This window comes from Balaenoptera ricei, chromosome 7 (genome assembly GCF_028023285.1).
Source record: "Balaenoptera ricei isolate mBalRic1 chromosome 7, mBalRic1.hap2, whole genome shotgun sequence".
Lineage (NCBI taxonomy): Eukaryota > Metazoa > Chordata > Mammalia > Artiodactyla > Balaenopteridae > Balaenoptera > Balaenoptera ricei.
The window spans coordinates 49,766,436-50,054,793 of NC_082645.1; the positions used below are offsets into that span (position 1 = coordinate 49,766,436).

Sequence of the window (288,358 nt, forward strand, 5' to 3'; positions counted from 1 at the left end):
GGCTGTCTTCTCCCTGTGTCTTCACATGGTCTTCCCTTTGTGCGTGTATCTGTGTCCAAATCTCTTCTTATAGAGACATCAGTCATATTTGATTAGGGCCCATCCTAATGACCTCATTTTAACTTAATTACCTCTCTAAAGGCCCTATTTCTAAATACAGTTACATGCTGAGGTCCTGGGGATCAGAGACCTTCACATATGGATTTAGGGGAGACACGATTCAACCTGTGATGGGGACACTGCCAATCTGTGGGCCACAGGGAGGAAGCCTGGGCAATAAACCTTGATTAATCAACCCTCCAGCCCACTGGTTGCAGGTACCTCACATTGGCCAACCCCAGATGGAAGCCAGAGGCAAGGGAGCCAGCTTGATGCCATCCTGAAGGTCAGTCTCCTGAGACACAGAGAGTTAAAAAAGAGTAATCTGGAGGAGCAAACAGAGAACACCCGGCTTGCAGCGCTGAACTTAGAAAACAGAGATTTCGTTGACCTATAGTGTTATAAATAATTTAACATAGAAAGAAGGAAAGAAGCCAGATAAACCAGGGTGTTTGGCCTTGTGGATTGCAAAAGAGATGCTAGTTTCACAGAAATGCTGTTATGAGCCTTGGGTTTGTGGAAACAGTTTGAAAATCTTACACAGCACTAGTCCTTGCAAAAATTAGAAAAAGACATCCCTGTGGGCAGACAAATTGGAGAAAGGAGGCTTCAGCTGGACTGAGCGGTCCTTTTATGAGCTCACCATTCACCGTCCTCAGCGAAGCACCCTCTGCAGGACCCTGGGGAGCCACCCTTATCACGGACCCAGATTCAGAGTCGACAAGCCACCAGCCCTTCGTTCCAGCCCCTCATCATGAAGAAATGGAAGGACAGATTTTGATGTCGTGTCTGCTATACCCTGCGAACTGGTTTCCCTCTAGTTCACATGGGAAGAATCATTAAGCTACAGAAGAATTTATCACTGCCTCTTTTATTAAATCAATCAATCCCCCTTTGCTGGCATTTTCTGGCTGACTTGAACTTAAATAACAATTTGGTGGATCTTCCACCTAAAGGGAGCCATTAATGTCATTTAGATAATCGTTCCTTGTTAGCACTCTGGTAAACCCATTTTAAGAGTTTGGGATTACTGACAAACATGAGATTTGTATATAAGCATCGGATTTTATTTATCCATCAGCCAGAATGCGGCTTACGGCGAGAAAGCTGTGCTCTACACAACTCCGGGGGCGCCATTCGCATAGTCATTGTAGATTTGTATGGTCATTTTGACCATTTTCTGGCAGGTGCAGTACGGAGTTCTAAGAACAGTGTACCTCCTGTGTCCCCAGTCGTTACAAAGCTGCTGGTTGGGTAAGTGACCAACTTAGGTTAGGTAGGTGTGTGTGAGGAACTCTGCTGGGCACCGGAGTGGTCTGGGGAAAGGGAAGGACCCAGTGAAGACTAAAACATGGTCCCAACCTCTCCATACAGTGAAGAGGAGGACACCTGGGTACCCCTTCAGCCTCAGCTTCAGAATAATGCCCGGAGGAACCACCTCCACCTGCCCCACCCTCTCAGTGATCGCTGAGTGCTACCGGTGATTGAGAAGTGAAAGGTCTGGAAGGAGAACATTCCACACCCCACTCAGGTGGTGGCAACATGAGTCTGCTGTTGGGCTGGAAGGGCTGAGACTGGGAGAGACTCATGAGAGCCACTGCTGGGCCACGAGTGTAGGAGGATTCCTGAGGCTGAGGGGTGGGATCCAGTGGGAAGTAGGGCGGAGGGTGAGGGGTGCTGGCCCAGGAGCAACCTGGTCTGATCCACAGCTGCTTTGGGTGTCCATGGACACCGCGGAAACAACATCCGCAGTGCCAGAGCACCATGACAATGAATGGCATCCTTGCTTAGTCAAGCCCCGTTCCTTCTTTTCCAGAGAAAGGAGGGGAGCTCTTTTTCAGCATTTACAGCGGGAGGCCAACACAGCTGTACGTGGGATTGTACACTGGTTACACCTTGACCCTGCACCTTCCCCTTCCCGTGAGGGCTAGACCCCTCCGTGGTTCCTCACCCTCCCTGCTGATCTTTGTCAATACTCACCTCTCACCCACTGGACCCTTGCTACTAGTTTTTGTTTTTGTTTTTGTTTTGTTTTGTTTTAAATCGCAAGTAGAAGTATTCTTTGCACGAAAGACAGTTATTTCATCTAATCTTAGGGTCTGTGATGACCACTTTGAGAACATTTTGGCATTATCCTGTAAAGCTGAAGCTAGGCATACCCCATGACCCAGCAACTCCGCCCCTGGGCATATACCCTGCAGAAATACAGGCACAGATGCACCGAGCATTTTCATCATAGCATGTTCAGAACAGTCAAGAGCTCCCACGTCTATCAAAAATAAAATAGACACACTTTGGTATATTTATACAATGAAATACTATGCAATGATAAAAATAAATTACAGCTAAGCAAAAATGCACGATTAAATCTTCAAGATACAATATTGAGCAAAAGATGCCAGACACAACGAAATATTGAAAGCACGATTCCACTTATATAAAGTTCAAATATGGACGAAACTAAGCTCTAGGTTTTAGGGAAGCATATTTAGGTGATACAATCATAAAGAAAAGCAAGGAGGTGAATCACATCAAGTCTGTGGAGTGTTACCTACTGAGCTGAAGGAGGAGTTGATGACTGTCGAGAGGCACAGCTGTCGGGGCATCTAGGGAGGGGGCCGTGTTCTATTTCTCAACTCGGGTGGAGGTCCAGGTACTCATTTTGCTACAAGACTTTGAGCTGTACATCTATGGTGTATGCACTTTTCTAAGCTTATTTCACAACTGAAAAAAAGTTCAAAAGAAAGTAGTTATTTATTGCCTAATTATTCTCAAGGAGTTTAAGTACTGAGTTGACTCTCAAAGGATAAATAGAAGTTATCCAGGTGGAGGAGACCATCCTAGGAGCGAGACAAGAAGGGGCAAAGGTGCAGATTACAGAACGCTTCTGAGATTTTAAATTTCGAGATGGGGTGTGGCTGGAGGTGAGGTCCCAAAGCCAGTGGAAATGAGGTCCTGGGGGATCCAGGCATTTTAGACTTGGGCTGTGGAAGAACTTCAAGCAGGGGAATGAAATTTCAAGAAGAGGAGGCCTGTCAACAGTGACAAATGCAGCCAAGAGTTCATTCAGATCAGGATTGAGAGGTCTCTGACTTGGGAATCGGAGGTGCCTGTCCAGCCGGGATGGGAATGGCGCAGTGGAGAGCTGGCAGCAGAGCCCAGATCGCAGTAGGATGAGGTGGGACTGGAGGTAGGGGAGTGGAGACATCACCCTGGCCGCTGCTGCAGGGAGGCCCACTTGGAGGAAAAGAGACATGAGACGGTTTAGATCGGTGAATTCACTCTTTCTCCATGACCACAATAGGTTGTAGCTCTTTCTATTCTCAAAAACTCAAAAGCATTTATTTCAGAGACTTCAGAATTAACTCACGGGTAATGAGATGGTTCAACTTGGTAAGAAAGTAACCCCGCGCTTTGTGACGCTGGACTAGATTCGCTTGCCAGGCGCTGGAAAAATATCTGGGGAGATCAGGGGGCTGCTGCATTGGAGTTTCTGCAAAATGTGGGATTTGGGGCCTCGGAGATGGCAACTCAGTGCAGGCATCTTAGAAACATCTCTGTTTCTTTAACTTAATACACACCAAATTCGGTGTCTGAGAGCTTGTGAGAGACCAGCGTGTTTACCAGGCCCTTGGGGGACAGCTTTTCGAGGGTGATGTCAATCAACGGAGTTCCTTTTATCTTCTTTTTCTCTTCCACTCAAACTGTCTAATATTCGTTTTCCTACCTAGGTCCCTTTCTAAGTTGCTCTTTCCTTCTTCCCTTCTTTCTCTTCTTTCTGCCATCCTTCCATGTCTCTTTTTATGTCTCCTTTTTGGGTTTTCCACTTCCACACCATTCCTGTTCTTCAACTTTCTGTTTCAAAACTTTGACCGCATTCCATCTGACAGTGGGAGGAAAGCAGACTTCATGGGGCAAATGTACGGCATCACAAAAGGCCCCCTTCCTCTGGTGAGCACTCACCCTCTTACGGCAGAATGACCCCTGTCCCCTGACATACGGTTCCATCTCCCTCTGGGCAGGGTAGGAGGAGAACTAACCTCCTCGCCACCCCAGACTCCCACGCAGCGTGAGGTGTGAGAGCCTGAGCAGGAGAGTAAGGCTGAGGCGTCTGTCCTGCTGAGACGGTGTCAGAGATGGGAGGTTGGTCACAGACAGGGGATCTGATCGAATGAGTACAAGATCAAGGATGTCGGGAGCCAGGTTCCTTGGTGTCAGCAAAGAGAATTACAAGTAAGGGAAAATGAATGCTGTCGTGTTGGAAAGGACTTGGAGGTATGGATGCAGATGTATGTTTTTCAATATGTATAGATCATGGAGAAAATACAGATATAAGTGTGTGTGTTGCACGCCTATACCCACACACACACTCCTTATCCCTATTTACTGACGGGGCTGGAGAACAGTGACAGGTCAGTAGCAATGAGTATATCTAGTGCCCAAACCTTACCTTCTAAACACCGTTCTCTGCTAAAAGGAACCAGGACTCTTTGGAGAAATGGCTGAATCTAGGACCGGACCAGGGCAAGTACAAGGCCAGCTTGGCACGTCTGGTAGGGCCAGCAAGCAAGGAGTTTCTTGAAGAATAATGGGGACACATCTTTAAAAACAAGGAAGGTGGCTTGCAGGAGTTCCCACTGGCCAAGTTAGAGACAATTTGAGCATCAAAACAAATAACGATTACGGATTCGCATCCATTGAACAAAAAGGACACCCTGAGTCCATACTCATAGAAATAAGTAAATGAATAAATTGGAGTTTGAGGAAGTTCAGCACGTTTTCATGGTTCCAAAACATCTCCCCACAAACTACTTATTAACTGCAAAGTGGGAAAGAGTAACTTTACAGGGGAGACGCCTGGCAGACACCACCTTAATTAAGTGATCAAAGGGAACATCATTGATAATGAGACAAATTGAAATCACGCACCTCCCGACGGGACGCAGCGAGAACACAGCTCTACTTTGGTGATATTCCCGCAAAAGGTGCAGAACCACACAGAAACATCAAACAAACCAGTCTGAGGACACTCTGCAAAGTAACTGGCCTGGAATCTTCAATTGTGTCCAAATCACAAAAGTCAGCTAAAGACCGAGGAGATATTTTAGACTGAAGGAGACCAAAGGAACACGATGACTAAAGGCAATGTGTGATTTTTGAACTGGATCTTTTTACTCCAAAGGCATTAGTGGAATAATTAGTGATGTTTCAGCGTGACTTTCCTTATTTTGATGGTTGTACTGTGGTCAGATGGGAGAATGTCCTTGTTTGTAGAGGGTCATGGAGCTTTGGGTTGATAATTTGCTCTCAAATATATCAAGATAAAAGGTTTTTTTTTTCTTTTTTGTACTGTACTTACAATTTTCGTGTTTCAAAATTTTTTTAAAAATTAAGAAATAAATTCAAAGGCACAACCACTTCGGGGGAAAAGAGGAAGATGTTATAAAGTAAACACAAGCTTCCCATTGAGAAAACATGAGAAATTTTGTGTTCACAGTGGGCCACACAGAGCTGTGCTTCGACATCCCTGGAGTTCCCTATGCTTTCTCCTCACCTCTCAAGGGTCCTTTGATGGAAAAATAGAGAAGCATTATTAATTTTGAGAGTCTTTGGAAAGCTGCAGTCTTAGGTAATGGGAAGTGCCATGATCCTGCTTCCCAACTCACAGGCCTTGCCACAGAGCAGCAAGTGCCTGACCAAACGAGCCAGCCCAGCCACTTGTCCCCGAGCTGCTGCTTCCAGTGGAATGGAAGAAACACGACAGGGCCTTTGGCATCACTGGGAGTGCTCAGTAAGCCGCAGGATGACTTGGGCCTGGCACCTCTTTTTCCTTTGAGGATCTGAACGTGGACTTGAAAGGAGCACCTGGAATGTTTGTGCTGTTGCAAAACAGACTTTTGTCCTTCAGAAGTAGAGCAATGGGCTTGGTGAGAGGGATGAAGTATACCGCCTAAGAACATTTGAGAAGAGGCTTAACTGAAAACGTCCCTTACGGCTCTATAGCATTCCAGAGTAACTTTCACGGAGTGGTGCTTTGGGATGCTGTCCTTGACTTTCATTCAGAGGCCCTACCTGAAACCACCTTGGGAAAGTGCGATTGTATTGGCACAGAAAGGTGGCGGAAGACACTGTCCAGTGCTGCCTGCAGGAGCTCCTATCGAAATCTAGTAAATACTATCTTTTCCCAGAGGATCTGGTAGTCTTTGCTCCCTTTGAAAATAAAAGCTATAGACATATGTACTTTTCTCCCTTTTCACCTTGGCTACCAGGAAACTCAAAATCATTGAGGTTCAACTATAGGGATGATGGAGGCCTTTTGGCTTGCAGAGCTACTTTCTGTGCTCTCTTTATCTCTTTTCACTGTTAACTTCTCAAGCCCTGATTTTTACATTTATTTTACTGTGTTTCTGGTAAGTTGCTTCAAACCTTTGTAAAAATAAAGGTTTGTAAAACAGAGACAGACGAATCGCTGGGAGAGTGAAAGCTGAGGGAAATAATATACGTATTATTCCTGCACATGTCAAAGCAATGTGTAACAAAGTGGATATGAAGAGATTGCTGGCTAGACTTCTGTGAAGAAAGTAATAAACATGAGTTCTCAAGACTATAGTGGAGGTTGCAGGGGAGGCGGTCAGAAAACTACACAGGTGTTTGCAAATCCACAATCTGGTGTGTGCAGAACATCTGATCGAGGTAGGTTAAAGAAGATGACATTATTAAGAAAAAGTATCCTACACCCTGATTGTTTACAACAAAACAAAACAAAACAAGATGACACTTTCTTGTTACACATCCCAATATTTTCAGAGCAGGAGTGATGAAAGAAGTCAACTCTTTGGACATCTGCTCCAAGTTCCACTCTGGCAAGGGCAGAGCTACCAAAGACTTCATTTGTCTGCCCGACAATTTCATCTGTCAGGAGGCAGAGGAACTAGTGAGGAAATGGCTGCTTTGGAGTAAATTCTGATCAGTAAGAAAGGAACTAAGTGGTTGGTAATGTGAAACTGACAAGAACCTCAGGAGAGAGCGTTTATGCTGCCTGGGCCCCTCACAGCGCTCCCAAAGTTCTTTATTTAGATCACACTTTTGTTACTTCTTGAACTATTGTCATTTATACACCGTCTCCTCACAAGAATGTTCCTTGAGGACTGGGACCACATCATGTCCTCTTTGTGTCTTCTGATGTCTGGTGCAGTATCTTTTAAATGGAAAAAACAAATTAGTTGAATGTGCTGAATTGGAATATAATGAACATAGCAACTTGCATAATTTTAGGATGATCTGACAACATTCTTTTAAAACTTTTTTTTTCCTGATTATAAAATGTTTTCATTGTAGACAACTAGAAAAATTTGGAAAAGTATAAATGAGAAAACACAAACTTTCCATAACCCTTTCACCCACAGCTAAGCACTTTGAAGTACCTCCTCCTCATTTTTATACTTAAATACTGCTTCATAATTATGAGCATACTATATCTACAGTTCTGTGTCTGAGAGTTTCTGTTCACCTTAAATCCTGAGTATTTTTCATGCTGTGAAAATGTCTTCATTTAAAAATGGCTACGTAATATTCCATTGCATGTCTATTATAATTAATCATTGTGACAAAAAAAAAAGAGAAAGAAACAGGGATTTTAATTGGCTACAAGCTTTAAGAACTGGGAAGTCAAGAAGGAGACCATTTCACCTGCAGCAGACGGATGGGGTTGAGCCGGGGAGACAGGTGAAGCCCCAGGCTATTCCTGGGGTTCTGGGTTTTATTTTGAGTCACCTGTGGTGCATCTGGAGGGTGACCTGATGGTGAGCCAGAGCTGAAGAGTAACAGTTAAAGCCACAAGGAATGTTCAGCCCAGAGAAGATTTGTGGAGCCAGGAGTTCTCCACATTTGAGAAATGACTGACTTGTCTCATTTTTTTAAAAGTTTTTTGAATAAATGGCTGTACATTAAAATAGAATTTTGGGGTATACAGCTCTATGAATTTTAGCTCATATGTAGATTTGTGTAACCACCACCATCAGGATATTAAACAGTTTCATCATCCCCCCCAAACCCCTGTGCTAGCCCTTTATGGTCACATCCTCCTCTCCCCTTTAACTCCTGGCAATCACTGATGTGTCGTCTGTCACTATGCTTTTGTCTTTTCAGGAATGGGAATGACGGACTTATTCTGTGGCATCTCAGTTGGCAGAACTAAGGCTGACAGGTAGAAATTACAAAGACGCAAATTTGACTCCATAAGCAAGTTTGAGAGCAGTTCCAAAAAGATACAGGATGCCAAGAGAGGTGGGAAGTGCCCAGTCACTGGAGGTATTCAAGGAGAGGAAGTGGTTTCAGGGATACTAGAGGGTAGGAGATACCTGTAGTCTCGTTTATGATCCGTATTTGGTGTCAATGAGCAGTGGAATAACCTAGATCAAATCTCAGTCACACACACACACACACAAAAGGAATAATAGCATTAAAGTTTGTATTTAATCCAAAGCCACCTGTTTTCAATTCTGAGCAGCCCAGAGACCTGCCAGCACTTTCTTGCGCCTGCAGTCATGAGGTCTGGCAAGGCTTTTGACTTCCTTCCCTGCCCCCAACCCCTTCCTTGAGCCTTAAAAGTCACATGTAAGTTACTCCCCGTCTGAGCAACAACGCTCTCAGGAGGGAGCTGACAGCATCGGGCAATGTTCTTACTACTGACCCGCAGTTCGAGTACCCTGTTATCCCCAGAGGTGTGTGCCTGGGGATCCTCGATTTCCACCGGGAGCACCCCCTGCGAGGCCCGGGTCGCCTGCCTTCAAGCTCACAGCTGCAGGTGAAGAACGACAAAAATCCTCCCTCTAGTGGCTCAAGTGAGAACACTCCCGGGCCCTGAAAAGACCCAGAGCGTCAAGGCAGGACGTCCAAAGACAGGAGACACTCCTCCGGAGCCATCCCACAGGGCTGAAATTCCATCGCCTGGCCGAGGTCATCCACAGGAAGGATGGGCGCATGGCACCGCCTCCCCAGCCGTACCAAGGACGCTGCGCTGGGCCCCGTGAGCATTGCCCCGCAGCCCTGCTCCCCAGCGCCACCTGCCGGGGCTGCCTGCGGCCACCCCTCCCCCGCTCCCCGCCACTACCGAGGGGCGCTTATCTCATCACATTGCTATTGCAGGGGAAGAAGCTGCCCGGTTTTTCTTTAACCCTGGGCTGAGTTTTCCTCCCTACCTACTTGCCATCTTCTGAAGATTTTCATGCAAGGGCGGGGGGTGGTGAAGGAAGGTGGTGGTGACAGGTCTGTGACCTTTCTCCCAAGGCAGCTGCATCTTTGCCTCTTTGGCTATTCTGGTGGAATGAGACTATCGTTGTCAGATCTGCACATTTTTGAGCCCCTACTCAGGCTGGGAGGCACTACCTTCCTCTTAGTGAATTTTTAACCAGCATCTGTGAAATTTGAGAGGAGGCGGAATTCATGCTCCAGCGGATGTACCTCGCGCCACTGCTCTTGAAGGGCATGGATGGTGGGGAGAAAACGGGGCTCCTGTCCACCCACTGCTCTCCCTCATCCCAGCGCATAGAGAGAGAGAGAAATATGCACGCCCGGGAGTCGCTGCCAGCTTCCTCCCTCTTTTCCAGGCCAGAATTCCTCCCCGATCCTTGGACCCAGGCCATCTCAGACAAAGGGGGAGTCCTGACCCCTGACCATGACCCGAGGAGCCACAACATTTTAGCAAGGTGGGGGTTGATCCCCAAAGGTGCCACAGGTCCTCTTTCTATGTGTGAGCGACAGCTCTTTTTTATCCATCAGCATTCTGGCTTGCTTAGCCCTGTTGCACAGACAGAAAAGGTGCTCTGAAAAAGTGTTTATCAGTTTGTGTGTGAACGACAGCCCCCGGATGTCCCAGGACTCCAATGACATAAGCCGTCTTAAAATAAGAGAACAAAAATAAGGTTAACAAAACCTAAGGTGCCCAGCAGTATTTCTTTCCTGCCTCTGGTCAGTGGTCCTATGAAGGAGCATGGGGACAGTGTGAGGCTGGGACAGAACACGAGGCCACATAGCTTACATTCTTGGCAGCCTGCGTGTGTCTCAGTGAGACTACACTTTGCTCCTGCCCCGACATCTTTCTCTCTGAGGCACTGGTTATCATTAGAGGACCGGGTTCCCTTTTCTCAAAGAGCCAGTGAGTAGTGGGGCTTTCTCGGCTCTGGCAAGGTAAATGCTCTAAACCCCATGTATCTAATTCACATATCCCATCGTCCACACTGCGGAAGAGGCATACAGAAATGGAGGCTATGGATATTTTTCTCCCGCACTCCTTTCATCAGGACAGAGCCACTGGGCAGCAGAAAAAGAAACTTTTACAACTACACTGAAACATTTCATTTACCTTGGGTAAGAGTCAATTTCTTGTACTAAGAGCCTCCCATAAAGCATGTCAGTGTGGGAAAGACAGCTGTAGTCTCTGCCCCATGAATGCTGCACCAGAGCCTCCTACTGGGAACAGCCAAACAAGGTCACTAAAGGAGGCCAGAGGCATCAAGGCAGGGATAAGATCACCTTGAAATCCTTACCCGTGAGCTTGTTTACCAGAGATGGGGATGCTGTTTTTATTCTGTCCTCCTTGCTGGGCAATGACATTGCCACAGTCAAAAGGTAGCAGTAAGGAAGGAGGAAGGAGAGGGGCCTGGCTCGTTGGTGTTTAAGAACAGACCAAAGGGGGACTTTGCTGAGAGGAAACATGGTGAGCTAATGCTTGTCCCTGTACATGAACTGAAATAACCAAAAACAACAGGGTGGGAAGGTTTTTTCCCAGTTCTTTTAAAGGAAATGTATTTCGAGTACATATTGAATCTGAAAATAATTTTCAACTCAGTTTCAAACCAATCCACTGAGCTGAAAGAAGAGATCAGAAATGAAATGAAATTCTGATATACATTTAATCTAATCTCAAAAAAATTGACAGGAAAAATAAAATTTCAGATGTTTTTTATTCAAAGGTTCTCAAAAGAAATAAAACAGAAAAAGCTAACAATCTGATCAAATGTACAGTTCAAAAATGTCTTTTTGGCGTTTAACAACAAGTCCTAGGAAAGAAAACTACAGAGTTATCTTGAACCGGACAAATAAGTTACCACTGGCAAGTTTGTGGCACTAGTAAAACAAAAATAAAAAATTAACTCTCTTGATCATATAGATATCTCTATGAAAATCTTTTTTTTTCAATCTGTACAAAAGGTCTTTCTTCATAAATTAATTTTTTTTATAATTTAATGGCTGTCTACTATGTGATGTTTAACTGATTTTTTTTCTTTTTTTATGTACAGAGGTTATGTTTCCCAAATCTTACCCAGACGAGTATGGCACTTAGTTCAGACATTTCTAGCAGCAGATTTCCCCTCCCCTCTAACTGAGTTATCAAATTTCTGTCTTAACTAATGCAAAAATATCAAGTAGTGAGAGACCCAGGTTTATAATGTACTAGGTACAAAGAGGGTGCTGCGTTCAGTCTGGACTTTCACAAAGCAGTAATATTCCAGGGAGCATAGAACCAATAATACCACAACTTTAAAAAAGGAAACAAAAACAAAAACAAAAACACACTTCTCTTATGACTATGTAATTTTCACTAGAATCTACACTTCTCAGAGCAGCAAGGACTTTTGAAACTATGAAATGTCACTGACATCTATAATCAAACACAAGCATAAATTTTAAGAACTAAAAAATACTCGAAAGAAATAACTGCTTAGGCCTAGCTCCTGAGCTAGGAAGGATTTGGTCTGTGGAAACAGGGAGGGCCAGCAACCTGTCCCAGCACAAAAGAAAATAGACTCTGAGGTAGATAACTGATCACACACAGTTGACCAGACAAGTACACAGTTTTGGAAGACAACTTAATTTACCATTGCTTTTCAAACGTATGCAATTGTCTTAATAAAAGAGCTTTAATAACAGTGAATTATCTTATATGTACTAAAGTAGAAATAACTGTATATTTATGAATCAGGAATTTCATAGTTTCAAAATTGGTTTTTCTTTACACTTAACACTTGTAGTGATGATGTAAAGTGTGGCACTGCTTGGATCCAAATCTTCCTTCATGCTTTTTTGTTTGTTTGTGTGTGTCCATACATCAATTAAAATTATAAAACCTAAATCCAAAGGTACAAAAAAGGCACATTCTCCTAACCGCAAACTGGTCCGGCAAAAATAAAGAGCACAGAAGATGTGATGCTGAGACAAGTTGGAGCTACTGGTTACTGGCTCTTCGGTCTTTGGTGAAGTTACCTTTAAAAGTGCCAAGTAATTTTTGTTTCTCAAATTTACGTGATAGAGAGAGCTAGTAGCCAATCGTTTTGCTTCTATTCATATCTCAGCTTATGTTTGAAGATAAATCCTTACTTTTAGCTTTTGCCATTTCGTTGCAATAGCAACATTTGTGTTTTTTTTTTTTCGGTTTGCCAGATCTCAGGCGTCATTCTCATTCTAAAGCACTATCGTTAGTATAAAGGAAGGACAGAACATTCGGTGACTCCCTCCCCTCCCCCCACCCCCTGCCCCTACGCTACCTACACTAAATCTAGAACATCAAGTTAGTTGTTTTTTTTTTCCTGAAAAAAAGGCAAAAAAGACTTTACATTGCATCATACAGCAGATATCCTAAATCAGTCAAACTATCAGAGGAAACTCTTGGCGTACAGCCTTACAAACAATTTACCCTATTAAAAGTTCCCCAGTCAGAAAATGTGTTTCACACAAAACAGTTTTCCCTTCTTGCATTTCACTACCTTACACATTATGTGAAAAATCATTAAAAACACCTACTACATATTTAAAAAAGCCAAAATTTCAGCAACTTTTATTGACTACCTTTTAAAAGCCCTATGCTGCTGTTTTACAAGGCATAATAGACCAGCCCATTTGGTCAAAGCATTCTACATCATTAGTTTGAACTAACTTTTACTGAAACAGCTACAGCATCAAAAGAGTTAAGGCAAATTGGAATTCATAGAAAAGGATAAGACACTTCACACTACGTGGAAAGGAAAACGGAAAGCTAAGGAAAGAGACACTGGCGGCAACACTCACACTGCAAGCACAGAACACCAGGGGTGAAGTTGGACTATTTAAACATCAGAAAGCCCATTTCATACAGCTGAAAAAAACACAAACGAAACACAAAATGAACAAAACCACAAGAATCCGGTCATGCACTTGGGTAAGTCTTCATGGTCTTTGTGCATACCCAGAGAATTGAAGTTTTCTTTTTCTTTTTTTTTTCCTTTTTTCTTTTTTTTTTTCTTTTTTTGCATCATAACATTTGATAAAAATCTTTTTGTATTTTGTTGGTTTTTTTTTTTTTTTTTTTTTTTTTTTTTTTACTAAAATAAACCTGTTCAGGGGAACAGCTACTAGATGAATTTAAGGGTTTTATGCACCTTATAGAACTTATAGCAAAAATAGTTTTAGTTGATTTCATTATAAATAACGTTTTCAAGAACCTGTGCAAAACTGTCAATAATTTCCTAAAGCACAATTGATCAGAAAAATCCATGATTGTTCAGCCTTCACAACCTTCTTCATTTAAGCACACCCTTCTGTACACCTGGAAGAGAAAAATAAAAAAAAAAAAAAGCTTTTGTACATTTGGTGTAATATACCAGAGCTTTGTCATCTCTTTCTTGTTTTAAAGATATGTGTTTGAGAAAGGCTCTGCTCATCGCTGGTGGTAGGCCAGTAAATGCAAACTCTGGAACTGAGGTCACTTTCTATGCCCCGAGTCCACCTTTCAAATCTGGGACCTGCAACATACTTCACCAGAGCAATCCAGAAACCCAGGTGTTCTAAGTTCCACACAGCTGTTTTACTGCAATCTGCATGGCAGAGTGACTAGTTTTGAGATCCGTGGTCCAAGTGGGAGCTGGGAGAGCAATCTCTCAATCTAAGGATAGCCATATTAGATTCATAGTCAATATACTGCTAATCTTGTAATGCTAGATTAAGCAAAATCTTATGCTATATTTCCTTTAGTTTGTGAGCATTAAAACAATATATATATATTACATATAATATATATATATAATATAAAAAAAATATATAAATGTATTGTAGGACGAATTTGGTACCTGGCGCTGTCTGATTATGTTACCAATCTTTTGGTGGGGGTTGGGTAGGGAGGAAGAGAGAGTAAATATACATTTGACTTCAATATAAGGCACTGTTATTTTTGGACAGAATACTTATCTACAAATCCACAAAATCACTGATTTTAACATTTCAGTAACATTGGATTCCCTGGCCATGACTGAAGCAGTGTGACCAGACCTGAGTTGTTTAAAGTACCATTTTGATACAAGAATCAGACTTTCCTTGACTTGAGCCCTATAGTGATGGAGACCTTTCTCTCATACCTCACAGTTACTTATTGGGTTGAAAGGTATATGGAGAATGGTCATTAGACGTCTCTACAGCCACCTGCTGCTGACCACTCGCCTCCTACAACAAAGCAGAATAGATGAGACATGTGAGCAAAGAAATCCAAACTCTGTTACCTAGGTCGGACTGAGTCCCACATCTTAAAAACAAGCACTCCTTAAAAGTGATTTTCTTAATGTCACATAGAGCCTTCAAAGTTATTTCCCTAAGAAGTTAAAATGTCTGATAGACCCAAAGAACCTCCTTTAACTTTTATGAGTTGCCTCTTCATATCAAGCTGCAATTTACCAAACAAATCTCTTACCCTTTGGGGGCCAGATGTGACTTGGAATTCAGTATTCTCAGATTTTAGAATCTGAAACATGGTATGCATATGCTGTACCTCAGAGACTATACCCAGTGGGGTCTAGGGCTGTACCTCATAATCAAACACATTAATAGGTCTGTGCTGAAAGGTATGAATATGCAGTGTAAATGGGGTAAAGATCTTGTCTTACATCAGTTCAGCTTGGGTTCTGTCACAGGTCAGGTTTTTTGCTAAAGTAGTTACAAGGAAAATTTTTCGTTTCAGATTTGTTTGTTCCAGCATTGCAGATAAGGGACTGTGGGTTCTGATAACTGTGGTTATCAGTAATTGCACAAATTTAAATCATTTAGAAGCAAACAAAACAAAACACATCCCACCTCCCCTGTAATCCAGCCACAGTCCTAGGGTTGTTTCTGGAATTGGAACCTATGGGATCTGCCTAGCAGGGGGGGGATCGACTGGGTTGATGAATTTCCTTGGAATTTCAAGGGTACTCTGCAGGAAAACACTGTGCTTTCTGTCCAACTTGAATTCAAATGTCAGACTTCTTCCATATCAATATCATAACAGTATCTTCCATAACAAGAACTAAGAGTTATTTAGCTCTACTAAGTCTCTATAAAAACAGGTATGGTTTGTTCCTCATCCCTGTTACAGTTTTGAAACATTTTTTTTCAAGTATCTTAATGATAACAAGTTAATTTTTGTAATTATTATTATTGACATAATCTTTGGTACTAGGATTGCAAATTCCAGCTTTATCTTAATTTGCCTGTAAGCGTCATTTTACAGGAGACAAGATAGAGCCTTGAAGGGGTATGAAATGTGCTACAAGCCTAGAAAATATCAGTATTTCTGGGAGTCTTGGGGGTGTGGCTTGGATGCTGTTTACTAACTTGTATGCAGAGAATATTTCATAGTTGAAAACAACTCTAGGCATAGACTCCCTCTCAACTCGATTCTTTATGCAAATGTCTGACTTTCGATTGATTCTTCTTTGAGTTCTATTTAACCCATTTCTGAAATTACTCACTGCCAGAATGGCCACTGGACAGTCTATACCAACCTCCACAGGAACCGCCGGCGTCTGCACGTGTGTATACTGTGGCAAGTAGGCCCCCTGCACAGCTGATGTGGCAGGCATGTACTGAAAAGAAGAATACAGTCAGCATGGCCAACGACGAGCCACGGGCGACGGTCACTACAGTTTCTCGTCCTCGGTAATTCAGCATCACTAACATGCTATTTTATTCTAGAAGGTCTCTCTCTCAAAGGACCTCATGAGTTTCCAGCAGCCCCCTGAACCAGTACCTAGAATTGTTTCCATAGGTGGAGACCCAAGAAGTAAATGACCTATTACATCTTTAGCAGGTCACTGAAAAATGGGAAATGGACCCTTGCTTTCCTGATGCCGACAGTCATCCTTCTCCGAAGGCAGGAGAGGTTTCTCACTGGATGTGTGTGGCCCTGGCTTAGCCTTTACAAGCTGCTTCTGCTGGCTGTGAACGTAAGCCAGGAAAATACTACCCTTTGTTCTTTTAACCTACCATCGATATGGTCTCCATTAAAAGCCTTTGGCCATCTGACCATCTAAACACTACACGTATCAACCCTGGAAGTGAATCTGGGATTAGTTCAACCCCAATTCCCAACTGAGTCCCTGGATTTGGAGGAAATAAGTCAATACTAAGATTGTGATTCAGTGCCCCCAAAATCCATACAAGAAGAAATAAGTGAGTAAAAATTCCCTGCCTTGACTGCCATGAATCACCTTCATTTTTTGCTTCATGAGACCAGGTCTGCCAGTGTGAATGAACGATACTAGTCGTTAGGGCTAGAAGTGGTCTTGTATGGATGCTATATTCTGATAAAGGAGAGACAGATACCCAGAGGACAGGCTTTTAGTTCATCAATTAATCAAGAAATATCTGAGTACTTACTATGTGAAAGGCAATGTGGGAAGGAGAGAGGGGATCAGACATAATCTCTGACATTACAGAGTCTATAATTGATAAGGAAGACACAGGCGGAATTAATTTACCCTCCTCTGTTTGCTGAGACACATGATATTAATTTGCCACCTACTGTTCCGGTGCTGCCTAGTGACAGATGACTCATCTGCTGGGCCAGAGGGCTGATCATAGATGCGGGCTGTAGTGACATGGTGTGCTCCATTGAGGGAGTTAACACGGCACCCTGGGGAGTCGGAGACAGAGGAAGTGAGACAAACTGAGGGAGGGAGTGCAGATTCTGGAACCATCTTTTGCAAAGGAAATGCCTTAGTTTACTGAGGAACACGAAGCTAAAATAACCTGCCCTCAAACTTGCAAATGGTGTCATGATTTCTTATAAATGGTCTACATTGTGCTTCCTGAGACTTTTTAAAAGAGCACCCACTTCACAGAAATCCTTTGGTTAAATACCTCTCCCTTTACTTTCAGTTAACTGTAAAGCAAGCTAGTCCACAGGAGAACTATGGGGTGTGACAGGAAACGCAAACTACTTTTGGCTGGCCAGGGTTACAAAATGCTTAATTTTTTTTTTTAAAGTAAATGACAGTTGATGTTTCATGCAGCCACAAAACAATATACTATATTGAATATTCTAAATACAGTGTTTCGTTCAAAAATGTTAAAAAAATACTCATTTGATTCAAGGTCAGGCTGTTAGGATCAAGATCACATTCTTCATTCACTCAGTGTTTCTCAGAACTTTCAACTGCAATTTGGTGCCAGGGGAGGGAAGCAGATTCAGATATGATTAATAATCCAATTTTAGAATCTTTGATTTCATTTGAAAAAATTCTGGTCATCAAAAATAAAATTAAATATAGTTAAAAACAGAGAGGAGGGGTGAAAAAAATCACCCGTATAACCCAGCCTGTCTCTAATACACAGCTGTTAGCATGGTCAGGGTAGCACTCTCCAGATTCTGGTCTCTGCATGTTTTTACAGAGTTGCAACCAGGGCGCGTGAACTATTTCATATCCTGGGTTTTGCTTTTTTTTTTTTTTTTTTTGATTTATTTATTTTATTTATTTATTTCTGGTTGTGTTGAGTCTTTGTTGCGTCTTCGTTGCTGCACACGGGCTTTCTCTACTTGTGGCGAGCGGGGGCTACTCTTCGTTGCGGCGCGCAGGGTTCTCATTGCAGTGGCTTCTCTTGTTGCAGAGCACGGGTTCTAGGCACGTGGGCTTCAGTAGTTGTGGCACACGGGATCAGTAGTTGTGGCTTGAAGGCTCTAGAGCGCAGGCTCAGTAGTTGTGGCGCATGCTCTTAGTTGCTCTGCGGCATGTGGGATCTTCCCGGACCAGGGCCCGAACCCGTGTACCCTGCACTGGCAGGCGGATTCTTCTTTTTTTTTTTTTTTTTATTAATTAATTAATTCATTTATTTTTGGCTGCGTTGGGTCTTTGTTGCTGTGCTTGGACTTCCTCTAGTTGCGCCGAGCGGGGGCTACTCTTTGTTGCGGTGCGTGGGCTTCTCATTGTGGTGGTTTCTCTTGCTGTGGAGCACAGGCTCTAGGTGCATGGGCTTCAGCAGTCGTGGCATACGGGCTCAGCAGTTGTGGCTCACAGGCTTAGTTGCTCCGTGGTATGTGGGATCTTCCCGGACCAGGGCTCGAACCCGTGTCCCCTGCATTGGCAGGCGGATTCTTAACCACTGCGCCACCAGGGAAGCCCCTGGGTTTTGCTTTATAACTTAACATTCCATTATAAATATTTACCTTACTGCCTTGCTGTCATTATCATCATTTTTAATGATTACTTAATGGTACATTAATTGTGTATGAAATTCGATTAGTTCTATTTCTGGATTTTTGCATTTTCTCTAATTTATCCAATTGTAATATTCTTATGGATTATAGCATTCCTCTCACTTTTGCTATCACCTGATTACCTGAGGATGCAATTATTCTGATACACCCTACAAATATTAATGTTAGGTTTTTGGTATCACTGTACCTGACTCATCCCTTAAATACACTGTTATTTACTGATAAATTGATACACAATTGAGGGCGAAGATTGGTGTGCAGGTGCGTTAATGCTGGTTGCAGGCAGTCTAAATCTGGGTGGGGAGAAGGGATGAATCCTCAGGTAGGAGCCTTCTGCACACACCACTACTGTCTCAAAGTTGTTCAACTCAGAGATGTGTCTGCCTCTGTCTGTAATAGTTGACCCCTTCTCCCCCAAAGGATATAGATTCATGTCAGAAGTAGTTTGTTATTAATATATTTCATAAGAAATTTTTTCCTTTAAAATTTTTAACGTGCAACATCAAAAAGTGTGTGGTAACATGGAAATGACTCAAAAGCCCAGAATATGCAGAAGGAGCTTCCTGCTCCTCTTCCTCATTCATCTGTAGGAGCTACTGTACTAGGAAGCCCCCAAATGAAAAGTGAGCTGATTTCCAGCATTCCCCAATAGGACAGCACAGAGTACCCGGGATGCAGATTGCCATAGGCGTTTGTGTGGCTTTGTGGGTGTACGTGTGCAGATGTGTGTGTGTAGAAACATACGTGTGTATGTTTATACAGACACACAACACACATACATATAGCATCAGAGAGCTCTTCTCCTGTGTTATCAACTAAACATGTTTTATCTGCTTCTTCAAAGTCATCTCAGCAACTTCCTGTTCAGAATGTGTCCCTGTTCTGCTGTTTCACATGCCTGGCCTAACACTGCATAATCTCCTCTTTAGGAAGTTGTCCTGAGAGAAATTCCCGTCTCATTTTAAGGCCAAAAACAGTGTGCTTTTCCTAAGCAACTGATCCGTTTTATAAGTACTGTGAACTGTATTGCTTATTAAGATTCCCATTTTGCACTGGTTACTAGAAAGCTTAGGCCAAATTTGCGGCCTCCTCATGGCAAGCATCTAGATTATTACATTAGGCATTCTTGGTCTTTTTTGTGATTTTGTTCTCCACCTTTATTTTTCAAATTTTAAACCCATGTTTTAATTCCACAAACTGGATTTTATGTATCTCTGAAAAATACATTAACTATACTACCTAATAAGGTGAAGGGTAACTCATTCAATTTAAAAACTGTAATATATACATAAGTACAACACATGCTCGTGTCACTAAAGAAATCACCTTTGTTATTTACCAAAGTCGGTGTTACTACTTTAGGTTTTTTATAATTTCCATGGAGAGGCTAACACTAATGAAAAACTCTAGGTCAATTTTGAACACTTTATATTTGCATTCAACAGCATGTAAACAATGAGAGCTATTCATCCTAAGTATGGTTAAAAATTTAGCAATTTTAAAACTTTAAAATTTAAAAATCCAATGGAACAATCTCCTACGTTTAAATTCTCATGGATTGTGAATTCGACTTAAGGTCAACCACTGATTTATTTTAAGACAATGTGAGTGAAAGTTTTATAATGAACTCATTCTCATATTTCATATTTAAAATCTCCCAAATCCTACACCATCTTTGGGCAAATGGTTTAAACTCAGAGAATGGTTTTTAACGTATACATAGCTTACTTATAAACTACAAAGCCATTAAGATGAAAAACTTACGGGGTGCTGTAGGATATATGGTTGCGGCTGCATCCAAGAAGGGCTTTGCACCTGGAAAAGGAAGGATTTTGGAAGAAACATTGATTTCCATTAGAGTGCTACCTATTTCTCTAGAGCTCTTTTAATCATGTTAAGATCTACAGAAGGAAAATAAGGAAACAATACTATCAATGATTAAAAAGATTAAGGCAGTTAGGGTTCTTGACAAACTGGTCACTCTGAATAGGATGAAATGATTATTTAAAACCAAGTTCCATTTGCCCACTCAAAAAGTATTTCCTGAGTATCAAGCACCAAAGAGAAAAAGGAAGACATAGGCCCCACCCTCAAGAAATTTACTGTCTAATAAGCAAGGGAGATAAACAAGTAAACAACTCAAAGAAATAGTGAAAAGTATTACAATCAAGATATGAACGTAGGTGCTTTAGGAATACAGAGCAATGAGAATTAATTCCAGCACATCTTATTAGAAACTAATCCTTAAAGTATGTGCTTATTTAAAAAGAATAATCAAATTCAACCCCCTTTTTATACCCAGGACATTACATTTCAGAAATCTTGTCTGGCAGTCAACAATTTCTAGTTAGTGTGAAACATAAAAATCTGAAATCCAGATTTAGGAAATTAAACTTCAGTAACTAGATCCTGACATCTACAGTCAAAAGGGCATCTCTACAGTAGACCCTCTGGATTGAGAAGTAAGACGTGAGAGTCAGGTTCTGTGGCAGGAAAGAAAGCATGTGTAGTCTCTGCCACCCCAGAGAAAGACTATCAGCCCGTTTCTTGATGCCCAGAGCTTTCCTGAGACTATGTGATTTCAAAATAAGTCTGCCTCTAATTCTTGAGAACAAAACCCTCCTGTATCTCATCCGCTACTGTTAACTTCAGAGGTTCTACAGAGAGGATATGGGGAAGAGTCATGGGGGAAGAATGTATTATGATTTACCTTGATAGCAGAGCCCCGATACTTGTTTTCTCTGGTTTCCTTTGCCACCTAAGGCAGACCAAAGTTAAGTGCTTCTGCCTTGTTAACATTTCAGTTATCTGGACTGCAGCCTTTCCCCATTGGGATATTGGTGGTTTCTTGCAGATGCCAATTTCTCAAATCCAATTGTATGAGCATATAGTGGTTTAGCAGAGAAAGGCTTGCTCCAACACGAGTGCAAGGCCTTCACTGAATAAATCACGGGGAGGCGAGCAGCTCCCGTTATAGACCCCAATTTGGGCCAGATGCACCCATTTTGGGTATAATTCCAGTGGTCCTAATAATCTAATAGCTTATATCATTACGGGGTTAGGAAGTCATGACATCTAATCCAATTTTCTTCCTTAAGCAACAAATCTGCTGCTGTCAATTTCTATTCCTCAATTTTCCCAAACTATAAAATGGGAATAATAATCTACGTTCTGTGAACTCTTTATCATTGGTTCTTTATCCTCTTTTGGATCATGAATCCTTTTGAAAACCTGTTGAAGGAAATAGACCTTTTCCCCCCAACTGACTGCACACATACAAGCGACATTCTGCAAACAATTTAAGAGAATCACAGACCACTTAAAGCCCATCTGCTGACCCCATTGGGTTCCTGAACTTATAGGGTTAAGAATCAGTCTAAAAGGTAACGGCACTGAGTGCCAGGCAATTGGAATGAATTTCCACATGTCTCTTAGGGAAACACAGATTGCCTACGAGAAGAAATCAGGCCTTTGTAATGAAATGTTGTTTCCAGTTAGGTCTATCAAATCTATTAACAACCCTGGTCTCCTAATTTTTTTCTATTCTATGAGATAATTCTGTGGCCAAAATGCCCACTGCTTTTATACTAAAGAGAGAAAAAGAGGTGGTGAGGAGAAGCATTCATAGCTGTAAATATCTAGAGCTGCATACATTCAAATTAATATGCACAATCTTTCATTTGTCTGAGAATAAGCTTACTTGTCCCTATTTTTAGTGGTACACATAAAGAGGTTTCCAAGTTCAGATAGTTAAGAAAGAAGACTACTTTTCAACATCAGAAATAGGAATTGTTCATTAGGGAAAAGGCACTAGAGCAGATCTCATTGAATCTCATACAGGAAAGGAAAACATAGAAATCTTAAGTTCAAAATCATTAAAAAGGCATTAAATGAGTGAGTGCTATGCCTAGCAGACTGAAGCACCAGCGTAAGTAACTTAACAACCCAGAGAGATAAAAGAAAATGAGTGACGACTCAAAGAAAGGAAGTGAAAAGAACCTAGGAGCTGAGGGAGGCTGTGAATGCTACTTTACAACTTCAGTTTTAGTGCATTTAATCTCTTCTCTTTGTTATCCAGAGCTACTTTTATGCTTTTCGACAGAACCACCTTTATGATATTGCTTACATTGACCAGTGCATTATTTTAAAAAAGCAGAGTGGATATACTCTTACCAGCCAGTTAATCTTGGATGTAAAGGATGATAATAATAATCATAGCTAACATTTACTGAGTGCTAATGATATGCCAGGTATTGTGGTGAGTTCTTTACATAGATAATCTCATTTAGTTCTTATCATAAGCCTATGAGATAGAAACTATTATTATCCCCATTTTAAAGATGAGGAAACTGAGGCTTATAGAAGTGAAATAACACAGTTATTATTGTCGTCCCCTACCCCCAGAAACCAGGGCTACAATAACTAATTCAATTATTTTAAAAACAAGAATACACAGAAGTTTAGTTTAGTCACACAGGATCTCAACAGTCAACAAAAGTGTATTCCCATGTCTGTAACTGACTCCGTTAGAGTGCCCCTGTCTGGGCCAAGGCGGCAACACTGTGAGAGGCACTCTGATACGGGAGGACAAGTACATGTGCACCAACACGGGGTTCATGGAGAATAGGAGCTACCCCTGCAATAAAACCAAATCAACATTACAACAAGGTGCTTAATGAGATCTTGGTTCTAAGCTGGGAGTTTAGGGTAAAGCCTGTTCACATAATAACATAAACAGGGAGTCACCTCTCTTTTTTGGCCTCAAATCTCACTGCATTGCTCATTTCATGTTACCTAACAGAGACACGCCTTTATTTATTAACATGTTTACTTGCTCTTTTGTTGGTTCCTGCTGACAAATTAACAAAGGCAAGGGTGCACACCTAGTCTGTATTTTACCTAACGGCAATTCTCTTTCCGTTTCAATTTCTGGGACACATGGTGTCCAGCAGCAGGGCCTGTTGTGGAGGAAGTATTTGGGTTCATCCCAATTCTAAAATGCTATGGTTTCACGGACTGACAACTGACAACCATTTCCCCTCGTTGCACATTCTCCTAAACATAAAAGTAAATCACTCTGTCAAATAAAAAGCAGCTGATTCTAAACTGGGTATCCAAGCTGCATAACATCTGACTTAAAATTTCATTATAAATGTTCAAAATTTTAAGACACATAAAAATGTAGCAGTGATTCAAGGTCGGCAAGTTGTCGTACTCTTGATGAATCCTAAAGGTACAAACCTGGTAGGCAGATACAGGAGACGCAATATAGGGTGTAATAGAAGTTTGAGTGATCATTCGGTTGGTAGCAATACTGTATGGTGAAGGATAAAATCTAGAACAAACACAAAAGCCTTTATTAAGTAATCCTTTAAATAGAATCATTCACGGAACAAACATCTGATATTTTCCACTTTCACATTTTCCCTCTAGCCATTATGTATTTATCTTAATGACATACCCGTTCTGTATAGCAGCCGTGGTCGGGTCATAAGTAAGTGTCATTCCAGCCTATGGGAAAGAAAAAGAAACATTCATCTGCAAAGGCACAAATTAAAAATTCCATTTCTCAGAGTCATGGCAACATAAAACAGTGATAGTTTAGTAGTATTTGATAAAATTGAGAGCTTCCGTTAGACAAATGTAATTATAAACTCAACACGAGAATTAAGCTGTAGCTCGGCACTGTCCCATATGGTAGCTGTTAGTCACAGGCAGCTAGTTAAAATGAAATGAAAAGTTGAGTCCCTCTACCATACAAGCTACATTCCAAGTGCTCAAATAAATAGCCTTAAGTGGCTAGTGGTCATCATTGGACAGTACAGATTCTAGAACATTTCTACTGGACGGCACTTCCCTAGACATTCTTGAACCAGTATGTTACTTAAAAAAACAAAAACAAAAGAACAATCCATTTACGATAAATATGGGGGAATGATGGGCCAACATTCTTATTAAGAAATTGAGCTCTTTTTTTTCTAAAGACCATTATTATTAGGCAAAAAATCCTCAATGACAAATATACTGTTTATTTTAATAATATTTCAAGTAATTTCTGAATAATTTAAAATGTAAACCTAAGAAACCGTGACATTAGAGGAAAAAACCACTCGTGCATTTCTTACAGCGATTTAAAATGCTCTTTTACTTTTTATGTAGCTAACTGGTAAACACAGCTGTTTCCATCATCTATGTGTCCATCGGGAGAATCACCACTCTTAGCACGGTATCCACCGGGAAGAGTTTTATGTGACATTATCTGGATTATAAAGTTTTAATCCTGGCACCTATTCTAGAAGCGTGGCGGCCAAGGCAAGATGCTGCTTGTGTAACCATTCACGTAGCTTTCATGATCACACACCCCACTGAAGTTTCAAGAGAGGACTTACAAGTCTCACCTCTCCTTCTCTATGCCACGGTCGTCCATTAGGGATGTATTTGTTTGGGTTCTGTCTCTTCTTCTGTCCTCCATCCGCAAACTTACACAATAAAGGTTCTGTAGGAGCTGAATAAACAGAGAAAAATAACAGGAAACCAAAATTTTACGTGTGTACGAGTGACAAAACGCAGTTGAATTTCTTTTATTTTTTAAAAATATACGTGTGTGCATGTTTGTTTGTTTATTTATTTATTTTTGGCTGTGTTGGGTCCTCGTTGCTGCACGCGGGCTTTCTCTAGCTGTGGCAAGCGGGGCTACTGTTCGTCGCGGTGCGCGGGCTTCTCATTGCGGTGGCTTCTCTTGTTGCGGAGCACGGGCTCTAGGGCACGCGGGCTTCAGTAGTTGTGGCTCGCGGGATCTAGAGCGCAGGCTCAGTAGTTGTGGCTCACGGGCTCTAGAGTGCAGGCTCAGTAGTTGTGGTGCACGGGCTTAGTTGCTCCGTGGCATGTAGGATCTTCCTGGACCAGGGCTCAAACCCATGTTCCCTGCACTGGCAGGCGGATTCTTAACCACTGCACCACCAGGAAGTCCCTGAATTTCTTTTTTAATAGGAGCAGTGTTGGTGCTCTAAGGGAATGGATAGAATACTTCAAGGCAAAAGTTTACTCAGACCCTTAGGAGATGATCCACTGGTGAAAAATACTGTACAGAGAATATATTAGTTATGGTGTTCAAACCAGAGTGTGATGAAACATTTCAAGAGCTATTTCGAGGAAGCAAAGGCATTTTTGGATTCACTTCTGTACTTCTTTAGGTGCAGATACTCTTCACTCTGGGCCCTCTCTAATTCCATTTCGGTAAATCTTCAGATGTGAACAGGATTGTGTCACCCTCCCCTCCGCCACTTAAAAGGGCTCCCATAGCTTTCCATTACGATTCCTCGGAGCAGTAGAGAACAAGCCCCCCTTTATACTGCTCACACTGTATTTTTATTCAGAGCATTTATCACACTTCGTGAGTGTGGCTATCTGTTTGGTGTCTGTTTCCCCTCTAGAGTGGAAGGTCTGTGGGAGCAGTGACTTCTGTTCATCACTCCTATCCCCAGTGCCCAAGTAAGTGTCTGGCATGTTGCAGGCGCTTTCTACGTCTTGGCTGAATCAATGAATCAATACAAATAGGTCTTATTTGTTTATTTGGGGGATACAACATGGAAGACAGCTGTTGTGAGAAAGCTGAAAGCACCTGCCCACCCTATTTAAAGGTTTTTCTGGGCCTTTAACCATCCCACTTGGTGTTGCTTTACTATACATCTGCCTCAAAAAAATGATCCCAAGAAACTAACAAAGGAAAGCAAAAGATGTATAAGATGCACAGACTCTCTTACCAGGGATACATATTCATTAGTTAAAAAAAGAAAAGAAAAGAAAAAAAAAAAAAGGCGATGACACAGTAGGCCACCCATGACTTTTCCTTTTTTTAAAAAAATTTTTCTTGAATGGAAATAGCAGTGTATTCCTCAAAGCTGTGCTTGTTTCCGTATGTTTCTAGTTAATGTAATAAAGACAATCACACCTTCCTGTCTGGCTCTCACATTCTGTCCTTTGTCTACCGTGGAACCATGATTACTACTTTCAAGTTCTGTTTCAAAGTTCAATAACCATGAAGAGAAAAATATTACTTGTGGAAAATTTATTCCTTTCTCCTTTGCCTCTTATTATCCTAATTCATCTCTTATTTTATATCACTATTACCCACCCGCTAATGACAGGGTGGGAACAACAGTGCCTCTCAATACTCCTCTGCCGAAACACAAAATGCACCCAAAACGCAACTGCAATTCCTCCTCGAGGCTGTCGGGGCCATGGTTTGGCACTCCTGTTTCCTCTCCCTGGTGTGAACTGCTCCAGAGGGACGGGCTGGCGTGTGAGCTCTCTGAATGGCAGCTGTAGTACTATGGGTGCCAGGAGGTGAGAGCAAAACTGTCATGTGTCTGGTGAGACGCCCCGGGCTTCCCTTCTGACTCCTACACCTCCCCCACCCGCCGATTTCCAGAAAGAGGAACTTCCATTCTTCCATTTAAGGCAAACCGGGTGTGATGGAAGATGGACAGGGGCCAAATCTTACATTCCTAAACTACATTCTCTGTCTTTTCAAAAAAAAGATACTGACTTTTGGAAATTTCCACCTTCACTAACAATCACAGCAGGTAAAGTAAACGGATGCAGTGAAACAAGAGAGCCTTCTAACCCCTGACGATGTTTTTAATTCTACAAGTGGGCCGTTCAGGGCCAGATGGAAATGAAGGCCGAGAGAAGACAGCATTCAAGTGGAAGGAAGGAGAATGGCTGTCTGCCGTAGCGGGGATGCCTCATCCTTGACTTCTGAGGACAAACTGAGAACCCGGAAACAAGATCTCACTCTCCACCGACCTAGAAAGGTCCTCATGGCATCAAATGTTTTCTCCAATGATGTCTGAGGTTTTAGGAATCTGCCTCCCCATAACCTTGTGGAACAAGAGAGAGAGATTAAACTCTGTGGTGCTGACACTTTGTGGGGCTTCACTTTGGGGAACTGCTTCTATCTAGAGGTATTACAAAGACTAGCTCCTAGACCGAAATTCAAATTAAAAAAAAAGTTTACTTGGCACAGCAAGTGATGCAAATGTACCATTTTCCTCTATTAGCAGAGAAAGAAGGCGACCAAGTCGGACTCATTCTGGAAGTTCACCGGGGCTGCCCAGGCAGGCGTGAATGGAAGCAGCTGGGTAGCCATCCCTGGCGAGTCCCAGGGCTGCACATTTGCTGAGAGGCCAAACAGGCCTTCCCTATCTGTGGGAAGGTGCTTCCAACACATTTTCATTCATCTACACTAAGCTCCGTCAAAGAAAAAGCAATTTCAGGCAACAATCAAGCCTGCTAAAAACGGAGGTAAACATAAAGTGAGCGATGACATGTTTGCAAATACATCACTTAAAATGAAACAAATGGAACAAAATGTAGTTGAATCTTTCAAAAATGACTTACATTTGCTACATGATTTTGTGCTGTCGTTAAAGATTTTTTCCTTCCTCTAAAACCAAAAAGGTAAGTAGTTAAAACAGTTTGTCTACTGGCAGGTGTCCCGTATCTTAGGAAAATTAATTTCTCATTTTAAAGAATTATAACCAGTAGAAATGACACAGTTTTTAGATAGTTGTTGGTTCCTTGCTTCTGGGGAACAGGAATACCCCAGTATTCTGTGTGTGTGACGCAATATAAAATTCGAACAGCTTCTTCCCTCTATTACAGTTTTCTCTGGTCTGTTTAGCAGTTGAAAGTTTTACTGAGTGCCTACTATGTGCCAGGTATAGTGTGAAGAACTAGGGATACAGTGGTGAATAAAACAGGGTCTTACTTCATAGTTCTTGCAGTCTAATGGGGACGAGAGCATCCCCAATCTTTTAAGGCCATTTAGCCATTTATGGGACAGAGCACTGTTTACTGAAATGTTTGTTTTTAATAAAAATGCCAAGCAGAAGTGAAACACTTCTGATACAGGAACAGCTGTATTTCTTTCACAGCTGCCGCTCCTTGAACTTGGATGACATGAGACACAGCTTATACCTAAGCATTCTTGATAACCTATTTATTACAAAGATTGTATCATGTGTGCTAGGAAAGCAACTATGTGAAGATTTCTTTAAGACATTTATGTTACCATTAGATTGAGCAAGAGTCAGAGGATTTCAGTTAGATTTTTGAATCGAAAACCAAACTTACATACCCAGATCTGTGTCATGGCCCACGTATTTTTAAGTGAGTGCAAGATGGTTACAAAATGAGAGCTCCTAATTCGACTGGCATATGCTGCGGCTTACTCGACCAGGGAATAGTCTCCAGTTTGCATTTGGAGCCTAATACCCAGGTTCCAGGTTAAAGACTGGGAGATGCTATGTGATGTCAGCTTTTCCTACAGAACAGATCCTTCAGGTGGCCTCCTTGATTGTTCTTTGTGGAAGGGAGGTATTGAGGAGGCCTGACACGCAGAAAAGGACATGCCATGAATACTTGTAATATGACTGTGATCAACAGGTAAGCTTGGGTATATTAACCTTAAAAAAAAATTAGTTTCTAACCGTCAACCTATATCCTCTATATGGTAATTTTCTAGATTAGTAACTCTTCACCTTATTGAGCAAAACAATAATTGCAAAGAGTTCTAACAAAAACATTTATGATACAATGTTTCATAACATCACCCCTTATTGATTGATTCTGCCAAATATGCAACGTATTCTAGGCCGAATTTCCCTTAATGAATCAGGATCTTTGGGGTTTGTAAAGGGTGTGCCTCAGATGTCTTGTGAAACCTCTCAGGTCAGATTCTTGTCCTTAACTAGCCAAGACAGAGAAGTTATTTTCTTGTTCATCAGAACCAACAAGAACATGTACCTCCAGAAGCTTAACTATTGTGGTAGAGCCACATGCAAGCACTGATCTGATATTTTGGGGGGGAATCTCTTAAGAGCCACCTAAGGTAACTGCATTACTGGATTCTCCAATGTGCCCCCCTCGACAGGGACGATCTTTTACCAATGCCTGACGGGTGGCACTAACAGTCCCTCCTAAGCCATAGGGGTGGTGCCCACGGTGCCTCACTGCACATCTCTACCAAGTCGTGTCCCTACCCATCTTCTGAAGCTCAAACTCTACAGTAACTTGCGCTCAACTGTCTGCCCCGGACACCCACATGAAGCATCACTTCTAGAATGCCTGCTTTGACTAAGCACTGCAGTTCATGATTAGACCTCCCAGACATACTCCCCACTTACCTGATCCAACCGCTCAGAGGACTACGAGTTCTCTGTATTTGTAACAAAGTGGAACTTTTCCTCACCAAGTTCTAACAGCTGGAGAAACCGCTACTCCCAAACTCCCATTCTTCTAGCTATGCAGTATTTTATCCCAATCAACAGTCTCTAAGACATAAACTGCCCTTGATAGAAGCTCTTCTATCCGCTGTAGAAAAGTAGTCCACTCAGCAGCCATAATTAGCTTTCTTCCTGAAACTGTTGGCTACTTTCAAGACTCCTCAACTAAATGACATGCAAGAAACTATCCAGGGCTCTTTTAAAAATCTCAACCTAAGGATCCAATAAATACTATCCCTTCTTTGTGTGCACGACATCATTTCCTGTTTCAGCCCCCTATTTGTTTCTAACCAAACCCTGCGGTCCTCTTACCACAGGGCAGAGCTCCGGCTTCTCTCTGCAGATGCCTACACTCCCACGCCTGCTCTGTTAGGGTCTGTCTCTCCTCCTTTCCTGACCCTGATAGAGTAGTTCCATCTCCCACTCAGCTTTACTTATCAGTAAAATAATGGTTAAACAACATTCAAGCCAGGTTAAATAGAAAACAAAAACGCAACACTTCCCCATCACTCCAACATAAATATTTTAATATTCTATATTTACTACTCTTCTAGGTCTATATTTATTTTTCATTTTTGCAATGATAGGGCCTTTTCTTCTACCATTTACATTGTGGACCTTTCTCTACCTTGTTATAGAATTTTTTCTTTTCTTTAATGGTTACATAATGTTCTATTTGAAAAGGGATCATGTATAGTTTCTTTGTTCTTATAACACTGTATGAACATCTGTGTGTGTTATCTTTTTTATCTCTTTGATTCCAGTGCCAATATAACTAACATCGTATGAACATCTGTGTGTGTTATCTTTTTTATCTCTTTGATTCCAGGGCCCACGCGATATTGGTGGTCAGATTCTACGGTGGTTAGAATACTGGCTCTAGATTAGTCTCCCTGGGTTTGAAATTTGGTTTTGCCATTTACTAGCTAGTGACTCCAGGCACGTCTCTGGTTTCATAATCTGTGAAATGGGGATAATAAGAGTACTTAAGATTGTACAAAAGATTGTTACAATTAACATACATAAAGTGCATAGAACAGTTCAATGAATATTAGTTACTATTATTTTATCACTATGACAACAGGAGGAGCTCAAATTTTGAGCTATGGCTCCTCCTCTTACCTTTGACTTATCAAGATAAATTCTCGGGAGAGGAACTTCTGGTTCAGAAGTTATAAACATTTTTAGGGACTGGCCTGTTTTCCCTGGAATTTGATTCTGTGATATTTAAGAGCTGGCTATAGTTGCTGCCTTGGCTTCACATAGAATAAAGAAATGTTCAAGCTGTAGTTAAGGATGAAGTTACTGGCAAATGCCTTTTAGAAAACTGTTTTCATAGTAACACCTACATCTTCCACCCAAGATCCTTATGCTTTTATAAAATCTTACTCCACTATTTATTGTTCCTCTCTGGCAGAACCTGATAGTGGAAAGGTGTAAAGCTGATTGGAGGGGGTCTGCTGTAGGCTGGGTGTGATCCATGGTGGTAACAGCTGCCTGAAGGTAGCCTCCTCCTAAGCCTGGCACGGCACTCAAAGGATCTTCAGCTAAAACAAACACTGGCACACTTCTAGTTGAGGTCCCTCGTCACTTTTTAAAAACCAGACTTCCCTCCTTGGTAGAGAATGAGTTGGAGTTTTGGATCTGCAAGACAGCCCTCACCCCACTGGCCTCCCAGGATGGTTCCAGCACTTTTGCTTTCATGGCAATGATTTACTCGTAAGATTCCAGCCCTTGGAGGGAACATCTCAACAACACATGCATTCAGACTCTGCTCTACTGTACATACTGGGTGAGAGAGACATGAACACATCACGATCCCAAAGGTATGATCACATTGTCCTAAAGGTACCAGGAACATTCCACATGTCTTCAAGTATTTCTTTTGTCCTAGAGTTGCCAAACGTTTCTGTTTTTAACAGAGTTAATAATGCTTAAGCCAAACATTTGGGAAATGAAACGGGCAATAAAAACCCTTGTAAGATGCTTGGTGTCAGTCCATTTATCTCTTGTAAAAATAAAATACAGTGTGGAAAAAAAACAAAAAACCAAAAAAACCCTTATAAGATTTCCAGGCTTTTTACTAGGTTTGTAACTTTTCCCCTGAACATTACCTTTTCTGCCTCCTGGCATAGGACAAGGCCCTAATAATTTTACCTATACACAGAACGTTCCAGAATGTAAGAGCAGTTTTCAAGCCCTGCTGGGCACGTACCCAATCTGAAAAGTCAAAGTAACACAGAAAGGAGATGTAAAACAAGCTGAGGTCTTTGGATGGAGTAGGCCAGCAGTCACATATGCACTTCACTGGAGCTCCTCCACGACACATGCAAAGCTTTGGGCGATGTGGCAGAATGATGCCCGCACAATACTGGGCATCTCACAAGCGCTCACATATCCAGTGAAAAGACACTTCTTTTTTTAAAAAACTCTCTGCCCTTAGCACACAAGGACAGACTCCATTCACGCCATGGAGAGGTCCAGAAAGAGAGATGTGACCGTACTGCTTCCTGCAGCACTGAATATACACGTGGCCTTTGTCCACGGGGTGTGTGTGTCGTGCGCGTCTCCCACAGAGGCAGAAACAACGGGTGCAGGGCAAGCAGCCCTAGGAGAGTTCCAGCTAACATGCCATGTGCATTAGTCTTCTTGGAGACTGTACTCTCTTCCAGGAAGGTACTGGAAGAATATTTTTCAGACAAATCCCTGAATCATGGTCATGAGTGACAGTGTTTTTGCCTTGGGCACGTCTCCTAATTTGGACATCAGTTCTACCCATCTCTGTTTCTAATGTTCACTGTGCGGGAAACCACCACCATCCTATTTCTCCATAATGGAATTTTTATCAAGCAAATGGGACGTACTTATTTTAAACCTCTGTGGAATTCACCTAGATTGTCTCACAAAGAAGTCATTGCTTCTTTTACCCTTGTTGGGGTCCTTCCAAGCAAATCTGACTAATTGCAAACCAGCTAGCACTCGAAATCAAGGTAAATCCAAACAGAGGACAATATTTCAACATTTTCAGGGAAAAATGAGAGACTGAGTTGGGGGGGAAGGACAGAAGGAACGGCCTTCTGAGCAACTTTTTTATCACAAACTATAATGTACACTTGAAGAATCTGCCATAAGATAAAGCCTTTTTGAAAATGTGGTAACATCAGACACAAAAGCACAAGATTTTTAAAAAGTGATTTCAGAAAGCAGATTGTATAAAAAACTGTGATGTGGTATAGTGGATCTTTATGGAACTCTAAACATATACTACATTATGTACCAGGCCCCAGGCCAGGGTGGGGTATGCCAGGCATGGGGGAACCCAGCCACATCACCCTGGTATGAAAAGAGTGTGTTGGCAGATGGATGGGTGGCATCTGAGAAGTGACAACTCACGTGCACAGCTGACCTCTCTGCTTTGCCATCTAGAGACTTTCTTAAGAGTGTCATGTGATGAGTTTACATTCAGTTTACTGTTCATCGCACTGTTCACGCGATGCGTTTTCTTTTTGGTCCTCAAAAGAAAGTGTCTTTTGGGGACTGTGTCTAATGTAGGTTCCTTTCCTATACTTGGCTCCAGTGTCACAGGCAAATCGCCAGTCGTGCAAGAATCGGAGTACTCTGACACAAACCATCCTGGATAATTCTGCTTATGCCAGCTAAACAACTTGCATCACTAAATAAACCATCCTCTGACTGTATTTATGAAATGTTATGTCTGCCTAGCAATGAGCCTACATTATTTAAACATTAAAGTGGAGGCGCATTCAATTTACCCTTGCCTGACAATATTTTTGTTTTTCATCTGGTTCTACTGAAAATAATCATATGCATTCCACGGGGAAAGCCATGTGACAGCAGCCATTCAGGTAATTGGAAGGGAGACAGCAGCATCTAATAAACAGACAGGTAGTCAAAGATAATTCTTGTATTGTGTGTACAAAAAACAATCCAGAGAAGCTGAAAGTGGTTTCAAATTCTGTTGTGGGTTCTCGAGTCCACTGGAGACTTGTTTTGGGGAAAGGTTGGGTTCACTGGAATAGCATGCTTCCCAATCCCGCATTGTACGTTTCAAACTCCTGCCAAAAAGTAGCTCAACCTCACTTAAAGGCAAGAGCTATCCAAAAAGGCCATCAAAATAGCCACGATTCTTGTGATGAGCTCTATGTGAAAAATGCTCTTGGAAACCATTTGGTGACCTCTGCCGGTATAGGGTGATGCACAGGTTTTTGGTGCCTACCACAAAATTAAAATATAAAACACAGCCCTTGCCGCTAAGAACATGCAGTCTAGTTGGGAACCAAGACTAAAACATGTGAGAGATCATCAAACATCAGAAAATGGCATAAAGTTAAGTCCTGGTTCAGAATAAAGAGAACAGCTTGATTGCACAGTTGTCTTCCCTGCCCGGATGCTCTCCATGGAGAAGGAGCCCATCTGGTTCTTACGCTCGCTTTGACACTTAGCACTACTTGGAAGAAACTATTCATTGCAAAGGTGCAGAGAATCCTACAATTATTTGCGTGTGGTTTGGAAAACAAGGTCTTTTTCTTCCTAGAATGGGTGTGACCAAGAGTCTTCAAACCTACTTCAAAGAGAACAGTTAAATGACACAACCATGAAGTCCTTTGGAGAAAAAAGGAAACTGTCCAACCTCAATTCGTGACACCCTGAGATCTATTTCATTCAGGGAGCTGGTAGATCTTATCTTAGACTGATACAACATCGAAACAAATGTGTGCTGGGGTGTTTTTCCTTCTCGAAATCTCCTTGTTGCATGCAAGAATGAGCTGAGAAAGTAACGAGGTCACAGGTGGGTGGGTGAGCAGCCCTTCAAAGGGACTAATATAATACTCTGGGGTTCTGCCTATGCTGAGGATGGCATGGAAAACGAGGAGAACACAGGGGGCAGCTGTGTGCAGGGGCCTTGGAAGGCCCCGCAGGGCAAGGTTGACAGAAGCCTCCCACGTATGAAATTTCTCCCTTGTCTTTACTTGGTTGGAAGGTAAAAACATTCCCCTCTCGTTTCTTTTTTTTTTCTTTCAACTCAAGTGTTGTGGATGGAAAAACAAAACTGACCTAAAAAACAGAAAAGGAAGCTCTTTCACAAGGCTGAGTTCCTTGGAAGAGCGTACTTCTAGGCCTTGTACTTTATGCTTTAGCTCAAGCTCACATACAGCCATGCAAACTGTATGCTGTCAGATTTTGGTATTAAAGGATGCAGTTAGTCTGTGGTATTGCACACACTTATAAATAGATTTTCTATGAAGTGAGACTCACCTGGATACAGAAAAGTAAAGTGGATCCCTAATCATAATCATCAGCCATCCAGTTAAAGATGGAACCTTGGAGCTACAGAAGAATAAATACTGAACACTAGTTACACATGCACAAATGGAAACGTCTTCTAGTTTGTGGTCAGCCGCTTGCACGCTAGCTTGTAAATAGGTAGTGTTGTCTTGGCGAATAGTGAAGTGAAATTTATGCAAAACCAACAAACAGTTACTGGTGCTTAGTATGGTTCAAGTACTGAGCTAGGCATGAAAACAGAAAGATGAGAAAACAGTCTCTGCCTTCGAGGAGCTTAGTTTAGTGCACTGACACGTGTAAACATGTTAAATGCTGCCGTACAGGTGGGTGTCCTCAGGGCGCTATGCAGACAGTAACCCAATGGCAGCAGAGGAAGGTGTTGAAAGGGCAAGACAGGACAGCCTGATTAAAGGGAAGTGAAGTCATGTCCTTAGGATTGGGGCGTGGGAGCAGTTTAGGGAGAGGGCTGAGCAGGCTGGTGAAAACTGAGAATTGCTATTTAGGAAAGGGTGAGAGGCTGAGTGAGGAGCAGTGGTGCTGAGGGTCTGATCAAGCTGGAGCTCACTGTATTTCAGGCCAGGTTTAGTGGGAGTTAGAGGGGTGTAACGTTGGAATGAAAAGCTCCTGAGGTGCAGTGTTTTCTCGGCCAAGACAACACGGGGCAGAGCAATGGGAGGAAGTGGCCACAGAGGAGTGGATGGAGGGGCCACAGAAGTTGAGTCCCGGCACTGTAAGGGGGAGGGGTAACACACGCTGACATCTTCCAGAACGAAGGCGGGAGCTAGGGTGGAAAGTACCACAGTCCTCAACGGACAGGACGGACAGAATATTTATTGAGGATGGTGATGAGGTGAGTTAGAGGATGGCTTCCTCATCCAAGAAGGAGCGGCTTCTGAATGCTCTGTAAGTCACACACCTCCTTACCACTGGGTCTGCTTCCATTCATATATATATATATATATGCTTTTTTCCCTAAGCTTACATTTCATTTTTTTTTGAATTTTAAAAGAATTTTTTATTAGAGTATAGTTGCTTTACAATGCTGTGTTAGTGTCTGCTGTACAGAAAATTGTATCAGTTATACATATACATATATCCACTCTTTTTTAGATTCTTTTCCCATATAGGTCATTACAGGGTATTGAGAAGAGTTCCCTGTGCTATACAGTACGTCCTTACTAGTTATCTATTTTATATATAGTAGTGTGTATATGTCAGTCCCAGTCTCCCAATTTATGCCCCCTCCCACCCCGTAACCATAAGTTTGTTTCTTTATGCTTCCATTCATATTTAAACAGCTGGGAGAAGTGAATTTTGAAGTCTTATTTGTAGATCCAAAGAAATAAATTTTAAAGAGCTAAATGAGGAGTTTTTTGTTCTTGATATAAGAGTCACCACATCCTACAACAAAAGACTACTGATACAATTTTAGACAAACAACATACCAGAAACTCCGGGTGGTGTCTTAATGAATTTTCCATTAAAATGACCAATAACGGCTTCGCACTTTTCTGTTGATTCCATCCTATTTATACATAAAAATAAAACACGTAAATAATCAGAGATATCTTAGTTTTCATTTTGTTCTGTACACATGAATACAACCCTATAGGTTTATTGGATACAAATGAAAACTAACAAAAATGTGAATGATAGGAAAAAGTGGGTTTATTCTATCTTTTATTTAACTGTTGTTTGTGTGCTTCCAGAGTAAAATAAAAACTTGTTAACCACACAGTACATTCAGAACCATAAAAGAAATAAATTATACAAAGAGTGTTTAATATCAAGCATAGGAAATGTATAATTTTTTCCCACTTGTAGAAAAACTGATAATCAATACACAATAGCTTTGTTAGTCATGATAGTGAATTAAAAATAAAAATACCAGTTTAAAATACTAGTGTATTTAGTGCTGCTGGGATATTGGTCATTTTAAAGATGGTCTTTCCTTTTACATATTCAAAAAAATGACAGACTCAAAAGTCATGATAAGAACTGGTGTTAATCAGAGGATGTGTCTTACAGGTTTTTCTCATTAGCTTGAAGTTTAAAATTAAATTAGTGAAGTCAATTATGTACCTTCTTTGTCATCTTGGCTTTAGAGGAGGAATTAAAGGATAGAGCCTAATAACTTATTCTACATCTGCAGGTGGCTAAGAACACCTGAGAAACCTTTCAGGGGCATTAAATCATTTTGATTTATTTTTCTTTAATGGAAAAAACACTGAATAATCTGCTCAAAATGCACTACGCTCCTGGACTACCCAGAAGAGTTGCACCTTGGTTTTAATGGGTGGTTTTTAATAGTTTTTAAAAGCAATAGAATTTAATTGGGTTCTATCTTTGGATACAGAAATGAAAGTCCTTGATCTGCTTTCAGAAGAACACCCACAGAGGGACGATTTTCTGATGGCGCTGGGCCTTTCACTGTTTCACCTGGGTCCTTTTAACCCATGATGTGCACACTGGGGATGCTGGCCTTGGTGACTTTCCACCTGTAGAATATCTTAGTTTTATTATAAAATCATCTGGCCTAACAGAAAGAGTAATGGACTGAAAGCCAGAAGAACCAAGTACTAGACCTTGCTTCATCGCTTGGCAGCCCTGTGACAATGGAAAAGTCCTTTCTTTAACTCAATTTTCCTATATATGAAAGAGTGAAAAGTGCTTGCTTTCTTGATCTCACAGGCCTGTGGTAGATGCGATTGTCATCAAATAGGATAATGTATAGGAAAGTAAAACGTCAGCAATTTCCCCTCCAAAATCAAAGTCAATACTTTAAGACATGTAGACATTTTCGGTTACTGCACAGTATTAATAGGTTGCTAAATGATGTAAAATCAGTTTTTGTACGCAGGCTTTCAGATTGCAACTACGTCAAAAACCAAAGCTTCTTTTGTTTAAGGTTTTTAAAGGAAGCAAACTAACCATTACATGGAAGTATCCTTTCTGGGGAGGAAGGGATAAAAATAAGATGGAAGGAATGAGGGTACTTTAGATATCTGCAACATTTTACTTCTTAAAAAAAAAAAAAATCTAGGCAAAAACTGTAAAACGTTACAACTTGTGTAACACTTGGTGGTTAGACAGGTGTCTGTTGTACTTTTCTGAGTGTTTGAAATATTTCACTTAAAAATCTAATTCACTGACCACACTGATGATGAACCAAAGTTCCATCTAATGCGACAAAAATACCAATTTATTTACGAAATTTAGGAGCCTGAGATTGTTATTTTTAAGAAGTTTAGGCCTCTTGATCTAATTAGTCAAATTATTAAGGAAACATACTTGCAGAACTATTGCTCATGTGGTATTTCCTTGCCCTACGTCACCAAATATTTAGTGTCCTCAGGTTCAAGAATCCTAATGAGCTTCCAAAAGATTTGGAAAAATGCAAACTATTTTTTATGCATAATTTAAGTTCACGGTACAACTGGCTCCTATAACCCTGGCTTAAATTCTCTCTTCTTGCTCAATTTTTATTTTCCAGGAAACACAGCAGAGCTACTGCTGTTGACAAGAAGACAGGGCAGCGTGCTTACCTAGCAAAGCCAACACCACGACTTGTCCCACTGGAATCGCGTAGTATCCTTGTAGAAATAACTTGTCCAAATGGTTTTAGCATATTTTCAAGTTCTTGCTCATCCATGGACAGTGGCAAATTAGAAATATACAAGTTGGTAGGATCTTGTTCCTGTTGCTAAAACCGAACAGAGAACTGTCTATTAATTTCCAGCAGAAGGTGAGATATGTATGTTAACACACTTTTACTTGGCCACTCTCTTAGCTCAGGTCCTTTGAAAGTACTAGCAAGCGAGATCACGGGAACTACAGAACACCCGAGTCACCATGAACACTTGAAAACAGTGTCTGAAGCTTGGACAATCTGTGCAGGTCAGACACGATCCCACCAAACCATTCTTGGCAGGTTTGGAAGCAGAAGTGCTGGCAGGCGTCGCTGAGTTGGAGAGCATGCCCTCATGGAAGCACAACCGTCGGCTGTTTGCAGTGTTCTACAAAATAACTAACCTCTCCTCCACTACTATTTTTGGGAGCCCATTTTGGGCTCCATTTATTGCACAAATGGCTGTTACTGCTAATAATTCAATCCAGAAACACACGACGGATTCTGGACTAAGTCAACTAAAGTCCAGTGGGATTTTGCCCAAATTCCCTTCTTTTGCTCTACAGCAGAGTCCTTACTACCTCTGAGTTGTGATCACCAACGGGAAATAGAGAGCTCCTAAATTAACAAAAACAAAACCCCACAAAGTCATACAAAATGACAGACTCAAGGCGGAACAAATTTTAGAATCTGGATAAAGCTGAACTCAAGTGTAGATGGGGGAAGGGAGTTTTGCTAAATCTTTGCTACTCTAAGAGTGATCCAGGGGCCAGCAGTGATGGAATTACCTGCAAGCTTACTAGAAATGTAGAATTCCAGGCCCCATCCCAGACCTACAGAATCAGAAACTGCATTTTAATAAGATCTCCAGGCAGTACAAATGCATATGAAAGTTCGAGAAGCAGCAATTAGATCATTTCCCACCCACCTTTCCACTGCTGAGGTAAAATCAGCTGAAACCAAAGATAGCAATAGAGTTTTCTGAGAACCAGTAACTGCTATGTATATTTACTGAGTCTGGTGTTAAATCATCAGGAAATAAGCTTATATGATATCTGGAATATTTTCTGACCAAGTAAAAACTCATCTCGGCAATTGTGAGATTAGGATGATCTTAACTTTAAAACAGGCTTTCTTTTGATCTTACTACCAATTGTATCTTTACATATTGAACTATGCAAGTTTATGATTTTTCTTTAACAAGCACTATTAGCAAAGTCATTAATTGATGTCTTAGCCTTAGGCAACAGAACAGCACACTCATTATACTTAAATTTCCAAAATGCACAGTACTTTAAAAATATATGTGAAACATACGCATATTTGTACAAAATCTCTTTCAAATGTATCCTGGCATGAATTAAACCTGAAATAAAACCTTTCCTTTCAGATAATCTGCAAGTAAAAGTAACTGACCTTTAAGATTTAAAACAACAATCTGGTATCCTAGGGAATGGCAAATACCCTGGTAGTCCCAAGAATTAAAGTTACCAAAGACTGAGAAACTATGGGCAGAAAGTACTGTCCCTATGACTTCCTGGTTCTGACAGAAGGCAGCATGTTATCAGGCCAGTCCCAAAGGTATGGAGCAGAAACTCCCAACCTGGGTGGCCCAGACTCTCAGGGGTGTGTCAGTGCAGTTGTGTCCAAGAAAAAAATTAAAAATTTTCAAGTGCTCAATAGCAAGCCAGAAACTTAACTTCATTAACCCTTGACAGACTAAACAAAAATGGCAACTACCTTTGCTTCTGTCTGAAAGTAGATAAAGTCAGTGTGGTACCACTGGTTACCTTATGCTGGGCAAAACCTCTCACTGAAAATTACATAAAGCATATCTTTAATGTATAAAAATTGTAAAGCGATTTAATAAATGCATGACAGTAATAGATAAAATGCTTCAAAATAAAGGGAAAAACAAAATGGTCTTTGGTATTAAATTTTTCAAATTCTTCTCAGGTGGCCTGCAAGCTAAAATCTTAATTCCTTTTTTCCACTTCATTCACTACCTTCCCTGACTTCACCCAATTAATCCACAGCTCCTCAATTAACTATCTCATGTTGGCTCTAACCTCCCAAGTCCCTGAAGCTTTCCTGGAGTGCACAAGACTGTATTTGTTCCTGCGGAAGTCTGGTCCTTAGTTGGTGAACACAGATGGGGTTCTTTCTCCCTGAAGGTGGGTACACTGAGGGGTCCTGTAGCCTAATACAGCCCAATGACATTTATAGTGCATCCTGTATATCCCAGACCCTCTTATACAATAATTGTGACGCCAGGCCTGTCTTCTAGCCATTTATAGTTGAGTTGGGGAGATAAAAACACATGTAATCAATGCTGTAATAGAGATGTATACAAATCACAATGGGAGGACAGATAGGGGAGTTTGTCTTTATTAGGGAACACTTTACAGAGGGCATGACATTGAGTTGAGACTTGAGAAACAAGCATAAGGCATGAGGCTGAAAACCAGATTGTGAAAAGCTATCCAAGGAGTATGACTTTTTTGTCAGTTATCACCGCTTAAATTTTTCCACTTAAGCTAGCACGAAATAGAATGACTATGTATCCTGAAGAGTGTGTGGGCAAAGGATAAAGTAGCCTTGCCAGAGCTGCAAAATTTCCTTGAAGGCTTGTATTTTATCTAAAAAAAATATATATATATATATATATCATGTAAATGTTGCAATCTACTCCCTAACTATTTGAGTTTGTTTCATATAGAAATAATATTTCTGAATTAATACTTTCCAGTCATACTGATACTGCAGGAAGATAATCCTGTGATTTCAGGTGTTGTACTTTGTTGGGTGAGGGGGAGGAGGAGGAAGGAGGAGCCGCGTCCCTGTGCTGCAGCTAGAAAGCCACGCCCTAAAAAATCTGGAGCTTCTGGAGGCACAGAAGCAAGGGAGTGATGTGATCAAGTCTATCTTATTAGAAAGATTTCGGAATCATGCTTAGTCAGATTCAGAATAAAGCTGGGAACTCCCTAATTAAAGCGCATTAAAACACGCCTTGGACAAAGATGTGGCATAAAAAATGTTACATAAGAAACATGTATCATAAATATTGTGAGCTTTCCTTTTGAGTTACAATTATTAAAATCTAAATGACTAACATTTAAGAATATTTAAGAATGTTCGTAGACTTTGTCATCTGTGAAGTAGTTTCAAAAGGGCTGACAATGTAGGTAACTAAGTACTTTCTAAATCTGTGTTTTAGTTGCTATTAAACTATTAATAAAAATGTTATTCTTGGGTCTTCCCTGGTGGCACAGTGGTTAAGAATCTGCCTGCCAATGCAGGGGACACGGGTTCAAGCCCTGGTCCGGGAAGATCCCACATGCCGCAGAGCAAATAAGCCCGTGTGCCACAACTACTGAGCCCACGTGCCACAACTACTGAAGCCCCCGTGCCTAGAGCCCATGCTCCACAACAAGAGAAGCCACCACAATGAGAAGCCCGTGCACCGCAATGAAGAGTAGCCCCCGCTGGCCGCAACTAGAGAAAGCCTGCACGCAGCAATGAAGACCCAGTGCAGCCAAAAATAAATAAATTAAAAATAAATAAATTTAAAAAAATGTTATTCTTTAAAATGTTGATTCAACTTGAATGTTTACCAATGAAGAAAAAAAATAATAAAAAGTGCTAAATCAGAATCAGGAAATTGAGCTCCTAACCCACTCTATGATAAATAGTGAGATAAGACAGACTAAATACAGGTAGGTATTTCCTGTGATTTTAACGCTTTTGTTTTCAATAGCAAACAGTCAACTAGCTCTCTTCCTTTGGAATGACCTCCAAAGGGCTAATGGCTAACATTATTTATCCTTCTTTTCAAATGGTCAACTTATCTTGCACACATTGCATACAAAGTTGCAAGTAAAAAAAAAAAAGAAAAGAAAAAAGAGAAGCAACTCCAAGCTGGCAGCAATGGCCACAAGAATATCTAATCACCAAAGGGTCCATGCATTCTAATCACCATACATTCCTAGTAAACGGAACATACAGTACTTGTACTACGTGAGAGTGGTTCTTGAATAAGGGTAATTTCGCCCCTTTAAAATCAGGGACAACCATAACTCTGTTTTATTACATACAATGCTATGTCTGAAAAAACAATTTTTCTGTAAATTATGGGTGGTCAGACATAAAAATGGGGCCAACAGGCCTCTTTATATCCCTAGGCATGGAAAGTGTTCAATGGCTTCTTTAACAAGTAGAACACTTGGATCCCACATTGGCCATGAGAGGGATAAATGGCTACTAATGTTCACTTGAGTAGAAAAGTGGGGCTTGGAGGTCCCACATGGTGTAAAGCACTCAGTCATCATCTGAAAGAAATTAACAAAAACCTCCCTATGCGTGTGGAATGGTTCCTAAAATGCAAGAAAGGGACCTGGCAGGAAGACCAGACATCTGTTTTCTCTTGAACTGAGTAGGTTCACCAACCAGCAGATAGCTGCTTATGGGTATGTGAATGCAAACTGCTTGAAGCATGGTAGACCTCTGTGTGGAAGGGCGATTAAATTCCTGCTCCTTTGACTGCCTATTTACTGAAAAAAGTGCGAGCATACCGCTAGGCAAGTAACACAGGGCGATCCGCTGACCCCCAGCAGGTCTTAAGAGGTATTGCGGAAAGGCCTACAGAAGTCACTCTATTAACAGATATCACCATTGTTGACTTGAGTTTTATATCTTTTGAGCTCGTTATCTGAGGTTTTTTTCTTCTTTTCATAGATTCTGAGTCTCTTATTTTGAAAAATGCACACATTTGAAACAAATGCCAAGTTTAACATAAATGGCTCAAGTTTAACCTTGAGCCTTTTGGAAAACCTTTGGTAAATTTCATTAGGGTACTCAATGGACTCAATAAATATAATTTTTAAATGTCCCATTCTCATCTCTCCATATCTGCCCAAACTGGGAAGTTTTTCTCTTGCTTAACTGGCTTCTTTGATCATCAACAAAACAAACATTTAATATCTACCATAGGCCAAGTACCAAGCAAGGCACTGAAATTAAAACACGAATAAGAAACAACCATTGCTGCCCAACGCTCTCCACTTGTAGCTTTATAATTCAGTTTTGAATATTTGTGGAGTTCTTTCTCAACTCAGGTAGTCAAAGTGTCAAACAATATTATATTCTCCCCCCACTCCCCACACTCGCCTAGTGGAATGTCCCTTAATTTCTTCTGATTATGTAAGAAAGCAAGCCTTTAATATGTGGCAATGTGAATTTTCAAAACTTTATAGTGTCCAGATTAATTCACTAGAGGAAAGTGGAAAGTGATAGGTCCCTTATCACCCAAACATGGGAGCCAGACCTAAACTTTTATAAACTGTCTCCACAAAAGTTACATGCCAGATGCTCCTTTATCCAGACAGCATAAAGGGGATAAGTCAACTCCCGATACTCAAATCCATGGTTCCGTGGCACAGAACAATGGACCCTCTAGCATTTAAAATACCTTTTGTAACTTTAATGATATAATAAAAAAGAAATCGGGTCCAGGAAACTCAGTCATCCTACAGAGACCCGAAGAAATTCACAACGTGCAGAATGTTGGCACACTGCCAGCATCTCTGAACCCGTGCATTGTTCCCTCCCTACAGATGATGTAGGAAGGGATCACTTTTCCTAGCCAATTTACAGTCCAAGCCACCCAAGGAGGTCTTTGAACAGTGCTCATTACCAGTCCACGGGAAAGCTGGCATTCAAAGTGCACTGTTGACACAACATACACTGCCAATCTATGCCCAGTCCGGTTCTGACTAAATGCATTGTAAAGACTTCTTCAAACAGGATATATTTAATATATTATGCTACTCAATATCACCGGCACTGAAAAGATGCCTAGGTAAGTGCTCATGGGGCTGCTCTAAAAAAGGCCTCTGTATTACCTGGAGCAGGTTGTTAAAATAGGCCTCTTTCTAACTTTGTTTCAGCAGAAGTCACCGAAAAATGGGTTTCAGGCATGCCCACGTTCCAGAGTGAGAAACCAGACCACCTACACAGAGTCTGCAAAGGAGTGGCTGAGATCTGGTTTGAGAGGCTCAGCTGACCACCCACCTCTCGTCTGCCTGGGAGGGACCGGAGAGGCTGGAATGAACACGCATGTGGAGAGAACCGCTGATGTGTTCTGAGTCCCACCACACGGGCTGCCTCCCCCATCACTGCCGGTGCAGCAAGAGGGGCTTCAACAGACCCCTCAGGAGGCATGGTCTGTGACCTTTCGAGCTTGGTGGATACAAGGAATCAATGTCTGACTTAAGCCTGAGGAATCTAAAAGGCAAAGGCTGGTTGAAGGGGCCCATAAGTGCAATTGGGAGGTAACTAGTCTCCCACAGACAGCTGGCAAACAGATCAATGTGGGCCACACAGGTAGAGTTGGCCCAGGGTTGTGTTAGAGCCTTCCAGGAAGGCTGTCTTGAAGGATAAGAAGGTCCTAGAAGAAAGGGGCTGAAGGCTGACCCTTAGATTCTCAGGAGCTGAGGCTAACAGCCTGAGGACACGTCTTCTCTAGTTTGAAGGCACTACAGGGGAAAGAGCAAAGCATTGTACTAAAGAAAGCATCAGTTCTCTGTCTGCCCAGAGAAATCAACACCAGATCACAGAATTGTCAGGTCAAGAAACTTTCCCATCCTTTGCCACTGCTCCAACCTTGGAGGGGTTAGAAACCACAGCTAGCTATGGAAGAGTGGGAAAAACACAAATTTGGGAAATAGGAAAGAAACTAACCATGCTCCCATCCCAGGACAAGCTTATTACCTAGAGCAGACCAGAGCTGGGGGAAGGGAGAAGTTTTAATATTATACGGCACTCAAAATTTTGTCAAATAAACAGGATTGGACATTTCAATTATAGGTATCACACACTTAGCATTGGAAATGTGCTCTTAAAAAAAAAAAATCACACACTCAGCATCAAAATGTTAACCAGGAGCCTATTGCATATTATTTCAAGTAAGAAGAAAAGTATAATGTATTACCATTAATCACAACCCCCAATTTCCTAAAATACAACTAAATACATTTGTTACACATCTGTACGTGTGTGTGTGTGTGTGTTTGTATACACGTAATACATGGTTATATTGGGATGTAAACTTTTAAAATATCACTTCTTGATCACCAAATTATCAATATGGTTGTTAGCAGACAACTGCTTTGTAAGTTGTCATTTCTCTTAGCACCAGCAGCACCCAAGACACACAACCCTTTTTGCTGACTCTCAGCAGAGTTTTCAAAACCTCTACACAATTCTGATATTTTACAAACTGTATTTGGAATATAACCTGAGATTTTCCCCTTAAACATCTTGTTTAAAATATTGTACTGACATTGGTGTAAATACATATAGAAAGGCTGAAAATGTACTGAAAGACAATTATGTTCCCTTAAATTTGGATATGAAAAAAATTAAGGGGCATCCTACTGAAAAAAATTAACCAGAAAGACCTGAAATGACAGAAGCAACTGACGGAACTTTTCAAAATAACGAGAGTTGCCAGAAAAGTCATGGGACCTGCCCTAGATTTTATCCATGAGAGGAAGAAACAGGAACTTCACAGAGTAGAGGAAATGGACAGAACAGAGGGAAAAATAGAGCCCTTTTCCAACTGTGCCTTAACAGTCCTGCTTAGAAAATGTATGGTTACCCATTGTTTACATAGGCACATTAAACATTCTGTAAATCATATACAACATAGGTACTGCATACTCACAATTAAATATATTTCAAGCCTCATAATCACCGTCTTTCAACAATACCACAGGAAACTGCTGTATATTATGGACAAGTAATCTAAAAATCACGGTGCTTAGTATTTACGTTTGTTTATTTTAGCTTCTTCCTCTGGAGTTTAAAAACATCTGAAATAAGTCCAACTCAATCCAAAGGTCTAAAAATATTAAAAGTCAAGGATTACTTTAGAAAGGTGATCCCTTTCATCAATTCCTGAAATCTTTATTCATGCTGATTCTTTTAATCAAGGTAAATCTCTATCTTGGTAGCTGCATATATGTCCTTCAAGAGCTTTAAGGTCTTAGCAGGTAACTTATCTCAACCAGGGTTCTTTAACTTCCATAAATCTTCTTTCCTTATGGAAATGTGAATACCCCTCAGGGAATGACCACATGCTACTCTTCAGAAGCAGCAAAGGACAGCACAAAATTACTTTCTTCCGTACTTCAAGACACCAGATAATATAAAATTATCGATCTTTTGAAAAGAATATACAAGATATCAAACTGCCAAGTTTCAAACTTGAAAATATGTTCCGTAGCAACTCAAAAACCACACACACAAAAAAATATGTACATAATTGTATGAGTATCTTAATAAATGTACTGTAGGCACTAGGTATGATATAACCCAAGTTTACATTTAGGCAATAAGACTGGAGCATAAATACCACTTCAGTGATTAAGAGTTCATCAAAACAAGTCCTGAATAAAGCCACTGCAGAACTACTAAAGAGAAGATTTATAATCCATAAATAACCAATGTCTAAAAATCACTGACTTTTACACAGAGGAAATAGTATCTGTAGCTTACACTGCATTAAAACTGCTAGTATATTTGTACAAAGCATACATATGTGATTATATTTGTTATTCTTTCAGAATATGACATTCTATACACAATTACCTCCTGAAGTGTTTCTAAAATGTATTAATTCCTTAAGCATTGACATTTTAAAATTATTTTAAAAAATATAGTACAGAGCTTAAGCCCACAAGTACCCATTTACCTGAGAAAATCTGGTGCTATTTCTCCATTTACTTAGGGGGTTACATAATCTGCTATGTAAAATTTCATACAGTTATAAAATCCTTCTTCACATATAAAATTATGAGGAACAGTCTTTGGCAAAATAGCTACCATTGAGGATGCGAAGGCATGGGACAAGTGTCCACAGGTAACTGTGGCTCTCTGGGATGGAAGGAAGAACTTGAATGGTGACAGGAAAAGCCACGTATCTAGCTTCAGAACCAAAGCCAGAGACCAGAGCAGTGAGTACCGGCTCTCAACTCACCTTTGCCATTTGAGCTTGAACCCCACTTGCCTTCAGGGCAGACACAGCCTTCTGAGCTGCTGCAGGACTGTCAAAGTCGACAAAACCATAACCTGAAATGCAAAACACACTTAGTGTTTAAGCCATTATTTTACGATTAGGTAACGAGGAAAAGGATGACTCCATTTGGTCTCTGATGCAGGCAACAGAAATGAAAGCCCTGACGTCCTGACCAGTCTCAAGCTTTACAGCCGCAATGCAACATCCTCCCCGAGCTGTCCTTCCCCATCTATCACGGGCTAGGCAAGTTGCCCTTCAAAGTTCAAAAAAAAAAGGAAAAAAAAGAAACCAATTTTTTTCCTTTTCCACGTCTTTTTCTCAGGTGTCCTGTACTTACTGGGGGAAAACAAAAAGACATCTAAGTTATACCAAGATTTAAAAAAAAAAAAAGAAAAAAAAATCAACTTCAGAGAAGTAGCATTTTTAATAATTTGGTAAGAAAGATGGTGCTATCCTACAGAGCTTACAAGTGTATGTTTATTCTGTAGACTACATTTTATTTTTCAAATAAGTTAAGTACAACCACTGGATACCCCAAATATAAAATAATCTAAATGTTAGAACTTGGTTAAAAATATCATTATTTATCTAAAATACAGCTCATGATCTCTTCAAAAAAAATAAAGGGGGGGGGGGGGAAATGGCTCCAGAAACCCAAAATAGCTGTTTTAGCAGTTCATGTCCTAAAGTCTAAAAACAAAACATAGTAAAACAAATAAGTAAATAACTTCCTAATAGAGGTCCTGGTTCAAAGCGCATTTATCCACAGCTTTTCAAACATTTTAAATAAGCTGGTCAGCTAGTCTGCTTGGCCATGACAAATCAAAAGCAGGAAATGATGGGGAAAAAGGGTCGGGTTGAGGGTAGGGCTGCTACAAAATAATCATATGGATGGTATCCATATGCTAATTATTAGTGAAAATGAATAGCAATCAAGAAAAGAGGAAAACTATACAAAGAACAGGCCTTACGCAGCAGATGAGCAACAGCTCCATGATTTCACTGATCCATAAGCATCACTATTAAATCAGGCAATCACTGATTTGTCACTATGATAACCCTTAAGTTACTGAGAAAAGGTTCAATTCTACTTAGCACACTGTTTAAAAGATCAGGGTACCAGGCAAAAACACCAACAGAGATTTCCTTGGAATTCAAACCTATTATCAAATTAATTTTGAATGAGGAAGAATATTTTGAAAAAGAAAAGCCCTGTTTGGAGGTTGCATAGAAGAGGGGCCAGCCCTATCATTTATTTGCAGATATTCTAAAGCTACAGTAATTTAGACAGGAAGAAACTAGTGTCAAAATAGGCAAATATATGCATCAACAAGATCAAACAGAAACTTCAGAAGTAGTCCAAAGGTGAGTGTGCAGTATTAATACCAAAAATATTGCCTGGTAACAACACTAGTGAACTAGACTACAGATTACAGAAATAGATGTTTTAGGAGAGAGAAGTGTCAAAGCTGAAACAAGCAGCTGCTTCCTTTGGTTACTTGGAATTGGGTTGGAATAAGGCCTAATTTGATTTTGACAGTGAGTGGAGAAATAGTCAGGTTGGAAAGAAAAACAAGAGGTTGACCCAAGTAAAAGCAGAGAACACTACTCAACAGCCAGGTTAGAAGTCAGGTTAAACGTATTTTGGATTCCTTTTTAGAAATCTGTTGTTAATGCTAACATGCAACCCGTTATGAAGGTACACACAGGCACACACATACTCACTCTCTCACTCTCATACATATTTTACTACCAAACACAATTTAAGCAGGTCATAAATGAACACCCAACTACACTGAAATGATGTAACTTCTGCTGATGGATATTTAAGACACTCTCCTTGATTTTGCTGTTGTCAATAAATTACAATAAACAGAAGATCTCAAGCTTGATATTCATGTAGTTGAAATTGCTATTCATTCAGGTAATATTAGTATTATTTTATCTGTTATTTCCTTATTAGGAAAAATCCATAATGGTTGCATTTTTAGTTAACTGTTTATAACCTTTTCTGGCCTTGCCCGATGTCTACTACATAGCTGTTTCATAAATATTTGCTGAAAAACAAATATAACAGGTAAGCATGCAACCTGTGCTCTTTCACTTCCTCTATTATATTACTTTCAAGTAAATATAAGAGTATATAAATGAGTTTCACAGGTTACATGGGTTTCATTATATAAATATGTATAGATATTTCTGAAGGTGGGATAAACTAAGTAACACAGCATCCTCTCACTGGACCCCCAAGAGGATTCTTCTCAGGTCTCAGGACCAGGAACAGTTATGGTATTCCTGCTTCTTGGATTTTCTTCTACATTGCGATTACTGAATCATGGGAATAGGTATGTTTATTTTTGCTTTGGCAACTAAGAAATACAGGGCTATTTCTATAGTAACATGAAGTTTCCTGCTCTTACCCCTATTTTCCCTTTGGTCTGACTTATCCTCACCCATTTTACGTCTGTGTGTGTGTGTGTGTGTGTGTGTGTCTGTGTGTGTGTTTTCTGGTCTTATATGCAACTCTGTAAACATTGATAATTAACCAGTCGGTGTCACAATCAATCCTTTGTAAGCTTTTTTTTTTTGGTCCTGAACTACCATATATTCCAGTGCTGAAAAGCATTTAAATACCTTTTGTTGGCTAAAAACTGACAAAAATTGAAAGGTAGAGCAACTGAATAGTGAATTTTTAAATTTAATAACTACGATAACATGTTATTCAGAGCAATATTTCCTTCAGCTTAATTTTGTCTTCTGGAGAGAGGCTTCAAAATATGTTTTGTGACAAAAAATGTTCTATGACCTATAAGGTCTCTAATTTCCAGGTATAAAATTCTTTGATCTGTTCAACTCTCAAAAAATTAGTATACAACACAAGCACTTTCCATTTATACTAATAACCTCTTAAGCATTACCTATATTCATCCATCCATCCACCTACCCACCTTCTCAAGTTATCTATAACATGGCTGACATGTTATCTGTCTTTATTATGAGCTATGCTGTGTTATCTTTTTCTCATTTGTCCTAAAATTACTATTTTTCAGGAGCTCTTTCATTCTCCCTCCCGGAGTTTTATAAACCCGTTCTTGCGTACTCTCTCCGCCTCACTCACTCACCCACACCCCAGATATCTGTTACTATTTCTTCCTGAGAGGCCTGTGTGACACAAAGAGACTCAGAAGGTTTCTATCATCGCCCCCCCCCCGCCCCCCACCCCCACCAACATAAGGCAGTCTCTCCTGAGATTCAATTTAGGAGAACGTCTCCAGGAGACATATATCGAAAACCAGTGCTGAATTATTCTTATGCTTATTTAGAAGCCCCAGAAATCTCTCCACTTATCTTTGGACCCTTCCCAAATATCATGGGTTTGTATTATGATGTTAGGTTTAGCTTTAGTATTTTTTTACTTGTACCTTTTCCAGATCATGCTAAGCATTTTGTGGAGTTTTGGTTTCTAGGCAATAGGGTCTTGCTGGAAAAGAGTGTGTAACAGTAGTGTGTCCAGTGTGTAGGTGTGGCAGAGAATTCACCCAGGGAGGCCTCTGGGTCCTCTCCCTCACTTAACTAGGGCAGCTGTGCTTTTTAACACACGGATCTGCTGCGAAGACTTCTTTTTGGGGGGTAAGGGGGTTGGGGAGGTGAGGAGGAAGAAAGGTAGGGTAAGGTTATAAAATGACTTGTCTACTGTGATTTCTCTCTTGGTTTGAAACAAATGCTGAGATCAGCTTCCTGTTTTATACCTGCAAGAGTCTGGGTTTTTTTTGTTATAAAACCGAAAGGTTTTTTTCTGTGTCCCTGCTCACCCAAATCATTTTAAAATATGGTAAACAAGACTAATCTGGTAACCGGGTAGACATTTCAGTCTACAATTTGACTCTCTCCAGTTTAATTCACTTAAAATATTAATTGAGTACCACTCTACGTAAAGCATTGCTCTATTCATCATCCTAAGGCAAAACTGCCTGAATGTGCCATGTTGACTAAACATGGGCTTAGATATTTGCCACAATAGCTCCTTTAAATTCAGGAGCTTCGAAGAAGAGACAGAAATACAATGAATCACTTCAAGTCTAGATTAAAGGAAACGGCTGGCTTCTACGGTGAGGCCCTACCATACCATCCAGAGGCTTCATTTATGTTCTCTGCCTTTTTCAGATTGTGCTAAGCCACAGCCGTCACCACTACTTGAAAAACTGGGGTCTAATTAATGAGGAGATTTGCCTTCTCTGCCTATTCCTGTCAACCTTATTTCAATTCACAGGGTCAGTCGTTAGACTCAAAGTCAGCTGACTCCATTCTTCCCCTTTCCTAGAAATCACATGCCTATTGTTAAGATGCTGGATCATTAAAAGTCAGAACCACAGAGCATCAGTGCTGCCTACTCTAGACGCCTCCTCTTCCAGCTCATGGAGCCGGATGAGCTCATCCTAATTACACGGAAAACCGAAGGTCAGTGCATCAAATTAATGCAGCAGCATATTTCAAAGGGGCGTATGACCTCCCCTCCCTATTACAATTCGGTCAGTGAAAATGGTTCTCTCCTCCCCGCTGCCAATATTGTCAACAGGCATTCAGCAGAGAACAATTGGGAGTATTGAAACATGTAATTAAGTACTGCTTAAAACTACTCTATTCTAATTAATAGAGCCAATTTGCACAATATGTAATCTTTTCAGTTCTTTAGTGCAGTCCAATGGTCTTCAGTAAGCAGCTCTAATCTCCTCAGGCTCAGGAAAGAAAAGCTATTTTCTAACTCTACTCCCCTTTTAAGAGCAGGGGATAAATGCCAGCCGGTATTTTGCATGTTAACTCTACTGGCGTCAAATCTGGGATTCTGGCAAAGGGCTAGCTGCTGTTGGGTTTCCAGCCAAAACTCAACCAGGGACAAACACAAGCAATATGCTGACATTGTGCAAGACAGAAACTGGGTGACATGTAAGATTTGGATTTTAATAAACGGAGGTAGTTTTGAAACCAAAGATCAAGTCTAAAATTCCATTATTTTTCTAAAGCTCTGATTTAGCAAATCATCAGCCAAGGAAACATACCTTTGCATTTGTTCGTTGTCTTATCCAAAATTGCCTTCGTGGAAACAATTTTCCCGTATCTAAGGAAAAAAAAGAGAAAAAAAGAAGTTATAACTGAGGAACCTTTATTAATGTCTAAGTCCAGAGAACACACACACTTATCAAACATCTGCAAACTTTCAAGTACAAAATGCTCTTTACTAGGGGACAGGAAACGAGAATTCTAAACACAAACTAAACTAAAAAGGGGGAACAGCTAGGCCTCTCATTTGAATCTTTGGATTACAGTTTGATGTTTAGCTTTGAGGAATCAGGTACTTACCTGATGATCTTGGGACCAAAAAAATGGAATGTGAGCTCTATAAAAATAGTTTCGCCTAGTAACACCATGTCTGTGGTCAAATACAAACCCAAAGGCAAGGCTACAGAAGTGTTAATGGAAAGTACTAAGATCAACATAGCCTTTATGAACTAATCACGGTGGGAAAGCTGCCTGGATCATATCTATTCATTTTGCTTTTGCAGGCAGTTCTGCATAGCTCTAGATCACCACAGAAGGGTGCGTATGTGTATATATCTCTAACACGCTTGATGTGTTATTTAAATATTTTAAATGTGATATTTAAAACAGGTCTTTTTTACCTAAGATTTTGCCAACTGTTTATAAATACATTTATTAAGACCTCTTCGAATGCTGTAATAATAGTTATACGGTGTACTCACTAATGTGTGTGCAGGCACGTGTGTGCAAGAAATAGGCAATACAAAAATATAAAACAATGAATCAGGAATTAAGCATTACTTTTATGAGGGTTTGTATGAAAAATGTGTTCAAATTCCTTAACGTACAACAGAAGTTGGGAGAAGAAGGAAAAAAATTCAGATTATTAAAATTGAGGGCACTGCTATCAGAAACAAAGGGGCAGCAGAGTTTAAATATAGGTACTACCTACACCCTTTCACAGTGACCAGACCACAATGCAAAGCACCGCTATCTATGTTTGTCTTCTAAAAACGGAGAAGAAAAACCTTTGAAAAATAACTCTTAAAAATTACTAGGTCTTTGGGGAATGCACATAACATACTTGAGGTATCTGAGACATTTCCCCATTTACATGTGGCAAATTCCAAAATTTTACTTTCCTATGTATTTACTTTAAAAATTTCACATTTTCTCTAATACTACTTTCTTGTGATTTCTGCTGAGGACTAAAAAGGCTCTTAAAAGTTTTAGAAAACTGAAGTATCTGTGCAGCACTTTAAAATATTTTAAATGTTGCAAGTTTCTATTTTATGTATTGAACAAGCTGAAAGATACTTATCTAGAAGAAACAAATGGCTTGGACCACCTCTCTCCCTCAGTTAATCTTCACTCTGTGTAATCATGTAATCAAATGATTACTAACTGGGCACATGAAAGTAAAGATAATTTAAGGTTCAAATGACAATTACATCCAAGAGGCATAAGGCTACACAAACACCTTCAATTCCCTGTAGAGATTCTGAGTACTTATAACAACCTTAACACAAGTCACTAAGCTTACAAAAAAAATTTTTTTTAAACTCTGCAAAACAGAAACAATAAGTGATTTAAAGACCACCTTTTAGCAACCATTTATCTACCTAGGTTATTGACCGCTTGATATTTACCAGTTTTGCACAAGTTTTAGCTGAAAACGCTTTTAGACTGCATCCCTATCACAGCCCTTTCCAAAAGTAGGGAAGAAAACTGGTTATGACTCCAATGTAGGATAAGGGGATTGGGAGTCACAGAGATTAAGAGACTTTGCTTGCGGTCACAGAGTTCAGGGTCTTTTGTAAACCAAACAGAAGAAAGCAAATTTAGAGAAGGTCAGGGGCTGGCCTCCTACCCTTCTGGTTCTGCTCTCCACGTTAATAATGGGGAAGAAGACATGGAGAGAGGAAGATGTGGGCAGCAGGAAAAGTGAAGAGGCTCCTGGGAGCACTAGACTCAACCCATGCCACACTCTACTCCGGTTTGGCTTCTCTTTGATCTTTGCTACATGTGACATTTCTCCTCATTTCCACACCTATGCTTCTAGGACCCTCACTCTCAGGACCTCATCCTACCTTTCTGGGCACTCTTTCAGTGCTTTGTTTTGTTTTGTTTTGTTTTTTGGCCCATTCAGCTTCCTCCTCTCTCTCCTTAACCAAGTATTTTCATCACATTTGATAATCAGTCCTTAACCCTTTCTTTTCCTAGGAAATATATCCAGTGCCACAGATTTAATTAATACATCTCCTTTGATGAAGCCCATTTCTCCTTCCTTTTTTTAAAATCTAACCAAAGCTTTAGTTTTTGTCTTCTTCTTTTTACTTAACTATCTTAGTATCTTACTAAGATACTTAAATATCTAGTTAAATGTTACCTCATGTCCATTATTTTCTAAATCCCATCCCCAAAGAACCTCAAACACATTTTCCTTGTCTCCTCTTCATATCTCGTTTCATTCAATAGCATCATCACATTCCCAATCTTCCACCAAGCTGGTGGTCCTTGAGACATCTTCAACTCAGCCATTCCTGAATCCAGCCAGTCAATCACTCTTCTGAGTTTTGCCTCTGACATGTGTGTAATATTCACTCCTTCCCTTCACTGTGCCTACACCTATACAAAAGGCATATCGTAGTTCTTGCCTCTAGCCTCTCTCTGGTCCTTCCAACCCAGTCTGCTGCATTACTCTGCCTTAAACACCACTTTGAACATGGTTCTCTTATCTCTCCATTGCCCCCTTCTATCCATGCTTGAACTTAAAGAACCTGTTGTAACACTAACTTTTCCACGAAACTATCCCTAATTTCCTCAACCATTTAGTGGGCGATTTTATAAGAAACCAGAAAGGGAATAACATTTACTCAGTTCCTAAAGTTCTAGGCACTTTGTATGTATGATCTTATTTAACTTCACAACAATCTTATGAGGTAGCTGTTACTATTCCCATTTTTGCTAATGGGAAAACAAAAGCTCATAGAAATTTTCAGACTAAGATCTTGCCTAAAACCTCAAAGCTCAAAAACAGTTAAAGTTTTCAGTGCAATTTATCTACGACATAATTTTGAGAAACAATGTTTCCTTTACATACTCAGAGTATGAAAGGTGAGGAAAAAAATGGAAGATCTCTTCTATTAAGGGGTTGGAATAGATTTATTTTTCAAACCAAAGCAAGTTTTTTGTCTGTTTGTTTTAGACACAAGAAATAAATATGTGGTTCATGATTGAAGGAGGGATGGTGGGGGGTGTGTGTAGGAGAAGAAATACGTCTGAATTTTATCGGTTTTACTTTCTATTGTGGTTTTCATCAGGATTTGTGGGTTAACACTGAAAGCCCATGACTTCCCAGAAAGTCAAAACAGTTTTCACTCTGTGGTACTACTGCATACTAGCCTGCATGCAATCAGAGGCTCAGTAAGACGCTTCTCTGGAGTTACCTGGGGTGGTGGTGGGGCGGGGTTTTGAAGGGTTTTCCTCTCCTACAATATCTTTTTCTGTGAGCTGTTCACTCAGTTAGCTTCTCAGGGGCTGATGCAGTCACCATGTTGTGGGAATGGAGTACAGAACAAGTTCTTCTGATGACATGAGAAAGGATCTACAGTATGGGGAAGAGCCGTCTGGCAAATGGCACCTCAAGGAACGGGAAAAGGGGGCAGCAGGGTTCAGAGCGGTCCCGATTCCTCTCTGCTAGTCTTATCTGCAGTAAGATTTAATAATGTGAGGCAAGGGATGGGATGCGGGGAGGGGGGGGGGGAGAAGTCATTACAGACGATTAACATTTAGTCTAATTCTATTGTTGATCAGCAGTGCCTGCAAGAGTAACAGATATCTGGGTAGACATTCATAAAGCAACCAGATTTTCACCTCCCCTTGTTCCTATCTGCAACTTAATTTGTAAAAAAAAAAAAAAAAAAGTCAAGTAACAGGGACATAGGATTTATTAGGAGAAAATAGGCCTCCTGACTGGCAGAATTCACACTCCAAGGACACCAAGGAGATGCACGCTCAAGAAAGCAAGCTGCAGAATTTAATGGGGAAAATGTGAATATGAAGATTCTTTGGGTTTTACCCAGCTTCAAAGTAACAAGGCTCAGACGCACAGTCCTGGCTACCCAGAATATAATATTCTTTGCTGAGAGCAGATTAATCCACTCCAGAGGAAGCTCTGACAGTAAAAGGATAAAGAGTAATTAAGAGACATGACTACAGAATAATGAGAATTTCAAAGGGAGAGGATAACAAGTAAAAACTCACATTTAAACCTATTGGCTAATAAAACCTTTTGCTTAGAATCTACCCAAGTTTCTTTTGTTTGTACCACAGCTTTTGTCATTTCTCCATTTCCATTTCTTCTTTCATCTGCTATAATATAAAATCTAAGCATATTTTAGTTTGCACTTACTAAAATAAAGCTTCATTTTCTCCTCTGCCCCCATCACTTAGTCCTTCATTAATTCTCTTTTTGATAATTTACCATAATTACAAAAGAAATGTGTATTTGTTGTTATTAGAAGACACAGAAAAGCAGACTGAAATATCAGAATCACCTGAAGTCCTGAATACGAATGTTAAATGGATTGATGCGTATCCTTATAGATTTTGTCCAGTGTGCACGTACAAGTGTGTGCACATGGCACTCAGGCGCGCACACATACTCTCTCTCCTCTCTCTCATCTACTAGGGAACTTGGAGCTTTTGAACATGGCCAGTTACAAGCCAAGGCTCTGGAGAATAGAGTCCATTCCGCCCACCACCAACAGATGGCGGTAAGGGTTGACGAGTTATTTTAATATTGGTCATCCCAGCTGGAAACTCATTTAAGGCACCATAGGGTCATTGGCAAGGTTTATGTTAGTTTATTTTCCAAACGTTATTAAACTGAAAAAAGCAATGGGTGTGTGGAAAAAAACAGTAAGAAAAAGTGTACACCTATAATGTAAACAAAAACTGATTGTGAAAAAGGGCGGGATATTGCTCATGCATATAGGATGATTGCTTTTGTTTGTTTTAATAGCTGAACTGCCTTTGAAGGACAAAGAAACTTACCACCGTGAGAGAGGCTGTGCCCATGCAAATGACCATAATTAGCACGAAGTAGGGAGAGGGGATTGAAATGAGAAAAAAACAAAACCTCTATGGGCTATCAAATCAGCGTCCACAATGGAAAGCCTATGACCTAGGGAGTTAACTCAGGGGAATAACAGAAGTAACAGCTTACATTTACACAGCTTTTATGTTATGTCAGGCACTGTTTTATGTGATTTAGGTCAATTATTTTAATCTTCACAGCGACCTTTTGAGTAGGTGAAGTTTTATTCCCACTGTGCAGCTGCGAAACCAAGGAGCGGAGTGAGTAAGGGACCCACTAAAGGTTACACAGCAGCAAAGAAGGGAGACACTGACGAGTGCGGAAACTTCGGTCACCAGCCACAGACTGTTCCAGAGGTTCAAAGCTGCTCCCACTGTGCATCTGCACAGCTCCAAACAAGTGGCATGAGGATGAGGGCAGACCCTGGAACTGCTAAAGCCTCTAACACAGACGCTGATAACATTCAGAAAGTTGTTCCCTGACTTTCTGGGTAGACAACATTGTTCTATTTGGAATAAGAGGCCCAAGAGAACAAATGTATCAGTGAAGAGGAGGTATGGCTGGCTTTAAAGCTTAGAAGGAGTAATGCAGGTATCTATTTGGTGGGAATAGATTTGGGAACGAGGAGCCCTTTGTTATTGTGGACTTGTGGGGGAAAAGGGAAAATAATTCACAGACATACACCCACACCCGGATGATACGGTACAGGCAGTTTTCTAACTTGCTTTTTTTTTGCTGCTTTACCTTTCCAATGGCCTCCCAGGAAAAGGGGATTTCCTACAATTTGCTTTAGGTCTTCTAACAGTGGTTGAATAGGGGAAGGAAAAGAAAGTATAAATTACATTCATTTTGCTAATAGCAAAGTTTGCTGGACAGTGAGGCCTAAAAGAGTTCTCTAGTTCTGCTTTCTAGCAGAAGGAGTCATTTATCCATGTTATCCTGAATCCTCAGTACCTTGAATAATTCAGCTCATTCTATTTTCTTTATCTACTTGGTATAGGAAGTGGTAAGCCTTTGAGGATGAGGTATTATGTATGTGAAATTTTAAAATTAGGCAATCAATATCAGACAGATTTCCTAAGACTTCACCTTTTTGGCCTTGAAGAGTTTCACTGTTTCTATAAGTCTTCTAAGATATACAAAAATTAAAGGTAAGGAAAGATATTCCATTTTTAATTCCAGTCGTTTTGGCTTAACTCTTAACATTCGTTAACTGCCCCTTCCACTTGTGCGGTACGGCTGGATGTGCTTTGTGCATACAGGATTCCTGGAATATGGAACAGAACAGGAAGCTGCACCTGATGCAGCTGGAATGGAAACCAGGGTGTGAAGAAGGAAAATGCTTGGCAGGAAAAGCTGCTACAGCCCTAAAGGTCAAAACCAAACCTGGTGCTGAAGGTGAATGGAATGCAGGAAAGACAAGTACAGTCAAGAAGGAGGCCAGACCAAGAAATCAAATCAAGCCTCACATATTTACAGCACGTCTCCAGCACGCCCTTCACCATCCAAGGCCTATGAAATGTATGTAAGATGCCATTCCTGCCATCGAGGGGGATAATTTGGGGGGGGGGGGAGGAATGTAAGAAATTTTTAATATTAAAAAATAATTAAGAATATTGAGATCCTGTATGATGAATGCTAAATAAAAGGAGCATAAACGTAGGATGAAGGTCAAGTTCAGCAAGAAAGACTTTGGGGAAAACAGAAATTCAGGTAGGCCACGGAAGACAATAAACAGAAGAATCTGTCTAATGCAAGCTGTGTGGGGAGGATCGGAAACCAAGTCTGAAAAGGTCCTAGAGGGCCTTGGGTTCTAGGAAAAGGAGTCAGGGAAAAGAATGTGGCTGGAGGTTTTGCAACTGTGGAATGATATGATGAAAGCAGGATTTTAGTAAGATTAATGAAAATCTTGTGGCTAGAATTAGCAAAGAGAGATGTCACATTTTTGGTTTATTATTACTATTATTTTTTTGGCTCTCCGTACTCAAGCAATAACACTCAAGTTCAAGAAGTTACCATGGAGGGCTGAGGAGAGCTAGGAGAAGAATGGAAAGGTTCTAAAAGACAGGAAAGTTTTTAAGACAGAGGACTTCTTCTAACTAGCCTTAAATGCTTTTACTTAACATCTGAGAAAAATAACCTATGGTATCTGTGTTACAGAAAGCTAGTGGCTTGCCTCTGTGAAGGCAGAGGAGATGGAGAAAAGGAATCACCATGGTTCACTTTTCTGAACTATCCTGGAAAGAACAGTGAATTTCAGCCCCAGTCCCAGACCTGGAGCCTGCAGATTAATTTAGCAGAAGTGCACACCATCCTCAGGTGGTCCAGCCCTCAGCCAGACGGGCTGCTTTACGACATGTGAGCTGCTGGAGAATAAACCACAGAAGCTTCGGGACAAAGTATCATGTTTTTCAAGAGAAAACATATACATCTACATATCTAGTTTTTCATAACACTGAAATTTTAAGATAAACACATTCTTTCAGAACACAAATAAAATTGGTAATTTACACCCAGATTTGGGATGAATATAGCCTCTTCTGACTAAATTCAGAACCACTCCTGCTACCCTGCCTTTTCAACATTCCTGCTGGCACAGCTAATCTATTATAAATGCTATACAAAAGTAACAATTGATGCTGTGTACTGCATGTATGGCTTGAACTAAATAATTCATATAGAATGAATATTAAAACTACCTCATTAGAAATGGCTAAGATGTACTTTTTGTCATATTCTATGAAAAACTCGTACCTCTCTTCTAAACGAAAAGAACACTATAAAGCATTTGATTTATTATATAGATTTGCTATTATAGCTTAGTATCCAGTCTATTATGGTCTGCAATCAAGGTAAAGTAGCTTTACACTATTTTCTGGTTTTTTAAGAGCACACAGCACACAAAGGGTCACTGACACTATCTTCTGACAGTATTTTTGTCACAAGTCACCGTACTGCAGCACTTACAGATGCAGTCACAGATGGTCAGGACCAAATTAGTGCTCCCAAGTACTAATAAGTCAGAGGAAAATAATACTTGCTGAAAATGGAACCCAGAATTTTGCAAGTAAAATGTAGATTATCTAACATAAAAATGAGTCCTGAAAAGTCTCAAAACACTGATAAATGTCTAACTTTTCAAACCAAGGCAATTTAACTATATAAAGTGGTCGTTTATTTCTGAGTTGAATTTATGAACTGACAATGATAGAGCATTTAAAAAATTTTCTTCCTCTCCCAACAAAACCTGTAATGTATTTTCTTTGCTTTAACAATCTCACCTTCAGGATGATCTAGTACTTTACGAGAAGGAAGACTATTATATTGGGAAGCTGATGGAGTTGCCGAGAGAGAGACCTCTTTTCAAGTGCTCATTCGGCCAATAACCAGCTCTGTGCTTCTGGTGTGGGTGTCTGGCCTCAGTGTCCCCATCTGTACCTACCTATCACCTAGGGCGTGATAACATCTAACTCACGGAACTGTTATTAGGGGGCCAGCACAGTGCTGGCACATAACAGATGTTTGGTAACAGATAAATGTTAACCTTTTCTCCCCATGCCCCCCTGACCCCGGCCCCGGAATTCTTTGGAATAACAGCACTTCCAATTCTAACCACTGGAGAGCACTAGACTACTCTCCTCACCTTCATAATGACATGGTCCTAAGCCACAAAATGTTGAGAAACTGTAGACCTACCATTTTTATGGTTACTTTTCAGTACAGATCTTTGCATAATGAAACCCCTCAATATATATTGGTTCAGTGAATGAAACATAAACATGGAGTACACATTTTTTCCCCTTAAAGTGTTTGGTGTGGGGAATTCAGGGAGGTTGGCAGTTGCAGGGAGCAGGGAAATACTACATTTTGCCTTGGAAAATGAACATGGCCTTGTATTTTATCCCAATTTAGCTTATAAAAACAAATGAGGGAAGCAAGGTAATTTAGGTGTTTAACAGGGAATTAAAAATTGCTACCAAAAAGGAAACTGTAAAAGGTTGCTGGGGGAAAAAAACCCCAAAACACCGAGAAGAGTTTTGGTTCCTAGACCTGTTGCAACTATCTCTAAATTTCTGCTTTTTAAAAGAAATCAAAACTAGAAAGCTTTTACACACACACACACACACACACAGAATACCAGAGAACTGTTTCAGAATCTGTAGAAACTGAATGCACTAAACTTCAGCACCGAAAACCATAAATGACTGCTTCATTCAAAACAAGAACAGCATGACAGAGAGTAAAAGTAAACATGCTCTCTGAAGCAAAACAGAGTTATCTGAAACTATTAAAACAGAGTGTGCAAATTACCTAGAACTTTCTCTTGATTCTGACACAAGCTAAAAAAGGACAGAGTCAAATTGGACATTTCCTAGACTGAACACTAATGTTGGCTTTGATCCAGGACACGGCACCAGCATATCAATTTCCAAATGCTGTCAGGCCATCCTTTTTTTAAGTAATAAATCCTGACTGCCCCATGACCTTGAAAAGCCCGCCTGAAGAACAGAATGAAAAGGAAAATGATATCTATTTTACTCACTTCAGCTCTTAAGAAATCTGGGGATATAATATAAATGTATCATTAGTAAAAAAAAAATACACTTGAGCTGATAGGCAAGGGAATGTTAATGTAGCCTGCCAGCACAGTTGATGTTTCTAAACTTAGATATTTCGTTCAAGGGTCACTTGTGACAGTGGTCACGTCTCTGAAGAGCGGATCGGATGGAAAAGGATAAATAGGGCTCCCACACTGGCTTCCTACTGGTTTGCTTCTGAATAAGATCGTCCTTAGACACTGCAGATAAACAATCATTCCAAAGACAGAGTAGTAGGGCTCTAAAAATTTACAATCTTAAAACTTAAGAAAATCAGAGAGGAATTATCTTTATGAGAAAGAAGGGAACCAAAGAGAGTCACATGCTGTAAGTTACTTTAGCATCAGTTTTACAATATTACCGTATTTCAAATGAAGGTAATATGCCTCACTCTCAAGATAGCTTGAATTTACTGCATTTTCCAGAAGATGCAAGTAAGGGGGCTGTGAATGAAGATTGGGGCTAAAAGTGCTTCTTATTTACATGACCTAATCAGTAACGATTTTCCAATCTTGGTTGTTTTGAGAAAACCTGCGTAATAGGAGAGGTGCTAATGGAAAGGAAAAATACCATTCTGATTCTTTAAAAGATCAGAAAACTAGATTCTAGAAATGAAAGTCAGGTAAGGCTAATGCTGATCTGAAGTGAAATTTCCAGAATGGATTGGTGAAATAGAAGATTAGCAAGACTGGTGAAAAGAACAGGCACCAGTGAAGTCCTTCAGAGCAAGTCATGCACATTAACGTTTACTCTTTTTCCTTTGGGGGTTGGTGAGGAAGTCAGGGTTGCTCGGAAATGCTACGTAGTATATTTTGATTTGAGCTAAATAAAAATCATTATTTGCTCACGGATTAGACGAGGATATCTGGGAAGAGGAAATGTGGTTTGGATGAGTGGGTAACTAGCTAAACAAGTGACTGAGTTAGTCAGATGGTCAGGGTCACAGTCAGCACGGAGGAAGCATCTAGTGATGTGCCACGAGGCTCTGTTCTTGGCCAGCCTTTTTCAACAGTTAAAAATGCCATAGGGCTTCCCTGGTGGCGCAGTGGTTAGGAATCCGCCTGCTAATGCCGGGGACACGGGTTCGAGCCCTGGTCTGGGAGGGTCCCACATGCCGCGGAGCAACTAGGCCCGTGAGCCACAATTACTGAGCCTGCGCGTCTGGAGCTTGTGCTCCGCAACAAGAGAGGCCACGATAGTGAGAGGCCCGCGCACAGCGATGAAGAGTGGCCCCTGCTCGCCGCAACTAGAGAAAGCCCTCGCACAGAAACGAAGACCCAACACAGCCATAAATAAATAAATAAATAAAATTTAAAAATGCCATAAATCAGGTCACTGATAGCTCACTTATTAAATATATAAATGTCTCAAAGCTAGGGGGGATGGTGAATGTAAGATTCAGAATTAATACCTGAAATTATTTCAATAGGCCAGCATGAATTCTTGGCCAAAGCCAGCACCATAATATTTAATAGGGAAAAGTCTTACATATAAGTTACAAGGGCAGAAAAATCGACTGTATAAATTTAGGGAAAGCCTTGGCTTATTCACATGAAAATACCTGGATTTTTTGATTAGGAACAAATTCAAGTTCTCTGAATGATTTAGGTTTGTACTGAGGAAAATATATGATCCTGACTATAGAAAGAAATTATGCTTTTGGGCCCCTTGGCTCACCATTCCCTGATACCCACCGCTATGGGTTGAACTGTGTTCCCCTGCCACAGCAAAGACATGTCCAAGTCCTAAGCTCCAGTACCTGTGCATGTGATCTGATTTGGAAATAGGGTCTTTGCAGATATAATCAAATTAAGATAAGGTCATTAGGGTAGGCCTGCATCCAATGTGACAGTTATCCTTATAAGAGGAAAATCTGGACACAGAGATACAGGGCAAACGCCATGTGAACACTGAGACAGAGCCCGGGAGGTGGGAGAGATGCACCTGTAAGTCAGAACACTCAGGACTGCTGGCAAACCACCACAAGCTGGAAGAGGTTGGGAAGGATCCTCCGTACAACTTTCACAGGGAACATGGCTGTGTTGACACCTTAATTTGGATTTCTAGCCCTGAGAACTGTGAAATTTTGTCATCTTAAGCTACCCAGTTTGTGGTACTCTGTAACAGCAGCCCTAGGCAACTCATAGGGCTCCAGCTTGCCTGTAGATCCTATATAAGTCCCTGCACCTGACCTGATCCATCTTAATTTTCTGACCTTTAAGATGTTACTTCACCTGGGAAACTCAGTGTCATTCTGCAAGCCTCAGTTTAATGCTTCTCTCCAGCAGGAGCAAGCCTTCTCTGACCTTCCCTGACCAAGCTAAGGGCTGCCTCTGCACTTGCCCATGGCAGTGTGTCCACACCGCCTCTCTGTGCAGCCCTCAGCGCGCTGCTGCATCACCTCCATGTCTGCGGCCCCATTAGAGACGCGTCCTTGGACTGCTTCCTCTTTGTCAGGCCCCAGCATAGTGGCTGACAAATGATAAACAGTCAAAATTCAGGAGAAGGGAGTGGAGGAATAGATGAATAACAACAGCCTGCTTTCATTGAATGCTTTCTACATAAAACACATTTGTTCTAAACACCTCCTTTTACCTAGTCTGAGCTCTTTCGAAGAAGAGTGAGAATGGTAGACAAAGGTCTAGAAATCATATGCTCCAAGGAAGGAATGGCTGACAGCCTTGCAGATGCTCACCTGGAAAAGAAAAAACTATAAAGAAATCCTGTCTAAAAACTATTGTAGAGAGCTTTCCACCACTAGCAGTGTTCAAGCACAGCTGGGAGGCGACCTGGGTCAGGGACGCGGCTGCATAGGAGGTGTTCACCAAAACCAACTCAGGAAGAGATGATCGCCAAGCGGTAAACAGAAAAACAAGTGCAGTGAATTTTTCAAAGAGTTAACTTTAATCTAAAATTATGTACTTCTCACACTTTTGGTATTAAATAAGTAGTGGTATTAGATAAATACTGGTATTAAAATAAATAAATAAAACACTTTGGGTATTTTAAAAAAATTAATTAATTTATTTTTGGCTGCGTTGGGTCTTCGTTGCTGCCCACGGACTTCCTCTAGTTGCGGCGAGCGGGGGTTACTCTTTGTTGCGGTGCGCAGGCTTCTCATTGTGGTGGCTTCTCTTGTTGTGGAGCATGGGCTCTAGACGTGCGGGCTTCAGTAGTTGTGGCTTGCGGGCTCAGCAGTTGTGGCTCATGGGCTCTAGAGTGCAGGCTCAGTAGTTGTGGCGCACGGGCTTAGTTGCTCTAAGCGGCATGTGGGATCTTCCCGGACCAGGGCTCGAACCTGTGTCCCCTGCACTGGCAGGCGGATTCCTAACCACTGCGCCACCAGGGAAGCCCCTGGGTATTTTTATGAAATAGTGATGAAAGATGGTCGTTGTTTTAGCTTGTGTCCTTTCTGACAAAATAAAAATTTAAGTCGATACTAGATCCCTAACCCTAATTATTTTTGTTTAGTATTGGTCCTTAAAATCCAAAAATCTGGGGAAGCACTAAAATATGGTGGGTTGGTGAGTGGGAGGTTGGTATCCCTGCTTTGAAAAGAAGACTGGCCTGGGTGATCAATCAGATTAATGTCAATAAGGATAATGGTTACATGCACAGAATCTTTAGCGAAAATAATAAAGGCAAAGACATCTCTCAAAAAACAATACCAGGGCTTCCCTGGTGGTGCAGTGGTTGGGGGTCTGCCTGCCGATGCAGGGGACACGGGTTCGAGCCCTGGTCTGGGAAGATCCCACATGCCGCGGAGCAGCTAAGCCCGTGAGCCACAACTACTGAGCCTGCGCGTCTGGAGCCTGTGCTCCGCAACAAGAGAGGCCGCGACAGTGAGAGGCCCGCGCACCGTGATGAAGAGTGGCCCCTGCTCACCGCAACTGGAGAAAGCCCTCGCACAGCAACGAAGACCCAACACAGCCAAAAATAAATAAATAAATAAATAAAATTAAAAAAAAAAAAAATACCACACAGCATTCCATTTATTTTAATGTCAAGTTATAGACTGGGTCAAAAACAGCCCAATAAAATTCTATAAAACTGTGTATGAATTGACCATGCCCCCAATAAAAATACACATAAGAAAAAAGTGAGAACAGGGAGAAGGCTTCTGATTAGCTTACCTCCCTCCAGTTCTCTCTAGGATGCGGCTGACATGGGCGTCACCAGCATGGTGCCTCTTTACACTTCTGCTAATTCTCCTGCTGAATGAGCCCTCAGCTCCCCTGACTTCCTGCTTCATTCAGGGCTTACTTAAATTAAACTTGTATGCTTAAACAGTCAAGATAAAAATGGGTCCTGAACACAAACGCAGCACTTTATAGATCCTTAGAAAGGCCTCATACAATCTGCAAGGGATCCTCAAAAGTGGACTTCTCACACTTTTGGTATTAAATAGGTAGTGGTATTAAATAAATAGTGGTATTAAAATAAATCGCGGTACTAGCCGAGATCCTAGTTGATACTAGAGAATCATTGAAGACATGGTGTTAAAGAAAGCAACCAGAAAGTTTATCACATAACACAGTTTTACATATATAACCTCATACATTATGTGTGCATGTGTGCACGCGTGCACACACACACCCCACACAGAGTTCTTTCTAGGTAAGTGTAAAGCGCTTTATATTTTAAAGTGCAACATCTCTGGCATTAACACATGAGATGCAAATAAAAGGCAACCAGATGGAGATGAAATCCCTCCTCCCAGACCCCATCCCAGGCACCGCTGGGTGTGGGTGGGATGGCAAGGACAGGTGGGCTTTTTCTGAGCTGAGAGTGAAAATAGGGAATACGAGAGAACACGGGAGAGGTGAGGGATATGACATGATTATCTCTCCTGTGCTTATTTGCCAAATACATGTTACATATAATCTATACTATGATCCTAATGATCCATACTCCCACTCTCTTGTAAGGAACATGGTATCTCTTTTAGCACATAGGTAAAATAAAGACAAAGTCCTGAGTAAATATTAAGTACCCTTTCCCACTACTTAACTGTTCAAAGCTCAGCTTATCAAAATATTTGTTCTTCTTTTACCTGGGTGGCCCCCACCAGGCCAGCGCCAGTTCCAAACTGTATCCAGAGGAAGGTGATAATTGCCCCCTTGACACCCAGGCCTACATTGGGCTCACTCATTGCTCCAAGCCCCTGCTTGTTTCTTCTTACAAACACCCGAACTCAGAAAGAAGCAGGGAATGGCTTGAAGCTGCAGCTCACTTTCTAGAACTGACTCCAGACCCCTTCCCAAGCCATGCACCTCATTTACAAAGGCAATGGGGATGGAAGGCAGGGCAGGTGAAGCAGGGGATGACTGGCGGACAGGAATAAGCAATTTTAGGTCCAGTAAATGAAAAATTAAATTTCCTTCTAGTGCCTGGACGTAAAACACAAGAAATAATCAGAAGAATTAGAAGCTGCAATGGAAATTCAGGAGACAGGAACAAACCAGCATCTTTAAAACCGACAACGAAGCCATGCAACTCGAGCATGAACCCTGAATGGTGAACCTTAAAGAAAACAGAGATAGAAAGTGCATTCATTTTAAACAGATGAAAACTTGAGGGGTACAGCACCTATTCCAGTACCATGTGTGATGAGGTGCCCACATTTGTAAATCCATTTTGGCAATGATGATTACTGTGTGGGCTCACTTCTAAAAATATTTTCATCCTGTTCAATGAGGAATCCTCCATTACTACTCACAGAGCACTCATCTACAGTACCTAAAGATTTCCATTTCTCTGACACAACATTACGCAAGGAGATTTTGTAGAAAAGGAGAAGAAGATGTAGTAATGTACTTCACGTCCGCAACAAAATATTTCTGAGTAAACAGTGAGCTAATGAATGGAGAATTTGTATTTCAAACGAGTGTACAATGAACATGTAGACAGTTAAGATAAGAACCAGGAGAGAAGCTATGACAAGTGCTTGATTTCCAGGATAAACATTTAAAGAATTGTCACCTTTGACATTTTCTAAGGGCTTTCACATATATATCTCATCCAAGCCTCATGACAACCCAGCAAAGGAGACCAGTCTTGTACTACAGAGGTAGGAAACTGAGATTGAGGGGGAAAGTCTCAGGGGGACTCATCTTTCCAGGACAAGCCAGTACAAAGGAATCAGAAAAGGAAACCAGGCTCTTTGGTAGATGCTTAGTTAAAATGAATCTGAGTCAGGCTCCTCCTGCAGCTCACTAAGTAGCCCCTTCAGTGAAAATGTGTGTTAAGGAAATTTGTTGGCTAAAGCAAGAAAACGTCATTACTAAAGAAAGCCAAGACTGGACCTGAGCCATGAAGAGTGTATTGGGCCAAGGAAATAATGCAGCACAATCTTCTTTTAGGGAAATGAAACACAAACATTTAAATCCAAAATTCATCTTTTTAGTCACCCTTTCAGGCTAAGTTTAAATCCAAAATTCATCTTTTAGTCACCCTTCCAGGCTAAGTTGAAAGCACAAATTAAAAATTTATACTAATAAAAGTAGAGATTTGAGACGATTGGGGAGTGGGGTGGGAAACAACCCCAAATTATAGTCTTTCAGCCAAATGAAAAAGCTATAATGTATTATCGAAGACTTTATCCTGAAATGGGGAAAACAAAAAGATATTTATCTCAGAAAGAAAGGGCCAAATCCCTTCAGCTAATCAGATAACAAAAAGCAAAGTAATGAGGACTAAATTCTATCCCAATCCCCTGTGCAGAAGAAAGAGGAAGAAATGTCTAGAACGTAAAGCATATGATTTACACACATATGCTCAGCAAATGGCATGTGACCTATCCATCACCTGCAAAGGGGATAAGAGAATGTGTGGGATGTTTTTTTGGGGGGAAATATTTTTTAATGTAGGTATTTTATTATCAAACTAATGAACCAAGTGAAAAAAACAAAGGCATATAAGGATTTGCAGTACTGTCAAGCTTTTCTCAGCATATAAAGTAGCAGGGAGAAAGAAGGCAGCACAAATGTCTAGGAGCATCCCATTCATCAAGTGGCTGAGCCTCTCTTATTGTTACAACCACGTAGCAAACCTGAGACATGACAACTACAGGACAGCAGCCTCCTAGGGAACTGTTCCACTTGTTGTGTGTGAAAAATGGTAATGTGCCAGAGACAACAGTGACGATCAATTTCTTGACATAAACCAGTGCTACGCTTAGCAAATGAAAAGAAGGAAAGCCAAAGAGTGTGTGTGTTCAGGGCTCTTTTTCATTTGTTCTCCTCAAGTGCAGAAGGCACAGGATGGATTTTTGAAAACTCTTGGCTAATTGGACTTGCAGTCCTGATGTAACTGTATCCCAGGTAGCCAGGCCAATTAAAAACTTCCCAGTCAAGAAGGATGCTTTCCCCCAGGATCTTCATTATGCGCTCGGACAACTATGTGTGATGTTAACTCTGCTCTTGGTGTTCTTTCGTTTCGAGGGCACATGTATGGGCTGACTCACCCTGCCAGGAATTCCACGCCAGCTTAAATTATTTATTTCTTAAGGTCTTCATGCTGGCAAAGAGGACCGGATAGTCATGAAAAATATAATTTGGAATGGTCACCCCGTCTGACACACTTCTGCAGAGACTACAAATTAACTCAAACCTCTATCTAAAGCAGGTAAGGATACACTGTCCTTTCTCATTCTCTCCTGTTACTTGACACTGAGCAGCTCACGTCAGAGTGTAAACTTTAGTTGTTTTTCCTTTTCTAATAGAGAGAACACACACTCTCTGTCACATTGGCAAAGATAACAACAACAAAGAAGAAAATCCCCAGGTTGGAGAGAAAAATGGCAAAAGAGGCATGCACCTCTGCTAAGAGCAAACTGGTCATATTGGGTTGGCCAAAAGTTCGTTCGGGTTTTCCTGTAGGATGTTACGGAAAAACCCAAATGAACCTTTTGGCCAAACCCAATACTTGGAGGGTAATGTGGAGCAAAAGCTGAAAACCATTTCTCCTAAGGAAACTATTAAGATTGTGCACAAAGATTCTGCGGCAGAGATTATACAGAATGATTGTGAATAATCTACATACTAAGTAAACTGCAGAACAGCCATGGGATGAAAAAAACATGTAACCAATGATACTGTATGTCCTTGTTACAGGGACAGCCCATGCCTGTGGGACAGAGCGAACAAGAGATCCAGTATTTTGTGAGATACAGACTATGAAGAAATCATAGACACATCCCCCCATCTTTTCTCTTGAAATACCTAGACCAGCACTGTCCAATAGAAATATGTGGAATGCAAACCACAAATGTGACCCATATATGTAACCTTAAATTTGTAGTAACCACATTAAAAAAAAGAAACAGGAAATTAATTTTAGTATTTTCTTTAACCCTGCATATCCAAAATATCATCAATTCAGCATATAATCAATATAAAAATGGTGAGATGTTTAGTATTTTTTTCTCCTGAGTATCTGAAATCCCATGTGTATTTTACACTCCAGCCATCTCAATTTGGACTAGGCATGTTTCAAGCACTCAAGAGCCACATGTGGCTGCTGGTCTTCGTGTTGTTTGTGCAGACCTAGATGTTCATGGGCTGCCGTGTCTTCTTCTGCAGTTTAAGATTTCCCTTGCCATGGGAAATGGTAGCCTGGCACCATTTAAATCATGGCTACAGCAGTTGGCAACTACTATTTTAGATTGCTTATGGTAGTTGTTTTATTCATTAATTAATTTTTTAAAAAGTATTGAATTTGTTACAATATTGCTTCTGTTTTATGTTTTGTTTTTTCTGGCCGCGAGGCATGGGGGATTTTAGCTCCCCTATCAGGGATTGAACCCACAGCCCCTGCATTGGAAGGCAAAGGCTTAACCACTGGACTGCCAGGGAAGTCCCGGTAGTTGCTTTAGAGTGTGCACAAATTAGGGCAATCATACAACTTTTGCACTTCTAATGTTATTTTTCTAACCTTGGCTGTAAGGGAGATAATAATCATTCACCTTTTGGGGCTAATCTTTGAGAATATATGAACAGCAAGGTATACTTGAAAAGTCCTGACAGCACTGTCTTTTTGACTTACTTGGTAAGATTTTATAGTTACTCTCACCGTATAAATTAAGTCCTGTGGCACATACGCAACACAACATTCTACAATTCTTCCCTCATCATGCCCAACTCCTGGGGCTCTGAATGAGCTCTAGTCATGTCCTTTGGGTGAAATGAATAACATACGACAGGATCGCATGTCAGAATGGTACATTTGTTTGATGAGCCTCATTTTAAGAAAAAAATATGGGGGGTAACCACATATTTACTCACAGTCTAGAAACAAGGAACTGACTAAATCTGACATCAGTTGGTCTTTACTTATCTCAGGTATCACATTTTAACCATTTACTACCACGAGGTTAGGGGAGCAACAAGGGCAACCGCCAGCCTTGAAGACACCTTTCTCACAAATTGAAAAAAGGTACCCTCTGTGGGAGGAGGAAATCCCTCAGGTACAGAACTTGGTGACTGACTTTGAGATGGATTTCAGTCCCATACCCACGCTAACCAGGCATTTCTTATGCAGATGACAATATCCCCAATTGTATGGGAGTCCTGGGAACAATTTCCCAGCTGGCACACAATAGCAGACATGAATAGCAAGCTCTGGAGAGAGCAATGAGTTCAATGTGTAGGTTATATATTTCCTTCAGGAGCATCAGTACCCAAAACTCCATCCTTTTTAAATACTGCAAAATGGTGACAGCCCTCCTTACAGACAGGTGAGGCAGGAAATATGGAGAAATCCAAATTTTCAAAAACTGAAATTGTTATTATACACATAACTTGGAAATTAAAGTTTCCAAGGTTAAGGCAGTTCTTAATTTGAAGAAATACATGGTAAATTTAATAAAATGTTTTCTATAAATCTTTATAAGGTACATAATAAATAATGCTGAGAAAATCCACCTAATGATATAACTGGAACTTATTAATCACACACTTTTTCCTTTCTCCTTTGCTACAATAACATAACTGTAACAATATAGAATACTCAATTTAATTTTATAAATGTGCTACAAAAAACATTACAGTACATTCTATTTTCCATCTAAATAGGATCTAAATGAAAATGTGTAATAACTTCAAACTAAACTCATTCATTGCCCCAACCAAACCTGATATTCCTTCTACTTTCGGAAAGCAGTTAACACATCTTATATATCCATCCATCCATCCATCCATCCACCCGCCTATCCATCTTTTTTCTCTCATATATATTATAATCTTGCTTAGGATAGGAACCATGCCTTATTTATTTTTTTTGGAACCATGCCTTACTCATTCATATGTCCTATACTATCTACCCCGAGTGCCTTTCATATAGTAGGTGCTCAATAAGCAGCGCTTGAACTAATTTAAAATGAATTAACTGTGAAAAGAAAAGAAAAAAGAGAAGACGAGGTAGTGGCCATAAGGCACAGACAACAGGGCGAGCACAAAAGAATATCCAATAACCACTCCATACTTAGAAAAGGGAAGGCAAGGGAAAGAACCAAAGAAACCATATTTGTTCCACACCCTATTTGTGCCAAGCCCTGGGGGAGGAAATTTCGTATGTTATCTCACTTAATTCCCTGACTTTATGACTGAGAACACTGAGGCCAGAAAGGAGAGTAACTTGCCCAGGATCACCCAGCTATAACATAGGAAGGCAGGAGTGAACTAGGCCTGCCTGTGCCCTCAGCGCAAGGGGAGGACCTGTTAAAGAAAAGGCGAAGATGCCAGCTGTGCAGACTCTGGAGGAAAATTCTGTGCTACGTTATCCAAGTGGGTAGTTATCTTTCTCCTTTTTCCTCTACTGATTACACATCTCACTGTAGCCTACTGAAATAAGTTTACTTTCGTTATGAATAACATTACAATCTGAGCATAAATTCTAAATTGATGACCAAGTTACTTTAATCATATTCAACATAAAATTCCAGGAAAACAAATTATTTTAAGCCTTTGAAGTTTATGGTAACAATGATTTTGTTACCCATTGTTTTTCCTGCGTTTCTGGTGTAGTTGGAAACAAACAGATGTCAAAGCTATGTTGATGCTCTAAAATTATTTGTGGTGATTTAGAAGTTCTGGGAACAGTATCTGTAAATTAATTTTCCCCACGGTGCCAGGAACTGAAACACAAGGGTGTTTTATTACATACCGTGGACTGTCCTAAAATAAGGTTCTTAGTAAAGTGCCCAAAACAGCAAAATGAATATATATAATGCCCAGTGTATGCACACGTCTTTTTTTTTTTAACATCTTTATTGGAGTATAATTGCTTTACAACGGTGTGTTAGTTTCTGCTGTATAACAAAGTGAATCAGCTATATGTATACATATATCCCCATATTCCCTCCCTCTTGCGTCTCCCTCCCACCTTCCCTATCCTACCCCTCTAGGTGGTCACAAATATGCACATGTCTTTATACATATGTGTGTGTCTGTGTGTGATGCAATTTACAAAATGTGTGTGTGTGTGTGTGAAATAGCCTTTGTAACTAAAGTAAACTGTAATAAGGTATAGTTTGTAAATGTTAGATTAGTTCTTAGTTTGTAGGTATTTTCTTATGATACATGAATATATTTAAAGGTATTTATCTTATCCTTGGATTGGTGATGTTTGGACCATCATTAGTGCACATCTAATGTTCACAACACTATTCAGGGTGCCCCATAACCCCACATCCCCTCCTTCAGAAGAGTCATGTTTCAATCAATCATTCTCTCCCTCGTTCTCTCGCCCACGTAAGTTTGGTACTCTGTTGTGCAGACCTTAATGAACCAGTTTAGGTTAACTACATAGACATATTTTAAGTATCAACCAATAAACTGTGGAGAGGGATTCTTTAGCAGTGGGATTACTTTTGATTCTCAGTTTCTTCTCTAAACTTTTGTATACTTTTTCATTTCTTTATGAGCATATACTATTTTGAAGAAAATACTAAAAAAGGCCGTTTCCTTTGCTGTGATTTATTAATGGATCGACACTACTTAAAGAATGTCAGCCAAAACAGTAAAACAGCCACGTGAGGTAATCATCTGAAAAGAGCTCTAATTCTGCTGAATCCCACTGACACCTTTAACAACGGACATCTTTGGACTATGTTACTATAGTGGATATGAGACTCTGGAAGACACTGGAAGGAAGAATTTCTCAAAACATAGTCCGCTGAGGCCCAACACTGACTTCTGGTTCCCCAAGGAGTAATCTAGTAAGAGCAGAAACACACCAACTGACCTCAGGGTACATAAGGGAAAAAGGAAGAAAGAAAGATCTCTAAGGAAACAAGGATAGAAATTACAGGAGGCTTGAGAGTGTGAGGAGTCAACAACTCTTGGAAAAGATCTGAAGCACGTGAAGAATCAACGATGAAAAAATGGAGATAACCAGATTTTTCCGATACAAGTTACAAAACTAGGCTGTTACCACCATCCAGAAAACAAAACAAAAAACTTCTAAGTCAGAGCTAAAGAAATTAGTAGTACATGTCCATCCCTTAATGAAACCGTGAAATTTCCAATTTAATGTTTTAGAAAACTAGGATATTCATAGGTACGTCAGAAAATACATAAATTTTTAAAAACTTGCTATTTTACAACATACGCGTGTTAGAGGAGTGATTAAATACCCAACTACCCAACTATTATCACAGAGAGTGTCACACCCTGAATGATGATCCTTAATCCAATGATTAGGAACATTTGCATAGTCTACTCTCATTTTTTGTCATTTTTCTCCTTCTGTGAAATCTGCAGCCTTTTTTTGGTTATAAAACTGGTGCTCTTATAAAATTGGAAACATTGTTAATTGCCTTAGAAGAGTTTTAAAAGATGAATATATGTGAGTGGCTGGATAGACAACTAAAATTTTTTAACAATATTGAGATCATGTTGAATATATAACTATTAAATCTTTTTCACTTAATATATTCTGTGAGTTTTGTGCATGTCATTAAATATTCTTCAAAAACAAGATCTGGAGGGAGACGCAAGAGGGAGGAGAAATGGGGATATATGTATATGTATAGCTGATTCACTTTGTCATACAGCAGAAACTACCACACCATCGTAAAGCAGTTATACTCCAATAAAGATGTTTAAAAAACAAACAAACAAAAAACAAGATCTACAGTGATTATAACATGTTTTAATGGATACACTATAAATTCATTAATTACTTTGGAACATTCAAGTTGTTTCCAATTTTTTAATATTACAAATGGCACTGTGATAAATACCCTTTTACTGATATCTTCAGCACCGTAAATTACCTTCCCTCTGCCCAGCACCGAGCCCTGAGGCCCAGTGCTCTGACACTGAAGCTGATAACTTGTTACCACTGTCAAAAAGAGAAAGTCTCCCTCTTGACACCCCCGAAGTGTCAGGGGAATCCCATGTTTACTATGAGGTGGGGAGTGTTAAGGGTGGAGAAAGAAACCAGAAAAAAAAAAAAAAAAACCACCCACAAACCATAAATCTAGTGACACTGCCACAAGAAGAGACATATTAGTTAGATAGTACGTGGGAACATTTTCCCTGTTCTAAGGGATACCTAGAAAAGGGTATCGCTAAATGCAGAGGAGATAGGAAAGTTGAGCTATACCACCATCTGTTTTCTGTTTTCAATTAAACCAGCAAGATATATTAAAATGTCCAAATAATTTTATCTCCCATCTTAATTTCCCTTCCATTCCAAATCTCACAATAAGTATTTCAGAGGATAGATGAATTTGAGCAAGATCTGAAGCTGAACTTTTACCTCCAATACAGTTATATGTTTTCAAACATTTACAACTAAATTAAAATACTTAATATGGTCTACTAATAATATTGAGAAAACTCAATAAAAAACTTATTCTCCAAAAGAAAAGCTCAGTAAACCTGGTGAGACCGCTCCTAAATCATTTGTTTTATCTAGCAATAATAGATCACTTCACAATCCTAATGTTTGATCTTGAACCTGATAAAACTGCCTCTGAAATCAAGTGACAGTAACAAATTATTCAAAGGGCTAATTAAGACATCCTGAGTTCTGAGCAGCTGTTTTATTACTGTCATTTACAGAAATTTGTCTTAAACATCTGACCATGTCTCCTCGAAGAAAATGACTTCTATTAATGCTTGGCATAGTATCATGAAACAAAAAATCTTCTGAAAGTGGTTAAAAGGTACAAACTTCCAGTTATGAGACAAATAAGTCCTGGGGATATAATGTGCAGACAGCATGGTGACTATAGTTAATAATATTGTATATCTGAAAGCTACTAAGAGAGTAGATCATCAAAGTCCTGTCATAAGAAAAAAATTGTAACTATGTGTGGTGATTAACGTTTTTACTGTGGTAATCATTTTGCAATGTATACATATATAAAATCGTTATATTGTACACTTAAAAGTAATACAATGTTATATGCAATTTGTATCTCAGTTTTTAAAAGTCTGAGAGCTGTGTCCCTTTGTATCTCAGTTTTTAAAAGTCTGAGAGCTGTGTCCCTATATATGTTTTAAACATCTAAACAGACATCCTTATAGTTACTGAAAGTTACAAAACGTGTAATGTAAAGTAAGAAAACCCAACCAAAGAGGTTTCTTTTAAACCCATCACATTCATTTTTTAATAGCGCCAGCTGCCTATTTACTTCAATGCTCACACAATGAAGTTTCCTCTTAAGATTGTTAAATCAGCATTAGAGCAGGAATAGGGCATATTCTTAGGGGTCAGACACTTCTTCCACCCTGAAGCATCCGTATCATCTGCTCATACATATGAGTCCTTCAGGGGCCATATCAAGTTTTTGGTGCAGAAGAAAAATTTTTTTAAGGAAAAATTGTTATCACCCTATTACAATCCAAATTGGGGATCTTCAAGTGATATATGAAAAAAATGATTATTTCCTAAGAACTGAAATAAGGGACCTAAGAAGCCATCATGGCACGAAACACACCTCATGGAAACTTACTGACCAAACCAAACTATGATTCCCGGTGATTTTGCCATTATACACCACATCAGGAGGAAGGCTATTACTGTCTGGGTTAAAAATGCTCACTTCAGTCAAGTGCTATATCCAAGGAGGGACACAGCACAGTTCTTACAGGGTTAGGAATTTCTCTTTTTGTGGAATTTTAGGCAAGACAGATCCTTATTTCTAGTGAATATTCTTAAAAGTAAAATCAAGAGTTTTCATTACTTGTACCTTCAAAAAATAGCTGTTCAGCACTTCAGAAATTCTCTTTGAATGTCATACATTAAAAAAAAAAAAGTAAAATCCGCATTAAAATAACAATCTGACTTTAGTTAGCATTAGGCCACATTTTGCTGGCTTATATTATAGCCAAATCCTAGCAGTGGCTCTGTCCTAGGTCTGAGTATGGAAATAGAACAAGTTCAGCGGGGCCTCGTGTTTCATTAGGAAGCCTATCGGATTACTGGTTCTAATTAAGGGTTGTGTTACTGGCTACCACACAGTTATTAATGTGCATTATTGTCATTATAGGAAGTTCTGACCTCTGCTGTGTGTCACCTGGAGTAAAATTTAATTACCAACCAGAGAATATATGAGTAAGGATGATATAAAATGGCTTCTTGTGAGGCATCTGTGATTGCAAAATACTATCTTATAGTTTTTGCTTTGACATTAGGAAAATAATAACTAAACCCCTTTCTAAAGCCTAAAAATAATTCATCCAGAAGGTGAGCCCACGGTGTATCTATACTAATTTTCCCGTGTGCTATTAATTCAGCAAATTCTTTATATATTTTTCAACATACAAGAACATGAGCTAAAGAAACTGGATTTACTGACTGAAATTAGATGGACATTTCAAACAATATTACAGGACTTGCTGATGTATGTTTTAAAACTACATATCTATTTCCTGTCCTATGCTTTGTTGGCCAAATGCTTTGAACAACTTGGAATTAAGGAACCAGTTATTACCATTTAAATGCACATTTTCTTTTTTTTTTAACCTGAAAATTATATTTTCAAAAAGTCAATGAAATCAGTGAAATTGAACTATTTCTGATATTTTCATTACTAATGATCTCACATAGTCCTCACAATAGGCAATAAAGTAGGTAAAATGGGGAACTTGTAAGCAGCAATACTGGGTAGAGCAGCAGGTATTACTAAAAAGATAACAGTTTGTTCCTCTAGAAATTTTAACTTAAGATCAAACACTTACCTTTCTGAGATAATTTCAATGAAACCTTACTCAAAGGCAGAACAGCGGCAGATAGGTTTTCGTATTCCTTTCCATATCTATGATGCTTTGCCTGACTTGATGAGCACTTTAATTTATGACTCTTAACAATATATGGGAACACTGATGGGTACTAGGAAGATGCAACATAATCTATTCAAAAGGAAGAGATCAGATTGCAATGGCAAAAAATTTCACAGCTATGACATTTCACAACTATTTACTGAGTGCCTACTATGTGTTAGCATTCAGCCCAGCTGCTAGACTAGAGGGGTATAATAATAATACAGGTGGGTATGTGTTAGGTGCAGTGGGCTACAGGGGTCTCTGCTTGTTCGGCTTAGCAACATCTGTGTATCCTATCATTCAGCACTGTGTCTGACACACAGCAGATGCTCAAATAAAACTTCATTGAACTGAACCTAGTATGCAGAGATTCCCTCGACTGGGTTAGTGATACATTATTGATCCCTACCTTACGATATGATGACAATGATCATATGAATAGAAACTTCCATTTGTGAGTGTTCATGGGTTAGATGGTCTATATAACAGCTTAGGTAACATCTCTCTCTCTCTTAAAAATAAGCTTAGAGTGTTAGTATTCTACCCCTATTTTACAAAAAGGGAGACTAAGTTTCAGGCAAAGTCGTCCAAGTTTACACAGTAATTTCAGAAGAACTGAACTTTCCCTTCAGTTTGTAAAACCCACAGTGCTAAATTGAGTAACCTGTAGGACATTCAGGTCTTACAGGCTGGTAAACAGAAACATAAGATAGCAAGCAGCTCAGAAAAGAGGGCTACACCAGAAATGATCAGTTTACAGAGAGCAGGTAAAAATATGGAGGAGGGGGGAGGGAAGAGTGAGTTATAAGCATTTAAAGGCAGGAAGAGTAGCCCATATGGAGAAGCTAGTCCTGTTTTAGGGGACACTGTGGAGATTTCTTAAGGGAGAACTGAAATTGCTCATTCCTGTGGAAAGTTAGGAAACTTGGAGTAGGGGTTAGAAATTCACATTCCATATGACATCATTTCCATTTGAAAGGTGAAGAAACTGAAACTCAAATATTTAGTGCATTCCTAAGGGCTGACTTATAACCAACCCTTGCTAGGAACGGGTAGGACCAGGGCCTGAAATCAGGTCTTCTGTCTTTTACTTATACTTTGAGAACACAGCCCAGGTATATCGTGTCCTTAAAATCCCCTTAGAAAATTAGAGAAGTTCCCCATGGCTGGGCAGAACATAAATATATCAGTGTGCCAGTGCTTATTCTGATTGGTTACAGTCTGCTTTAATTGTTAAATATTTTGACTCTCACTCCAGAAGAAGGTGGTGGGTGGTAGGAATAATCTTCCCTCCAAATGCCATGTGTAAAACTTTAAGGATGGACATCACTTTAACAGTCCAGGCTATGTCAAACATGGTGCCATAATTAGTATCCTAAGCAGATAGTGACTGTTCAGAGTAAAGGACTGTGTTATTAACTTTACCTTGGATCTCCCAGAACCTAGCATGGCAAACACTCTCAATAGATATTTGCTGAATTACTTGATAAACAAATTTCCCCAAATCTGGGAAGCCTTCTCCAGTATTCAGAGTCTTCTCAATCATGGAATATCTCCCATGCCTGCCCATTCTGAAAAAACATTTAATTAGAGCTTCAGCTTTTGACCTCTTTCGCTGTGGGTCTTTACACTTCTTATCAGAGATGAGCTACAACATTATTCACCATCAGAATGTAGTCTTTAACTCAGATATGCCAGCACGGATGTGATGCTAAAAATATTTAACTGGTGGTATGACACAGGCACTGACCAATCAGAATGGGCAGCGGCCAGTGGGCCCTCCTGGTGCTGAACGCAGCCCTCAGCCACCCTGATCATTCATTGTTTCAGAATAGTGACCCTGCTTTCCTGTCTTCCTAAGATGAAAACTTTGTTGGTCAAAATTATATAAAATGAGAATCAGATCATATCCTTAAAATACAGACAAATCACAGAAAATATCCAAAACTCCTTTATGTCTATTTCTAAATTTAACCTAAGTTGACCTGTTGTAAAACTGGCTTGAGCTAGCTTCCATTCTCTGTCCCTTCCTCCTAAAGTTGTATTAACCAACACAGGAATGGGGTTAGGGTGAAAGCAGCCAGCAAGCAAGAGATGTTACACATTAACTCTCTCCACGATAAATGGTGTGACTGAAACTTCCTTTGTTTTAAGCCATTCTTAAAAGTGAAGACTTCAAGAATAGAGAGTGACAGTCAGTGTATGTGTTTGTACAAGCACACTGTTTAGGACAGATAAATGACAATGAATAAAGCTAAGTTTTGGAAACAGAACCATGTTCTAATTCTTACCAACTAACTGACTCAAGGAAAATCCCTTAACAGCAAACTGGGGGGAAAGAGGAGAATAAATGTGGGACCATATATATGAAAATAATGTTTTGTAAAATGTAGGTGCTAATCAAATGTGTGTCATTGTTAGAGAGAGGCTAGCCTGTGCAAATGAAACCACAGGGATAAGATATCAAACTAAGCAAACTTATATGTTTAACAGAGTATTAAATGTTTCATTAAAATGAAAAAAAAAAAAAGTGAAGACTTCAAAGGCAATACAATGCGATGGAAGAACCAAGGAACAGAAATTAATGGTCTTGTGTCCAATAATAAAATCCTCTAAACACTACAGAGTTCTGAACAAAATTTCTTAAAGCTACCTTCAAAAAACACCAGAGAACTCTTTATTTTTTATTTAGGTCCCTTAATCAATTCAAGCTAAATGTAATTATTATGCAGAACTACTTTTTTTTTTTTTAAAGCAAACTTTGCAAAAGAGTGGTTACAAAAGGAAATTCATTGCTTCTTTTTCTATAAGCACTATGAGAAAGAGATCTTTTCTTATCATCCGTGAAAAAATAAGAGCAAAACCGCTCTCAGAGAATGTCTGTGCTTTAACTTAAATGTAAGAAGTGAACATCAGAGACACGAATGACTTTGAACTAGAGGAATAAAATCACTCTTAGTATTAATGCAGAGGTGGGACCATGGATACCTTTTATCTGTCTAAGGCCCAGCAATTAATTGTTTAGAATACTCACGCAATATTCTATTGCCTCTGTAGCTGTAATAATTCAAATGGTTTAAAAATTCAATGAACAACCCAGCATAGCGCTCGCAAGATATTTCAAACACATAACCACCAAAGTGAACACAACCCTGCAAGAATGTAAGATTCTCGAACAATAATTTTCACATAATAGTTATAACGCCATGCTGTGCGCTTCTTTATTTAAACACCATTTTTAAACCTTATTTTTATCCCCATTTTTAGCATCCATGTGCTATCCAGTGATAAAAGAGGATAGTCACAATAATGGACTTCGTTGATGCAGGAGACCAATTTAAACTATAGAACTGGAAAATTATTTGGAATAGAATGGTGGTGAACCCAAGACAGTAGAAGGACTAATCTGTTTCCTCACTGGAGGTCATCAAGTAACAGTATAAATAACCAACCCTGAATACTATGGGTGAAACCACCTCAGAGGTCTGTCCACTAATTTTGTACATAGAATACACAATTTTGAGAGTAACATTTTTATTGCTCTTTAACACCATATGAAAGCACTGTCACCTACATTATCACATGAATCATAACATTTCTAAACTAAGGAATTCTGCTGCATTTCATGGCAATGTCTCAAATTAGCCCAACAGGACACCAGCAGAGGTCCTGATATTCCTGATCTTATGTTTGAATAGATTGTTTTATCCTTGACAAAGTGCTTTCATATTCATTATCTTAATCATAATTTACAGTTCCTCATTGAGAAAGGAGGCTAAAATAAATGGTAACAAATTAGACACTGTCCATTGCGTGGAGAATGGTCAGGGGCAGTATTTCTGAGCTTTGACCATTCTAGAACAGAACAATGGCCTCCACAGTCCTTATCTCTAACTTTATTACCTTTAACACGTTTTCCTAATTGTGATCCAATTAAAGAATACCATCTATCGCATTGAAAATGTAATATGAAAGGAAATCATTATATAAATCTACCCAAAATCAATACTCGGTATGTTTTTTCTTTAAAATAGGGTGTATACGCATTTGACACTCCAAATGTTTCCTACAAGACATTTCAAAAGGTGACTCACTCAAAATATCCTCTTCACCAGAGGAATAAAAAGATTTCTAGCTGATGTTTTTCATTATTTTACTCACAAGAGTAAAAATGACATTTATCCATCTATTTATGCATCCAAACATATAAGATGCTTGTGTGTATATATGTGTCTATATACGCATATACATCTATACATATATGTATAATATGTGTACTGGCTGTCCTGTTCTAGAAAGGACTTCAGGAAGTTAATAAAAAGGCATACCCTACAAGATAAAATAAAGGTAAAAATCAATGGCAAGGAACACAGGACAAAGGGAAAATGAGGCAGGAGCAAAATGGCTTACTGAGAGAGGTCAGTTGTTTCAAGTGCCCGACTTCTCATCGGTGGTTAAGCCTGAAGAGCTTGTCTAATGACTATCAACCAACACTGATCAAACACAGCGAATTACCTGGAGATCAAGCACCTGATTGACAAGAAATCTATCATAAGCAGCTCTTCGGCACAAGCATACTTCAATGATAATTGGTCCTAATGATAACTCTGAAATGCAATTGTTAAGTGTAACCTGCATCATGATAAGAAAATGTATTTCTTTCCTTGTATCCTGTTGCGTTGAAAATTGACAATTCAGATAAAATATATAAAACTCTATAATCAGAAAATTTAATTAATATAACCTATTTCCTGACTAAACTGGAAGAGAGCCCAGTTATTGATTACTTGGAGATACAAGCTCCCGCCTTATTAATGTGTTTTATGCAGGGATATTAAATACCCCAAAAAACGGAAACAAGCAAGGTTCCAGGTCCCTAGAAAGACAAAGAGTAACCCTTTATTTTTCCCTGTCTTAGATCACAGAGCTGGAAGGAATCTGTCAAGGGTTTCAAATAGCTTTCATCTCACATGCCAACCCTGAAGAGTTGCTAGTGGTTGTGTCGTGTAGGGAAGGATTCTGAGGACCAGCCAGGCCCAGCAGGAAAGAGTGTTCTCATCTATTTATTAGAAATTCTGCCAGGGAAGAGGAAATGAGGCAGTACATTGCTGCTTACTTGCTTTATTCCTCATCTCAGTTCAATTTGTTGATGTTACCAGTGAGGAACTGGAGACTTAAAGTGCTGGGCTACTTATTTACCATTTCTCTTTAGATTTATTTTAGCTTGCCTTATTATAAAAACTATTTGACATGTTACAGAAATACACATAATAACAATAAAGAGATGTGAAAAACAGGATGAGAGAGAAAATATATATAACATGGGGAGGATAAAGTTTGTCCTTGTGGCAAATTCTAAAGCCTTCATTTTCACCATGGTCCTTCCCAGCACTGGGTAATCCAGATTCATTGATATTTTAGCTGCTCATCCCAGCGAATGTGAGTATGAATGTGAGTGTGAGTGTGCACGTGCGCGCGTGTGTGTGTGTGTGACAAATATGCACCCCAGGAATAGGTCCTGAGTTTGACTATCAAGAAAACAAGGCCTCTAAGAACCACTGCCCATTTATTTTGCTACTGTACTTTGAATTATTGGCAATAATACATTTCAAAAGGAGACTTTTAATGAATTCATGTATAGTAAAAAGTTATTAGTTCTGTCATAGCTATCTGGAAGAAATAAATATTTTTCTTTGATAATAAAAAAACAGAAGTAAAATTTTAAAAAAGAAAAGAAAACAAGGCCTCTGCAGTTAGAGATTTGGACTCATACCTCAGCCTTCCTTTGTGCCATATAAAGGAGCATTTTATTCATTCATTCAAAAATATTCACTGATATTTGTTGGTAATATATAAACAAAAATAAGCAAATTACACAGTATGTTAGAGGGTGGTATTATAACAATTAGATAGCACAAGGCAAGGGGGATTGAGATATCAAATGCCAAGGTAAAGTGGAGGCAGATTACAATGTTTAAAAAGGTGGCCAGGGTAGGCTTGTTGAGAAGGTGACATCTGAGCAAAGTCTTGAAGGAGGTGAGGAGGTGAGTCAGGAGGATCTGGGGAGGAGCAAGGCAGTTATGTGAGGAGGAAAAACCAATGAAGGGCTGGAAGGCAGAAGCAGGCCTGGTACGTTTTAGAAATACCAAGGAGTCCACCATGGCTGGAGGAAAGCAGTAGAGGAGAATAAGGGGAGATAAGGTCAGAAAAATAATGGGGGAGGGGGGCAGGTAATAAAGGATCGTGCAGCCATCATAAGACTTGTAAATGACGAGTAAAGTGAAAAAGCCACTTGGGGTCAGCAAGCCAGGATGACTGAGTTCCCTGTCTTTGGAGACAGGGCCGACCTGTACATTTTGTGCAAATGTGGACAGCAGCAGGGTACACAGATTTTAGGAACATGCCCAAAGATATTTATCTTTATGGCTCGTATCGGTCCATAACGTGAAAAGACATGCTCGGATTGTGACACATCCTGGCAAGGTGACTATCCTGGGAAGGTTTAGAAAGCAAGAGCAAGACAAGTGGAGAGTGAGGGGTTGCCTGATTTGCTGCAGCCTGAGGTCATTTATGAAGTGTCACCTCGTCATTTCTCTTCAACGTGGTATTAAAATTCTTCCTGGACATTTGTAAGTGGTGGACCCACAGAGGAAACCTTGGTCTGGCAAGTATCAGAGGTCAGAAAACCACCGAATCTATATATAGACAGCCCTCGACTTAACTAGTGGTTCGACTTGCACTTTTTTGACTGGTGCAAAAGGGGTATATGCATTCAGCAGAAACTGTACTTTGAATTATGATTTTTGATCTTTTCCCAGGCTAGCAATATGTGATACTGTCTCATGATGCAGGGCAGCAGCTGAAGTTCCAGGTCAGCCACGCGATCACGAGGATACACACCCAATACACTTATAACCATTCTGTCTTCCACTTTCAGTGCAGTATTCAATGAATTACATGAGATATCCAGCACTTTATTATAAAACAGGCTCTGTGTTAAATGATTTTGCCCAACTGTAGGCTAATGTAAGTGTTCTGTGCACATTTAAGGTAGGCTGGGCTCAGCTATCATGCTCAGTAGGTTAGGTGTATCAAATGCTTTTGACTCAGGATATTTTCAATTTACAATGGGTTTATCAGGACATGATCCCACACTGTATGTCGAGGAACATCTGTTGTAAGACTGGGGTATAAATGAACCCTATAAAGAAATAAAACCAATCCTGAAAAACTCATAACCGACATATCATTACTGTCTATGCAAGCCCAGTAAAGGCTGGTGCTGTCAGAACAGACATCCAAAAAGAGAGGAAAGCAGAGGGGAGGGAGAGAGGAAACTAACTGTGGCATGATGACCTACTTCTGAAAGAAGAATGTTCCTTCAAGCTCAAGCCTAGGAATTTATCAGGAACTTGTAGTAGATAGAGAATAAAGCAGTTGCATAGCCCACAGGAGGTTTAGAAGCCAGAACCAAGTATTTTAAACTGTGATTTACTGAGCCACCAAAACACAGGTGAAATAAACTTCTACAGCTAAAATACATATCCAGTAAAGCTTCTGAATGTTTCCTGTTTTCAAACATTAAAAAGAGGGACAATTAATTCAAGCCCAAAGTGAATTCTAAGTGAGAATGGGTATAAGAAAAGCACTGTTTAAAAAAGCCTTCCTGGGACTTCCCTGGTGGCGCAGTGGTTAAGAATCGCCTGCCAGAAGACCTAAATAGACATTTCTCCAAAGAAGACATACAGATGGTCAAGAAGCACATGAAAAGCTGCTCAACATCACTAATTATTAGAGAAATGCAAATCAAAACTACAATGAGGTATCACCTCACACCAGTTAGAATGGGCATCATCAGAAAATCTACAAACAACAAATGCTGGAGAGGGTGTGGAGAAAAGGAAACCCTCTTGCACTGTTGGTGGGAACGTAAATTGATACAGCCACTATGGAGAACAGTATGGAGGTTCCTTAAAAAACTAAAAATAGAACTAACATACAACCCAGCAATCCCACTACTGGGCATATGCCAGAGGAAACCATAATTCAAAAAGACGCATGCACCCCAATGTTCATTGCAGCACTATTTACAATAGCCAGGTCATGGAAGCAACCTAAATACCCATCGACAGATGAATGGATAAAGAAGATGTGGTACATATATACAATGGAATATTACTCAGCCATAAAAAGGAACGAGGGCTTCCCTGGTGGCGCAGTGGTTGAGAGTCTGCCTGCCAATGCAGGGGACACGGGTTCGAGCCCTGGTCTGGGAGGATCCCACATGCCGCGGAGCAACTAGGCCCGTGAGCCACAACTACTGAGCCTGCGCATCTGGAGCCTGTGCTCCGCAACAAGAGAGGTCACCATAGTGAGAGGCCCGCGCACCGCGATGAAGAGTGGCCCCCACTTGCCGCAACTAGAGAAAGCCCTCGCACAGAAACGAAGACCCAACACAGCCAAAAATAAATAAATAAATAAATAAAATTAAAAAAAAAAAGGGAACGAAACTGGGTCATTTCTAGAGACATGGATGGACCTAGAGACTGTCATACAGAGTGAAGTAAGTCAGAAAGAGAAAAACAAATATTGTATATTAACGCATATATGTGGAATCTAGAAAAATGGTACAGATGAACTGGTTTGCAGGGCAGAAACAGAGACACAGATGTAGAGAACAAACGTATGGACGCCAAGGGGGGAAAGCGGCGGGGGGGTGGGGGTGGTGGTGGGATGAATTGGTATATTGGGATTGACATGTATACACTGATGTGTATAAAATGGATGACTAATAAGAACCTGCTGTATAAAAAAATAAATAAAATTCTAAAATTAAAAAAAAAAAAAAAAGAATCCGCCTGCCAATGCAGGGGACACGGGCTCGAGCCCTGCCCCAGGAAGATCCCACATGCTGCGGAGCAACTAAGCCCGTGCGCCACAACTACTGAGCCTGTGCTCTAGAGCCCACGAGCCACAACTACTGAAGCCTGCGTGCCTGGAGCCTGCGCTCCGCAACAAGAGAAGCCACCACAATGGAAGCCTGTGCACCGCAACGAAGACCCAACGCAGCCAAAAAAAAAGAGCCTTCCTTTTCCTTAAAGATGTCAACCAAGCTAAGAGTTGCTGGGAATCAGGATTTTGAGTATTTGCTGATTTTAATGTTTACTGACAATCAGGGAACAGCTGTGCATCCACTTATGTTTTTATGTCTTTACAGGGCCATGAAGAGGTTTTCCTTTCCAATGGAAATGCCATTGGATAGTCAAAAATACCAGCATTCCCGAGAGAGCCACTTTGATAAGAATGATTGTGGTACAAACTGATAAAAGACGATGACCCAGCAAAGTCCCATCTACTGTGATTTTAAAAGGGGATGTCAAAAAGAGAGCACGAGAAACATTTATTTATATTTCTTTCCATAAAAGCTTGAGACTGCTGGCAGAAATATAAGTAACACCACAAGATAGAAATAGATATGGAATTCAAGGTGAAGGGAAAATAAACCCAGGAGTAGAGTTACTACACAGACATGCGAACCAGAAAGTGAAGTCCCACAGAACTGCCAACAGGGGATGCAAATTTGGCCTAGAACTTCCTAGCAGTCAAAATGAGAAGAAATACAACAGTTACAAAACTAGTGTTCGTCAGAGTAAAAGCAAGTCCAGGGCTCAGGAGAAGTTCTGTGTGTTCCAGCTCTGAGGCCAAAAGAAGCCTCCTCCTGTAGGTCTTCCTGAGGCCACAAGTTAGGTGCAAAGCCAGGTCAGATGACAGCACGGCACCCGAGTACCCCGGTGGCGTGTGCAATTCTACCAGGGCAAACAGCTCTGTGGTTACCATACTACACTCTCTGCTGACTCTGCAGCATCCAGGGATAAAATCCACACTCCCTGGAACAGTGGTTATCAAGTTGGGCTCTAAAGAGGTGCTTTCGGAGTTCCACCAATTTTCTCTTGGAATTCAATTTCTTAGCCTTTAAATACAAAAACCAAAACACCAGACAGCCCCCACAAAAACCCCACCAAGAAAACCAAACAGGAAACGCAAGCAAATATACAGCACAACACATTTTATCACACCGATAACCACCCTCACATTAAGTCTCTTCAAGGGCAGACTCTGGGTCAATGTGTCTCCTGCCATCTCTTCTCGTACATCTGAACTGCTTAAAAATGAGTCACCGATTAGGAAAGTTCTAATTCTGCGTTGGTATTCTGGAAATTCAAGCCTGCACACGTCCATTCATATAAAATTGTACAAATAACCTACACATACATCACGTTCAAACAAATGACAGGCCAGGAGCAGGTACAACTAGTTGGCGTACACCCTCACCATGACCATGGCTATTAAGCCACCTGTACAATAATAAGCATTGAATCACAACAAGGTAACATCATCAAGACTGGTCCCAACCATACTCTGAGGTGCCCCTGGTCTGACCTTTATACCTATCATGAGGCATGCGAATAGCTGTATTACATCAAGGTCAAGACAAAAAAACTTCTGGTTCTTTCTAGCTTTTGGATCAGATTAATTCAAGACGATACTAAGAAGATAAAATGAGCTGTTAGAAGATTGGTACCTCTGCAACTGCTTATGGATGTTAAGTATTTTTCCCTAATACTATACCACCAAAACGGAAAACAGAAATATTCTAGATGTGAAGCTGTTGATACTGTTCTGCAACCGTCAGAAGTCCCAACCTCAAATTTCTGAGTTCATCAAACTGCCTCATCATTCTCCCTGATGAATTTTATAAATGTTACAAATCTGCATTTATAAAATACATACTAAAAAAAATACTGGTTTGAAGTATTAGTATAGGTAGTTCTGTTTAAAATTTCATTTGACCGAAGGCCTTTTCTACTAAAAAATTTCGAAACCCCCTCTGGCTAGGGTAGTCCTATTATAGATAGGGGGATACTGATCCCGTCAACCCTTGGAGATTGGGTGGGGCCCATCATTTCCAGCACTGAACAGCCTTGCCAGCTGATGATATGCCAGTCTAATCTAATCTGATAGCAACATAATCGAATACAAACACTCTCCTCTTCTACGTGTGCCATGACAAGGTTGGGAAGCTCTGTGATGAACAAAGGAACTACAAATCCTTCTGGCAATTTTTCATAAATCTGATTTCTTCCAACAGCTTTTGACAAGAGCTGCAGTGGAGAGGACAAAGCTGAGTTCTTTGGCAAGAAACTGAAGTGCAGATATTTCATACTCATGATTAAGGGCAGAGATGAGGGTAGAGTTTCATTCACTCCTGAAAAGTAAAGAGAGAAATCAAGATATGGGTGGTGGGGGAGACGATGGGATGTTTTCCCAGGCCTGCCACTTCCTAATTTTGACTCCAAGAAGGTCACTTAACCTTCTCTGAACCGCAGCTTTCTCAATTATAACATGAAGGGACTAAATCAGTAGCTCGTAACAGGGATTGAACATCAGAACCTCCTGAGAGCTTTAAAAAATACATAATGACAGCAGTAACATTCATACGTGCCAAGAAATGTTCTGAGCATACACTCCACATGTATTAACCCATTTAGTCCCCACAAGAACTCTGTGTTGCAGGTGCTATAAGACGTGAGGAAACTGCGGCACAGAAAGGTTGAGAAATTTGCCCAATTAAGTGGCAGAGCCGGGTGGAAGGATCCAGAGCCTGAGCTCTTTAGTACAACTGCAGGCTACACTGACTCTCTCCATATGTATGTATATCTGAATCTTCTGACTCAGAATCTACTGAAGGGCCTGGACATGCAAATTTTGATTCTGGTGAGCACTCCTTGTTCACAGCCACTTGAACTAGAAGAGATGTAAAGTTCTGTGATTCAGCCTGGAGATGAAAAAAGTACCACAGACTTTTTAGTTAATAAATGTTCAAATTCTTTGGCCTCAAAGATCTCAGTCAAAATTAAATGGGTTTGGCTTTTAACAGTAAAATTGCATGGTATGAAACAACAACAAAAAAGATAATAAAGAGACAGTAGGAAAAAGTTAGGAAACAAAATGTTATCTAGCTAGTTAAGTAGGCAGACTACACAGGGTTACTTAAGTAGATTAAGTAATGGAGAAAAACCTAAGCCTATAAACGGGCAGTAACAATAATATTTTCATAATTTTTGGCTTAGATTTGGGGGTGAAGATGAAACATTTTGGAAAAACCCTTGGAAAGTATCAGTGCTCCCATCCAAATGGGCCAGAGGTCTCTTTGCTCCTAGGATCGCAAATAACTGCCTCTTTGTTTCATCTTTAAAGAAACAATCCTTATGCTACCAGAGTGGCCTTTGGAAAGATGGAACTCTGCACGTACATGCTGATACAGTAAGTCCCCTACATACGAATGAGTTCCGTTCTGAGAGCACGTTTGTAAGTCCAACAAAGTTAGCCTAGGTACCCAACTAACACAATCAGCTATATAGTACTGTACTGTAATAGGTTTATAACACCTTTCACACAAATAATACATAAAAATACAAACACAAAAAATAAAACATGTTTAATCTTACAGTACAGTACCTTGAAAAGTACAGTACAACAGCTGGCGTACTGGGGCACATTCGCATCTTTGAAAGTTTGCAACTTGAAGGTTCGTATGTAGGGGAATTACTGTAATCCAGAAAATGTTCGTTTTTCATACAGATTCCCTCACAGACGTCTGAGTAATAGAGTCAGAAAGATGTTATGGCATAAAGAGAAAACGAGGAAGACAAGTGATCCTGGTCCCATAAGCAAGTTTAACCAATTTAGACAAGTTTAAGCCTGGTATGGCCAGGTCAGTGAGGGCACAGACGGCCAGGAGGAGCAGGAGTCCATGTCCCCTGGCACAGCCATGAACTTGGTCAGGTTTGTTTGTGTTATGAGTGCACTTCCCCTCTAATTCTAGATACCCCATTTAGGGAAACGTGTCCTCCTCTCCTCCCACTCAGTCCCATGGCTCTCTTACAAAATCTCTTCTCAAAAGTCTCCAGTCTGAAGCCAAATGGTCCTATCAAGGGAGTTGCAGAGCATGTGATTAAACAAAAAGCAACTTTTTAAAAAGTGTAAGCCCCTAAAACTGAACTATAAAAAATTATGAAAATAATGACATGTTGGAGGAATATATAGATCGAACGGTTGACCATAAGGGCTATATCGGCGGAAAGTTTCCAATATACAGTATTCCAGCTGACAAATAATCAGGTTTAATTACTAGTCTCTCTTCTGCACTGAAGATTCATCGGTCTGGAACTGACGTGTTGTTTCTTTCCACTTAATAGCCATATCAAAAGCACACAAATTCATAAAGCAAACAGGTACTCAATTTGAATTTGCAGAGAGTAGATGAGAATTTGCAGGCAAGAATAAAAAACAAGCTCTTCCTCCTGACCCTTATATCTGTTAAGGGTACCAAACTCCCAGTTTCCTACACTCAAAATCTTACACTCATCGAATCATCTTCCTCTTTGGACCTACCCTCTTCCCAGTGAAGTACAAGCCTTCTTCTGGGATTAAAGAACCCCATGATATGGTCCTAGTGAAGACCAGACAAGGCAGGCAGCCAGGCTAGTACTGGCTTTAAACCTGGGCTTGAGCTGCTCACCCAGCCATGAAGACTCATTCAAATGCCAAGCTTTACTTGATGCCCGCCCAATCATATGCAATCACGCCCTATCTTGTAATCTCCACAGCACTTTCTGACTCTCACATGATACACCACATTCTGGTCTACATGATGTGTGAAGTTTATTTTCCATATAAGACAAGAACCTCCCTGAGGGTAGGAAATGTGCCTTACCCAGTGCAGTATCTAGCAAAATCAAAGGCATGATGCTTAATAAATAATGGAATTCACCACTCACTTACTTCTACTTTAATTTCTCCTCAGAAGAGGTTTGGTCTTATGCTTTAATCAGATTTATACTTCTAGTAAAATTATAATGCTATGTTATGCCATTTTGTAAAGCACTGTTGTTTGGATTTGTTAGATGGGGATCCCTAAAAGAATGTTTCTTTTTGTAATGCACTAAGACCCTCAGGCATCAAGCAAATGACATACCTTCTCTGTACTGTGTAATCTCAGGAAGTGGCACACTAGACAGCTAACCAGGAGCTGAGCTGTGTATAACCAGCTACATTAGAAGGGATTACTTTGTTATATGTCAGGAAAGATGAGCTCCTCCTCTATCCTCCCGCCTTTAGCTTGAGCTTTTGATTCTGTTGGCTACTCAAGCGGACTTAAAGAAAGCTGATTTTTCTAACAAAATCTTGTTAAATCTATCATGGCTGAATATCTCTTTTAGGATCCTGGAGAAATGAGTCTTTTTATAGCTTGTGGTAAACAGAGGAACGTGGGCACTGATGAAGGGAGGATGAAGATAATGAACTGGCATTCAGAGTATGTTTGGGGAAGTAGAAAGCACAGTGGTTTGGAGTACGGGCTCTAGAGTCAGACTGTCCAAGCTCAAGTCCAAGCTCTACCATTATCAGCTGAATTATCCTGAGCAATAAGAGAAGAAAACTTCTCTCAACTCCATCTTTAAAATAAGGATAACAGTCAGACAGAGAAGACAAACATCATATGATAACACAGGTGGAATCTAAACAAATGATACAAATGAACTTATTTACAAAACAGAAATAGATTCACAGACATAGAAAGCAAGCTTATGGTTACCAAAGGGGAATGTGAGGGGGAGGGATAAATTGGGAATTTGGAATTAACAGATACACACTGCCATATATAAAATAGATAAACAACAAGGTCCTAATGCATAGCACAGGGAATTATAGTCAATACCTTATAATAACCTATAATGGAAAAGAATCTGAAAAAAGAATATATATTTTCTAAAATTTTAAATAATTTAAATTAAAATTTTTTTTAATTTATTAATTTAAAAAATTAATTAAAATTAACTTTAATCAATTAAGTTTTTAAAAGAAGTTAAAAAAATAAAATGGGGATAACAATACTGCTCATAAAGTTGTTCTTAGGATTAAATAATAAAACATCTGGCACAGTCCCCGGGACACAGGAAATATCTGTCAAAGGTTAGCTGCTGGCATTATTCAGGTGTTTACACATTATACAGAAATGTTTTACATACATTTATTATAGAATGAAGATGGGGAAAGATGAAGGGAGAGGTTGTACATTTCTAATATTCATGCTAACCCATTAAGGAAATTCTAAGTCAAACCAAGCACAATTGCCAAATATAGACTTAAGGCTTTTATTCCTGATGATACCTTCAACTTCATTTAATGGTTAAACACCCCCAAGCTGCTGCCACAGAAACCTAAGGTTCATACAGAGGAACAGGGGATGAACATAAAGTAAAATTCATCTGCTCTCACAGGGAAGGAGAGGATGCTCTTGAAAAAATTCTTGTGATTCTGGCCATTATCTTCAGTGTTGGCTTCCCAATTAACTTCTGCTAAGGCTAACATCGAAATTGGTTTGCCAACAGTGTGTGCAGTATTTGGGCAATACAGGGAGGAAGGCTTTTAATCATGTCTAGGAATAACAAAACGAAACCCTTAAGAAAAAGGTCAACTGACAGTAAGGAGGGTTGGCTAAATCTCTAAATATCCATGCTTACCAGCAGATTTTACACAGAGAATAAACTAGAAAATAGACATAATTGAGGTTTTCTGCCAAAATATCAAATGCACGCATGCAGTAGGTACTTGGCAATAACTAATGTTTGAGGTTTCAACTACTTGTGATGACACTGAAAGTCTCCGACCTGTAGTAATTTTAAATTTTGCTGCGGTATGTATTTGAATCGTGGGCACTCAGACAGAGGGAAGTGAGTCATGCAGCCAGTGAAGAAGCGTAGCCCATCACCCAGGGTCCATATTTCAAGAAGGTTTTGCTCTAATTGTGTAGCAGTAACTCTCAAGAAGGGATTAAATATTGTGTTAATTTTTGAAAATTGCCCACCCCCTAAAAAAAGCCAACTGATAGTTCTAATGATAAAAATAAAGAAAGAGCAAAGAGAGGTCTAAGAAAGAGATGGTTCTCTACTGGAAAGCAGGTATTTGTGGAGAATTTTTTTGATGCTGAAATTATTTTTGTGAAATTCTGGGATTTCCAAAAGTCTTCAGACTGTATCTTGGTACGTCAAAGATCTATTGCACACAAAGTGTTTCTTAAAGTGCCAGAATTCTTTCATACCAAGAAGGAAAAGGAAGCAATTAACATGAACAAGAAAACAAACGATTTTATATGGCTTATCCAAGAGATGACTAGGGAGATACACACTGCTAAATACACACTGTTGCTCCTAAACTCTGAAATCTGCTTTGACTTCCATTTTTAGAGGAAAAAAAAGATCACAAAGATGATATATATCTTGCTCCAGGTCTAATGCATCCTGTGTTACTCTTTGACTATATAGACTCTGACTGGAATATTGTCCATGAAGAAAGAGTTAAATTACAATTAATGACTCAATATTTTGATGCAATAGATTGGCACACCTTTTTAAAAGAGTGAGATAAAGTCTGAAAACTTCACATCTTAGATCACACTTTTCAGAAAATGCCCAATTGTCTTGGTCTAAGCCCTCTTTGAATTATTATGTGTCACCCTCTTATGCTAGTAATAGTAAAAGAAGCCAAGTCCCAGAAACTATTGCTAACAGTATTTTATGTTCTGAGAATCTTCTAGATCGATGAAGAAAGAATTATTGAGAGGATAAAAATTAGCTGCTTTACAGAACAAAAACATTTGGAACCTAAAAGGAATCCTATTATTTACCATATAAATAAAATCTATATATACGCAAGGAGCTATATAATAGCAACAGAAAGAAAAATGGCATGCATTTGCTATGATTAACCGTGGCAAACATCATCTTAACTCAATTTCACTTTTGGGGAGAGCTTTTTTTAAGTACTCCAGTCAATAAAACATTTTTGTTAAGGCACACATTTAATGAGAGAACTATTTTTTTATCACTCTATGTTTCTGTTAACTTTTCTTTTTCTGACTGTCTTTCAAAGGAATCTGAGAAATACAATTTTGCTAGATACAGTTTTCAGTACCCTTGTAAAATGCAATTTTAAAAAACCTAAAAACTCAAATGGCTTTGGAATACAATACAACTCAGTATGTCCAAATTTCAATTATCCTAGAGGCGGTGGATACCAAAGAAAAAACCATCTGTGGGTCTTTCATTGTTGATGTGTGTGACTTAAATACACTATGACCACCACCGCTGCTACCACTAAGACACTACTTCAAGTTGCCTAGAAACGTCACTTGAAGGGTAAAGTATGCCTCAAAGAGATATGTCAGCTTCTAATTTAACCCTATATCAAGAGCTATGGGTCTGTAAGATTCACAAGTCTGACTTCAGAATAATACTGAATGTAGGCAATAAAATCTTTTGGTCCATGTCTTTCATGTCTGTACAGCTGTCTGAATACTCCAGCATACATCCATGTGGGCTGTGTGTGTGTGTGTGTTTCTTTCCTAAAGTAAATGTATTAATAACTTAGGGTATGTTCAGGCTTCTTGGACTGAGTCATTTGGGGATACCTGAATGGCCTTAAGTTACCTGGCTTTAAAGTCTCTCTTCAATTTGAAAGTGAGCATCAGATCACTTTTGGGTGGAGTGATTTTTCCTACTTCATCACAGGATCATTGTTTTGTTTTCAATTTAAGGTACTCTCATTTCATGCACTTTATATAAATTCCAAAGGATTTCATATATACCTGGGATTTCCTAATAGTGGGTCTGTCAGGCCCTTGTTACTTTCAGGGTAAACACTTAAGGTTTAACTTCCTATTAGGGTTAAAGGTTGATTAATTAAGCATAAAAAAACTGTATTTATCTTACTAGAATGCCTTCACTTTCAAATTTACCCTAAAAGTAGCCTAATGATTTTGAAATAAAAGGGATGATCATTTTATTCCAGGGTAGAGAAAAAAGAACTTTCAGCAGATAAACTGCTTAAGAAATTTTAGAGTTACAGAGATAAATGGAAATGTATAAAGAATTATTCCTTATCATTTCAAGTTGTCCATTTTCCTAACAGTTGCCCTGACTTTTTACTATAGCCAGAACTTAAATTATTCTTTTAAAGTCAGTGTTCAACAAAAAAACTAGTGGTTTCAGAAAAGTATTTAGTTCAGTGGGCCCTGTTTGTGGGTTGTACGAATGAATAAAAGCACGGCCACATCTGGGAAACACAGGGAGAGGCTGGAGTTTAGGGTTTGAGAGAGAATCAGTGACAGTCTGTGCCCTTCCTGTGCACTCTCTCTCAGTTAGTGCAACTCACATTTTCACTTTATTAAAAGCTAAGGCCTTACAGTCATTTTAAATCATGCTTCAGTCCCCGCGTCCCTATCTCTAAGGCGCCCTGCCGTCCCAGTGCCTCTCCCCTCCATCTCCTATCACCACCCTGGTTCAGGGTCGCGTCGGCTCAGCCTATGACAGCCCCCTTCTCCAAGCCAACCTTCCGACTTCTGTCGTAATTACCATTCTGAGAAAGAAAGAAAACACTGAATTATGCTTCTCTTCCACTCCAAGGGCCAACTTCTCCTCTGTAACTAACGAATAGACTCCAAACTTTTCAGCTTATTATTCAAAGTGCTAACGATATGCTCCCAAACTGCATCTCCGCCTCTCTTTGCTTTGCATCCACACTCTCCACTCCGGGCACCAGGAGCCCCGGCTAACGAACAACTGCTGAATGGCAGCTACGCACCAAGAAGTGTTCTTTGTGCTTTCTTAAACATCCAAGCACGCTCACATCTCTTGGGCCCTTTCGGAGGCCTGGAGGACACTATCATTTCCACCCCGCATGAAATCTACCTTGTCCTTTAAGGTTGAGAATCGTCTCCTCCCTGAAAGCTACCCCAATCCCCTGGTATCGAGGTTAACGAAGACTTTCTCTGACCCCTCCCAGAACACTGCACTGATTATAACATTTACTTTATTCTGTCTTATATTAGGGTTGGCTGTTTATGTCTGCCTCTGTTGATCTGTGCTGCTTTTCCGCTTTGCCTTTTTAAGAGTTGCATTATATTCAAAAGAATAAGGAAAACTTGCAGAAAACAAAACAAAGCGCTAGGAAATGAAAATATACTGGATATTACAACCAGGGAAACATCCTATATCAAAAATATTTCCTTTTAATTAGTAATAGGCTATAATATTATAAGATAGATTTAATTTCACATTTATATAAAAATCATGTTTTACTATACTTTGAAATGAATTAGATATCTATTGAATGAAAGGGGAAAAAAAACCCCAAAACAACTGGTTGACCAAGGATTGGTTTGGGAATGAGAAAAAGGTTGTAGAAGGTGGGAGGAGTAGGAATACCTCATCTTGTTTTAATATCAATAGACTGTTTTTCCTTTAAAATAAGCTGTTGATACACTGAGTTATGCAGACCTTTTCATGTGATGTCAATATCACAGAAATGTCCATCCTTGGCCAACAGAGACCCACATATTTGCTCCTACTGCAAACCAGGAAGAACTATGGACCAAACCTTGCGCCCAGATACTGTTTTTGTTTGTTTGTTTTTATTGGACCAAATATTGTTTTTAAATTTTCAGAAAAAATAGTTGGGACACAACAAAAGATTTTACAGTATTATGACAAGGAATAAATCAGGGGTGAGTGGCAGAGGATAAAACTAGTCTTTTGAGAGTGAAGTGCTTCCACCCCGCCCTCGCCCCTTGTCCCCCCCAAAAAACGCCTCAGGGAGAGAAGGTTGGTGGTTCATGTTAATATAACCTATTCTCTGGCTTTCCCAGCTTTCAGGATCAGAATCTGGTATTTCCTCCTTAATTTAAAATGTAGGATTACATATAATTTAAATTTATTCTAGTAGTTAGGATTTTGAGGAGCAAAGGCTCAGGCATGGAGAGACTGATATTTGTTCAATGACCGAGACTGTGGACCAGCTCCTTTCCTTATATTACTTTGATTTAATCCTAATCACCACCTCATGATATAAGCATTATTTGACCCCTTTTACAGGCTACTGACTGAGAATAAGGTACTTGCCTAGCACTGTGGTAGGTAATTCTGGGGCACCAAAATCTTGCCACCCTGACCACCATGAGTTTATACTGTAGGTAAGAAATCTGTGAAGATGATATGCTGTCAGCATTACACACAGTCACAGACATGTTGCTACATAACAGGCGCTTGGAGAACAGAACTGTATGGAAGTAACATGCTGACTGGGAGGTGGGGAAGCATAAAAATAAATAAGGAGAGGTTAGTGTGGTCCACGCATGAAGGAGGCAGGGGGAGCTTAGACTCGACCTTGGAAAATCAAGAACGGGCATCGGAGAGGCCCCTGAGGGGAGGCGGCAGCAGGAACAAATGGTTCTCGCTTGTCACCCCTCAGGGAGGGAGGGAGGGAGGAACCACCCAATTCTTCTGGCTCTGAGAATGAAGACAGGCCAAAGAAGAAGCCGCAGGGCTTGGTGACTAAGATGATAATGGGAAATAGCCAACACTGCTCCAAAGCTTCAACCTGGGGAGAGTAAATGTGGAAAAGTGACAGTTTGGAGAGGAAGGAGATAGTGTTGAATCTGAGGTGCTAGTAAGATATTCAAGTGGAAAAATCTGCAGAAAATTGGAAAGAGTGGAGAATAACCCTCTGAGAGGATGGGGCTGCAGAGGAATAAGCCAAGAAAACTTAAATCAAAGAGCAAGGAATTGAGGATATGTGGACAACATGAAAACAAGCCAGAGGAAATAAGGGAGATGGAAGACGCCATGCAGTTTCAGCTGAAACTTGAAAGGAAAATGCAAAGGGTTAAGGTAGTGAGAAAATGGCAGCACCAGCAGCCCTCGGCTCATCTGCCTAGAAAATCTGCCAGAGAAGTTGGAAGGGCAACACAGTCAGGCAAAGTTTTTTGTTTGGCTTGCTTTTACAGAAGGCGGAGAATGAAGATTATCTAAAGGTCAGGGGGTAAAAGATGAGTCCTTTCTGTCACCCAGCTCATTCCATTTCCTAAATGTGCTGGTTAACTGGACTGATGTCTTCTTTTTGAGCAGATAACACTTTAGAAATAGGGTGCAGAGCTGCAGCAGCCAGAGTGGTCATGAGGTCCCAACAAGACTTCCTATATATACACACATCACAGTGTAGAAGTTCGCTAGAGCTGGTCAGCTTCTTTCATCAAATCCTCTTAGAAAATTGATCTCCTTTCACTCCCTATCACCTGACCACCATCATCACTGTCACATCCCTGCTCAGTCCTTCAGACCAGTGTCCTTCAAGTCACCGAAACTGACTACCCTCCAGTGTGAGCCCCCTTTCTCTCAGCCATGTTGACCTACACTTTCCAGTGTCCCGAGTCCCTCTTTGACTTGGGCTGAGGCTGCTTTTTCACGGCCATCTCTTGCGTTGACATCTGCTTTTTCACTGTCATTTCTTCTAACACTATAGCATCTGTATGTTCTACTCCAAACATAGCTTTTTAAAAATACTTTGTCTCCCTCTCCAGTTTTCACAATCCTCATGTCATTCTTGCCTTCAGGTTTCATGCATTGTTTGTATGTTATCAAGTTCCTGTTGCAAACATTCTTAGGTATCTTTTTCCATTTTTCTGTTACATAACCCTCTAAAATATCCAAGTCCCCTAGAGACCCAAATTATTTGTTTCAATTGTTGCCCCTCCTACAATTCACGTTAATTTGTAAATTACAGTGCTAAATTTTTATTTCTAAAATTTTTTTTTTTTTAGAGCTATGAATTTACACCTATCTTTTCTGAGAAGCTTCTGAAACTTTTCTAAAAAATCTCTAATTATGTCCACTCAGTTTTTTAAGCTCTAGGATGAGTCACTTTTCCATAAGGTTCTTGTCACTTCCATGTGGCCAACTAGCTATTCTTTACTGGAAACAATTAAGTCCAGAACAGGAATGCTCCTTTTTGCTCTCTCCCCATTTTAAGACACAGAATTGTCAACAAGACAAATCTGGTACTTATTAGATGCTCTGTGTTAAATGGAACGAAGTTTTCAGCAGATATTGACATAGAGTTCTCTATTACTGTATGTCTCGCCTCTGTATAATACATAAAGAAAACTATCATCAGAGCTAAATATCAAACCTGGGGTTTTGCAAATGATAGGAGAGAGTGAGTGGCAAACCATTATTGCTGCTATTGATAACAGCGAAGAGACTGATATCTACACATGCTGAGAAAATCCACATGTGTCAAAGAGACCAACAACAACAAAGGAATGAATTTTTCAGATAAGATGATCAAACGCTCTTCTGCTGCATTTGGAATATGATTTGACTCAGTAAAAGAACTGCTGGTTTAATTTTTCAAATACATATTTACTGCATATAAAACATGGTATTACTCTATTATTTTATGGTTGTTTAACTCTATCCCCTTAATGTTACAACTCACCTTACAGGATTCAAAACTAGCTGAGGAACAGTTTGTCTTCTGAAATCCTTTCCCCTTCTCTTACACCTCAAGAATGTGAGGGTTAGTTTCATTCTTTTGTGTCCTACAGAGTTATATTTTTAGCTCCTTAGACTTTAGGTGCTCTATCTACCTGTAATTATGTTGCAAAAGCAGAGGAAGATGCCTGTAAAGGTCAACAGCAGACAAGATAGCAAAAAGGCCTATTTGTGGTCTTGAACAGCTGCAACAGGGCAGGGCGTACCTGGCAAAGTTCCATCTGACTCTGGTCAGGCATGACAAACCCCAAGAGCTGGACTTGCTTTCAAAGTCATCCCTAGCACAGGACATTATTTCACTGCCCTGGGAGCAAAGGCTGCAGTCAAAGTCCAAAGGGGCTGATCAGAAGGGTAACACGGGAAAGGCGGAGGGAGGGTCCTGAGGGTGATGGCCTTCGGAAGGCTCTCCAGATGCTGACGAACCACCTCCCGGTGTCCCACCCTCCTCTCCAAAAACACAACAGAGCAAAACCACCATTGCTCCTGATGGAAGGCCAGATGTTACTTTTAGTTCCAGTTTGGAAACGCTGCCCAAGTAAGTTTTGAAAAAATTTTTTTTCTTAAAGCAAGAAGTAATAAATTTATATTTTACCCAGTACAACAAAAATAAGATGCTATTAATCATATGTTTAGAAACGGAAATACTTTTCAGGGAACAGGAAACATTCTTTAGCGGACGTCCTTTTCCACAGTTATATAAAGTTCTGTTTGTGAGGGACCATGATTGTCTTTGGATGAATAAATGAGGCTGCTGTACGTGTAGGATTTTATAGCTTAAAGTGATTGGAGACTCTTAGTCTTTATACTGTGATCTTTGCAATGTACAGTGCTTCTGGCTCCTTGGTTTAAACTAGTGCTTTCTTCCTTAGTTAATGTGATTGTAGCAAAGTAGCATATTTATATTCTATTTATCGACAGGCATATAATGCAAATTTCCTTTGGAACAAAGTTATACATGTATGCACATTTCATCTCAGGACACAGCAAGGGTGGCAGTGAGAAGAGGAATAGGAACTTTGGGAATAAGAATGCCCAGAGCTGAGGACTTCCCTGGTGGTGCAGTGGTTGAGAATCCACCTGCCAATGCAGGGGACACGGGTTCGAGCCCTGGTCCGGGAAGATCCCGCATGCCGCGGAGCAACTAAGCCCGTGCGCCATAACTACTGAGCCTGCGCTCTAGAGCCCGCGTGCCACAACTACTGAGCCCGCGTGCCACAACTACTGAAGCCCGTGCGCCTAGAGCCCGTGCTGCACAACAACAGAAGCCACTGCAATGAGAAGGCCGCGCACCGCAACGAAGAGTAGTCCCCGCTCGCCACAACTAGAGAAAGCCTGCACGCAGCAACAAAGACCCAACACAGCCAAAATTAATTAATTAATTAATTAATTAAAAAATAAAAAAAGAATGCCCAGCGCTGTGCGTGAACAACCCGGACCACAAAACTACAGGTGTGAGTGAAGACAGACTACCTTTGCCCCCCTGGCATTAGAGTTTATACGCATTTAGGATTAAGTTAGACGGTAACTACCTTTCTGACAAACAGTGACAACTAAAATTTCTCTTATGATGAGACAGACTGGCCCCGAGAGGTGCTTCCACAAAATATGAGCACTCTTCAAAAAGGAACCAGCCATGTTTTTAAGCAATTCATAGCCTGCTTCTCATGCGCCAATAAAGTCAAATTCTACTGAGCAAATGCTCCAATTTATTTTATTATATAGGCATTCTATTGATCGTAATGCTGACTGAAAAAGCGTCCAAGGACTCAAAACTTAGAAACCCTGTCAACTGTGACCAGAATGAGCGTTCACAGATTTGTCTTGTACTAAACCTCTCTTAGAACACAATTTATCTCACTCTGTAATATGATCAAGGAGATATTTAGGAGCTAAACACAAGAACAACTTCTACTTACGGCTGACACAGCTTCACCAGGTCCTGGTCTGTGGTGTTGGGAGGCAGCCCCCGGATATAGAGGTTCGTTTTGCTTAGCTGATCCCATCCTGAGTTGCTACTGCTACTACTGTTGTTATTACTGCTGGTGGTGCTGGGGCTGGGAGGGGCCATGGGGTGGGCTGGGACCAGAGACTGCTGGAAAACAAAGACGGCAGCGTTAGAACGCCAGACAGAACCGATTCGGCACCATTCAGAGGCTGTATGACCTCCCAACCAAGACGAAGTTACCAAAATACGCACACAGATTTATCTTCAGCTACTTTACCGCAGATTTTAATTTACACCTTAAAAAAGATCTGTTCATTCTACAAAAATACCCTCTCCTTCAACATGAATAACAGGATTTTACTCAGCAGAATATTCTCTACCTGCACCTGAAATAGGACCAAGTTTTTGTAAGATTTTATTCACATACTTTAAGGAACACATCTGATACTCAAAACGAACTTGCATAAAGTTATTGATAATATCATTTTAATCTACAGTCATTTAGAAATCACTGGACTTTTGAAAAGGTTTTCCAATTCTGAAGGACACTTGATTGAAGGTTGCTGACAATTTTATTGAGATGATTCTTAGGGATTAACAAAAAAAAAAGATTACTCTTCAAGTGTAAGGAAGTTAGAGTTCAGTCAAGAGGCTCAAATAAGGAAGCCTTCACCTAGTTCTAAGACAGGCCCATGGCTTCCTTGAGACATCTGGATAAGATTCACAGGTCGGCTGCCTTTCGCTCTGGCTAACCTTGTGAAATTTAACCCCTGTGAGAATGGTGTAGAAGCTGGAAGCCTTCCCAGGCCTGGCAGCAACCAAGGTAACTTTTACAAAGCCTTCAAGCCAGGCTCGGTGTGGTTTCAGTCAGCAGTCACCTAGGAAGAATGTCTGAAAATGTACGCACATCAGATAATTGTTCACCAATCGAAAGAAACCACAGTTCTCTGTCCCTATGCCACACACATGACCTTTGAGGAAGTTAAATGGTTCAGTTTGACATGGAAGTCAGCTCACCCCGAAGTGTCCTCACAGCAAATGCTCTGCAGTTTCACACCAGGACAGGAATTTTTTTTACTTCACATCTTCTAAATAATAAATAGACCAACCAAGGACATCACTGACACTGAGTAACAGTTTGGAGAGGTAAAATTAGTCGCTAGACATTCAACAAAATTTTCAAATCTTACAGCTTGATTTTTACCACCATAAACAAGAAAATGAGGCATCTCTAGGACACAGTTAAATTCCACTTTAGAAAGTTCAAAAAGTAGACCCCCTGCAATAAATATAACCTTGCTGACCTTGTCAGCAATCTCAACTTTCCAGGATAGATTATCTGGCTCTGCACCCAGTTTCTGCCATGGCCACTCTAACTCCACAGTATTATCCTGAGGCACTGGGCTCCTCATGAATCTAGACATGTAACCATTTCTTCATGGCCTATACTATGAAGATTCTTCTTCTCACTGCCCAGCGCCCTTGCTAAATTAAAGTCAGAGTCCAAACACCACTTTATCTCAAGGGATTCTTTTTCAGAAAGGAGAGTTGCAAGAAGGGTTAACAACAGTCAATGTATAAATGAAGGCTGAACTTGAACCAGGAACATCAGCACTGCTTAATCCAAAACAAAACCTGCCTGAGATCATATCCTATCAAATCTATTTGATTTATGCCCTTAATAAGCAGTTGAACTCAAATCCTTTCCTCTCATCCCTGTTTTTCTCTAAGGGATAAAAACTGCTTTCCAGGTATAAACTAAGCCCTTCTCCTGCTCTGCCACTGATGGCACCTCAGACCCCCAGCTGTGCCACACAGAGATCTGTGTCCCTTCTCCAAAGTCACTCAGTATAACTGCTAGCTGCAACCTGCAATCAGCCAGGCACCCTCTATTTCTCACTTCAGCGAAGAACAGAGGGGCTGGGAAGGTAACACATACATACATCGCCACCCTGTTCCTAGTCTTCGATTTGCACAAAGAACTGATAGTTGTAGACATCTAGGCAAGACTGTAAGTTCTTCTTAAATCACCTCTGATTAACATCCGAGAACCTGTGCTTGCCTCAAACACAGCTTTTCACCATAGGACCTGGTGTGTTCCGCGCTGCAGTCGGGGGATGACACGCGGTCACCTGGGTAAGCCTTGCAGGGGTCTGACAGAAGCTGTGGCTTGGGTCCATGCCCACCTTGCAGTGGGACGACACCACCCAAAGAAAGTGAACCAGCAGGCATCTGCAAGACTGCATCCCAAGTCTGCCTCGGCTGTCACCTCTGCTCTTCCCTGGGGTGGAGAGTGGAGTGTCGGGCATGGACTTACACGATGAAAAGAAACATGTGGGCGTGTGAGTTATCTGGAGATCTCTCGGACATGAAGGAGCAGGCTTTTATTTATGTATCTATATTTGGCAGAAGCAGAGCCATGATCTACATAGCTGATGGAATGCATCTTTGACCGGCCTCCATATTTATGACAGCAATATTTTCCCATGCTGGAAGTAGGTGGGGAGCATATACAGTCTGTGCCTCCCCACTTTCTCTCTAACCTACTCTTTGGGGGAAAGAAATCTGCTAGTATTCCGATCCCAGCTGGGAGAAGGGAGTTCCCGAATGCATCCTGAGGAGGATGACTGGTCTCTGGTGAGTCCTGGTGACCAAGGTTAAATTCAAATGTATCCTATTATCAACTCTCAGAAATAGTTGATGACTAAAGAGAAGAAGCATTAAATTAGTCCAGGTTGTCCATTTTCCATTTTCTGGTACAGAAAATTTTAGATCAACGACTGAGTTTTTAGAACTCATTGAAATTAAAAATGTAAATCCTGATAAAGACTTCCTCATGTTCAAAGAAGAAAATGCAAACACAATAAAGGAGTTTGTTCCAAAATATTCAGAATGGGTTAATGCTAATTGTAAGAGCGCGGTAATAATTACTGTCATATCCTGCATGTTTCATACGTGCCAGACACTGTGCCACGTGTCACAGTGCCATGCATCATCTTACTTAGTCCAAACGAGACAGATGCATTATTGTTCTCCCATTTTGCAGATCAGGAAACTGAGTCTCAGGAGACGCTAAGTAATGTGCCATGGTCACACTTTCAGTAGGCGCAGGGCTGCAATCTGAACTCAGATCTGCCGGACAACAAAGCCATAGCCCTTAATCTGTGCTCTAAATGGCACCCAAAACACTGTCTATATCCTAAATGAACTATTAATATTATTTCATTTTTCTGTTGCCATTCTTCCTGCAACTTAAATTATGAAATTCAAGTTTTTCTGAAATATGACACTTAATACCATTGGTGGCTAAGTTTTTTTTAAGAAAAAAAAGTCAAAGGTGCCTTTAAGTTAATGAGCAACAGTCAACTTGTGCTTTTTTTTTAAACAAAACCCTTAAAAAGGTCAGTTTTTAAAATTCGACCTTATAAATCTTTTCATTAAAAGAATTCTGCAAACAATTTTGGAAAGCTACAGCACATTACAGCCGAATATCAGAGTCACCATTTTAGGAAGGCTCCACTTAACCAGTGAAGAATGAAACCCTCACTCCCAGATTGAAATACAAACACTGACAAGTCTTTATCTACAACTTCAGAACTCTGATCAATTTAAAGCAATTACACTTTGTAGTCAAGTGCCTCAACAGCATGAACAGCAAACTTAAAAAAAAAAAAAAGAAAGAACAAAAAAGCTTACAAGTGGACGATATTTTATCAAACTCCATTTTCATCACTGGTTGTCCTTTTACATTTTGCCTCTCAAAACCCCTAAGCTGCCCTAGAATTTGAAAAGACACTCCCCACCTTCCACCCCTTGGATGAAGCCTGTGGTCAATTTTCACAAATTCAACCTATTTATTTAAGGAACTGGGTGGCTGAATGACCACAGCTAAGTGCTGACCCATCCCACAAGAGCCTAGGAGTCTATAGCTCAGTCTTCTCTGGCCTCATCTCACTGCTTCAGGTCAGGTAAACAAGATACCTATCAAGTTATCTATCCAAGGGCAGGGAAAACAAGCTAATTCAGTTTTCACAATAACATTTAACTAGGCTGAATTCACATGCCTTGAGTGATAGAGAAATTAAGTTGGTGGCGAATAAATGGGTGGCTCTGTTAGCAGAGGCTCTCTGCACTCCCTGCAGGAGTGGGTGTGGGCACCAGCAGGAAGAGGGCTTGTCAGCACTCAGGGAGGACTTCCTGTCTGGACCACAATCAGGGAGGACTTCCTGTGTGGACAGCTCTGATGCCTCCATCCCGCCAGGAAAGCCCACTCACCTCCTGCACTAAAAGACAGACACGCAGCAACTACACGAACGGTAAATCTACTTCCCTCCCCATCACATCACCCCTCACCCCAATGCACATTAAGAAGTCTCTTCTATATAAGTGCAAATCTAAGTCTTTTTTAAAAACGGGATTAACCGTGTGTGAACTAAAAATATATTAGTAATCATGTACATTGTTGTAGATTTCTATTCAGCAAAGAACAATAAAAAAACAAAGACCTGTCACTATAAATTCTATTGTCTTATTTCCTTCCTATTTCTAATAGGCTAAAGAATAGTGCTCTGACCAATCTTATAGCTGAAGCTGTTCTTCCCTCACCCCCTCACTTAGTAACTTTCCTAAGAATATATTTTGAAGAGAAGGGAAACCTAGTATCTGCCTTTTAATTACCCTCAAGTCTTCTTTAAGGCTGTCATCCTTATAGTTTAAGGTTATAATCCATAATCCCTGTCCCCATCCTGCCACCCCCTACACACACACACACACACACACACACACCCCACCACCAAACAGCAGGGAGGTTTACCACATCAACTATTTCCTTTATCCAGAAGCAAAATAATCATTACAGTTGCTCCTGAGAGCAGACAGAAGTCATGGACATCATCATTTCTCCAGGAAATAGTATAATATCAAGCTTGGCATGAACTGAGTACTACACAAAGGCACTGTCTACCATACTAATGCCATATACTGGTTCTTCTCCCAAAGCTTTCAAGATACAAAGGAAATTTAATAATTTAGGGGAATTATGGAACGGGGGTGGGGGGCAGATCATCTGAATAGGCCAATTTCGTCACAGTCAGAACATTTTTGTTGGTTTGTTTCCATTTAGACATCTGAGTGGCTCCAAAAGGGCTAGGAATAATAACTGAGAAAGATAAAGTTCCTGGCACAGGGAGCTGGGAAAGTACACAGCTGAGAAGTGGGAGGTGAGTTAGTGAGAGATGAGAAGCTGGCCAGGAAGCAGATGTTCTTCCGGGTAGGCCAGGAGGCGAAAGGACAGCACCGACATCGGCCCAGAACAATGTGCCCCTTCACACATGCAGGGTCTTACTCACCCATCATGTGGGAAGGAGGACAAATGGGCAGATATCAGGCAATCCCATTGGATGCCAGGATATCAAAGCTTAAAATCACATAGCTAATTAGTTAATGAACCGGGTCCCGTATTGCCACGGTCCCTTGTTTGGAAACAAACTTTGTAGCCTCAAACTATGAAACTGAGCAATAGGTTATTCAGTATTTTTTTGCTGGATTCTGTCTGTCGAAGCAGAGGGGTCCATGTTGTTATGTTAGCTATTTAAAAAATCTAAAACTAAAAATTCCCAAGGCTTCGTAATTAATATTCACTAAGATAGTTATCAAATCTCATCCTTAAATGTAAAGTTGCAATCTCTACATAGAAATCTCTTTACCTAAGTCCATCAGATAAAAAAAAATAAATTTCAGACATGCAATGAAATTTTAAAATGTACCATTCCGGTGAGTGATGCAGATAACGGAGGAAGCGAATGAGTGGGTGGGACCCGGGGTTGGTGAAAAATCTGCATCTCCCTCGCAATTTTGTTGTAAACCTAAAACTCCTCTTTAAAAAAAGTCTTTAAATAACAAAAAACAGGGACTTCCCTGGCAGTCCAGTGGTTAAGACTTCGCCTTCCAATGCAGGGGGTGCGGGTTCGATCCCTGGTCGGGGAGCTAAGATCCCACATGTCTCGCGGCCAAAAAACCAAAACATAAAACAGAAGCAATATTGTAACAAATTCAATAAGGACATTAAAATTGGTCCACATCAACAACAACAAAAAACTTTAAAAACAAAACAAAAAACAACATGAAGATACTGGACTGAAGGCATTAAATATAAGTTATTCACCGGAAAGCTGGAAGGCCAAGAAAGTAAGTGAGGGGCTTAAGACAACGGGTTCAAAACTTCCTCACCAGAAAGCACATTCATTAGGAAGGAAAAGCTTTTAACTGTGGGCTCCTGGCCTTATCTACCCTTAACTGCATCACGTAAAATGGTGTGGTATGGTATGGTTTCTAAAAGCAATAAGAGTTCAACCAAGTGCTCAACCCTGAGATGAGATGAGAGGGGTGAGAGGGCCTGGGACAGAAAGGCTGAAGGCAGCTTCACTGAGGGAGTAGATGGCTGAGGGAGCTGAATATTAACGGCAAGTCATTAAAAACAGAGGAAGGGCAGTCCTGAAAGGGGTGGGTGTGTGGGGAGAGGAGAAGAGCCCACCAAGATACAGACAGGAAGCATCATTCCTCATGAAGCCAGCGAAAAGACCAACCTCTTTTCCTTGGTCTTTTCCCTTGGTTGGCTCAAGGGTATGCTAGGACAAGCTGATGTTTGGGGAGGAGAAGGGGTGGGGGTGGGGGGGAATGACACTAGAAAGGTAGGAGGATTACCTAGAAATCGTATAGAATATGGATATAATGTCACACATGACTGTTCAGAGTCTCACAGGGAGAACAGAAAATTTAAAGATGATAAATGAAGAGCATAGCTTGTGGGGGACATAAACCTAAGGAAATTCTCCCCCCTCCTCTCTACATACAAAAGAAAAATGACTGAATGGAAAAATCTGGAGTCCAGTCTTGCCTTGGCCAGTAACTGGAGCATCATCTCTGGGCAGCACAAGGTCCTCGCCTGGGAAATGAGCAGGTTAGACTGGGTGATGCCTAAGCTCCCTTCCATTTCCGAATTCTAAGGCTGGATAACGCTTCTGGCTGTCTCCAGCTAAGGCATATCACGACAGAACCCAGCCAGGCCCCTGGGTACTCTTATCTACCTGCACCAACAGCCAGAGAAATGGAGTAAGAGGTTGAATCAGCAGAGCCGAGAAAGAAGACTCACCCAAATACATGTGCAGCTAGAAGACAGACAGGAGTCGCACTGTGGTCCCACCTCCCTACACCACTTAAGCCAAGCACAGAGTCCCTATTTAGCCACAGATGTTTATGAGGAAATACAGTAAATACAGAAGCTGTACTAAAACTACAACTAAAGTTTAAAGAAACAAATTAAAAAAAATTTTTTTAAAGATATAATACTCAGAGTTCTTATAGCCAGAGTGGTCTTCAGGTGAAAATATTATAGCTGAATAACTTGGACCTATTGAGACTTTTTGTTGGTTAACAGCCTCACATCTTTCTGTTTCAACATGTAATCAGTAAAAAGTTGCATTTCACATTCTATTTAATCTCTTATATATCAAAAGACCATGTAATAGCTCCAAAATCACCTTAAAAGAAAGTTCATAACAACCAGCTATTGGAACACGGTAAACAGAAAATCCTGCCAAACTTCAGGTACAAAATTGATTACTCTTCTGGATTCTGAATGCAGGTGCATAGAGAGTGTTTTTATTCTCTTCCTGGGTCTCAAATGAAGAATTTTCAAATCCACACCTGTTTTGTTCCTTGACACAGAGCCCTGCGAAGGGAAAAGAACAAACTCTTCCTTTTTACTCAAAATAAATTGAAAAAAGGAAATTTCCTAAGGGAAGTGCAGCATTACCTTTATCATGACAGCTCAGAACACCTCTGCAAAGCCTGAATTTCCTGCCTCACCCCAATGGAGTTAGGATACCAGCATGGTCAACTTCCTTCCAGCTGTTTTTAAAACTCTACGTACAGTACAGTTTGTATCTTCTAGCATTTCTTGTAAGTAAAGAATTATTGCTGAGATTGCAAAGTCCTCAGGGTGGAAATTACCTATTTAAAAATATACTTTCTTTACACTACACAATACTTATTGAAAGTACTGTAAAGTGATTAACTAAACATAAAGTTAGAAAAATATGAGCCAGCTTATTACCCCCAAAAAACCCCAAATGAATTTATTAAATTTTTTTTTTTTTTCCAAGATGCAAAGGGACATGTGAATAAGCTTGCAGTATTATGGGTTTCACAAATTAGCCCCTGGAGAAAAAAGCATTATCTGTACTTTCAGGAAACTGAACAAGTATTTGAAATCTTCCCATAATAATAATACAAAAAATGAAATCATATCTGACCGTGTTGTGATTTGTATATTGCCAAAGTAAAACGTCAACAGGAAAAATTCCTGAGTTACTACAACTCAAAAAAATTAATAATCACATTTATTGCTTTTTCATGGTAAAATTCAGCAGTTTACATCTGATGCAATATGGATAATTAGTGTAGGACAGCTTTTTATTATGTATCTCTGTGTATGTATTTCTACGTAAATGTCTGTGAGCAAATAGAAGGGATTAAGCAGATGGTTGTCTCTGAGACACAAAGCACAGTGGCTTTTTTTTTTTTTCTTTATTGCCTGAGATCCACCTAAAAAATTAACTTTTTGCCTGAGATTGAAACACTGTATACACATACAGGCAAAGACATAGAAAACTGAAACAAAAATTTTGTGAAACAGTTATTTTCCTTTACCGTTTGCAATGTACCCTAACAGTACCTTTTCTTGCCTATTTCCTTAAATAAGAAATGCTGGTAGCGACTTAGTAGCGGCCTACTAAATTGATTCCACACCCCACTAATATTGCCACTTGCAGGTTACAAAACAGTGCTCTGCTGCATTTCTCAAACTCTGATGTGCACAGGAATCACCTGCATTGTGAAGATGCAGATTTTGACTCAGTCATTTGGGTAGAGCCAAGATTCTGCAGTTCTAGCAAGCTTCTGGGTGTTGCCCATGCATAAGGCAGGACTCAAGGCAATAAATACTCTTGGTGAGTGACAATGAATTCTAGAAAGGGCCCTTTCCAACTTTAAGAAGGAGCAAGGTGCATCTACCCATAAAATGAAATGAAAACCTCTGTTCATCTGCTTTCCAGAGCTGAGAGAGACATCAGAGATCATGCAGTCCAGTAATTCTCAACTGGAAGTATAAAAGAATCTTAAGAGATGGGTGGGGAGTGGAGATAGGGGCAGTATTTTTATTTTTACTCAAGAAGGCTTGACTTTTAAAATGTTGATAAACACTGATCTAATTCAATACCTTACTTTTCAGGAAACCCCTCTGAGGCCCAAAGAAGTCAAAGCGTGTATACGTCCAATGTTGTACAGCTAATTCAAGGCAGAACTAGGTCTCCCTTCCCACCAGTGCTGTCAAAAGGCACCAGCCCTTATTTGCTACAAGGATTGTAGCAATTATAATGGTACATGCCAAGTTTTCTCAATGAGTCTTAAAAAGGAAAACTGATGTGCTAGTCTTGTTAAGGCATCATAGAAAAAGTGTATATTTTGTACTGCCTCTTTTACACCTCATATTTTAGATTGCTTACTTGGATGTCCAAGTGTATGCTAGACATCCAATTTCCTGCTTACCAAAAAAAACAAAAAAAAAAAAAAAGGAAACTCACACCATCTATTAAATTTACAATTCAAAATTCCTAAAAAATTCTTGTGAATGCTACCACTCTATTTTTGTGTTTATATTAAAAATTTGTGAATAATACAATCACTATCTGTACCATCTACAAGAAGATACACAAATCAAACAGATTTAATTATAGCAATTTGTTGCCTTTGTGTCAGAGAAGTACATTCAGGGTCAACTGGCAATTTAATAAGCTTAGATTAGAAACCTTTGAAAAGTCTCTAGAATTGTCTGCCCACTCTCTAGTCTCCCTATGTATGCCACAAATTCACTCACTTAAACCAAGAAACTTCAACCCTCAGTTTCCTTACAAAGAAACTAGAGACTTGGAAGATTTTCCTTTCATGTATTCCAGTGTCTGGTTTTATCCTAAAGTTTCACAGTGGCTATACTCACATTAATTCTCTAAGACGAGCTGGTTTTCCTTCAGAAATCCCCAGTTATGAGAACCCTGCTCCCAGTAGCTCACCAGTATACTTAAAGAACTGTTTCTCTTTTGACCTGAGTAAGCATTTCTTCATTTTTTTTTGCAGGAACAAGTCTTCTTCCCTGTGGGATTTCTCTTGTATATTTAGACTGAATATCCACTGCTTACAGCAGCCCAGAGACTCTCCTCTCTCTCGTGGAGCCAGCCCATGCACTACTGCTGTCTAATCACTTCAGGACTGATGGTATCAGCCTTGGAGTACCTGGGTGCCTTGGAAGGTAACCAACCCAAGTGCTGGCAAGGTTCACTCCTCTCTTCATCTTTTCTGAAGTAGATAAACTAACGTACAACTTCATTCTGCAGTAAGTGGAATCTGGGAAACAGTTTCAGTATTTATGTAAATCAGACAGGACTTCTTTTTCAAAAGAAAAATTATTTCACAATACTCTTTGTTTAAAGTAGGGATTGTAGCTCAAGAAGAAAAAAAGTGAAGCTACTCATCTTCCTGAAGACCCTTTTATTTTCTGTTGCTCAAGTTAATCACAAAGCATCAGTTTCATTTGAAATTGACTGAAAATTGAAAATTTCAGAGGGACCTTCTTTTCCAAGAAACCTGGGACAGTATGATTCAAGTTCTAGCTCTCGGTAGAAAGGAGACCCGGAACCTCTGTGAATTTGGGGGGTCGGGTATGGGGGTCACACACCCCACAGCAGCACAGCTCCACTGAGCCTTTCCGTCTCCTTTTCCTCTTCTTATATTTAGTTTCACTATAATAGCAAATAAAATATCCTTTACCTTTGCTTCATGAAATCAAACATGCAATCTTTCATTCTCAATCATGATCCCAGATTAACCTAATTTATTAGTGACAGGTACCCAAACTGGATTTCATAAATCTCTGTCCTTCTAAATGCACAAGAAAACGACGTCATCTCTTCCCACGCATCGACAAAGAAACACAGTGGTGAAGACAATCGTACCTAAATGGAAACTGGCTTCAGGAGACTCTACACTCGATGACCAGTGATGAGGGGCCAGCTCTCTGCACCCACCCCACCTAAACCAAAGCAGCCAATGAGCACTGCCGGCACAGGAAAGGAAAAAACACTGCTGTGAACCCCTGCCCTGACAGAGCAGACGGGAATGGTCCAGGTGTGGCCTGCAAGCCACCTAAGATCTCCTACGCTCTCCGGATTGTGTGAATGTAAAGTAGCAGCTCTCCGGATTGCGTGAATGTAAAGTAGCTGCAAGGATACCTCAGAGAACCTGTGCATTACCAAATCATTTTGCTGAAACAGAAAAAATGCAGGAGGGGGACACAAACAGTTTTAAAATTTCTATTTCTCCATACAGACAACATCACAAATCCTAAAATTCAAGTCTTTGGATATTTCCTTTACATTTTGGACTAGATTTAATCTCAAAACAGTACTCTCTGCCCAATTTAAAAATCAGGACATAGAACAAAAGAATGAACTAAGAAGAATGGTAGATTTTTTTTTTAAAGATCGGAACCAGGCACTGTAACTTCTAGTATGGGGGGAAAAAGTTAGGAATGAATGGGCAAACTGCCTTTTCTACACTCCAGCCAGGGAAGCTGGAGAAGGAGGTCCTCATCTCGAGGCACAGAGGGTGTCAGTCAGCCCCTGCTCTGCTTGTCTCTGCAACCCAGTAGCTGCTCCCAGTTACATAAGAATTATTCAAATTAAAACATCATCCTACTTTTAGGAGAACTTCCAGTACCAAGCAAATTAGGAAGAGATGCAGACCTAAAAAATAATTTAATCCTGCCTGAATACATTTTTCGAAGGTAATATGTAAATTGTAAATACTGAAGCCAGAATTTATCCATTAAAATCTTAGACAGGTTATCTCACTCTGCTGTCCCCAGAAATACACATGGAAACTTTGCCTGCATCGCCTGCATCGGAGACTCTAACTTCATCTTCGTTCTTTCTTACTGTAAAATCCAAACATACCTTGCAATAATAGCTGATGTGTAAATGCTCGCTAGCAGTTATCTTTCTAGAAAGAGACAAAATGTCAAGAATAATACTTTTCTCTTAATTGAGGGGAGTAGGCTTAGCCATTTGTTTACCTGTTTTAGTTGGGGCTGTAATATTTTATCATTTTACTATCAAATTTACCTAGACAACCTTTAACAAGAGCGAAATAAGCAACAGCTAAAGGGAGAACACCATTTTAAACCATGACAGCTTACTGCAAACATTTTTTTCTAGAGAACTGAGTGTTATTCATCGTACTGATCGCTAACATTGTTGAGCATTTATTGTGTTTTTTGGTACCAAGCTAGGTGCTTTGTATGTATTCTTTCATTTAATCACAATAAGGGAGGTATAATTTTCACCATTTTACAGCTGAGAAAACAGAAGTTAAGAGATTTTCCCAACATCACTGAGGAGGTGGCCGTCTGGATGTGAAATACGGTCTGCCTGACAACCTCTTTAGGAGCTAAGCAAAAGAGAAAGTAGGCATAAGGGAGGGGTGTGCCATTGAGTTTCACTGAATTGGGGGCCTTATTTGATATACAGTTGCTCTATCTAAAGACTCTTTTTTTAAAAAAATGACCTTTGCCGTGAATATTCTGCCCATGTCATGGTTACTAAAAATCTTCCTAATACCCATCAATAAAACATAACCAGGGCTTCCCTGGTGGCGCAGTGGTTGAGAATCTGCCTGCTAATGCAGGGGACACGGGTTCGAGCCCTGGTCTGGGAAGATCCCACATGCCGCGGAGCAACTGGGCCCGTGAGTCACAATTACTGAGCCTGCGCGTCTGGAGCCTGTGCTCCGCAACAAGAGAGGCCGCGACAGTGAGAGGCCCGCGCACCGCGATGAAGAGTGGCCCCCGCTTGCCGCAACTAGAGAAAGCCCTCGCACAGAAACGAAGACCCAACACAGCCAAAAATAAATATAAAAAAATAAATAAATAAAAGATTACTATTAAAAAATAATAATAATAATAACCAAAAGGTTTTTGGCTCAAGAAACTGGTTGCAAAACAGTGGAACTTAGTGATATGTCCTCCCTTACCCCAATCCCAACAGTACAGTGTGACTGTGAAGGAATATCGCTAGAAAACACTCAGGCAACATGCTTTCCTTTAGATCTTCTCAGTACATGGTATTTTAATCTCAACAAAAGTTTAACACTTTCTAACATGGTTATTTCTACATTTGAATTAAAGAATAAATCTCCTTCCCTGGCCTGTAAGCCCCTTGAGAACATGTAACCACATCCTGCCTGATTATCCCACCCTGTACAGCACAGAGCTTGGACCAAGCGCTTTATGTACGTGGTGAGGGAAAAAACATAGACTGACATATGTTAGAAACCATGCAACTGTTGCAGGGCTTTAACTGCTGTATGTTGAACAGCTCTGGGGTATAAAGAGGTGAGAGGAGTTGGCCAGGGCTGGATGATGGCAGAGTCTGTCTTAGAAAGGAGTTTGATATCTGGGGCAAAGTGCATCAATCATACCCTTTTCGTAGCTAAAACAAGATCTCTATTTTCACTGAAATCTATTATATTTCCTCTCCAGACTTGTAGCATCTCTGGAACAATCTCCCAACTCTATGACAGGTGGACTTTTAAAATTCGTAGTTTAAGACTTCAAAAACACCAGGGATGCTGGACAAATTATGATTGATAGTGAGAATTATAATTCAGAGAAAAAGATGAGTCCTAATAATCTTAATCTTATTGCCTTTGGATACCTGAGATATGTGGGTATCTGTCTTTTCAAAACAGATTAATCAGAATTACTATAAACCTTCAAGAAGATGTAATCACTCTGGGATCCTCCTGCCTTTGGTAATGGCCACATCTGGTCAGGCAGTTGTTATTCATTCTTGCCAGGATTTGCTTTATTAGACTCTCAATTGAAAAATGACACCTTCACTCCAATCCTTTTAATTGATTTTTAACCTTAGAGAAGTGTACGACAGAGAGTTATTTAGAGGACTAACTTCTTAATGGAGCCATCTGAGTAGTTTGATAAAATTCTCTGGGATGAACCACAAATCACACCCACCGCCCCCTCAACTGCAGCATGGCTTTAGAAGGATAGACAAGAGGAAACGCTACTCCTTGAAATGAACCGCATCGCTTTTAAAAAGTTAATTAAATATAAGTATCACCATCCTAATACAATTTAAATGTCATTAGTTTCTGTCAGGAAATTTAAAACTTAGATTTGTATAGTAACTATAATGTTACATTTGTACATTAAGCTATACCGAAGTTAAAGATAAAATATAAATGGGGAGAAAGTGGGAAATGGCTGGATCAGTTTCCTAGGGCTGCTGTAACAAATCACCGCAAACCTAGTGGCTTACAACAGCAGATGTTTATTGTCTCACAGTCCGGGAGGCCAGAAATCGGCAATCCAGGTGTCATCAGGGCAATGCTCCCCCGACAGCTCTAAGGGAGGCTGCTTCCTGCTCTTCTAATTGCTGGTAGCTCCTGCTGTTCTTGCCTCGAGGTAGCGTAATTCCAATCTGCCTCCGCCTTCACGTGGTCATCTCTCTGTGTCTCTCCTCTTCTTAGAAGGACACCGGTCATTGGACTTAGGGTCCACTCTAATTCTGCTTTGATTGGATCTCAAGACCCTTAACTAATTACATCTGCCAAGATCTTATTTCCAAATTAAGTCACATTCTGAAGTTCTGGTTAGACACAAATTTTGGGACACGTTATTCAACCCACTACAGTGACTTTCTCTAAAGGCCGATTTTGACCCTCCTAACCTTACTTCTCCTAAACTTACTTATGTAATCAAAACACGTACAGAGAATTACTTTACATCCGTACCCACTATGTTATAACACCGATTAATTCTTTAACCATAATTATATCCAGAAAGAAACTTATGTGACATCTTGTCCAACCTCATATCCAAAGTAAGATTTCTCTCTATGGCATAGAGATGGGGAGTGAAGATGGGGGGGACTATTACAAGACAGCAGATGCCCCAGTTTATTTCTAAACCACTTCTAGTTGCCACAGCATACAAGTCTAGTCTCCCCTTCTTTTATCCAAATTTAAATCTTTAATGATAACTATCATCCCCCCAAAGGTATTCCTTTAAACCTCCCAACAAGCCACAATAACCGAACAACTTCTTTGACCTAGACAACTCCTAAGGAGTTAGTAAAGCGATTACGGTTGAAAGGATGGATTCTGAAATCAGACTGCCTCATAGGTGTGAAGACAGCACAAGCTAATCACTGCTGGGCCCCTAGTGAAATGCCAAGCTTGGAAGAAGCGCTTAATGACTGCCAGCTACACTTGAGTTCATCCTTCTCAGTGTTCCTCTCGCAACTTGGTACCCAGATGGCCAAGAGGGCTCTGCTCAGTACAGACACCACCAGTCCTAAGCTTGAAACTGACTTATACAGGTAAGTAGCTTCTCAATCCCCCTTCCTCCTACTCTGAGGCTCCTTTGCAAAGCCGCAGTAAAGAAGAAAATGGAGAAAACTGAAAATGAAAATGACCCTGTGGGTTCAAAAGTGGAAGATGCTGCAATAGGCAAGGGAAACCGGGGGAGCTGATTCCCTAGGAAATGCTCCCTGGAAAGGCCGGCTAACCAAAATTTTCCTATTCCCTGGGCCTTTTCATTTGCGTGAGTTTTACCACTTAAAATTCCAACTAGAGATGCATCTGGGTTAGGGCCCCTCTTTTAAAATCCCCAAACTTCTTGAATCTGATGTGGTAAAACAGTCATCACCTGAAACAGCTGAGATGGCATCAGCAAGGGAACTTAAAGATGTGCATATGTTCCATTAGAGGTGCCTGACTTTTGTTATCTTCAACCTTCAGAGAGAGAGGAGGGGGAGTGCAAAAGGCCACTCAATTTACGTTTTTCACTATGATTATTAGAAGTGAGAAAGGCATTCTCTTCCTCTGCTGAACGTACCATACGATAACCCTTTGCTCAGCGGAGACTCAGAACTGAAGCTGGCACCATCAGTTCTAAAATTCCATTAGAAGACCATGGGCTTTGGGGCTAACCTGGGAATCTAGCTATTATTAATAACATTTCCACTGGCAAACCTAGGAACCAGTTCACCAAATACAATGTTTCTATGAAAAAAAAAAAAAAGTGTTCTAATTTTTAAAATTTCAACTTACAGATGAACTTTTGTATGAGAGCTTGTAATACTCATGCAGTAGGATGACTTCATTTCTTAATCTAAATACTCAAATTTTATTATACACCAACAGACTAAGCAGCTAAATCAGCTGGCTAATTCATTTGGGGTCAAACCTACCACACAGGTCTTTTCACATACCTAGTTGTACGTATTTGATTTCCCTCAGAATTTTTTTTCTTAACTGAACGGCACGATTTTATGATTATACCCATTAACCCTCTTTTTGTTAACTGGTGCCTATCTTCCAGTGTGCTGGTATCCTTCTGCTAATTGATATTCTCTGTAGTGCACCATTCCTCCCAGCTGGACGTCACCTGAAGAATTGAGAAGCATGTTTTCTACATGGTGTACAAGTTGCTATTTTCAACAGATTTTATCTCAGGATATTTACTGTCTGGTTTTTCAAATCCTAAGACTACCCCCACCTCTTGACTTTCCGGGCTGCTTTTTCCCTCTTAGCTAGAGATAGAGCTATATATGATTGTCAATATCGAAGTTACAAATATCAAAAGACTGCCAATCGTGGCTTTAGTAAATGGGGCTGGGGAGGTGGCAATGATGGGGAAAACACTGAGGCAAGTGAGATCACCCTAACTACTCTTTTTCTCTTAATGGTTCTTTTTGCCCTATTCCCTTAAGAGGGCTGAATAAAAATCGGGTAAATCTCTAAATTTTATTAGCAAGGGCTTTTAATTACCAAATGTTTCCTAAAATTAACAGTAACTGCCAAGGTTTGTGGGCTGTGGCTAAGCAAGCAGAAAAGATGCACGTGGAAGTGAAAGGAGCCAGGTGCCACTGTCTGATGGGCTGGTCCTTTGCTTGCTTCTGATTAGACAGCTGTCTAGCTGTGGAGGGGGTGGGGGAGTGTCTCAGCAATGGTGTGAGCCCTGGAACCTTTCTCATCCCTGCTGCCAATGGCAGTCTTGCCCACTCAGTGCGTAGAGGAGAGATGCTGAGAAAAAGGGTCAACAAAGCAAAGAAAATGGAAACCCACTCTCATCATACACATACAGTTATGTAGACTCTGAGACGCTCAGGAATCTCTCCTCCCTGCCATGTCCTCTCCCCCAACAAGTACACAGAGCTAGCGGCATATGCACCTCCTCCCACCCCCCAACACACATATACACCCTAGGCAGTTGCTTAAAAAACATGCCTGGCAAAAATTTTACCGGGGGAAAAAAAGAAACAGCTTTCTGTATATTAGATTTTGAAGATTTTCATCTGGTCCCTGAGGTTTATGGCTGGCCCTGGCATCTTAGCTGGCTCAGCACTTCTAGAGACTGACCTCTGAAACCGTTTCCAGTTTCCTACAGGAACGCAGAATGGCTCAAATGCATCAGCCCAGCTGGTCCAGTGCTCTGGCCAACCAAGGTTTCAAGGGACATGTGCTGTTAGCTTTTCTGATGTCAGCCTTGGGAGATATATCCCAATTTTTCTTTGGACCCAGTTTTGACTCAGTTACTCATACATCTGTCATTCTCTTACTTGGCACCCATTTACATTTCCTGCCTACATCACCCCTGGACTTAAAAGATCACTGCTTTATAAGTTAGCTCATTCTTCATCACTGAAGATGCCCACAGGCAGAGCTTTTCTGAGGAGTATTTCACCCAGTGGTCCTCAGATTTCAGTGAGGTTCTAAGTCACCTAGAGACCTTAAAATGCCCCTGTAGTGTTTGAGAAAGTGAGGTAGTGGGACCCAATAATTTACCTTTTTAATAAGCACCCCAGGAGATTCTGATGTCGGTGGTCCAGGGACCACACTTCAGGAAATGCCTACATAAACAGTAGAACAAAGAGAGCACATCTCTGAGATTCAGAGACCTTGGTGTCCCTCCTACTCTGGAAGGTTTACGCTATGGTCTCTACAGCTAATCTGAGTCTTCAGGGCACTGAGGCCCCTACCCACTTACGCCCCAGCACCCTGGCTGTGACCACCCTACTCGCAAAGCAGCGGGCCATCTCGTCCCCTTGCTCCCCACAGGGTTTATCTTTCAGCTCTCCCAAAGGACACTGGATCCTTGGACTTGCTGGCAGGAAAAGGCGTCTCCGGTTCTAAAACTGCACACTCTCTAGTCACACCCTCTAGATCCTCTTTTGCATCAGCTGATCCAAGCAATTTCTGGTTCCCTGATCTGACACTTCTTACTAACCCTCCCTCAGACGTGAGAGGTTTTCGTGGCTTCTCCCTAACAGACATATAGAGAGTTCAATGCCCAGCTCTACACACACTTCACTGGGTACAAAGAAATGTCAACTCATCGGCTCAGAGGATCCCCCCCGGGAACGAGGCCTTCCACAGTGCATCTCCTACACAGTTACAAGACAACATCTTTCTGTTCCCATTCGAAGTCAGGGAGTCAATTCCACACGTGTTCATTTTACAAATTGTCTCAATCCTTACTTTGGTTTATGTGACTATTTGCGGAAAACAAACAAACAAACTTCAGAAAGTGGCTGCTTTTATAAACCCAATGACCTCATTCTGGGCAGAAATGTACCTTCCCCGACATATAGCACTGCCAGTCACTGATAAATTCTTGCCGGAATAATAACTGATAAGTATGCCTAACTTCACACGCTGAGGTAGTTCTGAAAAACTCTGCATGAGCAAATCCATGTCCTGAATGCAGTAAGGAAACAGGACTTTTAAAGAAAACCTGAAAATGAAAGCAGCAAATATGGTGCCCCAAATATGCATGTAAAGCACTATGCTCCGTAAACACTATGCTGCAAAGAAATACAGTTTCCAAGTGCTCAGAGATCTCAAAACAACCTAGTTTGTAATGAGAAGCACACCCAAACAAAAAGTTAGAACAATTCAGCAAATAAACAACAATTATATATAATGAAGAATACTTTGGTAAAGAGAAATAACTAATTTAGCTGTTTTTTTAAAAAATTGGTGCCATCAAGATGTGTCCTTAGTATCTGTCAAAAAAAGAGGGGAGGCGGAGAAAGAAAGAAAAAGAAGTGAAAGAAAGAATAACAAAAGTGAGGCACCTCTAATGGAATGTATGAACAGCTTTAAATTTTTGTATAAGACTCAAGAAGCTTTGATACGGCTTCACATTCTTACAGAACTACAGGTCTATGATAGCTTTCAAAACAAACTTACCAATGGCAAGAATTTCCCTGTTCCGAAGGACTTACCTACCTAATAACTTCAGGAACTCACTTTCATTCCAAGTCCCTAGAGGTAACCTGATGCCTTAATGGGTAATGGTGCGATTCATCCCTTTCTGAGTATAAAGGGCATTACTGCTTCTCCACACCACCACATACACATCCCAACTGAGATGCGGTCAATGGAAAACCATCACATCAAAATTCTGCTCTAATGTAATAGCAGGAACTGCAGAAAAGGGAGATCACAGAGATTATCTTCCTGGAAGAGGGAGACCTTGAACTTCAACTTCCAGAAGAAAGGAAAGTGAGCTTGACGAGGAGAGGGTGGAGTTTCGTGGCCATCTGTGATAGCCTAACAAAAGACTGGAGCACAGGAAGGAAAAACAGACTTCAAGAAGCAAGGAAAGTACTTTTGACTGGAATGGCAGGTATGGACTTGAGCAAAGCAGATCAGGGACAGAGCAGTTAGTTCCTCAAGGTCCTTGAAGATTATGGTTGGAAATGGACGCATCCGCAGCTATTTACATGTTTAAGCTATTTCTGTAAAGAAGTATCTTTTATCTTACAGGTGAAAAACAACAACAAAATAAAACATTTCCTTATATGCTATGCACAAGAGGGCCACCAGTGTTAACACTTGTGTTATGAAAGCCAAAGTGACCACGAGTGAGTCACGAAGCATTTTAGCTTTTTTTGGGGTCCACCAGGGCACCCAACTGATGAGCTTCACTCAAGACGAAGGAATGTCTGGTACCAGGTTGTTGTGGGTTGAATTTTGTCCTCCCCCACCCGCCCCCCCAAAAAACCCCACATTCATTGAAGTCCTAACCCCCCAGCAGCTTAGAATGTGACCTTATGTCGAGAGAGAGTCTTTACAAAGGTAATGGAGTTAAGATGAGTTCATTAGGGTGGACTCCAACACAGCTGGTGTCCTTATTACAAGGCAAAATCTGGACACAGAGACAGACATCCACCCAGGGAGAATGTCACGTGAAGACGGGAGTTAGGAGAGAGGCCTGAAGAGGCTCTTCCCTAACACCTTCTGAGGGAGTGCGGCCCTGCCAACACCTTGGTCTTGGACTTCTATCTTCCAGAACTGTGAGAAAATGAATTTCTACTGTTTAAGAACTCAGCTTGTGGAACTTTGTTATGGCAGCCCTAGCAAACTAAGTCAAAACATATTTTTAAAGAAAAAAAAAAATTAACATTTTACTCCTAGGATGCTATTTCTATTTTATCATGGCTCTCTTGTCTCACCATTTCAGAATTATGACCAAGATTTAGGGATTCAAAATACAAAAAAAAAAAAAAATGACCAAGGTAGTATTGATTACATAGATACATGAAGGAAGCCTCCCCAAATACAACCAAACAAAATATCTGGTCAAGATTGAGCCTTTAGGGCTTCCCTGGTGGCGCAGTGGCCAATGCAGGGGACACGGGTTCGAGCCCCGGTCTGGGAAGATACCACATTCCGCGGAGCAACTAAGCCCATGTGCCACAACTACTGAGCCTGTGCTCTAGAGCCCACGAGCCACAACTACTGAAGCCCACGTGCCACAACTACTGAAGCCCGCATGCCTAGAGCCCGTGCTCCGCAACAAGAGAAGCCACTGCAATGAGAAGCCCGTGCACCACAATGAAGAGTAGCCCCCGCTCGACACAACTAGAGAAAGCCCACGCACAACAACAAAGACCCAACTCAGCCAAAAATAAATAAATAAATAAATATATTAAAAAAAAAAAAAAAAGATTGAGCCTTTAATCCAAAACCTTCTGATCAAAGCTAAGAATCAAACCTACACTCACTTGGTTTTATTCTTTGTGTACTCTATTTTGATGGTACTAATAAGTATCATTACTATCTGGTTTGAGTATCATTTTCTTTCAGTTTGTTCTGTGCACCTTTTGGTAAAAGAGCCAATGAATAAAGGATTCCATAAATCAGGGGTCTGCAAACTACTGTCCAGAGGCCAAATCCCATTTGCCGCCTGCTTTTGTAAACAAAGTTTACTGGAACACAGCCCATCCGAATGCATTATCTATGGCAGCTTTGAAGCCACAGGTAGTGCTAAGTAATTGTGACAGAGCCCTTATGGCCTGCAAAGCCTAAAGTATTTACTATTGGGCCCTTCACAGAAAACCGTATGCTGACCCCAGTTATAGATAGTCTGTGAAAAGTACGAGCAATTTTTATGTAAACCTTTATCTGTTGTTTCCCTTGATTGTCAACAATCCCAGCTCCACAAGTGATATTTTCCAATCCTACTTCATACATTTGACTTGTGAACAATGAAAAGAAGAGCCTCTTAGAAACTGAAATAGTACCATTTTTGCCTGAATTTCTCTTTGTGCTCTCTAGCTTTTCCACACCCCTCTTAGAGAACTAAACCAAATTTGGCAACGAATTAATGCCAAGAATGTGGAAGATATACTTCCGTTTCTTCTCTGCTTTATGCCCTAATAAGCAGCTTAATACAGTCAATTAAAGGGTAGAGTAACTCTAATGTGACAATCAACACAATGACAAAATGGACCAGCCAACTGAGAACGTTGTTTCTATCCAGAATCAAATCAAATGCACCTAAAAGTCAAATAATCTAAATTAAGGTCAATCGGAGCATGATAGCTATAGGTTAGACATGTTCTTACACCATGCACTTCTTAAATAGCTACACCTCTTATGCCACTGATTCATTTCTACCTTGTATAGTTATTTATACACCGGCTCCACAGTCCCTATTTCACTACAGTATTGAGAAATAAAATCATCAATTTCTTATTCCCTTCAGGGCCTAACACAGTGCTTGGCCCATATTGGTCTCTAAAATATTGATTGAATGAATAATAATCCAAGCTGGATTTGTTTGAAAAGGTTCAAACTGCACTAGTGGCCTGGACACATGTGTTCTAGTCCTGGCTTTGTTACAAATAAGCTGTGTGATGTTGAAACATCCTCAACTCTAAAATGAGTACTTACAAAAGTGTATCTCTTAAGGTCCTTTCAGCACTAATATTCTATGCTTCTTTTGTGATACACATGATATAACAGACATTATTTCATATCACTTCATCCAGAGCACTAGTTATCACATCACAGGATTCATTCAGAATAAATTTTCATGTTGTAGACACCAGAAAGAATCAGTGAGGGTCTCTGACAGGGACCCACCCACTTTTCTTTAGACTAAGCAACTATGAACCTTAACATACATAAAAAGAGAAAGTATCCAAGTGAACTATTAGTACCTGAAATATCTTAATGGTAACAAAGGGCAAGGAACTGGTCATTCAGATTTTTAAAGAGCACATTTCAGTGTGTCCTAGAGGGGCCTTTAGCACACAGCAGGGTTGTAAAGTCTAAACTGTGGTTTCTTCTATACAGGAACTTACTCTAGAAACCACAGAGCAAATTTTGCATGCTGTAGTAAGTCAGGCAGGAAGGGGCTAAAAATATGTAAATTTGTCTACCCGCAGCCAATTAGGTGAAAAAGACAAAACAAATTTAGAGGGCAAAAGAATGTTCATTAATAATTAGAACCTGTGGGTTTTCTAGGTCACTGATATTTTAAACTAGATTGACTTCCCAAGTCAGTAATCTAGATTTCATAAATGCTTTAAGAAACAATAAAATAGGTGGGAAAACTGACCTTAAAAGAGGAGAAATTAAAAACAAAACATACGACAGTTGGCAGATAATAATTTATTTTGTCTGAAAGTAACATGCAACATACCATCCCTAAGGACTTACTTGTTCAGAGAATAATAAAACACCTCATATGAAAGCAATTCTGAAAACACTGGTGCAAGGGTGTGCCCCACTTGGAAAAGCCAAGACTCTGAAGGTAGAATGATGGAGGATTCAGGGTCAGAAGACCTAGGCTTTTTGAGCTGTGAGATTTTGAACAAATCGTTCAATGTCTCTGGATTATAATTTCCTTAGGGGTAAATTACAAGGGCTGGACTAGATATCGCTAAGGTCCCTTCCAACTCTAAAATGCAAAAGGTTCCTTTAAGTAAGTGTTTCCCAAACTGTTCCACAGAATATAGCTAGTAAATATTCTAGGTACCATGATCAAATAATTCTAGGAAACAATGAGATACACAAAGTTGGACAAATGTCTGTACTGCAGGCTTTCTCAGACTTTCAAATGCCAATTTCCACTGTTACTCTCTAAGACAACAATACTACATAGTTTGTAGTGCTTCCCAAGTTTCTTTGAACACTGAATATTTCAATTCCTGGAACACTTTTAACATTTAATAGAACCCCAGTATATCAGTGAACACAATTTGGGAAAAGTGGCTTTGAACAATAGACTTCATAAACTTAAAATCACATGCTGAAGGAAACAAAATACTCATGTAACAGTTTAAGGGCACCCATTTCAGAATCCATAACAACATCTCTGTAGTGTTTGTCCGTCATAAAGCACTTTATCTTACTTTAACTCCTTGATCTTTTACTCTAGGAAGTCAAGGACAATGTAAGAATCATTTCCATTTATCAATGAGAACTGAGTTTCCCTTCTAGAGCTTTCTCCTAACAAAGTATTTTCTGCTCATGAACAGAATGATCGCAATCTTCTACCACTATTATCATTTTGTGCCCCATCCGCCGAGATCCTCTTGTGTCAACTGACTTGTTAGGCGACACCGCAAGGAAGAAGGCAAGCAGACAGAGCACATGTGCCAGATAATGCGTCACGCGCTGTCACATATATGACTTCATCCAATCATCTCAATAACATTAAGTAATTATTTTATCTCGTTTTGTCACTGAGGAAATCAAGACGCAGGAAATTTAAGAAATGCGTTCACAGTAAGAGAACTGATAAATGATGAAGTTGGGATCCACACCCATGTCCACCTTTTTTTCTTTAAAAGCAACTTAAGATGTTTTGAAATAGTTTGATAGTATATTTTAAAACTTAATTTGGGCTTGTGGTTCAGTTTAAAAATATATATTATTTTGGTTCGTGGTTCGTGATTGAAGTCTGTTTGAAATATGATTGGATTTACACAAATATTTGAACAATGGTTACAGGGAGGTATAAATTATATGAGATCCACATCTTAATAATTATCGCCACTTGAGCGTTTCTGGCATACCAGGCAGACACATCTGTATCATCTCATTTAATCATCCCAATAACTCTACAAGGTTAAGATCCTGGAACTACTACACCTTCAAGATCTTGACCATGGAGTTTCCTCTCTGATCACTCTCCTTCCCTCACTCCCAGGGACTTTCCTTTTTATCTTATCAGAATCTCCAGGACCCGCCCTGTTCTCAAAGTTCAGTGTCTCTCTTGATTTCACCTTTTTTTTTAACATCTTTATTGGAGTATAATTGCTTTACAATGTTGTGTTAGTTTCTGCTGTATAACAAAGTGAATCAAAGAGATCACCGAGCTGATCTCCCTGTGCCATGCGGCTGCTTCCCGCTAGCTATCTAGTTTACATTTGGTAGCGTATAAGTCAATGTTACTCTCTCACTTTGTCCCAGCTTACCCTTCCCCCTCCCCGTGTTCTCAAGTCTATTCTCTACATCTACATCTTTATTCCTGTCCTGCCCCTAGGTTCTTCAGAACCTTTTTTTTTTTTAGATTCCATATATGTGTTAGCATACGGTATTTGTTTTCCTCTTTCTGACTTACTTCACTCTGTATGACAGACTCTAGGTCCATCCACCTCACTACAAATAATCCAATTTCGTTTCTTTTTATGGCTGAGTAATATTCACCTGTCTCCTTAACGTTCATCAGGATCCTCTCGATTTTCATACCTAATCCCTTTACCAATGTCAAACCCTACATAAATTCATTACCCAGATGCTTTCCCTCATTTCTTGTGGGAGAAGGGTCAAAATATCCTGCCAACTCAGACCCCTGCACTCCCAGGGGCCCTCACTACAGCTCAGTCATCCTTTTACTCATCTCTATTTGAATGCTCACCAAATTCCCAAGAGCAATTACTCCAAATCTTTTGTCACACTCTTTAGGCCTAGATTCATTTTTTCTTTTTTTTTAAAATCGTAACAGACGACCTAACCTCTTTACTGAAATGTAAGCTTTTAAAAGGTTGAGCTTCACTGGCCTCCTTACTCCTCCTAACATCTCTAGCATAATCAATCTCCTCCTTCCTGTATCACTGTCAGGAAACCCTCTCAGATCCCTTTCCTGTAAGACTAACCTCAATCTTTCTTAAAAAAAAGAGACCTAGTTCCAACTAGTCCCTGTTTTCTATCACCTCGCTCTACCTACAACCAGTCAAATGCTAAAATAATCTTGCCTCAAGATTGTCAGAAGGGACTCTTTCCTTTGACACCCAATTTTTCTAAAGACACACCCTCTTCACTCATGCATTCCTTAAACCCTTTGGAATGTGCTTTCTACCACGTTCACCCCTGCTCCCTTCCTTGCCCACCACACACAAACTACTCTACTGAAACTTCTGTCTCAAAGACTTTCAAAGACCTCCCAATGGACATTTCCAATGGCCTCTACTCCGCCTTTATCTTCCTTAACCTCTAGGCAACACGTAACAGAGCTGACCAGCTCTGCTAGAAACTCTGCTCTTCTTGGGCTTCTGTGATACTCTCTTGATTCTCCCAACATTTTGCCATTTCTTTCCCCTTCTTTGCCTAAGGCTCATCCTTCCCACTACAGAACCTATGTTCCCCAGGTCTCTCCAGATTCTTCTGGACACTTTCTCTTCCTGAGCTGCTTTAACCTGTTCCCAATGTGCCACCTATTAAGTTTCAGGAGGTCCTGAGCTTCTTGCCCAAAACTCTAGTTCTGTATTTCTTGCTGGAAATTCCTGCCTGCACTTGGTTGGTGGGAAGGGTGGTAACGTGTGATTCACATGGCCAAATTAAAATGGCCAAACCAAGCTTATGGCTTTTCCTCAGAAACTAATTTATTGTGGTGGGGTGAATTCTCGAACCCGTTCATCATCCAACCTGCCATCTTTCATACTCCTGTTGAGGTGGGAGTATTTAATATAACCAATGCACTTATTATACTACAGATGTTACAGATGACATACACTATCAAGAAAAAGATCTGCTGGATAAGTACTCCACTCCAAAGAATGTAAGGATCCAGGCCAAACATGGAAATCTACACACCCATGTGACACAGCCTCTGTACTGACTTTAAGTCATTCCCAGGGGAGCAGTAAAAAAAATATTTACAACCACCTCCTGGATCCAAAAAGAGTACTTAAGGTGGTTCGCGCTGGGTGCTACTAGCCTTTCAGGGCTGGACGATTCTGCCTTATGAGACTAACATGGATACAGAAGGACGGTTTGTATTCTTGGTGTCTGGACTTTGAATACCAGTAGAATTTAGCATTCCCCTGCCCCCAATTTAACGCCTAAAAAAAATGTAGACAATCCCTGTAAGAGAATGGCTGGATTCTACCTAATCACTGAGACCAGAGCAAGTAATGTTGCAGAAACTTTTTATTTTTCCAATCATTTCAGACAAGAGACCTAGGACTCTTTTTTTACCAACACTGTCCACTCCCCACCCAGTCAATCGCCAGCTCTGAACCATAACTTGAATCCACCCCATCTAATACATTCACACCGCCGTTACTCCATCTTACAGCTTTATTTCAACTGTTACAACACCTTTAAACTCAGACTCTCCTTGCATCCACTTCAGCAAGCTTCACGCAATCCCTGCTCTGTCCTCCAACCCTGCAGTCCAGCTCACCTGAATTTCTCACTCTTGCCCTACAAAAGCCCATGTATTCTATCTTCAAATCTTTGCTGTAATGTTCCTTCCACCTGAAATGTCACCTTCCATGATGCAACCTGCCTCCCGAGTTAGAAATCTTGGCACCATCTTTAGGTTGTCCTCCTCCATTTCCACATGCAGTCATAAATTCTTTTGGAGGGCACAAATCCCTTTGGCAAACTGATGAAAGCTACGAACGTCTCCCCAGGAAACAGCGGATGTATGCCACATTTTACATTCAATTTTAGGGGCTTTATGTCCTCCAATGTCCACAAAATTTGGTTGTTCCTCCTACCCACAATGTAACTGCCTTCTTTTGGGTCCTCACCATCTCTCAGCTGTTTGAGGTGCTAGCTAAACTGGCTTCCCCCCACCCAGCCTCTCCCTTAACGAGCAACAGTGTGCCTTCTGCGTGTCACCCGTTTACTTCCTCCACAATGACATTCCCAACTTAACCTACGCTACACACTCAGTAATTATTTGACTCAATGGTTCGGAGTCGCTGTTAAACTTTCAGTTGAACAAAAGAACATATCCACTCCCTTGGAGCTGGCCTGTTGGCATCTGACTTATAAAACTGAGAATACAGACAGAGAAAGTGGAGACAACATTGTTTCTAGAATATTTGAATACATAGGGTTGGGTTGATCAAAAATGGTCTTCCAAAAGGGTTATGTTTTTTTAGGCAGTTCCCGGAAGTGGAGAGACAGAGATCTTGTTTTAGAACAGAGCTGAAAGGAAATTCTAGGTGATGGGAACACTATGCAGAAAAAAATGGGATGTAAGAATCTCAGATAATACAGACCAATGAGGCTACATATCGGCACCCAACCTACAGGGCATCCAAACAATGAAACAAACAGATTTTGTAAAGTGGCGTGTCAACTAATAAAGTAAGAAGCTAACAAAGCAATACTGCTTTCCTTCTCTCTCTCTATCTCTCCCTCAGACCCCCCCACCTCTTCCTTCCTCCCTTCAGTGCTCTCTCCTCCTTTCACTCTGAAGTCTTGTAGCCTCTACAGAGCACACCCAAAACTCCCTGATACACTGAAAATCCCCCCGGGTTACACAGTAACAACAGCTTCTAAAGTGCAGACATGATCTGTACTGTGTGTTTCTTACAGAAACCTCCACTGTCCCATTATAAATTACAGCTGCCTGTACGGAAGCCACGCCTCCCACCCCACTGCCCTTTCAAAAAGCTACAGTGAAAAGGAAGTGTGTGATGAAGACAGCCATGAGTATTCATAATAAAATAAATCCAAAGGATTATGACATGAGTGGTAGAACAGTCTTGGTTTTTCACGTTTAATACAGAAATTCTATGTGGGGGAGTTTGTCCACAAAACAGCTGTATTTAAATGCACCTGTAAGTCAAATGACAACAGAGAAATCAGCGGTAATTCTTCAATATTTAAAATAACTCCTTCCGTGAAAAATACTTTAGCATATGAAATTCCATATATATATAGCTACATTTTCTCCTTGCTGACTCATACAAGTTGGTGTCTTAAAAATGTTTTTTAAAAAGTACAGAAGTCCTGTCGAGTATGTATAAAATGGGAAAATACTAAGTTCATAAATATAAAAACTATCTGTCAGAAATAGGTGATTTCCAAAAATGGGATACAGGAATTGGCAGTAAAAATAAAAACAGAAATTCATAAAGAATAGTAAAGGACTGTATCTCAAAGCGCAGGCACAGAAACAAGTAACACCTACATGCTATGCTGAAATTCTCAATGACATGAGAATTGGGTTTTCACTGCAATTTTTAAACATTAGAAATAATACAATTTTCTATATTCTTCTCACTTTATCTTTTTCTTGATAACCGAAGGGACTGTATTGTCAGGTGGGGAACAAGGGGGACTGCAAGGCCGAAAAATAAATGTAAAGAGAATCATGAAAAATAAGTCATTCATGATTCCATCTACCAACAGCGGAAAACACTTGTTAATAGTTTGGCATATTTCCTTCCAGTCGTTTTTTTTAAATGCATTTTTTGAGGCTGTATTGTATGCACAATTAACAAATGCAAATACAATTTTCCCCAGTTTACGTTACACTGCTTTGTAAGTCCGTATGTTTAAATGAATAAAGTGGAGCCAAAATACATTTCTGTTTATTAGAGCACTACTAAGTTTAACACCAAGTTTTGTTGTGGCTGCTGCCATTTAATAAGTGTTAAACAACAACAGCTACATTGGTTCATTATTTTAATACAGAAGTTAGTTTGCTCCATTTAATTTTTTCATCTTGTCCTAATTTCAGGAAAAGCTTATTACTTCCTTCCTCATGGTATGTCTATCCTATTTTAAAAATCGACTAAGCTTTTAGAATGTATTAAAGCAAAGCATTCTCTACAGATGCGAGTTTAAAAACAAACACCCACCAAACACCTACAGATGTCCAAGGAGAAAAACAATGTTTATTTTTCTGAGAAAAGGCAAAGATGGCATCTTTGAAAACCAACAAGACAAAGGAAAGAATTCAGGAAATCATCACGCATATACTAATAATCAAATCCGTCCGCTTTCGAGCAAATTAAAAGGTAGAATTTTTCATCAACAAGAGTGATTAATGCTCCTTTTTTCCTTCTCCAATCATATATCTGCATAAAATAAAGAACAGAGTGTTGAAAGGCTTTCTTTCCCCAAAGAGATGGCAAACTCTGCTAACAAGAGCATAATACAGGAACAACTGTTCTGAAATACGGTGGGATGCTCTTTTCTACTTCTTTTTGGATTTTTTTTTTTTTAATGTGGTTGAGAGTCTCGTTTTCAAGCTCCAGATCCTTACCCTTTTGGAGGCTGCCCCCACTTTCTAAACAAAGTCCATTCTTAGAGGCTGTGTCAAGGTCTCCCAGGATCACACAGAGCCTCCCAGGACCACCCGCTGTTGCTTGCTCTGTAGGGACATTAATAATAATAACACCTTAGAAGGATTAACAACAACAACCCTGTGGAGGGGGCACTATTATCTTTATTTAACAGAAAGTGAGGCTTTGGGAGGTTAAGTGAAAAAGCATGCAAGAGACAGAGCCAGAACTTAAGCCGGGGTCTTTCAATTAGGTTGAGTGATGGTTAAAGAAGTTAAGATGTGAAATCTGTGTTACCAGGGCTCAAGGAATATGCTAAGAGGCAAGATTTTTGGAGGAAAAAAACATGGGAATAATATTATTTATAATTACGATTTCTTTTATAACTCGTTTTAAAAAGTGAGTTGGGTTCCCCAGAGATAGGACTGCTGGATTTAGCAAATAAAAACACACAGTACCGCACAATATTTGGGACGTGCTTATACTAAAATATTATTCATTGTTTACCGGAAACTCCAATTTAAGTTGGTGTCCCGTATGTTATCTGAGAACCCTAGAGCAAAGGCCTTTATGAGACAAACAAAAAACACTAATACATTACAAAGCTACAATTCCCTAAGCTGAAATCTGGGATGTTCTGTGTGCCACATGTCTTTGCGAGGCCAAGTAAAGGGAAGTGTAGTGGGGCTACAGCTGTCCTTGACCAAGCTTCCTTCTCTTTTTTCTGGTAGCTGACAGAACCCTTGACTCCAGAGACCTGAGCTTTCACCAACTACGCCATTTAAATTCACTGCCTCAAAATTCCTGACCTTTTTCTACTTTATATGGATGTTGTGAAGATTAAATATAGCTGAGGTTGGGAAGGGATATCATATACATCTTTAAATATTTATTTATTGGCAGAGTGCTTTGGAAATATAGTCTCAGAAACTTGGAAAGACTGACTCCCCCCCGTCCCCGCCCACCCCAAGAAAGGGCTCAGAAAGTATTACCAATATATGATGAGCCCAGCTGACAGCAGTCTCTAAAAGGAAGGAAAGAACAAAAACGAGAAACGTGTTCAAAACCTGAAGCGAACTATGGAAAATGTAGTGAGACGCCAAAAGGGATGTCTAGCGGAAAAACTGGATGATCACTGATGGCGAATTCTGTACTTTTCAAATGACTATGGTTACATATTTCAAACAGTTACCTTGAGGCACAAGCACTACTGAATCACAAACACACTGAAATAGCCTAATACAAAAACAGGACAAGACCTTTTTATGTATACCAATTTAATTTTCTGCTAATTTCCCCTAAACCTCCAATTTCTACGGCTTGAGTAGGTTTACCTTCTTTGAAAAAGACAACAAATTGGGACTGGCTCAGACAGTGTTCATTTAAACATTTCTCTGAACACTTTAATCTTCAAACTTTAACAAAACCCAATCTACTACACATAAATTGCTGTGAACAGAAACTGCTTGAAGAGGATTAATCAACAGCTTTGTATGTCATCCTCTAACAAGGCCAAACACTGAATCACTGTTGAATTCTTCACGTGCAGCTACACCCAGTTAATCTTCAAGAAAGCAGCAAACTATGTAAATCTATTTAAACTGGGGAGATAAGTACTTCACTCATCAAAAGTTTTAGCAACATTTAACAAGTACAGCTATTGGTTGGCAAGATCGTTCGAAAAGAAAAGAAACACACACACACGAAAATTCTTATACGCACTCCCCTACCCCAAAGACCCCACTGCAAACCACTAGGCAAAAAAGTACTTGCTACACACCTCAATTTGTAAAAACAAGTATATGACATCACTGAATCAACTACCTCAAGAAAAGCAGTTCCGAAATGGAAGTAAGGGAACAGGAAGGGGAAAGTAGCTAATAAAAGAATTCAAAATAAAATGGAAATGTTTATCTTCTCTAATTAAAGGAAAGCACTTTTTCTTTTGAGACATACGAAAAATATTTTCACAACTACAGAAGTCCTACTAAAGGGCTTTCATTTTGCTTTGTGGCGGTGTTCTCATACAGACTGGATTGGCTTAACGAATATCCTGTATCTGAAAGTCACAGTCAACAATCATAGGCCATACACATTTCTCCACTGAGACTAGAACCAACAATCTTTGTCTAGATATTGCCTCCTGGGTTATCACCCACTCAAAGCATCTTACTCTGACCTGAGCCGAGCAGATGTATTTCTAACATGCTCATAGGCCTGTGATGCAGGAAAATCCTGTTTATCCTAAATGATGCCGGAGATCAGCGCTCCTTGACGTCCTCGATACACAACGTGCGGCAGGAGGGGCATGAGTACCACCCACCTCTGTTTAACTGAAACTGGCTGACTCCGATATTTGTAAAGTTTTAAGAAGATACCCTACAATCACTGTGCAAAGCCATCCTTTAACATCAATGCCGATCCCAAATATCACGAACCCACCATCCATGTCATTCACAGCGTCCTCCTTCACCTGCACCTCCCTCCTCGCCACCCCCTCCCCGCACCTGTCCATGGCCCAGATAGGTGGGAGGAATCCCTAAACCAGACTTTTGAGACTAGAAGGGTGACGGGCAGTGACGCAGAGAAGCTCTGTATGAGTTTTCATTGAGATGTGCACGTAATAAGCAGGCTGCTGTAGCGTGGTTGTCTTAAGAGCTTGACTGCCAAAGCCTGACTCTGCACTTTGGGTCATACAGACTGAGCACGGTACTTAATCTGTGTCTCAGTTTTCTTAACTGTAAAATGGAGATATTATTATTACCTACCTCATAGGACTGTCAAGATGACTAGATGAGTTAACCCACCTATAGCACTGAGAACAGCAACCCACAGGCTATAAGATGCTCAATGATGGTTTGCCACTATTAATAAATATGTATAATACAAGTGTGACTCCAGCTTATTTTTTCTTCCAAAGGTGATTTTTAAGTATTCCTCACATGCAGTGTTTTCCTCAGGCAAACTATCTGAAATCAGCTCTAACAGCTGATCATATATTTCTAGATTAAAATCAAACTGCCTTATACACCGAAAATGGACCTATTCTTTCATCAAAATGAACAAACTAATGTGAACTGAAAGGTGCAAGCTTAATGTCACAAAATCTTATAAAAAGCATTAATTAGACTTCCCATTTAGACTAAGCCAGGATGAGATCACAAAGTCACTCATGGTAACCAGGTCCCCTTGCTGGAAGCGTGCTTTCCCAGTGAATGGCTAAATACTAACAAAAGAAACCTTTGACTCAAATACCACTGGTACCCGGGGTCTTGTGTCTGTATAATGCCTACACATTCATTTCTTTCTTCGCCTATAGAAAAAAGAAAGTCTGTTTGTTTTTCTGATTCAGTCAGCCCTTTTAGTCTCTGAATCTAAGGAGAGCCTAGTGAAAAGAAGAGCATCTTATCAGCGTGCTCCAGACCAGCAGGCTGTCCCCCTCCACACACAAAAACTCCAGCCCCTCACAGCAAAAGGCCTCGCCCTCAGAGCCTTTTCCCCATTTCACAGCTAACATCCCACCGGGTTCTGACAACAAATAAATGAATACACAAGGCCCTTACATAATTAGCCATCTTTTCAGGTAGAGGGAGGTAGGGGGTGGGGGGAGGAGGGTTCAGGAGAATATTTATTGTAAATTGGCTTCATTTATGAAGTTGATGTAAGTGTACTGGATTTGAGGGCATTTATTTTAAATGAGGCCACATGAAGAGATTTTAGAGATGCCAGCTTCTGAATCTTGACAAATTTTAGTATATACTTCAGCCAAGTCACAAATGCAGATTTTTTTTTTTTTTTTTAATTAAAGGAAGGGGCTTTTCTTAAACCAGGTAAAAGTTCCATTGACTTGGAAAGCAAGGGCATACAGACCAGGTGTGTTTACTGTCTTTTTAAGGGAAAGCTAACAAGTGAAAGAACCAAACACCAGAAGACAATACTTTTTAACACTGTCATTGTATCAGAAAATTAGCACCATTTTCAGATATACTTATAGTAAGACGTGCCCTCCCTACCGCACCCCCCAAAATGACTTTGAGAACAAAAAGGACTAAACATAATCAATAATCCTGTGAACGCCTTTAGGAAAGCCACCAGGCATCACTGTCATCTGTCATGATCTTAACAGAGCCATGGTCGGCATGGAAGGATACAGTTTGATTGAATCATTATTGGGATAATAACTTAATTGATTTGTCTCAGTGGCTAAGGATGTAGACAAGAGATCTATTATTGAAGAAAAATATCTGCAATCGTGTTTTTGTTTTCTCAACAAGCATCTTGCCACTGACCTCTAAATCAGTTTAACCTTTTCTAAACAGACCTGCACATTTTTTACATAATTTAAAGCTAGGTCTTGTTAATGCTGCTGCTGAAAGGCTCCGTGAGATTTACCACAACATGGCTTCAGTAACCTTCTTTTAAAAACAAAGATGAGAAACAAAACAAAAGGCCATGACTATAAGCTTCCAGCTCCACTCCTTTTCCCGGCAGGGGATTTTGATCTAACCACTAAAGTGCCTTTGGAGTTCAATCTGTTAAAAAATGTATGAAACGGTATTAAAATAGGAAAAGGCATGTGTATGACTCAGGCTTATCCAAGTATCTCTGCAACTAGGATGTCACAGGATTTCCCTGTGCTGCTGAAAACTGAAAACCTTGAGAAAGTGACAGTAGAAGTTCCTGTTTCTTTTTCTTTCTTTTCTTTTTTTTAATATATAAATGGGAGGGGGAGCGAGCGCGAACACACACACACACACACACACACACACACACACACAGGTCTTCCGGGTTTCGTACGAATCGGGCAGGTTCTTTGAGGTTCCAAGTGAAGATTGTTGTATCCCAATCTTAAGACTTATTATCGTACTCTTCCACACACAAAGGTTTCCGGAAAAAAACCCAAACTTGTTGCAGAGCTGGGCGAAGCCCCCGGCGCGCTCCTGCTCTCGCCGCGCCGCCGCCCCTTCCCCTTCCTCCGCGTCCCGCCCGGCCCGGCCGGAGGGGGCGAGGGCATCTCCCCGGCTAAGGTCACCGGCCCGAGCCGTCCCCGCGGGCCGCCTCCTGCGAAACAAGGTCACCGCCCGGCCCGGTCCCTCCGAGGACGACTGCGGAGTCCGGCCGAGCGCTGCCACCCTTTGTAGAGCGGGGCGGCCGGCCTCCGCGCGGCATCCCCGCCGCCGCCTCACCTGCTTGCGATAGGGCGTCCTGCAGCTGCTGCTGCCCCCAGGGTTGCCGCTGCTGCTGGGGAAGATCATCGCGGCGGGCGCGGGCAGCGGGCGCGGGCGCGGGGCAGCCTCGCCGCGAGGGGGAGGGCGCAGGGAGGGGGCCGGCCGGGGCCGCGGCCGCTCTGGGAACTCCCTCTCGCCGCGCGGCGGCGGCCGGCGGGGGCTGCAGCTCCGGGCTGACTTCTCCTCCGCCCTCGACCTCCGGACTCGCCTAAAAGTGCGGCGCGGCGGCGGCGGGCGGGACTCGGGCAGCTCCGGCGGCCGCCGCCCTGCGTGCCATGGACGGGAGTTCGCGCGCGGAGCTGGCGGCGCCGCGGACTCTCCCGGCGGCAGCGGACGAGCAGCGCCGCCGCGTCCCCACCTCCCGCGGCCTCAACCACCGCCCCGAGAGCGCGCCGGCCGGGGGCGGGGAGGCGGCCGCGCACCGCCTCGCGCCGCGCCCAGGCCCACCCGCGCCTCCCCGCCCTCCCGCCCGGCGCCGCGCCCGCCGCCCCGCCGGCCGGCCGGCCCCCGGGCGCTCCCTCCCGGGCTCGGGGCCGGAGCGGGGGCCGCGCGGCCCGGGGAGCCGCCGGCGCCCCCGCTCTGGTGCAATGGTTGGGTCTGGCTCCCCGCATGCCGCACATTCCTTGGAGTAGCCACCCCCCTCCTCTTTTCTTTTTTTCCCCCTCGGCTCTTGGCCTCAGCACCCGCGGCAGCTTTGCACCCGGGCTCGAAGCCCCTTTTCGGGGCACCGCGCCGGGGATCACGCTAACACCTGGGGAGGAAGCCAACTGGTCCCAAGTCTTCTTTTCCTCTTTCACCCTTCCAAACTATCCCCACGACCGTCCACTCTCCCAGAAAAGGTGCGGGCAATCACTCCTACTTCAACGAACAAACCAGCCTTCCATCAAATCTCTGCAAATCCCCGTTCCCCCAATTCGCACGCTAAAATTTTAGCAGAGAAAATAAGTCTCCACTCCCCACCCCCTCACCGCAAACACGCAAGGTAAAGTTCATACTTTATTCCTATGCCAGAGTTGGCAAGCTTACCTTCAAGATGCCAAAGTCAAATAGCGAAAATCATTTCAAGCCATCGGTTTAGTAAGCCTTCCCGAAAACTGGAAGTGTGTGATCCTTCTATATGTTAATTATGAGATGCGACACAAATGTGTTCTATAGAAGGGACACAGAAACTGCAAAACGGACAAAGTGAGGAGGTAGTTTCCTTTGTTTTTCAATTGAAATCAAGGCGACTCAAGATGCCCCCCCCTTTTTTTTTCTGGATCGCCTTTGCGTTCGTTAGTGTATCAAGCCTAGAACCTGTGCAAGGCAGACGGCCTCTACAGCAAGTCCCACCGGCCAGAGCCCCGCGGTCTGTGGATGGGCCACTGGGACAGCTGGCCTGTTCAGCAGTGACTATTACAGGGTTACATTACCGCACTAAGCGGTCAATATTACAGCGTTCTTCCTTGGCCTCTGGCCTCTAACGCCTTCCTGGAAAGGGCCATCTGCCATGATAATGAAAAATCCTAACTCGGCTAAGAAGTGAAGGCTCTCAACTTCTGGCTGCCATAAGGAAAACAAAGTGTCCCCTATGGAAACCGAGTCTTCTAGCAAAGCTGTGACCATTCAAGGGTGTTTCCAGCAACAAGGAACTAAAAAATATCCATCCTAGATATCCTTCCTACTGCTGACCTAGGGAGCCACCGCCATAAGACGAAGGGCTCCCAACATTCTCAGGCAAAAGTGATGAGAACTAGCAAGTCTCACCTGATTGAAAACAACTATATACACAAACTATATATATATATAATTCTTAACTCTTTTCATTAAAAAAAAAAAAAGCAGCAGCAAACTTACTCTAAGCGTAGTACTAGGTGCACAATGGGCAAGTAAGAACTTGCTAGATAACATTCACAGAAACGTATTTGTTCTTTAAAATGATTTAATAGAAACAATACAACTAACATTCAGTTCTGTGTTAATATATATGCTATTTCGGGCTACTGCATGCATTTACAATTGTTTGGGCTGCCCCTTTGCTGTCTCCTCTCACAGGGACCTTTTACCACAAGTTATAAAATATAAGGTTTTAAGCAGAACTGTTCAAGTCATAGATGCCTTTTCCTGAGAACTTAATGCCCAAGACCCCAGCAGTTCAAACCTGTCATCTATGGAAAAAATTCCATGTACAACCTCACTTGTCATGACTGGTCTCTTAGGAAACCACAGTCTAAACCACAAAAGAACAGCATAGATTAATTTTTCTATGGCTCTTCTCTAAGGTCATGATACTTTGGATATTGTGCTATTCTAGAATGGGAAGACTTGATTTGATACCCTGCAATCGTTTTACAGGGATAAGACATGATTTTAAGTGATAATAAAATTTAAATTGGAATACAAAAGCAATTCTAATACTAGATACTAAGATATACTAAGAACACTAAAAATATTAAAAGGACTATTTTTAAGAATAAAAAGGATATCTAAGTAGCAACAAAACAAACTGTTCTATATAGTGTATGACATAAAAGGAGATAACTCAAGGTGTATATTTTTTAAAACAATGTCTACAAGCCAGGGTTCAAAAGTTCCAGAGTTAAGTAGGTACTACACACTTAACTAGGTAAAGCATTGCAAAGAAAGGAGAAGATAGATTTTCCACCCTCAAAGACTATAAAATATAAAATGTAACAGTCACTAAAGCCCAAATAATTCCAACCTAAGAGAAATAATAGAAACATGAAACCATATATGTATATATACTCAATTATAGATATTCACAAGTGCTTAGTTATAAATGATTATAGGAATAGATCCTAGTGAGATTCATCTGGGAAAGTTTATTGACCTTTGAAACAAATATGTTTTAAGACAAAGTAAGGAAACATTCCAGAGAAACTGCAAATTAGCATGGTAAGAATTAGGGCTTTGGAATCTGCCCTGTAGATGCTCATCTTCCTGAAAGGGAAACTGAGACTCTGCTGCCTGGGCGGTCAGACAACATCCTACTCCCGCAGCTCAGCTGGTGGGTAAAGCTGTGGGAATCTGACCCAGGGGCAGCCAATCCACAGATAGGCCAGTGACCTATGACATGGCTGGGATTGAAAAAAATGAGCAGAGCCAATCAGATTCTCACCCTTGGGAATTTAATTCAGAAAACTCCAGTTAGGAAAGGGGCAGAAACTGCAAGAGTGCCAGGGGGTAGAGCTGAGGCCACAAAAAGCCAAAACCATATGCAAGCCAAGGTTATGAGGAAGCAGAAACTATGAGTAACAGGAAGCTGGCTGGCAGCAAGCGGAGAGGCAAGCAGATGCCAGGAGCGGGTGAGCACTTGGCCATGAGAGGATGGAGTCCTGAAGCCTGCTTTGGCTCTTAAGACCGACAACAGCCCCTCCGTGTGCACACTTAACCAGCCCCACCCCTCTTTCTCAGAGAGCTTAAGTGAATCTGGACTTTGCAATCCAAGGAACAAAATTAAAACAGCCAAACAGATTTGGCTCCACATTTCAGCTTTCCACTCACTAGCCACATGGCTTTGGGCAAGTCAGTTGAACCTGAGTCCCAGACTCCTCACTGACTGTCTTCAGTGTATCTATGGTACTCCAACAAAAGTACCAAACTCAAGAAATGGCAGCTGTTAGTATTGTTTCTCCAGGTTTCAGAGTGGTGGTTTGTAGACTTAAGTGGGCATACTGTGTAAACAACTGATGTTAGTAAGGCTGGCTGACCATCCAAGAGCAGAGGCAAGGGTGTAGTCGGAACTGACAAGTAAAAAAGAGCAAATTTAGGTAAGGAGAGGCTCCTTTTTCGAGAACTGTTTGTTGAATGGCTGAATGAAGATGCTTTCTAAGGCTGAACTCTAAGAGGTTTAAGAAAAAAAAAAAAGTCTGACAGAAGGTCTGTTTCAAGAGCTAGGTGAACTCAAGGTTCTCTCCCACATTTGTTTTTGTCCTGTTTCCTTTAAAGAGGTTGTGTGTTGGACCAGGGCCATTTCTGTATGAATGGGAAGACTGTGAGCGGTATCAGAGATCACACTGTGAGGCAGGAGGAGGCTGTGAATGCGGATAATAAAGATGGAGCCATCGGTACATTCAGGAGCCTGCAGCCTTGTAGAGCAGATGAGACTTGGCTACTCCCCAGTGTTTGTATAACTGCAATGTGAGACTCTTGAATTGAGAAGATATTTGTCCCACAGAAACATTTTGAAAAGGAGACTTTCATTTATAAATTTCACATCTCATTTCGCTTTCACAGCAACGCTATGAGGTTGGAAGGGTTATTAGGCTTCATTTACAGATGAGAGGAAAACAAGTTAAGACTGACTGACTTAACCATAGAGCAAGGAAGTAGCAAGTAAATGTTTAAACCTAGGCTTAAGCTAGGGTTGAAAGACCCTGTCCTGTGCTCCTTCAACACTATAATGCTGTGGACTCAAAAAAAGCCTTATAAATAATGCTACAATTCCCAGGTGAGTACTCGTAACCTCTACAGCACCGAGTTGCTGGACACGAAAAATGCGAGGCATTACGTGATAAGTGCCAGCCAAGTGGTCTAGACAATCATGTGCTATGCCAGTCCACTGCAGGGAGAGATCAATACAGGATGTAACATGGGTGTGGGGAGCTCAGCTGTATAAATGTTTTGTTTGAGGGACATTCAGAAAGAAGCACTGTGAAGATGAGAAAAACAAAAAGAGCAGGAGAGAGAGAGATGGATGGTATGAGAGAGCATGTAGATTTGGGGTGATTGCTGCTGAAATCATCACTAATCAATGAGCTCCTTGAAGGCAGCAGCAAAATCAAAAGGCTAGGAGAGCCCCCATTCCAACACATGCATTACTGAACCTCATATAAGAGAGGAGCCTTTGAGTAAAATTACTACAAAGAAAGTGTGGTGGGAAAGCTAAGCTTTGAAAGAAGGGGAAAAAATAGGGGAAGAGAAGATGTCCAATGAGATAAAAATAGAACACCTCTATCAACAAAAGAATAGACCTGTAGCAGGTTCTATCCCTCTATCACTGCTAAATAATTTCAAGCACCCATTTTTATTTGGATCACATTAAAAACAGAAAAGAATGAAGAGGAAAAATTCATCCAACATTACTTCACATTACAATCTTTAAGGAATAAAATACAACCACACAGTATTGGTTAGTGTAAACAGTTCACACTAAAAAAATTGTTTACATTTGAGAGTACCTATGTTTAAAAGCTCGCAAGCCTCTAGCTCCCAGCAAAACAGAAAAAGAAACAAAAAAAAAAAAATTATGAGGTCAGCAGATTCTTTAAATTTCTGTTCTTTCCTGGTACAAAATAGAGTTGATAAAGTGTCTTACTTCTAAAGGAGCAGCAATATTTTCTATTATTTACTATTTTGCTTTTTTCAAATTCTATGATTCTTGTTCTAGACCTAAAGTCTCCCTAGACACATATAAAATCACATGTATATAAAAATGAAACCACTATAATAAAATAAAACTATAGCTCTATAGCTATAATCCTAGAAGGCATATAGAACAACATAAACAAAGCCAAATTCTGATGAGTCTTACCAGAAGCAACATTCTAATGATTCTTAAACCTATCCTGGTGAACAAAACAGAAGAAATAGGCTTTGCCCTGCTGCTGCTTCTCTGAATGGACTAATAAATAACTGTCATTTATTGAGTAACTACTATATTCTAGGCACTTTCTCAGCAGGTTCCTCTCCCCCGCCCCCCCATTCACTCACAACACACACACACACACCATGAGAGAATGATTAGCCCATTTTACAGAAGAGAAAACTGAGGCTCAGAGGCTTAAGCAACCTTTCCAAGGCCACAGATCCAATACATAATGGAGCTGAGGTTTGAACTTAGGTCTCTCTGACTCCAAGTCGCCAAGCTCCAATGACACTCGTGATCGTTATTGTTACTATGATCTATGGTTCAAGTCCAAACCCCATAGGGAAAAACATAAGAGCCCAATCCTGGGTATGCATCTGAGCTTCAATTACCATGTATATGACCTTGGGCAAGTCACTTTTAAAAATATATGAAATTACATTGAATTTCCATTCAGTTGATTATGAAGGCAAAATTTCCAATATTAGAACATATAGTTAATAGTACAAATACATATTCTGGCCCAACCTAGCTCCTAAATCTCATTTAACTGATGGTTGCTAAAATATAACTCCTCTCTTACAACCACCAGTTTTATTTTCTGGGATAGTTGGTGGCGTGAAGTTGGGAGAGAAGCAGAAAGAACTATCTTCTAAAAGCTGGGATGGTGATTAGATGAAAGGTATTTCCAGAATCCTGAAGTGAAACTGAGAATATAATTTCACTCAAAAAATAGTGGAAAATCGTATTAGAGATTAGCTTCATTATGGGATTCATACATGCTTATCGGACAACTAACATCCTATTCATCATTTAGGATGTTTCTCTCTGTGGCAAAACAACCTCTAAATTCCAAACAAATAATTTACACTCAAAAAATTTTGGATATCATCTATTCATAAATTAGTTACTGCCCTGTTCTTGCAAAAATAGTTAATAAAATTCAAAGCTCACTCAAATTTCTGGCATAGTGGTTCTCTGTAAGTTAAATTTCTTTTCCTATGTTTTTCTATAAAAATAAGTACTTGGGTCCTTATTCTTTTCAAAAAACAAAATCTTGGGGGTAGCTATGTGAATTAAAAATTCAAGATTTTTGTTTTCGTTTGGTTTACACTATATTGAATTTGTATCTGTAGATCAAATTCTATAACAAAATAAAGGAGAGTCAACTATCTGGGAAACCAGGAGAAAGAGAAGCTCCATTTTGCATTTATTGTGGATTACTGCTTTCCTAATTTACCTGGATGGATGCCTCAATCCTCTATATTCTTTGACTGTGGGAATCTAGTATTAGAGCTGTTATTCTCCATCCTTTAGCAAGCCTATAAGAAAATAAGTGCTTCTTTTCAAAATACTTTGAGGTAATTCAATGAGTTTTCCATGAATTACAGTGAAATTACAAATTATGAAAGATATTAAGTGATTTTTGCAATTACAGCTTATCTAAAGAGATGGAAGTAACATGATCATCTACTGTAGTGATCAAACTATGTATAAAGGATAAGAGCTGAGGTAAGGAAGGGAGGGGCTGATGTGCTGTGGAAACAGCTAATCACATCCACCTCTTGCTACATGACTTGGGAAGAGACAGAAAGTACTTAGGAAATCAACAGAATTTTTGGAAAACTAGAGCCCAAAAAAAACCTCTAAATCATGAAAAACAAAATTCAAACCTGGAAAAACTGTCTCCTTTCCATGAGTAAAAATCAACTGTTAGAAAATTCGGACAGTACAGACTGAACAACTAACTATACCTTGGACAAACAAAACCCTCGTATAAGCCAAGAATGACAAAAGGTATAAGACATTCCTAAATGTCTGGGAGACATAACTAATGTCTATGCAAAACCTGGGATCCAGAGCACAAATTACGATTTAAAGCATTCAAAATACAGGAAAAAAACCCCAATAAAACAGTTTCCTTTCTCTTTAGTTGCTAAGATGACCATTACATTAGTTTATTTCACCTGAAGAGGAGGATAACAGAATAATTAATAACATCCTTTAAGTAAATGAGGATGCTGAAAAGCTTTCTATTCTCCCCTGAATTATAAATGTGAAGGTTCACACAAGAAAATACAGAATTAGAAGTAAATTTCTATTCAGTTGGGGATACATGAAGGCAACCTTTCCAGCAGTAGAATATTTAGTTAAGAGTACTGCAGTGAGCTACACAAGGAGCTTTTAAAAATTCTCCACCCGAAGTGTCTTTAAGAATGACTAGTTCTGGGTTATCTAATACACTTAACACATGGGACAAACTGATGACAGACCTGTGGCAAATTGATACTCCCCTAGAGAAGAGAAGGCAAATGAGGAAATTCTGCTATTGTCATGACAATGTGACTGATCATGACATCAGCAATTCCTAATTCCAAACTATGAGGAACACTCCCAGAACGTGGACAACACATTAAACAGATCCTCCCAGAACCACCCTTCCTTCACCTCCCAATCTAATAGTTGATCTAGTGGCAGATGTGATGAAGTTTCAACTAAAGGATTATTAAATGTTAAAATCTATTAAATTCTTCTAAGTTGGAGGAAGCACTAGATAATAGCTGAAGACATTTTTCAGACCTATAATATATAACATATTATATTATATCATAGCATATTATAAAATGTTACAATTTATAAAATGCTTTATTGTACATCTCATTAAAGTCTCAGGGAAGGAGGCAGGGCCGGCATCCTCCACTTTTTTTAAACAGGAGAGTGAGCCTCAGGTAGGTTAAACGACTTGACCTGGGTCATGAAGCAGAACCTCAAGGTTGGAAAGAATTATTAAAAGCCAGTTCCCGTGCCTGGCATATAATAATCACTCAAGAAATAATACAATAATAGAATGAATGCTACTGTCTCTCCTTGGACACCACGACCGATAATAAATTCAATCTATCCATATTTAGTCATTTCTATTAGAAGGTTCTTTGTTAAACAGCCTCCAAATCTGAACCTACTCATTATATTCCTACCCCAGGACTACCGTCTATGTCTTCTATAGATTGTATACAGCTTTCCTCTGTATTCTATACTGTCCAACCCATAAAAGTGAGGGTGGAGTCACCTTATTTTGAGCCTTAACAACCTTGTAAGAGTGCTTAAACAGTCTCTAAATCTCTAATGAGTTACTTAACCCACTGTCTTGCACGCAGTAAAGTTTTTTGGAGGCATGAATGGATGAGGAATGGTAGCTTTCTTACACAGACACACAGACACACACACACACACACACACACACACACACACAAATGACAGAAATGATGATTTGCATCCTCTTTTCAAAATGATGATTACTTGAAATTAGAAAGAGCTGAATGTAAGAAATGGAGTGATCAAATCTTAAAGACTACATTTTACAGATTATATTAAACATGGTGAATTTGCATCCTAATCTTTAGATCACTTGGGATCCTAAGAGGTATTGTAATGAATGTTGCATTTTGCATTTGTATGTTACTTATTAAGGAAATGGTACTCCACGATCAAATGGTTTCTCTCTCTTGACCTCAACTATTACTGTCAGAATAAATCTTCTTGCTTTACTTTTTGGGGAAAAGAGAAATGTCCTACAAATCTCTCTGAGATCAGTCTCCTATAAATATTTGGATATAAACTGTATGTCGTGCAATCTCAGATGCCACTGATTATAATATGCTTGACAATTACTGAGATGTTAACATTTGAAAAAATGGACAACAGTAATTATAGGACATCATAAATTAAAAGATGCATTCTGATTTCAGCAATGCTGAAATGTGAAAAAAGTGAATCTTGGAATCTGTGTAGTATGGCACACAGGTACATGAGCACAGTACATACAAATGCACACACATGTTCTTTTTATTCATAGCCTAGGCTCCAGAAATATATTTCTCAAACACTCATTTTTAATCTTCTAAAGAACCCAGAGCTACTGAGTGATTACAAGTAAATGACACACACTCAGTTTTTCCAAGATCTGACTATCATACCAGTGGGCACAGTCTCCACAAGGCAGAATGAGAAACTTTACCCTAATCTCACAGAGGAGCAAACTGAGCTGTCAGTTTCCCTCCTCAGCCATCTCCTCAGTCACCTCAAGTTACACTCGTAGTGTTTTAGATATACAGTGCATTTATATGATAAGAAAGGTTAGAGGGAGAGGAGCCTAAATCTGTAGATATTTATCAGACTTCTCCATGCCACACTTCCTGTTATTAGTGCTTTAAAGTTGTCAATTATGAACATAACTTGAGAACATTCATCCTGGACTGTTACTTCTTTATCAAGTTTAAGTCACACAAATGCATGCACACGGACACACGCACTCTCAAAAGATCACTCAGTGCTGTTCTGGCACACAGCATCAATTCCAACCTATGAGTCTTACAGATTTCTACCTTTTTGCAGGGCCTGGAGTACCAGTTCTCAGTTTTCCTAGGACTTCCGATTGGAAAAGTAATTTTTATGTGAATCAGGTAAGTCAGATAAAAAGACATATATCTAAAATGGTTATCATAACCCTTAAAATTGATATGAAATGACAAAGTGAATCAAAAGCAATAACTTAGCAGGTGAGATGACCCAGTTACAGAAAAAGATGTAAATGGCTCACACTTAGAGCAATGACTATTAGTACTTGTTGGTATCTGAGGGTTCATATTTGTTCAGGAACTGACTGGTCCCTTTTCCTCCTCCTTCCTTATGCAGCTTTCCTTTTAGTCATTTCATTGCTGATGTGAAGATAAAACCAATAGGAAAAAGTGAAACAAACTGGTCAATTTATTAACTGACTGGAGGTTGGTCAAACTGAAGGATGGAAATTATCTATGAGTTTCATTTATCTGTAACGTTTCCCTTGTTATAAGAAAGAATTATAATTGATTTCACACTGAATATTACCTTATAGAAATTAACATGTCAAACCACCAATATATCTCAAGCCCCAACTCAGGGTGCGGCACACAATAGGCATTCAAATATTGGTTTGATGAATAAATAGACAATATCTTCAAAATGCATGCAAGTCCTATTGAAACAGATATTATGTCCTAAAAGTAAAACAAGCTTATTATTTTGATATGTTAATTCAATGACAAACTATAAATTCGAATTGAGTAGCCAAACTTCCTCAGTATTAAAGAATATCCTTCCAGCTTCTGTAATTCATAACTTCTTGAGTGATTTGAAAATATATTCTATCTAGGGGCTCTTTTAAGAAGCTTTAGAATTCATTTAAGCTATTTACCATAGACATCAGTTAGGTAAAGAAGGCTACAAAATATTGCAAATCATTGTAGAAACTTTTTCCCATCTCTATATCTGTCTCCTTTATTTTAAAAAAATTGTAATTTAAGTTTTGATAATTACCATATTTTTAAAATTAGGTGTACAAACTCTTGTAACTGAAAATAGATTGTTTCATTCTATCACATAACACTTAAAAAAATTCTATCAGTACATAAGAATGGGCAAATTGTTCGTCATTGTTGAAGCTGTTCTTTCTACTTCAGTGTATATATGAAAATTTTCATAATTAAAGTATTTTTAAATGATACAGTGTACTAAAAGCCTTGTGAGGTTGGTTCTCAGAGGATTCCAGAAACCAAGGCAAATTGATTCTTGGTGCTCCAACATCTAGAAAGTTTTCTTTTAAATAACTACTTTATCTGTCCATTTTATTCTTTTCTTCTAAAAAAAGAAAAAGAAAAACATTTAAAAAGTTGAGATATGAGACTACAGTCTGAATAGTACAAGGGTGACAGCAAACGTGTTGGAAAATGCTATATAACTTCAAGTGATTAAACACAGGATTTAGCCAATTTCTACAATCGACCGTGAAAATGCACTATTTCTAAATTAGCAGCACCTCTATGTTCTTTACTGACTCTTTTATTTTTCCGTATCTTTTATCCATTAGTTTCCTCAAACTAGAACTGCTGGAACCTCTTCTGTTTCTCACTCTAACCGGTCCTTATTTATTCCAAATTGTTGTGTACATTGCTTCTAAAATAATTTGTTATGACTTCTTTGGCCGTATCACTGTACTTCCTAAAACTCCCACATCAAGCGCAAATTTCTGAACATCACTTGTAAAGCACTCTTTCTAACTCCTTTCCCCCCTTACCTCTCTTCCGGCTACTACTTGTGTTTTGGCTACAGATGAACTCACTCTTTTCTGGCTCTGAGTTTTGCCAGGAAACAGCCTCTGTTTTTCCATCAGCCAAACCACATTCATCCCTCCCTCTGTTTACTCTGTTGAAATCACAGCTCATGGTCCACCCCCTCTGAGTTTTTCCTACTTTCATCTATTTTCCAAGACCTCTCGCTACATTTTCTAAGGACTGTATTAATGCCTAAATTAGGTCAACCTAATGTCTTTACATTGTAAACTCCTCTACTGATGAAACCATGGCCAAGATTTACCATGTACTCTCCACTATTTACTACATCAAAAGGCATCCTGTAAGAGCTCAGCAAGAACTTATTGGCCTGGCTTCACCATAAATCAGTTGTTCTCAGTCTCTTTTCCAGTCCAGCACACCTGAGGAATACTATGTATTCCCATCAGTCATTGCAGCTTACTTCTACACGATTCTGGGTCAGAAATGAGGACACACACTCCCATCCTTATCTGAAAAACACTGTTATAAAGAATGAACCAGGGCTTCCCTGGTGGCGCAGTGGTTGAGAGTCTGCCTGCCAATGCAGGGGACACGGGTTCGAGCCCTGGTCTGGGAAGATCCCACATGCCGCGGAGCAACTGGGCCCGTGAGCCACAGCTACTGAGCCTGCGCGTCTGGAGCTTGTGCTCCGCAACAAGAGAGGCCGCGATGGTGAGAGGCCCGCGTACCGCGATAAAGAGTGGTCCCCACCTGCCGCAACTAGAGAAAGCCCTCGCACAGAAACGAAGACCCAACACAGCCATAAATAAATAAATAAATAAAATTTAAAAAAAAAAGAATGAACCAGAGAGTAGTTACATGAACCCAGAAAAAATATATTTAACTTCAGCTCTATTTATATAGATATAAGAGATATGTCTATATAACATATTATAGAATATAATGCTTTGCTATTAAAAAAAAGGTTTACTATAAGATACATAAAAATTACAGCCTCTTGATCTAAGAGGGCTTGCGACTGATGAACCGTCTTCTCAGGTAAGGATGTATTTTATTAAAACCCAAGATGGTACCAAAATGTATTTTAGAATGACTAACACAGCTGAAAATTACTTTCTCCTCATGACACGACTTCCCTTGAAACTCCAATGGTTGATTCTTCTGTCTTCCCCACTCCAAGAGGCATCTGCCTCTCCCTTGTTCCTCTTCAATGCTAAACAGTACAGCCCTAGAAATGCTCTCTGTCTCGTTATATCACCTACAGATTGCCATTGCCGTTTATAGTATGGAGTAGAGGACGAGGCAGGGGCTTTCAATAAAAACTTCCAGGTTTGAAAGACAATTCTACCACTTGATAACTTAGCAATCTTCAGCTAAATCTGTTTAACTGTAAAAAGGGAAAAGATAACAATACCTCCATTATGAAGTTTTGGGAAGAAGAAAATAGGACAGTTCAGTTTGTTAAATTACAAAGATCAGTTATTATCATTTATTTACCTTCAACATAAAGATAGTTTTGCACATAGCTAAGAGCTTTTCCTAGGTGATATAATGTCACCTAAAACCCCAAGAAAACTTGCATATTTGCTTGACTTCAATGACTAACATCATTACATGCCATCAAGTCCTGAAATGCCCATTCTTCCATCGCTTCTACACTCATTAATAAAGATAACAGTATGAGCATTTTTGAGTGCATAATATATGCCAGACATTGTTATAAGTAGTTTATAGGCATTGTTTCATTAATCCCCACACCACCATTATTCTTCCCATTCCAGATGTGAAAAGGTAAGCTTCCCCTTCATTCTCTTTATCCTTCCATTCCTCTGTTCCATCAGGCCACACCATCACCACCATTACCAACAGCACCTCCTCCCCACATTTCACTTCCTAACTAATCTAGAGCCCCAAATCAGGGACACCAAGTTTGTTCTTTCCAGTATCCAGTATCCACAGCCTTTCGTCCTGTCTTACAGACAAGCACCTTCCACCATCAGACTTTTCTGTTCCTCCTCTTGCGTTGCTAATGACTGCAAATCATAACCATGTCATTGGCTTCACCAAAAAATCACTTAAGCTTAATGTTCACTTTACTCGTTTCCAAGTGGCTCCCTACCCCATCCCCCCCGAATTAATTCCAAACCTTTTAATTTTTTTTTCCCTGAAACTCTAAATCTCACTCTTCATTGCTAAATGATAACATAGAGGTCATCTGACATTATTTATATGAACTTTCCTCAGTTCTTTCTCACATATATATATTTCTTCTTGGCATTCTTCTTTCTTTCTCCAGGGATCCAGACCCATAGTCCAAACTGCCTCGAGCCTCTGCTTCCCTGCTCAGCATGTAATGTGCTCTCGCTCTCTCTCTCTCTCTCTCTCTCTCTCTCTCTCTCGTGTTACCACTGAAATCTATATGCTCCCTACTATGGCCACTTGTAGTGTACTTTGGTTATATCCATCTGTGCATTTCACTGGAATGTGTACGCTTGTTAAAAGCTAGGGGTCTAGCTCAATGCCTTGCACACAGTTGCAACTCTACAAACAAAAGTTATTTTAAATTTATTGGCATATGAGTCCAAGAAAAAAAATACCATTTTCATAAAATTAAAGAGAAAATTTTCCCTATACTCATGTTGCTCATCTATTTTGTTTTTGTTTTCACACAGAAAGTCCTCAGAATCAGAAAAGCACTTATTCTCTAATGAGGGAAAATACCCTCAAATGTGTTTGGGAATGCTGATCATTTCCAAAGTGCAGGAGGAATGAAAGCCCCATTAACTGGCAACTTTGGATAGTCATGCTCTAACAGGGAAAGCTGATCAAGTGAATCTTTTTTTTTTTTTTAAATTTTATTGAATCTTAAACTGCTCGTCAGGTTCTTCTTCAACCCAGTTGTTAGAGGAAAACTTTTAAATGAAAAACATAATTACCCATTTGGGTCTAATTATGCCTACCATCTACTCATATACTATTAGACAAATGGCAGAATCTAGGAAAGATTTTATAAAATAAACTTCAGAACCTCAATTTCATATTTAAAAAAAAAAAAAGCAAGCAAAGGAATAAAGAATTGAGAACTCTGTCCTGGTGTTTATTTTTATACCCTGAGCAACCAAAAGCTAAAACATGAGCAGCTATTGGAAAATAGAGGACTTAAAAAACAAGCATAAAAGGGGATGGTTGCCTTGAGAAAATCAGGAATTGATCATCTCTTCACAGACAAATAATAAAGATTCAGATCTGAAGGCCAAAAGAAGCCTTCAGACCTACATTAGAGACCTTAATCTTGGTTCCTGGGTGGAATATGGTCAAGAAAATGAGTGCTTCATTTCCTGACATCTGAAGTTAAATTATCTCCATTCCTGATAGTACCTATAGCTGCTTAAGTGCGCAGCATGAAGTGGGAGATTTTTAAAGGTACTTCTTTCTTTTAATGGGATAGTCTGTACTCTCAAGTTTGAACACATTCACTTCTTCAGTGCCTGCATAAACAAATAATTTCTTACTACTACTGCAGTGAATTCTTTTTAATCCAAAGAGAGATGATCAGGTCACTAAAAAGTCTCAAAATAACTTTTCTCTTCCACCTGCCTTTTAGTTATTTTCTATCTTATTAGTTCCTTAAAAGTTTGATTAAGAGAGAAGATGATGGTAATTCCCTAACAATAGTCCTCATCTATTCATTCAACCAATACTTACAGAGAGCCTACTATAGTCAAACAGGTACTGTGCACAGAGAGGGAGGTCATGAGGCAGCTGAGGGGCCATGACTAAGCAGAAGTTGGGAAGACGCAGAAACAATGAGACAGAGGAATCATCACTTGTAATAGTGACTCACAGGGCAAGGATTTTCAACAAGGAGACTCACAGGAGTGGAGGAATGAGCTGCCAGTAGATAGCAAGAAGCAAAGGAGCTAGACTCAGCAGCTAAACAAAGAGCAACTGGGAGACAGAAATGATGGAAGCTCAAGAGGGAAAATTCAAAACTCCTGCTGTTTAATTTGTGCCTTGAACTGAGAACAATCATCCAGTTGGTCTCCACAAGCCCCATGGCCACTATGGTCCTGCCAATCCCGAGGCCTGGTAAGGCAGCTTTCCTGGGTTCCCTTGAGGTCTGGTCTCATAACAGAGATTCTGATTCCCCTATATATTCTCAGAACAATCCCACCCCCATTAATTAACACAAACAGTAGTGGGTCTCTATTACTTGCAATCAAAAGCATCTTGCTAAACAAATACTAACAGTTGTATAAGAAACTCTTCTTGAAAGTTAGCACTTAGCAACAGCAAGTCATTTCAAGAGGGAAATAATTTGACGTCAGGCAGTACCACCTGCTTATTTAAGTTACTAAATTATTTCCATTTCTTTCAAATCATTTAGTATTAACAAAATTGCCTACATGATCAGCTGGTACTATATTCATCTTTCTTATCATCCCAATTAAAGTGTTGCCACTTTCTGTATATGAGAAAACCAAGCTTCTCATATACAATCTGAGCTGTCTCAAATTCTTTCAAAGGAATGACAAGTTATAGGCTCCTCTCCCCACACACACACACAAAAAAACCCCACATACAAATTAGACTATTCTCCATCAAATTCAAAATATGTTTTCAATGTTTATCTATTTCAATGTCTCTAAACTAAACTATCATTTAATATATAAGAGATAATGTTATTTTTTGCAAATTCTTCTAAAAACTGTATATACGATGTCTAAGTAAGTTTTAGAGATTCTATTTTGGCTTTAAATGTATATGTTTTAAATCAAAGGAAGCATTTTTTTTTTCTTTTGCTATTAGAAGCCAACAGATTTTTGATAAGATGGTCTTAAGGGTTGTGTTGTATTTTAGGAATGAGCACTTCCTGTCCAGATTTGTGCTGCTGCCTCATTCCTGGTGACTTTTAAACAATCTAGGGTCACAGTGGCCTCTCTTTAATTAGTATCTCACTGGAGGGAGGGGAGCATGTCAAGAAGAAAAGAATGCACGAAGCCATTATAAACAAAGGTCTTCAAAGCAACTTAGAGATTTCGTCAAGGAATGAAAAAAGCCTAGCTCCTTCTTTGTTACCAAAGTAAAACAGGAAATGGTTTTGATTTCTACAAATTGAGAAGGCTAGAATTTTTATATATGTTTGCTTGTTAATTCTGGCTTAATGTGTTAGACTTTATTTCAATTTGATAGTCTTGATTGAAAACTATGCATTCATCGTTTAGACAACAAAAGAATGATCCATAAAGAAAACAACCGATTCAGTAAAAACTTTTCCATCTAAACCATGATTCCATTAAGATTTAGCAATATCCAAATTATACAACATTTTCTTTCTTTTAAATAAGTACAATATTTAGGAGAGTAAAAGTCAGTAATACCTACCTAAAAGATATTTTTAAAATAGATATTAAATAGCTAAAACTGTACCTCTCATATCTATACATGTAATCAACTAATCTTATGAGGCCAGGAACAAAAATTCTATTTAAATTAGGTTCACTACAGTAAATGAATGAATGAATGAATTTAAAAAATCAAAAATAAAATTTGCCTGAAACTCAAGAATGACACAGCAATTTAAAAAACCTGAGACATCTAAATATATATAAACATATGTAGGTATGCATATCTATATATATGAGTATGTGTAGACAGATAAAGATACAGATTCCATATAAATATAATTTCAGAAGGAAATTATATTTTCAAAATACCAAAGAATAAAATTCTGGAAAATTAAGATGGTTTTGTCTTAATTGACAATGAATAAGCAATGCTTTTAGATGATTAAATCTTCAGTTAAAAGCACTGGCACTGATTAACGGTTTCTGTTGGGTACTATTTACAAGAAATCACCTCAGCAGGGTGCCCACGTCCAGTTTCATAATCACATAGTACACCCGCCCCACAGGATTACGTTCTGGGCAAGCTCGAATGTTAAGTTGAATTTCATTCTCTTCAGGAAGTGACTTTTACTCAAGATTGAATACAGCTGTTAGTACAGACCACTGCTCCAAAAACACTTCTATGAGAACTGGAAGAAAACACCATTTTAAGAATTGCAAATTCACTTTCATTATTCCAGATGTGTGCAACTAACTACATAGGAGGGGCTTCTTTGGTCTCTGTTTGTTAGTTGAATTAGGTTTTTATAAATATTCAAAAGAAAACATACAGGGTGGTTAAAAGATGGCTATAAGACTTTCCAAGTACTTTTGTAACCTATATATTTTTCATAATCAGAGGACCAGTTTGTTTATAACAGATTTAGTGTCTCATTTTTTGTTTCAAAAATCAATGTTATCCTAACACTTAATTTTTTCTTAAATTTCACTCTTTCATACAACTTGGTTTTCTCTCTTTATATTCACAGAAATGAAGCCTGGCAAATCAAGTGGGGCCTCAACAGAGGAAATGCTGCCAGCTAAAAACACCGGATGTAATCGAGACCACAAGAGACACATACTTGGCTATACACATCGAACTGAAAAGAGGTATTGGAAAGAAACACTAAATTTTCATTGGATGGTTTAATTATTTTCATGAAACCTTACTGGTTCATAGTTTACTCCCAAACAAAAAATATCCTGGAATTCTTCTGATAATCCTAGGTTCTACTTTCTGGAAATTAAAAAAGAAAAAATATCTCTGGATTCTTACCTACCATCCCTGCCCATCCTGCTATCTTTGTGGGAAGGAGAAGAGAGGGATGAGGGCTTCAGCTTGCCACACAAGACAATGCAGTATAAGTAACTTGGATCAGCTTCAGCAAATAGTTGAGAAAACAGCATTTTGTAAGAACGTCTTTTCTGATAGCATTACAGAAAAATGTCCTTTCTTAAAGAATCAGAATAGCTCTGCCTGTAAATGGACAGATAAGAGACTAACTTAATGAACATTATTAACTCTCCTGGGTGGTGTGGTGGGGATAGGAAAGCCTCATTTACAAATTCCGCTGTAGCTGTTTTTCTATTCCCACCCTTTGACGTGGTGCTTCCTTTTATACAATGATAGCGATAGCTATCCGAACTTGAACTTCTTTTCAGAGGAAAGCATAAGGCTTTGGCACTTCTATTTTTATTTTTATTTGTTTATTTTTGGTTTGGCTATTAGTGTTTCTCAAGCTTCACATTTCAATAACTACCTATTGCTCTCTTTCTAAAGATTTTTGCAATTAAATACATTTATCTGCTCCAAAAATAATTCTTCAGACAAAAACTAAAAATCCAATTTATTTTTTCAGTGAAGGATCAAGCTATTTTAGTTGTCAAAATATAATCATTTTCACTTAAGACCTTGATTGACGGGAACAGTTTTTATACTTTAAAAGTTAACAGGAAGTCTCCTTTCAATTTTTTTTTTTCATATAATATGATGATTGTTTCTTAGGAAGGTGAACATTTCTCATAAGAAATGAAAGAATCTACCATAACTCACACAGGAGAAAGCATCCATCTCAGTGAAAACCAGTCATTTTTGAAACTGTGTTCTGTTATATATGTCAGCCATCTTACTGTTTCAAGCAAGCTCTGAAAAAAAAAAAGAAAAGAAAACCTATTGCCACTAGAGGGAGATCCAAATTCCCTTTGTATCAATAAACGGGTAGAGTGCGTTTAACTTCTCAAACAATAAAAAGTATGATTGTAGTATATTTCTTTGTTATTAAACAATAAGACTAAATCAGGAATTAGGTTTTTAGGGGATACATTTTCCCCTTCAACTAGAATAACTACTGTGAATATATTTGATGGTTATTATGCATACATATTAAAAATGACAAAATTTTTTAATCTCTGGAAGTAGTGTAGGTCAAGAGTTTGTTTCTAATTGTTTATTCATTGAGAGTAGAATATTTTAACCTATCAAGCTTTACCTAATAATTGTCATAGAATTTTCCAAAGATGGCTGCCACAATCCCTCCCAGTCTGCGTATGCTTTCCCAATGTGAGTTTGCTCTCCTCGGTCAACAGTTGGACACTGAATGTGAGTTGGCCCTGTAATGGACCAGAAGAATGTAAAAGCATTGCTGAGTAACTTAAGAAGACTTCAGCCAAAATGCCACGTAAAGAAGTCTGGGCTGGTCTGCATCCAGTTAGAGAGACCACATGGAGAGAGAGGTCTTGCAAAATGGGAAGCCAGGTGGAGGGGCACAGAGGCACTCCAGCCAAGAGCCAGACACCTGGGGCGCATGTGAATGTCCTCATCTTAGACCTTCTATCCACAGCTCAGTTCCCAACTGCATGCAGCTGCATGAGTGACCCAAAGTCACCTGGAGCCACCCAGCAGATCCCAGCCAACCCAGGGTATTGTGCAAAATAATAAATCATTGTTTTAAATTTAGGATGGTTTGTTCCTCAGTAATAGATAACTGGAACAATAATACTAGTATATACATTTGTATGTGCTCTATAGTTTTTAAAAGCCCTTTCACATCCATAAGCTCCTATAGCCCTACCATGTAGTAGGAAACTGGGTCAGAGGTGAAATACTCTGTCCAAGAGTTGAGAGTGCTTAAAAGCAAATACAAAATTATTTCAGAGGTATGTTTCTCATAAGAAAACACTGTATCTCTATTCTTCTATTTTGTATCTAGTATAGTAGTGATCATCAAATAATCAAGTAATTGACTAAAAACTACTCTCCAGTGCTTCTTTTTAGGAAGAACTGATTAATCTGAACATTTTTTTTTTCATTTCTACTAGTCTTAAGGATTCAAAAAGCAAAAAATAACCTTTCAGAACCTATGCCTCTTTATGCACACCTCTAGTTTTGTTGTGATGTTTAAGAACTGTTAATCATTTAAAGGTTCTATGCACAAAGCACTGGCATCTTCAAGCAATATAATAAACTGGATTTTAAAATTTGAGAATACGCATTAAAAATTCTTACCTTCTGTGGTGATCATTTTGTCATGTATAGAATTATTGAATCACTGTGTTGTGTACCTGGAACTAACATAGTGCTGTAGGTCAATTATACCTCCAAAAAAAAAAAGTAAAAGTTCTTGCCTTCCTTATTCTCACTGCATTCACAAATTTTGCAACTCTCCTATCTGTTTGAGCTCCAGTTCAGCAATAATGATTGGGCACCTAGCCCCAGGTCCTTTGATGCCTCTTCCCCTCCTTTCCTTCCTCCAAGCTTTCCATGAGACTGCTTTTCCATGCGACTGCTTATGATTGATATGGACACACGGCTCCAGCAAGAGAAAAACCGTTGAGATTTTTCCCTTCAATGGCTAAGTGTTTGGGCAGGGTGGGGTGGGGGATTGCGGCAGGGGGAACGGTCTCAGAACTCAAGAAGGGTCTAATTCGCTGAGACAAGAGTCCAAGAATAAACTGGGAAGAAGATGATTGCTAGAAATCAGGTTTTCAGAATAAACTGAGTGGTCCATGTCTAAGATAGAATAAAATTCAAATTTCAAAAGCTTTAGATCCAGACTGGTAGTTCTTTCTTTTTGAGGAGGCATCTTATTATCTTTTGGTAGAGAGGTTCCAATTACCTGTATAAGTCATATTACTTCCTCTTTTCCCCAGACAGTAAAAGTGCAAATGAGAACAATGAGTGCCAGTGTAAGTTCCGAAAGCTGAAGGCTGTTAGGATTTAATTGAATAAATAAGTGGATTAAGCATCTTCTGCTTTATACCTTTCAGTGGTGATTTCTTGATTTTAGGGTAAAGAACCAAACCCTCCACACATGGCCAACAAATACTTGCAAGATTCGATACCTATCCACCCCTCTAGCCCCATTCTCTTCCTCACCCACTATGTTCCAGGTATACTGGTCTTTCAGGTCTTCATACCTGCAAGGCAACCTATCCAGCAACATGCTTTACACATGCTGTTCCCTCTGCGTGGAATGCTCTTCCTCTACCTCTGCCTGGTTAACTCCTACTTATCCTTCAAGTGTCAGCTTACAACACACACGGTACTTCTACCAGAAAATCCTCCCTTGCAACCCCCGGAAGAGGCTAGGCCCTCCTGTTACATCATCTTACGTAGAGCACACTGAACATCTCCTTTTCTGGACTCATCAAGTTGCAATTTAAATTATTATTTAATGTCCATACTCTGATGGAAGCTCCTTGAGAGAAGGGGTCATACCTGTTTTGTTCATTGTTTTTTCACCAGTGTCTTGTACAATGTAGAGTAAGTACTCAATACTATGTATTGAATATGAATCTGTTATATTTAAGGAACTTAAAAAATATATATCTGTGTATAAACTTATATATTGTTATTTTATGTTGTATATTATACTATATTATATCATATTATATTATAGGTGCTTCTGAAGATACAAAGAAGAATCTATCTCAATAAGAGACATGCACAAATGACCAAGTGACAAAGCAGAACCTCATCAGTAGCAATATGGTAGAGATCTAAACAATACACAGTAGGAGAACAGGGAGAAGGAGACTGACCAAATAGTGACTACAGAAAACTTTGCGGAAAAGATTCTGAAAGGGCTTGTAAGAATGGGCAAGGCTGACACAAATATGTTTTTCTGGGCCATAAGAAACTGTCAAGTTCACAAGCGTTTGTCATCCCCACGCTTTTCTTTCTTCACTCTTCCTTTTCACCTGGTGTCTCAAATTCCTTCCCAGTTCTAGGAAATAAAAGAAATGGTGGTTTCATAGGACACTGGCAATGAGTAACTCAAAGAAATGTCATCTTGAACGATAAACTGTTAGACCTATGTGTAGACACTGGCTTAACCCCTTGCAAAAACAACTTGGCATGGGTGGAGGAATTCAGATTAGGAACTGCAAACCAACCCTAGTCAAGAAAAGACTTTAGCTAAATCCAGACATAAAGAATGTAAAACCCTTGGGACTGGGGACAGAATGTGCAGGCCATGCTGGTAGCCTGGTGACAATGTGTCCAAGAAGGAAGCAGAGCTTTGGGGAAAGCTAGGCTTGCTGCAACACTGCAGGGAAATCTTTGTGACTCACTGGTGTGTCATGACACAGTGACTGGGAAACAAGCATCTCATTTAATGATTTGGAATTCTGGAAAGATATGCTACTAAGGAGCCTGCCCAGCTGCCTAGAACAAAGCCCGTTCACACCTGGGACATCACCCTCATTGCCCAATCCTCAAGCAATTCACATCATGTAGGAAGTCCAACTAGATGAGCGATGAACTACTCTTCCCTTCTGGGGTTCGTGGCTACGGGCTAACTGACTGAATCTCCTGGGTAAGTACCTATTCTCACTGGTTTGGATATGAAGATAGGAAAATATGCTTAAAACGAGCCTGTTCACAGAATTAAGTTTTCAGCAGCAAACTTTATTTTTAGTTTCACAATAAAAAAATGACCGAAATTTGGTCCATGTAGGAAACATTAAGCAACACGAAGATATAATTTTGTTGCCTGGCTTTGCATAAATTACATCAATGTTAAAGTGAAAAATGGGCTTCCATTACTGGAGATCCATTTGGTAAATATACTGCTTTCACAAATGTTTCTGGTTCTGATCCGAAGAAATGTGGCTTGGCTTTGAAGACTTCTTTTTTAACACCATGTCTCCACGGTGTTATCTTAAAGCTTTTTAAACAACTATTCATCATAAGTGAATTTTAAGTCCCAAGTTTATTTTAATATCAATCTCTCAACACGAAGCACTATAATTTAAAAGCAGTCTGGAATATCCAGGAACATGCCTGTGCAATGGAGCTGCACCTCTTAAGTACAGAATTATGCAACCCTCATTTACTTTGTGTTATGTGATAAGGACTCAACTCCTAATCATTTTAATCACATATTTTTTATGACCTCTTTGTTTAAAGTCAATATTTTAACTGGCATATATCAAGATCCGAACATATCTCGGATTAGAAATTTTGTTTAAACTGAGAAAAGGCCTAGATATGAGCACAGTGGCCTAATTTTCACTTACTAAAGGAGTTTGTAATAAAACAAAATTTTTAGAGGTAATGAAACAACACTCAATAGGAAAAGTGTAGTCACTAGCTCATGAGAAGTGTTTAGCGAAGACAAGATACTAGTCCATTTAAAAACCAAATATAGCCACCTCTCTACCACTTCTTTGGGCGGTACATATAAATTAAATTCAAAGATATTTCTAAAATCTTACTCTGGTCAATAGTTTCAGCTCATTCAGTTACCAGCTATTTCATCAACACTACTAAAACACAGAAACATTGGACAGGAGTTTGATCTCTTTTTTTCCCATTGCTCACCCGAAACAAACAAGCATGAAAGAGCAAGACTTTGAGGGAGATAGCAGGAAGAAAACACAGCAACAAATGGGTTAGAAAATAGTCTATAATAGTGCCATCCATTAGAATCTTCTGTAATGATGAAAATGTTCTACGTGTGTACTGTCCAATACGGTAGCTGGTGAGCACTTGAAATATGGCTGAGTGTTGATTGAGGAGCTGAATTTTTTATTTTAATTAACTTAAATTTAAATGGAAATAGTCCCACGTGGCTAGTGGCTACCATATTCAACAGCACAGGCCTATAATTTACTAGATCCCTGAAAAAAGAAGAAGCAAACTATTGTACACGCGTACCTTGGAGATACTGCGAGTTTGGCTCCAGACCACCACAATAAAGCAAATATTCCAGTGCATATAAAGGTTATATTTACACTATCCAGTAGTCTATTAAATGTGCAATATCATTATGTCTAAAACACCAATGTACATACCTTATTTTAAAAACGCTCCATTGCTAACAAATGCTAACCATCCTCTGAGCCTTCAGTGAGTCATAATATTTTTGCGGTGGAGGGTCTTGCCTCGATGTTGATGGCTGCTGACTGATCAGGGTGGTGGTTGCTGAAGGTTGGGGTGACTGTGGCAATGTCTTAAAATAAGATAACAATGAGGTTTGCCACATCGGTTGGCTCTTCCTTTCACAAATGACTTCTCTATAGCATGCAATGCTGTTTGATAGAACTTTACCCATAGTAGAACTTCCTTCAAAATGGGAGTCAACCCTCCCAAACCCTGCTGCTTTATCAACTATTAATATTTTAAATTCTTTGTTGTCATTTCAACAATCTTTATAGCATCTTCACCAGGAGTAGATTCCATCTCAAGAAACCACTTTCCTTGCTCATCCATAAGAAACAAATCCTTATCAATTAAAATTTTATCATGGGATTGCAGCAATTCAGACACATCTTCAGGCTCCACTTCTTCTGGTTTTCTTTCTATTTCTACCACATTTGCAGTTACTTCCTCTACTGAGGTCTTGAGCCCCTCCAAGTCATCCATGAGCATTGGAATCAACTTCTTCCAACCTCCTGTTAATGTGGCTATTTTGACCTCTTCCCATGAATCACAAATGTTCTTAATGGTAGCTAGAATGGTGAATCCTTTCCAGAAGGTTTTCAAATGACTTTGCCCATATCCATCAGAAAAATCACTATGGCAGCTATAGCCTTACAAAATGTATTTCTTAAGTAATGACTCCTTGATCCATGGGCTGCAGAATGGATGTTGTGCTAGCAGGCATGAAAACAACATTAACTTCATTGTACATCTCCATCAGAGCTCTTGGGTGACAGGGACACTGTCAATGAGTAGTACTACTTTGAAAGGAGTCTTTTCTTCTGAGCAGTAGGTCTAAACAGTGGGCTTAAAATATTCAGTAGACCATGTTGTAAAGAGATGTGCTGTCATCCGGGCTTTGTTGTTCCATTTGTAGAGCATATGCAGAGTAGATACAGTATAATTCTTATGAAAGGATTTTCAAAATGGTAAATGAGCACTGGCTTCAACTTAAAATCACCAGCTGCATTAGCTCCTAACAACAGAGTCAGGCTGTCTTTTGAAGCTTTGAAGCCAGGCATTGACTTCTCCTCTCTAGCTATGAAAGTCCTAGGTGGCATCTTTTTTCAATAAAAGGCTGTTTTGTGTACATTGAAAAATCTGTTTAGTGTAGCCATCTTCATTAATTATCTTAGCTAGATCTTCTGGATAACTTGCTACAACTTCTACATTAGCACTTTCTGCTTCACCTTGCACTTTGATGTTATGGAGATGGCTTCTTTCCTTCAACCTCATGAAACAACCTCCGCCAGCTTCAAATTTTCTTCGGCCGCTTCCTTACCTCTCTCAGCCTTCACAGAATTGAAGAGAGTTAGCCTTGCTCTGCATTCGTCTTTGGCTTAAGGGAATGGTGTTGCTGGTTTGATCTTCTGTCCAGACCACTAGAACTTTCACTATATCAGCAATAAGGATGTTTGCTTTCTTATCATCTATGTGTTAATTGCAGCAGCACTTTTAATTTCCTTCAAGAACTTTTCCTTTACATTCACAACGTGGCTAACTGTTTGGCACAAGAGGCCAACTTTCGCCCTATCTTGGCTTATGACATGCCTTCCTCACTAAGCTTAATCATTTCCAGTTTTTGACTTAATATAAGAGATGTGTGACACTTTCTTTCACTTGAACACTTAGAGGTCATTGCAGGGTTATTAATTGGCCTAATTTCAAAATTGTTTTATCTCAGGTTATAGGGAGGCCCGAGGAGAGGGAGAGAGATAGGGGAACAGCTGGTGGAGCAGGCAGATCACACACACGATTAAGTTTGCCATCTTACATGGGCATGGTTCTTGGTGCCCCAAAACAATTATAATAATAACATCAAAGGTCACACATCACAGGTCACCATAACAAATATAATAATAATGAAAAAGTTAGAAATATTGCAAGAATTACCAAAATGTGACACAGAGACACGAAGTGAGAAAAATGCTGTTGGAAAATTGGCTTGCTCGATGCAGAGGTGCCACAAACCTTCGAGTTATAAAAAGCACAATATCCGTAGAGTGCAATAAAGCCAAGTGCAACAAAATGAAGTATGCCTATATACCATCAGCTAAATGTGGCAACTATTTTATGGCCAGCAGGAATCTAGAATTATTTTTATCTGATTTTTATCTGATGATTAGCTGATGATCTTTTAAAATCCTTATTAAATTGATCATGAAAAGGATCTTTAACCATATATAAGTAAAAGTACTGTCAAGGAAGGGCAGAAATCATAGAATGTCAGGGCAGAAAGGACAAGCCCAGTGCTGATTCCTGTAGTTAGTGTTCTGCCATGTTACCCAGCTTTTAAAAGGAATTAAACATTTAAAGGGACTGGTATTCTGGCTAGGGCAGTTTAGCCTGACCCAAACTTTCTACATAGCTAGAAGAGTGAGACAGAATGAAAAAATAAGGGTCTTCCTGACTCTCTCTGGAAATCATTGGGATTATCTTAAACTATTTCTATGCTTTAACTAGATACTCTACTGGAAATGCTCTCTAATGATACTTGAGCCCCTTGGAGGGAATACACATATATATACATATATTTTCTAAACTGAGTTCTTTCTCATTTTTTGGTATCCCAACACTTCTTTTATCACCAGTTATCATACCTTATGTGTGGCCCTGAATACTCTTATTCATTTAAATCTCACACTCTCTAAGGAAGGCAGAATAGGAATTATTCTCCTTACTTTATAGATTAAGAAAAAGCCTTACATATCTGGAGAAAACTCTAATTCTAAAAGATACATGCACCCCCATGTTCACTGCAGCACTATTTACAATAGCCAAGACACGGAAGCAACCTAAATGTCCATCAACAGGTGAATGGATAAAGAAGATGTGGTATATATACACAATGGAATATTACTCAGCCATTAAAAAAAAAGAATGCAATAATGCCATTTGCAGCAACATGGGTGGACCTAGAGATTATCATATTAAGTGAAATAAGTCAGACAGAGGAAGACAAATATCATATGATATCACTTATATATGGACCTTAAAAAATGATATAAGTCAACTTATTTACAAAACAGAAATAGACTCACAGAAATAGAAAACAAACTTATGGTTACCAAAGGGGATACTGAGGATGGTGGGGGGGAGAGATAAATTAGGAGTTTGGGATTAACATATACACACTACTATATATGAAATAGATGAACAACAAGGTGCTCCTATATAGCACAGGGAACTATATTCAATATATTGTAATAACCTATAATGGAAAAGAATCTGAAAAATAATATACACCTGAAACTAACACAATACTGTAGATTAACTATACTTCAATTTTTTTAAATCATAAAAAATAAAAGAAAGAACTGGGATTGAAAGAAAAAAAGAAAAAGGCTCCAAGTTGAGTGACTTGCCAAAGGTGACGAGAACATCAATCTTCTTACACCTGTTCTATGACCCTTTCTTCAGAATATTTAGTACACAATAATCATGCAATACATTTTACCATCTAATAATTGGAGTGCAACAGGAACAGATTTATACATTCACCAAGCTGTAGACTAATCTTTATATTTGGGAGGATTTTTATATTAGAAGTGTAGCCTTAGTTTCTCTTCTAAAAAAGGCACTTATTTGCAAGATCATCTCTGGCTGTGAGAAAATGGACACATGCTATTCCTCTAGAAGTAGGAAGAAAAACAAGAAGAGTTAACGTCCATTGGAGTACAATAATGGGAAATCTGGAATTATTTTCAGATCTAGACTAAGTTGAACTTCTTTGTCCAAATTTCCTAAGAATCAAGAATTCATTCATTACAGCATCCCGAGGTTTTAGTTACAGTGTGTAAATAAATGTTCCATCACACAGTCAAGTTATTACTTAACGAGCACTGACAAATTAAGGGGGATGCAGGGGTCGGGGACGAGTTTCAATCAACATTATTGGATTTATAAAGTCATCTCTATGAAACAACCCGTCAAGAAAGCTTTCATAATCTTCATCGTAGCAGTCCACCTTACTGGAACAAATAAAATTAGCAATTTTTCTAAAATTGTCCCTTCTCTTTAAGTTACAGAGGTAAATAACTGTACAGATAATCTCCCAACAGCCACCATCAATTCCTCGCCTTCCCGTACTCAAGTGCCACTCCACCCATCAAGAGGTGCAGTCTGTCTCGCTTCATCTAGAATCTGGGCTGACATGTAACTTGACCAACAAAACGTGGTGGAAGTAATGCTGTTCCTGGCAGCTTCCACCTTACCTCTTGGAAGCGAGCCTCCACGTGAGTGAAGTCCAACTACCTTGAGACTACTGTCCTGTGAGGAAGGCCAAGCTACCCAGGTGGAGAAGAAAGACTAAGAGCAAAGCAAGAGGCGCTGGCTCTTAAAAGTGAAACCTTCACAACCTTCCAGCCCATCGAAGCCACCAGCTGCATACAGCCCAGTGCCCCAGCTCAGCTGACAGCACGTAGAGCCGCCAACCCTGTCCAAATTCCTGTGCCACAGAATCATGAGAAAAAATAAATTACTGTTGTTTTAAGCTATGCAGTTTTGGGCTGATTTATTAAGTTATCTCTTCCATACTTCATTACCAAACTTGCTTCCTCTACTTTTTATTCTGAATAAAGGGAATAACTCGGAAGTATAGTTGACCATTTTCACCCAAGCTCAAACATGACTGAATGTGAGGATCTCTGAGGGTATGACTGCCATGGAAAAGGCTCACCCAAAGAGAAAGCTCATCCCCATGGTTTCCTGCTACATTGGTCTCATGCTTATTACCACCACTAACAAAAAGAAAGTAAAATAAAATGGGAGCTAACAGAGTATTGGGTTCCTGGAAAACTATAGCATACATTTTTACAAGGATCTGAAAGAATGTGTTTAGCAAAAGAATCCTCAGCTAAGGTCTTTCAACTGAACTTTGAAGGGTAATGAAGAAAAATAGTCAGATTAACTGAAATCAAGCAGCCGGCTGTCTGTCTCTGAAGTACATCTGTGAATTTCACCCCTGCCGCCACTCTATTTCTTGCCTTTTCTTTTTTACCATGAATATTTAATTCAACGATAGGATAAGAACTTTAAATCATTGCAAAGCATAAGTAGATAAGTGCTAAGTTTGCACATTAATCTTGTTCGATTGTGGAGGAGACTGCTTCGTTTCCCTGGAATAAAATGATGCTGGGAAAATATTTTTAATAGACAAAATAAATATGAGTGACATGAAAAAAAACCTGAATAGCTGGAGGAGTCTAAAATGTTAAAGGGGACACTCTCCAAGGGAAAACCTCCTTTAGCATTCCCAATCCACTGAGACTGAACCCTGAGTGATGTTAAGGGGGAAAAAAAATTACACAAAAATAGAACAGCACACTGGCAACTACTATCCTAAAGGCCATCATCCCAGACCTTCATGGTTACCCTTAGTGACACCTGATTCAGCTCTATCACTGCCACCTCCTTAGTTTTTTGTCTAGTTTGTGGCTCCCACCTGAGCCCTCCTAAAAGTCCTCTGGGGGAGGGAATGGGTGCAAAGCATGGACTATTCTCATTTCTCTTGCAGTTGCTCCCAGTTTAGCACAATCAGCAAGAATGGTATATAATCCATAATAAAGTGATATATAATCCAGAAAGCAAAGTCTACCTAATGCCTCAGTCAATGTGAAAAACTGTCAGTTCTGCCAGAAATGCCAACACTCCAATCCAGTACTCACTGCACAGAATCTTCATCTTTCTATCAGTAAGTGCAGGAGTTACAGATGCTGAAATATGACCAATTTTGTGGCTGACAAACAAATCTTGAAATGCCTATAACCATATGAAGGCAGTTCATGAATACGATGCTTCCTTCTGAGTCAATCTCCCAAGTGTTTGATGGGCATCGTCTCACAACATTTTTGCATCTTTAGAACACACAACATAAGTATTCAAACTGTGAGGGCTATGGGTACAAAGGAACAGTCTGTATCACAGGCAATATACATTTCTGTCATTCAGGAAAAATCAGAGGCACTGATTATTAAGGGACTCAAGTCATACTTCCCAGTTTTTCTAAAACAAACTTCCAATTATAGCAATATTACATACTTCTCTATTTAAGGGATTAAGGATAAACTTCTCTAAAACAGTTTTCAAGAGCCTGACTCCAAAAATGCAGGAGACTCACCCTGTTCATACCACTTTTACTACTGTGACCAGATGAGATTTTTGACAGGACCTGGACAAGAGATAAGAAATGCCTTAGGTTCCTGCTGTTCCTACCATTGCAGGAAAAGAAGAAGTTACTTTGATGTTGATGCCCTCTCTGAATCCCCATCAAGTCCTTTTTGCTTTTCAGCAGCATTCAAAGCATTCAGAAGTCAAGAATACTCTTTGAGATCATTTTAAGGGATTCCGTAGGGGAATCAAGTTATATAAAGCCCATTGTTTATGCAGACAAAAGGCAATCTTTGGAGGATCAATGCTCTCTGGTAACTGGGAACATAAATGGATTCACCTTCTCCGTCAGGAAGGTTGACCAGATGGATCTGGTCTCCTCCCTGAGACGGAACCCAACATTCCTGGCCTTAAGAAACCACGTCTAAGGGACAGTTCTGACACCTAAAACCAATCCGGCTTCCCTGACTTTAGGATGGATGCCTCAGCTCCACCTTCAAGGTAGACTGACTAACTGGTCTTTCGGTCAGTCGACTCCCAAGCCGAGGAACACCTGAAGTATCCTTGGAAGGATCCCCATGTACCACCTTTCCCTCTAGGTGAAGCACGAAAGTCACCAACTTTACTGCTGGCAAAACCCCCTTCCCCCACTCCCCCACCTCACCAAAATCTGTTCACTCTAAAATGGCCTTTTCAGTGATGTCCCTAGCATCTGCTGGCACCCGAAAGCTGTGCTTTCCATTTCCTCAGTAGGTTGTTGACTCCAGGTCCTCCTTTCTAACATTCTTTTGAGTGGTTCTGGTAGCACAGACATATTTGTACACATTGGGGGCAGCCAATTGCTTCTTCTTCTTCCAAGAAATCTCACATATAACATTTTCTCACATTCTCTAGGCTCCCATCTTGGATTATTCGTCTGTCTGCAAAAGTTTTGACAGAGGAAGACAGATTCTTCTTCTTTTTTTTTTAACAAAATTGAGATATAATACACAGATCTTAAATGTTTAGTGCATGAGTTCTGACAACTATATACAGTTGTGTAACCACCATTCAAAACAAGACATAGGTCATTTCCATCCCTCAGGAGTTCCATCATGCCCCTTTCCATCCACTATCTGAAGTCTATCACCATAGGTTAGATTTGCCTGTATTTGGATTTCATGTAAATGAAATCATAGAATAAGGATTTTTTTTTTTTTGCAACAGGCTTCTTTCATTCAGCATGTTTTTGAGATTCACCAGTATTGTTGCTTAAATCAGTAGTATTTTTTATTGATGAGTAGTATTCCATTATAAAGGAATTTGTTTATCCATTTTCCATGGACATTTGGATTGTTTCTAGCGTTTGGCTTTATGAATCAGGCTGCTACAAAGATTTTTATGCAATTCTTTCTGTAAGCCTATATTATTATTTCTCATTGGTAAATACCTAGGATTGGAACCGCTAGGTCATATAATGTCTGTTTAAAGTAGTAAGAAACTGTCCAACAGTTCTCCAATGTGGTTAGACCTTTTTATACTCCCACCATTGACTGAGAATTCCAGGTACTCCATATCCTCCCCCACAGTTGGCACTGGCAGTCTTTCATACTTCAGCTATTCCAGTGGATGTGAAATAGCATCTCATTGTGGCTATAATTTGCATTTCCCCGACATCTAACAATGTTGATCATCTTTTTTGAGCTTACTGGCCATTCATGTATCTTAATTTGTGCCATACCTGTTCGAGTCTTTAATTGGGTTGTCTTTTTCTTATAGATTTGTACATATGCTCTATGTGTTTTGTATTTTTAAGTCCTTTGTCAGATACATGTGCTGCGAACATTCTCCCAGGTGGTACTTGTCCATTCATTTTCTTAAAGTTATATTTTGGTGAACAAAAATGTTTAATTTTGGTGATATCCAATTAATCAATTTTTAAAGTTTATGATGTGCTTTTTTGTGTGGTATCCAAGAAACCTTTGCATACTCTGAGGTCACAAAGACATCTTCCCATGTCTTCTAGAAGATTTATGGTTCTGAGTTTATATTTGGGTCTACGATTCAGTTCAAATTAATTCTGTAGTACAGAGATAGGTGTGAAAGTTCACTTTTTTCCCCCAGAAGGACTGTTTCTTGATACTATATTTGACCATAGTTTGCAAAATAGTTGTATCCCAGTACATAGGAAAAATAATTTATAAATGCCTTAATTTGCACATAAGTGGTACATGCCCATACCACGCTGATTTTATTTTCTACTGCATTCAATATTCTAGTAGAACTGGCCATCCTAACACTGAAAAGTATTACAAAGATAGATCACTTAAACTGTACATCCTACAGCAGCTAGAGATTGCACTACATAAATATTTCACTTTAATTTTTTTTAAAGCAGGAGCTCAGATATAAAAAGACTCTTAGGTTTCCAATTTTAGTGAAAGTCTTAAAATTTGACTCATAAGTACAACTGTCTAGAATGAAACGTTTATAAGTGTAATATATCCATGACTTGTTCATGGACTCAAAATGGGAGAGGGAGGGAAGCTATAGGTCCAACGCCTGCAACACGGACTCAGAAGGCAGGAAAAGAGAACTGCTTGCTAGGAAGGGGGCAAAGAGAACTCATGGGCGTTGTCTTTCATGCTTTTTCTCCTTCCTTTTTTTTTTAAGCCTACCTGCCAAATAGAAATGACTGATGCTGACAGAAAACATAGCTCCTTCTCTAGACTCAGAAAGAGCCAGGAAGGATTGGAGACTGTCTGATGGCATGTGTTGCAAATCTTAAAAAAATAATTTATTATTTGAGAATCAGTTAAGTGCACTTTCTCTACCCTTTTAACTCAATTCAAATTCCAGTCGGTGTTCAATCTAACACAGGAAATGGAATATTAGCCAATGAATTAGGCAACCGTATATTACCTATAAAACTACTGGTAAGTTGTCAATTGTTTTCTGTTTAGCTTTCCAAGACAATAACTAAATGGGGATGTTTTTACCCCAAACTCCCTTTAGGGTAGTCCAAAGATTATTGAATTTCTTGTTATGGATGAAGTTTCTTGATTTCCACAGCAATAAGGTATACAACCATGTGTTCTGTTTTTTATTGTACAAGTAGGAAAGCGAGTGAGTACGTGTGTGTGTGTGTGTGTGTGTGTAAAAGATTTAAGTGGAAAAATAGGAAAAGTAGAGAATTCCTTTTTCAGTCACTAGGAAAGTTACTCCACCCTTGCTATTTGTTTTTACAGTGTCATCTTGAAACCTTTAGGTTATAGACAGAGAAGGTCCTGAGTCTGTTTGCAGAGCAGACATTCTCCAGCGCTGGGAGATGGGATAAGACAGGGAGAAAGGGGGTGACTAGATCAACACTGATGGGAACAACTTCTTTATAAGAACTTTATAAAATAAAATATACTTTATTCTCTTATAGTTAAGTATCTATCAAATTTCAGAGGGAAAATTTTCAAGGCATGCTTTGACTTTCCAGTGCTAGTAATCATTTGATATGTAAACATGAATACTTGGATAATACATATATAAAATCACAAAAGTCTTATTAGCTGAGACATAAATACCTAGTTAGATATTCAATAATAATAGCTAACGTTTATTGAATGTTTAGTATATGCCACGCACTAAGTACTTTGCATGTTTTAACTCATTTATTCAACATGATAAAGCTATGAAATCATCACTCTTTATCCTCAGTTTATACAAAACTGAGAAACAGAGAGGGTTAAGTAACTTGCTCCAGGTCACATTTAAACGCAAGCAATCTGACTCCAGAGTCCACTGCCTATGTGCTGTGGAATGGATTTTGTCCCCCCAAAATTCTTATATTGAAGCCTTAACTTCCAATGTGATTGTATTCGGAGATAGGGCTTTTAGGGAGAAATTAAGGTTAAATGAGGTTATAAAGGTGGGATCCTAATCCGATAGGATTGGTGGCTTTATTCTCCATGCCTTGTGAGCACCAAGGATTGACCATGAGAGCTCATAGCAAGAAGGTAGTCATCTACACATCAAGAAAAGAACTCTAACTATTCACAATAGCCAAGACATAGAAACAACCTAAATGTCCATTGACAGATGAATGGATAAATATGTGGTACATATACACAATGGAATATTACTCAGCCATAAAAAAGAATGAAATAATTTCATTTGCAGCAACATGGATGGACCTAGAGATTATCATACTAAGCAAAGTAAGTCAGAAAGAGAAAGACAAATACCATATGATATCACTTATATGTATAATCTAAAAATATGACACAAATGAACTTATCTATGAAACAGAAACAGACTCACAGCCATAGAAAACAGATTTGTGGTTACCAGACTCACAGCCATAGAAAACAGATTTGTGGGAGGGGGGTGGGGGAGGAATGGATTGGGATTTTGGGATTAGCAGATGCAAACTATTACATATAGAATGGATAAAAAACAAGGTCCTACTGTATAGCACAGGGAACTATATTCAATATCCTGTAATAAACCACAATGGAAAAGAATATGAAAAAGAATATATATATATATATATATATATATGAAACTGAATCACTTTGCTGTACACCACAAACTAACACAACATTGTAAATCAACTGTACTTCAATAAAATAAATTTTAAAAAGAAAAAGAAAAGAGCTCTCGCCAGAACCCAACCATGCTAGCACCCTGACCTCTGACTTGCAGCCTCCAAGAACTGTGAGAAAATTAATATCTGGTTTTTAAGCCACCCAGTCTATGGTATCTTGTTGTGGCAGTCTGCACAGAGTAAAATGCTACGCAAATAATCTTCCCAGAAACTTCCAAATAAGGGGAAAATCAAAAAGAACATAAGATCTAATTTTTGCTTCACCTATAATTTCTTTTCATACTAGTTAACTTGCCTCTCTTTCATAGGGTACTAACAGTATCTGAGAAGCTGCAATCTTATTGGATTTTATCACAATAAATATTCATAGATTTTTAAAATACGTGCATCAATACAGGCAGGTTAAGGCATGTTTACTATATTGATCTTTGCAAAGGAAACATAAAAGCTTCTGATCAATATAAATGTAAAAGTTTTGGCTCAGATTTTTAGCATAACTAGATTTTCAGGCAATGACTCTGGGAAAAAAATGGAATAAGAATGAAGACCTTAATGGCTGCTGTTACAGTGCTCCTGATTTATTAAAAATAATCACAGAGCATTACTAGTAATGTCAAATCTCTAGCATTCCGATCTAGTGAAAGGAATTATCAGTGTCTAAAAGGTCTTTGTCAACTCTAACATCTATAAACATTTAAGTGGTATTGAACAGATTCCATAATCTGATCTGTTTTTAACTGTGGAAATCAATGCAATTATTAAGAAGCTGTTTGAATAATTCATGTTGTAAGAGAAAGCCTTCAGAGTAGCTATAATATGTTTGCATCTTAATGGTATTTTAAATAAAGTTGTGTCTTCCTACAATGCACATTTGGTAAGCAAGATCCATCAATCCCCATCCATCAGCTCAGAGGCAGCAATGTGAGAAAGCCTGACAGTTACAGAGGAACAGCTGAGCTATCTGGCTCTGATAAATAAGGGAGTTAAGGGAAAATTTCTTCCCCCAATATCTCAGAGGAAGATAGTATCTGTCTTTTCCTTCACCCCACTGCCTTGTTGTTGCGGGTTGCATTCTATTGGAGATACCATTCAGTGATATCAAGGCAAGGTCATTTAGCCATGTGAACCGGACAAAATGCCTGTTCATCAGCTCCAACAAAAAGTATGTATTAAGTGCCAAATGGTTAGCTCTGGGTAGAGACACTTGTGCAAGTACAGTCTTCCCTCTCTTTGGAAGTTTTTAAACCCTTATATCACACATTTCCCTGACCTTGAAATCAGGGCAAAATCTAAGTAGTTAGCCTTCATAAAATGTTAAACTTCAGATCAATATCAAAGAACATGAGACTATTAGCAAAGACCTCAAAAGGTATCTCGTCTCAATCTCATCCAATAGTTGAACCACCTGCATGGCAATACCTCCAAGCTGTGAAGCCAGTCTATGCCAATCCTTTCTGTTCATAAAACTTGTGGCTGTCTTCTCCAGGACTGAATGATTGCTCTTCAGGCAATTATAACAGAAAGTTCTTCCTTACGCTGAACGCAAATCTGTCTCCCTACCCTTCCACCTATTTGTCTTAAGTAGCCTTTGGGGCCACTCAGTCAAGTATAACCCTCTTCCATCTGCTATCCACACTTGAAGGCAATGATTATGGTCTTTCAAGTTCCCTCTCCTCCAGGCTAAACACTCCCAGTTCCTTCACTTGGCTCATGTTCTATCAATGTCCATTACCATCAATAGAGGGGTCTACAATCACAAACTTTTGGAGACCTTGTATGTGGGAAAACCCACTAAGCATGACCATGACTAAAAATTATCTCTATTGTGAGAAACTGTTTCTATTATTAAACCATTTACCAAATCTGGGTTAGCGCCTTTTCTTTATTGCCTGGACACCCTCCATCACATACTCTATCCTTGAGGCTGCTTTTCCCTCAGGTCTCAGTGGTTCTCTTCCCTTAGCTTGGCCCATAAAGCTTTCCATGATCGGTCCTTGACTTTCCTTTCCAGTCCCATCCATAAACACTGCCCTCCACTTCCATTAACCCCTGGCCACACTAAACTGCTTCTCGAAAGTTCCAACCTTTCTTTCTCCCCTATGCCACTCTCCACTTGGGAAACTCTTCCTCCGCTTCTCACTAATGCTTACTAGGGGGAGGTATCCTGACAGCGGGCAGCGAGTACATTAATCAGTATAGATTAACTGCTATAAAAAATAACCTTCAAATTTTAGGGATTTAACACAATGAAAATTTATTTCTCATTTATATTACAGTCCGGTATTATTTGGGAGGGGGCATTGTTTAAAGGTGGGTGAGTGAACTGCACACAACCCTTCATGGACCCAGACTCCTTCTGTCTAATAATGAGGTCGTACCTATCTCTGAATTCTTAACACTCAGCACCCTTAGGAAGTGTCTGCTGAATGAATGAATGCAAAATATTTTTTTAAATAGGGTAATCAGAACATAGGCTCTTTTAAGTTTCATTTCATACCCAAAGTAACAAAATTTGATATCACAACCAGCCATGAAATGCCAACAAAGTTAGTTTTACTATGGCTTACTATCTTTATATCCTTTTATAATACTGTCAATTCTTATATTCTTTCTATAATACCAGCTCTAATACATTTTAGGGCGAAGAAATTTTTTAGAAAGTTGTGTTACCTTTTAAATAAAGTATAATGGTGGAAATTGCTAAACCATTTGACTCTGACAGCCCTAACCCCAGCTTTGCACAGAGGTGGTTTCTTCTGTAGAGGTAGAAAGAATGCCTTCTTCCTCTGGATTAATTCAGTACAAACTGAGATATCATCATTAGGAAACTGAAAAAGCAGGAAAGGCTGTGTTCCTTTTCCAGTCTATAAATAAACAGGAAGACAAAGATAAAGACTAAAGTAGTTCCCAAGACAATATTTTGAAACTCAAGTTGACCTGCCTTAAATGCCTTACTGTGACCACTTTTTGTTAAGGGGGGAAAAAACAAAACAAAACAAAAAGAACTCTATTAAATGTCTAAAACTAGGGAAAAAAATTCATAATGTGTGCTTCTTTTCTTGATACTTTGTATTAACTGTTAAAGAAGTAGTCAGGATCCTTAAATTTATTTATGTCAAAACTAATTTAAACATTTGCTCTGTGGATATTGGTTGCTGTGTTCAAAATACCTGAGAAATTAACCTCCTGAAACGAGAGTATTCAAATTCTAGTGCCTTCACAGTTCTTATTGCTTGATAAATAGAATAAAGAAGCAGCAGGTCCAAAATCAATCCAAAAATATATTTACTTTAAAATGTACAGCGCAACCTACATTTGAATTAAAATGTAAAAAATCAATAATTTACCTTTTTTACTAAATAAACCTCAGTTTCTTTATTGGTGATTTTCAAATCTATTTAAAGCCAATTCATCAGACAAAATATGAAAATGAAACTTTTAATACATTATCTTGAAAAATCACCTTTCTATAATCTCCACCTAATTCATTATTTTTTTAAATTATAAACCTTGAAAAGTTCAGTGAAAATCAGATGCATAAAACCTGAGTAAAAGCAAACTCAAACCCTTAAAGGAAACTGCTCAGAGAATCTGAGTATCAACCTAGGCCAGGAGTCCCTGTTGTCTAGACCTGCCTGAAGATGTGATCTAGTTCAAGGCCTAGAAAATCAGATCAGTTACGAGACTGCTCCATGGAAGAAAGGGAACTGAGAGGAAATGGAAAAAAAAAAAGATATACAGTTTGATCTAGAGGCACCTAAGCCCCAGGAAATTCCAAAGTTCTCATATCTCAAGGCCCCAGGGCTGTCATGGAGCCCAGCTAAGAAACAGCCCCTTTTCCAGTATAGGTGCTTTTACCAGGTCAGAGCATCACAGGCTTAGACTGACCTCACTACAAGAGTAGCGATCTTTAGTGTCAAGTGATTGGTTAACTGAGCACCGTACTATGTGCCACGTAATCACAGAGCTAAGCATTGGAGGGTACAGCCAGGAACAAGACATAGAACGTGCCCTCATGGGACATACAGTCTAATAGGCAAGATCTACATTTATCAAATGAGTACTAAAGTGATAAAAGTCTCCCAGGAGAAATTAGGAGCTATGAGATCATATTTAGGGGTTCCTAACTCGGTCGGGGGTGTGGAAAGTTTCCCTGAGGAAATAACTAGTGGTATTTATACTTGTTCAAGTCACTTAATCTGGCCATGCCTTAGCATTTTCATTTGGAAAATGGGATAAAAATAGCACCTCCCATATAGAACTCTTGTGAGGATTAAAGTAGATAACAAATGAAAGCACTAACCACTGAATAGCATCTAAAAAGTGATCAATATATGTTTCTAAATTATAGCTATTATTATGATGCTCATTATTAGTATTATTTGCCTGAAGGTGTAAGTTAACTCAGTCAAAGGGGGGAAGGGAGGACAGCAAGAGAAGCTATTCCAGACAGAGGAACAAATATATGCAAAAGCCCTGAGACCCAAAAGGCCCCTCTAGATGGATAGAATTAGCACCTGCAAAGAAAAAAGAAAAGAAAAGAAAAAAACAAACTAAGGCATCTCTACAGGGAAAGATCCTTCCAGATCATTTCCAAAAGCTCCCCTAAGAACATTTTCCCTTGACTCTGCTTTCCCTTCCAAAACCATGTTATAATCTTTGCTTTCTTTTTTTTTTTTTATAACTTTCTGTATTTTCCAAATTCTATTAAGCACGTATTACTTTCATAATTTTTTTAAAAAGAAAGATTTTTAAAAGAGATCCCATCATTATTTTCCTTCCCCTTATAACCTAGCTTCTGCAAAGCCTGGTTATTATTCATTGTCCTCTTCGGTTCCTTCCTACGCACTCAGTAACACATTGCCATCACTCTATTAAAACAGCTCTCTTGGAAAGGTCTTCAGAAGGAACTCCAGCATTAAGTTTCTAAAACACAGATGTGCTCTCTCATTCACCTGCTTTAAACATTTCGTGGCCTCTTACGGTCTACAGAATAATATCCAAAACTCTTAGCAAAATTACTCCAGTGATCCAGAACCTACACCCAATCTATCCTGCCGACGTCATTTCCTGCCACTCTCCTCCAATACTCACCCTTCTCCACACCCACTCCCAGCCACACAGAACCTCTCACAGCATGTACTTTGATGCCCTTCTGCCTTAGCACATTTTAGGTTTTCCACCAAGAATAGCCTTTCAACATTCTCCATCTAGAAACATTCTACAACTGCTTCCAAACTCAGTGAGCTTCAATGTCATCTCCTGTATGAAAGTTTCTTCCATCCGGTCCACCTCTCCCCCAAACACAAGCCCTTGGGAACGCTCCCCATATTGCCCTCCAGAGAGCTAGATAAATGTTTATCTCTCGGTTTATATTATGAGTTCCATTAACGTAGAAGCTACATCTAATTTACCTTTGCGTGCAGAAGCACCCAGCTTGTAACTCAATGAACGTTTGCGTCATTGCTACTCAAATTAAAATAATATTATAATGGTTTCTTTGAGGAAATCTCATGAGAGGTAGATTGTTTACAGCAAGCCAGAGGTAGAAAAGAAGCAAAGATGACACATGCAAACCATTTCAATTGTTTATCCTTCTCTTGCAATCTTACATATTTATCAATTCAGCTCACAGTTATCCAGGGCTCACTATCTGCCAGGTACTGGGCTAGGTACCATGTATACAGCTGTGAATAAAACAGAATCCTTGTCTTCGTGCGGCTTACAATCTACTTGTGAGATGGATGCTAAAGAAACACAAATAAATCTACAATTACAGACTGTGATAAGTGCCATAAGGGAAAAGAACAGAAGGCCATGTAAGACAGCAACTTTGAGGCTCTAATTTAAATCAGGGAACCAGGAAAGCCCTCTCTAAGAAGGTAACTGTGACAATGAGAAGTGAAGGCTTAGGAGGAATAAACCGTGTAAAGAATGGGAGAAAGAGAATTGCAAAAGGGGAAATGTCCTGGAAGGCTCTGAGACAGAAGGGAGCGTGGAGCATTTGAGAAAGTGAAGGATGGTAAGCCAGGAACCCAGTGAAGCAGGAGCACAGTGGGCCAGCCCCTCTAAGACGTGCTGGTTCCATCAAAGAGACTGTACTGTCTTCTAAGGGCACCCAAAAGCCATTAAAGATTTTGGGCAGTGTTGGGAGGGGTGGGTGGTAATGGATCAGATTTACATTTTAAAAAATACCACTCTGAAGTGAGGAATTAAAATTCCTTTAGGTAGAATTACTAGTGAGAAGGAAAAGTTCTCAGTTTATTTGATTTTCTAGTACATTTGGGATAATAGTTATTTGAACATCCAGCAAATATTATATTCATCAGTCAAATATTTGTCTCTGATCATCCTCAGAAGTTAAACCCAAGCCACCCCTGTAGCTCTTGTTTCTCTGAAAATATACTTCACGTATACGAAGTTACAGTACAGATCCTGGTTCCTGGAATGCCACACTGTACGTGCCAACAAATGTTTAATCAGAGCTATCTTTCCAAAGTGTTTAAAGCCTCTTGTCAAGATAAAGACTAGTATCTGATGTTGATTGAAACTCAATTTTTTCATTTTAACTTCAGTTGAAGACTTGGCCTTTTCTACCTAAGCTGCGGCTTTATGAATGGCATATAAGAAACAGTAAAGGCTGTTACTTTTGTTTGTTTAGAAATGTCACACTCCTTCTCTCTGTTGAGGACAAATTCACTCAAGTTACAGTTATGTCACAAAAAGGAGATAATGCACAGTATCATTTTTAGAATGTTCTTGTGACATTTTGTTAAACCAAAAGAAATACTACAACCAGAAAGAGGGAGAGGAAGGAAGAAGAGAAATATAGTTGCAGGATGAACAAAGACTAACAGGAACACACATGTGCACACTTCAATACATGGATTTTGGCTGGCAAGCCACAATGTCCCATGGGCACTACTTAGAGCTTGGGAAAGAAAACTATGAACATGCCTGGAGAGGACACCAAAGAAATATCCAACATCCAGCCAAGACAAGAAAAGAAAGAGAGCACAAGGAAAATTATAACCAGCACACACAATGCAATATAAGCTCCTTTCCCAAGCTTTTAATGGGCAGTGATTTACCCAATATCAAAACAATGTTTGGAAAATCAATGAAAGAAAAGGAAATCCAGACCAAGCAAAGGAGTAGAGAGCAACGACTTTCAGCTAATGTAAAAGAAGTGGGTCTTAATAGTTTCAGAAAAAGAATCTTGAAATGGTAAAATAGTAATTGTAACACTTATAGTAAGAACACCAATCATAAAAGCTAAGCTCTGTTTAGCACATACTTTGTGTTAGATACTGTGCTAAGTGCTTTCCAGGGGTTATCTGATTTTAAACCTCTTACCAGCTGTACGTGGGTAGTAATTTTATTTCCATTTGAAAGATGAGGAAACTGTTGCTAAATCAGTATCACGAAGCCAAAATGTGAATGAGAGGTCACGTCCATCTGACTGGAGCTTTTTGCAAATGGATTCCAGGTAAGTTTTGGTGTTCCTTTTAATCTAGATAATTACGAGTTTAAATAGGATACACTATAGATTTTTATATTAACTCTTTTAATGAAAAATTTTCTAAGTAATATTTTAGATTTTCCGTCTTTCTTAAACACAATATCCTGAGCATCTCTACAGATAAAGTTCTCTTAATAATTCACCATATACTGAGCATAATCTGAACATTAGCTATCATGTTTTACCTTAATAGCAAACCTCAAGAGATACTAAAAAATGTAGGACTATTCATTTCTATACCAAATGAGAGCAGAAGCCTCTTTGAGTTGTTCCAGCTTTTTCTGTTCTGACTGTCTAGTCCCTCACTGCCAAGTTACCAACTCTAACGTTTAGCTGCCGTCAGGGTACTGAGCTCTAGCAGGAGTCTGCCTCTCGCACTCCCTCTCCACTAACTCAGCTGCTTCTTGCTTCTCCAACCTCCTCTGGAGCCTCCAACTGTCCTCCATGGGCTATTTTCTCAACAATAATAGAGATATTCGGCCAAACCAAGACAACTACACTTCCTTTCCAGCACCCCTCAGCTGGCCAGTTCCAAGGGACTTTGTGTAACTTAACAGAGGTTGAGAAGACTAACGATCCTGTGAATTAGTAGTAGTAGCCCCATTTTACAGAGAGGTAAACTGAGGCTAAGAACTATTATATGTTTATATTAGAAATATTAGGCTTTCACAGCAAATAAGTCACAGAGCTTTGAGGTGAACATGGTCTTTCTTATTCCTAAGCTTCACTGCCACAAACAGGAGTGGGGGTGGGGGTTGGCGGGGAGCACAACATTTCTTGCGGCACCAATGGCCTCAAGAAATAGCCACAATTTGCTTTATGCCTTTAAGGTATGCTAAGTGTTGAATAATTTCACAAATACACGTTGAAATCATATGACATGATTCAGAGCATAGACCAGAGATTGCTAAGTAGGCAACATACAACAGCTGATCAGCTAGCTGGGCAGTGCTGCCTTCGCATTAATCAGTGCCGGCCCGAATGTCACGCTTTGACACATCACGTGACTTCCTCAGTGATTTCCTGACACTTCTGGGTGCAACCCACCACTTTTGAGCAATTTATTGCATAAGAGTGAGACAACTTTGCAAAGAAATATAGGTTTCTCTAATACACATTAAATATCTCTTAGAATAAAAACACTGTTAGCATTAATTTTTGCATATCATCACACTAAAGCTTTACTGATGACCATATTCAGACACTTTATTTGGATGCTATAAATGGCACTTATCTCTCCTATTTAGACCTAATTCTATTTCAGCCTGGTTGTCCCAATTCACTTATTTCTTTAACCAATATTTATTAAGTAGATACTCTGCTACAGATACTCTGTGCTACATATTATACTAGATGGCAGGGTAGAAGTGACTCTTTCTATAGTACATAACCCTGAATGTTTACTTAGGTGCAGTGATTGTAATTGGATTAACGTGTACCTTCATTTACTCACAATGATCATTAAAATTGTCAGTATTTAAAAAGTGGATCAAGAAATTTTCCATTGAAGTTTCACACATGAAATTACACTAAAGAACGTTTTCTTCCCGATTTACTAATATTTAAAGTTACCAGGGTCTTTACCCAAAGTGGAGAGGTCTTCACACAGCAACTACACCCCAAGAACTTCCTTAGAAGCAAGGAAGTAAGAACTGCTGGCCACATCTTGGGGTCCTGGGACTCAAAACGCACAGACAGAGAGAAATCTCCAGAGAAATGTTTTAAGCACAAGGTCCATAATATACACTACATGCACAGTTGTGAAGAAAGGGGTTCTTGGCTGGGACAGATCTGTAAGTCTCATTCACTTTAGACTCACAAAGCCTTTAGGTGCTGCTGTGACGCTTTTCTAACCACCAATCAGAGGCACACTGGCAAAAACTGTACCAGCTTACATAGTTCCTTAGAAATTCAGGCAGCACCTTTATGAGACTGCTTCAGAGATAAGACCTAATACCCACCATGTCTAATTGCTTTTGGATGCAGTTACATTTTGAGATTGGCCTACAGTTGGTCTGCATTCATGTTCCAAACAATCCTGTTAATAGAGTGTCTATGGCACTTCAGATAGTTTCCATTCATGTAGATTCGAGCTTTCTTGGTCTTCTTTCTAACACTGGCATGTTTATTCCAATTTGCCATAAGTATCTACTCCTTCTTAGGGTTACAAAGTTGTTGTCTCCCTTAGAAAAAAAAAACTGTAGTGGGCTTCCCAAATACATGACATTTAATTTCATCTTAGAAAAGTAAACAGGACACCACTCAAAGTGCTGCCATTCTTCCTTCTTATAAGATTTCCATTTAAAATGCTTTCATTTGATCCTCCATGATCTTTGTAATAGTACAAATGCTTAAAAGATTAAATGCATTTGGGGGAAACTCTATATCCATAATTCTTAATGGCATATTTCAAATAACTGAAAATGATACATATACTGATCTTTAAAAATTTCAAACAGAAGTACGAACCAACATAAGCACTACATTTCTGACCTATTTTAAAACATTTTCCTCATTCTTCCACTCATTAATCATTATTAACCGTGGACCAACTTGTATATTATTTCACGTGTCATATGGTTAATCTTATTGCCTCAAGAGACCAGGGCATTTCATGATCAAAGTTCTCAATAAATAATTTATTCCACTTTTCCATTACTTTGAAAGTAAAGTTTCAGAAGAGTGCCTGATACTAATACTTGAAGCACAACAACTGACTTACTGGATAGATGAGATAAGGTCTAATGCACCCATCTTCTTTCTAAGAGACCCGTTCGTCAATATTGATTGAACCCAATGTGCACAGAAGCTTATATTAGGAGAAAAGGTCTAAACACTATTTTACTTCAAGGCTAAGCTTGCTGAGCCATGGGAGAATTTATGCCTTTTCCTACGCCAGCATCATTAACTGGGAAGAATCCTTACTTACAATCTAACAAACACACAATTAAATCCATTAACCTTGTAGATAAGTTAAAACAAATCTCTGGGCCCAAAGGAGGTAGAATCTCCCTGAAGCAGGTGACGATCCTACCCCGCCCCCAAAAGTTCCATCCTTGACCTGCGGCGAGGCAATCAAGGTGAAGGTCCTGCTTCTGGTCATCAATTTGGGGATGCATTGGCTTTTCTGTGGGGATAGAAGTTGAGGCCACTTAATGACTCTGAGAGGCACAAAGTGAGAGGGGTAGGAGGAGAAGGTGGTGACCAGATCTGGGGGCCTTCATCATTTAGTGTGTCACCAGGAGGTAAGCGAATCAACAGCCAGGCTCCAGAAAGGACAACTCGCTGATAAGGACGCTGCAGTTCAGAGAGGCTGAGTCTCGGTTAAGGTCACTGGGGTTTGGCCACAGGTCATGGGCTGGTGAGGTACCAGGAGAAGGAAGTCCCAGAGCTGCTGCTGCAAGAGCGCTCACTCCCCTTTCTAACACAGGTCATCAGACAACCCATTGCTTTTTCTGTATTCTTCTCTTTGGCTGTTTTGCTCCTTGAAGGCTGCCCTTGACTCACCTTATTCTCATTTTACTAATATGACAACCACACTGAGCGGGGGTGGGTTTCTCTCTGGTCCCTAAGCTCCCTGAGGAATGACCATCCCCCATCCCCCGTTCTGGTGACCATAGCTCTTCTATAGACACGCAGCACCCTCTTGTTCTTTGTTCTTCACCCAGTCTGCTACAATAAGAGTGAGATGAGCAATGAAGCTTAATATTATCCCTCTCAGAAGATGTGCTTTTTTTTTTTTGAACCAAAGACAATGCTCTGACGGAAGGAACAAAGTGTAAATGGTGGCATTGCAAACCTCAGAGAGAGGCAGGGTGGCTGTGGCCTCGTCTGCCGTTCTAGAACTTACTTCACTCAATTCAAGTATGTGTGGGGCAGGGTGTGACTTCCTGTCCCTTTCCTTTTACTTCTGTAAAGTCAGCACAGTGGTCGCTGAAGGGCCCGAGCCTGCACCTCCATCACCTCTGGAAGGAGAGCCCCTGTGGCTGGTGTGGCTTTATGAGAGCTCTGGGACCGTGGCAAGCGCACAGGGCCTTGAAGGCTGCAGAAGACACCCTGCCCTAGTTCCCATCCATCACCGCCACTGCCCGCCCTCCTCCCTGAGTTATGACCTCTGTTTTCACTGCTCTATACTCCATTAGGTCCACACAAGTATTTGCCTACAGCAAATGACTCAGAAATTCTTCACAGATACACGTTTCCAGTAGAATATAATAGAAAGGGAGTCAGCAAAAGGAGAGAGTTTAATTTCCCTTGGACCTGCGCTTATTTTCTTTTAGGCATTAGCCATGTAGCTGTTTGCTTAGCTGTGAAAGAATCCCTCAGGTTTATAGGCAGCTGAATGGAATCACCATTGTCATCTTCTTGATTTAATAAATTCAATCAATTTTCAGTTTTCTATGGCAACGGAAGGCAAGGAGCAGAGCAGATGACCCTGAACAACAGATAACACCAGTTAGTATTATTGTTTCAGCTATTACTATTGTTTTATGTGCTCTGCCCCCACCAATTTCCTTCCCCAGCTCTCTTCTGCTTAGCCCAATGGGCCCCAAACTTGGATGTGCACCAACTTCATCTGGGGGAGGGTATTCAAGTGGCCTGAAAGCATACTGTGTTTTGAGGAAAACCAATCTGTTCTGTGCCATTTATCACAATAACTGGCAAGCAGACACTAAAGAGTCTGTGCTTAAGACTTACTGAGTTCACAACATGCTAAGTACTATATAGAAAAAACAAGCACATGACTCCTGCCCTCTACTCTTAGGCCTGCCTTTTGCCCAGGCATCTCAAGGTAGCCCTGAGGAGACCTTCTTTTAATCTAGAATTTAACATCTCACACCGGTCAGATGAGGGTAGGAGAGAAAGGGACAAAAGACAAAAGGCTGATTTTCTGATGGCAAGGGCAGTGAGCGGTACTCAGGAGGAAAACTTCACAACCAGGTGATTTTGGAGACTCTAGAACTGGGTAAGTGGAAATGATACTCTCAACAATAAGAATATTTGGCAAGAGAAATAGAGAATTTGGGCAAAAAGGTAAAGAACATATTAACGGTGGTCATTTGCCAGATTTAGCGGGCCATTTCAACAGAAGAATGAGTACCTGAGATGAATGGAAGAGATTTGAGGTAAAGGCCATCTAACACTTGCTATTTATACAGTAAAGGCAAAAGCATGCCAAGGAAATGGGCTCTTCCTGCAGAAATGAGAAGAAAACAGAACACACTGTCAGGGGCTGAGAGAAAAAAGCCCTGATCCATAAAATTAGTCATAATGCTTTTTTTTTCTTTCTGACAAAACCAGGGTTTCATTTCTGCTAATAGTAGTTTCCACATAAAAGAGATGATATCTTTTCTAGAAAAAAGAGGTTCAAAAAGATGTTCAGATTGGTCAGGATGGTTAATCCAATCACTGTAAAAGCTGATTCTTACTCACTTAAGCTACTTAATCCAGAACCTCGCATTAGATACCTACTTTCATTTTATAATATGCCTCTCAAAAACATCAGTTCAGGCTGCTACGAGACCGAGTGTTTAGGGCTGAAAAATGATTATTATGGAGTCTTTTCAGCCAGGATTGTCATGGGAAGTGGGGAGGGGGTTAGTCACCACCCCTTTGAGAATGAGATGCACTTCAGTGTGGTTCAACAGAAACCTTCAATGAAGGGCAACCAAAGGGTTTTTAACTTAATGTCTCCTATTTTATTCCATGGCTATTCCTTTTTCTCATTCGCAAGGGTTTTGTTTATTATGTTGTCTTCCTTCTCCTCTAAGGTTATGAAAAAGAGTTTGAATTTTGCAAAAGTAAGTAACAGTTAAGCCATCTACCATGAACTTTAAAAAAACCCATTTTGCATATTTTACTAAATACTAAAGCCTGTTTGAAAGAATATGGAGGAAAGGTACTCTCCTGCACACTGGTGTCAGGATAAATTAAGACAGCCCTTTCAGAGAGCACAGGACGCACCAAGACCTCCCACTCCCCTGCCAGAAACAGGCCTCAGAGGAGCTCCCACACATGCGCACAAAGGGACCCATAGAGAGATATTTGTGGAGACATTTCCAGAACAGTGAAAAAACCTGCAACAATCTAAATATGCATCAAAAAGTGAGTAGACAAATTACGGTATAAGACAGAAAACTACTAAGCAATAAAATGAATAAAACTGATCTATATGTAATCAACATGGACAATCCTCATAAATGTAACCTGTGAATGAACAAAACTGCAGAATGATACGCTATCATACACATAGTATGATATCATAAATGCAAATGTAAAAACACAAAATAATCCTCTACTATACATTGTTTTATTAATACACATAAATGTAGAAGTATAAGGACACGAACATGAAGAATAGTCTCAATATTCATGGTGAGAGGTGCCTCTGAGAAAGGAGTGAAGGCACTATTTTATTTCTTCGATTAAGAAGAAAAAAGGAGGTAAAGCATATGTGGCAAATGTTAATAACTATTAATACTTTAAGGTAGATATACAGGTTCTTATTCTCTGAAGCTTTCTGGAGGTTGATTTTTTAAAATAGTATAGCTTTAAATACCTTTTATTTAAAAGTCATACATGTTCTCTAAAATCATTCAATTGCCCATATACTCATGCATTCAACAAATATTTGTCGAACGTGTCATTAATTCTGGGATATGAAGACTAAGAAAAGATCCTTGCCCTTGTAAGGCCCACATGAATGGACTAATCCAATTTAATAGGAATTGTGTCACATTCCACAACGTAGATTGCTATATACAATAAGGAAGGATCTCCATGAGGTTTGAATTTTCCCAAGAGTAACTGCAATGTACTTATTTACAGAATAGCATAGTACTACAGTTCCACAAATATAATTGTCAATATTTATCTTTAACTATATTCTGGCCAAGAGTTTTTCAAAGGGCATTGAAGCAAATGAGTTTTGAAGATGTTCCAAAGTTGAGTTATTATCAGACAGACAATCATAATGATAAAAAGACAAATAAGTTAATCTTTCTTTCTCCAAAGAGACAGATTAATTGGCCAGCCTGTCACTACTAATGACAACAATACGTGATGCAGTAAAACTTGACTTTGGCATAGTCATTGCAACACTACAACAGCACGTCCAACATTTTATGACTCGACTCTGTAGAAATTCAAAACTCAAAGTCTTGTCTCTCCTGTTTTTCTCTAAGGTAGCTGTGTAGTCTTTGCATAACAAACATACATCACCACCTACACTGAAAAAAATCAGGTCCCAATATTGTAGCCTAACTCCAACATTATTACTCCTGCCAAACTCAATACTACATTTTTCATTCAACCTTTTTTATTTGATAAAGATGAGAAAGGTACCACTTTTTCAGTCATCACCTGTCAGCCCTCACGCCTGCAGTCAGGCGACCCTATTATTTGTTTTCAAAGAGGGACCAGGTCTAAGGGTGAGAAAAAGTCAGATACTAACCAATCATAGCCAGTATCAGAAATAAGGAATCCCGGGCTTCCCTGGTGGCGCAGTGGTTGAGAATCTGCCTGCCAATGCAGGGGACACGGGTTCGAGCCCTGGTCTGGGAGGATCCCACACGCCGCGGAGCAACTAGGCCCGTGAGCCACAATTACTGAGCCTGCGCATCTGGAGCCTGTGCTCCGCTACAAGAGAGGCCACGATAGTGAGAGGCCCGCGCACCGCGATGAAGAGTGGCCCCCGCTTGCCACAAGTAGAGAAAGCCCTCGCACAGAAACGAAGACCCAACACAGCCATAAATAAATAAATAAACAAATACTTTAAAAAAAAAAGAAAAGAAAAGAAAAGAAATAAGGAATCCCAGCAAGAAATCATTAAAGCAGGCTTGCCTCAGGAACCAAGTGTGAGGACTGTGGGACAGAATTCTCTCCTCTCTCTATTGCCTTCTCCTGAGACTGCTCATCAGTCATCAAAGTTCACGGTAGAACCCATCAGATTAGAAGCCTAGTTCAGATTACCCAAGTTATGCTTGGGTCTGATCAAGCAGTGGGAAACAAGAGGACAGATAAATAAATTAGGCCTGGGTAGGGCTACAGGTATGTGTATACACACACACACACACACACACACACACACACACACACACTCCTGAATTTCAGTCTTTATGTAGTAATTATGAATGTCATCTAGCTTCCATAAAACCTCCCTCTCTGGGTAATTCTCACACTTATCAGAAAAGTCTGTGTTAGCCTAAAGCGTATTCATGTATTATTATCATATGGTACATACACACTCAAAGTGCTTTGATTATAATCTTATTGCAATTTATTGCCATCCCCAGTGAGTTACATTATGTCTGTCAATCATACCTTTAAAAATAAAAGTTTCTAAAATCATTTTCTTTTACGACATTAAATTCACTCAATAAATTATGCAGTAGTAAGTTATAGAGAGTCTCAGAATATAACTGAATGGAAATATAAAATATTATTTGCTTTCAATTGATGCTTTGCCAAATCCTAAAGAGTAAAAACTCTAAATTAGATATCTATCTGAAAAATGAGACACCAAAGCAGATATCAGACTAATTTTGAGATTTTTAAATTTGAGAATTAGATTAGCGAGCCCTCAGTTTTATTTTTATCTGAGGTAAAAGCACTCATTTCTCATATGGTAGCACAGTAACCAAAATCTAACATGTATGCAACACACACACACAAAACAAAAGCCCAAATTTCAAGCTTCAGGGCCAACACCTATGATATAGTCAGATGCAGCACCTGCTTTAGTGGAATTCTATATGTGTATTCAATCTCTATTGTGAATAAATCACTTCAGTGAGCCTAAGAGAAATTTAAAAAACAAAACAAAACATAAAAACCTACATGAAGCTCTGCCCTCAAATGAAAAGATGAAGTAGAGTGAAAATAGTTTGGCTTTGAAGTCTAACGCAGGTTTCAAATCCTGGCTCAACTCCTTACCTACTGCATGGCCTCGGGCAGGTGCTTCACCTCTGTGAACCTCAGTCTTCTCTTACATAAAATGGGATAATAATAATTATCTTCCACAGGTTGTTGTCAGGATTAAAGAAAATAATTTCATAGAGTACCTGACAATAGCAGGCAATAAATAAATATTAATTCTCTTCCTCCTGTCTCTTTTCCCAAAGAGGAAGAGAATCACCTGGGACAAAAGCATTAAGAAAGTGTTGGCAACACTCATGAAGGAGAGAAATGAATAGTCTGTTAACAAGTGGAGATTACAATTTGGGAGGGCATTCTACTCTGCACATGTGATAGCAAAAAAATGGGCAAGGATCAATTGCTATGAGAAATGCAAAAGGATGCAACTGACCAGTAAGTTTGTAAAGTGGAAACTTAGCCATAAAGGAAAAGAAAGAGTATGTAGTCAGAACTAATGAGAAGAATGAGGGCTTTTGATTAAATACCTCTTGGACTCTGGACTGTATCACTTGAGTGCCACCTGCAAAGAACCATGATGAAGTACAGTGGGACTTTGTTTCCCAAAGCCCAAAGAGGCTTCTCAGAATTAACACTAAGACGTTAATTGTCATCCACATTGGCTCATACCTTCAGATCCAAGAGGGTATCGTAACCATCTTCTACACAAAATAAGCTTTCTGGCCCCAGTGGCAGCCAATCAGCAGAACCTCTGTCTGGGCTTTCAAGTGCCATGGACCAGCTGGATAACTGCAACCTGAACAAATACTGTATTTCATGAAACCTAAGATGCCACCAACAACAAGATACACCATTATTCCACGTACCACTTCGAAATAAAAAATGAGGAATCTGATAGAAGAACTCTATAGAAAATGGGGAGAGCAAGGGGGGGGGGTCCCATCATCTGGAGTAGGGAAAACAAGAAATAAACTTACTGCACTGAAAGACACAGCAAGGAAATGTGCATGTCTCAAGCTCATGACTGGCTGAAGAGAAGAAAAAAAAAAATCTCCTCCAAGAATTGGAAGTACCAGCTGGTACGATATCCACACAACCAGTGTGGCACAACAAAACCTCAAGCAGATTTAATTTCAAGTGGGCTCAGATTGGTAGTGTCCCCAGGTGGCTATCACAAGTAAACCCAAATCCACAAATCCCCTCCAGAAGAACAGGACTTTCACCCAGGCTGGCAACCCCTCAAACATGCCACCAACCAGACAATGCACTCTGATTTCAGGGAAGGTTAAGTATTGGGGGGAAATGTGTACACTTGGAATTAAGGAAATGCAGTAGCTGTTTTCTTAAAAAGAATAAGATGATATTATATATGGATCTGGGTCACTCAACAAGTATTTATTCGTATGTGTCCACTATATGTATAACAGAGGTTTCAAAGCAATTTGAAGGCACGACCCATGCTTGCAAGCAGCTTACTAACAGTCTCTCTGGGAACATAGATTCGTGTTTCTATCTGATTTACTTTTGGATTGTTTTGCCAAAATGGTTAGAGTGCTATCCCAAAATGGTTAGAGGAGTAAATGCACAGGTCCCCCCCTTCTTGGGTCTGTTATTTTATGGTCTAGCATTGAAAGGTTGTCTTTAGTCTGCTTTTTTGCCATACACCTGAAACACTGTAAATCAACTATACTTCAATAAAAAACAAACAAACAAATAAATAGCTTTAATAGAAGTAAGCTTATTTTATTTTCATTCCTCCAATTTCAACAAAAAACATATAAACTACTTTCTGATAACTTTGATTAGCTCTCATTCAAAATAACATTATTATGTACAGCATGTGGGACATGCAATTTTGATCATTTGGTTAAAATATATAGCATAAGTAAATATGATTAACTTCTTTTTTATATATAAATTTATTTTATTTATTTATTTTTGGCTGCGTTGGGTCTTCGTTGCTGCGCGTGGGCTTTCTCTAGTTGTGGTCAGCAGGGGCTACTCTTCGTTGCGGTGCGTGGGCTTCTCATTGCGGTGGCTTCTCTTGTTGCGGAGCACGGGTTCTAGGTGCACGGGCTTCAGTAGTTGTGGCACGTGGGCTCTAGAGCTCAGGCTCAGTAACTATGGCGCACGGGCTTAGTTGCTCCGTAGCATGTGGGATCTTCCCGGACCAGGGCTCGAACCCGTGTCCCCTGCATTGGCAGGTGGATTCTTAACCACTGCGCCACCAGGGAAGTCCGCTGTGGCACATTAACTTCTATCTTGGGCAGGAAAGTTGGAGGGAATTTTATCCTTAAGCCTTTTTTAAAAAACTGTAAGAAATCATTGAAGCAACTTTTACTCATTAATTCAGCTTTGAACAGTGAACACCTAATTTACTGACCACGAGAAATTTGAACTCTTGCATGAAAAGAGGTAGCAGGGCTAGCTTAGTAACAGCCCACTGAAAAAATTATTTGTTAGCATTAGTTCTGCCCTTACCCATGATACAGTCAGTATTTACCTGTGTTGGGATTATTACATGTATACATGCCAAAACCCAGACCCAGGGGACCCTTAAACAAAAAGTCTCTGTTTGATGCCACTTCATGGGAAATGTTCTGTTACCATCATCTGAAGGAACACAGGTTTCTCCTCCTAAGACAAAACCACTTGATTTCATGCCTTTATACTCTTCTTACAATGCCCTCAGTCCCCACTCTGAAGTACCACATGTCCAGAAAGTCATTTAAAATAGACAAAATGATTGACTTGGTAACTGTTTACAAGCAAACGTTAAAGAGAATCTCAGGGAATAAACTACATACAAATTAGACATATTACAGGTACACACTCTCAAATTCCACGTGGCCTGGCTCATGTTTACACATTAGATCATTCCTTTTTTTTTAAATTGAAGTATAGTTGATTTACAATGCTTCAGGTGTACAGCAAAGTGATTCAGTTATACTTATATTTTTTTTTCAGATTCTTTTTCATTACAGGTTATTACAAGATACTGAATATACTTCGCTGCGCTATACAATAGGTCCTTGTTGTTTATCTATTTATATATTGTAATGTGTATCTGTTAATCCCAAATCCCACCCCCCGACACCGCTTTTCCCTTTGGTAACCATAAGTTTGTTTTCTAAGTCTATGAGTCTATGTCTCTTTTGTAAATAAGTTCATTTGTATCATTTTTTTAAGATTCCACATATAGTGATATCTACAGAGATAGATCATTCTTCCATAGCATTTTCAGTCTCTTTTCCAAATCTACCTTCATTCTCAACCTTAACTCAAACCAGAATCCTCTCTGTCCGCCTCCCTGGATGTGAAAAAACCAGAGGTTCTTGCCTGGGTCTGATTCTCATCCCCTGGGTCCTTGCTCCCACCATAGCCCTGACTCCGGGCTTCCCTGGACTCTGCCCATGCAAGTTATGTGGCCCCTGATGGCTACTCAGGGCTTCGGGGCCCCAGGGACGTCCAGCATCTTCTAAACTCGTCATTTCTCTAGTAGTTTTCAGCTTCTTCCAGGTTGGACAACCCTCCACCAGAATCACTATCCAAAGCTTTATAATTGCCCACATTGGTACCCACCTTCCCACGTGGTGTTTTTCTTCAGGGAGCCACTAATCTCAGCATTTATATCTGGCCCTTCTGATTTCTCTCAGGACCTTATTGGTATCCCTATAACTAACTCTCACTCAAGCCACAGGATTATGCAAACAACTCAGAAATTATTCTTGGGAAGCATCAAGAGAGTTGTCACAAGATATATAATTATAGGAGATACACATTCTGTAATGTAACTCCACAAGTGAGTAAAAGAGAGATTTCAAAAAATAGAATAAAGTTAAGGAGACAAAAAGCTGACCTCGTAGTGAATAGATAAAACAATGAAGGGGGCGGGGCTATACATTTCTGAAAGGCAGAGTGAGACAAGATTCTTAATAAAAGATGCTCAGGCTGCATCAGCAGCCTCCTAATGCAGATAACTATGATTTTCACTGAGTGCAGTGCTCCAGAGCCAAGGCGATAAAACTGCACATAATTATTTTTAAATCCATGAGGCTGTTGTGCGGGTGTAGATGTAAAAGAAAAACAAATCCAAGCTGGTATTCTGCTTGGAATAGCTCCACATCACACTCCCCAAATATTATTCTGTTCACCCAATTTATTTTTACTTTCTAGCATATGTTAATTAACTATATTATAGATTTTTTTCAATTGTCAGTATAAAACAGTGACATCATTCATTTCCCACAGGGCCTAGTACATGGGTGTTTTCTTGATTATATGAAAAGAGACAATATTTATAGATTAAATTTGTTCTATTTATCAAGCACACCAATTTGTTGTTCTTTTCCCATTTTTCTATTGTTTAATATGAGACCCGTTCATACTTAACTATATATTCTATTTTAACAATTGTGATTTGCATACACATAAACTTCTTGGAACAGTGCCTGGCATATAGTAAATATTCAAAAAATGTTAGCTGTAATCATTAGCATTATTATTTTTGTTACTGTTGTTCAAAACAATTTACCTTACTACAATGCAGTCTCTCATCGCCTACACCTGCAGCTGTGCAGGATGAATTTACATAGTACTTGAGTCTTATAAAGTGGGATTCCAAATTCAAACAATTAAGGAAAAAACGTAGAATCACTTTGCCTAGGTGTCTTTTGTACATATCACAGGCACATTTGATTTTGCGCTTAAATATTTTTGCGGTCAGTAGTGAAAAGAACTGTTTAACACTGAAAGAATATTTGAAAGAATATAGACAGCATCTTCGTTAGGTACTGTCTGTATTCTTAGTTAGGGGTTTTCAAGAAATCTCTGACACAGTAGCCACAGAATCCACTTTAAAATATATTCAGAAAAAGCTTTATTATGCTTAGAGTTCCCCTCACTTCCAACCCATTTGTTTTGCATCTGCTGGATTAATTTCCCTGAAATGTTGCTGTTTCTCAGCTTAAAACCTATAATCGCTCCCTACTGCCCAAAGGATAAAGCAAGAACTTTTCATCCGCCTTGTCTTCCTACATGGATGCTAGGCTCTCTGCACTGCTCTTCTAGACCACCCCAAACGTACCAACGCTATTCTGCCACCGACACCGCTGATCATCACCATGCTATCAAAGCTGAGCACAGATGTTGCCCCATCCACAGAGATGTTTTTGATTTATCCTGAAGTGAAGTGAAGTCTATTTCTCCACCTTCCCATAGACCATTCTCCTCATACCATCCACAGCCCTCAACTCAAATTGTGAATGGCTATTAATTACATACTATTTCCCCTAGTTGTATTGTACTCTCTCCAAGAGTGGGGATATGTCTTCTGACCTGTGAATCCTCCATAGGCCTAGGTAAGAGTATTTGTGCAATGAACATTAGAGTGGAAGGAAATGTAACAAGAAACCAACATGAGAATCATGACATAATTCTTTTAAGTTCTAAGAATGGTCTCTCTCAGACTCATGTCCCGCTTAACTTAACATTTTTATATAAAATTTGAAAGAAGTGGTACGCATTGAAATGCCACATCTGCATATACCACTCTTTCCTGTCATCACGACACATACTGTGCTGATGAGGCTGAGAAAATGGGAAAGTGAGTCAAAAAGGTGACAGATGATCTTCAATATCCATGAGTAAGACTAACACAGCCCACTAAACTACCAGCTACAACTGGAACGGTGTCCGGGAGTCATTTTGGACCACCTGAAAGGTGGCAGCTCGACATGAACCACAACCCCAAAGAGCAATGAACATTGGGCATGGCGAGTTATTTAATGGAAATATAATTGAAAATCTAACGTTACTATGCACAAAATTCAAGTGCATTAGGTTACTCTGTGAAGTTGTAATTATTGCCCTTCCAAACAACTAAACTAAATTATAAACTAGAATGATTCAAAGAAAAGAAATATAAAATTAGGATTCTTCGTTCTGGAAAAATATTAATTTGAAAGAGATATTTTTAAAGTTTATAAAATCAAAACCAAACTTAGTCCTGAAATTATGAAAAGAAAGGAATAGAGGAAACATTTGAAATGTGTATTTTCTTGAAAAAAAAAAAAAAAGGAATCCAGTAGTACTGCACAAATATATGTGGATCCTATTGCTCTGAATGTCCTTAAACACATAAACGGGTGCAAGAACAGTCTAGTCATACAGATGATCGATTCACTGGTTATTTAAAGGATACTTGGGGCATCTGGTTGACCCTGTCCAAATAGGGTCAAAACCATGTTTGGGAAATCCTTAGTCTAATTCAATATAATCTTTCAGTTATTCTAATTAAAAGTGGAGGCCCACCAGGTATTTAGAGAAGTGGAGAGAAGGATTCATGCTACAAACGAAAGTAAAGGACAAAAAGTGGTCTGTATTGAAGGTTCTAAACTACAAATTTCAGGCCAGGATTAGGGAGAGGCAAACATTTCATTTTTTACTGAAAAAATCCTATTTCAGATAACCTTTTATGTTCTGAGGTGCTTTAACACTCAGTCATTCAAATATCCTGCAAACTCTTCATATACAAGTTGACAGTCCTTTTTTGTTTAGCCATTTAACAGGTCAACTTTCTGTCAAGCAGTTCAAACCTCTCTGGAAACATGCTTAACAAATTCCCAAATTTTAGACAACAGACTAGAAAACAGAGGCAAAAACAGCTGGAGTCATTGGCTCCAGTGATCTAAACTGAGCTCAAATCTTCCTCTTGATATTGAGTCATGTGATTACAGCTATGCTTTATTTTGGCCTCAATGTAAACTAATTTTCGGAATTATAAAGCCAAACACATCCCTGGGAAGCCTATAGGAAAAAAATACTACAGGGAAAATCCAATACATGTATTAAAAATATATATTTATATAACTGAAAGACAGAACTATAAATCAATCTCTTAAATATTTCCACTTTCCAAAAACAAGAAATTGCTTCAGTTGTGTATCTTTCCCTCTTGTGGTTGCACTGAAGGATCAACCCTTCTGGTCTAGCTCTAACTATTAAATTGACCTTATCTAACTTCAAGGAAACATGATGTGGATTTAACACAGCCTATGTTTGGTTTCATTTTAATCTATGATATTCTGTTGCCTCTTTACCTTTGTTATTTTTGATAAATGTCTGAAAGTGGGAACCAGGAAGTGCATTTTATATTAATTTCTAGTGTAAAAGTATCTTCAAACAAATAAATTCACTTTGTAATAAATTTAAACACAATCTGCCTTGTTTATAGAAGCTTACATAAAAGTCCAAAGACCTGAGTACTTAGGCTCAGTTGCAAACAAAATAAAAGTATGACATTCTTTGACAAAGAAATAATTCTCATTCGGTGATCCCTTTATTATTGCTATCTTTAGTTTCCATGCGGGTTTATGTGAATAAAATAAAATAAAATCCTACATGCACTTAGACAGAATTACAAATGAATGTTCTCTACTCCTGTTTATGTTAAGAGTTCCAAGAATGACTATCATGTGAGCATAATGGCGGTCTTTTAGCAGTGCTGACATAAAAGGGCCGTTCCACTGTGTTGTTTAATTGTATATATTCCAATGCTAGGCAACTCTCCAAACCTTACTGTAAACATTGTATAAGGTCTGTAAGTTCAGCAAAATAATGGAGTTCAGGCTTTTTACAGTTAATTCCAAGTGACAGTTGACTTCTTTTTAGGATTTGATATGTTTGCCATGATTAGTGCAGATTGCTTTGTCACATAAAACAAGCTAACATTTGGAAACTCAGCCTAATGTTATGCTCAAAGGGTGTCATTTTTCTCCCCACGAAACTGACTTGGGGCAGTATTTTGTTTTCCAGGTCTATAGAAAAAGGTAATCTATTACAGTTTGTTGGGCTAAGGTTGGAGATATAGAAATATATAATCAATAGCTATACTGAACAGTTATTAAGTATACTGTTTATTGTGTTATAGCAATGGAGAGATTTTGTTAGTTTGATAGAAATTATACTTCAAAAGAATTTCTAGTCAAAATTCCTGTTTTTGTCCACTCAAAGTAGACACGAGTTTCTGTGCAATGATTACGGAGGAAGGAAAGGCAGAGAAACAGAATAAAAGGTAGTACATTCCTACCCTTGAGTTTTATAAGAATGAGACTCATTTACTGTTCAAAGGACATTGTTTATACATTCCAGACTTCCATCTTATAATTGCTCCAGGATTTGTAAAAAGGAAATCTCAGCAGGGCAGCAAAATTTATTCAAAGCAATAGCTGCACATAATTGGTATAAAATACCAGAAACAGTCTGCTCTGAAAACTCCTTTCTCAGCAATACAGATTTCTACCCCTTCAACTCTCTTTCTATATTCAAATAAAGTTTGACTTCTCTTCCATTACGTAAATCTTTCCTTCCCCTACCCAGATAATATTTTTAAAAGGTCCCATGAAGAATTTTCAATGCAAATGATGTGAGAAACTTTTTTGATGCTCCTTTGGTTTTATTAGTGTTTACCTGGTTACTATGGCAACAGATAAGTAGGCAGAACTCATGTTGTGGAAGAAAGCTGGTTTTATCTTTTATAATTTCCCAAAATATTATGAGTCAATTATGCGTTTTATCACACATAAAAGTGAGTTAAAATTTCATTGCTGTGTTAGTATCATCTCAAGAACTCAATTAAAGGAATAAAAAAAGGAAGCTTAAGTATGGATGTTATTATACAAACTTGAAAAATACATTAAAGGAAGGTGAGTCACAAAGTGTGATATATCCCATACATTAAACCACACCTTTCTTCAGCACATACCATATCATTGGTCTATAGTGTTTGTTGGGTTTCTGACAAAATTCCTTCAAAAATGAAATGGAAAGAGGCCAAATAACTGCATTTTCCTATTTAAAGTGCCGTTTCATTTTAAAAGTTACTTCAGCAACTTCTTTTTGTATATTGATGAACAAGCTTACAGTAGCTATGCTAATTTAATACCACTTTACAATGCCATTTGACAGGATTTTAGCAGATGTTTCCTTACTGACACAAACAAGAATTTGTGGATGATTTTGTTGCTCTTTTTAGAAGAGAAAAAAAAATCTCCATGAAACTGGAAACATCACCTCTCAATATTAGGGACTGAAAAATGTTCTTGAGTGCTGATAGTTGTACAACAATGTGATTGTACTTAGTGCCACGGAATTATATACTTAAAAATAGTTAAAATGGTAAATTTTATGTTATGTATATGTTACCACAATAAACAAAACAAAAACATTCTTGAGTTTGTACAGCAAGAGTCATTTTTAAAATCTGCCATAATGACCTTAGACCTTGTTCACTTTAAAAGGCACAGTCTCATATATAATTCTTATGGCCTACTAAAGACCAATCAAATAAAGCACAATGTGGAAAAGGCAGGCGAAAGGTAGGCTTGAACGGAATAAGAATAATCAGAAACCAAATATCCATGAACTTAATGCCCTGAAAAATATTTTCAGTTGCATTACAGGTAATATGTCATATCCATGATGTAATCATCTGTTTTTCCTTATGGAATAATTATGAACTTCAAGTGATTGTTTTTTCAGATTCTGGACTTAGTGTAATGCAGATTTCTAAAGACAGGCTAAAAAGAAGAAAACTTTATAAAAACGGCCAAGAGAAATCTCAGATTTTATCATAAAGCTGAATATATATTATATATTATATGTACATAATATATTATATATATACAGTAAACCCAAGAAAATAAACAAAAAATGAAGACTCTAAATATCAAGATCTTAAAGAGAAGATATATACACCTTTAATATATCACTATTAATGATAAAATATAAATGATAAAATATGATAAATATCATATTTTCTTCTAGCTGGGTACATACTAGACTTCCTAGCTTCATTCTTTGAATATCTTCTTTGTAACCAATTGCCTAAGAATGGAAGCAACTAGTATGGTACAGAATATCTACATTATGGAAATAAATGTGTTGTTTTTTAATTGAAGTAGACTTTTTAATGATGAGAAACCTGGACACAATGGTCTATTTTTAAACATAACTCAGTCTAAATAAACATAACCTATATCTGTAAAGCATATCCTATATAACATAAAAGGGTTTTTGCATCTTTTGCTTTACTTTTACTAGCCAAAAAGCTTTAGGACCAACTCCATCTTGGGTGTTTTTGATTTTTTTTCCCTTTACATTCTGGTCTCCAGTATTTGCAGGGTTCCTATACATGGAGACTAGCAATCTGAAAATCTGTAAATGCAGGATCCAACTTCTTACTTCAAAATGGATTTCACACAAAGATTAAATCAGATAGTCCATACTTCCTTAAGAATTTACTAGAGATGTATTGCCCAATATGAGAGCCACTAGCCACATGTGGCTAAACCTTTTTAGTGTCTTAGTCACACAAGCCACATTTTAAGTGCTTAATAGTCTCCACAGGGCCAGTGGACACTGCATCAGCCAGTGCAGATATAGAACATTCCCATAATTGTGGAAAGTTCTACTGGACAGAGCTGCACTAAAGGATTGCTTTAAAGAGCAATCTTCCCAAATCTACTTGAAATGAGGTGCTTTGGATTACTTTACAATGCCACTTCAAAGTATTTAATGTCAACACTTGTTTGGTTGTTTTCAATATCTATCTATTGTGTAAAGCAAGGTACAACTCCACTAGCAGACAATTTTCTTAGAAAGTTATCTGCTATTGATAGCAACAGGCCTGGCAAAATGCTTTGCACATAGTAGGCACTCTACTAAATACTGCTTAGCTCATTCAAGGATAATACAGATTTTTAAGAAGGCAATAAGTAGCACTGTTAATTGAAGGAAAAAGAAAACTATTCATTAAGAAAAGTAGTAAGCGGCCATTTATTTATTTGACAAATATTTACTGATCCCCATTCCTCCATTTGCCTCTCCACCTTCTCCACCCTATTCTGTGCCCTGAGAAGCTGACCCATAATGCCCTGCATCAGAGGGACCCTCCTCCCTCTGGCTTCCTACAGATTCCAATCGGAGGCACTCGCAGGAGATCCACAAATGGGAGGGAAGTGAGGGATGTCTGCCCAACCTAGGTTGGCCTTGGCCCTCAGCTAAGGTCACTGCTCCTCTCAGGCAGCCCTCTTCGCAGGGCTCCCCTTCTAGCTTCTGGGAACTGCTCCCACCTCTAGCCCTTCAGACCCTGTGTAGTAAAAATACCCATCTTTTGCTGGCCTCAGAACATGTCATTATCCCTTTGTGGTTTCCCTAAGTCCTGCCAACACATTTGTAAATATCCTTGTTTATTAAACATCCCTTGAATACCGAGTTTGAGTATGCAATATGTTTCCTGTCAAAACCCTGACAACTATAATCACAAACCCTTCCAGACACAGTTCTAGGCCCTTAGAGACCTCCAGCTAATCCTAAAAAACATCGTTCTTAGAAATGTAGCCCTTTTAAAATATTTAATTGCTTTTCAATAATAATGCCCCATCCATATGTTATTCAAAAACTTACAAGTAAAATTTTCATTTTAATGGACCTCTCATTTCTTTTTTTAAAAAATTTATTTATTTAATTTATTTATTATTTTTGGCTGCACTGGGTCTTCGTTGCTGTGTGTGGGCTTTCTCTAGTTGCGGCGAGGGGGGGCTACTCTTCGTTGTGGTGCATGGGCTTCTCATTGCAGTGGCTTCTCTTGTTGCAGATCAAAGGGCCCTAGGTGCACGGGCTTCAGTAGTTGTGGCTCACGGGCTTCAACAGTTGTGGCTCGCAGGCTCTAGAGTGCAGGCTCAGTAGTTGTGGCGCACGGGCATGTGGGATCTTCCCGGACCAAGACTCGAACCCGTGTCCCCTGCATTGGCAGGCAGATTCTTAACCACTGTGCCACCAGGGAAGTCCGGGCCTCTCATTTCTATACACATTACATTTGTTATATTTAACTTGAATATTTTGTTTTTGTACTTCATGAAATGCTGATATGACAATGACAAACTAGCTTAATAGTAGTGATGGCCTTCTAGGCACAAACAAGGAGTCTAATAGTAAAGCTACAGATTGAGAAAATTATTTAGGTAATTTAGACTAAAAACCCGTTTTTATCGTAATCATGTGTGTATTTTAAGCATTAGCATTTCACCCCTAAAGAATTCTGGCTGTGCTTCATACTTCTCTTTATCATATTAGTAAACAATAGACATGGATTCAATTTAATAAACATTTATTTAACTACCTACTATGTGCAGAGCATTGTAATAGGCACAAAAAATGAACAAGGCATATTTCTTGTCTTAAGAATCTTACATTCTTATAAAGGAGATAAGATACACACAAATTACTGTTAACAAAATGATATATTAAACTGTTACTAAATTCAGTTTAAATACACATAAAACTTCATGCTATGCTTTTTCTTTCCTGATATTCTGACTTGTTCCATCTTATCTCCCAACATGTAAATTATATTACATTATAATGAAATTTATTACATATAGTCTAAATGAAATTCCACCTAGTGAAAGTTAACATATAATAAGGAATGAGGAAAGATCAAATTAGTAAACTCTTATGTCCCCATATTTTAAACATCCTAAAAATGAGATTTTATCAGCTGCCCAAGAGTAAGCATATAATAACCAATGCAGAACTAGATATATGTGCCTTAATAGGCCTGTACATTCTTTAAAACGTGAGTAAACTTTGCTCAAAAGCTTCGTCACATATTGAAAAAGTTAGATAAAAGGTTACTAAAAACAGAAACATTTAGTTTAGGAAGTAAACTTGGATCAGAAAAAAATTCCCTGTTTCTAAGGATAATAATTACTCCTGTGCTTACTGGAACCCTGACTTTCCTTTAAGTCACTCTGATGGAATACATATGTTTTTAACTTAGACAAACAATGTGCATGACTTCTAAAGTGTCACGCAGGCCCATCTTTCCTGCAATAATTAAATAAGTAAAGGAAATTCAAACACAAAGCTACCACTGTGTTTTGGGAGAGACTCAGAGCAATTTACACACACACATTATTACTAGCCAAATATGTTAGAGCAACACGGTGTTTTTTTTGTTTCGTTTCGTTTTGCTTTGCAACATGTTGTGTAAAGATGATTCACTCACTCCACCTGACAGAACTTTCTGGCCCAAGAAATCAACTGCTCTGTAAAAGAGGCACCCTAAGATGTTTTAAAAAGGCACGTCTCTCCCCAATCTTTAAAAACACCACCACACTGGAAACCTCCTTGACTGTGACCCTTATCAACTACTAATGGTCCACAAACAATTTGTTTTCCTTGCAGATAAGGTAGTGGCCCTAATATGATGATGTTAAATCACCCACAGGCCTTTCTGTCATTTCCTTCTGCGCCATCCATGGCTTCCAGAGTTCACCAGTCACGATGACACACACTAGTAGGAGGAAACCCATAAGGTTTGAACCAATCAGCACTGAGGGTTTTTGCAGCAGTGAGAAACAAAAACAAAACAAACACAAAAGGCTACTACAGTTGTACCTTTGCTCAATCATGCATTCCTCAGAAGTTGGTTGTAAACCTAATACGACAAAATAAACTCACCCTTTCCAACTGACTTAAGAAATTATTTCACAAACGATTTCTCTTAATATCTAATTACTCTTTAATAGGCCATGGCTCCTGATGGCTCAACTTTAAGTTATACTTTCTGTCAAAGACTTAGAAATATGTAAGTGAACTTAGGGAGGCATTTTCACTGAAGAACGTTTTGTAAACTGTGGGAAAATCATTCTCTCTTATTTGCTTACTATATCCCAATTTCTCCTGTATTTGATTTGCCTAAAGTGAGGCATATGGCCAGGCATGTTCTTTCCAGCTAATGTATTTAATGAGTATATGATCCAAACAGCATGAGGGAAAAGCTGTATCCAAGTAGCACAATGGACCTGTTGATGCCTCCTACTGTGTGTTTTCTTTCTCTGAGGTCTTCTATGTAATTGACTAAAATGGAGCTCCTGAAACCCGATCCTATATAAATGCAGAAGGCTGTCAACTATGTTCAAACAACTCCTGAAAAAAACAAGAGATACTAGAGACTAACGTGGAGTGCTTGGCATTAGGAAGAAAGTGGTTCCCATCAGAGCGGTGAATGAGAGGGTTGGCTTCAACAAAGAAAGGAGGTGCTTAATCAGAGTCTCTCTGGGTTGTGCTGTTGTTGTTGTTTTGGTGACCAAACAGGTTACAGCAGGTAGTGATGGCAGGACAGAGAAAGTGTAGCGAGAATGAAGTAGTCTGGAGTGTATCCTGCTAGTGTGGGAAGGCTCCAGGCGTGCTGAAAACGTGAGAGGGTTTTGGCCCCAGACACAGGGCTATGAAAACAAAGACCCTTAGGAACGTGGTAAAGGAAGAATCCAGAAGGAGACAAGGCCTTGAATAGGCCAGAAGCCATGGTGGATGAGCAGGGCCCACCTACGGTAGCGCTACCCAGCTAACCTGTAGGGTTAAAAACAGGAGAACAAAGCAGAATCAGATCTGGACACTGTTGTGGCAAACCAGGAGAAGTGGCCGTGCTTGGGGAAGGAAGCGCAGAAGTCTGGCCGGCAGGGTGACCACTATTGGTTTCCAATCAGAAACCAGCTGGTGACGCTGGCCCCATTCACACCCCAGTCCAACCTCTGATAAGTTTCCTGGAATAGCTGCTAAAGCTCTGTGTGGCCTGCCTTCTTCCTTCCTTCCCTCCTTCAGGTCACAGCACTGGCCAGTCATGTGAGGTCTGGCCCTCCTGTCACTCCCCCTCCCCATCCCCCACCCCCCCTACTCCCCACCCCCTGGCTCTGGAACTCTACTCCTGTCTCTTCACTTTGGGTAGCTTTCCTCATCTGGAAAGTGAGTGGCTTGGATCAGATTATCTTAAAGTTCCTTCTAGTTCTAACATTCTGTGATTCTTGGATGTTATAATTCCCAGAATCATAAAATTTAGAGTTGAAAGGGACTTCAGAAGTCACCTATTCAACCTCCTACTCAACCCAAGCTAACCTAGCCAGAACTAATAAGCTTTGAAAGTTCTATGTAGTTGTTTTTGGCTGGCTGAAGTCGGCAGTAATCAAAGCTTAAAAACCTTAAATATAAAGCAAGAAAAAAATATATATGAGATTTTTAGAACATCTAAGAAAAAGTTTGAAGGAACAGAAGCCCATAGAGCAGCATGTCCTATTGCTTTCTAAGCACATCTATTCCCAGCCTTTGTTTTCACAATATCCAGGGTATATTAAAAAAAAAAAAAAAAAAAAAAAAAAATCACAGGGGATGTTAGGAAATTCTCCAAACACAAACTAATTTTCAGCTGATTATCATGCTTATATCAGACAAGGTGATTGGATGACACATCATCAAATAAATGAAGCCTCAAAGGGAGAATAAAGAATATAAAGGAGAAACAGTTACATTTTGAGATGCATTCAAGAAAAATCAAAAAGCATGTCATCTGTTCTTAAGGGCGAAGTTTCAGTTATAAGCTACTTTTCAAAATTAATTTTTACCTGATAATGAATATTCTCTCTCACCCTTCAAAAGAATTATTTTCTTAGAGCCTATGCCAACTATCATACTATAAATTTTGAAGAAATCATCAGCTGTATTTAAGAAATAAGCATTTAAAACAATAATTTTCCATTGTGTTTTATTATCAGTTACTTAAAATTGGTAAGTTCATAAATAAATAAGAAGAGATATCCTTCTTACAGATTACATGAAACTATACACAATGACATTCTCTCTGCATAGTAACCAACACTGAGGTGCGTAACTTGAATTTTTAGATGGATTATTTATAATCCTTTAAAGTGCAATTTATTTAAGGGTTTAAGCAATTCATAGGATAAAGGATCTTTCTAATAAATGAGTAACATTAAAAAGATGATGTATTTGGATAAATCTTTCGAAAATCAGAACTGATTTTGCCAAATGTACTTGTGATGTAGTAATTACCACCCCCCCACCCAAACCCCAAACTTGACTTAATTGCTGAGGATTAAGAAGGACTGGAAGATATCAGTTGTCCCAATATTGATGTATAGACAATGTCAGTCCAATAAAAATTCTATCAGATTTCTTTTTTTATGAAAATTGATAAGCTTATTCTAAAATTTATTTTAAAAGGTAGAAGATCTAGAATAGTTATGGCCACTTTGAAGAATACACAGTTAATATATTGCTCTGGTAATTAAGACCAGGTAGTATTGACACAAGAATACATACAGAGCCAAACAAAAAGTCCAGAAAAAGAAACACATAAATGTGGTCACCTGATTTACAACAAAGGCGGCACTGAAATTCAAAGGGGAAAATGAAAATGTCTTTTCAATAAATGCTGCTGGATCAGTTAGATATTCATATGGGGGGGAAATGAATCTTGACCCTATCCACAAACACAAAAATTAATTAGAAATGGATTGCAGAGCTAAATATGAAAGATAAAATACAGCTCCTGGAAGAAAAAATAGGAATATAACTTCATGACCTTAAAGTAAGCAATGATTTCTAAAACAGACACAAAAAGCGGTGAACATAAATCATAAACTGAACTTCATTAAAATTAAGAACTTCTATTTATTAAAAGATAGTAATCAGAAAATGAAAGGGAAAACTGAAAATTGGGAGGAGATACTCTCATACATATATATCTGATGAACGATTTGTATCCAGAATTTATTTAAAAACCTACAACCAATAAAAAGGACAACCCCATATAAAAAGCGAGCAAAGGGAACCCTCTTGCACTGTTGGTGGGAATGTAAATTGATACAGCCACTATGGAGAACAGTATGGAGTTTCCTCAAAAAACTAAAAATAGAACTACCATACGACCCAGCAATCCCACTACTGGGCATATACCCTGAGAAAACCATAATTCAAAAAGAGTCATGTACCACTATGTTCATTGCAGCTCTATTTACAATAGCCAGGACGTGGAAGCAACCTAAGTGTCCATCGACAGATGAATGGATAAAGAAGACGTGGCACATAAATACAATGGAATATTACTCAGCCATAAAAAGAAACGAAATTGAGTTATTTGTAGTGAGGTAGATGGACCTACAGTCTGTCAAACAGAGTGAAGTAAGTCAGAAAGAGAAAAACAAATACCGTATGCTAACACATATACATGGAATCTAAAAAAAAAAAAAAAAGGTTCTGAAGAACCTAGGGGCAGGACAGGAATAAAGACACAGACATAGAGAATGGACTTGAGGACACGGGGAGGGGGAAGGGTAAGCTGGGACGAAGTGAGAGAGTGGCATGGACTTATATATACTACCAAATGTAAAATAGATAGCTAGTGGGAAGCAGCCGCATAGCACAGGGAGATCAGCTCGGTGCTTTGTGACCACCTAGAGGGGTGGGATAGGGAGGGTGGGAGGGAGATGCAAGAGGAAGGAGATATGAGGATATATGTATATGCATAGCTGATTCACTTTGTTATAAAGCAGAAACTAACATACCATTGTAAAGCAATTATACTCCAATAAAGATATAAAAAAAAAAAGCAAGCAAAAGGTTGAGTTTTATGTTATGTGAATTATATTCAATAAAGCTGTTATGTTTAAGAAGTGAGCAAAATACTTGAAAGACACTTCACAAAAGAGGAGATCCAATTGGCCAATAAATATATGAAAAAGTGCTCAACATCATTAATCATCAGGGAAATGCAAATTAAAACCATAATGAGATACCACCCACCAGAAGGGCTAAAATTAAAAAGACTGACAATACCAAGTGTTAGTGACATACAGAGCAAATAGCTTTCTCACATTTTGCCAGTAGGACTAGAAAATGGTAATATCTACCATTTTAGGTGAACATACACATATCATGTGACCTACCAGTTCCTCTCTTATGACTAAATGCATATGTTGACCAAATGGTATGAACAAGAATAATTACAGCAATTTTATTCATAACAGCTCCAAATTGAAATAATGCAAATGCCCATTAATAGTAGAACAGATAAATGAATCGTGATATATTCTCTAATAGAATACTACATAGCATTAAAAAAAGAAATCGACTGTTACACATAAGAACATGGATGAATCAAATCAAAATGTTGATGAGCTAAGGAGGCCAGACACAAAAGGATACATACGATAGGACTTCATTTTTATGAAGTACAAGAATAGGCAAGGGCTTCCCTGGTGGCGCAGTGGTTGAGAGTCCGCCTGCCAATGCAGGGAACACGGGTTCGGGCCCTGGTCTGGGAAGATCCCACATGCCGCGGAGCAACTAAGCCCGTGAGCCACAACTACTGAGCCTGCGCGTCTGGAGCCTGTGCTCCGCAACAAGAGAGGCCGCGATAGTGAGAGGCCCGCACACCGCGATGAAGGGTGGCCCCCGCTTGCCGCAACTGGAGAAAGCCCTCGCACAGAGACGAAGACCCAACACAGCCAAAAATAAAAAATAATAAATAAATAATAAAAGCTCACCAGGTGATTCTAATGTGCAAGGTTGCTGTGAATACGAAACACCTAACGAAAAAAAGAATAGGCAAAACCAATCTACAAAGATGTAAGACTAGCAGATACCTTTAAGGAGGAAACTGTGAGAAGAGGCATGAGGGTGCTTTCTGGGTGCTGGAAATGTCACAGAGTGACCCGGGTGGCCATTACATGAGCATAACAATCTATATATTTAAAATGTGTGCGCTATACTATATATATGTTCTACCTCAAATAAAAATTTTAAATAAACAAGTAAATAAAATTATCTCGTACTCCACAATGGCAAGAATCATGCCTCATTTACATATTTGCACCTTCCAGGGCCTAATACAATGCCTGCTCAGTGTTTGTTGAATTTAATTAAATTGCCCACCAGGTAGCTCCAACTCTATGGTCTCAGCTAGATGATTTTAGTACAACATGTCTGAGTGGTCAAGAGTAGAACTACAGTTGTGCACTTGCTTCCTGCAGCCTGCTTTTAAATTCCCAACGCGTTCATGTTTAAAATATCTGGCGCTTTTTTTTTTGTTTTCCAAAAAGGGAGATAGGAGTATTTGCATACTGAAAAACAACCCCATTTGCAGGGTTTAACAAGATTCAAATCAAAAAGGCAAAGGAAGAGGAAACAAAGAAAGGTGCTCCTGTGGCACCCTAGAAAGCAGATGTTCATTAGGGCCCAGACACACAGATGACGATCACCATGTGCTTATCTGAACCAGCTATCGTCAGAACACACAGTCAAATCAAATTTTGAAGGCTCAAAGGATATGCACCGAAGAACATCCCGAACTGCTGAGACATGAATTTGAATTTGGTGACAGAGACAGAGGGGTAGAAAAGAACACTGTCATTTGAAATCCTATTTATATGTTAAGATATAATCTACTCTTTAAAAAAAGCAATCGAAATCAACATTTAAGATTTTTGCTATTAAAATTAAAATCTGAGGAACTATTACCAAGTAAGAAACACACCTTTTTTTAGTCTTTTGCCAATCAGAAAAATACTTTTGTGGTTATTTTTAGATAAAGAATATTTTTGTGAAATATTCAAGAAACAGAAAAAAATGGCTACATATGATTTTAAATTTTATTATGGGTACAGAAAAATTGTATGCAGCTTGCCATTTCACTATGTCATATTTAAGTTCCAATCTCATTAAGAGCACACATTTGGCATCAAAACACTTTTTATTATGCTAATTATATTCTCTTTTGTTCAAAGTATTACATCATGCCTGTGCTTCTATAACACTTATACATTACCAAATACAATTTTATTAAAATTTTCCATATAAAATTGGATAAGGAATCAGAAAGAAAATCCCATTCAAAGAGGGAACTGTAATTAGCAAATTCTTAATCATAATCTGTAGCATTAAGAGGTAGCAAAGATTTTTTTTTAAGCCAAACTAAGTCAAACCCACTTGGTCCCTGACTTGGGCAGACGCAGTGGGAGTAGCTTGTACGCAGCCATCATCCTGGCAGATTCACCACTGGGCACACAAACGTGTAGCTGGTCAGAAGCCAGTCCACAGTGGCACTACTGTTACTGCGCAAGAAGAAAAGGTAGAAGCAGGAATGGAGGAGAAAGGGGAAGGAAGGAGTGGGGGAAAAGGAGACGGGAAAGAGGAAGCACACTTTGAGATTGCCCAACCCCCTGGACCCTTGCCATTCCTACTTTGCAGGCCCTTGGGCTTTGTCTAGCTCTTCACCCCAGAGTCAAGCCGCAATCCGGAAACAAAATACCAAGGGATCTATGGTCTGAGTCGTGTTCTAAAGCATAGACTGGTCCCATTTTTGCCCTCCTTTCAGGGGAGGATTCTTAACCTGTGCTCTACAGGCTGAGTCTCAGTAAAAATCTGAGGTTAATGGGAATGTGCCATCATCAGATTCTCAAGGTTTGAGGTTCCCCTAAGAGTTATGAACCATTGTTGGACCAGGACCTGGTGAAAATAAGAGAAGTGATGATATTGAACAATGTTTTCTTTGTCTTTTGATATCCTTCTTGTTACCAGTCTCAAGAGCTGTTTGCTTGATTCCGTGCTAGAGAAGACAAGGAAAGTTTGTGAGGCTGTAGTAATCTAGTCAGTGACGAGCTAGGGATGAAAAGCCCTACTTCTTAGAAAGCCGGGGACTGCTTTATGAAAATTGGGGGTGGGCTAGGAGGAAAGGGAACAAGAGATTATCAGTGAGGCCAACACAGGAAAAGAAAACAAGTAAGCGGGGAGCTAGTCTCAGGAGCGAGGAGCGAGGAGCGAGGACGTCTCCCAGGGTCTTAACTCAGCAAGAAGCTCCCGAACCCACAACTCCCAGCTTCGCAAATCCCTGACCCACGTGACTCCACAAGCCACACCTCCCATCTCTTCTTGAAACCCGGCCCCCAGTCTTAGAAGCTCAAAACTCCTTCTGAGGGACTAAGGGAACTCGTCTTCCCACTGCCCCTCAGGTGAGTTAGGGAAAACTCCTCACGCCCCTAAAGGAGGCAAAGATGGGTTCCCCGAATTCCAACTCTGAATACTCACCCCCCCCCCTCCTCCAAGAAACATTGTCCCCTTGTGATGATTTGGTTCTATGGTAGGACCAGTACAGAACAAGTGTATGTGAATTATAAAGTGGGTTACTTTCACAAGCTCTTATGGGTTGGCTGGGGACCCTATCATTAAAGATAACAATTTATATATGAAATATACTAGATGAGTTTCAAGTTCTAAATAATTGATAAGTGAACTTTTGGGAACAAAACCTGTTGGAAAAACAATCCGCTTGTAAGATAAGGTATACCCAATCACAGAACAAATCACATAGAGCTCTAAAAAATATCATTTGCCCAGCTATAGAATTTCAGCTATAGAAGTTTCTCTGCTAGCCAGTTCTTTCTGTGCTGTTGTTGTTAATAAAGGTATGCAAATAATCATGTAGAATAAAACCTAAGAGCTGAGATTAGGAATTGTTTTTTTTAAGGCTTCCATTTTTAAAACAATGCAATTAATCAAAGCTGTGCTCTGTAGGAAGCAGAGAGGGTTTGGGGAGTATTTCAGTTAATGACCTGAAAACTGGCAAATTTTTCTTTCTGTAAATGTCTGCATTTGTCAAAAACCTGTTTCGTGATGAATCCAAGTTATTGTTGAGAAGACAAAGGTAAAGTTGGTGGTATTACAAATTTCTGATATGATTTACTTTTCCTTGTAACCAAATATTTTATCTGAGACTTTATTTCAAACTGCGAAAATATTTCATTGCTATTCTACAGGTGAGGAAGGGTTTAAGTGGTTTTCCAGCACAAACATACTCCCAATTATAAGTCTCAAAATCATCATGTTTAAAAAGTGTTAAACAGGTGAAATAGTATCGTGTCATTTGAGGAGCTTAAGTATAACAGAGATGTAAGTTTATAATCTAAAATTCTTTTTCGGCAACTTTGATTCCCCCCCCCAAGAAACTCAAGTTCAGAAAAAGCACAGAATTCCATGATGTATCCATCTAATTCTGCCCATTCTTATTAGTAAATTTTTCAACTTATAAAAAACAAAACTAGTATCATGTAAAGAAGGCCCACCCACTTGCACAGCTGGGAAGATGATGCATTTTTCCTTCAAGATCAGTAAAAATTATTTATGATATCAGTGAAATGATCTAGTTTTGTTGCACGAAAACCATCCCTGAAATTGCTCTTTTTCTGGACCCAGCAGCCCAACAGCACTTGTTCAATGGGTAGCCAGAGGGATAGGTTCTGTGTCTCACACTGAGGCCAGAGGATAATATGACTCCTGACGGACTTAGCTCCATTGCAGAGTAAACAGCTTATTTTAAAAGAATTAAAGATAGATAATGACCAAATAAAGAGAATAAAAAGCTATAACCAGGAAAGATCAGGAATAATAAAAAAATCTGTTATTTTCTGAAGAAATGCCAGCTCACAATAGACACATTATCACCATGTAGATTGCAGGCACACAAAGATGTAATTAGCAACATAACAAAACTCCAAAGAAGGCTAATAAATTAGGAGAAATAAACATCACTTCAAATGGTTTAAACAATAAATGTAATATTTCTATATAACCATTATGTCATCATTTAAGAATTATATTCTCGGCCTGTCACAACCCTAATAGGTGGGTTTAATAGCACATTTAAAAGCATAAAACTGGAAAAATAATAATGTAAAATAAGGTAATTGAATATGAAACTTTGAGGAGAAGGAGTTAACATAAAGTACAAAAAGGCGATATTCTTTAAAGTTCTAAGTAGTCATAAAAGGATTATAGAGTAGAAAATATACAAAACAATGGTGACTATCATTTCAAGAAATTTTCATTCATTAATCTAAAGCCCAATTCTTTCTAAAATTCCCAGGTTTACTAGAACTTTTATTAGCACTTTACTTTTTCTCACAATACACATGGCACTGTATTTAATCCCACATACAGATCTGAGTGCCTTCCTGTCACTCAGACCCTTGGTTGGTATGCTGCCTTCCTGGGTGTACTATTTTGTAAATATCCTTTGCTTATGTCTTGAATTGTGTCTATTCCGTCTTCCCTGGCAGCTGGAGAGCAGGGACCAGATATTACACTCCCTAACCTTTCCCAGTATCAAATGCAGAGAATGGTGCTCTGGGGTCACTAAGGAAATACGATCGCTTAGTTAGTATTTTAGCCCTTCATGAGCCTCAGCAATTTCCCACAAACACCAGATTAAAATTTAGCCTAATTCCAGAATACAGATGTTACAGCCATTGTAGGCAATCATCCACCAGACATTGATTTTGTGTGTTTACAGTAGCAGATTTATAAGCAAGTTAGCTGTTGATATAAGCATCTAATCTCTCTTTTAGAATCTAGGTTTTCATATCTGTCATCCAGAAGACTGTTCTCCATGCTCTAAAATGGTAAATGCATCCATTGAAGAATTAGCTAAAAGACAATGTATGGAGAATGACAATGTTCAGTTTTAGACTGAACATTTTCTCCTCTAGGAGGTCGAGGTGTTGATTTTTGCCCCCTTTTTCTCTCTCACCATCTTTGACACACTTATTTTCCAATGTTTGTTTGAAAATTTTAAATATTCATATAATTATTTTAAGGAGACTAGATGCATTAAGCAAAAATAAGGAATTCAAATATGTGAGATACATGTTTAGCTGGTTGGCTTGGCTGTCACCTTTCTCTTTACACTTTTCCCCACATTTCTACCTGATTAAGAAATTATTTAGTTTCTGTTATCAAATTTGTGTGCATGCTCAAATTTGCATGTGTGTTTGACACACACAATCTAAGAAGACATTTTGCTGTGTACCATCTGACCAAACTCCCGGTGGTAAATGTCTGTATCATCCAAGTGCTGCTTCTCCCAAGGCATAGCCGAGTTCCACCAGGTTTTACTACTTACTCGTTAAAATGATACAGCAGAGAAACCAGAACACTTACATTCATTCCACATAAAATCCCCAAGCCCAATGTTCAATTTTGAATATATGGTTTAATTCTGTACCAAATATTATGGCACTGCATTTAAATCACTGACATATCATTACTACACTTTCTTTAAAATAAGCGATGTTACATTGAATAAAACACTTCCACTTAAGAACAACTGGATATGTTCCCGCTTATTCCTGTAATACCCAATGAATGAGATAAAAAGCTAGGTGGCTGAATGTCATATTTAACGTTATACAACGCTCAGTAACAGAGATAATTATAATTCTGAACACCTCAATGCTAGTTTATGTTTTACTTATTATCCATTAAATGAATAAATGTTTTTACCACATCTGAAATACTATGAAAAATAAGGATTTTCTTGAAAATTAAGCAGAAAAATGTTTGACTCGTGTTGGTGGGGGCCAGTAATAAGAGGCAAAGACAGGCTGAGTCACCAATTTATCACATGTAACATTTCCCTCTTTGATATAATACTATGAGTTTTTTTTTCCTGGCACCATATTCTTTAATAAAGACTGCCAAAAAAAAAAAAGGCACTTTTTGATTCCATAAATTAAGCATGGATCAACTGATATGTGATTCATCTTAGGGATCTTACTTCATAAAATGTTTGAAGTTTTCATTATAGGAACAAAATAAATTAACATTCAAATCAAACTATATTGAGATTTCATTAGAAAATCAGGCTGAGTTATTATATTCGTAGATTTTGGTCTATAATTTTTTTCTGGTCTAAGAAAATTTTGCATGTACTTATTCAGAATAATAATAGTCACTAACAAGCATTTATTTAGCACCTACTGTTCTGCAAATCAAGCAAGGAAATAGGGAGGGCTGATAGCCTTTGAAGAGAGTCTTAGTGTGGGATAAGGACACCATGCTTGGGGAAAATAAACTTTAGGGAACTGAGCATCCAAGAAAAAACAAACTAGACAAGAAATTCTTCATCTTTAAAAAGAATGAACAACATTTAGGTGTCCATATCATTTTTACCTCCATTCTAGATCTTCCTCACATGATTTTTATTGGTTAAGCAGACATAAGGGAAAAAAAGAATTTTATTTTCTGGCAACTCCCTCTTTAGTAAAAAGAAAAGGGAAAAAGGTCCCTTTGTCTTTAAAGACCTACGACTTAAAATTTCAGTACTCATTAAGTAAGCTGGGGTAATTTAAAAGTTCCAAAAAACCACTAAGCAAAATACAAAGTCTGAGAAATATGTCAGTAAAGCTTAAAAAAATGTTTTTCATGAAAGTGTATTACATGGAAATTGCCCATATTTGAATTTAAATTCGAAGCCAAGATTGCCAAACATGTAAGGTATATATAGTTATACTGATACTAAATGACTGAATACTTTCCTACTTCTCTTCACTTATCTTTCCCTGTTCCGTTCTAGGAGCATAAGATTTGTCTCCCAACATATAAAAAAATAATATGTATTATGGAAATTCAAAAGAAATGGCTATCCAAGGGGAAGGGTGCTATAATATTTCATCATAATGCACCTTGATTTTTTAGCATTTCCATGACCTTGAGCCTTCCAACACCACTTCCAGATAGCCACAATATCCCACTCGCTTAAGGAAATAAGGTGTATTCATCATGTAAAATATTGTATTACTGTATTGATGCATTTAAGCAAACTTTATTCATCTCACAAACGTACTTACTTCTCAAGACACAGAGCAACCCAAGTTTTAATATCATGCCACTGTACCTCCAATTCACCTTAATATACTCAGTAGTTCCACGTATCAAATCATGACCCCTCATTCCTGGAGAAACAGATTGATACAATATTCATTTGACTATGACTAAGGAAAAGTTAAGGAATTCAACAGAATGTTAATGTACCCAAAAATTCAATTCAGAAAAGCTGCTTTTTTTCTAGTAGCTTCACTAATAGAACACCAAATTATATTACTCATTATTTTTCAGATTTTGAAGCTAGGTTCAGGTATGTTCTTTGGCATACACTTATACAAAAATGGCTTTAAAACAAAAATTTGTTTTAGAAACAAACATTTCTCTAGTGTAGAACATTTCCTTAGGATACAAAACAATATAACCATGAATAAAGACACAAATGTGTCAAACTGCTTGTAGCTGGTATGAAATATTAGCTAACCATGTAAAGAACATTTTGTACTTCCCTTTCTTCAGAAGAACTAGAATAAGTATTTCGATTTCCATAAATATTTGCATACACATATTGGCAGTAACGTACATCATGGTATCTTTGAAACAAACAGAATTCAAGGATTGCCTTGCAATAAGTGAAAATGTCTACACACAAAATGTTAATTAAAATATGTTACATTATCAGAAATTTTCCTGTGTATCTGAAAATACACAGGAATTTGGTATTAGATACCAAATTTAATTTTTAGTAATATGGCATGCCACTTAATAATTTAGAAAATCCTTTAGAACAATACGTGCTTATATTTATGAAGCTACATCAACCTGTATCTTAGAATGAATGTGTCAGGTGATAAAGAGAACCCTGCTGTGATAAGAACATCCTTAACGGAGAAATACAAAAAACTCAACAAGCGTGTAAAATCAGGTTACTTGCAATCTCTGTTAGTCTATGCTAAGGCATTATGAAAATTTCGCAGTCTCCTTCATTCCCACCCATGTCCTTCCTTTCTATAACATCCTCAATTTTACTTTATGTTTAATGCAGCTGTATTACTTTTTCTAATAATTATCTTTTTCTGTCAAAGCACAAAGCATACCAATATGGTCACACACTGTAATCTAGCTCCACAGGCTTTTTTGGTTGTTGATTGTTAGTAGAATGCAGAAGTAACAAATATATTTTTATAGAGAAAAATTACTAAATTTCTTCAAAACAGACTCTGGATGATTAACATACGAAGAATGATTTGACATATGTTAACTTTTTACGGTATGGCAACAAAACTCATTTTCAAGTGCCATTTTCATTGGTATCTATTCCTTCTAATGAAAAGAAATCCCATCTGTTTATTCTTTTTCAATTCAAAACACATCCATCTCTTGATCACAAGTTTAAGTCAAATATCACTTGGTAAACGACCGTGCCATCCCTCAGTTTTTGATATAGCTTCCACACAGAAGTTTCAAAACAACTCTGTCTAGCAAACACATCACTGTACTTTAAACAGTGATGTTTTCTATCCCATATTTCAGGAAGGTTAAAACACACACACACAGAGGCAAGGATCATCACTGTAGACAACAGATTCTACGTCAGTTTATTAACTGTTTAGGTAGATTAGGTAACACTTGTTTTTAAACTAACTACAAATCAAATCAGGTCTCTATTTTTTTTAATGACTCACAATACCATGTGACCAAGAGATAGATGAGATAAGGGAGACAAAAAGGGCTATGTGTTCTGAACTATGCTACCTAAAATCTGCATCTAGTCGCTTTACATTTTAGGAGATGCCTCTTCCTGAGATAATCAAGATACTTTACAACAGGGAATTTAGATTTAATTATCAAACTTTAATACCAAGTTATATAGGTCAAGTGAGTATGTATGTCTTTCTCCGGAAACAAAGAGATTCAGAATAATAGGATTTCAGATTTCATAGTAGAAACAGCAAGATATGTTTTGAGAATGTCATTTACCGTAACACAAATCAATATTAAATGCTTTATGCAGGAAGCACACTTTCAGAAAATGGGCCCTAAAGCTTTCTGGGATCCGACCCTAATTACTAGAGCAGGCTCTTGCCGTTTGTCTCTCTCTTCAATTATTTACGGGGCAAAAAGAGCCAAATGGCATTGCATTAGCTATATTAAATGCTACGTACTTGGTTTCTAACTTACTAATGGTACATAAAAATTACTAAGGTGAATATGCCTGTAGAAACATGGCCTTTTTTTCTTTTTCACCTGAGTGTATGTTATTTATTATTCATATAGTTAAGTGTTGAATAGGCTGTCTTTTAGGTACCCAATGCTGCATAATTTAAACAAGTGCATTAAACATATATGATATCTAAAAGGTAGAGCATTGATTACACTTCAAAATTTCTTTGAACAACTTATATTTACAGTGTAGCTCACCAAAACGCGGGTACCTCCCTCCACTCCCTGAAAACAAATACAGCAGCGACCACACAAGAATGAATGATGGGTACCCTTGCTGCTACCATCTTGCCGCTTTGTGGCGACCCAAAGTAAAATGACAATGGGGAGAGGGGTGAAAATGAGGCCCTTGAGGGCTAAGAAATTTCAGGTCTCTATGCTAACAAGTGTCCTTTTTACATGGACACATACAAAACTATGATGTAGGTACATAACATGGACCACACACACACTTGTAAGAAAGAAAAGCTGATCAAGGTTGAATCAGAGATTCTCTGCACCAGGCCAGAACTGCCCTCTGCCAGCAAGCAGGGCATGATTACAGCCTCCCAAAGAAAGTTCAGAGGCTGCATCTTTTGTGATCTAGAAGGGCACCAGGAGTCAAGATAAGAGATGCTAATTGCTGAAGAAGTCTGGTGCATCCAACTTTCGCCCTCCCAAACTGTGGGAAAAAGCTTCCAAAGCAGTGAAACCCTCACTCTTCATGGACCCAATATTTTTTTTCGAGTTCAGGAGGCATCAAATTCTTATTGTCAAAATAGGATAGGCCCACTAACAACGCACCCAGGGCCCCTGGAAAGCCAGTCGCAATTTGTATGACTACATGTCATCCGCTGTGTTACCTAAGCGTGTTCCAAGGCCGTTTTTGAGAAAGCACCACTGGAAATCGATCTGTGGTAAACATGTAAGGTAGTATGTCTCTAAACTAAATACTAAGTCACTTCTTTCTCTGCATCGAAATCTGCCCATTGTCCCTCCTTTGCAGAAGCTACAGGGAAGATTAAAAGGGACATCAATGAACGCTGAGTGAACTTTGGCCACTTTTCTACCCAAAACAACAGCGTAAAAGTAGAAATCAGTAACCAGGTGAAGTGCCACACCGCACAAAGATCACGGCGAGGGGCGGGCGCGCAGGGCCGGAGGCGGGGAGGAAAAAGTCCCGTCCCCCGCCTCGAGCCCCAGTTGTCTCGCGCGCGGGAGGCTGAGGGGCGTCCCCGGGGGGTGGGAGGCTCCGCGCCACTCCGAGGGAAGCCGAGAGTTACTGCTCGCCGGGCGAGGCCCAGGAGAAGGGCTCGAAGATCCGCGCCGCCAGCGGGTCCTGCCGCGGGCCCCAGGCGTCGGCGGCCGAGCAGCCAAGGCTCGGCGAGGGGCGCCGCTCGGCCCGCGACCCTCCCCGCTTCCCGGGCCAGGAAGGGGCCGGCGGCTCTTTCCTGTCTAGTCTCTCCCCCCGCGGCTTTCTGTAACCCGATCCCCGCACTCCGCTCCGCGGGCAGCCGCCGCCCCGCGCGCCGCCGGGCTTCGCCCAGGCCAGCGCTATAGTTAGCAACCTTCCATCAACTCCACCGGGGGCGGCGGGGGCTCGCCGCGTGCCCCTCCCGGACCGGAGCCGCGCGCGCCCCCGGCGCCCCCCGCCCCCGGCGCCCCTTTACCTTCGCTTGAAGATACTGGGGGTAGTAGTAGGTGGCGTACTGAGGGTACATCTGCTGTTTCCACACTTTGCCCATGAAGCTGGAAGGGAGCCTGCTGTGCAGGGTCGCGGGTACTTTGGGGTTTCCAAGTCTCGGTCTCTCCTGCCTCTCCCTTTCCGGCGGTGGCGGCTGCCGCTGCTCCACCTCCCAGCCCGGACCAGACGTCCTCCTCCTCCTCCTCCTCCTCCTCCTCCTCCTCCTCCTCCTCCTTCTCCTCCTCCTCCTGCTTCTGCTCCCAGACAGAGAGAAAGACACTGCAGAGCGCAGAGGGCACCCCGGACAGGGCGCTCGCAAGGAGTTGCCTCCCGGAGCCCGAGTGCTCCGGGGCTGCCAAGGGCTGGCGCGCCGGCCGCGCTCCGCTGCGGCGAGCAGGCTCAGCGGGGCCGGGAGGTGATCAATACAAGTGGAAAGTGCTGCGGCGGCGGCGGCGGCGGCGGCTGCGCTCGGTGCCAGGCGGCATCTGGGGTGGGTGCGCCCGATTGGGAGAGGGGAGAGGGGCTGGCGTGCCGAGGCCGTGGGGGAAGGGCGGGCGGGGGCGGGGCTTGGGCGCCGCGGAGCCGGGACCGGCTGGAGGTGAGGGCTGACTTTTAACCACTCCTCACCTCCCAGGCTTGACGGGCAGAAGCCTTGGGAGCCCGAATCGCTTTGTGTTGGGGGTGGAGGGTGGGGGTAGATTGGGGAGGGGGGACCCAGCTTAAGAACTGCAGAGTGGACACCTTCTTTGGGGGGACCCAGCTTAAGAACTGCAGAGTGGACACCTTGTTTGCTTTCATGAGTTTTTATCTCCTTAAGGGGGAGGGGAGGTAAGGGGGAAAGAGGAGGAAATCTGATTCATCTCTCACTTCCCGCCCCCCGCCCCCCCCCCGCCCAATGATTTTTTTTTTTTTTTCACAAGAGGAGGAAAATGATTTAGTGCCCAACCACAAGGCTGGAGTGGGGACACCTGGGTTCGGTTCCCCCCAGGCCACAACACTAATTTTCTAGGTGACCTTGGGAGGGTTAGTGTCCTTCGGGTTGGTGAGTTTGGTGAGATATGAGAGGTGAAATCATGCCCTCTGCACAAGAGGAGGCAAAGCACTCAAACACATATACACACACGCTCCTCACAACAAATAGATGGATCTTTCTAAGGGGAAGATGTCGCAAAGAGGCAGAATGTTATTATTAGAGGACACAATATAGACATCAGCTTTTCTCTGCCTCTTTCTAATCCTGCCAGACAGTCTGACAACTCCCACTCAGGAACAAGGAAACTCCCTGAGTTTGGAATATTTTAAGGCCATTTTGAAAGTCACGCTGGCATATTGTTGCAGTGTGCTTCAGTGACATATTAAAATCAATCTCTCCCTTTCTGCCTCTCTCCATCTCCTAATTGTCACAGCTCCAGACAGCCCCAGACAGCAGTGGTTCAGTTCACTACATAACTGGATATAATTTAATGGAGTTAATTGGTCCCTGAAGCTGCCTGTAGAAGACTTTTATATTCTAGCTCAACAAGAGATAATACCAAAAATGTACAAATAGGATAAGTAGGAAAGCACCTTCAAATTGGAGTTGTTGCGCATCTAATAAAATGTAATGAAAAATTAATCTGTTATTAAGTAGACCTTGATTACTCTGTTTTGTCATTTTGGTTTTCTGAGAGTCTGTTTTCATAATAGCACAAAGGTAAATCAAACTGAAATGGAATGCATGATTTTGTCAAACAGTTACATTTTTATTTGATTACATTTCAAAAGATTTAGTAAGATACTTTAAAATGATGCAATAGTGAAATGAAACCTTTATCATCTTTATATGATTTAGACAAATTTCTAGGTTATACATTTTGAAAAAACAAATGTAAGTTCATATGAGAATATTTTGGATATGCCAGGAGGCAAATCACGTTCTTTTAAAAAAATTAACAGTTAACCCATGTGAAATCCTATAGCTGAGCTTCTGCTGTATGGTGGGCCCTGTGGAGGTTAATGTCGATCTGAAGGTCGGGGTGGTCCATTGCCTAGCTAAGGGAGCTAAAAATAGTTCTTTATACTGTTTCAGTGTGGGACTCTTGAATGCATTTGTTAAGAGAACCATGTGAACTAACCTGTGTTAAGAACCTAGGAGGACTAGGAACGATGGTTTACAGGAGTGACGGAAGGAAGAGAACAAGTTAAGAACAATCTCAGGAGTTCTAGGCCTGAGTTGATAAAAGAAATTACCAAACTCAGACTGTTGTACGTTTTTCTGGATGATGAAAATTCAGTCTGTTTTACAGAGCCCAGAAGCACACCCACAATTATGTAGACACTTGATTTATGACTGCGGTGGTATTGCAGAGCAGTGGAGAAAGAATGAGCTTTTCAATAAATGATTCTGGGTCAATTGGCTATCCATATGGAAAAAATGAAATTGGAGCCCTGCTTCACAAAAGGGGAAGAAAGAATTTCAAATGAATCAAAGACCTAGATGTAAAAAAAACAAAACTATAAAGCTGTTAGGAGATAATATAGGAAATATCTTGATAGCATTGAAGTAGGGAAAGATTTCTTTAATAAGGTGACCAAGAGTACAAGATTGATCAACTTGACTCTATTAAAATTCATAACACTGATTCATCAAAGGATTCTATAAAAAGAGTGAAAAAGCAAGCCACAAAATAATTATTTGTAATCCATATAACTACAAAAGGCTAATAGAATATATAAAGAACTCCCTGAAATCAATTTTAAAAAGAAAAATAACATGTTAAAACATGAGTAAAAGATTAAACATGTATATTTCATAGAGGAGGAAACACAAATGTCCCTATAACATTTGAAGAGATACTCATACTCATTAGTAATAAAGGAAATGTAAATTAAAATAATAATAAGATACCATTTCACACTCACCAGATTGGCAAAAATTAAGAACTCTGAAAATAATAAGGGTAGGTGAAGATGTAGAAAAGGGGAAAATCTCAAAAACACTGCTTACTGGAGGAAATGTAAATTGGTACATTCACCACTTTAGAAAACAGTTTGATATTCCCCCAATTTATTTGCATGTATGCTATGGCACAGTAATTGTAGGCATCTACCTCAGAGAATTCCATCTATCTGTGTACCAAGAGAAATGTACAGGAGTGTTCATAATATACAGAAAGTAACTTAAATGTCTACCAAGTGTAGAATGGATAAAAAGACTGTGGTATATGCCTACAACGGAACATTTTGCAGCAGTGAAAATGAATAAACTATAGGTAAAAGCAGCAACACGGATCATTTCAAAATTGATGTTGCAAGAAGCAAGTCAACATAAAGCATGATTCCATTTGCATGAAGTTGAAAAACAGAAAAAAAAAATATCTTAACAATATGTTGTGTAAGAATAGTTACATGAGTAATGGTTTTAAAACTATAAAGAAAAACAAAGGGATTATAACATAAAATTCAGAATAGTGGTTTATCTCTGAGGGAGAAGAAGAGTGAGATGTTCACGGAGGGTTGGGAGGGGACTTGTAGAGATGGTAATGTTCCATGTTTTGCACTGGGTTGTGGATCTATAAAAATATATTTCAATACTTTTCTTTAAGTGGTTCCAAGACTCTTTTGTATGTTTGCTGTATTGCATACTAAAACATTTTAAAAACAAAACTCAGCTTTTGATTTTATTCATGATCATTTTCAAGCATATACCAAAGCAGAGAGAATAATGATTCCTCTGTTCCTAATACCCAGCTCCAAAATTTATCACCATTTTGTCATTCTTGTTTCTCTCTCTCTTCCTCTCGCTCTCTCTCTCTCTCACTCTCACTCTCTCTCACACACACGCACACACACATTTTAAATTTTCTGGAGTGTTTTAAAGCAAATCCCAAACATTGTGTCATTTCACCTGCAACACTTTTGATATCTACCTCTGACAAGTAAGAACTTTTTAAAACACAATATCATGATCACCTCTAACAAAGTTGACGGCAATTTGTTAAGATCAATACCCAGTTCTTGTTCATTTTTCTCCAATTATCTAAAAATCGCTTTTTGTTGTTCATTTGTTTAAATCAGGATGAAACAATGTCCACATGTTAAATTTGGTTGATATATCTCTTAAGCCTCTTTTAATATATAAACGTTCACCCCCACTCACTTTCTAAATTGGTGTTTATTTGTTAAAGAAATCAAGTCATTTGTCCTGTAGAATTTCCCACGTGGCTGACTGCAACCTCGTGGTGTCATTTAAAGTTGATGGTTAGTTCTAGAGGTTTAATTACATGCTGGTTCACTGTTTTTGGCAAAGAACGCTTCATAGATGGTGCTGAACACACAGAGGTGATGTGATGTCCATCACATCACATCAAGAGAGACACATAATATCTGGTTGTCTCATTTTAGTGATGTTAAGATTGATCAGAAGTTCAGATATTATCAGTTTGATTTATCCCCTAAAAAGTTCCATGGTATTAATAGTCATTCATAACTTACCTCCATCCATTATTTCATTAGAGGTTACAAAATTGTGGTTTTCATAGTTTTTTCATTCCTTCTTTACTTATTAGTTGGAAATTGTCTATGGAGAAGAATTTTTCTCTCTTCAATTCTTTGGTTAACTTGAAATACAATTAGCACAGGAAGAGCAGGCTAAATTTCCCCCTATTTACCAAGTTTCAGAATAATGAGTTGATGCCATAGGAAACTCCAAAGCTAACCAGCTTTAAGTAACAACATCCTGAACTTGTGAATTTTTATATGTTCGATTTGTTCCAATCCACCACAATCATTATTCTTGTTGATGCTCAAACTGTCCCATCTTCAGCTAACGGGGAACCCTTCAAATTCGCTTTTGTGGCTTTTTTTTTTTTTTTTTACCAGACCCCAAGAGTCTTTGATAGATTTTTTTGCTTTCTAGCATAGTAATATTGTCCTGGGTCCTTGCACAGCTCATGCCCACACCTGGATTAGCTATTTTTCTAAGAAACCCACATCAGCTTGCTCTTAAAATTTTTATTCAATAACAAATTCCTTAAAATGTGTTTTTTATCCTTATTACATGTGGGGGAAGGAGCTCATGAAATATTCTTAATGAAATTTGTGCCAAGATGACCCTTAGGCAAGCATGAGCCACTGGTGTTTTCCCCAAGAGAAGTTATACCTTTATAGCTTCACCAACATCTAAGAAATATCCTCTATGTGCAGGACATTGGGGATACAGTTGGCTTGGTGTTTGCCTGCATAGAGCGTACAGTCTAGTGAGAGAGACAGAGATAAAACAATAATGAATTATGACAAACTCTATGAAGAACGCAACATGCTAATGGGAGGAGAGTAACTTTGTGGGAGCTGGTTAGGAATTTTAAGTAGTCAGGGAAAACCACTTCGAGGAGACATGATAATGAGAGTGGGTCATCCATAAGAACCTTGGATGAGGTGAAAGGTGGGGGGTTGTGTCTCTGTAGAAGTAACCCCAAGTTAAAGACTTTGAGGCCCACATTGTCCCATCGAAGATCTCCAATCCGGTTTCACTTATAACTAAAAGTAAACTTTTTTTTTCAGTACAGTTCATCAGAAGTGGACCAAACAAACTAGCATTGATGAATGCCGTTGTTCTAATGCCATCTGTCTGAGAGTATTGAAATAATTGAAGGATAAAATTAGAAATTTTGCTATGAAAAGCCCCTGTACTAGAGCATCAGTGAATTGGAAATGGGATTTAGATTCATCAGAAAGACTTCACGCAGAACTTGGAGAATTTACTTCCACATTAGGTAACTAGGTGATGCCTGTAATACATTTATTAAACACTTAAAACAGAATGGCCACATAGCTTTAGGAAGGTGAAAGTGTGACTGACATATATGTTAGAGTTCTTAGACGGTTAAACAAATAATAGTGTAGATAAAAGGGAACCATTGGTTATAATGTACAATGAAGTTTTGTCATGAGTAGGGAATTGTTTTACAGTCTTCAGGGAAGGTATGTATAAATCACTGATGCTTCTCAGGTATTTATCCTCAAACTTTATTTTGTAGAGACCCGTCTTAAGAAACTAAAATCTTGTTACCTTTATAAGTAGCAATATACTTTAACATTTTTTCCATCAAGGTGAAATACAAATTTAAAAATTCTCAGAATGTGTCTCTTATCCTCCACCAGAGTTTGGGAAGCACTGTTTAGTTCACTTTTTTTTTTTTTTTTAATCACAGCTCAAAACTCCCTTCCTGACCAAACCTTCTCATTTTTCCAGATTGATTTCTCTCCTTGTGACTTGTAGTTCTTTCCTCTCCTTCATGCCTGCTCCTTCTAACCTTCACCAAATTGTTGTACAACTCCAACCAGCTTTGGATTTTTCTGATCCATCTGCCTGGAGCACATTTTACCTTTCTTCACTTGGTCTACTCTTACCCTTTCCTTAAGACAGCTCCATCATGGCTTCCTTCAACCACCAGGTTGGGCTGAACGCCTCTCCCATGGCACCCAGTCTGAACCTCTCTCCGAACACCAATTATCCAATTTACATGCAAATTTACTGGAGGCATCCTCCAGAACTCGTGGGAAGAAATGTTCTTTAAATGCTCAAAGGTCCTTTCCAATTTAGAAATTCAGTGATTTCGTGATTTACAAGAGTGACTGTGTAACAACCACCTACACACCCCTTCCTTGCCCCAGTGTATTTTAGATCAATAAAAGGAGCCCACGTATATTCAACCAGTAGATACTAAACTTCAGAAAAAAATTCAAAAATTTCAAGAAGTGAAATAGACAAAAAGTATACATGAATTAAAATGTGTATTTGATAAATATATTAATAAGGGCTAAAATTGGGCACAGCTGAGGAGCTCAGTTACAGTGAATATTTAATAGTGTTGATGGTGGGGGACTACTAGTCCTAAACTTGGCGAGTCATGCACGGAGTTGGATGCTGCTATCTATCTAAGAATATGGTCGAACTAAGGACTCAGCTGACCGTCAAGGCCGTACATTCCCCCAATCAGCCCTGTTGGGGATGGGTGGTCTATAAATAAGGTTTCACCTCTTTATCACCATAGCCCAGAGAATCATCTCCAGAAAAAGGTGAATGAAATAATTTATAACTAATTAATTCATCAAGTAAGCATTTAGTGAGCACCCTCAGTGTGCAATGGTCTGGCATCTAGAGGCAAGTCAAGACATAGAACCCAGTCTTGAAGAACCAAGGTTCCATGATTTGCACTTCTTAGCTGGTCCTATGAATGTGTTTGTAAACCGGCTGCTGATAAGTATTATTACAACCTTTGATGATACTAAAGCCCCAAATAATTAAAAATTTTCAAAAGTTCAGGGAGTAAGCCAGCTGAATGTGAAAGGGAAAAAATTCTTTCACGTTATGGTCTGTTTTCTTTCCTAATAGGCCAGCAGTCCTCAAGCTGCTATTGGTTAGAAATTTGGATTTTGTGGAGGCCAATATTTCCTAAAGATAGATTTTAATTTTTATGCCTTGCTTTCCAGGTTTTTAAAATGCTTTTGATAAAAATCATTTAATGACATGATTTTTCTAAAATGTTTTACAAAGTCAAACAAAATCATGTTATTAAGCATGTGTCAACTAAGGGGGTTTTTTTTCAACTGCAGTTTCACTTTTTAAAATAGGCTGACCCTTGCAGCAAGATGTTTAGATGCCTGTATGAGGTAGGCTGTGATTTCATGATTTCATAGTCAGAAGAGGTCAAGAAAAGGTGCCTGTGCTCCTAATATTTTAAGGCTCTTTTTAAATTAGAGGATGTTTCCAGTGTGTTCACCAATAAGAGAACTTCTAAAGAGATATCAGAAGAGTGAGAGGAGAGAATTTTTGCCTTTCCCTAATTCCCCCTTCCTTCCTTCCTTTCTTTTTCTTTCTTTCTTTCTCTCTTTTCTTTCTTTCTTTCTTTCTTTCTCTTTCTTTCTCTTTCTTTCTTCCTTCCTTCCTTCCTTCCTTCCTTCCTTCCTTTCTTTCTTTCCTTCTTTCTTTTTTTCTCTTTCTTTCTTTCAAAAACCCCAACTTTAAAGATAACTATTTAGTTGTTTCAATTCTTCAATGTTTGAGATTTTTTTAAAAAGCATTTTAAATGAGATGGTACAATGTCCTAAAAGCTGAAATTTAACCAAACAGTGTGTATATATATTATATATGTATATACATATATGTCTATACATACATACACTCTTCAATGCAGTACTGAAATGAAAAGATATGTGTTTCAAGACCACATAGAAATATTTGATAAAAATAGAAGCCTAAGACTATAAATTCTATCAATTTTTATCTACCAGGGTATGGGTTCTGTGGCATTATAGGTGATCAGCCAAGTCAAGGGGGAAGGCACTGGTAATTCTATTTGCTTGATGGTGCTGTGGAATTAGAAAGCCGGGGAAGAAAGGAAACACATAGAGGAAGCATCATCTTTAGCTTTCTTAGCACTTGTACATTTTCCAAATCTAAATTATAGTTGAATTCTAGCAATACTTTGTTTTTGTTCTTAAGACTTCCTGTAGTCTTATCTACATTTTATCGGCGTGATTGCCATCACAGTTATCTTGAAATTATTTTAACATCATACTTTTTGTTTATTTATTTATTTTTGTCCGTGGCGCGGCTTGCGGGATTTCAGGTCCCCGACCAGGGATGGAACCCTCCCTCAGCAGTGAAAGCGTGGAGTCCTAACCACTGGACCGCCAGGGAATTCCTCATAATTACTTTTTAGTTTACAAAAACCTCACACATAAGTTACGTCATTTGATCCTCACTGAAATCCTTCCAGGTAGACGCTACTATTAAGGGCACAGACTCCAGAGTCAGACTGCCCAGGTTTAAAGCTGGCTGTTCCCCTCCCTGCCTGGAAAAGTGTAAAATGAGGTTTATGAGAGGATTAAATGAGTTGTTATCCATAAAGCATTTAAACTAGTGCCTGGCACAAAGTAAGCACTATAAAAGTATTAATTACTATTCTTTTATATATTAAAAAAAAAAAGACAGAGATATTCAGTAATTGGCCTAACTAAGGTAGTTCTTTATGGTAAGTTAAAAATCTAGGGTAAAACCCCAGGACTGCTGATGCTAAAAGCCCTATTTTTCTATATTGTTCAGTACTACCTTCTTACTTGGATTGTGTTTCCTTTGTATTTCTTTCCTCCTTCTCTTCTCTCTCCCTTTGATCGCTTTCTTTCTCTCATCTTTTTCTTCGCCCTCAGCTTCTCCTTTCTCTCCTCCCCCTCTTCCTTCTCCTACCCCTACCATCACCCTTGCCACCTGTTCCAACACTAGTGCCACCAACATCATCACCAGAAACATTAGCGTGATGGACTAAATTGCCTGTGAACTTGAAAGGAACTCATGCTGATAAATTTCTTTTTAATGGGATGACAGAGAAGGAAGGAAGGAAGGAAGGAAGAAAAAGGTGATTTTAGCTGACAGTCACACTATGCTATATATTTAACTTGTAGTGATGACCTCTACTTATTTATAAAAAACAATGCCTGAGATGAAAAATGTACTTGAAAAGATTAACAGCAGCTTAGACAATGAAGAAGAAAAGATTATTGAACTTGAACAGATAGCAATAGAAGTATCCAAAATGAAAAATAAATGCAGAACACTGAACTGTGCTAATGCTAGGAATAAAAATTGATAATTTATATAAAATTATTATCTAGAAAAATATGAAAATGCTTGTGTAAAAATTACAATAGCATGTGAGTTAGGGTTTTGTGATACTGGATAGTTTTTGTTGCTGTTGCTGTTTAATTTTCAATGTTTATTAATTCCATTGTTTAGCACATGTCTCCTGGGCAACCTGACACTGTGTTAATCAACATGGCACTAAAGGCAAATTGAATATAGTTCCTGTCCTTAAGTGGTTCTCAGTCTAGTAGTGAAAACAGACATGTAAACATACAATTGCTATAGAGTGTGGTAAGCTGGATAAGGAAGAAACACTTTATTTGGACTGAGGATGTCCAATGAAGCTTTTTTAAGAAGAGACACTTTTAGCTATAGTTTGTGAAGAAAAAAAATAATTCACCAAGTAAATAGGGATACAAGTGGAATGAAGCAAGAGTAGAGTTGAAGGAGAATTGGAAAATTCTAGACAAAATATTGGTATATGCAAAAGTGTTGGAGAACTACAAATCTTTCGTTATGACTTAAATTCCAAGTACATGCAGAGGTGAGCAGGGATTGAAGCTGGAAAGGCTAAGTGGGGACTAGATCATGACAACCTTATTAGAATACTACTCTGCAATAAGTGGACATTTCCAGTATTTCTTGCATAGGCAACATGAACTTGTAAATCACTTGGGCTTTATTCTGCCTGTATAAGGGAGTTATTAAGGGGTTTTACAGAGTCTGAGTTGTAATCTGAGTTACAAGGTCAGATTTACGATTAGAAAGATTACAGTGTCATCAGTATGGTAGATAGATTCAATGGCAATGGGGGAGATTAGAATCAGATACTCCAGTTATTCCAGGGAAGATATGACAATGGCTTAATCTAGAGTCAGGATATATAAGAGCAATAAGAGCTGTCCATTCTGGGTGCAGGCAATAAGGGAGTGTGATATTAGTGATAAAAACACTCCTCCCTGAAAAAAATCTTTTGTTGGTGTAAGTTCCAAATAATTGCCATGGTTACTGCTGAATTTAATCATTGTATATATTTGTTATATATTGCTGCTTAACAAATTATCCCAACTTTAGCAACTTAAACAACATACAATCATTATTTCACATGATTTCTGAGGGTCGGTAATTTGGGAGTGGCTTAGCTGGATGATTCTGACTCAGGGTCTCTCACAAGATTTAGATGTCTGTTGGGACTGTAGTCGCCTGAAGGTTAAGGGCTGGAGGATCCACTTCCAAGCTCACTTATGGCTATTGGCTGGCATCCTCATTTCCTCTCAATGTGAGCCTTTGTATAGGACGGCTCTGCTAATGACATGACAACTGTATATACATATATAGTGTGTATGTGTGTGTGTGTGTGTGCATGTGTATAGAGAGAGAGAGAGAAAGAGAGAGAGAAACTCAATCAAGGTAGAGGCTGTAGTGTCTATTATAACCTAAATCTCAGAAGTGACATACTATCAATTCTAATTCTGCCACATTCTATTAGTTAAAATGTGACAAGAATGTGAGTGCAAGGAGTGGGGATCATGAGCGGCATCCTGGAGTCTGACTGCCACAGTAACATATGTAGAAAGTTCAAAGGAACACATTCTTACTACGTACTCTTTTACTTACTTACTCATACAGTACACACTGTGTGCTACCTGGAAGTTAATTCAGAAAATTACCCATTAAGCAATTACTCCCCATTCCCCTCTCCTCCCAGCCCCTGGCAATCAGCAATCTGCTTTCTGTTTCTATGGATTTGCCAATTCTGGATATTTCATATAAACAGATTTATATACCATGTGACTTTTTTTGCCTGGCTTCTTGCACTAAGCATGTTTTTGTGGTTCATCTACATTGTAGCATGTATCAGTACTTCATCCCTTTTTATGGCTGAATAATATTCCATTGTATGTGTATACCACAATTTGTTTATCCATTCATCCGTTGATGAATATTTGGCCTGTTTCCATCTTTTGGCTATTGTGAGTAGTGCTGTTATGAACATTTATGTAAAGTATTTGGGGCAGAGGGCATTGATTTTAAGGTGCCAGTGAAAATGTGAGTGAATGTGTCCAGCAGGTATTTGTATCTGTGGGTCTGAGTTAAGAGGAGAGGTCAGAGATGGAGATAGACTTGGAGTCAGCAACTGTATATGGGTTGTGGTCAAAACCAAGAGGGAAAGCATGTAGAGAGAAAAGAGCAGTAGACTGAAGGTAGGAGTTAAGTCAAAATGTCTATGGCGTACAGGACTTGGCTAAAACCTCTAGACATTCTCTGGTCTAACACTTTGAGTGTAAACATTAAACTAGTTCACATTATACAGAGCTTCTCATTTATCATTGACCTATAGACTTTGTAGGATCGCATAACTCCCTTCAATAACTTATTTAACAGTTTAGTTATTTTATTATCAAGAAATCCCTACTTTCTAGGTGCTCAAATTGTAATTTATGACATAAGAAATCACATCCTGCCCTGCGGAAGATGGATAATGTTTAGTCACTGCTCTGTGATATAAAAAACTTCTCCAGCATCTTTTTTATTGACTAAATAACTTCAGGCCTTTCACCTTTCCTTTAAATATTTTCTGAAATTTAGATGCATTTTCTGGGTCTCCCATAATTTACTACATCATGATTCAATTGGATAGTCTAGTAAAACACTGTCTTCTTATGCTCAGTAAAGTGTGTGCTCTACCAAGCTCTTACAATCCACCCTTCTTTGAAGATAGTATCCTGTTCTGTTATTACAACAAGGAAACAAGACAAATCCACTATTGATTTATCAGTATCTTTAACTTGTGCTCCATTGTAATCTCAAACCCCTTTATTGATGGCATGTCTAGATTATTTCTCCTGTTACATCAGCAGAGAGTATTTCAATTTCAGGGCACGTGTTAATTAATGTTGCCTTTGTACTTTTCGATCAAAATTCTTTGTTTACACATACCTCTAATTTACAAAGAACACTTTCAATCTTCTTCTATTTTTTTAAGTGTTAATAATCTTGTCATATTTGCTATCATACCAGAATTGAGAATTTTCTCAATTCCATTTTGTCACTCATAAGGAATGTTGAACAACATTGGGAATCTAAAATTCACCCCTTGTGTGGTAGTTTTCTAGATTTCTTAGATTGACACTAAGCTGTCCACCTGCACTTTGGGGGGACATTACTCCCCATCAACTTACACTTCTAGGATTGCATGAGACTTGTTATGTTTGCAACCTTCCCACTTTATAATGGATAGTGGAACATAAGCAAGACTGTTTGGTGGACTAAATCCCAGTTCATACAAACCTCAGTCATTTACATTTCCTGCAGGTACAATGCAGAATGCCAGTGATTGTAAGCCATCCAATCTTTGTCAGGGCTTTCTGTGTTTGGTATATATTGTGGTTGACTTAGCAACAATAATGAAATGCGAGTAATCCTGCACTTTCAAGATGCTTTAGATGGATTTCCTGGTATTTGGGAGATGTCTGGCCTAGGGGGAGGAGGAAATCTAATCGAGCATTCAGAAGGACTGTACCTGCACCCTGATGTCTAGAAGGAAGTAGGTTAGACTTCTGGGTAATGTGATTACATGGCAGTGGTGTTTACTGCTGTGGAATCATTAGAATATTCCAACTTTTTGAAAGGTAGATCTCTTATGTACTCAAAGGGTAGTGAACACCCCTTAATGAATGCTGTGCAGGGAGACTAGATTGCTTGCTGGGTAATTGGCATTGGTGGGGAATGGGCAAAGTGTGGTTAGGTCAGGGCACCTCTGACCCACCAGGATCCAGCCTGAAAAATGGCCATTTTCTATGGCTTCCTGAAGGTCAGGCTTACATTTAACTTCCATGGATCTTTCGCACTTCATAGCTCTTGTACAATGTCAGCCATTTACTAAATGTTTTCTCGCTTAATCCTCTCTGTCACCCTGCTTTGTAGGTTACTATCCTTGCATTTGCAGATAAGAAGACAAAGACTGTGTGAGGTTACCTCTTGCCCAAGGCTTCAGAGTGGAGGAATCAGGTTTTGAACTGAGTTCATACTCAATGCATTATGCCTCAATATTTCACTTTAAGCAAAGAGCCAATGGAACATATAAATGGTTCAGTTAATTTTATAATTAATTTGAAATTAATAGGCACATTTATATAAATTTTCTATAATATTGTGTTGTTATCAATCTTTATCTTTTTTTTTTTTTAATTTTTAAATTTTTTTGCCTGCGCCATGCAGCATGTGGGATCTTAGTTCCCTGACCAGGGATTGAACCTGTGCCCCCTGCATTGGGAGCACGGAGTTTTAACCATCAGACCACCAGGGAAGTCCCTCAACCCTTATCTTATAAAAGCATCTTCTGATCTTAATTCGGATATAACTATAATTTTTATATAGTTGTAAAATCTTTAGCAAATGCACGATTTCAAGCTCTACTTTTCTCATACAACTTTTCATTTACATTTTCACAAGTTGTTTAGTTTTTACAGTTATAATTTTAGTAACTACACAAAGATACAGTCAATAAATACTGAATCTTTTTTTAAAAAAATTCTTAATGTAGTAGTAAAAATTAAGACAGTCTCACACAAGTACACCTCATTTTAGGAAAACCAGAATTATGGACAAACAAAAAAAGCAAAGCAGAGGGTGGGTATTTTCTTAAGGAAAGGACTCAATATAGAATTCCTTTAAATAATACGCTTCCCTGGATCCCAGGGGATTCAGTTTCCTAAAACTAAGGGTTACACCCTTTTGTGAAGGGTTGCCTAAGGGTGAATACTTTCTGAGATCCTTTCTAGCACATCGTGACTAATGCATTGATTGGGTAAAACAAGGCTACCCATATATTCTAGGGTTTTCCAGTTACAGAAACCTACAGGAATGAAGGATGTGTTTACATCTCAGGCTCTGGTGGTTCAACAAAAACTCGGAAGAGTTTTTCTCTCCTTTACTCCTACCCTGCCGAGTCCAGGGGCTTCTAGGATCCTAGTGTCCTCAGGATGTCAGTAACAGTGTGCGGTCGTCTATTCTCGTCCATTCTCCTGCCTTCAGTCGGGACCACACCCAAACCCGCCCAGACAGAGGAGAGTCTGCCCTATTTTTAACAAGACCCAGGGACTGGGAGCATTCTTGCTTTCTCAATAACCCCATTTCAAATCCAATCCACACTTTTGGTTTGCTTTTCACGCAATTAAGAGGGCCTCCATGCACTTCTTACAAATTTCCATCTAATACAAGAGACATTTTCCACAAATTTAAAATTAAGGAAATAATAAAAATGGATCAAGTAGAAAATAAGATGTATTTTAGATTGTCTGTGACTTTAAATATACTAGTAAAATGTCACATTGTGTTGTAAGAATAGGATATGCACTAACAAATAGGGTTTTCTAAAATCCCAAATTCTGTAAGTGTAATTATGTAATCTTAAAAATCTTAAGACATTTGACTGGGAACATATGCTTATGTCTAAGAGAGAAAATGATGTACCTTGCACGCAACCCCCCCCAAAAGATTTCATTTTTGCTTAGTGAAATTAGATTATATTTAAGCAAGATTATATTTGAACAAGGTTATATTTAAGATACACAATAATGAAAACTACTCCACCTCCTTCTACACTTTTATTTTTGTTCAATGAGGTTAGATTGCTTTGGGGGAAAAATCGCTGTTTACCATTCTGCTAGAGTTTTGCTAATTGCCTCCCATCAGATTTTATTTAGTTCTTATACATATCAGGAAGCTGAAATTTTTGAGGAGATGTAAAAGGACAAAGATTAGTCAAGGATAGAAGTGACTACTTTAACTCATACCTGGTCAACATCCCTTTTTTTTTTAAATGTTTTTCCATTCAGCCCTCTCCCAAAATCAAGTGCTTGTTTGATATTGCAGGGGAATCTTTCTTTATAGGTGAGGACATGCTTTCTTAAAGCATCCTGCATTACTGCTGTAGTTTCGGCTAATTTATTTTATAAATTTATTCTACAAAAATAAATCAGTCGTCTTCCTCTGATATCAACATTCTGACAAGCCTGGTTTCCTCATTTTATTTTTCTTAGAAAATTCCTGTTTTGAAGAATGTAAAAAAGATTGAATACTTTTCCTTGATCCAGCCTGCTTTTGTCTGTATTCTTTCCTTCTTTTTTTGGTACTGAGGCTGATATGCAGCCACGTGTGCTAGATAAGAATTCTTTATCAGATTCAGCCATTCTGCACATGATTAATTTTGTTATGGTCAAAACAGAACGTGTTTTCTAGGTTCCTCTGGCAGTCACTGTATACAGCTACTCCTGTCCTTAAATCATCTTAATTTGTGTATAGTAAAGTAGAGTATGTCCTGGTTGAAACAATTGTTTTTTTCCACTCGTGCTACAGCATTTCCTGGGCTTTCTAAGGTCATATCTTCATATTTTCAAAGAAACGGTTAATATCACTTTGACAGGCTGTCTTGATCTTTTCCCATGAATTATAAAACCCCCATGACAAAGGCATGATTTTATTTTTCATGTTATAACAAATTTTGAGGCAAATTACATTAGTAAGAAAGAGAGGGCTTCCCTGGTGGCGCAGTGGTTGAGAGCCTGCCTGCCAATGCAGGGGACACGGGTTCGAGCCCTGGTCTGGGAAGATCCCACATGCCGCGGAGCAACTGGGCCCGTGAGCCACAATTACTGAGCCTGCGCGTCTGGAGCCTGTGCTCCACAACAAGAGAGGCCGCGACAGTGAGAGGCCTGCGCACCGCGATGAAGAGTGGCCCCCGCTCGCTGCAACTAGAGAAAGCCCTCGCACAGAGGCGAAGACCCAGCACAGCCATAAATAAATAATTGCCATTAAAAAAAAAAAAAAGAAAAAAGAAAGAAAGAGAAAAAAGAAGATAACAGTCTGAATCAGGTAACAAAATTAAAAAAAAAAAAGAAGTGGAAAATCATCAGGCACTGGTAAAAATTTACAGTCTCCTTAAGTGCAACGACGTTTTGTATTTTACCAGTGCTCAGTAGGTTTATGACTAATAAATATTACTGAGTGGTTAATACGTCTACAGACTCAGAAAATTTAGCCAAAGATATATTTTCTGATCATTTCAAACTACTGTGCAGTCTCTTTATATTGTATAGCAGATGGCTTGGTGGATGGGAGTTAGGAAATAGATTTGAACCCTTGTTCTCTTGTTTAATTGCTGTGTGACCCTGGGCAAGTTACTTGACCCCTGTGTACCTCAGTTTCCTCATTATAAAATGGGGGAAGATAAAATCATTATGCTGTACACCTTAATCTTATACAGTGCTGTATGTACAATTATATCTCAATAAAACTGGAAAAATAATGAGGAGGCTAATAATTTTTCCTATTTATAAGTTATATTAAATGGATATGAATAAATATATATTTATTCATATCATATGACTATTATAATATTACTTATGTCATAAGTCTATATCACTAAGTATTATTTACCTGGTAAATAATAAATAATAATATGTTAGCTATTATTACTAATTTTAAAATGTAAGATCTCATTGCTGCGATTATTATATTGATCTTGGACATTGGCAAAAATTACAGTGTTTGGAAGTGATTGCCCAGAGAATAGGAATTCTTCATAGAATTTCCAGACAGCACAGAAACTTGTAGAAGATGTGCAAACATGAAGAAAAGAATTTACCCTTTATTGAGCAGAGTTACCACTATTCTGTGATTAATTGAATCTTAAGTTAACTGTCATAAAGAGTCACAGAGGCAACTCTGACTTTCTTGAGATGTCCAGAGCTGGCCTGACCTCACCAGTCAGTAGAAGTCAGGATGAATTGGGATCCATATTCCAAACTCACTTTAGTTTAAGGGGACCTGAAAACTGACTTAAATTTATACTTGTCACCTTCTCTACTTGCTCCATGGTGCACTTCCAAATTTCACCTGTGTTCTCCACATTTGGATAACCAGTTGTCAAGTTTCAAACTTCTTCAGATAGCATTGGAACAGTCAGTAAAAATCACCAGATCTTCTGTAAATTCTCCATAGTCTTCATGCTATAAGAATTACTTCATTTTAAAAGAACGATGAGCAGATTAGAATACTTTTTTGTTTCTAATGTTCATTAGTTTGCTAGACATATATATATTGAACACTAGCCATGTGTTAAGCATTTGTTATGTAAGGATAAATAAACCATGGTCCTTGTCCAAGTTGGGATTTACATGCTGGTAATTTAGTGTTATCTTATATAGTTGATTCTCTTACTGTTTAGTTTACACACTAAAATTTATTTGTAATTCCAAAACCAATTCTTGTGGCTTTTGTGGTCATTTGTGGACATGCACAGAGCAGCAAAGAATTTTAGTCTCCTGTCAGGCACATTTTCAGTTCAAGTTGAGCAAGGCGATCTCTGCCTTCTTGTTTCAGCTCTCAGACTGTAAACGGTGTGCTTTTTGCAGTCTATTTGTTGCCATGATTTTTGCATTTTTGTGCTCTTTGTTGATGATTTCACTGTTTAAAATGGCCTCAAATGTTGTGGTGAAGTACTGTCTAGTGTGTTCCTTAAACAATGAACTGTGATGTTCCGTATGGAGAAAATATGCTTTGTGTAGGCATGAGTTATAGTGCTTTGGCTGTGAGCTCAATGTTAATGAATCAACAAGATGGTACATTCAGAAAAAGGAAGAGGAAATCCACCAATCTGTACATGAGGCTGCTCCGGAAAGTGTGACACCTATAGTCCATGATGAAGTTATAAAAAAGATAAAAAATGTAACTGTATTTGTGGATTCATGGGATGATGAATTGTTGTGAGGCTGAAAACAAAGGATTTATGGTCATGTTACCTAGGGTCATGAAAATGTTAAACCCATCTTGTCTAGTGTTTTATTATAAAGAAATATGTCAATAATTATTTGTAAGATATATATGTGTATATATATGTATATATATGATTATATTACATATAATATTATATATATTATTATATATGTATAATCATGTATATATTTTGTCTTTAAACAGAAACGCACATGAAACAAGAATATGTATTGATTTTGTTCTGACCAGAAGCTCACAGGAACCTAACCCTGTATTTCCCCTAGGAGCAATGGCTCAGTATTCATTAATTCAGTGTTTTCAGTGACTTTACAGAACATAACTACGGTGAACAACAAGAATTTACTGCATATTCTTTGATAGTCTACAGCAGTGGTTCTCAACCAGGGCAATTTTGCATCCCCTGGGACATTTAGGAATGTGTGGAGGTGTTTTGATGGTCATGACTTGGTGGGGGGGTGGGGCTGGGAGGGGGTGCTACTGGCTTCTAGTGGTTAAAGGCAAAGGATGATGTTATACTTCCTACAATGCACAGGACAGTTCCCCACAATGAAGAATTATTCCGTCAAAAATGTCAACAGTGCCAAAGTTGAGAAACCCCACTCTATACCAAGTCTTCACACTTTCTCTGTAAGGACCGGATAGTTAATATTTTCATATTTGTGGGCAATGTGGTCTCCATTACAACTATTTGACTTTGCCATTGTAGCATGAAAGCAGCTACTGACAATATACCAGCTGACAATGGGTGCATCTGTTTCATGATAAACTTTATTTATAAAAATGGTCAGCCTGCTGGATTTTGGCCTGGGCTATATTCTGTGGACTCCTCCATAGCAGTAAATCTCAATCTTGGATGCTCATTAGAAGAACCCAGGAGCTTTTAAACAATGGTATCTCCTGGACTCCTGTTCCCCCAATTCTGATTTGATTGGTCTGGGAGGGAACCCCAGTGTTGGTATTAGTTAAAAGCATCCTACGGATGAGAATGTACAGCCAATGTTGAGAGCCATCACTATGAGATAGTTGCTCTTTGTGTATTTGAAAACTGACCCAGCCCAGTAGACCCTTATCAGCAGCCAGGAGAGCCTTCTCTTGCAGTCTGGCTTTTGTCCCAGACACTCTCCTGAACGTCTCCAAATTAATGGCCTTTTTTAGTGCTCATTCCTCTGAACCCCTGAGGTTCAGATTTAGGAACACTCCATGCTTTCAGGTACCTTGAAACTCCTCACTCTCCTGGTTCTCCTCCTATGTTTCTAACTACTCTTCTGCCTCTTCTTCAACTTTTTGCACATTAAATATAGATGCTCCCCAAAGAGCTGTCTTAGGGTTCTTCTCTGATTAATTTTCCCTGGCCTGTGTCATGGCTTTACTTCTCTAGAAACAACATTCATGTAATTATCTTTTGGCCTGATCTCTCCCACAGGGGTTGTTTTGGTAGGCCACCTGGTGACTCTATTCTTGATCATGGTTTTGGAAATTAAATATGAAAAGTCATAGTCATAAAACTAAGTTACAGTCTCTTCTTCCAGATATCAATTCCCACTGCATAGGACATTTTATAAAACATTTTGAAAACTACCATCCTTACTGTGGAACTATCTTACAGGAGAAACAACCCCACAATAAGGTCTTTTGGGGACTTAGTAACATACCTTATGCATCTAGGTCTACCTCATGCTGAATAGAAAGTTACCAGTGTATATAGGCTAAATACTATTTGATAAGAATAAGTAATGGAAATACCAGTTTTTCTCTTATGTCACCAGAGCACTTCTATAGTTCAGAGGTAAAATAATGAGACACTCACTCATTGCCAGATACATCCAGCGGATCTTGGCAGGAGATAGGTGAGACACGCAAACTGGGTAATTGGCAAGAGTTTTAAGGGGGTATTTTTACAAAGGTATGGGCAGGTGTATTTGTTTCCTAGAGCTACTGTAACAAATTACCACTAACTTGGTGGCTTAAAACAACAGAAGTTTATTCTCTCACCAATCTGGAAGCCAGAAGTCCAAAATCAAGGTGTTGGCTGGACTGCACTCCCTCCAGAGGCTCTAGAGGAGAACCCTTCCTGACCTCTTCCAGCTTCTGTTGGCTATTGGCATTCTTTGGCTTCCTTGACTGTGGCTACATCACTCCAGTCTCTGCCTCTGTTTTTACGTTGCCTTCTCCTCTTCTCTTCACATTGCCTTCTTCTCTTCTGTCTGTGTCAAATTTCTCTTTGCCTTTCTTTCATAAGGACACTTGTCGTTGGATTTAGGGCCCACCCAAACAGTCAAGGATGGTCTCCTAATCTGAAGATCCTCAACTTAATTACATCTGCAAAGATCATTTTTACAAACAAAGGGTTAAGATGTGGACATCTTTTAATATCTTTTTTGGGGCCACCATTCAACCCATTATAGCAGGATTGGGAGAAACCAACAGGGACAGTGAAACCCTATAGCGTGTATTTACTAGGACTGCAGGAGACATGAGGAAGTACTCAACGTAATCTAGAGCCAGTAGCTATAACTGTAGGTGGGGAGGGAGGCACCTGTATGGCTTTGAAAGAGAATTTCACTTGACATAAAGAAAGCTGGGGGAAAAAACACCCAACTTTATTCCCTTTCCACCCTCCTACTGGTGCCTCTTGTTGGTTGAATCAAAATGGATGCCAGAGGAAAAGATGCTCAATGATGCAGTCTATAAAAGAGAAGGGTGTATGGTGGATTTGGAAGGGCAAACAGAAAACATCCCATACATCAGGACATTACCATTCCTGAGGAGGAGTGGAAAAAGTTCTCAAGTTAGAAGTTCAGATGAGGTTGCTTTCATAAGTGCATCAGTAAGTTTAACTTCTTCTATATATAAAGAACAAATGAGAACATATTTCTTTTTTTTCTGTAATTTCAGACCATTACACACTGAGCCTAGAGCCCATGCTCTGTAACAAGAGAAGCCACCGCAATGAGAAGCCCTTGCACCGCAGCGAAGAGTAGCCCCTGCTCACCACAACTAGAGAAAGCCCGCACGCAGCAACGAAGACCAAACACAGCCAAAAATAAATAAATAAATAAATTTAAAAAAAGAAAAGAAAAAAGAAACAATGAAGGAGGGAAGAGGGAACATTTTAAGGTCCATGTAGCTCTTCTAATTGCTAATTATTTTCAAATTTTCTCACCCCTTCTTTTACATTTTTTATTTGTTTTATTGTGATATTTAAATATAATACATTTAAATTTTAAATATTTCATTTTACTATTAATTGTTTTATTACAATATATAATAATATACATCTATTATAAATTCACCAACTTTACATGAATTTTTTATGATTTTTGATAAGTCTTTATAGCTGTCAAACTACTACAACAATCATGATATATTACATTTTCATCACTGCCCCTTGGCTTCCTGCGGGGCCACCCTAAGGGGGCAGAAGAGTGGGAGGGAGAGCTTATCCACATTTCAGTGCTGGTTAAAAACATACCTTGGTTTTTGACTCAAGGTGCTAATTTATGTATTTTACACATTTGTACTCTGAGCCCCAGGGTTCTTAACTATAAGTTACAAGCAGGTTAAGATAAGTCTCTGAAATCTCTACAGGATCTATTCTCCTTTTTATTCTACTTCTAGGTAAAGTTGTATTTGAAGGAGCCTACAGGAAGAGCCACAATTTTCATAATTCAGCTAGAGCTTATGATCCATAATTTACTACATTGAAAAAAATTAAACTTACCAATATCTACCTCCAAAGGTCTGAAAGTTTATTTAAACAGGGTAAATTTCTTCTTTTTCTATGAAAATAGGCAAAATATTGCCATTTAATATCCCCATTCCAAACACTTTGCAGCATATACACAAATAACTGTGGGGTTGAGGTGCCTGTATTGATAATTCAAGTTTCAGAAAGGGATTCTGAGAAGATGTTTTATTGCTTACGTGGTCCAGACTGACTGTCTCCATTAAATACATTCACTGGATAATTGCTTAACTTTCCACTTTCCTTTTCTGGTGAAGTCACATATAATATGTCCAAAATGGCTAGAAGGAATCATGGGATTTATGCATATAAATACAGCATTGCTTTTCAGAAAGGACAGAATATGTTCAGGAACTATTTATATTCTGGGTAAGCTTTGAATTGTATATTTTACATGCACAGAAAATAATTCATTATGAGAATATCTCATGTTGTACGCCAAACTAAATGACTCTTTGATACTGATGTCATGCCCATTCATATTAGTAGGAGTTATAGAGACCAAGAGGACCAATTTCTAATGCCAAGAATGCACGGAATGGTTTCCATGGAGCATAATGGCATAATTGTCTGATGGAACAAAACTGAAAAGAACTGGAGGACGGAAAAAGGGTGTGGCGTCTGCAAAAATGAAAAACTTTATTCATGGATTCAAATTTATGCTTAAAATGAATTGGATGTGATATATCATTCTCGGTTTTCAGGCGAAAACTAGAAACTAGTTAAATAGTGACGGAACATTCAGAGTAATGTGGCAAATTCTCTTGGAACTTGCTTTTCCTCCACCTCAAATATACTAATTATCACCTGTTCTATCTTTCTTCCCTAAAGGATGACAGGATAGCCTCCTTTTTTTAAACCAAAGCTTTTGTAAAGTTTCCTTCCATATCCTTTTTAGGATTTCATGCCAGCAATCCTCACAGTGCCTTGTAAACCTGCCATTTCCTCCTACACATCTGGAAGGCCCATTACCGTAAAGAACCCAACCTGACTAAGAGACAGTTGGGAAAAAGTCCTTGTCCAAGGGACAATCCAAAATATTTCTTTTGTCTTTTCATCAGACTGTTCATTATATTTTCATTCTCTTCTATAACCATAATTAAACCTTCCTTTGATTTCCTTCATGAACACTGAAAACCAATAAGCAGCTTTAACATTATCTTGAGTATGTAAATAGTGATCACTTAGAGTAGTCCCGATGGTACATTTCATGACTTCGGTGCCATTCCAAGGACAGTTTCTTGTGTTAAGTTCAAATAAAGGTGTCTGTCTTATGCCACCAATTACTTACAATCATTCCACAGTTTGGTTTTCTTCATAATGCTCGTCCAGACAGTTTTTTTTTTTTTTTTGGTGCCTTCCCTGCTGTATATCTAAACAGTCTCTTTTTTTTTTATTACTTGGAATCAATTTCATTCTTCCTTAAGGCTACTGACTTTCTGTTTTAATTTGACTGGTTTCTTCATTTGTGGACCAATACTTTCATACTTAACCCTACTTCCAAATATTACCATAAAGTCCCCTCTTGGGATCCTTTTATCTTAATAGTATTAAAATATGCACTGGTTGCTTTCTAGAGTTGAAGTCATTTTATTGACTTCTTTTATTGTGCTCCTGGATTGGATAGGTCTACTATTTTTGGATCCTACATCTTCCTTTTGTTTACTTTGCTTCTTTGTTTCACTGTAGTACATTTTCAAACAACTGCCTATGAAAAGATGGATGGGATGCAAATATTCTGAGAATTTACAAGTTTGAAAATATCTTTTATTCTTCTCTCACCCCCGATTGAGAGCTTGGCTGAGTGTTCAATTCTAGGTTGCAAAATTTTTTTTCTTAGAACTTTTATAATATGATAAAAGGAATTTATGAAAAATCCACAGCTGGGAATTCCCTGGCAGTCCAGTGGTTAGGATTTGGTGCTTTCACTGCCATGGGCCCGGTTTCTATCCCTGGTCAGGAAACTAAGATCCTGCAAGCTGCAGGGTGCAGCAAAACAAACAAACAGAAAACAAAAAAAAAAACCCCAAAACACCCATAGCTAACATCTATTCGATGGTGAAAGACTGAAAGCTTTCTCCCTAAGACCAGGAATAAGACAAGGTTACCTGCTTTTGCTATTTCTATTTGACTTTGTATTGAAAGTTTTAACTACAGTAATTAGGCAAGAAGATGGGAAAAAAAGCATCCAGATGGCAAAGAAGTAAAATTATCTATTCACATATGATATAATCCTATATATAAAAAATCCTAAAGAATTCTTCAAAACTATTAGCACTAATAAATAAATTCACCAATGTTGCAAGATATGAGATTGACACAAACCATTCAGTTGTATTTTTATACACTAGCAATGAACAATCCAAAAAAGAAATTATGAATACAGTTCCATTTACAATAGCATCCAAAAGAATAAAATACTTAGGAATAAATTTAGCCAAGGAGGTGAAAGACTTATACGCTGAAAACTACAAAATATTGCTGAAAGAAATTAAAGAAGACCTAAATAAATGGAGACATAACATGATCATGGATTGGAAGACTTAATAGTGTTAAAACGGCAATGCTACCCAAAATAATCTACAGATTCAATGCAATGCCTACTGAAATTCCAATAGCATTTTTGCAGAAACGGGAAAGCCAACCCTCAAATTCATATGGAATTACAAGGGGCCCTAAATAACCAAAACAATATTGAAAAAGAAGAATAAAATTGAATGACTCACATTTTCTGATTTTAAAACTTACTACAAAGCTACAGGAATCAAAACAGTGTGATACTGGTATAGGGATAGACATATAGATCAGTGGAATAGAATTGTGAGTCTTAGAGATAAACCCATGGATCTATGGTCAGTTGATATTGACAAGGGTGTCAAGATCATTCAATAAGAAAGAATAGTTTCTTCAACAAATGGTGCTGGGACAACTGGATATTCACATGCAAAAGAATAAAGTTGGACCCTTACCTCACTACATATACAAAAATTAATTCAAAATGGATTAAAGACCTAAATATAAGAGTTAAAACTATAAAACTCTTGGAAGAAAACATGGGAGTAAATCTTCATGATCTGAGACTTAATGGTTTTCTTAAATAAGACACCAAGTCTCAAGTAAAAAAAAAAAATAGACAAATTGGATCCCATTGAAATTAAAAACTTTTATGCATCAAACACCATCAAGAGAGTGAAAAGACAACCCACAGAATTGGCAAAAATGTTTGCAAACCATTTATCTGATAAACATCTAGTATCCAGAATATATAGAGAACTCATACTCAACAATAAAAAGATAAACCCGACTTTAAAATGGACCAAGGGGTGGAGACTAAAGAACATATTATTTAAAAAAAACAATGGATCATGAAAAAATCAAAGAGGAAATGAAAAAGACCTCAAGACAAGTGAAAATAAAAACACAGCTTTCCAAAATCCATGGGATACAGCAAAAGCAGTTCTAGGAGGGAATTTTATAGTGATACAGGCCTACCTCAAGAAACAAGAAAAATCTAAAACAACCTAACCTACCATCTAAAGGAGTTAGAAAAAAGAAGAACAAACAAAGCCCAAAGCCAACAGAAGGAAGGAAATAATAAAGACGAGAAAGGAAATAAATAAAATAGAGACAAAAAAAAAAAAAAAGAAAAGAAAAGATCAATGAAAACAAGAGCTATTTTTTGGAAAAGATAAACAAAATTGATAAGTCTTCAGCCAGGCTCATTACAAAAAAAAAGAAGACAATAAATATAACAGAGACACAAAAAATTGTGAGAGAATACTATGAACAGTTATATGCCAATAAATCAGACAGCTTAGTAGAAATGGATAAATTCCCAGAAACATACAATCTCCTAAAACTGAATCAGGAAGAAATAGATAATCTGAACAGACCAATCACTAGTAGTGAAATTGAATCTATAATAAAAAATTCTCCCAGTTAACCGAATTCCAGTACTGGACAGCATCACAGGGGAATTTTACCAAACAAATAAAGAAAAGCTAATATTTATCTTTCTTGAACTACTCCAAAAAAATTGAAGAAGGGGGAACAATCCCAAATTTATTCTATGAGGCCACCATTACCCTGATACCAAAACCAGACCAAGACACTACCAAAAAAAAAAAAAAAAAAGAAAATTACAAGCCAATATCTCTGATGAATATAGAAACAAAAATTCTCAACAAAATATTAGCAAACTTAACTCAATAATATATAAAAAGAATCATACACCATGAGCAAGTGGGATTTATTCCTGAGATTCAAGGATGGCTCAATATCTGCAAATCAATCAATGTGATGCACCACATTAACAGAATGAAGGATAAAAATCACATGATCATCTCAATAGATGCAGAAAAAGTATTTGACAAAATTTTACATTCATTAATGAGGGGAGAAGGAGGAGGAGGGAAAGGAGGAGGATCAAGATGGGGAGCAGGGAGGGGAGGAAGGATATCGGGGTGCAGAGAATTAATGGAAAGCTTAAGAACAAGGTTTAGAGAGTGGGCAAGAGTCAAAACAGGGTCTGAGAGCTAGGGAACAGAAGCCACGATGAAGATCACACTGTGGGAATTATCTGGCTCATACGCTCCTGCTCTTGAGATTATCTTGAACTCTCTCAAAATAATTTTATTCCTGACTCAGCATTCAAAGTCCAGGGAGAGGCCAGTCATGTGTCCATCCCCTGGCTGTGATGGGGAGAAGGATAGGAGATCTTGCTCATTTAGCTTCTGAAATACGAGGTGTCCATAGAAAAACTAGGAAGATAGGAAGGCGAGGTGGATGCCAAACAGACAGAGATGACCAATGTCCACTGTCAATACTATCTTAATGGCATCTTAACGTTCAACACACACTATTATATAAATGTTCATTATGATACATTATGGACTTAAAGGGTGGTGGGGTTAAGTGACTTCTTCTAATTATGTAATTATTTGCTCATTCATTTATTGATCTCTCCTGTGTGTGTCTGCAATTGAACAAGAGCCATTGGTTAAGTAATCCAGGATGTGTTCCTTAGATTTCATTTCTGTCAACCCAGCATGTTAATGTTCAAGTAAAGCAAACATACACATGGCAAGAAGTTCTGAATTTTATGAATCAGATTCACATATAAATATGCTATCATCAGCTTCTTCCAAGAAACAATATTGTCAGAGGTTGCTGATAAACCTCACAAATGAATTTGTTCTCAGTTATCAAGATCCTAAGCCCGTATTGAAAATCAATGTTAATTCAAGAATTCTCAGCTCAAAATGCAGCTTGTTCTGAGCTCTAGGAATTGTGTAGGAGAAAGAAAAAAGAATGATTTGTGATCTGAGGAATATGCTTTGACAGCCCAAACCCAAAACACATGCAAAAATTTCCACAGGGGTTTTAAAGGTGACCTTGGTGAGGAAGGGAAAGCAATCCTCATCTGCTGAAGACAGGGTGAGAAACACTGCCTAGAAAGATACACAGACTAGATTTAAGATAAGAAGAAATCTGGATTTTACCAAAGGAGTGATTTGGGCCCTGGGAAAGAGTTTAAAATGCTGGCATCTCAGCAATAAATATTGCAGAATCTGGAGACTAGATATCAGACGGTGACACCTGCCAATAAACCTCCGTGAGAAATGAGAAGATTCAGCTATTGTTCAAGGGAGCACTGACTCCCATTGCCCTGTTATTGAAATGACTCTCCAACAGTTTCCTTGGAAGCTGGTTCTGGAGCTGGTTCACAAGGTATAATTAGGAGAGTCTTAAGCTTCTGTGCTTAGCTACAAATAAAGGTCATCTAACTTACACTTCAGCTAGAAGTCTCCGTCCTGAGTTAAGTATGAAAAAATAGGAGTAGAGGAGGCCTTTTGCTTCAATCCACAAACTTTTTCCTTGAAAAGAAGCACTGGTAGAAATCATTCCACTTCTTCTCCACTGTTTAATGGGAATAGAAATAAAATGCTAGATCTTTAAAAGTACCAAAAGAAAACTTCAACTTCATGTTTCAAATAGAACACGTAGGCTCTAAACTATAGTTATAGTAAATGGTGTTGCACATTTCTTTAATATAACTTTAAAAATACTACTTTCTAGTCATTATTATCTTCATTAACCTAACGGAATTATGGGACAAAATGGGACACAATGCTGCTGGAATTAGTTAGATATTTTTTTTAAAATTAATTAATTAACTTATTTATTTATTTTATTTATGGCTGTGTTGGGTCTTCGTTTCTGTGCGAGGGCTTTCTCTAGTTGTGGCAAGCGGGGGCCACTCTTCATCGCGGTGCACGGGCCTCTCACTTTCGTGGCCTCTCCCGCCACGGAGCACAGGCTCAAGACGTGCAGGCTCAGTAATTGTGGCTCACGGGCCTAGTTGCTCCGCGGCATGTGGGATCTTCCCAGACCAGGGCTCGAACCCGTGTCCCCTGCATTAGCAGGCAGATTCTCAACCACTGCACCACCAGGGAAGCCCTAGTTAGATATTTTTAAAGGCTTGTTTCATTTTCAAAGTGAAAGATTGCTTTCCTAGTTTTTGAAAGAAAGCAATAGATTGAACATATGAATAGAGACTCATCTTGGGAATACTTCTAACTTAGAAAATCAAAATTCACTCTCTATCAAAATTGATGTGAGATTTAAGGATCACTTCTTGTTCAAAGACATTTAACATATTTTGGGCCTATGAGAAATATTTTAAATGATCAAAAATGAATGTTTATTTGGGGCATTGCATGTGTATCACATTGTTTTTAGCCACTAAATTGAAAGATGTGACACCTGCCCTAAAGGGACTGACAATTATAAAATAGATTACAGATAACCCAACCTCAGTTGCGGAAGACGAAGAGTACCAGGCCAGGAGGCTGAGGTCCTGGCCCTACCAACAATTCATTCAAACCTTGTTGAAGTTACTGTTTTGTATCTCTGTTTCCTCTCCTTTAGGTGTAAGTTAATAACATCTGTCCTCTTTATCTCGTGAGTTCCTGTATGGAAAACACAAGTTAAGGCTATAAACATTCCTAAAAATTCTAATGTATTATCGTTATCTATATTAGGTTCAAAAAGGCTGCAAAATGGTATACATTTCCTTTTAAATAGCTTTAAGAAGCATCTTAACATTTGTACAATCCTGGAAATCTCCTTTCAGCCCCACATTGCAGAAGTGTCTTTTTAGCTACAACTTGGGCTATGATTGCAGAGGAAGATGTAAGTTATACCTCCTCTAACCAGAAGCAACATGTTGATATTTTGAAGAACATTTTTACTGACACTCACAGAAACGTGAAAGAAGCAAACTTCAAGAGGAAGAGGAAGAGAGGAAGATTATACTTTTTTTTTTTTTGGCTGCGTTGGGTCTTCATTGTTGTGCCTGGGCTCTCTCTAGTTGTGGTGAGCGGGGGCCACCCTTCCATGCGGTGCGCAGGCTTCTCATTGCGGTGGCTTCTCTTTTTGCGGAGCACGGGCTCTAGGTGCGCCAGCTTCAGTAGTTGTGGCACGTGGGCTCAGTAGTTGTGGCTCGCAGGTTCTAGAGTGCAGGCTCAGTAGTTGTGATGCACGGGCTTAGTTGCTCTGCAGCATGTGGCATCTTCCCGGACCAGGGCTCGAACCCATGTCCCCTGCATTGGCAGGCAGATTCTTAACCCCTGTGCCACCAGGTAAATCCCAGATTGTACTTTTTAAGTCTCAAAATATGGAAAATTTTGGCTTAGGGCGTTTTGGGGTAATTGACAAAGTACCAGGATTAACATACTTTATTAAACCTTTGGAACATTAAGTATAGAATTAAAATTTTTAGGGATACAATGACACTTGAATAACATATTTGAAATTTATATAAAATATTATTGACTTGTAGAAAAGAAAATGTTGGGAGTTGAATAGATAAATTAAAGGCAGAAGATGTTGGTTTCAATTCTAGGTTCATTCATGATAAAATGAAACCTCAACACATGTAAAAAACTTGATTCTTGATTCCCACAAGAGTTGAAGATGTTTTGTGCCTCTGACTCTTATCATCTTACTGCACACCAGCGTGTCTCTGAGTTTTTGCTTCTATGATCAACTCTTTTTCCAAGCATTTCACATTTAAACTTCCTGAGAGAAGATTGTTTGGGTTCTTCAGTCTGTTCAGTATTCAGTGTTCCTCTAGGTCTCAAAACAGGTCACTTCAGAGGTCACAGATTACCTAACTGCTGTTCCAGTTAGTGGTGGAGTCAAGTGATGCAAAGCACGCACGGAGGATTCCAGTGCACACAGTTTCTGTGGAAAGTGCAGGAAATGGTAGTTGGGGAGGGGGGAACTGGGATGGGGTGGGGGGAAGGCAGCCAGGAAAGAGCTCATTATCAAGCACTGTCGGTGACTAGAGTTTAATCCCATGGGGAAATCTGGGAACATGGCATAAAAGACATGTCCCAGTGTTATCCCAACGAAGTGTTATCTCAGTTATTGTTTGAAGGCTGCTCAGAGGGAAGTAGAGGAGGGGTGTTCATTTTTCCATGCTCCAATGTTTGCACCCTCTGGCCAAGAGATGAGGTTGAACTCAGCAGTTGAAAGTGCTGCAGCTCACTGAAGTGGTGAGGCCTGAGGGATCTGTGCGGGGCACCACAGTATTCACTGCACTGAGTACCTATGTGTAAGAAATCACTCAGAACATCTGTCCCCTAGAAAGGCTTTTTGTGTGTAGGCTTCATGGCTTGTCCTATACCATTTTTATTAGAGTAGTAATTCAATTTAAATTTTAATTTTAAATTCAATTTAATATAGGTGGTACTAGATTTTTGTGTTTGATTGTTTTAGACAACCTTTATTTATATATACATGTTTAAATGCCTAAAACCTTTCTTTATACTGAATTTAGAGTTTTGTACATTAGCTGATAAGTATTAAGCTTTTCTGTGGGTATACTGGGCGCTAATCAATAGTTCAGTTTTGGCAGCTTTATTATTTTTGTCAATTAGTTGAATCGGGCAGTTAGTTGACTATTTTATTTTCATATTTGCCCCAATTTTAATGAAACACCGAAGTGCTGGTATTAATCATGGGACCTCTCATATACGTAATAAAATAGAGACAAAGATGTAAACCATAAAGCATGTTCCCCAAATGGAAATCTTTGGTCATATTTGAACTTAAACTATATTTTAAATTTCAAGAACAAAATTAACAACAAGAACAAAGCACAAGATTATGATTCCAGGTGAGGTGAGGTTACGATTTTGATATTTTTTGATTTCTGAGAACCAGCACCCTTTAAAAAATGTGTCTATTGTTTGACCTTCACTTCTCAACTTTTGTGCATGCTGTTTCAGTAATGCACAGAAACAGACACTGGAGACTGCATAGTAAAACTTCTTTATGAAAAAATAGAAATAATTGAAAATGTCATCTTACTGAAGGTAAAATTGAGCCCTGGTAGAGATGGAGTGTCTGACCAAGAGATCATGCACTTGGACCCGCCTCTCAGGATCTGAATTCTGCTAGTATCTCCAAGTCATAAGGTCAGGCAGGCCTCAGAGCCATGCAACATGAGATGACAGTGATACAGCTGGGGCTGAGCACAAGCAGGACCAGAGTGCACAAACGGGCTGTGTGAGCAAAAGCCCAGACCCCACATCTGGACAAGTACCTCAGCTGATACATATGGCCATAAGGGAATTCGCTACAACCAGCTGATGGAAGACGAAATAACCTGAACTTGACTTATGGATGGATCTACCCGATTTGTGGGTACAAACCATGAACTCAGGAGTGACTTTGAAAGACTATTATGCAGCTAATCCTTCCAGAAAGCCAGCTCCTTGTGGGTGATGCAGGATATGATACAAACAGTGGATCCCATAGCCTTAGAAGATTGGCAAATTCTCTGCTGTGAAATGGACCCCTGGTCTGTGTGGGACCCTGTGCTGGCAGACCAAACATTTGATTAGCCTACAGATGGAGTTTCTGGTTGGGGTCCTAGAGGTAGGAAAGGCAAACCCATACCTAGAGTGTGTGTCTGTTTGTGGTAGGACAAATCTCTGGTCCTTCGGGGATGGGAGGGCCATGTAGTCAATGACTGATAGTGGTCCAAGGCATTTTGTCAACTTGTTTGGTTAGTGTCTCTTCTCTGGTGGATGGTCTCTGGTGGGTGCTGTTATGTGGTACATAGATCTCCACATTTTGGGCCCACTCCCATGTCTATCCACATGCCTCTACCTTAGACTGCATTGTACTTAAATCTTTCAGATTTTCGTTTTCAAGGTCTCTGACCATTTGACCATATTTTGGCCTCTGGCCAAAAAACTAAGCCTTTTGTCACTGTCTGAATCATATATATTCTAATCTTGGGTCACTTCGTCTTCTACCCAAAGTGGATATAACCAGTGCTAGGAGCATTTATATATATTTACATGCCCACGTTTTCATTTTTTGTGAGTAAACATTTAGAAGTTGAATTGCTGGGTCATATGGTAAGTGTATGTTTCGCTCTATAAGAAAGTGCCAAAGGGTTTACAAAGTGGCTGTAGCATTTTTCATTCCCGCCAGGAAAATATGAGAATTACATGTTGGTGCTTTAGTCTTTTCAGTCTTCAATTTCACCCATTTTAATTTGGAAGTGTCACAGGATCTCACTATAGTTCTAATTTGCATTTCTCTTGGAACTAATGATGTTGACTATTCGTGTGCTTGATGGTCATTTATATATCTGCTTTTGTGAAGGGGCTAATCAAATCTTCTGCTCACTTTTAAAAAATTGATTACTTTTAAAATTATTATTGAGAAATAAGATTTCTTTATATATTTTCTTTATATATTTTGGATTCAAGAAATATTTTCTCCCAGTCTGTGACTTGCCTTTTCATTTCTTAATGGTATCTCTTGAAAAGTTAAAGTTCTAAGTTTAATGAAGTTCAGTTTATCAAGTTTTTCTTTTGTGTTTAATGATTTTTGTGTCCTAGCTAAGAAATGTTTGCTTACCAAAATATTGCGAAGATTCCCCTTATGTTTTCATCTAAAAGTTTTATAATTTTAGCTTTTATTTTTAGGCCTATGGTCCACTTAGAGATTTTTTTTGTGTGTATATATAGTGTGAAGGAAATATTATGATTGAATTATGTTTACATGAATATCCAGTTCTAGCATCATTTTTGAAAAGGCTATGCTTTTCACATTGAGTAACCTTGGCATCTTTGTCAAAAATCAATTTACCATATAGGTGTGGGTCTATTTCTAGCCTCTCTGTTTTGTTGCATTATTTATACCTTTCTTCTTATACCAATATCACACTGCCTTTTACTTTATAGTAAGTCTTAATTACTTTAGCTTTATAATAAGCATTGAGATCAGATATATAAGTTCTCCAACTCTGTTCTATTTAAAAATTGTTCTATCTTTTCTAGATCTTTGCAATTTCTACACAGAACACTTGCTGGTATTTTGATTCACATCGCACTGAATCTGTAGATCAATTTGAGTAGATATGACATCCTAACCATATTGAGTCTTTCAATATAGAAACATAGTATCTCTCTCCATTTATTTAGATATCTTTAATTTCCTTATGCATTTTTCAGTGCACAGATATTACACGTATTTTAGTTAGTGCATTTCTAGGTGATTCATGTTTTTGGATGCTATTGTAAATGGAATCGTTCTTTTAATTTCATTTTCTAATTGCTTATTGGTTATGTATTGATATACATTTGATTTGTATATATTTGCTTTGCATTTAGCAACCTTCCTAAATTCACTTATTAGTTTTAGTCTTCACTTCGTAGAATTTTTAGGATTATGTCATTTTATTTCTCCCCTTTCAATCTTTACCTATCTATGTATCTATGCATCTATCTACCTATCTATCTATCATCTATACATCTGTTTGTCTGCCTTATGTCACTGTCTAGGACCTCCACTATAATGTTGAAAAGAAGTAGGTTGAGCAAACATCTTTTTTGATTCCTGATCATAAAGGAAAAGCAATCAGCCTTTTACTATTTAATAAGATGTTATCTGATATTCTTGTGGACATCCTTTATCAGGATAAGGAACTTTCCTTTCATTTAAAAAAAATCTTTATTGAGATATAATTCATATACCATAAAATGTATAGGTGCAACCCTTACCACAATGTAAGTTTAGGACATTTTCATTACCCCCAAAGAAATGTACCCATTAGCAGTCCCTGGGCATTCTTCTGTTCCCCCACCCCTACGAATGGCAATCACTAACTTACTTTCTGTCTCTGTAAATTTGCCTGTCCTGGACATTTCACATGAATGGAAACATGTAATATGTGTGGTCTTTTGTGATTGAGTTCTTCCATTTAGCATGTTTTTGAGGTTCATTTAAGTTGTAGCATATAATAGTACTTCACTCCTTTTTATTGCTGAAAAATGATAATAATAATATTCCCTTATGATACATTTATTTATTCACTCATTAGTGGATTGTTTCCACTTTTTGGCTATCATGAACATACATGTACCTGTTTTTATGTGGACATATGTTTTCATATGTTCTCTTGGGTATACACCTAGTAGAACTGTTAGGTAATATGGTAAACTTACTTTAAACATTTGAAGAACTGTGAGACTGCTTTCCAAAGAGGCTGAAACATTTTAAATTTCTACCAGCAATGTATGAGGGTTACAATTTCTCCATATCCTGGCCAGCTCTTGTTATTATCTGTCTTTTTGATTATAGACATTCTAGTGGGTATGAAGTGGTATCTCATTGTAGTTTTGATTTGCATTTCCCTGTTGACATTTGTAGTGTGATAGCCTAAAGACAAATAGAACTGCAAAGAAAATGTAAACTTAACTCAGTGGTTTTACTGTTAATAGTAATATTATTATTATAATTTTGAAACTATTTTATGTATAGTAGAGTAAGGCAAATAAGACAATTTGTTAATGTTTTTAGGAAGCAAGATTTTTAATGTAAACAATAGGAGATAGAAATAGAAAATTAAAGCAGTTCAGGGAAAAAACGCTCTGACATTTAAATCTGAATTGGACATAATATAAAACTCCTGATTTTATATTAAACTTTACCCATTGAAATCGTCTAGAATCAACAAAACCCCAGTAGTAACAGTTATACTTAACATCTTCATCTTGGTTTCTAAATACCTTGGAGATTAAAGCAATCATCTCCTTGGACAAATAGCTGATTCTTAGTCATGTGACATTCAAAGTATGAAGTGAGCCTAGGGTGTCTTGTAGTCATAAAAAGCAAGAGGAAATGTTCAAAGCCCAATGGGCTTGTGACAAAAGTATATAAGGGCCAGATTGAAGATTCTCCCACTGGCCAAATTTGGGACAATTTTAGCATTAAAAAGAATATCAACTGTAACTGGTTATAAATTCATCATGAGAGAGAGGAGAGAGCACAGGCGTCATTTGTCACATCGAAGGTGACTTTTACATTAAATCCTCACTCTGAAAATCTGAAATTAAAGGGAAAGAATTACCATTTACCATATCTTTTTAGAAGATGATAAGGGGAAGAGCGTCAGCTAATAAACGTAGAAGGAATGAGAGAATTAGAATTATTGCTAATTGCTAAGGGGAAAATAAAACTGCTTCTACATAAAAGAATCTGATTGTCAACACTTAACCAAGTCAACTGACCATAATTGCTGTCCTTTCCAGCAGGAGGATCCATTCCAGGATAATGTGTTACGTAGCTGGCATGTCTATCTAGTCTTCTTCAACCTGAAGCACCTTTTCCATCTATCCTTGAGTTTCATGCCTTTGACATTTTTGAAGATTACAGGGCATTTCGTTTTTAGAATGTGCCTCAATTTGGGCTTGTCCAATTTTTTTTTTTATGATAAGACCCAGGTTATGCATTTTCGTAGGAACATCACAGAAGAGATGCAGTGTTCTCACTGCATGTTCTCAGCTGATTCACCAAGTCCATTTGTACCATTACTCATGATGTTAAGTAGTTCTGAGTACTTAATTAAGAGGTGACTGCTAGATATGTCTATTATTAAGTTACTTTTCTTTCCATTGTAATTAGTAAATATATTGTGAGGAGACACTTTTGAGAGCAGGTAAATATTCCATTTTTCCATTCTACTTCCACTTACTGTTTTAGCACCCATTGATATTTCTTACCTGAATTATTGCTCTGATGGTTGCCAAATGATTTCATTTCTTTTACATTTATTTTTTGACTTTCTAGGGTAAGAAAGCTTTTTCTCTTCTCCCTATTTATTTATTAACTTAATATGTCAGCATGGATTGAGGGACTCTTATTTTATTCAATAGCTTGTAATCCATCACTATCTTTATTTATTTTGATGCTCAAATTGTCCGAGATTTGGATACTAGAAGCTCCTTCAAGCTGCCTTCTGTGTCCTTTTGACATGTCTCATCACTCTTTGAATATTTTGTTACTTTCTGGCAAAGCAGGGTAGCCTAGGCTCACCTTGTACCTTTCCTGCCCTGAAATTAGCCATTTCTCCAAGTCCTGGTTCCTGTTAGTGGAAAACGTGATTCGGAAATCAGGATTTGTGTGCAAAGTATGCTCATAGTTATTGGGGTATTACTGCTCCCAGACATTCTCAGTGGGAGCAGCAGGAGATAAAGGGACAAATCTTTATACATGTGTATGTTCCTGAGTTCACATAGCTCCAATTTTAATTCAATACCACAGGATTCATTCTACTTTCATTTTTTCCATATTTGTATTCCCTCTGTCCCTCAGCGAGTACCCTGTCTCCCATTATCCTTAGAGTATCTACTTATTTGTCCAGTCACTTGTATGAAGCTAATTTCTTGATCCTGCCAGGTTGTCTATGCTGTCCCATTACAGCATTGTCCTTGAGAGAGACACAGGTACTGCCTGGCACTGAAATGTCCCCCTTCCCGTTCTGATACTGTTCTCATTGTTACCAGTTGACACTGGGCTTCCCTAATGTCCCACTCCAACCCTCTGTTCATACAGGCTGTCATTATCCATCTTGTTTCTTACGGTAATGGAAATAATTATAATGATTCTTCATTATGTATGATGCTAGATTTTGGTTATGTATATACATGTATGTATGCAATATGTGCATATACATATATGTGAATATATATGAATATATGTGAGTTTTAAAATATATATGTTTGTATGTATATGAGTAAAATCATATATATGTATATATGCAATCACATATATGTATATCATAATCATACATGTATATATAATACCTATATAACCATATATGTATAAATGTATATATAATCATATGTGCATAATCATATATACATAAGATAATCATGTTATATAGAATATATGTATATAATCATATATATGTATAATCATATATGTACATAATATAATCATGTATATATATATGTGTGTGTGTGTATATAATTTTTAAACCAAGGAAGGACGTTCAACTTTGCAAAATAGCTTCTCACCATTTATTGAGATGATTAAATAGGATTTCTCCTTTAACCCATTAACCTACAAATGTGATAATAATATCTTGATAGATATTCCAGTTTTGTACTATCCCTTCATCCAAAGAAGGAACCCTATTTGATCACTGTGGGTTAATCTAATAATTTTCTTATACTTTATGGAATTACTGCACTGTTTATAAATTATATACTGTTCTGTAGTTTCCTTTCTTGCACTTTATTTGTTAGATTCAATGTCAGTGTTATTCTTTCCCCGCTCAGGGCCCACTTAGGATTGAAATAATGTATTCCTAGATTTTTTTTTTTTTTTTCCTAGATGTTTTGAATGAAGTTATTAGTGAGATTGATGGAACCTGGTGCTTTTGTGAGGGGTTAATCTTTGATAACCTTCTCAATTTCTTTACTGGTAATTGGCCTGCTTGTTTTAAAAAATCTTTTCTTGGGTCAGTTTTGGCAATTTATATTTCTTTAGAGACTGATTTATTTTATCTAGATTTTCATGTATATTTGCATATGTTTGTGCAAAGCATTTTCTTATAGTTATTTTGGTTTCCTTTTAACTCAGTCTAACTACCAATTTTACATGTTTATGCTTTTCTTACACATCCTTTAAAAAATGAGACAAGCTACCATTTTATCCATTTTGTTGATATTTTCAAGTGACCAATTCTTATGTTTATTATTTTAATATTTTTTGTTTCAATATCATTCATATATGATTTTGTGTTTGATTTCTTTTTTTCTGCTTTTCTCACATTTATTTTCTTACTCTTTTTTCTTACCTCTTGCTTTAAATATGAACTCATTTCTTTTCTTTTTTTCTTGTTTATAATTTGGTTAAGGCTCTGAATTCTTCCTCAAAATATTGCTTTTAGCCATAATACTTGGATTCTGATGCATAGTGTTTACATTAATATTATTTTCTAAATATCCTTCAATTTCATTTTCTATTGCCTTTAAGTCAACTTTTAAAAAGTCCTAATTTTTAGGCAGTTGGGGATTTTATTTTCTATTAAAATTCAATTCTACATTCTTTGCATTGTAATTTGAGAATATAATCTCTACTATTTTTAGTTGTTGCAATATATTGAGAGTATTTTGTGGTCCAACATAAACTAAATTTTTGTGAATGTACTTTGGGTACTTAAAGATGGAGTATTCTTTGTTTTTAAGGTGAAGGGTGTAATATACTTTACAGAGATTAAAATTTTTGAGAGACTATGAATTACAGAATTTGACCTCATATCTTTACATTTTACTGTTTACTTGATCTGCCATGGGTCAAGAGAATGAGTGAACTTTTCTTGTTACTTCTGTATTTCTCTCTATTTTTCCTTGATCTTATGCAGTTTTTGCTTTAAGAATTTTTCATGCTAGGATATTTGACATTAATGATTCACAATAGATCTTCATTTAGATTGACTTATCATTATAAAGTGAACTTATTTGTCTTATCTAATGCTTTTCTCTGTGAATTCAACATGGTTTGATATTAATAATGTAATTACTGTTTTAGTAATTGCCTAATACGTGTGCCCAGTATTTAATCTTTAAATATATCTCTTGCATGCAACAAATAGTTGTTTAGTTTTCTAAACTTACCTGAGAATTTTTTTCTTTTAATAGGTGGCTTTTTCCTATTTACATATATTGTTATGCAGGTATGTTTGGTCTTAGTTCTCTTGTTTTTTATAATTTCTGCTATTACTTTATTTTCTAGTTTGCTAAATTATCTATACTTTTAAAATTAAACATGTATGTGTATTTTCCTTCTGATAGTTCAGCAGATTTATAATGTGTTTTAAGCCCTTTAGTGGTGACTTTACAACCTTTAATAATATACTTAAGCTTCCATTTTTGGATTTGTCAACTTTTGACACTACCCATTGCCTCCTTACTATGAATAAGAAAACTAGTTTATGTCCACTACCACACACCTTTCATCCAGTTCCTAATTTAAATTAATTATATAATTTTCTTTAATTTTTCTTTATACCTATAATTTACATGATTATATAAATTGGTTTCTTTTTGAACATCAGATTTATTGAGGAATCATTTACATACAGCAAAATTTACCCTTTTTAGGTGTATAGTTCTATGAGTTTTGACAAATGCATACAGTAATATAAACCACCATGACAATCAATATGTAGTAGAATATTTCCATCACACCATATTTCCATCACGTCATAAAGTTCCCCTCTAGACCTTTGTAATACACCCGCTACTCCATCCCCAGAGTCTGGCAACCACTGATCAGATTTTTATCCCTATGGTTTTGCTTTTCAGGAATGTCACATAAATTGAGTAATCCATTATGTAATCTTTAGTGTCTGCCTTCTTTCACTTAGCACAATAATGTTGAGATTCATCCACATTGTTGCATGTGTTAGTAGTTTCTTCTTTCATGTTGCTAAGTATGGGTATGTCACATTTTGTTTATCCATTCCCAGGTCAATAGACATTTGGGTTGTTTCTAGTTTTTAGGGATTATGAATAAAGCTGCTTTAAACATTTGCACACAGGCATTTGTGTGGACATATGTTTTCATTTCCCTTCGATAAATACCTAGTAGTGAATTGCTGAGTATATGTTTAACCTTATAAGAAACTGTCAAACTGTTGTCCAAAGCGACTATATTATTTTACATTTCCAACAGAAATGTGAGGATCCGATTGCTTTGTTTCATTGTCAACACTTGGTATTGTCACCTTTTAAAATTTTAGCTATTCTAGTAGGTGTGTAATGGTGTATTATTGAGGTTTTAATTTGAATTTTCCCAATGGCTAATAATGTTAAACATATGTTCACATATTTGTTTGCCATTTGAATCTTTCTTTGGTAGTGTTTGCTCAAGTTTTCTCATTAAAAAAATTGGTTGTTTTTCTTATTATTGCGTTTTGAGAGTCTTTATATATTCTGCATACTAGTTTGTACTGTTTTTTATTTTATGGCTTGACTTTGGTGTGTTATTTAAGAAATATTTGCTAGCCTGATGTCACAAAGATTTTTTTTCCCTAGAAGTTTTATAGTGTCAAAGAAAAATCATAGCTGGATAGTAGTTAAAAAGGTAAAAACAGATTTCCTTCAGGACTATTGCAAGAGGGGAAGAGAGACCTCAGAATGGAAGTGGGCTCAATTCTGAAATGCAGCATGGGCAATTGGGAATTTATAGCCAAGGAGCAAGGGTGAGGGTGGTGGGTGGAAAATTACTAAGAGGAAATGTCAGAGGTAAGAGGGAGTCTAGCTAAACTGATCTAACAGAATTCTTGTTGAAGACAGCTAGGATGATCACACCTCACCCAGGGGATGGTGGAGGATAAGGAACTTGATCAGACATGGAAGGTAATTGGATATTGAGAGTGGGGGCTTGTGGTTAGGCTGACATAGATTACTAAAACTGAATATTATAAGGAGCGCACAAATGGGCTTAGGATAAGGTGCCTGACTAAAGTTTGGTCAAGCAAAGAATCTTTGTCAATAGTTTTAGGTTTACATTTAGGTCAAAGTTTCATTTCAAGTTAATTTTTGTATATTGTATGAGGTATGGCCCCAACCTTACCGAATTTTTTCCTTTTATGGTTTGTGCCTTTTGTGTGCTAAGAAATATTTGTTAGCCCAAGGCTCCAAAGATTTTCTCATATTTTTTCTAGAAGGTTTATGGTTTTATTTTTTTAAATAAATTTATTTATTTTTTGTTTATTTATTTTTGGCTGCGTTCAGTCTTCGTTGCTGTCGTTGCAGTGCGAGGGCTTCTCCTTGCGGTGGCTTCTCTTCCTGCGGAGCATGGGCTCCAGGTACACAGGCTTCAGTAGTTGCAGCACGTGGGTTCAGTAGTTATGGCTTGCGGACTCTAGAGTGCAGGCTCAGTAGTTGTGGCGCACGGGCTTAGTTGCTCCGCGGCATGTGGGATCTTTCCAGACCAGGGCGTGGACCTGTGTCCCCTGCATTGGCAGGCGGATTCTTAACCACTGTGCCACCAGGGAAGTCCCTAGAAGGTTTATGGTTTTAAGTTTTACATTTAGGTCTATGATTCATTTTGAAATAATTATTGTATATGATTGGAGATATGGGTCAAGGCTCGTTTTTTAAAACATATGGATGCCCAATTGTCCAGCACCATTTGTTGAAAAGTCTATCCTTTCTCTGTTGAATTACCTTGGCAGGTTTGCCAAAACTTCACCATAGATACATGGGTCTAATTCTAGACTTTTGATTCTGTTCTATTATCTGTATGTGTATACTCTTGCCAATATCATCCTTTCTTACAATAACTTCATAATAAGTCTTGAAATCAGATAGCATGAGTCCTTCAACCTTGTTTTTCTTTTTTGAAGTCATTTTGGCTATTCTAGGACCTTTGATTTTTTCATATAAATTTTAGAATCAACCAGTTGATATCTACAAAAATGTCTTCAGGGGTTTTTATTGGGAATTGCATTGAATCTATAGATGAATTTAAATAGAAATGACGTCTTAATGGTACTGAATCCGCTGACCCATGAACATAGAATATCTAACCATTTATCATGTCTTTGAATTCCTTCATCAATGTTTTGCAGTTTTTTTTTTTTTGCCGATTATGGGGAGGGGGTATTGTAGACTGAAAATAAAAACAGCTTCACATCTTCCTTTCCAATCTGTATGCTTCATAATTTCTTTCCCTTGCTTTATTGCTCTGGCTAGAACATTCAACACCATATTGCACAGGGGTGGTGAAAGCGGGCTTCCTTCTTTTGTTCTCAATCTTAGGGGGAAGGCATTCCATCTTTCATCACTATTAACTGTAATCTTCACTGGTTTTCAAACAGTATAATTGACCATGCACCCTTTCCATGAAAGCTGATTACATCTCTACCCAGCAACTTGTAGACTGAGTAATATTATCATTTCTATATTGCCTTGGTTCATAACATTTACATTTTATTTTGTAACTTCATTGTTTAGTCTTAGACCTATATTTGAGTCAACTTAAAGAGCACAGCCGGTACTTTCACAACATTTTCTCTATTTATCTCTTGTTTAGTGAAGTTCTTCTCGAAATTTTATTTAAGAAGATTCAGATGAACTATATTCTTAAATTCTTTCATGTTGGAAAATAGCTGCTGTTCTTGTACCTGAATGAAGGTTTGCCTGGCTATTTTGCTAGAGTCTTTGTAGCCATTCCTCCATTGTTTTCTAGAGTTGAGCATTGCTGTAGAGAAATCCAAAGCTATCCTTTAAAAATTTTTTAACCCTTCTAGGTCATTTTGCTATTATTATTATTACCACCTGGGCTCTCACAATACTATCTTTTTTTTAAATTAAAAAAATTTTTTTAAATTTTAATTTATTTATTTATTTTTGGCTGTGTTGGGTCTTCATTGTTGTGAGCGGGCTTTCTCTAGTTGCAGCGAGTGGGGGCTGCTCTTCATTGCGGTGCGTGGGCCTCCGCTTCTCTTGTTGCGGAGCATGGGCTCTAGGCACGCAGGCTTCAGTAGCTGTGGCACGTGGGCTCTAGAGCGCAGGCCCAGTAGTTGTGGCGCACGGGCTTAGTTGCTCCACAGCATGTGGGATATTCCCGGACCAGGGACTGAACCTGTGTCCCCTGCGTTGGCAGGTGGATTCTTATCCGCTGTGCCACCAGGGAAGCCCAAGAATATCTTTTTAATAATTTAAGTATAAATCATTTGCTCAGTGCCTGGAACTTAATCATTCAGTAAATGTTAGCTCTCTGCTTTGACTTCGTGTTCCATGGAGACCATTGTTTTCTTCTAAGCTCATTTATTTAATGGAGAACTTTTTCGTTCATTCTACAGTAAAAATTTGTGTGTGTTCTTCATCTGCTTTTTGTTAGCTTCTTTACTTGAATTATTTTTGTATAGATTTTGCATAGATTCTAAGCTGATTCTGTTTTTGAAAATTACTGATTTCTAAATGAGGAGAATTCTTCCTGAATAAATTATTTTTTTAGGAGAAATGTGAGGGAAGAGCCAGGGGACTAAGCTGAGGTAGCAATAATTTGAGAAATCTTAGAATCTTTGGAAACTCTTTCTTCAGCACACTGACCTATGGGCATTAATTATCTCTAGTTTAGTGTGATTTCTCCCGGGTTCACAGTACTGTATGACACAGTACATGTGTTATGTGTGTGTGTGTGTGTGTGTGAATATGTCTGTGTGTGATATTTCCTTTTCCTCCATATCCATGACTCTATTTTAAGCATTGTTAGCTGTACATTTTTCCCCTCTTTATTTTCTGTATTGGTTTTCTTTTCTTTCAGCTGCTCACTTTCCATGTCTTTCTACAGTCTAATCAGTCATCTTTGTTTTGTTCCTTTCCTTCTCATTGGTTTCACAGTTCTGTTTCTGATCATTACTCATCTTTGAAGGAGGAGAGTCTGTTCCTAGCTAGCTATGGCCTCAATAATTAGGAGGAAAGGGACCCAGAGGGTGAGGAGAAGCAGCAGGCAGTTTCAACCTAGGGCACTAAGCTGAGGAAACAGGACACTGAGAAGTCTTAAAGTTCATGGAACCTCTGAGAGCCTCAGAAAACTTTCCAGCACTCTCTGTGAAGGGCCCTGCCTGTGGACGTGTCTCTTCCCAGTGTCTTCAGCATTTTCTGGACCCTCCTCGGGTGAGCAGGGTGACTTTCTTCTTAATAACGACAAAGGTTTTTTGTGTGTAATGATGTTTCCTTCCTCCTTCCTTCCTTCCTTCCTTCCTTCCATTTCTCTGCAAAGAGGCACCATAAATAGTGGTTATGAGCATGAATTCTGGAGACATTCTGCTTAGGTTTGAATTCAGTCCCTGCCACCTACGGGCTGCGGCCCTGGACAAGTCACACCTGCTCGGTGCCTCAGTGTCCTCACTTGTAACACAGGGATGGTGGTAATAATAGTACCTACCTCATAGGCCTATCAGGATTATGCGGGTTAAAATTTGTAAGACACCTTGAATGGTCCCTGGCAAAGTATAAGAACTAAGTGCTTATAAAAATAAATAAAACTGTGTTGTGATCACCTGCTACAAAATTCTATTGCTCATTATCATTTTTCTCTATCCAATCACACAGGCAGACTTCTTGTATAGATGTCATGTCTTGGTGTTTCTCACTCAGCTCCACAGCCCCTACTGTTAGCAATATTCCTGGGCAAACTCCAAGAATTTGCTCTTCTAGCCAAGGGATCACTGACGGAGCCCTTCAGAGCCACCTTCTGCTTTGGGGAAACTTGGTCTACTGCACAAGATCTGTCAGTTTGATGTCTTTTCTCCCAGTGCCTTTCAATTTGGTCCAGAGTCTGCTGTCATCTGGCAGCTGGTTTTCATAGTTTGTGGTCTGAGGCTGTGATTATTTTCTAGCTTCATTGGAGATGAACTTTTTGTCCCTGTTTTTATCATTCTTCTTGTTGTTTAGGTTGGTTTCAGGGAGGAAAGCAAGGGTAAAAATGTCTTTACTAGGTCATCTAGAACTAGCAGTCGAGACAATTTGACTTAAATTGATTTTATTAAATCAAAATTTAAATCACTTTTTTAAAAAAAATAGAATGCACGCTCTGGGCTAGAAACCCAACCTCCAGAGGTGCTTTTTTTTTTTTTTTTAATTTATTTACTTTATTTATTTATTTTTGGCTGCATTGGGTCTTCATTGCTATGTGCAGGCTTTCTCTAGTTGTGGCGAGCGGGGTCCACTCTTTGCTGCGGTGTGCAGGCCTCCCATTGCAGTGGCCTCTCCTGCTGCAGAGCACAGACCCCAGGCACATGGGCTTCAGTAGTTGTGCCTCGCGGGCTCTAGAGCGCAGGCTCAGCAGTTGTGGCACACGGGCTCAGTTGCTCCACGGCATGTGAGATCCTCCCGGACCAGGGCTCGAACCCGTGTCCCCTGCATTGGCAGGCGGATTCCCAACCACAGGGCCACCAGGGAAGCTCTAAATCACTTTTCAGAGGGGACTTCCCTGGTGCTCCAGTGGTAAAGAATCTGCCTACTTATGCAGGGGACGCGGGTTCGATCCCTGGTTGGGGAACTGAAATCCCACATGCTGTGGAGCAACTAAGCCCACATCACAACTACTGAGCTCGTGCGCCTCAACTAGAGAGCCCGCGTGCCACAGACTACAGAGCACACGAGCCCTGGAGCCTGCGCCACAACTAGAGAAGAGAAAACTCGCGCGCCACAACTAGAGAGAAGCCCCCGCGCCACAAGAGCCCACGCCCTGCAACAAAAGATCCCGCGTGCCTCAGTGAAGATCCTGCGTGCTGCAACTAAGACCGGATGCAACCAAAGATTTAAAAAATAAAAAATAAAAAAATAAATCCTAAAAAATCACTTTTCAGAAACCACAAAACTGTGTATTTATTTTCTGTAGATTAAGGACTTCATTACAACTGACAGAGACATGTTTCATTTTAAGTTTATATATTTTACAGCAGCAATTAAAAGTCTTTTATTAAATTAATATAATCACCTAGTTATAAATCAAGTAAGAAAAGCTTAAGTAAAAACCCCTCTGGCTCTTGCACTGTTGGTGGGAATGTAAATTGATACGGCCACTATGGAGAACAGTATGGAAGTTCCTTAAAAAACTAAAAATAGAACTACCATACAACCCAACAATCCCACTACTGGGCATATACCCTGAGAAAACCATGATTCAAAAAGAGTCATGTACCACAATGTTCATTACAGCACTATTTACAATAGCCCAGACATGGAAGCAACCTAAATGTCCATCGACAGAAGAATGGATAAAGAAGATGTGGCACATATATACAATGGAATATTAGCCATAAAAAGAAACAAAATTGAGTTATTTGTAGTGAGGTGGATGGACTTAGAGTCTGTCACACAGAGTGAATTAAGTCAGAAAGAGAAGAACAAATACCGTATGCTAACACATATATATGGAATCTAAAAAAAAACTGGTTCTGAAGAACCTAGGGGCAGGACAGGAATAAAGACACAGACGTAGAGAATGGACTTGAGGACACGGGGAGGGGTAAGGGTAAGCTGGGACGAAGTGAGAGAGTGACATGGACATATATACACTACCAAATGTAAAATAGCTAGTGGGAAGCAGCTACATAGCACAGGGAGATCAGCTCGGTGCTTTGTGACCACCTAGAGGGGTGGGATAGGGAGGGTGGGAGGGAGACGCAAGAGAGAGGGGATATATGTATACATACAGCTGATTCACTTTGTTATACAGCAGAAACAAACACACCATTGTAAAGCAATTATACTCCAATAAAGATGTTAAAAATATATATATATCAGACACACACACACAAAAACCCCCCAAAAAACCCCTCTGCCCCTTTCCCAAGTTTCTTCACTCCCACTTCCCAAGAGCAATCATTTTACTTGTTTCTTTTTTGAGATCTTCTGGCAGTTAGCTTGGTATATTTAACTCATGAGCAATGTATATATATATACATATATATATATATACATATATATATATATATATACACACACACACACACACACACATACATATATATTTTCTGATTATGTACTGCAATACATAAAAAAGCCAAATAACAAATTGGCACGTTAGGATGTGTGTTCCACAGACTGCTTTCAAAATTCCGCTGTTAGAGCTGCACTGTCTGAATTTTACATGCAACTTCATTAACCAAGTCTCAGATACAGACTCCTAATGGCTTGCTATCAAAGTAGGTTTTCCTTTCACCATAGAACTGATTCATTGTCTTTCAGGTAATTGGGGACAATATTTTCCCGAAGTCTACCAGAGTAGTCTGTTCGAAAGCTTTCTCTTTGTTTCTCTGTAATTTCTCTACATGTTCAAGTCAGACATCGCTTCCCTACCAGATTTACTCAGAGTTTTCCTGAAAACATTTTAATTCATTCTTAGTTTTTTTTCTTTTTCTAATTGGTCCTTTGATTAGTCTTTTGGTAGTTTTACCTAATACAAGTTCAAAACAGTTTATCCACAACTCCAAGTTAAAAAGTTATAAAAAGCACAAGTTGTTTTTGTTGTTGTTGTTTTTTTTGTAACTCATTTGGTTGCAAAATCTGACCTAAAATGATTTGAGGGAATAATTTTTTCCTCAAGTGTTTAGTTATGAGGTATCCCACACCCCATTGGAGTTATTACACAATTTTATATATACATATGTACACATATAGATACACTATTACCTTTCTAAAATCTGGAATATTCTGAATTCTGAAACATTTATGGCCCTGAAAACTTTGAATAAGGGCCTGTTGACCTGTATTGTAAAAGTAGAATATTCTTAGTATTGGAATTCTCAGCTTAATTAAGTAGGTGAACTCTGTTTACTAAATACCATTTTAAGCCAACAGCGCTGTTTATATTTGTATCCCTTAGTGTCCAGTCAGTTAAAAGAAACTATGCTAGTTAATTTAACAGAGAAAATTTAATCTAGGACCTTAGCTGAATGGTTGCAAAAAGCAAAAGGAAGACACTACATTGAGGCAGAGGTAGTAATGTTAGGAAGAGCTACCACTCTGGGGCTGGAAGAACAAAGGGAAGAGTCTGGAATTATTAGAACTCAGAAAATTGGATAGAGACTCTGAAGGGTTGAAATTCAAGTCTAAAGAAGTGGCACTACTTGTCTGGAGCTGGTATGTTCAAGGGGGTATTATGAGGCTGGTTCTGGAAGTGCCAGAAAATGGCAGATAGAACCACCTGCTGCTGACAGGAAGAAGGGCAACTGTTGGGGCAACACGGAGAGGAAGGGCAAGCAAATAGGAGGAAATAAGTCCTTTCTTCCTCCTTTAGCTTTCTTGTTTCCCTCTAGTGCCCTCTATTAATAGAACCTATCAAAGAGCCAGCTGGCAAAGGAGAATACAGCTTGCAGATTTTTATCAACAGGATTCCAAAGCAGAGTATAGGAGGGTGGGTTTGGAGCTGAGAAGTAATAGCTGAAAAATGGGCACAGTCCAAATTTTGGGCTATTCAGCATCCCTATAAAACCTTCTAAACATGTTTGAATTTCCATACAACAACAATAACAAATATATGCAACTACCCCTTATACAAAAGAAGTTGTTTTCACTTTCTCCTCAAAAGGGAGAGATATAAAGTCACAATAGCCAAATTAAATAATATCCTAACATATTTAATATTTATTATGGGGACTATCAAGGTATCCATCTCTAGCTGATATTGATTACTCCTTAAATTCATTCCCAGTCCCATATTAATATCCTAAAGCTAATCACTGTCAATAATCTTTTCAAAATAAAAAGAGGAGAAAGGAAAAAAGAAATTTGTTAATATGTGCAAGTATATATATTATAATACACAATATATTATATAATACATAATATAAAAGATAATAAAATAATATATTGCAATAATATATCATGTAAAATATTATATATTTATTTATATTTATGTAACAAGCAAGGAAGAAAATACACATAGTTTTTATAGTCCTTGTTTCACAAGGCTGTAGTGCTATTATAACTTCCTTTTCCTACTAAACATTTCATGTTTTCTTTGCTCTCAGACAGTACTTCAACTGTCCCAAGTTCTTTACTTGGTGGGGTAACCAAATCTTCATTCTTAAAGTGTCTGAATCTTTAATGGTCAAGCTTTTCTTAGTTGTTACAGTTTTCCAAAAACTTTTCCTATTGCAAATGGAAATACAAGGAGGCACCTGAAAGAATATCTGGGTTCCATACATTGTCCTTCCTGCCCCATTGTGTAGCAGCAACCTAACTTCCTCTTGGTAATTAGGATCAATCACTCCAGTCAATAAGTGACCTTTTTCTTTGGCTGTTGATACAGTAGCATGAGGAACTCAAAATGGCCATGTAGTATTCTCAAACTTCCAATTCAGTGGAATCACAGTTGTGTCCCTTGGTGGAGGTATTCCTCTAAGACCTCCAAAAGTGCAGAATTCAAAATTGGGAGAATAGGAATCAAATAATCTCTGAGTAGTTATAATATTGAAAGAAGCCACTCCCACTTATACTCCTTGATGATTCTTGGACCCATCTGGTCCGGCTCTGGGAGAAACAGCACCATATTGGTCACTGAAGCAAAGCTTACACTGTAGCCGGTAAAGGAGAAATGAAATATTTCAGGAACTGATGTTGTAACTAAATCTTCAGCACGTCATTCTACTGTTCTATCAGACCAGCCATTTCTGGGTGATGGGGTTATATCCCACTAGATCACCAGCAACACAAAGTTATGTTTATTAGCTTGTTGCTTCAAGGGTGAATGCACACATTAGGAACCATGGGATGTGTCACGATTGGTAAATCAAGGAAATTTTATAGGGTCTAGGGAGCTGTGGTTAGCCACACAATGGTCTTGTCAGGAACTGGTCAGAATTTGTAAAGCAGTCAAGTTGCTGGGACAGTCAGTGGTCATGTCTTTAACACAGGAGTCCATGCAGTTACCATGGCATCAGTTCATCAGTGGTCTTATCTTGGAACATAGGATTCTAAATGAGCTGTGTTAAACAATATGAGTTTAGATTGCTTGTCTTACATATTTTTTAACAAAATTTTATTTATTTATTTGGCTGCATTGGTTCTTCGTTGCTGCATGCAGGCTTTCTCTAGTTGCGGCTAGCGGGGGCTACTCTTCATTGCGGCGCGCAGGCTTCTCATTATGGTGGCTTCTCTTGTTGCAGAGCACAGGCTCTAGGCACCTGGGCTTCAGTAGTTGTGGCGTGTGGGCTCAGTAATTGTGGCTCACGGGATCTAGAGTGCAGGCTCAGTAGTTGTGGCGCACGGGCTTAGTTGCTCCGTGGCATGTGGGATCTTCCCAGACCAGGGATCGAACCCATGGCCCCTGCATTGGCAGGTGGATTCTTAACCACTGCGCCACCAAGGAAGTCCCAGTCTTACATGTTACAGTTTAGGATAGTTTATCTGTTTTGTGAGTCCTGGTACAGTTTTTCAAATCGTGGTCTTTGCTTCAATTTTCAGAAGCTTCCTCAAAGCTACCATCTGGGCTTTTTTTTTTTTTTCTTTCCACTTCATCAGACTCTCTTTCTGAAAGATGGACTGTTATCTTCTGGGGATGTGATTAGTCCAGATCTGCACTGTTCATTGAGAGGTTATTATCATATATTGTGTTTTCAATGGTAGTTGTTTTCATCTCCTTAATCACCAGGCCTTCTTGTTCTCTTTGTTGGATGATCACTTGTTGAATTGCGTGCTTGACAGCAGCTGTACAGCAACTATTAAGAATCTGGAGATCATACCTTTGGCATCTGCAACACAGACAAATATTTATAAAATGATTATTACTAAAGTTTGCATGCTACTTCAAAAACAAAATACTAGTCTTACAAATCTGAGCCATGAAGGCATGTCTCATAACTTATTTGGATCTTCCTTAAATAATCAAGTGGCATTTCCCCTTAATTTGGATACAGATCACTCAACTTTGCCAGTGTCTGAATAATCAGTCCTGTATCTAGTGACCATGATGGATGAGGATCTTAGGAGCACTGTGATTAAAGGCCAGGGATGACTGTGAACTATTTAGAGGCTTAAACCAACTAAGAAGGAAGAAGATAACCAAGAGTTAAAGCCAAAAATATGCAAAGAAGTGAGAGGCAACCAGAGATTTTTGGTGTCTGGAGGCTTTTGTTCTGGTGATGTTGGGTGAAACGAGTTTATTAGTCTTTTCTTCTAAAGTCCAAGAAACAGAGCAGTTTGCACTGCAAACTGGACTTGCTGCAGAGCCTTTTCTTAGCCTGAACCCATTCAAACTTTGCAGCCTTACAAGTTATTTGGTAAATGCATCAGAGATGCACCCACAAATGTGGTATGTATTTCCCTCTGATTCCAGAGATTCCAGGTTTGGAACTGAGAGACAAAAGCTTAAAAACCAGCACAGTATTTAACCTTCTTGAACCTTACTGCTTTTAGAGAGAGAAGAGAGCTGGACTTTTAATATACCAAGATCATTATGTCTGTTGTCTTTTAGTCCCATTATAATAAGGATGTTAAAAATAATTGCTCTCAGCATATGTTGACTATATGAAGTCCTTTATATGCATCATGTCATTTAATGCTGACCAGACTATAAGGAAGTATAATTAGGAAAATTTTCAGGTTTATCCTTAAAGATCCTTGACTGTCTTTGGAGACACAGATCCATAATTTATAAACTAGCATCTTCGCTGAAACTCAATGAGAACTTCAAGACTTCCTCAAGGCTGGTCCGAAACTACTTACATCAGAATCACCTCAAGAGCTTAATGAAAACTCAGACTCCTGGATTTCATGCCCAGACTTCCCAATTGGTATTTTTGAGGATGGGACCCGGAATCTTCAATACATCAAGCTTCCTAGGTGATTCTTATGCACATTAAAATTTGAGGGCCGATGTTCTAGTTGCATTCCTTAGTTTCAGATTTCCATTGGGTATGTTAATTTTTCAAAAAAGAAATTTCCTAAATAATCTAATGCAGCGCTTAAGGAATTCTATAATATAAAGTTCTTAATAAAGTCTTTGACCTTTTGCATTTATTAATAACATCTTAATAAAACAGCTGTATGAGTAGGTATGTAATATGCTATCTGATAGTCTAGCTGATCTGTGAGGCTTAGGTTCCTAAAAACACCATGGAAGGAAAATTCATAGGCAAGAAATTTTAGAACTTAAAGGAATAAAGAGGTTGGAGATTAAAATCCTATATGAAACTATTATTTTATACATTTCTTTCTGTGAACATAAAATTAAAAGGTAAAGATATCTGACTAAGTAAAGAGACTATCATTGGGCATTTTACATGTCTCATGTTAGTGTTTTAGTTTGAATTCTGTCTGCTGTAAGTAGTGGAAGGCCCAATCAAACTGACTAAACTTAAAAAATTGGCCTGTGTAATTGAAAAGTCAAGTTGGTAGTCTCCTTTGGATCAGGTGCACACATGAGACCTTCAGGAATCTGTGTCCCTCTCCATTTGTCTGTCCCCTGCATTGTCTTCATTTCAGGCAGGCCTTGCCAGTAGTGCAAAAAGATGGCCACTACCAAGTCCGGGGCACATCAGTTTGGCAATGCCTAGGGAGAATCCCTCCTTTTCCGAGTGATAACAATGAATCCCATGGCTGATAAACTCCCCATACACACTGGTCAGAGGGATGCAGAACTTTTAGTGGCCCGATCTGGATCATGGGTCCATGCTGGGTGTAGAGTCAGTCCCACCAAAATTTGCCCTGAGAGGGGAGGAGGATAATTTCTCAAAGGAAAAGCAGGGGGGTCTTTTCAGAAGAGAAGTATGCATCATGGGTGGATGAAACCAACAGCTACAGGGTGTGAACTGAGTAGTGTGTAGTTGATTTCCATTTACTGCCTTAAGCTATTTTAGGGAAGTCTTTAGAATCTTCCTCCTTTAATGTTTCAATAAGATGCTTATTAAATTTGTCTTTGTTGTGAACAACCTTTATACAAAGAGGCTTTCTCTCCTCCTTTTCTTTTTCTTTCCTGTTCCTCATCTTTCTTTCAAATAACCCATGCCTTTCTAATTTTTTTTTTTTTATAACTTTTACACTTTATTTATTTATTTATTTATTTTTGGCTGTGTTGGGTCTTCGTATCTGTGTGAGGGCTTTCTCTAGTTGCGGCAAGCGGGGGCCACTCTTCATCGCGGTGCGTGGGTCCACCACCGTCGCGGCCTCTCTCGTTCTGGAGCACAGGCTCCAGACGCGCAGGCTCAGTAGCTGTGGCTCACGGGCCCAGTCGCTCCGCGGCATGTGGGACCTTCCCAGACCAGGGCTCAAACCCGTGTCCCCTGCATCGGCAGGCAGACTCCCAACCACTGCGCCACCAGAGAAGCCTCTTTCTAATTTTTGACTCAGTTTTTATTTTCTCCTCATTCTGGGCCCAGAGGTAAAGAATAACTAGATATGTCGGGGTATAAAAATCTTTATTTACCTTTTATTTAACCTTTGTGACATAGCCAACTGAGTCTATTTCATACCCCGCCCCAGTACAGAGAATTATATAGATTTAGCCATGAGGACAGTATCTTACAGTATTTAAGCACACAGTCCCTGGAGTCAGATTGCCTGGGTTCAAATCCTGTCTTTGCCATTTGCTAGCTGTGACCTCGACGGATTTTAAACCTTTCTATGACTCAGCGTCTTCACTTTCGAATGAGGCTAACAGTGCCTCTTCAGTAGCATTGCCAAGAAGATGGATTAAAAGATCTGAGCTGTGTGGTGGATAAGAAGGTTCAATGAGTTTGACCAGAGTCTTTATTCATGCGCAAGCTCATGAAGTCTGCCGTTGCCTTTACTGGTATCTCATTCTTGCTTTCCTTTCAGACACGCCTGTGCAACTCCAAACGTGAGGTCTACTTTCTCTCAACACTCTTCTCTTCTTCTCTGCAAAAAACCTCATTGCAAAACTCTCTACTCCAGTTCTGCCATGTACATTACCTTCCTCTTATAATTCTAGCTCTCATATTCCGCTTTTCTCATTACTGCCAAGAATACTGACTCAGCATTCTCCTCTGTGGAACTGAAATTCTTGAAGTTGTTGAAAAAGGTATGTAAAAGTAAATCCACCTGAACAGCTCACAAGAGTTGGTGAGGTAGGTGCAAGGCAGGGGAGAATTTGTTCTATTATGTATTGATTCTTTCATACATTTCACAAACAGTTCTTGAGTGCCACAGACCTGTGACTATAAGCGAGTTTGTAACATGCAGCTGGACGTATAAAGCTAAATGCTGCATGGACTCTGCCCTTAAGGAGAGGAAAATTTTACATCCCTTTCCCATTATTATGCACTTGAGTTTAACATAAATTAAACTGATTTTTACAAAATATCTGATTTTTAAAATCTTTTGAAAGTAATTTGTTATTACTTTCTCTGCATCTAATGAATCCATTGAGGATGATGAAGACAATAATCAAAATTTTAACTAATAATTATTAAATGCTTACTGTATGCCAGGCCCATTTCTAACTGGTTTATGAATAGGAATCACTTAACTTTATTACACTTGCCATTCCCACTTAGCAGATGAAGAAATTGAGTTTCCAAGAGATTTTCTTTTCTATGGTTATGCAACTTGTAAGTAAGGATTTTGCATAACAACTATACACACGGGAGTATTTGCTTGTTAGGCATATACTTAAGGGAAGTCGGAAAACCTATTCAATAAAATGATGTGGGACTTTGATAGCTCTTTGCCTTTATTAATCATTACGGTCATCTGCAAGATTCTTCATTTTGAAAATTCAGTTTTTTTAAGCCCCTCATAATTTAGTATTTTCACTTTTCTCCCATATACTCTTTTATTCATTTGTTTTTTCATTGATTTATTCCATAAGCACTTATTGAGTGTCTACTCTTGCAAATTACAAAGAACTGAGGTAAATGAGGACCCTTCTTTTCTCTAGAAGAGTAGGCTGTTTTAAATCTATGGATGGTCACTTTGGGGAATTATAAGTTGTTCTCTATCAAATATTTTTAAAAACTTTGGGGGCGGTGATGTTTATAGGGAAACCTAGGGTAAATTAAAAGAAGGCAAAACTTTCACTAGCACTTTATTGGCAAGGTTTTCTGGGGATAGAAAAATATCCTTTTTGGAGGGCTTTTTCTTCATTGTGCCCTGCACTTTGTCTACATTCATAATTTACCATCAAAGAAACCTGCTGATGCATTAATAGATAAAGCAAAGGCTGAAGTTGTTAACCACCCATTTCAGAATTTCTCAGTGTTATTGCCTTAAGGTTTAAGCTAAATGTCCAAGAGGTTGTAAGAGTTTTCAAGGTGACCTCTAAAATTTTTGATGTTATTACATATTACATACACTTGATAAAAATGATTTAGATGAATTCCTTTATTGCTGTTCACTTATCTGTTTCCAAAATTTTCCCTATTTGAAATAATGCAATAGCAAAATTATTTGCTGTGATAGATCCTGGCCACTACTTACTTCTTAGGATTGTGTGTGACATTATTCAGAAAAACAAAAATTCTAAAAAGTAGATCCACTTGGTAATACAAAGAATCTTATTTCTGTTAATATTGCTTGTATTTTTGTTTTTGACGGTTTCCACCTCACCTCTGATGGAATTCCTAGTGAAACAAAACAAAACAAAACAGCCCATACCCTTAATATGCTAGTAAAAGTAGCATTTTTCAATTCCTTATAAGGCAGCTGGACCTAAAGGCATAGATACTTTCTAATCAGGAATCTGAGATATCTGGTCCAGGATGTGTTGAACTAAAAAGTTTTGGATATGGAGGTGAAAAATGTGAACGCTGGATCCAAATTCTGATGAGAGAACATCATATTTTAAACTGCTACAAGACAAAATTTTGCAGGCTTCAATTTTATTTATTGGTTTACTGGTTTCTGGAAGCTGTGTTATTCTGTGTTGTAAAATCTGGAAAGAATAGTCTGATAAAACTTCAAGATTAAAAAATATCCCCTTCCCTCAAGGTAACCCTCTAAAATATTTATTTAACTTTTTTTCCTGTGAGTAAAACGTAAGACCTAACACGGGGTAAATATATAACATATTCAACTGAGATTTCAGGCTTCCATCTTTATCTTTGATTGGAGGTCAGTGACTGACCATACTTTATGGTTATTTAGTTAACACCCATAAGCCTGGGCGCCACTTGAAAAACTCATATTGTTTGGTGTAAACCTCTCAACTGCACTGACAGAGTTGGAATATGTTCCCTTTGCCAAGCAGCAGAGCCAGTTATTGAGAAAGAAATGAGGCACTGCTCCATATAATGTGTGAATGTTACTACTCAGGCTTAAAAAGAGTGCTTATGGATTGAAAACTGAGGCCACGCAGGGTATAGCTTGTTCATGTAAAGGTGCCAGAACTAGCAAGATTTTTCTTCTTTTTTTTCCCTCTCCCATTGCTTATTAATGGGGTCAGTTCTGGTGAGTAATGTGGACATCTTCAGAATTCAAATTTCTGAATTTCTGTAGAGGAACTGGTGTAGAAAACTTTGGTTCTTTATCCAGGTGCCATTGGCTTTTAGCCCAACATATTTATGCCTTAAATGAGCAAAGCATCTTAAAGATTTCTTCAAGGTTTTGAGGACAGGAAAGACAGATTGCCTTTTAGTATTAAAGATATCTGTAAGTTTCTCATTTCCTGTCCCTGCTGTATTCACCTTCAATATTTCTTTCATATCAACATATTTCTAAACAGCTCTCCAATAGCATTCCATGTGAAATGGAATTGATTTTGTCTTGAGGCAGCTAACATTAGGAGCTAAGTGCATATTTCCTGTTTAATCATTTCAACTTCATTTCCTAAAAATGAGCACACTGAGTATTTAACCTATTTGGTGTTGGAAAAAAAAAAGTACAGACCTTTGGCCTACTGCCTAAAAAAACCCAATAAGAGCTTAAGAGGCAGCAGTTTGGGAAGCAGTTAAGTATGCAATTAAAAACAAACCTAGAATCCTCAGATTGCATTGGATAAAAATCTCAGGATTTCTGGGGGTGAGTCTCACAAAACACCTAATCCAATCACCCATCTGGGGTTTGAATCCCATTCCACCCTTCCCAGGGCGTCACCTTGATGTATAATGCCTTATCATTGCAGAGACAGGAAACAGCATACTCCAAAGCAACTCCCCATGACTCTGTTCACGAGGAGGGTTTTCACTATGTAGACTCAGAATCTGTGTCATGGTAATTTTAATCACTGGTTCTAGAGAAATCAATGGGGGACATGCAAAATGAGTTCAAAATTCTATTCCACAGCTCATTAAATTTCTAAAGACATATTGACACCTCCAACTCTGTCAGCAGTTCCTACATTCCAGTTCTGTGTTGAGCAGACACGAATTTGTTTATGATAGTTTGTGGCCATGGCACCCGATCTCAACCCCTTACTCCAGTTGCCATCTGAACAAAGCAGAGTCAATCAGGACTTTCATCAGCCTCATTTCCGACAGTGGGATTCTAATTAAATAAAGCCTTAAATGACACGGACAACTTTGGCAACTCTGTCCCACAACTGCAATGTATTGAATGTAATATCAATCACTAAATCATTTTCATAGCTATTTACTAGGTAATATTGCTACCAGCACTCCCACACACACATCACTAAAAACAACTAACATCGTTTCTGTTGCTCTGTGCCAGGGACTATTCAACTGCTTTACATATATTAATTCACTTAAGCTACTATGAGTCAGTATTACTCTTCCCATTTACTGATGCAGAAACTAAGGCAGTTCAGGAGAGAGGAAGTAACTTGCTCAAGTTTATACAGGTCATTAGTGACGGCACCAGAGAATGAACACAAACTCTCCAATTATACAATATATAGAAAACATCTCACAATCAGTTGGCTCTTCTGGCTTCAAGTAGAAGATTGGTCACATATTTCTACTCGATGTCAATTTATATTGGTTCATCACTCTGATTGATCAGGTCTTTCTGGATCATGAGCTCTCACCCTAGGTTTTATGTCATCAGCAGTTATAATCAGCTTGTTTTCTAATTCTCATCCAAGATACTGATAAAAATGTAAAACTAGACAGGGCCAAACTAAGACAGACCCTCTGGTGCATCATGCAGAGCCATCCTCCAGGCTGACATCTATCCCTTAACCAACAACTTTGGATAGAAGTATTCAACCATGTATGTGTCTTTATAATTATGCCACTTTTCTAGCTGAAGCTTCTCAATGCTAATGTCGCAATACACTGGTGTGTTGCAATCCACTGTAAGGTTTTCAAAACTAATTTATTTCTTTAAAAAAAACAGCAGATTAAAGATTATCATCAAATTAAAGTCACTCTCATTCACTTCCCTTTTATCAAACTTGCTTGAGTATGATAAATAAGGTAAGGTGTTATAACTGGCATGGGAATAATAGTGGATATGTCCTTGGGAGAGTGGCAAGTAGAAAACTCAACTCTCAAATGTGTAGTGGTGGAAGAAAATGATAAATGTTGCTCTGGCCCACATTTTTCCATATTGGTTATAAGAATTTAATGAGGAAATTTGTCAAGTTCGTTTTGAGTATTTCTTCTCTCCATTCCCTTGGCCATGACCTTGTATTTCTTTCAAAGTATTAAAATGGATTTTTCACTAACTTCTTATTCTGAAAAATGTCAAAATTACAGAAAAAAAGTGAAAGAATAGTATAATAAACAGCCATATACCACCTAAATTCGACACTTTATTATATTTGCTTTATTTGTATTTATATCTATATATTTTGTTTTCTGAACTATTTGAAAATAAGTAGCAAGCATCATGACAATTCTCTCCTGGGCCAGTCATTTGTCTATTTCATCTATTTCTTGTTCTTCCTCTGCATTGCTCTGTATCTCAGGGACTTGGTACCTGCAAACTACATTTCCCAGACTCCCTTGCAACTGGGTAATACTTAGGTTTTGGCCAATGAGAAGCAGTGGCTGGAGATTGGACGGTAAGAAGCGAGGCGAAGACAGGATATTTCTACCACCCTCCCTGCACTTTGGGAAGTGTCTTTGGTGGTGTCTTTGTTTATTTTTGTCAAACAGCTCCTTTCTCCATGGTCCAGGCTTCCCCTGGGGAGCCGCTGTCAACTCCCGCAGGGACAGCCCTGGCTCCTGGGCTCTGGTAACACCACCTTTGAATTGGCAGTGGCTTCTTCTTTTGTGAATCTCTAAGTCGACCCCTTGTCCTTTGCCCTTTCAACTCTTCCAACACCTTTTAAACCAGTTACCTGTATTGAATGCCTTCTCTTGAACTCCTTTTCTTATGAGTTGTTTCCTGATTCTGAAAAACAAAGGCTTCAAATTCTCTGATACACTTCTTCTAAAACTAAAAACATTTTTCTATCAACCTCAACACCATTATCACTTAAGAAAATTACTAATAACCTCTCTAATATCATCTAATACTCCAGTCCATATTAACATTTCCCCACTTGTCTCCAAAATGCTTTTTATAGTGATTTCTTCAAACTAAATCCAATCAAATTCACTCATTACATTTGATTGTTCCGTCGTTTTAGTTTCTCTTAACCTGGAAAAATTCCACCATTTTTCCCCCTGTGACATTGACTTTTTGAGGATACCAGATCAGTTATCTTCCAGAATGTTCTACATTCTAGATTCTTCTGATTTTTTTCTTTTTGGTGCTGCTAAACTTATTCTTTCTTTTTTTTTTTTTTGGCCACACCACACTGCATGCGAGATCTTAGTTCCCCAACCAGGGAATCGAATCCGCACCCCCTGTAGTGGACTGCCAGGGAAGTCCCATCTAAATTTATTCTTAAACTTAGGGACTTTGTAATCTGGAATTTAGGTATAAAAGCTTGATTAAATTCAAGTTAATAATTTTTGGCATATTTTTCATATTGTGTCATACCAGGAAACAACATGACAGGATGTGATGAAATGTTTAATCACGTAGGTAAGATTGTGACTATTAGATCTTATAGGTAATCAAGGATAAAGGTATAGTTCACATTTGCATTTTGTTTTTGCCATTTTTGTAGCCCATATGATAGCTGATTGAATATTAGTCTTATATTTCTATTACATTTTAAGCTTATGTTTTATATATATATATACACACATATATATATATATCTTAGTGATCTTTATAATTTCAATAGAATACTACTTTGGAGATTGTACACATTCTGCAAATATTTATGAAATTAATGGCCAGCCATGAATTTTATAGTTGTGTGTCAGCTTACTCTTATATCCTAGTTTCTCTTTCACTGATCTCTTTCTTTTTTACTAATCTCCTTTACTTTTAACCTTTACACCAGTAAAGAAACAATGACATAGAAATGGGTTGGAACTAAAGTCAACATGCTTTCTGCCCATTCAAATCTGTTGACTCAACGTGTCTGAAAATGAACTCATCGTCTTTTCCACCAAACTTGCTCTCTTCCCCGTATTGCTTAACTTAGTGATTAGCCTCATTCAATAGCACCAACCACCAAATGAGGACTCATCTTTGACCCATGACTGTCACTCACACCTCTCATCCAATTATTCCCCAAGGTGTGTCCATTCTGCCTTCCTGGTTGTGTCTTCCTCGACTATTTGAATCTTATTACTATTATACAAGGTCACTTCTTCACCAACTCTCATGTAGGTTACTTCAAAAACTGGCCTCCCTCCTTCCAGGCACATGTCCTCAAATCTTTCTTCCACATTCCTTTCAGAAAGTTTGTTCTGATATGCAGAGCTTCTTATCCCAATCTCCTGCTTAAAGTCTTTTCATTGCTCTCATCGCCTACAGGAGGCAAGGCCCTCCATATCAAGGTGCTATTCAGCTCCTCAGTCTCACATCTCAATGCTCTGCTTCCTGCACTCTCTACACTGACCCCCACATGTTACAACAGGCTATGCTCTGCTCTCTTATCTACATACTTGTGCCCATGCTGTTCCTCCTCCCTGCATGCCCCTCCATGTCGTACTCACCTGGTTACCTCTGCTTTGCCTCAAATCTCAGTTAAAGGATTGTCTTTATGTGAGTCCCTCCCTGACTCCCTCAAACAATGTATCCTGGAATCCCAGTACCTAGCCCAGGGCTGACACAAGTAAGTGATCAGTACGTGTCCCTCTACCCTACTGAAGTGGGTATTCAGCCACACTTCTCTCGACCACCTTCAATAGACTTTCCTTGATCCTTCTTTCCACCTGAATCAGCCCTCATCCCCATGAATCTTTCTTTTAACACAATTTTCCTTTATTGCCTGGACTTGTGATGGCTAGATATAAATATAAAGATATTAAAAATGTGTCCAAAAAGCGGACACTGGATGCCTAAAGACCCTCAGACCAACATCAGGGCCCCTCCCTAGGCTTATAGAGAAAGCCTGGGGACAGAAGTCTAATGAGGTCACAGAAACCATCATGCCAGAGTATGTCATTGCCAAGAGTCAAGGGCCTAGATCCAAATCAGGATTTGGGAACCACAGCAGGGCTAAAGCCTAGAAGAAATAGCCATAAGAATTCCACTGTGTCCTTCCTACCATGTCATCTTTGGGGAGATGCAAGGCAGTGATGAATCTAGAAGTTTATAGTTTGTACCAGCCCTGTGAAATCACAAAATAGGGCCGAAAATAGTTGTATAAAGAGGAAGACTGAGGCTTGGTCTGAAATTGCAGTACATTAAATAACCTTTTTATTTTTTCTTGAATGAATCTCTCTCTGTTTTTCTGCCTCTTTTAGAGCATAGCAAGTGAAAACCAGGGACCTAGAAAAGAATATAAATAAACCAATGATGAATTTTAACAAGGCCAATTAAGAAGAATGCAAATACTACTGCATGAATCTGGATAGGAGAAGGAAAAATGTTCAGAGAAAAATGATTATACAAAGAATGATCAAAATAGTAGCACAAAGTATGGGATATATAACACATGAAAAATAAGAAATTCCTATTTTCTAACTTCCTTGTGTGCTTAATACCTGGTAATCATGTCATGCTTCCTAAAATCCTCCAGTGCCTTCCTAATGTATTTGAAATAGAATCCAAAATCCTTAGCATGACCTGCAATATCTTGGGATCTGACCTCTGTCTACATTTCTGGCTGCATCTCACACCTCTCTCCCTATCCCTCACCAGGTTCCAACCACACTGGCCTTCCTTCTGTTTTTCAAATACACCAAGCTCCTTCTTGCCTCAAGGACTTTGCAGATATTTCTCCCTCTTCCTGGAATGGTCCCAATCCACTGCCAGCCAATTCTCGGGCCAGCCTCCCCAGCCATACTTCTCCCTGCCACCCTCAAAAGGCTTTGCCCGATCCCTCCTTCCATCTAAATCAATCACCATCCCCATTAGTCTGTCTCTTAGACTAAAGGCAAAATTTTCCTTTATTGTGCTAATCAAAAGTTGTAATCATATATTCATCTGGGTGATTATTTGTTTAATGTTTGAAAGCTTCATAAATGTAGGAACCATGCCTGTATTGCTTATTGCTAGACAGTAGGAACTCAAAAGATAAGTTTCGATTGAATAAAGACTGCAAAGGAGGATGAAAAAATGGACTCATGTTCATCTTTGCAGTGGAGACTGCTATTTATCCCTCAATCTCTCTCAATATCATGTCTTCTTTATTAGTAATAGAACCTTGATTTTGACCCAGACACATGCCTTACCAGAAAATGTACATTTTTCCAGAATCCCTTACAGCAGAGTATATCTTGGTGACTAAGTTCTGGTTAATGGGATGTAAGAGGAAGTATCATTTGCAACTAATGAGAAAAATCTTTGGAAGGAGTTGTGTGCCATTCTTTGACCTCTCATCCTTCCTACTGGCTGGAGTAGAGACACAATTGTTGGAAGCAACCAATTTGACATGAGGTGGCATGTGAATCATGACAGTGCAAAACAGAAGGACCCGGATCCCCAATGATTTTGTGGAGCAGAGCTGCCCTACTAGGTCAGGACTATGCAACTGCTACTCACAGCTGTACCTAATCCTAATAGGTATGCATAGATAAGGTGCCGTGGGGCAGGGCATGGGGCTTAAGGAAATCTGAGTTGAGTCTTGAGAACACTGGAGTTAAATGGAGGAAGGACATTCCAGGGAGAGCAAACTTCATTATTATATATATTGTGTAATGAAGTAGCATAGCATATCTAGTCATGGACAATTAAAACCCTAGGGTCATCAATGTACAAGAGATAGAGCAAAAGCAGTTTACAAATAAACAGTTTACAAGAGCACATTATAAACACATACAACATCGTGTTTGTGGCAGACACTGCTTCCTATCCCAACATCCATTCTCTTCTTCCCCCTTAACTGTGGCAAGTCTTCAGTCATATTTACAAAACATTTCTGTTTCTCCTCCTTTTGATAAATGGTAAGATTCCACTTCCCTGCTCGCTTGTAGTTAGAAGTGACCATGTGACTTGCTGTGACCAATAAAATGTGAACTTTAAAAACCAGAGTGAGATTCATGTCTTCTCTCTCTTTCTCTCCTATGATGACTGTTAGTGTTTCTGACAGTGGTTCTGGGTTTCAGAGTGAAGACACCATGGATCAGAGCCCTAGCAATCCAGGATGGTCATGTGATGGGAGAGGAAAATAAGCCTTTGTTGTGTTAAGCCTCTGAGATTTTGAGATTGTTTGGTCCTGCAGCATAATCTAGTTGACTCTGATAGATGGGACCATGGTTTTATTTAGAGTGGCAGTGCAGTCAAATGAGATAACATTTCCCAGACTCTTTTGTAGCTAGGTATTGTCAGATAACTAAGTGTTTGCTGTAAGACATACATGGAAGTGTGTCTATAATTTCTGGGCAGATGCATAAAGAAGAGTGATCTTTTACCCTTCCTCCTTTCTGTCATCTGCAATTCAGGCAATGATCACCAAGAACTATCTTGGACCATGAAGAATGCAATTTCTTATAAAACTGAACATGCAGCTACCATACAACCCAGCAACTGCACTCTTGGGCATTTATCCCAGAGAAATGAAAACTTAAGTTCACACAAATGCCTGCCCATGAATGTTCATATCTGTTTTATTCGTAATAGCCCCAAATTGCAAACAACCTAGAATTTCTTCAAGAAGTGAGTTGTTAAACGAACTGTGGTACACCAATAACATGGATTACTACTCAGCAATAAAAAGAGAATGGGACGTCCCTGGCAGTGCAGTGGTTGGGAATCCACCTGCCAATGCAGGGGACACGGGTTCGATCCGTGGTCCCGGAAGATCGCACATGCCGCGGAGCAACTAAGCCCATATACCACAATTCCTGAGCCTGCACTCTAGAGCCTGCGAGCCACAACTACTGAGCCCGAGTGCCACAACTACTGAAGCCCATGCACCTAGAGCCTGTGCTCTGCAACAAGAGAAGCCACTGCAATGAGAAGCCCCTGCACCGCAACGAAGAGTAGCCCCCACTTGACGCAACTAGAGAAAGCCCGCACACATCAATGAAGACCCAACGCAGCCAAAAATAAATAAATAAAAGTACTAATAATTTTAAAAAAGGGAACAAACTTTTGATACACAATACATGAAACAACCCCGATGAATCTCCAGAGAATTATGCTGAGTGATAAACCCCATATGTTTAACATACAGTATGATTTCATTTATATAGTATTCTTGAAATGACAAAATTGCATAAACAGTGAACAAATTAATGACTATTACCTTTGCAACTTGATGAAAATGCTCTGTACCTTGACTGTTATCACTGTCAATATCATGATGTGACATTGTGCTATAGTTTTGCAAGATGTTACCACTAGGGAGAACTGGGTGAAGAGTACATAGGATCTCTCCTATGTACTCTTACATAATTAAATAATTATGTAAGATAATAAATAATAAATAATAATTGTATTATTTCCTACAATTGCACATGAATCTACAATGATCTGGAAATTAAAAAAAAAAATGCCGCCTCCCCCAAAATACTTAAAAAAGGAAAAAAAAAAAATCACAAAAACCTGAGATTTATCCAAAACCAACTGTAAAAAAATCTCTAGTACCTGGACACATAAGATATTTTTTAAAAAGTGCTCCAGATAAATCTAATGTTCAGCTAGATTTGAACTCTATGGAGAGTTGGTAAAAATTGGTACCATATGCTGTCCCAGAGCTTATTCTAAGGCCATGAAAACAGCCTTATCCCCAAACCCAAACCAGATTATATACAGACCTTCTTCAACTTACAATGGGGTTACATCCTGATAAACCCATCATAAGTTGAAAATATAAGATGAAAATTCATTTAATACACCCAACTTATTGAATATCATAGCTCAGTCTAGCTTACCTTACACGTGCTCAGAACACTTACATCAGCCTACAGTTGGGAAAATCCACCGAACATGAAGCTTATTTTGTAATAAAGTGTTGACTAGCTCATGTAATTTATTTAATACTGTACTGAAAGTGAGAAACAGATTGGTCATGTAAGTACTGATTGCTTTTAAGTGTATCGGTTGTTTACCCTCGTGATCGCACAGCTGCCTGGGAGCTGCGGCTGCCATTGCCCAGCATCACAGGAGAGTATCGCCGGCCCAGGAAAAGATTAAAATTCGCAATTCGAAGTACAGTTTCTACTGAATGTGTATCACTTTTGCACCATCGTGAAGTTGAAAAGTCATAAGTTGAACCATTGTAAGTCTGTATGCAGAATCCTATGGAAGAGAAAGGAGAATGAGAGTTGGACTCACTAGGATTCCAGTGTTCATCATCTGAGGTTATTCTACACCACCACCAAAAGGGGGGTTATTGGTGCTTCCTACCTAACCTGCTAAGCTAAATGGATAGGTGAGAGTCTAATATTGTCTGTAGACATCACAATTCTGTTGGAAGGCCCCAGATGGATTTACCTGTCCCCTTCCGAACAGGGCAAAAGAGAATGGGACAGGGTTGGCAGGGCAAAGGCAATGGAGGAGCTAGAGCTGCCACAGTTTGGCCTGAGATTCCCATGCACCAAGGAAAATCACACAAGTATCATTACACTGGAGGCTGCCGGCTATTGCTCCACCCAAGAGAGGGCCCCTGGTTGAGTGAATCTTAACAGTGAGGAGGCTGAAATGCAGGGGGCGAGAGCTGAGGAGGGGCAAGGTGGGTCATGGGGAGTGGATCCGCACAGCAGGGGAGAGGGGAAGCATGAGAGCTTTCTGAAAAACTCACAGAGATGCCCTATGTGGAAGCCAGAGGATGTTGAGGTAGTTCAGTATTAGTCAGAAAAGGGGTGAAAGCAGCCGACAGAAGAGCACAGCGCTGGTAGTCATGGAAGAGGTCCTAATTCCTTGTCAATTCCCTCCAGTCTCAGCACAACAGAGCAGCTGCTCTAGGGGTTCTCAACCCTGGCTGCTCGTTAGCTTCACCTGGGAACAGTATTGCTAACCAGACCTCACCCCCAGACACCTCACCTCAGGTCTGTCTGACTCTAAAACCCATGTACGTTACCTCCCAGAGACGTGACACAAGGCATCTCCCTCACGGAGCTCCTCTTCTATCTGGGGTGCCAGTCACCCGTCAAAGGTGGGCCAGAATGCAAGACCATTAACCACTGGTTCCTGTAGCTTCTCTGTGCTGAGTGTAACCATATGGCAGCACAGATAGAGGCAAGCTGGGGAGATTGCAAAGTCAATTTAAGAGAGTGCAAAGAAAACATGACAAATGAAAGTCATACAGTGGGAGGACGGAAGGATCGCCCGGAAGCTTGTAGGGCCTATTTTACACGTGCACAAGGAATGAGTTATTAGTGATAGTGACAATAGGGCTTTCTCAGAGACGGAATATGCTTTTTACTAAAGGAGAAAGTAAACACTACTTAGAACAAATCTCATATCATACCTTAATGTTTACCAAGGAGACAGAGGGAGAGAGGCCAGGAAAGAACAGATTCCCAGGGGAGGAAATTGCAATGAGAACAAGTAATCTGGATCAAGCCAGAGCATGTTTGAACAAAAAGAATACCTGAGGACAGAGAGAACTCTGAAGATAAGATAGGATTTTACACAGCAGGAACCTCTACTAGATTTATTTTGGATGGTTTTAAAGTGGTAAATGTAGTTGAATGCCAGGGCAAGAAGTTCAATGAATGAATACTATTTTCTTCAGGTTTTGATGCTTGAAGGCTTCTCCCAAGTTCAGAATAAATATTTAAAATTTAATTTTAAAGTTTAAGCTTTAACTTCCAACAATAGGGCAGTGGTAAAATAAATCGTAGCAATTACCGTGAGATAGAATAGTCTGAAGCCTTTAAAAATAATGCAGATGACAGTATGCAGATGACATAAACCCAGGATAATACCGATGGATTAGGTGAGAAAAAAAAACAAGATACAAAATATGTGTGCTTACAAGAGTGTGAAAAATATATATTTTCTTTTATACTTTCTTTGCTGTTCATTTCTAAATTTTCTTCAATGAGTATGTATTATTTTAATAGTCAGAATAAAAAAGATAAATGTTATGTATAATCTTGTAGTCCTCTTTCATGTTTTGTATCTGTTTTTTTCCTCCCATGTACTCACAGAAGTTATTTTTGACACCTCTGCTGGTTTCCTAGCCACTTATGTCTTCCCTAGGCTATAAGTACTGCTCTTTGTTCCTTAGGCTTTCTTCTTCCAGTGCTGGCTTTGCCAAGCTTTTGGTTTCTCCTTTCCTCAGGAAAGTCTCTTAGAACACCCTGACTACCAGGTGGGCATCCTCTAATATTTAGCACATACTGTCTTCTATAGAGTTTGTATTAGTTTGTTATTGCTGCATAACAAATTAGCACAAACCTGACTTAGAATAAATTCATTGATTATCTCACAGTTTCTGTAAATCAAGAATCTACGTAGGGGTTAATTGGGTCCTCTGCTCAGGGTCTCTCAAGGCTGAAATCAAGGTGTTGATTGGAGCTGTGATCTCATCTGAGGCTCAGGGTTCTCTCCCAAGCTCCATGTGTTTTTTTCTTTTCTTTTCTTTTTTTTTTTTGGTTAGAATTCAGCCATTCTGTGATTTTGGGGCACACATCCCCATTTTCTTGCTGTTTATTGGCGGGGGGTCACTCTCAGCTTCTGGAGGCCACCCTCAGGTCTTAGCCAGGTAGCCCTCTCACAACACGTCAGCTTACTTTTTCAAGGCCAGTAGAGAGTTGCTTCTTTGAGTTTCTTTTAGGGGCTCACCTGATTAGGTCAGGCCCACCCAAGGTAACCTCCTTTTGATTAACTCATTGTCAACAGAATAGGATCCTTATTTACATTGAAAAAAATCCCTTCACCTTTGCCACATAATTTAACCTAATTATAAGAGTGCTATTCCATAATAGGCACAGGTCCTGCCTACACTAAATGGGAGGAGATTACATTACAGAGAGTGCGTGCAACAGGGGCTAGAAATCTTGGAGGCCATGTTAGAATTTTGCCTACTATAAGGTTACAGAGGTAAATTGAGGGCACTGTAAATATTGGATTAGAATTTATTTAAAATATGTTTTAACTGAAATTCATAATAAAAAATACTTTCTCAAGCATAAACCATTTTTGTGCAGATTTCAACATAAAACTTCTTTTGCCATTTCTGTTTACTTGAAGAATTTCCCAAGAATGCAAGGTAAGCTACTTTAAAAAAAAAGTACCATTAGCAATAGTTATCCCTGGTATTCTGGATTTTCTTGGTTTTTATAAAACCAAGTGTATGAAAAAAATAATCAGTGAACCAACAAAACACAGCCTGGAAATAAATTGGATGCTGAGGAGAATAAAAGAATACTTACCATGTTTTATATTGGAGGGAAATTACATTTCAGATTTTCTTTGAAACAAAAAAGTCCTGCTGTTAAAAAGTTTGAAACTCTTTTCAGAAATATCCGCTGAGGTAGGATAGGGCTGTGTGATGGGTATTGAGGCAAGGGGGCAGGGAAATGAAAAGATGTGCCTGATCTGTCCTAGC

General features: G+C 39.2%; 1 protein-coding gene across 7 annotated transcripts; it reads right to left on the reverse strand.

Moving 5' to 3' along the window:
• Window positions 1-11,044: 11,044 nt before the first annotated feature.
• RBMS1 (RNA binding motif single stranded interacting protein 1) lies at window positions 11,045-219,664 on the reverse strand. Of its 7 annotated transcripts, none has more exons than XM_059927969.1 (15): window positions 219,463-219,664; window positions 103,272-103,444; window positions 52,952-53,010; window positions 47,856-47,947; window positions 38,736-38,893; window positions 36,636-36,715; window positions 24,985-25,100; window positions 24,057-24,106; window positions 23,837-23,930; window positions 21,306-21,353; window positions 20,360-20,410; window positions 16,904-17,014; window positions 15,885-15,965; window positions 14,487-14,571; window positions 11,045-13,681 (listed from the first exon to the last, which is right to left on the reverse strand). In XM_059927969.1, the coding sequence occupies exons 1-14, from the start codon at window positions 219,535-219,537 to the stop codon at window positions 14,494-14,496; spliced, it is 1,266 nt and encodes a 421-aa protein (XP_059783952.1). In that variant the 5' UTR covers window positions 219,538-219,664; the 3' UTR covers window positions 11,045-13,681; window positions 14,487-14,493. The 7 variants fall into 7 exon arrangements, with proteins under 7 accessions (XP_059783952.1, XP_059783954.1, XP_059783950.1 ...); XM_059927971.1 differs by having other exon boundaries at window positions 24,994-25,100; window positions 103,272-103,447; XM_059927967.1 differs by having other exon boundaries at window positions 103,272-103,447.
• Between the last annotated feature and the right edge of the window lie 68,694 nt (window positions 219,665-288,358).

Bases quoted from the DNA above. Each gene is read 5' to 3' on its own strand.
- RBMS1 (XM_059927967.1), bottom strand. From the start codon at position 219,537: ATGGGCAAAGTGTGGAAACAGCAGATGTACCCTCAGTACGCCACCTAC. The intron at 25,101-36,635 runs GTATGTTGTTTG...CTGTTTATTCAG, and splicing joins GACACCACCCGGAGTTTCTG to CTCCTACAGAACCTTTATTG. The intron at 24,107-24,984 runs GTAAGTCCTCTC...TCTTTCCCATAG, and splicing joins GAGAAGGAGAGGTGAGACTT to GCTGGAATGACACTTACTTA.